Source organism: Xiphophorus maculatus, chromosome 14, assembly GCF_002775205.1.
Source record: "Xiphophorus maculatus strain JP 163 A chromosome 14, X_maculatus-5.0-male, whole genome shotgun sequence".
Classification (NCBI taxonomy): Eukaryota; Metazoa; Chordata; class Actinopteri; order Cyprinodontiformes; family Poeciliidae; genus Xiphophorus; species Xiphophorus maculatus.
In genome coordinates this window covers 11,926,311-12,209,280 of record NC_036456.1, presented here as the reverse complement: position 1 = coordinate 12,209,280, position 282,970 = coordinate 11,926,311, and the positions used below count along the sequence as shown (strand labels likewise).

Sequence of the window (282,970 nt, the reverse complement as noted above, 5' to 3'; positions counted from 1 at the left end):
TTAGTCCTGAAGGTGAAAATCATATTTTATTACGATGGTTCTGACTCACAGCCAAATTTCTGTTTCTCTGAAAATTAGAACAACGTGTAAGTAAATAAAAATGGGTTTTTCCAAGTGTAACCCAGGTTACATTTAAAAACTGTATTATCTAATGCAGGGGTGGGCACTCCTGGTCCTCGAGGGCCGGTGTCCTGCAACTCTTAGATGTCTCCCTGGTCCAACACACCTGAATCCAACAGCTGAATCTCCTCCTAAGTGCAGTCAAGTTCTCCAGAGTCCTGTTAACGACCTCATTATTTGACTCAGGTGTGTTGAAGTAGAGATGCATCTAAAAGTTGCAGGACACCGGCCCTCGAGGACCAGGAGTGCCCACCCCTGATCTAATGACTGCTGGAGATGGGCGCCAGCACCCCTCAATACCCTGAGAGGATGAGCATAATCAGATGGATGGATAGCTTTTAAGGTAGTTTGTCTCCCATAAGTCCAAACTTAAACCACACTTGATAGCCAATGCCAGCATCAACTGATTTTATGATATGTCTGAATGTTTTTACACTTCTAACATATTCAGGGGAAAAAAAAGAGAAATGTTTTTTTCACCCCAGGCATCTGGTCCAAGTCATCATCACACTAGCTCTGATAATGCCGCATACAAAGCGAGTCCAAAATGACCTAAAATTGGAAGTTGTACTTTTTTCCTAGCCATTTTTCTGTACTCTTTAAAATACAAGTCATCTCATGGAGCCAGAATCTACTATGGAGGAACTTTTTTTGCCATAATTCAAGAGAACACACATTTTCAATTTGAAAGCAGGATTTCATGTCTTTCTTCTCAAAACTTGCAATGTTTGTACTCAAAACCTCTGCTGTCTTTCAAATATTCACTGTTTTCTCAAACCTTTCTCCTTGAGCTTAAAACTTGTCTCTGCTCGGATGAAATCGGATCGAATCATTTTGTGCTATATATATGTAGGTATAATATCCTACTATATATAGTAAGATATACTCTATGAGATAGTTATCTCATTGTAATGTAATGAGCTTCTAAGTTAAATGATCCATAAACTTGAAGTATGCTGATGATTAGTCTGGCTTGTTCAAGTATGTTAAAATTTTAGATATTTAGTATATTTATTTTTCACAAAGCTAACCTAAGCATTAAACACAAAAAAATTCTGTAAAAAACATAAAATATGTTGAAGAAGATGTTGGTAACCTGAAGAGATGTGAAAAACTTCAGTCTGTGAATATTTTTGCAGAATACTGTAGCATACAATGTCAGCACTTTATTGATGGTTGTGTAAGTGATGCATCTTCAATTGTTTTTAACAGTGTGTCTTTTCCTTGCAACTCATGTGCATCATTGTAAGCTATTGCAAGCAGAAGCAAGACATAAATAATTTGTAATATTGCAGCTGAAATGAAGAGTTTTTATGCTTCCTCAGTAAAATTAGGGGAATCTTACAGTTAACCATCATAATGTAAACAAATTTTAAAAAATATATAATGCTAAGAAATTTCAAACAGAAAATTGAATCCTTGCAGGTTCATTAAAACCCAGCTGTGCCTTTCTAAAATCCGGATTTTAGAAAGGCACAACTTTATTGTGCACACATTATTAATGTGTGCACAAATCTTCAACACAAACAGAATTAAGGTGCACTGTTGAACCAGAAGCAATTAATGAAGTCTTGAAAATACCTGTGTGTGCGTCACCTTCTATTTCACACATCATTAGGATCAAACTTCCTATAATATACTATGTTATGGGGACCGACTGCTCCTTATGGGGCCAAATGCCCGGGCCCCACAAGAACAAGAGCTGGGTTATAGTTACAGGTTAGGTTTAGGACTAAAGATTGAATATAGTTAAGTTCAGGTTTAGGGTTAGATATGTACGGGTTTAGGCTATAGAAATGCAATGCAATGTCCTTGTGAAGATGGTAAGACATACTGTATGTGGGGGTGGGGGTGTATTTGGCCCTTGACTCTGAGATCAGTGATCTATAAAAATCCCAGTCTCCTCCTGGTTTCTTGCACCGCTGCCCATTCTTCCCATATAGACCGTTTTGGACAGAAATTAACATACAAACCTACAAACAGGAGGCGCGGCCTGCTCCTTTTATTCTTAGCCGCACAGGTTTTCTTTTTTTTCACGCCAACACATTCACACTTTGTCAGCAGTGGGCAAGAGTCCAGCTGTGAGGCGCCCTGCAAATTGCCAGTGATTACAGCAGTTTTAGAAAATTCAAGGGAGGAGAAAAGCAGAAGAGAGGGAAAGCAGGCGAGACAGAGGAGGAAGGAAATCAATAAATCTTGAGCCGAGCACCAAAGAAACTGACTTTTTGATCTATTTCTGTTCCTCCGGCTGAAGTTTGGGTTTTGATTAGGCAGGGCTATGCTGTGCTCGAGTAGAATCAAAGCTATTTGTTGATGGATGAGATTTATGAGATGAGTTTTCATGCTTTTCCACCTGAGTGAAGTCAAGACAAGGGAGCAAAAGGAAAAGGAGAATGAGAAATCATCTTTTAACCACCAATTTTTCTACTCAGTTCTTCATTTGGAGATCCTAAATATTTTATGTAAAATCTTGGGTCAAAAAATCAAATTGAAAGTGGATGGTTATACTTTTAGTTGGGAAAAAGTTCAAGGTAAGTCACATTGTCGCAATTGTTTTGCGACTACAAATTCAAAGGTATGAGTGGGGATCCTTTTACATTTTGGTTCTGTTAAGTCCTTATTGTCAGATTTCGATCCATAAAATATAAAAAAGACACACATTTAGCAGAATACAACATGGAGGACCATAATAATACAACATCAAGCAGCCCTGGACAACATCATTCAGAAAAGTCCAGACCTTGAGAGCTACCACCCTACATGCCATCTCCAAAACACCTCAATCAATTCAATGACTTGTTACCAGACCTCTGCAGAGCTGAATGGCATGCTCATGATTCAGGTGTTAGAGAAGGAATGCCTCTAAAAGTTGCTGTGGGCTTGTAGATACAATTCTTTTGCTACAGATAAAGCTTGGCTAGCTATTTAAAGCCCCTATGGTGAGATACGAAAATCATCTGCAGGCTCTGTCTTTATTTTTACTGCTGGGTCATGTTCCAAACTGCCTGGAAAGCAAGAAACTAAAGTTTACTATAAAAACTTTAACAGCAAAGGTCCTCTCTTAAGGCAAAGGTAAAGACGAAACAAATTGCAGACAAGTTCAAGTTCTCAAAGTCGTCTACCTAGGCGAAAGGGAAAAAAGCAGATGCCTGGATCTCTGCTCTTTTTTTTTCTTTCTTAAAGCAAACAACAAAATTGTCTCCTTTTTGAGACAATAACAAGAGTTTCATGATGTGCAGCAAAGTGCTATTGGGTCCCGGTTGAGCCTACATAAAAATGAGGCTACGCTCACCTTGATCCTGCCAGTGGAGGTCATATATTTTCAGGCTGTGTGCAGCTTTGATGCCTGACATGTAAAAAATGTTGCATCAAAGCAGATCTCCATGCCACTGATAAGCTGCTGAATGTGACGAGGAACAGGGGTAGAAATAAAAGTACAGCTCTTTTTTTTTCTTAGATAACTAAATGGATACATGTGGAGTCTATCTGCAGCAAAGATTTTGAGGCTGGTAGATCTGCCCAACTTCTTTCTCTATTGGAGGGTCAAGCATAGGGTGAATGAAAAGTTCTGGCTGGTTCTAGTGGCGGCGTAGTTTAGATCTAAACCAGTGGGATCAACATTGCCAAGTTGAACTTGTTTGTGGAAAGCCTCTCAAATAATTAGACATTTTTATTGGTTGCTAACAACGTCAGAAATTTCTGTACTTAGACTCGTATTTGTTTGTGTGATTTTGGGGTTTTTGTTTTTATCTGGATTGTTTTGAAAAATGGATCTAAAGACCTCAGTATCGTTGCATCTCAAATTTGACTACTATTACTTAAAAAGTCACTCATTTATAATATAGCTGTATTACACATATTGATGAATTGCAAACATATATTTCTGCTTATTGTGATACTTAAGGCTTCCAGGAAATAAAATCTTTCCCCCAAAAACAAATCACTGTAGAGCAACCAAAAATATTTTTGATAAAGAAATGTTAAGTTATGGCCATTTTGTGCTCACTTGACAACTGGAGAGTAGAACATCTCTCATAGCCTCAATGAAAATCGTGTAGGCCGTACCGTTTTATTGATAAAGTAGCTGAGTTGTTCACAAATCCAAACATAGTAAGTTGAGTTCAAGCAAAAACTATGGACAAAAAGGAAAATACCTCTCTGGAGTTTGGGGCAGGCACAGGTTGAATTAAGTGTTTTCATCAGCTGTATGTCACTCTGTGTGGACTTTTAAGTTACATTTCAATTTATTAAGATACACCTGTGTTAGATTGTATTGTCCTGTTAACATTTTTACTGTTAATTTATTTGTTTACAAGTCATCAATGTTAGGACTTTTCCCAACTTCTCGAGTTTAGAGAACTCGAACAATGTTCTATTACTTTTTGTCTTGATGTCCAAATCTGTGCACAAACAGTTTCCTCAAAAAAAGAGCGATGAAATCCTCACTCTGTATTTCTGTCCCTGGGACTTGGCGGGCTCTGTAATGAGCTCATTGTTCTGACTGTAGATTTTAAAAAAAGCTGTCTGTGTATAGCGCTAGTTGGACAATAACAAGTGCAATCTGAATGTTTTTATGAAGTGGAGAATGCATAATTCGTAGTTAATCAAACTAACAGCACGGTTAAAAAAGATGTTATAAGAATGAACCATTTAGAATTGCTTTTATTTTTCCAGTATTGGACTCGCCATATCATAACAGTGTCATAATCAGGATGCCAGGGCCAGAGAAAATAATTAAAAAACAGCTTGTTATTTTTTTTACAGAATTTTTTGGCTGCGTACCTTTTCATGCTTTTTGTATCTGTTGTTTAGAGTCACACACAGTTTCAGTGTTTTGTAGTCAGAGTTCCTCTCTTTCTGTTTTCCTACTGGGGAGAGGTAGACTTATTTACAATGGTTAGAGCTGGAATTAATTTTTTTTTTTTTGCACGTCTGTGGATTCCCTGAAGCCAAGGCTCGATGCGAGGTGGGGCCAAGCTGTCTGTAACTCAGTATTGATCCTAAACATAGCACACACACACACACACACACACACACGCCGAGCAGACCTGAGATCAGGTCAGAAAATAATTCAGCCTCTTTTACAACATGGACTTGCTTTTGATTCCCTGCATTCTTTAGCATGTATCCGGTGTGGGTAAGTGTGCGTGTTCTTACATGAGTGAAGGTGTGTGTGTGTGCGTGTGTGGCACATAAAGGTAGTGTGTGTGGTTTGTGAAACCACACACACATACAGGATGCACTCTGTGAACAAATGTCAATCCACCAACCTTCCTGTGCAAACATTGTAACCTATAGCAACGTCAACCAGCAGTGTCCAATTCAGCCAAGCAATATTTGATCAATAAATTCCTCTTTTTGATACGACTTTCAGTACAGTCATTATTAATTAGATATGACTCCAGATTACAGTATTGGCTTAACCTGAAGGCACCCAGACCTCAATTGCTTGACTCCTAAAGTTGTTTTTACACCTCAGCTGAAAGATTTCATTACCTGCAGATTCTTTTTTTGTGTGTGTGTGTCTGACTTTACCTATTTGACCAGCTTGTGGTAGCACAAGAAGAAAAGACGTTTGCGTTTGGTAGATTTTTCTTTCTTTATCACGGTTGTTTTAATGATGCTTCCTGCCAATAAATATAACACTGTAAAAACAAAAAAAGTAGCTCAATTTCTTGTTTATGAAAACACGTTTTGCAGGGTTCACTCCTATGAATGACATTACGTACGCAAATTGATATGGAAAGCCTGAGTCATGTGGGTTGAATCTTTCGTCATTTCAGGCAGCTGTGCCAAACAACACTAGAGATCGTCCCCATAACACAAATGTTCTTCACTGGAATTTTACACAAGGTACGGTTTGAACTTCTTTGAGTACCATTCTACTATGTAATTTATATCACAGGAGCAAGTTTTGTAGCTTAAGAGATCAGCAGTGGTGTATTATATTTTCTCTTTGACTAGACAACCTGCTCTTGGGTCAACGCTCAGCTATAATCTCTGCTTAAGCATTCATCACCCGAGGCTAGCTGCTCTCTTTAATGTTGTTTTCCAAACATAGAACTTCCTTTATCTGCAGCAACACAGTTCTCAACAATTAGGAAAATGAAACATCTTATGGTGCTGATGCTTTTTACTAATCTGCTGATCTCTCTAGTCACCGTGGGCAACTCTAGACATGGATCCCTGGTTTCTTGTATGTTTTAGATTCATCTTCACTTGAACACACCTAATTTAAAATAGCATGCCACTGGAAAGCTTGTGGAGGATTAATCCAGCAGGATTAATCTATTTAAGGATGGTTTGTTGAGGGAGGGTTGCATCTAAATCATAAAGGACAAATAATTTCCTACCTATGAGGCAGCAAGATTGAGGTACAGTATGATTGGAGGCTGATACAAACTTGATCCTGACTTATAAAGACAGGACCATTCTAATACCTGGCTCTAAACTAGGGGTGATTAGGGATTTATGTACGTAACCCATGGAGACCAGGTTACGTGTTTAGTACGGAAATGCACTGCATTTAATCTTAACCCAAATTCTTAGGTGAAACTCTGCGTTTTGATTGGTTGGAAGGTAGCAGAAACATCTGTTTTTGTTCTATGATGCCTGACATTTCTCCCAGAGAATGAAATAGGTGCCTCAGCCCACAAATCAGCATCTCATGAAGACCTGTAACGGTAATTGTTACTTATTCTGTTTTTCTGGGAGCACAATGTAATTATGTTGAGCTCAACACCAGCTCTCACACAGTGATATATCTGGGATCAAAAGAACATGTACATGTAAACCATTCATTGAGTGTTTACTCTCTGATTTGTTATATTGACATCTTCAAAAACATTGTTTACCCGTGATTATGGGATAATCGTATTGAAATTTACAGGCTCTGCAGTGAACATTTTCCTTCCCGGTGCCGGTGTCTGTTGAATTTTGTTGAATTTACCATCCATAACTTGCTAAATATGTCTGCATCTTTTTTTCCCGTCTCCCCCCCCCCTCTCTCTCCTGCATTAACCTTGGACCACAATTGCCACAACATCCTTTCTGCTCTGCTTGCAAAGTCATCCCAAGCCATCCTCAGCTGCTAATTATGCACTGACAACAGGGTGCCTTAAATCAGCATTCGGCTGATAAATTCCCACTGATTCTGTGTGTTTATGTGAAAAGAGATGGCGGAGCAGCAGAAAGGAAGAGAACACAACTCTGTTTTGCTTGAGATTACAACTGTCTTTCGACTTGCTTTTAAATGCTTAGCTGGCGTAGGGAAAGACAGAGCAAACTCATGGAGTAGAGATTAATGTCTAGAAGTGGACGATCAAGCTAGAAGCATGAACACTGAGATGCAAATCTGCCAGTAGTTAGCAGTTGTTCTGCTTTTTGTTTCTGTTTCATATCAATGTTCATAAACAAATTAATGAACTGAGGAACTATTTAAACCCAAGCAAATATCCCAAAATAGCAATACATGTAAACATACTAGAAGCAGATATAAATCGGCTTATGGCTCAAAAATATAACTGCCAAGATGAATCAAATGTCACTGATATAAATCTAGACATTTTCTTTAAAAAGTGCTTGACCATTTCTGACCACATCAAATCCAGCAGAGTGCCAAATCTTCTCTTCTCTAGTTTGGTCTGATGCATGTTGTCTTGTGCATAGGCAATGATATGTATGGTGTCTCATTGTTAATGGTTGAAGGAACATACAAATAGAGCCGCTAAAGTGCAAAGCCTGTTCCACACTATGATTTCTTCAGATTAGATACGACTGCACGCAAACGCAAGGACAACGTGGGAGCTGGCAGGCCAACTCCAACATATGATGAGAGCCTCTGGCTTAAGGATTTTTATACAGACTGATTCTGATTTGTTTTATTTCCTGCAAACAGTTGCAGAGCTAAAGGATAGCATTTAGTGTGCTGGAGCCCCGTTGTGTTGATTCCTCGTGCGAGGAGTTATTTTCAATTGCTTGGATTCATCAGTAACTTGCAGGGTGCTTGTTTCTTTTTGAACAAGCTCAAGTACATTGACATTTCTGACAAATTTCATTGATTAGATGCAGGGATGTTTTGTCTGCGGGAAAATGCTGCCCTTATCAAACGCCCGACATCTCTGAAAGCTTAAACACAAACTTCAAAAGAGAGGTAATGTGCCAAATTCTTCACATGGAGACACAATATTCCAAGACATGAACAGAAAGTATTTGTAACTCCCAGGTAAAACTGTCCTCTTTAGGTGTATTTAGGATTTTAAGCGGCATAATCTAAATCTTGACCTCAATCCTTGTCGTGTGGTGCAGTTGAGCCAAATGCAGACTGTCGTTTGAGAGGCAGTTTGGTGACATAACAAATCTGTACATCACTAAACGCAACGTGAAGAAGGCAGTCATAATGACACAGGCCTAAAAATAAGCACGAATAATGCTTGACATGAGTGAAAAAACCTGGACATGAACCAAATAATAGCGAAGATGTGGAAGCATAAAACGAAGAAATAGTAGGAAAAATTAATCACAAAACAACCTATAGCTTTAAAAGGTTAACTGCCCAGAGATTCCAACTTGAGTTGCTGTTGTGTTTCAAAATCAAGGTCAGAGACCTGTAATGTTCTTCAGACGCTTCAACGTAACAAGTCAAAAATGTTTCAAAACCACAGACATCGGGGCGACAAGCCAGTAGTCATTTGACACAGTGATGGTCCCTTTCTTGAGAACCACAAAGACGGTGGATCATCTGCGGGACAAGCTGCCAGTCCATCACACTACAATTGTTAATTTATTTTTGCTTATTTTATGTCAATTTTTTTTACACTCTATCCAGTATGAAAGTATTGGTAAATGAGTGATGTTATTGATAAGTGATGTGTCAACTAGCTGTGGAAGACGTGTTTCAATTTTTAGACAGAAAAATTATTACTGTGAAAAATGACTAAAATTCACTAATTCCTCCGTTTTCCCCTCCTCTTTCCATGGAGAAGAAACAAAAACAACTCTGCCTGCAAACCAAGCCATTTTAGGTATGACTGCAATCAACTCTACCATAGCTACCATAACTATGCAGATGATACACAGCTCTACATTACGATGTCACCAGGTGACTTTGAGCCCATCCAATCACTGAATAAATGCTTAGAACAGATAAATGTGTGGATGTGCCAAAACTTCCTCCAGCTGAACAAAAACAAAACTGAAGTTATTATTTTTGGACCTAAAGAGGAACGATCTAGAGTCAATGCACAGCTTCAGTTATTACAACTAAAAACTAGAGACCAGGCCTGAAACCTGGCAGTAGTGATGGACTCTGACCTGAACCTCCAGAGCCACATAAAGACAGTTACAAAGTCGGTCTTCTGTCACCTGAAGAACATTTCCAGGATTAAAGGACTAATGTCTCAGCCAGATCTAGAGAAACTCATCCATGCGTTTATCTTTAGTCGTATTGATTATTACAACAGCGTCTTCACAGGTCTGTCCAACAAATCAGTCCAACAGCTGCAGCTGATCCAGAATGCTGCTGCTTGTGTTCTCACTAAAACCAGGAAGATAGAGCACATAACACCAGTTTTAAAGTCCCTACACTGGCTCCCTGTAGCTCAAAGAATAGACTTTAAAATACTGTTGTTAGTTTATAAATCACTGAACGGCTTAGCACCACAATACATTAAAGATCTGCTTTTATTGTATCAACCTTCCAGACCTCTCAGGTCTTCTGGTTCTGGTCTGCTCTGCATCCCCAGAACCAGAACCAAATGAGGAGAAGCAGCTTTCAGCATCTATGCACCACAAATTTGGAACAAACTTCCAGAAAACTGTAAAACAGCTGAAACACTGACTTCCTTTAAATCTAGACTAAAAACTCACCTGTTTAGAATTGTATTTGAAACGTAATCAATTACACATTTAATGATGGAACTTGACTTAATGTCATGTTTTGATTGCTGAGTCTATGTTGCATGACTTTGTGTTTTTGTGTTTATGATGTAAAGCACTTTGAAATGCCTTGCTGCTGAAATGTGCTATACAAATAAAATTTGATTGATTGATTGAATCATTTCCAGTCTGTCACTCGCACTGTCATGGTGTCTGTTCCTATGACCTTTGATGAAGGAGAGTGACAATGAGAGGGGATGCTGTTCAAGTCTATGAAACATGGAAATCAAAACAAGACCAATAAAATCAAAAAACAATTATACAAAACAAAAACAGGACAGAAGACTGAATTTTTTAAAAAAACTATGCCTCTGAGCACATCTTTGTTCTTCGCATCCGAACCAAGCACAGTGAATTATGCTATTCATAAAAAAGTCTGTTTCAATAATCTCCCCCAAACATCGCTGCCTAAGTGCTAAGACTCCTCTGTTCTTTCCAGTTCTGTGTCTGTGCTGTCCTCAGGTCTACCTCTGAGCTGTCTCCCTGCTGCCTTCTTTGCTTTTGGCCCAAACTTCCTCTGCTAATATCTGCCCTCCCCGACCGACAAACCTTTCCTGTGTCTCTCTCTCTTCTCTCCATCTTCCCATCTCTGCAGCTCTTGACATGAGTGAAGAGTTTAGCTGAGATAAAACACAATGTCAGAGCCTACCTCAGCTCTCTCTGCTGAGTGGTAAAATTGACTGGGATTGTCTCTGGCAGTCGCTCTCTCGCAGCAGTATGTAGCCTGTGATGCTTAAAGTGCTGCGCTAATTAGTTTTCACTGTTCCTCTGTCCATACCAGTCTTACTCTGACACACCAACCACAACGATTTCCTCTTCTTTTTTTCTTTTTTTTGTGCTGCCTTGCTTCTTGCCATGACCTATCTATTATGTAATAGCACACAGACAGACAGTGCGGACAAACCCTCTCAGGGGTTTTCAGTGTGGCTTTATGTGTCATATGAATTATGTCTTTTCCAATATTTGCCCAAACTGCGTGTTAAGACAAAATCGGAACGAGGACATAAAGCTGGACCTCTCAACCAAAAAGCACGTGACAGACTACAGTAGTTATTGGGAGATGACTTAAACATGGATTCTTACATCTACTACTTTTAGCTCTCTGGTTTCTGCCAACTTAAATTACTTTGCTTCACCAGTTCGTGTCTACACATTTTAGTCTGTTGGTGGGTAATCTCAAAAACAATATGGTATGCTGGCTTTTTTGAGTTGCGCTGATGTTTGTTCTTTACAAGTGTTTTTGTCTGAACCTGAAGATCAGTCGTACACTGGTGTAAATTCTCAGACATTCATGACGCGACGACTCAAAGCGCTCAGGTAGAAGGCTCCTGGACTTCTATTCTTCTTTCTTCAAGGTGTACTGGTTGTCATCCAAAAGGCTTCTAAAGTTCTGAACATAGTTGAAGCAACTGGTTTATAAGTTGCTGCTAGAAAAAACAACACTAACCGGGCGTTTCAGGTCAGTTAAGATAGGTGAGTCACTGGTGCTGTTCTCTGTGACTCTGCTCAAAGTTTGAGTCATTGACTGTTAAGTGTGACCATTCCCAAGTCATTACCAGCTAGTGAATGCCAAGGCTTATCAAAAAGTGACAAAGATAAGACTTTGTCTACATCCTGTTGGTTTTTATTTCATTGCTTCTTCAAATGTTCGACCCCTCTACAAATGACTTATTCTGCTGGTATCGCCTCAACCAGCTAAAGGTTTGACCTCACCACTATGCACCTCTTTGCAACGTTGTGTGTATTACTGCCTGTAGAATAGGGTTTTTATACTTTTTAACCAGTTGGTGTACTTGTTTTGGAAAAAGAGAGGGGGGAACAAAATGAAACGGATCCATAAATAGCCAACCTAAGGTTGAAAAGGGATGGTAGCATAGCAACCCAGAGGTAAAACACAGAAGCACAATGGCCTGAGTGAGCGATATCTCTAGGAGTACAGCATTTGAGAATGCTAGAAGGAGCTTTGCGGAGATTTGAGTGTTGAGGAGAACAATAATTTTAGATTGGTATCTGTGTTGTCAGGACACATGAGGGCGTGCAGCAGTAAATGCATGAGCCACCACAAGGAGAAAGTGACTTTCATCCTGCGTATGAGAGTGGTGTGTTGTGGATCATTCGATTAAACTTTATTATTCAAGATGCTGTATCTATTTTTCTTTGACAGACAAGTGGACATACAGATAACTAGCTTTGGTTGCTATAATTATAATAATACAGTATAAACTTTGTCTATTCCAGTTTTCTTTGTGTTATCATACTGAATCCTTCACTGTGTGATAGTTGACTAATTATCTGGGAACCTGTGCTTAGGGGTTGTGTTGCAAAAAATTCTTGTACCCAAACAATTGTACCTTGAGTGGATTAGCCATTAGATTTTTTTTTTGAAGAGATATATTTTAAATAATTTTATATTAATTTAAAACAAAATAGCAAAACAAATTGACAATGCTGACTGACATTTTATTTCCCTGCAACATGAGTTTGACCATTTTTTTTAAGACAAGTCTGGCCACTGAGTTTAGGAGAACAGCTGTTTTCTATATTTACTGATGAGCAAATGCATCCTGCAGTGATTTAGCAGAATGGGCAACAATGCAGCTACCAACTGTTAACCTCTGCATACATGCTGATCTGTCCTCTGGAAGCATTTTCCTCCTGTAATCACATGTGAACCTCCAAAGAGCAAAGCTGACATGTTTTTCTAACCCTTCTGCACGCCTCTCTCTCTCTTTTTTAGCTGCGCACACACATTTGCCGTGGTGTCGATGCACTCTGCGTGAACGGGCGGATTGCTGCGAGGGCTAATGAATTGTGCTGTCAGGGAAGTAACAGATTTATTTACATCGAGAAATGGATATCTCCTCCAACCAATCCTGGAGAGCTGAGCTGGTGAAGTTTTACGCTAATGGGTCAGGCAAAAGTAATGAGAGGAGGAAAAAAAAGGAGGTGAGACATTCAGAAAACAGCATGAGGCTGGACAGCACGCTGTTAGCCTGCAAAACTGGGTATTGGGGAGAAATTACAAAAGCAAAGAGGGCGGTAAAAGTAAGTTGAAGGGTAGTAGTTGAGAATCCACTTTAGGAGCTGTCGTGCTGCGGTCGAACACATGTACACTCACGGTTGAGTGGCCTCGGAAGCAAGTAGACAGCACACAGTTTTTTAAATTGAGGGGAAAAAACCCCACATAAGCTGCATAGATATGGCTGCATTCAGTATTCAAGTTATCGGGTTTGCTTTGAGAAAGGGAGAAGTATACGAACGTCAAATACACTTCCTGACAAAAGTATTCATTCCCATGGAAAGTTTTCACATTGTGAACAGTGGTAGTTTACGGAGGGGATTTTATTTGATAGAAGAGAAATGAAACAATTTTCTTAAGTTTAGTCAGTATATGATGGAGAACATTCCTAAACATCCACTTTTGAGGCTTGGCACAGATTCCCTTTTAGCCTTGGGTCTGTCAAAGGCCAGACTTGACTTGCGCAGTCAATGCGCAAGTCAGGACGCATTCTCACATGACTATACTATGTTTATAGCTTTGGTCGGGTGACTTGGACTGGTCTCCTGTTTGAAGGTCAACCTCTGCATCAATCTCAAATGTCAACTCTGTGACCTCAGCAATACAATATAATTTGTGTTTGAAGAATCAAAGCAATAATAGCTTACAAACTCATTTTAGCGATCCTATAGTTTGCTAAAGAAATGCTTCAATGTGAATCTGTATGTTTTACGTTCTACCTTCTTTCTGCTGGAAATTAGTCGTGATTTTTCTAGTTGGCTGCACAAACCATGACTAATCACTATGAGACTTCCTTAATCTGTAAAGCTAGCTTAATCAGTCATTTGGCAAGTCAGGGCGCAACAAAGGTAGGTTGGCCAAAATCCTCCTTACTGCATTGATCCTTTTACAAAACCTTTGGAAACTAGAAAAAGTGTTGAAGGGGACACTGTTTTATAACCAAACCATCACTTAAACTTCTTTACAGATTTTCAAAATAAGGTGACTTCTAAGAGCATAAGTATAAATCCTGGGGGGATCTTAGAAAAGTCTAGATTGTCCCCCCCAAAAAAAATCATTGAAGAAACATTTGCATTTAAATAATATCAATATAAAAAGGCAAAAGAAACAACAAAAAGAACGAAATAAATCTGCCATTTATCTCAGAAAAAAAAAGAATTAATTTTTAGGTCCCCCCTACCATTGTTAGAACAATGGTTCAGTCCAACTTGTCTAAGGGCAATTGGTGGATGGTGGGTGAAATACAAATGGCAACATTTTCCTTTTTATTTTTGCAAAAACTACAATCGTGTATCGTTTTCCTTCCACCTTTTAACTACTTCCACTATTCAGTTTTACTAATAAAATGCATTGAACAGGTCTGTGTACATAATATTTGCAGAGTTAAAAAAAGGATCAGACAGGCACAGCTTTCCGCGGACCAGTCTCAGGGGTTTTTTATGCAAACAATTGCTGGCAAAAAAAGCCCCTAAAAACAATGAAAAAAAAAAAAAGAAAGACAGGTAAAAAATGGAACAGCAGTCAGAAAGAACAAAGATCTGTTTTTCAGTCTCTTCCCACTGGAAATCTAAATCCGTCTTTTGATCTTCTCTTTAAATCCCAATCTGTCTCCTGTTCTGCGCCTACTACATGAGTTTAGGTGTATCTTTACAGTGGTGTGTGATGAGGAAATGAACACAGTCACAGCTACGTGTCAGACTGTAGAATCTTCGAGTTATTCAATAAAAACCGGAGCCCCGCTCCATCGCCTCCATCTCCTTTTCTCTTTTTGTTTTCCTTTCGCTCTGAGGGAGCTGGACCAAACCTCCATACAAGGTCCGACGTAGCAGAGTGTTAGCCCCTACGGTAATATTGGAGAGGGCAAGAAAGGACGAGTCTGTGGCGGTCTGACTCGGTGTTCTTAGATATTATCAGTCATGTCAACTTCTGGCCCCAGATTATGTCACTGGGCCCTTAAGCAAGGCAGAATATTTCTTCTCTTGTCTCCTTCTGTTTATAAGTCCACTCAAATGGCACGTTGTGGTCAGTTGCGTACGTGACTTTAGGTCTGCTGCTAGCCTGCATGGGTAATTGCTGTCATTAGTCTATTTCTTATTATTTGAGTGTCTGTACCAATAAGTGAGTCTCTGGGAAATCCCTCTGTGTGTGTGTGTGTGTGTGTTTGTAAAGCAGGGACATTGTATGCATTTAAATGAAGCATCCTAGAGAGTCGGTGCAGCCAATCTTCTTCATGGCTGTTCATGTGTGTGTCTAGAAACCATCAGGGAGGCTTGTTCTGTTATTAAATGGCTTAAAGCATTTAATCGGCATCTATGAAGTGAGCAAACAAGCATGGATGGTTTTATTGCTTCGCGCAGCATTTCCATTCATGGTTTTGTTGTATTTTCGTCAATCTACAGAAGTGTTTCGAAGGATTTCCTTGAAAGGCAGCATGAGGACGCTGAATGCATACATACATGAGGTTTCGAATTAGTTAGTATGGCACGATACAACTAAACCTTTTCTGTTTCTAAAGTTGTGGCTCACAGACGGAGTCATCAAAGAGGTGTGGGCAAAAATGCAACGTTACCTTAAGAAAAAGAGTTTGTCTCATGCAGAATAACCGCGTACAGTTTTGTTTGGGGAATTTTTATTGACATGTCAACAAAAGCAAAGCACAGTTCTGCTAAGTGCTGATATCTTTTAAATGTTAAGCCCAAAGTATGGAATGCCAACAATGCAAAAATGAGATTGGGTTTCAGGGCCACTTTGAAACGTTGTAGAATGGAGAACTTTTGAGGATATAAGCCAACTGTTTGAGCAAATTAAAGTTGTAATTTGTTAAATATTTCTGTTTATAGAGGTCCGGTCGGCACACCTCGACTATTCCAACAGGAGCCTTGCATTATTACAGTACTGCTCACTGTGCTCCAGTTTGTTTTAGTGTGATACTGTTGTAATGCTCAAATATATCCAACTTGGTTTACTGCGAATTATGTTCACTTTTTTTTTCATGTACTTCTATGTGTTTTTCTCTGAATCTTTCATTATTTTTGTCGTCCTCCGTCACAGATAATGTAAATAAAACCAACTCTTGAAATTGTATTATAAACTGTGCATACACGTAAGAGCACAAATACATGTTAAATAATGTAGAGCATTATTAGTGATCTTAAAAACTTGCAGTATGCAGTTGCTTAGGTTTTAAAAGTTATTACTTACTTTCATCAAAGCATTTATGTGGTGGTACTCTGTAAAGTATTTGGCATGACTAACTTGCAAAAGGCTATGGGAGAATTAAAGATGAATTACTTCCTCAATAAGGACTAAGTGCTCTATCTACCAAAGCTGTCAAGCCTAAATAAATGAATTCAAATGACTAGGGAGCAACGTGGGCACTGGAGGGAAAAAGGGAGGGAAAATAGTGGGAGTGATGATAAGAAAAAGGATATGAGAAGGAAGGAGAGGGCGTATAGAAAATGACAGTAAGCGGGGGTAAATTCATCTGTTAAGAAAGCAGCAAAAGCTCTTTTGCTTCTTATTAAAACCCGTCTCTTCCCCCCGCCCCCACTCTCACACTCTCGCTTTCATCTTTTACACCTTTCACACACTCGCCCCTCTTCCCCTTCCCTTGCCTCGGCTCGATCCCCTCCATCAGCGCGTCTCTCTGCTCTCATTGGTTCTCTACAACTTGTTTAGTCGAGTGATGATGTGTGCAGGTACTGCTGAAGGAACGTTAAGACGGTGGGCATGCCTCTGACATTTTCTTCTGTTCTCCTGATATTTGAAGCGCTTTCAGAACAAACGCTCAATTTGTTCAAAAGAGCAGCAAGAATAGACAGACATCAAAGAGGCTATAAGTGAAATTGGGGAAGGAAGAGGGATTAGAGTGTTCAAACCAATGTAATAGATGGTATGAGCCAGAAAAACAGTGACTTGGTAGACTGCCTGGGTCTGACCAAAATAATTAGCTTTGTATGAGTTTATTGAAATTTGAGGTGGTAATATGATAAAACTGGTACAACACACTTTTTGTTTTATAGAGATTTGATGTATGTTACGGTTTAGCACACACACTTGTCCATGTCCACAAGAGGTAATTCACATTAACATTTGAGTAGTTGTTCACAGTCGGCAAAATGAGAGGTCGTTATCTGAAACAAGATAAGTGCCTCAAATATAGCAGAAAAAATAAGGTATGCATCATTTGTCTTAGATCTTTGGTTTGTGTGGCTGATACATAGTTGCTTTCAAGACGCAAACAAGAAAAGCAGCAGCTCTAAACTAGACAGTAATCCTTTGACACAGAGCAGAAGAGCCAGAAACGCACCAAAGCTCCAAGATGAGGAAAGCAACGTACTGTGGTTGCTTGTGCGACAGCTCATTAACAGCGGCGTGCATGTTAGTGGATTGGTGACAATTTTCCCAAATCACATATTTTTAATTTGATTTAAAGTGAGGGAAGAAACAGTGTTTAGAAGCAAATACTCACGGGCTGTGTGACAGCTGCTCGTGCAAGAATAAATGGTCTGAAATGCTCCACATTGTCACCCTATGTTTTTAACGAGAGGTCGGTTTGTATGTGTGCATTCTGAATGGATATGAAGAAGACAGGAGATTTCTGACCAGCACAGAGTTAGTCTGTTAGGTGAGTAAGAGCGGTCATCGTGGAAATTAGTTCCACCAGATTGAAACGCTCTCACACTTTAGTCTCTCTTTACACGCAAGGAGTGGGTCAGGGTTGCTGGCAGTTATCAGCACTTGTTTGTCTGATGTTGACCGACAGATTCTTACCGTGATTTGAAATCAAAAACAGAGGCATGGGCAATACTATTAAGAATCTTTTTCCCAATGCTTGTTTCATTACGCGGTAGATTTGCTACGTCAGTTGGACGCGAGATCAAGACAGTTTGTCGAAGGGCTAATATACGTATGGTCATAGTGGGTGGTAATTTCCTGTCCTAGATTCAGTCTAAGGAGACTAGTGAAAGCGTAAGAAGTTCAACTAACAATTTTTACAAAATGGTGAGAAACGTGCAAAGCCAAGGTCGCTCTGGAGAGGTTGGGATTCTAGATCATCTCAATGGGAAGAGAAGTAAGCTATTCAGAAGAATGAAACCGAAGTAGGTCAGTGGTGAGACTAGTGGTTCACTGCAGCTTGAGACTGGAGGAAGATGCTGGAGGGACAAGTCAGGTGCTGGTGTGTAGCAAAGAGCAAGTATGCATTCCAGAGGTGAGTTCGGAGAATGTTGATGAGTTTGAGAAACCAGAGAAGACGTGAGTGGGATGGTGGATAGCTTGTTGATGTAGAGCAGCCCGACAAAGTGAGGACTGAGGGCAGTTTGTTGTGTACACGTTTTACCAGTTTTATTTGTCATTTAGGCAGAATAATCATCAACACTTCGAAGCGTCGAAGAATACTACTGTCTTTATCTTATGATCTTGTGACAATACTCGGCTTCCATTTTTGAATAACTTTAACATTGATGTGTCGATTGCAACATCCATCATAACCTCCGTAAACAGTGTGCTGCTGTGTGATGTCTACGTTCTTCTTCTGCTCATGCTAGTCACTGTGGAGACTAATTCAGACAAGATTTTTGTAATCTTGTATATTACAAAAATGTAATGTACAAATTACATCACGCAAAATTATTCCATTGGTTCCCTGTTCACACTTTGGACACCCTCACTATAGGTAGACAAGATAGATTTCAACTTCTTTTTTTAAAATCTTTCCTCTATAAACATCTTGATATTCTGGTATTGTTGCATATTGCCATGGTTATGCTCATTGTTTGTCCTCTAAGATGGCCTGTGGGGCCATGTGGCAACTTCATTTGAAACCACTACAGTGACTACTCGGTCCTTAAGTAGACAGGTAACTTCAGTTGTTTGGACACACTGCTACTGACAGGCTTTTGATTCAAAGACACAACTCCAGGAGCACTCAGCAGAAAGTCAGACAGTCACTTTGATAATCATCTCTAATGACCTACGCCTGTGTGTCATTCAGCACAGCTGCCGCTAATCAGCAACTGTCTCAGCAGCCAGCCAGGAGAGAAAAGGTACAGACAAAGGTGAGCATCTGTGAGGATGGGGCTGTTGCTGCTGTACCTCATAACCTTATTACAAAACTAGTCTCTGGAGGACATGCACTAAGTTCCAAGGTGACTGCACTGACAGGGTAGCTCTGCTGCTCAGCTCTGACTCCTGTGCTCGTTCTCTTTGTTAAAGGGCTTTCTTCGGTTTCCTGAATATTCTGCCGTTTTTCACGTTGGGTCATTGAAACCACAGCAGCAGGGAGTGTTCTTGTTGCTCTCAGCTTCTGAGTCTTTCCTATAGATAAGAGGTATTGATTGGATCCTCAGGTCTGAATGGGGAATAAACTCTGATTAATGGCACCTCGTGCTGGGTTAGTGTTCAGACCTGAACAATGCTTGTGGAAGTTGATATAGAGCCCTTGAAGAAACAATAGCAGACCAAGCTAGCACAAGTGAACACAGAAAGCATTTTTTAAATGAAAAGTTTATTTCATGAAGGTAAGAAAGCTGTCCAAGCCAACTTGGTGTTATATAAAAGTTGAATCTCTCTCCCTTACCCCTTGGGGCCTTCATAATTTCTCCAAAGCAATGTTTACCACATGAACTGTGCTTCCCATCTCTTTTCATCCATCCCTCCCTCTACCTTGCTTTTCATCTGCTGTATTTTTTTGTGTGACAATTCTCAAAGTCGAGCCAGAGATTAACTGCTTTCATTCATTAACAAATCCAATATTTGAGGCTGCTATGATTCCCATTATTTTTCTCTAGGAGACCGAACCCTGCCATGCATTCATTTAATTCCCCCATGTATGAAATAATATCCTGCCCAGCTCCACCAAGCCATTAAGGCTAGTTGTGCTGTGGCATGATAAGTGGATGTATGAGGAACAATAATTAAATGATCTCAGCTGCCTTCCTCCCACTCTCTCGTTAAGGCTTCTCCTCCTGCTTTTTTTTTAAAATTTTTCTGGCACAATATCACAGGAAAGTCTGACTACAACATTAGATCAAGATTTTGCATTGACTCTTTCAAAGATTGAGAGGACGAAGCTTTCTTAGACCCGCAAGATTTGACAAGACTGACAGGATTTGCAGCAAGTTTTTAATAGTGTCCTGCTAATTAAATTTGGCTCGACAGAAGCTTAATTTATTCTCACTCTATCACTCCAGATTAAAAGCTGAGTACGGTGCTGGCTGTGGAGTTTGTAGGATGGTAATGTGTCTGATAGCTGACGTATCTTCTACTTGTCTTGCTATATTATTTGTGAGATGTCTTTTGCACCCTTCTTTACTGCATGCCAGTGCAGTTGCTGACACTTGAAGGCTGGTTAACTCCAGATTCAGCTGATGAACATCTTGAAGATGGTTATGGGAAATCCACTTTACTGTGATCGACTACACCCATGCACATCTACACACGTACGTGATTTTTGTTTTTCTCAAGATTTATTTTTGTGTCTTTGTTTTCAGATTCGCCTGCAGCTCTCTTAACTAGTTCCATTTAGATGATGCCATCACCCGGCACCTGTTTCAGCAGCTCTACACCAATTCTGAGTTTTAATGTTCTCATTCTATTTTTAGATGTGTTGTGCGTTTTTTAGCTATGCTAAATGAAACTGTGAATACCACACTTGTATTGTTTGCTTTGTTGGCCACCTGCTATTTGAACATTTAAATCAACATTGTCGCATGTTATAAAGTAAAATAAAATGTCGTTTTACATCATAATACAAAAAAATGTGTGTTTATAAAAACAGGGTATTTTTATCAGTGTGAATTAACATTTTTTGTTTGTCTTCTGTTTAATGAATAAAATCAGTGTACCGTTTTAGACGACAGTAGTATTGTTTTAAGGAGTGCCTTTATGACCAGATGTATCTGTGACATTGATTTGGAGTGGTAAGAAGTGAAAGATTGCATATTAGTTAGGGTGGTATACAATTAAATAGGACATTTAGTTTTTTTGAGCTACAAAATCATGACTATGTTTCAGAAATCTCACTTAAATCATATTCATGCTCACAGGGCGGCTGGAGTTTGTATCAGGTGTAAGACATCTCCAGCACATGAACTGCTCTTTAAACATTTCCGTGTTATTTTCTTACTCTTTATCTGACTTGTACAACTATCCTAAAATTGCAAAAGATGAGATTTTCAACACAAGCTCATTCCCCAAGTCCCTCTTCTTCTACAAATATGTTGTTAACCTCTAACACATCCAAAACATTTAAATCTTGTAGGGCTTGAGGCAAACCAAAGCCTTGGATGAGATCTAAGAGATGCTGATTCACTCTAAAATACCTAGAAAAGGCGCTTTGGAACCTTCATTGATTTTTAAAAGGCCCGTTTATTCCACTGACTCTAGGAATGATTTATATTATCTCCTCAATTAGCAAATGAGAATGAAATCTCCAGCGTTTCCTGCTGCCCATCCTGCTCTGACTGTTTGCTGTGCTGCTGCGCTTCATTAGTGTTTATTTCCCTAATCAGTTGTTTGGGTTTGTTCTTGTTCTTAATCACTAACTGTTGGCTTTTCCTTTCTTTGCAAATTTTGAAGTCTTGCATTGTGATTTTCATTCAATTATATGCTCATAAGTCAGTGTCAGACTGGCGGCCATTTTATCTCTGGCTTCTGAGGCCATATTGACTGAGTGAATAAAATGCACCCATCAATAGCTTTCTTTCCTCTTGCCACTGCTGATGAAGTTAATGTTCTTCTCTTTCCAAGTGATAAATGTAACCCTCTAAATTTACAGCTGAAACTAAAAGTAACTCCTTTTCTGTTTTCCTTCCATCACCAACTCCTGTCTCTGCATACAAATGCACAGGCCCTGTAACTAATATGCTGATGTTGGTGCCATTGGATGTCGGAAGCTATTGTAGCATTATGTTAGGCCCAAATATATGAAATTTGTTTTCTTTCATTTTCTCCTCCGCTCACCCAGAGTCATTTCCAATTTCAGCTTTAGGGAGCAGTAAGTTCGAATGACAGAGGGAGCTGAAGCCTTGAGGCTCTTTTCACTTTCTAATACAGAAAGCAAAATCATTTTAGTCATTTGAAAATGCCGTCCCCAAATAGTTATGAATTCCATTCTTTAGATGATTTTGAATACTTTTTTCACTACAACAGCTTAGCACTGTTGTAAATGGTCGTTTGCATGTTTAATGTTCACTCACTCACTCACGAGCAAGGGGCATCTCGTTCCGGCAACGTCTCCACTCCACTTTTTACGTGCGTCAGTCACAGAGGTCGGGTCGAGTTGGGGGTCTTGCAACAGTTCACTGCGGGACCTGGAAGGTTGTTCCCATATCTGTACCCTACCTTCAATTCAATGCCATTCAATACTAAAGTATGTAAACTCCTCCGTCATCGCTGCTTCACCGCCTCCCTAAGCCACAGTTACTTTGTAAATGATTTTGCGTTCTTACTCAATCATCTTTCCACTCTCCCCAAATGTGGCATTAGTGGGGGACTTCAATATACATTTGGACAATAGTAATCTTCCACTTACAGGAGACTTATTGTCATAACAAAGTATCTGCAGTGAAAAGTAGAAGAAAGAACTCAGAAATAAATTACAAAGTTGAGCCTCTTAAGTGTGCAACATAAATTAATACATAGGAAAATAGTTAAATATGAAAAAAAGATAAATATCAGACTGAGTTATTGTTTTCATTGTACAGAAATATAATTCAACACGTTGTTTTTTCACAACATACACTATTGTATGGTGTTACTGGTACTTTGTGTGTGTCGATAGACTCAGGATTTGACGAAGGTACCACTTTAGACAAACCTCAAGCTGTGTCAAGTCTAATCTGTGATCCATGTTTCAGATTGTTTGTTGTGTGGAAATTGTACTTCTTCATCACTGGGAGACATTGGGCATCTTTCAAACACGCTAACAAAAGGATTTAAATAGCACAATTTAAGAAGTTTGTATTGAAGTGTTTGAGTTTACCCTTGAACATGCAACAGCATGTTTGTACCTTTTTTATATTATGCTGTAGTAAACATTCATTAGGAAGAGTTTCCTTGTTGACAGATTACCCTGACACTGTTATAAGTACTTTCCAAATGCATTTTAAAGCACAAGTAGATAATTCAAGAGCTGGAGGCATGTTTTCTTAAAATATTCATGGCTTTCAGAGGCTCCCATGGCTCTTTGCTGTGCCTGACTGCCTGAGAAATGTCTGGAATAATGCTACGCTGTAGTGTGGTTAGACATGTCCGACCTGTCAGGAAGGATTACTTGATATATTCACTAATGAGCTGCTGGACACAACCAGCTGAGTCCATCTCCTGCAGTGGCTGATTGGATGTCTTCGGTGGCCTATAGTCAAGGGTCATACTATTTTCAGGTATTTCTAAGATTTATCCAGCATTCACTAACACATTTTTAAAGCACTGACCAAATGTAGAATGTTGGCTCGACCTAAGACTCTGCGTAACCTTTCACGATGATCTGTATCTTGTCACTTTATTGCTTTCAGTGCTGTTTTTTCAGTGTTACCTCGGTTCCATTCCAGAGTTAATCTACAAAAACAAGTTAAAATTATATTATATTAAAGCGTGTCAGTCTTGATTTAGTAGCTGTCTTATGTAAATGGGATTTTCGCTTGTTATTCCCATGCTAAAGAGTTTCTAAAAGAAATGAGCCTCTGTGCTGTATTGGATTATTTTATTGAATTCGTTAGGATAATTTTGTTGAAACCAGTTTCCTAATGTTGGATATTTCTAAAGTGTTCCGTGTGTGCAGTATGTTACTGAAATGAAGGGTTACTTACTATACTATTTATCTTAAGAGATGGGGTCATTTGGACCCCACAAGTTTGTGTGGGGTCAAATTGTCTGGTAGTCTGACAACCCCCCCAACTTCCTCTTTGTCTGATCCTCCCAGCATCGCTCTACGATCGTGGGAGGGTTAAAGGCTCTTCACACTTCTTTACCAGGCGTGCCAAAAATGGATGGTGCTTTTAATGCTGTTGGAAAGTGCTACAAGCACCTTTCCCCCACTCCAAATTGCTCAGTCCTTTTAGAGATCAAACTCATGTCACATCTCAACATATTGAGGTGGTGGTGAGTTATCCAATGGCAGAGTAAAAGTATAGTGAAGGGTGTTGGTGGCCTTGAGGACAAAAACAATTAAATGCAGGATATCTGAAGAATAACAAATCTAGAAGAAATTTAGAAAACTGAGCAAAATGAATTACTGAATTTCTTAAAACACTTGGGATCCAGGATTAGAATTCCAGTGAACATTTGCCTCTACTTTTACATTTCTTGGGCAACAAGCAGTACCTTACAATTTACTGGTGTACTGCCCTCTACCTATTGCCAGAGGCGGGTAGAGTAGACACTAGGCAGAAGTTATTCTCAAGCAAAACCAGAACTACTTCAACGTTGAGTTTGTGTGTGTTTCTAACTTAGCTTTTCTTGTGGGACTTTTTCTCTGTCTGGGTTATATCACTGATTTTTAGTCCTGGGCTCAACAAATCTGACTTTTGCTTGCCAATTTCCACTCCACATCACATTTATTGCTTTCCTCAGTGTTTATTCAGTCTGGCTCCCTTTGTTGTGAAACCAATCTTGGTATAGAGTTTCTTACTTGTCTTGAGCCTATCTTGCCTTTTAGGTGCTGCTAGATTTGTTTCTTCCCAGTTCATGTTAAATTATTGAGGCGCTCTTCACCTGTTGCCTCCTGCCTGTTAGTGCTGCTTTTAGATCCATCTATCCCCACATCCCATGACAACTTTTTTTTTATATTCCACGTGCCAGAGACCAAACTTTTGTCATGTTTAAAAGCAACTTTGAGCAAAGCCTTCCTCGGGCTTTCAGAACTGCTTTGAAACCTTTTTCTTAAAAGTCTGACAGCTTTACTTTCCTCGGTCCAGTTCTTTTACCTTACAATTTTCAGGTGAAACCAGTTTTTTCTTATTTCTCCATTTATTCATTTTTTCATATTGGGACATGTTACACTGACCTATGAATCATCCAAGCACATAAACTAAACTTGTAGCTGAAGAAATGCGACCAAAGAAATGGGAACAAATTGTAAAGTGCTTTTCTGTGTTGTCTGTGTAAAGTGTCCAAACTAAATGCTTGAAAAGGCCATGTTACAAAATTGAGCACGCAAAACAAGGAAAAAATATATTTTGAGCAATATAATTATATCAGTCTTTACAAATCTTCACATAAAAGATGGAAATTGACACACAGAATGACCAGAAGATACAATTTTAATTGTCAGAATGTCATTCAAGTTCAACTCTTTATATTTGACAAAAAAGGCTTCACTTTATCAAATGAAGAGTTTATGGCTTTAATGCTTTACATTACATCATGATGCTTTTAAAAACACACCTCAAGCTATACAAATACAAAAGCAGCCTTTGTTGGGTGTTATATGGTAATGCCTTAATGAGCAGCGCCATTAATGACTAACACTCTTTAGCAACGAAACACAAAATTATTCTTCCCGCCAACTATGAAGTTGTTTTGCTTTTTTGATGGATTTATTATGCTACTATAATTTTATTATCCATCAGCTTTTTTCCCCACTTAAAACGTTTAAGACTAATGCTGCAGCAGCAACATCTTGTTCAAAAGTCAATACATCTGAATGCCAACTTGGGCACTTTAAGATTCAAGATAACCTTCAAAGATGATGGCACAGAGTATATGCACCAAAATTTTCAAAGGAAATAGAAATACAACGGAACAGGAAGTGCTTTAAAACTGGAGACCTTTCTTCTCTACCATTTTGGGGTTTGTCTGCGGATGGGAGGTTACAATTAAATAGCGGTTCTGAAAAATGTGCACATACCAGCTTAAATGCAAGCTAGTGTAACGTATAAAAACAGCATATTTTTTATCTGCCGTTTCCGTGACTATAGTGTATGATTACTGGATCACAGGCAAATCTGTTGTAGACACAAAAAAAAGAAAATCTGCAGTAATTTGGCTGCAAATGTGTGAATACCTTTTAACCGTTTTCAAAGCCACTTTTAAGTCACTTTTAACATTCGGCCTAGTTGGAGAATAATTTGTGGTCCAATGGATTTCCTCCACAGGGACCCTGAAGACACTTGGATGACATGACTTTCAATATCTCATTTCCTTTTGGAATAAATCAAGTATTTTTCAAATGAATTGAAATGAAATGAAACCAGAAGCTTTGGGCCAGAATATCATGCCTACCAGAAATCCATACCCACAGCACATCATGGTGGTGGCAGTATCATGCTCTGGGCTTTGTTTTCCAACTCAATCTAGGTTTTGTGTCAAAATGAATGGATTAAGTGGATTGACTCCTAAATGAGACTCAGTTATATCATTTTTAAATTAAAGGGATTTTAACCATGCATTAGCTTAATGTTGTGCACTCATGCAAAACTGTCTTTGTAGCTTTTTGTTTTACATTTTAAGCTCTTGCTGATTTTTTTTTTTAAGTAGCTGTATCAGACTAACCTCAAATTATTGGTGAGAAACCCTCCCCTCACTTTAATATTCCAGTTTTGTAAGCTATTTGTTGCTGTTGCTTCATCATCGGTAAACTGATATTAGGTCTTAGTTTTTTATTTAGACGGCTTTTTGTAATAAATGATGTATGTTTGAGTATTTTTGATAGTAGGACCTCCAGCAAAGTTGACACACTGTCAGTCAACATATCTTTCCACGAACAGTACACCAAACCATCATCATTCTCACATTCAAGAGCTGAATATTTGGATAACTAAAAACATTTTTATTTGGTAAAACATAAATATGATCAATTCTAAACATATTTCAATTTGATTTCTCAAGCTCATTCTGACAAAGGCAGAATCAATTAGTTTGCAAATCAAACTCTTGTCACATATGTTGTGTGCTGAACTCTGTCTTGGCTGAGACCAGTTACCAGGCAACCAGTGGATATGTGGAGCTGTTACATGAGTTGGCTCCGTTTAGATTGTCGGTGGTAGTGGACGCAATGATAATTTAATGTATTCAAGAGAGTGCAAAAGGGAAGTATAAAACATTATTGATTATTTGTATTAATCTTTCCTAACCTGTTAGGAAAAAGTAAGACAGAACAGTTTTGTTACACAGACAGTAGTATGTGAAAAAATTATTGAAACTGTTAAAATCCAGACTGTTATCTATCCACTGCCTTCTGCTTATCGAAGTTAATAAGAAAAGCTTTTGAACAGTTTTCATAAGAACATTTCTACAATTATCTTCCGTTCTTATTTTCTTTGCTGCCATTTTCATTTATTTTTTTTTGCCTCCTTCAGAACATAACCTTGATTCAGCTAAAGGAATGTAAACTAATATTCTCCTGACTTTTAAATTATTATGGTCAATAGCCTGTTTCACAAGACATGATAATCACAAAACCACAAAGACGAAATGCATTAGAGATCCCTCTGGGCTTTCATATGTCCCTAATGAGAATGATGTTTTACCACACCACTTTTAAGCTTTCAAGAATTTAGTCAGCATTATGGGAAGAAAAGGAAGTGTTATGCAACATGGCCGTCAGTGGCACGCATAAAATCTGCACTATTTCCAACCATGATGGCAGACGAACTTTGTAGTGCTCCTGTTTTTCCCTAAGGAATTTCTTCAAATTTAAATATGTCTCCTTCTTACTCTCATCATCAGAAATTTGTTCTGTGTCTCCTTTGTGATAGTAAGTCCTGCAGCTGTCTGGTCATGCAAACACGCATCATCTCTACATCACTTCATCTATTTGGAAAGATAGCTTCCTTCTATACAGGTGAACCAATGTGAGTCTGTAGCTACCTCACTTGTTGAATCGGGAGCATAACAAGTGGATTGATTTCTACCTCCCAACCTCTGTTACATTGGTTCCTTTATAAATCTCTCTGGGTTATGCATTTTGTATTTTGGATTTGTAGTATGTTTTATGCCACTGTCTTATGGAAAAGAGGTTTTTAATCTCAGTGAGTTATTGTGTTGGTTAAATAGAGACATAACATACATTTTAAAAATGCATATCAAGATATACTTGGTGTGTGAACTATTAAAATAGGCAGTTTTAAGTGTTTTTAGAAGGGGTCTCAAGAATTTGTGGATTTTAACTATTCATGGGCAGCTGAGGTCCTTACCTACCAAAAATTCGTGGGGTCCATTTTTTCTTCTTCTAAAGTTTCATATTCACAAGAGTTTGGTATGCTAAGGTCTGCTAGTCAGAACACCTCTTTTTAAAATCTGTGATATGTATTGCTGTCCTTTTATTGGCATCCTACACACACTTCACAAATGAGGACTTGCCTACCATCAAGCATGTTCTGCTCCATTGACGGTGGAATACATATCTACAGTTTATACAATTTCAGCATAAATTTCCTGTGGATATCAGCAGAAAAGTGGGCTAGGAAAAGAAGGTAGATGAAATAAATCCTGAATGGAAAATAACGATTAGAGCTGCGTCCACATCATCTCAATCCTCAGTCTGCTGCTTCCTTATAAGCTAATGTTAATAGGGCAATCATAAACCCCATTGCTGTTCTGCTCAGAGTCATTACCTCCTTTATGTGTGTGCGCAAGAGGTAGCGTCATGTTTATTGCGGGGTGTCCTAATTGGGTTTCAACAAGATTGATTCAATCTGCCCTTTAGTTCGTGACATAACATTTAAATGGAACATTTAACCTCCCTTCTTGATGCTCTCTCATCTGAGCACTTAGCCACACACACACACAAACACACTTGGTGCGTCTTACATATGCACAGCCCGTTTGCTCAAACTCCCCAAGAGTGGCAGCTGGAACTTGCTAATTGCGAGCGCTAAATTCAAACACTATCGTTATCTTGGCTGGCAGGGTATAAATATTAATATATCATAAAGAGCTATAAAAAGCTTGCCTCAGCCTCATTTGGATCCATATATATGCAGCTGTTAGTGTCTATTGGGCGGCAGACGTGGACCATCATTTATTGAGGGAGAGGGACAAGAGCGGGCTGTCACGAGAGGAAGAAGGCAGGAAATGACTTGCTCTTCAAATGGATGATTGAAAAAGAAGAGGGGTGCAAAGAGGATGCTGGCAAGCTGAGAAAAGGCATCGTCCGGCAGAAATGACTGATTTTGACAAAAGGGCAGGCCTGTCGGAGAGAGGAAGGCAGATCAGCATCTGTTTTCAGGGAGAAGTTTCATCTCTATCGACACAACCCAGAGATTGGTCCATGTGGCACCCAAAACGTGCACAAACTTGACCCGTCCTTGGCTCTCGGCTGCCCGGGCGCACCAGACGGTAAACGTGCCGTCGTCCCCGCTCTGCTCCCCTCTCCACCCGTCCCGGGGCCTGGCCACGACCGCTGAGAGTGCAGCAGGGATGGCAGGTGTTGACAGAGTTCCACCTGAGGGGATTTTATCACTGAATGCTGCCTCTCCCCAGCTGCTCAGCAGAGCTGATTAATCAACAGGCAGAAGGATAACCAGGTGATATATATATATGTGTACGTTTACAGAGGGAAAAGCATTTGATGAAGGAAAACACAATAAATTAGACACTACACTCAAAAGAGGACCGGTATACATCCGATAAATTATCAAATCACCACCAAAAATAGAAATAGAGACTAGATTTGCTACTGCTTACCTTCTAGGAGTTTTTGTCCAAACAGAGCTGCTTTGATTTGTTCAGCTTTCATTTCAGATTTCTAAACACATACACATTTATACAAACATTTCAACATTTATAGCCTAAGCTAATTTGGAGAGTCTGGTTCTAGATTGAATTTCAACTAGCATTTTATACAAGGTTTAAAAATGCTAAATACAAAGGGAAAAAAAAATCATTAAAAAGCAGAAACTATTTGATCACCAGATAACAGGAGTGCATCAAAAGTAACATTAAATCACATGACAGGACTTGACTCGCTACAAACTCTCTTATTTCCTCATATTTACACCATCATACGAGGGAGGGAACAGTTCCAGCAGCTTTTACATTTTTTTTAGACTTCAACACATCTGAAACAGACTATTAGAAAAAAGCATACAAATGTGGCTATAGTAGAAAGCCAAGGGGGGATAATCACTTATACAGACGGTAAAAGAATGCCATTTTGAGAAGAAAATTATGAAATCACCGGGCTCAACATTTCAGTTTTATAGAATTCAAAGCACAGCTGCATGAAGCAATACCTCCCCTTCCTTGAATGCTTTTGTCCGTTCGAGCAGCGTATATTTCAGGACCTGCTGAGAATGAAAATGATCCAAACTAGTCATTAAAAGTCCGACTGGATAGTTTGAACAGACTACCATTAATATAAATTAGATCTGTGAATACAGGTAATTGGATTTTTGTAGAAAACACAAGCATGCATAAAATGGGATGACTCAAAGTCCACAGGATTATTAATAAAACTCATAATAGAATCTGGCCATATATTTTGAGGGTGTGTTTTAAAATTCATATTTTGATATCTACCATATAGATAGATATAATTTATTCAACATGTGGTGTACAGAAGCATGTGGCCATATGTGATCATATGCATTAAAACAACTATTTCTTCTGTACAACAAACACTACAATTGATTTCTTTGGCACATTGACTTTTCTTTGTGTTCATTTATTTTCCTTTTTGTGGAAAATAACTATTTGTGGTAATTTTTTGGCACTAGATCATTTACTGGAAAAAAAAACACAGCTAGAAGAATGGTCTCTGGAAATTGCAGTTCCTGGAAAAAAGTTTCTGCTGTGGACACACAACTGATTCCAAACACGCAACATCGCAAAAGTAGACAATACAATAGACAATAAACAATAGTTGTGGGACTAAGTAAAATTCTGTTATTAACGCAACACTACTCTGTTTTTACAATATTTTCTGCTTGTTAAAGAGAAAAGATTTTCTAGTGCAGCTCAAACCTTTTTGTTGGTAGCAGGTCCCTGAAAAGCCCCTTAGTGGCTAGCAAGATTCTTTTGCCCCTTTCTTATGAAGAAATCTGAGTCACAGAATTATGAAGTAATGAGAGGAGGGCGGCATGCAAAGTCAACTCAAAATGAATTAATGCTGACAATGGATTTTGTAATTGACAGGCTGTGTAATGTGTTCTCTCTTTATGCTTACAACGACTACCATCACCAGCAATGCATATGTAAGCTTTAATTTTTCCAAATACAGTAGTCCTAGATTTTCACTATTCTACATTTTAGAAAGTGTAATGAGTGTGCTGCTGGACTCCCAATTTTTTTCTATTCTGCTCAGAGTAACATTCAAACATAGCTGCACATAAATAACAACACACATACACACATACACACACACGCCCACGGATAATCTGGATGCAGCGGAAGCACTATTTATTCGAGAGGTGTTTTGAAGCACAAGGGAAATAGAAAATGGAGGAAATTTAAACTGCCAGATGTGATTGAGTTCTATTGTGTGGTCTGTGTTGGTTAATGGGTGGCAGTCAAAGGCAGGACGGAAGGATGAGAGTGAGAGGAAAAAGGAAATGCCTTGATGTGCAGAGCCTATTACGGTCTGGCTGGTGAGCTGGACTCGATCACTGGGGATTCTTGGGCAAATCCAATATAGTAGCAGACAGTCACACTGAAATAGTGCCGAATGCCTTTTCTTTCTGCAGATAAACCAAACTCCAAATCCAATAAATCTTCTTATGTGGACATGCATTGATGGTCTAAAGTTATCCATTTAAAAGTTTAAACACAATGTCCTCATCAGGTCACTTTTATTTTTGTCTATTCTGCAAAACCTTCGAATTGACAAAAACATTTCTTAAAATTGCAGATCATTAAAGTTTCTGCTTCCAATGAAAGAGAAATTTAAAAAAAAATCAGTTCATGTGAGCTCAATAGGAAGGTTGTAAATGCAGTCTACGTAAACTGAAATGTTGTGCTGGAACCTATTAGGTCCATTCAGTTCAGTTCTTCATTTTATTATGAGAGTCTTAACTAAATGTATGGATTTCATATCCAAAAAAAAAGGAAAAAAGTTCAAATTGAAAACTTTGTATTAGCATATGGACCAAAGTTACAAAAGTAATGCTTAGAAGCGTTATGCCAACAATTAATTAATGCTAACTGCAACCGTCTTAGCTAATTACTGGAATTTTCAGACTCTGTAGAGTTGTCCAAGCATTTCTTCAAATATCTCGTTTGTTGAGTGGATCACAGAGAAATATGAATAAAATCCAAATTTACTGTCTTAGTTCTTTATCCAAAAAGCATTTGTTGTACCTACAAATTTCCAACTATTGTTGCATGGCTCTCAGCTGAATTACTCATCTCTTGAAAGAGTCGTTTAAAATATTTGCCTTTTCTTTTTATCTGGTTCATGACGAAATGCCTCTTATGGTGCTGTTTTCTGATGTGCACTTAAGAAACGTATCAGGATATAATCAGAAAAAAACGGCAAAAGGAAATGCCGTTTAATCTCAGAAAAGTTTAACAGAACATCTAAACATCTACAACTGTTTTTACTCCCAAACCAGGAAACAACAGGCTCTCTTTAAGTGGCATTAGCCTTCAACTGAGGATAACCCAACATGGGCAAGAACAATACTGTGCAAATAACATTCTGAAAAGAGAATTATGTAATCACTGCATGAAGAGTATCCTGCAGAAGGGAGCCATTAATTATTGATAAAATTAATAATTTATTGCACAACCACCTGGAAACAGGGAACTAATAATAACTGTATCTGTTTAAATGTCTGTTGAGCTTAATGTCTCAGTCTGACATAATATCTCCAGTGCAGACTGCCAAAAGTATGTATTACAAAACCTTTTGACCAGCAACCATCATAGATAATGTCAAGCATCCCCCCCCCCAAATTCCAATAGAAGTTTTTAAAATAAAAAAAAAAACGTGGGATACTGAGCTAAATAAACATTTAGCTCAGTATCTAACTATTCAATTACTAACTACTGCTCAGTTTATAAGTCTGACGTCTGCAAATGATCATCAGTGTAAGCATGTTGGAGTTTGTATATCTGTGTATCAGGATAGGTGTGAGTGACAAACAAAAAAACGTAAGGATTTTCCAAATGTCTTGTCTTTAACATGTCACCAGTTTAGTCGCGTGACAACTTGGCTGCTACGGCTACAACAAAGGAAGATGGTGGACAGGCATTGCGTCAGATCATATTCTTTACATGTTAGAGAGGAGAGTGGGTCTTTGGAAGAGTGGGTTGTTTCATAATCTCTCTGAAGCACGGTCTGTGAGAGAAGAAATGTTTATTTCTCAGCAGATGAAAAACAGGTTGCGAAACAGTGATGTGCGGCGCTTTTTTCCCCAAGGAAGTGTGACAGCGATAGAAGAAAATAGTTTCAAATCAAAAGTCCAAGCTTCAGAGTACAACCGATTCTTAGGCTATGAATGTGCAACAGGCTAATCGTCATAATTATGTCATTCTTGATTGATTACAACCCAAAAAGAAATGTACTGCGTTAACCTGATGCGTCAGAAAATGTATTCCTAATGTAACCCCCATAAACTATGCTGATCTGTCTGTATGTTTAATGTGTTTGTTGGTTAGTTCTTAGAATGTCCTGTAGAGGGCACTAGACCCACATTTCTCCTGTGTCGGTACGAGAAGAAGAGTAAAGGAGAAAAAAAGAAATGGCAGACTAAGCACATTTCAACAGAAGTAGAGAAGTTACTATGCATAAGTGCTGCTGTGATATGAGAGAAATCTGTTTATTTTGAACTGGATAATGTACATTCTGTTCTGAGAGTTCTCCGCTGAGTCTGTTGTTTTATTTTCAGCTGCTTACTCACGCAGAATGGCTACCTAGCTGGAGCTAACGTTGCTCAGTGTTTTTCGAACTGGAAAAAACAAACAACCGGAGTATAAAGTGTCGCTCTGTAAGCAGCGTAGCTCTGTGAAATGAGACTGTTATTGATGAAGTGATGTTTATTAAGTCATTTCTTTATTACTGAGCGTTTTTGGTTTATTTTAAACGCTAATTTGGTTTTCACTGAGAAGTAATTGAAAGATTTATATGATTTCCGTATACCTGCATGATCGGTTAATGCTCTGCATGCAGGTTGTTTTTTTTTTTTGGACGACCGATACCTGAACGAGCCAGTGGTTCCAGAACCAGGAGGGATCCGCCGCCATCTTTGTGACTCGGACTGAAGCCTGGAAAGACGGAGGTTCTGGTGCTGCTGGATGTTTTGCGTGGACAACAGATAAGTTTATTGAACAAAAAGGGGGGCCCAAAACTTTTTTTTTTATTCCACAAACTATTTGTTCATGAACATTTTCATAACGGACAACTTATGTGCACATTGACTGAACTGACTGACTGAACTGTTATATTGAAGGACTAACTGGAATATGTAATTTCTTTTGTTGAAATAAGCTTTAAAGCTACCGTTTAAAAAAAAAAAAAAACTACCTTCAATTTTCTATATATTAATTTGATATTTTTATATAAGGGTGGACAATTTAAGTTTTATACCTTAAATTTATTAAGGTAATTAGTGTTGCCTGGATTATTATTTTTTGTGGGGAAAGAAAAATAAACTTGAGTTGTTAAAACTTTTATGCTTATCATCCTCCTGTGTGACCCTAGAACAAAAGTAACTTTCCTACTGAATTTATTGCTAATTAAATTAAGTAGTGGTTACACTAGCTTCATACGAACAATGGTATTTAAAATGCGTTTCCATAACACTGTCCATCACCTACATGTTTTTAATAAAATCCACCAAATTGTTTCTTCCAGTGCCTTATTAGTTTATTTATGCTGCTATGCATTACTGTTCAGACTTTTGTGGAAACATGACAGGTTTTGGTTTTTGAGCAAATTACTGAAGCTGACAACTTGAAATGTGTGTTTAAATGAGAACATGGTGTAGAAAAAGAAGCAAACAGAAAGCAGATAAACTTCGCTGCACCCCAGCAGAGACAAACAACTGTTTGATAACGATGTCTCAATATCAATTACCTGCAACACCTTGATTACTCTAATGAATGAATCAGCCTTTCGGCTTGCAATACGCTTTAAATACACGTCCAAAGTCCTTACACACAAATGAGAGACATTTGAGTCTATAAAGAGGAGATCTATTTTTTCCCCCCTTTTGCATAATTTCTTCCCCTTTTATGTGTCAAGAAAAACATCCTTTATTCACTTTGACTTTGAACATAAACCCCTAATGGTTGGTTTCTGCATCCATCTTGGCTGGAAGAATGATGAAAGGCTGCCTTGTTAGAAACAATTAAAGGGATTGAAGTACATAGAGTCTCATAAGCAGGACATGATGTTTGATGTGTTAGGAAATTATTTCGCCCCTTATTCTTTTTGAAACCTTCAATCTGCTGGAACCTGCCTCGTCCTGTTCAGCAAGCGAATCAACCTTTTCGTGAAGAAGACTGAACATTAGAAATCTAATAGACACTTTATTAGCAAACACAATAAAAACCACAGAACTTCTGACAAATTTACAATTTACATCTCAGCATTATGTCAGCACAAGTGTGCTTCTCCCTTTATCACATCCGGTTCTGATGTCCAACAAGTGAAGCTGTAATAAATCTTAATTTACTACTTTAGCATGCAGGAGTTCACATCCTGTTCATCAATCTTGCAAGAGCTATAAGGCCTTTTCCAAACAATTTGAAATCTGCCAAACTTCAGTGATGATTTGCAATTGTGGAACAATTTAGAAAAGTCATCAGCCTTTCCATGTGAGGATGTTTCCACAAATATATCCCAAATGTCGATTTTAAATGTGCTGAGAACAATGTGTAATATGTTGATCTCAATTGATATTGTCACTGCAATATGAAAATGGCTTTGCTATGCCTTTGTTTTTCCTACTTTCCAGAACCAATTGGATTTCAACACATTTCTATTTTCAAACTGTCGTAGAATCTAATAATACAAATTTGCATGAAACACGCATTTTCTCATTTCAGTCTACTGTGCTTTCTTTTGGTAAGCTGTCCTAAAAGTTTACACAGGAAAAGGAAATAATTTCTCCTGATTAAGCCTTAGTCCAGCGGTACAGCTGACGTGCAAATCCGACTTGTTTACATTTATGTTTTGGTTTCACAGACATAAAGATATGCTTGGATTGTTGCCTTCTTCACGTCTGGTATTGCTAATGTGCTCTGGTGAATAATAATGAGTGTTTTAATGTAGCGAGAAGATTTATTCATGATTATTTTTTGCTAAATGTAAAAAATGATTGAAATGGAGAATCTCATTTACAAATCAAATAAAAGAACAGATCTTGTGTTATAATTCCTTGTATATTATTAGGTACTTGCTGGAGATTTGACCGCCGTGGCGCATTAAGAGACTGCAGCCTTCATCAAACTTTCATTTCCTCACTGGATTTTGATCAAATGGTGTAAAATGTCACAAAATCCTGTTGGGGAAACCTGCAGCAGCGCATGTGGCATCACGAAAAGGAGCGAGTCTGGCAGCAGAATCTCGGAGAGATGCGTAAATGAAGGCAAACACAGTTTCTTTCTCAGCCTGATATGTTTTTCTGACAATCACCAACTGTTATTGAATGTCTGACGGGCTCGCTTTCAATTCAGCTTATTCAGAAATGAATTGCCGCCTGGTAGCTGTGTTAATTACTTCTTAAACCATTTACCAGCCAACTTAATGTTCTCCGGTTGTGCAACGTGCAGCACATTGTCATGGCTAATTGCGCAATGCCTCATTGATTGTTTGTTAATGTGGTCATAGGAGACATCAAGCAATTCGTGGACTTAAGTTGAACTTTTTTGCAAAATTAGTTTGGAGATGTGTTTCTCAAGGTCCTAACTAGACTTTTTACGCAGAATCAAGTTTTAGTTGTTAAATTAACCCAGAAGTTGGGACAAAGATTTTAAATCCCCCCCCCCCCAACAGTTATGTAGAACCAGGAAAACATTTAAATAACCTTGTGGCGTTCGCTGCCTAGAATGCCCCTCTTAGCCAGAATGATGCTTGTTAAAGTAATGTCATGACTACCATAAAGCCAGCAGCTGAGACTGAGCAGAATTTTAAATCTCATGATTAAACAGTTTAGAAGAAATGCCGCAATTTGTCAAATTAAAAAAAACTGCATTCCGCACAGAATAATTCACCTCATTTTAGTCCTACATTTTAATACCTATCTCCATGTGAAGTCTTTCAAATATCATGAAGTGCACTGACAAAATTCTTTACAGATTCTCAAATAAAGTTCCACTGTTGTTTCATCACTCACTGGCGCCCCCAAGGGGAGATCAGGTGGGATGGGGCGTCTATGGTATAAGCATATTTTCTGATAAATTTGAGATGCGTCTTTGTGTTCTGTTTATCAGTCGCTTTCTCTTTCAGACTTCCCCATGCAAGCTGAAGCAACGTTGCGTTTTAAATACATTTTTGCCTACTTCCTGTTGTGACACAAGTTCTTATTGAGTTAATTCCTAATTCTACACGTCACACAGTTGTTAGGCTAGGGAAATTGAACTCAGTTTTTCAAGAAACGTGGTTAATAACAGTTAACTCATGATTAAACAAGGGAGAAATTCTGTTTTCACTTAGCACCGTGTAAGTTTGCATAGCCATTTTCCCCTAATCCATTAGAATTTGAAAAACATTTATTGAATTTACTCAATGACTCAGTCCAATTTAAAAATGAGTTTGATCTGAAATACTTAAATGTGACAAATCAACAGAAGAAGAAATCTGTAAGGGGATATAACTGAAATGCTCATTTGAAGAACAGTGCACTGAAGTTATTACTTAAACTGTACCGTTTAAATTACATTAGAAATCACATCTGAAACAGTAAACCTGCATATTTTAGAGACTTTCACTTTATTTCTTGTAAAAGGCACCGTAGAGGCACACGTAAAGTGTAATCCTCACGGTCATATAAAAATGATGGTACTGCTTCAGGGTATCATTAAAAATCCTAAATGATGTTTTAATCTGAAGGGAGCGCTCTGCTTAAGGATCGTCTGCATTGAGATGCAAAGCTGCAGTGGGAAACGTCTATTTCTTCCACTCGGGGATGAAGCTGCGAGTCTCCTGTTTGACACTGGATTAATACCAACAATGCAGAGATTTATTCACTTGCGTCGAGCTCGCGGTCTTCCTCGCCCTGCCTGTCGTTAGTCGTTTCTGCACTTTGACTAATTCCTGCACGTTGCTCGGGCGGAAGACGGGAGCAATTCAGCAGACCAAACACATGTTGTGACTTTCCCCGAACTCACGCCTCGCTTCAAAGACTTTGATGTGCAAAAACCTCTTCTTTCAAAACGCTGCAAAATCCGTCCAACTCAGGAAGTAAATGCCTCCGTGGTGGCTAATAAAATGTTGTTGGGAGGGAGTAATAAAAGCACCCTCGCCGAGGCACAGCTTTGTTTTTCGAGGATTTTTTGTGCTGGGCCATCTTCTTCTCTGTTTTGCCTGTGCAGAACTTAATTGAATTTGGTCAAGAAAACAATAGATGAAAGCCTGTCTGAGGCGTCTCCCATCTGCGTGCACGCTTGTGTGATGGCGTGTGTTTGTGAACGAGCGAGCGTTGGTATCAATCTATCTCATCTCCACACCAACCAGCCTCTTGAGAAGTGCTGCTGCAGCTTAATTAGCAAAGCAGCCAGTTTCTCCTTCCTTCTCTCCTTCATTTATTTCTCTTACTCTTACTCTTTTTTTTGTTGTTGTTGTTGCTTCAAATCAGAGTGAACTAAAAGAAAATTCCGTTTTTACCTCACTACCAGCACGTTTGAGATACAGTCGCAAACACAAAGGTAGTGAGCATATAACCTTCTGACCCCACCGATACGCATTGTGCCGGCTCGGACTCAGTGGTCTGTGAAGGTGGAAGCCAGAGGAGCCAATTAGAGCGCACAAAGCCAACGAGGACCCAATTCTTTTTTCCCCCCACATTCCTCCTTCTGGACTCTGCACATTTCCTGCTCTGAAAGCTTTACTGGGAACTTGTTTAATATTACACTTTGTTGAATATTCGAATGACCATTTGTGCCGTTTCCTCAGCCCATCCAACACACCTGAGAACCTTTTAAGAAGAGACGCGCCAGGTGGGGCAGAGGTAGATAATCGAACCAGGGGAGGCAATTTTCACTTGTAGCTACTGTCGGTCAGAGCTCAGGAAAGTGCTGTCACTTAGTCCACATTTTCTTCTTTCCCCCTCAATTCAGCTTCAGGTGTCGCTGCTCAGTGGAAGCTCATTACTCTCATTTACCGAAGGTCTTGTAACATGTTGATTTGGATTTTTTTTTTCCAGACAGTTGCGCATAGTTTTTTTTAAAAATACATCTACAATGTTATGTACTATCCTTTAATGGAACATATTAGCTTGCAATCACTGTTATGTGACAATCAAGGGAGCTTTCAGAGTATTTGCAGTTATGGCACATATCAGCTTGGTGGCCTGATATGTGCCATTCTAAATGTTTGCCTGATATCACAAAATATGCAACATTCAGTCAGTTAAGAAGAGAGAGTTTACATTATAAAAGCTTTAGTGGTGTCGCAGAATCATAAAAGTGATAGACACCACGATAATAGATACACACTAAATATGAGCTCCTTTGATCAGCATCTATAAGATGCATTTACATTAGAAAGTGCATTCATGGCACTCTGCTTCCAAACCAATGTAATTTGTTGCATTAAATAAATACATTTCAAGTATACTGAATGTATAGTTTAAGGAAGATGTAACCAAAAAACAGACATTTTGAAGTAGTTAAACTGAGGAAAGTGGCAGTGAACTGGCATTATTTAGTAATCACAACACTACTGAGATTTGACGCGTATTCATGTGGGTACTTGTACTTGGACTCGGTTGGGATAAAGGTGGTATCATTGCATTCCTGATGAAAAAGGTCTTGTTGTATAAATGCTGGTGCAAACGACTGCAAGACAAAAGAGAAATGCAACATTAGCAGTAGCGTAACGACGATGTTGATGTCGGTCATTGCACTCCTAGCTACAGGCGACTCTTTCTCCCTCGTGCACAGTTCACTGCCTGAAAACACGAGCCTACAGGCGTCTACAAGCTGCGTGTCCTGATTTATCTGGGTGATTTTTCGGCTGATTTCTTTCAGCTCGTTGAGTACCAATCTTTTTCACTTTTGTTTTTGGGTAGAGCAAAAGCTCTCGCTATCCTAAGACAAGAGGAACAGATGAGAAAAACAATCATGCAGTGCAAAAATAAGAAGCATTTTCCGTATTCCATTGTACAGATCCAACCAACTACTTTTGGCTTCTCCTTGCAGTTGAAGCAGCACTAAATGGTCGATGCTCAGTAAAAGCAGTGGGATTGAGAGGATTAAAAAAGAAAAAGGGATGATGTGTGTGTGTGTGTAAGTAGAGAGAGAGGTTTCTGCCTGGACACCTCGAAGGCACCAGAAAAGAGTGTGCTGATTAAACTTAACTCCATCCTAAACAGAACCTCCCACTCTCTCCTTAGTGAGCTCATACGGCCAGAAAAGGACTGCAGCCACCGCCTTATTCTTCAAAATGATGCAACCCTTGTGGCACTATGCTGCACAAAGCCTTTGGTTGCATCAGTGACAGTTTGCTTTGCTGTCACTGTCAAGAGATTAACATCTGACTAACAGCAAACAAAGCTCTTTTCAACGGGATTCGTTCCCAAGGGCAAAACCAAGAACGAATGAGGAAAGGACATCATGGGAGAAGTCCCAGGCAGTGGGTTCAAATGCGCAGATATTTTGAACCTACAAGGTAACACGTAGTCTTCATCACATCAGCTATGTTTATGTTGGTGCAGGTGTACACGGAGCGAATCTTGCATCGATCCTTTGCCTATTATGTCACTTAATCAGGCGAGGCGCCGTAACGGACGTCGGAAGTGACGGACGTCAGCATTGAACGACAGCGATTGTTTTCCCAAGTTGCTTCTGCTAATATAGCCATGGCTTGTACTTGCTCAAGTCGAGCTGAACAAAAGTTGGGAATGGTTAGCTTAGAAACCAACCAACGCCCTCTCCCTCCTAACACGTTTGTTGATTTAATCAAATCTGCCTGAATTGACTCCAGATGGTTTATACTGATAAGTCATAACTGGCATTTCCCCTTAAACCCAAAAAGAGTTAAAAGCATACAAAAGTCTAGATGCTCACCAGTTAATTTATGTACAGTGTAGAGTATATAATGGTAGGGCAATTTCCCTGTGGTTGCTAATGATTTCATTGCATCTTGCTGAATGTACTTATGAACATTAGTAAGTACATTACTTACTAATGTTTGAGGTCACTCTGCTACTGTTACGCCTCCAAATAAGAAGTTACTAATGTAAGTAAGTACATTAGTAAGTAACCATCTTATCTCATTCTGGGCGATCCCACAGTGTTCTTTGCCAGAATGGATTTATAGTCCTTCCAGCAAGTGCTAGGTGGGATATTCTAGGAATTCTAGGGTCACGTCTTGAAGATACCAACAGAACCACAACATCTGCAAAAAGTGAAGATGAGACCTAGACATTTCATTGTTCTTCCACCTCTTTAATAAGATTGGAAACGCAACATTATTGGTCTGCTGTTGCAAGAGGTCTTTGAAATAGATGAAAACTCGACCTCAGCATCAGACCAAAAACCTTCAATTTTCTCCAGAAATCCATTGTTTACCTACGTGTCGGTAGAATAAATCCTCTCAAATTGTGATTTTTTCAACTGAGTTTTTTATAATGCTTTCACTTTTGAAATTTCATATGTTCTTCTTAGAGGCTTTTTATCAAGCCAAAGCATTTTTTTTTCTCGCAGAGATCTGACAGAAGAAAAAGCTTCGTCACTCAAGCAGTGAAGCTGACCTGCACTTCTTATTTGGAGGCGTAACAGTAGCAGATTGACCTCGGACAACTTTCCACCTAAATCAAGTGTCCAAAGTGCAGCGACTGCAATTCAAGAATGGTACAAATTTGACCTTTCAGCAAATGGAGCTGACGCAGTTGAACACTTGCTTTTCTTTATTAAATACGTCTTTATTAAATTTATATTCTACCTAACACTTTCTTCGTAAGTAGAAATGTTAGGTGCATCTAAAAGTATTTCTCTTTTTTGCTATGTTTTTTGGTGGTGTTCTTGTTGCTTCTATTTAATTTAAAAGCAAGGACCACAAAATGCTAGCAATGTTTTACTTAAAAACAGACTTTGGCAGAGCCATTATTTAAAGTTGGCTAAAAACATATAAATGTATTCAGAGAAAGTTGTTGTTGCTGGAATGACTCAACAGAACATTTGACCCAGAGAGTTTGGAAACTGTTCATCATTATTTTATTAAAACAAACGTCTGAGACCCAACAACGACTTGGTCTCTTTTGCAAAAAACAATTGTACTGTTTTATTAAAATAGCATGTTTATTTTTTTGCTAAACAGATAAAAGAAGAAACAATTACAAAAAACTTTCATTTTGCCCATATTGGCCCACAGAGCAAAAAGTTGGGACACCACTGGGCTAAGTCCTTTAGGAAAATACCCAGTGACAGACAAAACGCATCTCAACCGTTACTTGAAACGTTTTCCAAAAATGGGTGAAAGAATCAAGTTTTGCTGACTTGCTACTGTCCACATTTGTACAAATTATCCCCTAAACCACAGAAAGATGACCAAACTCCTAGTGAGAAGTCGTTCAAATGTGAAAAAAAAATCTTTCCAATGAACAGGTAACACACAAGGGCATTATCGCCACCTACTGGATAGTGTGAGAAACTGAGTGTCACATTCCTAACTCCTGGGCTGTTTCCTAAATGCTTTAAGTCTCTTCCTCCTTTTTTTATTATTCTGCAACCTTGAGAATTTTCACCAGGCCTATATTTCACTGTCCATAGTTTGGCCTGCTTGTTCTTCCTATTGTAGTTGCACAAATATTGATTATATTTGATTCCAACTCAGGTTTTTAATCAGTCCTCCTATAAAGGAAGAACATTTACAGTATTTGATAGTTTGTCCTGAAAAAAAAAAAAAAAACTAGCGAGAAAGCTTAAAAGGCACGGCGAATGCAATGAAGCTAATTTGTTCAACGTGAGTCATGTGAGGCCCTTGAGCTGTGATGCCGGCGCTGGAAGAAAATCACATCACGATGGCGTGGCACCCAGTGACATCATCCCCACAATGTCCCTAAGTGATGTCATTGAAGCGAGGGCACTCGGTCATCCTTTGCAGTGTTATATATATATATATATATAGTCCGCTGCCTTCCTTATCTCTCCCCCTCTCCCCACTGTCGGTCCCCTCCGCCTTCTGTGCGCCACATTTTCTCCTCTCTCATTGGAAATCGCAACAGCAGCTTAATCTTTGTGTGCCCCCTTCCTATCTTTTTCTTCCCCAAGTCTTTTAGCAGGGAGTGAGTTGTAAAGCAGGGGGTGGGGGGGCGAAGAAGGGGGTTCAGTATGGCCACATCCCAGGCTCTTTGCTAGATTAATTTGTGGGCGCACCGGGCTGCACTGCGCTGCTTACTGTACGCAGTGAAAGTCACTCAGGGATTAACAGCGGCCAGGAAGGCAGCCGCCCCCACCCTCTTGCTGCCTCGGCAGAAAAATCGCCTGCCCACTTCCCCCCACACACTCTTCTGACTCCCCCCCCCCCTTTTTTTTTTTCCTCCCTCTGCCTCCCCATGCAAAGCAAACCTCCATCCTTCTTTCCTCTCTCACTCAAATTCTTTCCCTCTGTCCCTCATGCCTCCTTCCCTCTCCCAGACTTCCCTCTTTCCTTCTCTCATCCCATCAGCTCCTTCTCTAGTTAATTACTGTAATGGGCTCGCTGTCCTTGGGTGCAGAGTGGGGTGGTGGGGGGTGGGAGGGTGCCTGGAGGAGATGCCTTGTGGTTTAGCTTCTCGCCTCCAGCAGACAAATGTTTCCCTGCTTACGCTTGCAGCTTCATTCATAAAGTTGTTCGTAGGGACGGTGCAAATGATTTTTATTCAGGAAGTACGGCTCACCACCCAGGGAGGCCACTGCAAGTGGGGTGGCAAGAGTTCATAGGAGTATAAACTGGGCCCTTAATCTTGTCTGATTTTATGCATGTAAACAGGAAGTGCTGTTTACATGCATTTTTGTCTTTAATAGAGAGACAAGAGTGAATATACAGGTCAACTGTTCTGTAATGGTTACATGAGTCAGCCAGGGTAACGTTCAGGTAAAAAAAAAAAAGGAAAAGAAATTTTAAAAAACTAAACAAAGACGGGGCTTTTATATAAGGCAAGGTAATCTTGGGGAGAAAAATAACTTCAAGTCCAGAATCAAAATTTTACATGATATAAAGAATTAGGACAACAGAAAGATACCAAGTTAATAGACTTTTACAAATAAACTATTTGTAAAAGTTTATATGTTAAACTTTTACAAACTTTTACAAAATTGTTTTACAAATAAAAGTGTAGAACTAGCTAAATACTCTGTTGCTTATTATAGATTTTCACCCGTTCTGCTCTTTGTAATGTTGGGAGCCTGAGAGTTGAGTTCAGCTGGTTCATTAGTCATGGCGTTTTGCCTGGATTTCCCAGGGAGACTCTATAACTTTAATAAATAGTTTGCTGTTTTTTGTTTATATGGGTCTTGCTAGTTTGTTTGGTGCCAGAAAATTTTCCATCAGCTTAATTTATCTTTATTTAACATGTAAAGTTTAGAGGGTGCTTTCTTTGTTTGACCATTACACACATCCGACACACTGTGTGACTTTATAACTGGAACAATTTGAACCTATGATAAGCCTTGAAACTGGCCCAAGCCTGTCATTGTAATATTTGACGATGGTTTTGCAATTTTCCCAAAGGTTTGTTATAACATCTCAATAAACATTTCATTTGAACGCGAAAGCAAGAAGCAGTTTGACATTTTGTTAAAAAAAAAATTTTTTTTAAATAGTCTGATAAGCTGAGAGGAGTAAAGAAAGACGGCTGGAAAGAGTAATGAAAAGCAAAAGACAAAGTGACTTGTTCAGATAGTTGTGCAGGGATTCAGGGATTCTGTGTGGGAACTTATTGGCACAGTTTAGAGATCAGTCATCTGAAACACCCTGACTGAAGCTGACAGCTGTTTGAGCAATGCCAAATGGTGCTGCCAGAGCACAGGCGCTCTCACACAGGGCATCCGTTCTCTCCCACATCCTCGTATTAAACCTCAGTTCCATTCGCATGTCCCAACGCAGACAAATGTGATTACAAGTGCCGTATTTCTGTAGCAGTGCTGTTTATTCCGCATGTGCAAACACATGACGGCGCGCACAAACAGAGTAATTGCCTCTGCCAGTTGCATATGAGGAAGCATATGCCTGTGCTTCCAGGAGACACTGAGCAGACAGAACTTTTTCTAAATCAGAACAGGTAGCTTCATCATCCAACTAGGCGACTGCAGAGAGAAAGTCTGGTTACCTTTCCTGTGTTTAGAATGTTTGAGCAGCAACATCTTATGGCACGCTTAAGTTTGGTGTATTTTGTTGAACAATTTTGAGTGAGAAGAAATATACTCGAAGCTAATAGAAAAACAGACTTTCACCACTGCTTTGCACTTTAACTTGTACCTTTTGTCACATAATATTACGATAGATATTTTAGAACACTAAATGTTAATTGTACACATATGGATATTAGGCTATTTCAGAAAAGAATCAAGAGCTTTTGTTTTAGTACTATTGCCCCTCGATCACAGTTTCTCGCTGAGAAAATGTGTTTGCTTTCTATAAGTTAGCTTATATTTCCCTATTTTTTTCTAACCGGGAGAAAATAAACATACGGATGTGTTTGTTTACTCGCAGCTGTTCTAAAGTTGGCAAACCTGATGGGATTTATGTGCTTTTATTAGAAAGCCGAAATGCGGGAGGTGCATAGAGGCATCTTCCTTTCAGCGAATTCCTTCTGGCTTTCAAAGAAAAAACAGTAGGTTTCCTCGTCATGGCAACCCTAACGAGCAGGCCTCACCAAGCTGTTGCTTGTTAGCAGCTACTATTTTGTGTGTGTGTGTGCTGGAAGTTGGCGTGTGTAGGCGTGTGCTGTTTGTAGCGCCTAATAACACAACAGGATCAAAGTCAATTTAAGAAAAAAGAAGAAAATGTTTTAAATGAGCCAATGTTCCTGAGCAAATTCTTTGAAAGTTTCTTTCAAAGAAGTTTAAAGATGTTTTGCAGTCATGGAAATCAGCCTTGATCAGTGGATTTTGAGGCTTTTAGCAGATTTTATATTTTTATTTTTTTTAACTCTGTTTGCACCAGATAAACTCAGAGAGAGTCATGCCATAAAAGCATGGTTAATCATCTCCTGTATGCCGAGTTTTAAAGCCAGCAGCTCTTTGGAGCTAAATATTATGCTATGATAGTGAAGCTGTTATCTTTGATATTGTTCATATAATATTATATAAGCCGAGGGCGGACGTTTGCACATATATACTTCTTCCTGACGACTTTCTTGCGATAACGAGTTAAATTCCTGAAGGTGTTCTCAAGATAAAGAGTTAATCTTGAGAAAGAAACGGTGTGTTTTCTTGAGATTATGAGATGATTGGTGTGTGCGTTACACCTGATTACATCCTTCACATGCTTTATCTCATTATCTCAAGAAAACATTCAGGAAAAAAAAAATATGTGGAAAATGTTCTTGACTTCTATAAAATACTGGCATGTTTTCCCCCCTGATTTTTTTTAGTGGAGGGACGAAAAGTAAAAAATCTGCCAATATCTAAAGACAGGTTTTATAGAAAACTTTAAGTCCCAGAGATCTATTAAAACAAAGTCTGGCTTTTAGGCTTTGGTTTTAAAATCTTTGTATCTTTGAACAAAATAAAGCATAAGAATCTGAAACAGAAAATCAAAACTGAGCTGCTACATTTTGGAGCAAGCTGGTGAAAAATCTAGTGAAACCAAACGTATCTTGTTTTAGGATAGTTAGAGCAACTTAAATCAACTGAGGTTGCTAAATGCCATGAAATGTAATTGGAAAAGTTTTTTGAAAAGTTTATTCAAATTCAGAAGCTTGCGTACATTTGGCAATAAACGACTTTTCAACCAAATGACTTGGGTCAATTCGACTTGGGAAAATGAATCAGACAGTTTGTGGATTTGGGACTATTGCTCCATTAAGATCCATAAACATATTGAAATGAGTCTGATAATCTAATCAGAGAGGAAAGAGGAAAGATCTCACAGGACTTTGCTCTGATGCAACTGCTCGTTGATTATGATGTGAATGTTTATCTTACTCCTGCTATTACATTTACTGAACTTGCTGTTGTAATAGCCTGCAGCTACTATTACCACAGCAGCACTATTTAATCTCAATAACAGAGACACACACACATGCGTACTTTGACGCTCGCATGAAAAAAATCACTTCACATAAGCCACAAGCGAAAGCTACTGAGTGCATCAAGCAGCATGTAGCCAGCCCGCTACTAACTTACTTTACATCCATTATGGGTTAACATAATTTTTAGCTCTACTCAAAATACCCCCCACGTCCTAAAGCTCAGATAAGTTTTTTAGCAAGGAGAAAGAAACCTAAATGAATTCAGACATTAGTCTAAGAAAAAGACTTGATTTGCAGATTCTTAAAAAAAATAATTAAAAAAAAGTTTTTTCTGCCCTGCAACACAGATTAAATTTGAAAGTTAGCACTCAATATGTCTCAAAAAAGTTAGCGTGCGCTCAAGCTGTAAGGTAACCAGACCCACCACGCAGTTTGCATAAAGATCCCAGGCAAATGGGCCCTGCCCATTAACACTGTCGGGATTCAATCCCCCCATGCTTTTTAATGTGTTTATTAAGTTAGCATTGCTGTTTAGCCAATATGTTGACTATCAGCAGTTCTGAGTTACTGTAACTTTACATTACTTTTGGCCCATTTGTCTCGATCAAACTGTTGTAACCAAGTCAGGTTTTTACGCCACCTTTCTCATGTATTTCCTATAGCATTGAGTCAAATTAGATCAGATTTCTGGTCGATTAGATTGAGCACACCATCAATATACGGAGCCCTTAGTCCTGGACGTGGCCGTCACGGGTTTGGGTCCCAGTGTGTTGACCTTTGCCTATCTCACAATCCACTTCCTGTCTGACCACTTTCAAACAAAGACTACCAGAGCTGGGAAAAAAAACCCTTTAAAAACAAAATTAGATCAGAGCTTCGTGATAGCTCCTAAAACCACTGACTTTGTTGTCCCTAAGCCATGTTTCAACTAATTTGATATGATATGATACGATCAGGGTCATTTTCTCCTCAAAAAACCCATTAGTTGACCTCCTGGCTGATGTCTTGAGATTTTGCACCAATATTTCCACATGATGCTCTTTCCTGATGATGCCATGTTTTTGTGAAGTGCAGCTTTTTGTGCAATATAATAACCATACAACATTTTGGTGCCACGCCCATATGTCAGGTTCCGGTGTTAAGGATAGGTGTTATGGCTAAAACCAACATTTTTGTTTTAGCTGACCTCATGACATGCGCCCTGAATTTAAGGTCTTTGATCCAAAGTGCATTTACACACTGCAGTGTGAGTTTTTATGTTGCTTTTAGAGTAATGGCTTCTTCCTTTTGATTAGTATTTCAGTCCATGATAGTTCTTATTTCACACAATGATTCTCTATTACTAACTTATTTCTGGGGCTTAGAGGGCCATTTTGCAACAAAAGACAGAACTTGTTTACTTATTGAATATATATGCTGACATATAATTGTTTAAACAGGTGAACATGCAACTTTTAGACAAATGATTTACCGGGCTTTCTAACATACATAATGCTCTTCCTGGCATCTTGGCTGAATATAATAGATTTTTCCCCACAGTGACACATAGGGAAATATTTGAGGCACTGCCTAAAATCCAGATGTGTCTCCAGTTGTCTCAAGTAATTTTAGAAAAAAAAAAGGTTATCTATTGCTTATATGTACGTCAGCTGTATAAAAGGTGAAATACCAATGTTCATGATCAGTATTACTAGGTAGTTGTCAACAAAGGATGTTATCTTAAGAGTTTTAAAAGTATTTTTCTGTCATTGAACATTTTTTTTTAGCAATAAAATCTTATCAGATCCTACACACCTGACCTTGTGTCGAGCCTGATTCTAGTGCAGACCCAACAGTAAATCCGTTCATCTCATACTGTGTCTGCTACCCCCTCTGAATGTGAATATTGGCAGACTCGTTTGCTCTCCCGGTGAACCCGCTGTGTCACGCTGGCCGAGGAGCAAAGATCAGAGGCCAGGGAAAGGTCGGCCAACCAGACAGACTGCTGGCTGTCCACTGAGAGACTAACAGGATGCTTATGTAATGTAAATGGCTACATGAAACCAGTGCCCCAGTGAACCCAGGATTTAAAATGCAACACTGCAATGAGGCCAAATAAGGCAAATCTATGCCAGGTAGTTTAGTGACCAAAGCTATTCAGGCTTTACTTAGCTGGAAAAACAGTTTTACTTTGGATTTTAAACATAGAATTATTTTAACACAGTGCTGATGTGAAGGTTACATGCAGTCACCATCAGAATGAATGTAATTTATTTTTGCATTTCAATTTTGCTTTTTTTTTCTTTTCTTCCAAGGTTGAGCCATAACACCATGCGTGACTTAAATGAATTTTAATAATAAGAATTTAATATCAGTTTGGGTCTCTTTTGGATTTTTCTTAAAGTGATCATGATTGACTCCAACTCTTAGCCATAAAGGATCTTGATACTTGGCATTTTAATTCCACCTTAGAAGAACATTGCCTCCTTCTGTCAGTCAGACAGAAGGAGGCAATTATTCCTAATTATTCCTAATTTCACTGATTTTTCAAACTAAACACTCAAATTGCTATAAATGATTTAGCAATCTCTGTTTCAGTTAGGATCTGACATCAAAAACTCAAATAACACTTTTAAATGTAATCGTAAATAAATTCAGGCAGTAAGAAGAAGCCTCCTGTTAACTCAGAACTAAAGGAAAACATAATTAGATACTCATTGGAGTACCCTGCGGTTCACTCTCTGTTCACCAGTGATAAAATCAAAAAATAAGAGTAGATTCACTCATTTTCAAGTGGAACAACGCAATCTGTCTTTAAAATGTCCGACATGCTCCCACGTCGGCCCCGCTCAGCCGGTCAGATATTGAAGCAACTGAAACCACTTGAGTGCAAGGTCACCTGCAGTGCAGTGTCTAACAAGGATCTGTGGAATCGGGGAGGAAAGCGGACAGATTGTTATTAAAGAGGCAGAGGAACGTTGCCAAATAACGCCATTCAAAAATAATTAGAGGCTAAAATGGAAATAAAATAATCACTGATTTTAAGTATTTCATAGACTAATATTGTCTTTTTTACTCATGTAGATTAACTATCTGCCTCTTTACTATCCATTTAAACTGCCATCCCCGTAGACTTCGCTTCAATTTTTACTTCCCCTCAGTTGTTTTCCCGAGTTAAAGACAAAATATTTTACTACTTTCACTCCTGTGTTTCCTTCACTCTCCTGGTTCTGTGACCAAGAAACAGCATGACTATTTATTTTTAAAGAAGTAAATACTGAAATGACATCTGGCAGGCTCAAAATCAATTGCAAAATTACACCAGTGTGGTCAATATCCAAACATTCTTACTGGCCAGATAGTTTTTTTCTGTCATTGAGTGCATTTTGCCCCAAAACTGTTTCCTTTAAAAAAATAAACTGCCTCCTTCAAGTTAAACTACTGCTGATGGTTTTATACAGATTCCCACTTCCTGTTGTCCAGGAAGTGGGAATCATTTGGTTTCAGACACACTTCTCCTTTTATCGTCGCTTTGAAATGTTTAGAAGGAAGCGATTACTGACATTTTGAGAAGATAATACTGTACACTTAATCTGTCAATAGTAATTCACGCAGTTATTTCATGAGACTGAGTAAATAAAATAAAAATAAAATCCTAACTGTATCCTCAAGAAATTACAAGAAATTAGTTTGCTGTGTTGTTACTTTGCTCTGTATGACTTGGATTAAATATTTAGTGCCACAAATATGTGCCAAGACATTCCTATTATCTCAAACTATTATATCAATAGTTTGAGCAGATAAACGGGGACCTTCAGTCATCTGGAAATTTTACCCAAGGATAAATCGGACTGGGCCCTCACTTCTCTTCTTGGCATCCTCTATGATGTATAAAAACGGTGAATTTGAAGTGTCACTTTAAAATACATCCACTGGAGTTACAAAGCCATTGCATCATGACTTTGACTGCCCCAAATTGCTTAAAAGTATAATAACTTCAGTGCATGCAAATGACTGACTTTAAACAATGTCAATAGAATATCTCTCCATTATTATTCTGGTATTTAGGAATTTGACATAACTTTTGCAAAGCGTGGCAAGTTCAGCCTGATTTTAAACTCGCAAACAGAAACATTTTAGCAGAGTTTGCGTAAATGTCGGGCTTCGGCTGTAACTGTCATTGGCAGCGAGGCTGTGCCCTCGTTCTGACCCTCTCGAGCTTGGAGGATCCTCTCGGTGAAACCAGACACGTCTTTGAGTGTGAGAGAAAGAAATTAAGCCGGGTTTCCTCGTCTCTCCTCGTCTCGTGCTTACTCTCGCAGAACACGTAGACACCGCTAGCGTCCATCCGGCAGCTTCACACGCCAGCGGACACAGTGTTACTACTCTCTCTAACCCACACGCTTCACCATTTCCCATCGTGTCACACCTTCCTCCTTCATTCCCTCGTGGCTTTTCTCCTGTTTATTCTCTCCTCCATCACTTTCCTGGCTCCTCTTCAACCCCTGCTTCTCTCTCTCCATCATCCCACTCTTTTTCTTCACCTTGTTTTTTTATTTTTTATTGCTCCATATCACAACATCTCAAATCTGAGTGGAGAATTTACACAGTAAACAATACCAATTTATTTGTTTTATTTTTTTTTACCAGGAAATGGTCAAAAAGGACAAGGAGACATAGCTGGAATTGATGGCTTGTGCCTTTTGCATTTGATGATTTAGCATGGATAAATATGAGGCATATTTTTTATGCTTATGTTAACCCCTGCAGCAATGCCTCTGCTCAAAACTCCTGAAAAAATAATTTCCTTGAAAAATCATTGGCTGAGTTTAAAAACCTCCATCCAATAGGCTTGGCATTGCCTCAAATCGTACATAACTTCCTTTCTGTACTGGTTCCAAACTCCAAAAGCTTTGCCCACTCAGTTTCATTTGTGTCATTCATGCTGCATGAATGGCTTTCAATTAGCTTAGATCTGAAAGGAGGCTGTGGCGCTGCTGACATGTGTCAATCTTCTGCAGCTTGTTCAGGACTGTGGCCTAAATTCCCCCAGAAAAAAATAAAAATCTCTGCAGCTACTTTCTGTTTTGCATCTAGTTTGGAGTAAAGTTCACTCCTCAACTCTAACTAATTAGGTCAGTGTTTTCCAAACGGTACGCTGTGGGATTTTTGTGAATGCCAGACATTATCATTTCAAAACAAGCATGTAAATAAATGCATTTCTAGTTGGTAACGCTGGTATTTTCTCACTTATTACCCAGACAAGGTCTAGCTCTTTAAACTTTGGACATTTTTTTAATTGGTAGAAAAAAATCTACTGCTTCCTCTTTTTAAAGACATTAGCTCAAATGCATTATCAGCCAGGAAAAAAATCATTATAATGCACCAGAGGCAGACAGTTCCACACACCATACTCACAGTGGAACATGGTGGTGACAGCATCAAGCATCACACTGCGGGAATCCTTTACATTAACAAGAACAGATAAGCTTGACATGGAACATGAATGTAGCTAAATACAAGGCACTCCCTGAAGAAAAATAAAAAAATGTGAGAAGCTGCGAAAGAGACGAACAGCTGGAGACGAAATAAAACTCCCAATATTCGTGGCAAGACTTAAAAATTGATGTTCTACATCCAGTCTGATTTTGACCTATTTTGTGGAGAAAAATTGGCAAAATATTCTGTTTCTAGATGAGAAAATGTGGTAGGGATATACCCCAAATGGTTCTAAATAATTTAGCAAGTTACTGTGTCACGAAGGTGCAAAAACCAACCAGAAAACGTAAGACAGTAAACCTGGACTTCCACACGTGAATGCCAATGGAGGACTTTGCGAAACGATGTTGCGAACGGTAAAGCTAAGTTATTTTAGATGCTATTTCTAAACCAGAAAACAAATTATGTACTGTATGTATTTTAATGTTTTCTGTCGAACCTATTTTTCTCTTCTAGCTTTATGCTAGAACCCACCTGTTTAGAATTGTATTTGAAACGTAATCAATTACAAATTTATTGATGGATCTTGACTTAATGCTGTGTTTTGATTGTTGATTCTATGTTGCATTGTGTTTCTGTGTTTGTAATGATGTAAAGCACTTTGAAATGCCTTGCTGCTGAAATGTACTATACAAATAAAATTTGATTGATTGATTGATGCTAAGTTAAGCTATGCTAACAACATATACTAACTCCCTTTTTTTTCCTGTTTTGATATTTCCTTTCATGTTCTAGAATTTTAAGTGCAAATGTCCATTTAAAATTGGACATATTAAAGTGGAGAACTGCAACATGCCTTGTTTTTTTGGAGAAACTTTTGAGTGTGTTGCTTAGAAACTGTTAACAAAACCAACCAGGCTTGAGACCTCCATTTAGAATAAATTGTGCTAAATATAGTGAGTTTTCAAAAGCCTGGATAATTAAATAAGCCTTAGAGAGTAAAGCACATTTCACCCATTAATAGCTGACAAGAAATACAGTATTATTTCCAAAAATGTGCTGCGGTCTGTTTGTTCTCGTTGCAGACTATTACAGTGCACATCATCATTCCTCACTAAGTACTCTGCATCTCGATCACATTAAATTGCTTTACTCTGAGATCAGCAGCTGATCGAAGGGATATTGACTCCCGCCTCCCCCCCCACAAAAAAACAGGAACACAGACTGAGGCTCTAGAGTGAAGAAGGTGATGAAATGCATGATGAAACAGATGAGGTATCTTTCAGCATCTCCTTCTGATTGCACCCTTCTCCATTGCCTCATCAACCCTCTGTTTCCGCCGCTGCTGGACAGCGGCTGTGCCCTCCCAGGGTGACTGGCTGCGTGGCCTTTTCAATAATGTAGGAGTGGGGAAGAGAAGAGAGATAAAATGAGGGAGGAAACGATTTCTTGGCCCAGCAGGAGCCCCCGGGTGTGACATTTACCTCTTGGGTTGCCAGTGTGTGCGTCTCTCTGTGCATGTTAGACGGCCCCAAAGCCAGACTAATGATACCTCCCTCCAGCTCACTGACTCGGAGGACAAAACTCTCCTGCCAGTCATGTCGTTTAGAATCTCACTGAATGGAGGGAAAGGAGGGAAAAGAAGTTCTGCAACGAACTACGACAGAAATATTACCACTTGGAGTACGTGTGAAGTTGAGAAACACCACAATGGCTATACAAGGAGAAAAGAAGCATTAATAATTAAAAAGAATTGATCGATATGTTTAATCCATCAGCTCCTTCTTTACTCTTTTATGCGTCATTAAGCTCCCCCACCTCCTATCGGCGGCTCGGGGTGGTCTCGTCTCTCCTCCAGAGAACCCCACTAACCCCCACCTGGGCTCCCAGCGTCTATCATTAGCTCCCTGCCTTAAGCTCGGGTCCTGCAGAATGTCACACAGCTGGACTGTGAGGCTCTGAAGGCAGATGAAACAGAAAAACTCCTGTGAGCGCCTTGAAAAAGCTGGAGCTGGAGCAGTTTTAGGTACTGCAGGCATCCACTGTGACCCTGTGGAAACCAGCTGCAACTGACAATTACATTTTCATTTGAAACACAAGTAAATATCTCATTACAAGGTCCATTTCCCAGCTGTGTGATGGCAGACATAAAAGATTATTGGATATTAGCGCTTGTGGGATTCGTTTACAAAAAGCTGCTATTTCTGTGCGACTGGTGTTTGTTTTGAAGTGTTAGTTAAGAAAGACGCGTTCTTAGACTATAAATCTGAAAAAGATTTTTCTATAATAACTCTGTTGCACCAGTTTGTATTTTTCTTGGAAATATGTAGATTTTAGTTAAAGGGGTAGGAGTATTATGCATAATTGACTTTTTTGAGGTTTATAACATGTTATAATGTCATTCCGGTCTCAAACACATGCCTGGATTGTTGCTTTAGTAAAACTGTAACCATGTTGAGATCCAGCCACTCGATTTGTTCAGATAAAAGTAAAAATATGGATTTGTTCTGTCTGTGCCACTTAAAGTTTAACTAAACCACTGCTAGTTTAAATAAGTAGTTGAGCATAATGCACTGTTTGATATCTCAGATCAGTTGGAATGCATGTGCAATTGAATTGAAATTCTTTTTTTGTAAAGTGCCTCCAGACATTTGTTGTGAATTTGCGCCCATAGTAACCTCATGTCACAGTACGCAGTAGCTCTATCTGCACTGTTGAACATTTAAATGCCTCAGCATGTTATATGCTTGAAACAAAAGAGAAGTCTGACCTATTTCTAAGTAACTTTGCTGTAGGCCACCTGCAGGCACCCATACAATGTGCATAGAGCATTGAACTTCCATCACTGGAAGATCAGACGATGAATACATATGGAACCAGAAAAAAAACAGACATTCTACATTTTAGACTCTTCATAACAAAACACAAGCATTGTAGAAAACAAGAGTGCATCATAAAATGAGCTACTTACTTCAAAAATGTAACAAGAAACATAAAGGTCTCCATTTTTCCATGTTAAATGCTTTTTAAGGAGGCCAACCGACTTGACTGGATAAACAATTAGACAACTTGAGAGCTGTCCAGTTGTCAGTCCAGTTTTAATTTAACTCATTTTATCTAAATAGTGTCATCTTGCACAAAATGTCATCTCAATACACTTTACAAGACAAACAGGGTTATGCATAACCCAATCCAATCAAACTTCAGACATCACTCAAATTCTTTTCTATGCAGTTCAGTCACACAGTCAGATTAAGATTGTTTTGCATAAATTTAAATTTAGTCTACTGATTATATTATGCCTATGCGTAAATAGTTATCCATCTAAGGAAGACCAACTGGTTTAATCGAGCCATTGACTTTGAAGCAATCCCTCATACTAGGCAAACATATGCTTACATGGGAGTCTTGCATATAGAGAGACATACGTTTTCACAAAGACAAGTGTCACATCAGTGGCAGTGTTATGCTAGGTCGTGAAATCCAAAGATGATGCCCCAGCTTTCGCCACTTTGAACAAGTAAAACACGAAAACCATTGATAGGTGTTTATAGATCAACTTTTATCAGTATTACTTGTTTCTTTTCATCCTACAAATAATCAGCCTGATCAAATACAGAGCCTTGTTTATCTGAAACACATCAGCTCGCAGACATCCAAACATATTAGGCTTTTAAGAACTTCAATGTGATGGGCCCACAGATATAAGTGAAAAGAAAAAAAAAAACACATTATAGATTTTGCATGCATGGCTCCTTCTGGTAGCATGCACCAAAGCATCTGTACAGAGTGATGCACCCAAGTTCAAATGATTACACAGTAACAGAATTTGAGAAACTGTCACTCAATCAAGTGGATAAATGAGTAAATATAGTCAAATTTGAGGCAGATCTCAATTACCGCAATTATATACATTTATGTGAAAACAGTAAGCTGAGGGATAGGCCTTTGTTTTCTAATCACACCTCAAGAAGTGCTGTCAAGTTTTAAAAAATGACTGTCAAGGAGGTGAGAGGAAGTCACAGCTCAGTGTTTGTTTATGAGAGAGACGATGGAAGACTGGTCCACTAAATCTCTCTTCTGTCCCTGAAGACAGAGTTCTGAGCAAAGTGAGAATGTTAGTCTGTTTCATAGATAAAAATAAAAAGTTTTGAATAAAAAAAAGGATTTCTGACGAATAAATAAGAGAATCAAATTATTTTGTAGGTTGCCTTTTGTTTAGATAAATTATGCTAAAAGACAGTGGATTACTTCAAGTTGGGATGAAAATACACCGACTTTCAGACAAACGATTTTACATATTATCTGTCCAGTGTTGATGCTTAAGAAAGATGCAAAACATGCTCTTTTTTTTTTTTTTTACCAAAAACCCCTTAAACCTTTAGCTTTGCAGAATCTGACATACAGTACAGACCAAAAGTTTGGACACACCTTTTAATTCAATGAGTTTCCTTTATTTTCATGACTATTGACATTGTAGATTCACACTGAAGGCATCAAAACTATGAATAACACATGTGGAAATATGCACTAAACAAAAAAGTGTAAAACAACTGAAAATACCCCTTATATTCTAGTTCCTTCAAAGTAGCAACCTTTTGCTGTGATTACTGCTTTGCACACACTCTGCATTTTCTTGATGAGCTTCAAGAGGTCATCACCTGAAATGGTTTTCACTTCATAGGTGTGCCCTGTCAGGTTAATAAGTGGGATTTCTTGCCTTATAAATAGTCATGAAAATAAATAAAACCCATTGAATTAGAAGGTGTGTCCAAACTTTTGATCTGTACTGTAAAAAACAAAACAGCACAGTTGCTCACTTAAGACAGCATTGCTAAAGAGAACAAAAAAAAATCAGCTTGGTCAGACTTCAGTCCAGCTGAAATTGTTTGCTCTATAAACATAAAGTAAAAACCCCCCCCAAAGAACTGCAGGAATAATGCATAAAGGAATGTTCCAATATTGTTCCACTACACTGTTTGACTGATCAGGTCCTCCATCTTGTCTAAAAGTTCCTGAGACGTCATAGTAAGAGATGTATGGGGCAATTAGCTGAAATCTTACAATCATTTCTTTTGCTGATTAAAAATTAAATATCCAGATTACATTTACTACAGATGCTGCTCTCCAAATCAAAAAGGAACCTTTTTCCTCTTTCCACAATATTGTCTCTCTGTGCAATACTGTCCTCTTGTGGAATAAACAGATTACTACATCATGCTCCTTAAATTAAGCTGGGTTTTTTTTTTTTTTTACTTTCTAAAACTCCTTGCTTCAGAAAGTTTTGCCCCTCGCAGCAGCACCTCTCGGGCCAGCTCTGGTCTGCCTATTCTGCCCAGGCTCTGAGCGAGTTGGGAGGCCTTCGGGTGGCGTGTGACAGCAGGCAGCGCTCGTCTCCACATGGCCAGGATGTAAAAGGCCTGTTCTGATGGACTGTCCCTGGAGCGGAGCTTCACCAGCTGGGCTGCACTGCGACTGAGACGCAGGGAGGACGCCAGCAGAGACGTCTCCTCCGGCGACAGCTCCCCAGACAGCCAGAGGAGAAGGGCGTCCGAAAGAGGCTCTGATAGGTTTTAAAACAGCAATAAACACCATTAAGAAAATGTTATTTATATCTTTTTGTCTGAATAGTGCTGTTTAGGTTATATCTTATATGCATATAATCTAGTGGTGGCAAAAGCAACAAAAAAAACTAGTATGCTCTGGACTTAAGATGGAGTGCATGCACACATATTCATGACATGCTTTGATTAAACTAATTTATCTTCGGTGTAATTCCAGTACCGAAAAATTAACTTTATACCAGGTGAGTCTCTCTCACAGTCTCTAAAGAGAGAGAGACTCTCTTTATACTCTTTATACTCTCTCTGGTATAAAGAGAGAGAGAGACTCTCTTTATACCAGTTCTGAGTATAAATACTGAGCGGATTTTGTGCCTTCAAATAATTTTAACAATGCTCCTGTAGAAGATTCATAACTTATAACTTAAAAGTCTGAAACAGGAACAGATCTGAAAAAGCAGTCTGTGTGCTACACTCAAGGGAGAGATTCATTTGATGCAGCAAAGAGTGATGTCATCACTGCTGATGTCATTGTTACCAATGGAACTGAACACTCTAATGGTGCATTCACATCAAACACGTTTTGACCATCAGGCGAGTCTGGTTTATATTCAAAGTCTTTGGGGAGTGTAGGATGCGCTAGATGTGTCACACGCTCCAAACGGTTCAAATCGCACCTCGCTGGACCCTCGAAGTGCGCCACAATAGCCCTCGACGCGCCTCCACATAGACTTTGAATGCAAACCCGACGCGCCTGATGCTCAAAACGCATTTGGTGTGAACGCACCATTATACAGTATGTCCGGTGTCACATTAGGTCCATCATATTAGAACCAAGGCCCAGTCCTAATATAATGGACTCATTGCTTTGGGTCAGGGGTAACGTTTAGAGGTAATATGCAAATTAAGTTTTAGTGAATGTTAGGGTTAGGAATAGACTAGGTTAGGGTTAGGGAAAATTGCAGCTACTAAAATGAAGGGAAATCAAAAAAAAGAAGTTCTTATATGGATCGAAATAGTTTTGACAAACCTGTATAGCATTTTCTTTTCTAAATCATTATAATAAATAAACAATTATGATATAATGTTAGGTTGTATTTCTGCCAATTGCATAGTTGCAGTACACTAGTAGTCTAATGCGTTGAAAGTGCTGAGACACATTCAACGCATTAGAAACCAATCAGAACCAAAAGTTTGCCGTTTGGTTCTGATTGATTGTTTCTGGACAGTAGCTGAGCCAGATGCATTTTCACAGATTCTCTGTTCCATATTCTACTGTCAGACACTTTTAACAAATATTCATTCATCCATCATCTAACACACTTATCCTTGCGTGCACACATTCACACCTTAGGACAATTTAGAGAGATCGATTAATCAATTAATTTTTGAGAAATTTTACCTCAAAAATTTCTCAAAAATATAGGAAATTTCCTTTTAATTTCCTATATAAAAGGACATTTTTCTGTCACTGAAGACAGAAAGTTTTTTCCTTTTATATAGGAAAGTTTTAATAATGTTTCTTATGCTGTTTTGAACTATGAAACTGATCTTGTGTTTTCTCCATTGATTTTGGAGTCAGGAATTATATTTGCATTGAGGCCTGTGTCTGTTTTTATTTCCCAAATTTGTGTAAAGCCTCGAATTTCCATAATGCCCAGTTTAAGCCAAACCTGGGTTTGGATAGTGACCTAGGTTAGTGCCACCTGGGTGTGGGTCGGCGTAAAGGCCGAGCCGGGCATAGTTTGGCCTTCACGCCAATGCCAACATGAAGACCCTCCATGCAACCAGTGGAGGTTGCTTGCATGGACGTCTGTCTTTCCTTGGACCTCCATGTTTGTGTGGAGGTTTGGCTTTGCGTGGACTCCTCTGTTTGCAACCTGGGTGTGGGTGTGGGTCGGCGCAAAGACCAAGCCAGGCTATGCATGGAGACCCCTGGTTGATTGGAGGTCTGTCTTTCCTCGGACCTCTCTGGTTGATTGGAGGTCTGTCTTTCCTTGGTCCCCTCTGTTTGTAGGGAACCTTCTGTTTGCAGGGGGGTCTCTGGTTGGGTGGAGACTCTAGGATGGTTGTTTTCCAGAGCAAGTTTCAACTTCACCTTCAGGTCTGCAACCTGACCCTGCAGAGATTTCACTGTTTCCTCCTGTGCTTTGAATTTGGAAGCTTGCTCAGTGTGACTTTTGAGCTGCTCCTCATATTTAAGTCTCACTCTGTATTCTTCAACCATTACTTCTATGAGACCTTTATTGCGGGAGGCATATTTTTCAGCCTCCCTCTTGAAGTACTCCAGCTGTTGAAGAATGCTCTTGTCGGCTGTAACTTTGGAAGAGCAAGAAACCTTTGATACATCTTTAATCTCTGGCACGTTTCTTCCGTGTTCACGTTTGACTTGCACGTGACGTTCTTTTTCTAATATTTTGTGCAGTTTTTGAATCTCCTCCTGCTGTGATTTGACTTCAGCCTGACATGCAATCCTTCGGTCTCTTTCCTCATGGAGATCAAAAATCTTATTCTGCAGTTCTTTTTTAAGATCGTCTACCTGCTTTGTAAGATCAATGACGTGTTGTCTAGTCTCTTCCACGACTTCCACTGAGGGGGTAATCTCGAAGCCAGCAGAGGGAGTTGTTTCCTGCTCGACTTCCAGTGATGTTGGACTCTCAAAGTCGCCGGAAGGACCTGATTCTCCCTGGATCTCTACTGATTCATCTTCCGGCTTAATGGGGCTGTCTATCTCATCTCCAAATGGGAAAATGACAGCGTCGTAGTCGACTTGGATGTTGAGGTCCATTATGTCGACCCATGAAAGCTTAGCTGGAAAAGCTTCATGTTCACAAGCAATCTCTTGCTGCTCCATGTCTATATTCTGGTAAATTCTTGCTTCTCTGAAAGGCGTGTAATATCTGGAATCGATATCCCGCTCGTTTCGATTAATTTTGTACGTGCTCTGAAGAGTGATCTGTCGCGATAGAACTGTGGAACAGGTCTGAGAAAACTCTGTCTGCAAGCTGCATTCAAGAGAGAGATTCCTTTGTGGTATCATAGAGTAATGTTATCACTGCTGATGTCATAGATACCATTAGAACTGAACATTCTATCCACCTTATTCCTGGGAGGCTTACTGGGAAACAATTATGGTTCTTACTTCTGGCGCCCACCGGAAGTAGCAGTATTTCATTGTAATTTGTAGGGTTTTTGGCTAATCTATATTCATGATAGAAGTTACATTTCTCTTTTTGGTTATTGTACAATATGTAGTAAAACTTGTTTACGGACATACCGTCTGCTATCAGAGAGCTGCTCAGTACATAGGATTGAAATTATGAGTTTAATCACGGGGAGCAACAGTAACACAGTGTTAAGTTTTGTAATGAAATGACCGTGAATGAACTGCTGCTAGCAGCTTGTTTCTCTGAAGAGATGACAGTAATAAAGAAGAGAAAAGCAGGGAAGTTCTGAGCTGCAGGTTTGTACCGACAGTATAAAACAGCAGAACTACATAATATTAGCTGTGTCATGAAAGTCTTATTCACAATCCGTCAAATAAAGTGTTACCAGCGGGAGTTTTCATCGCCTACTGGCAGATAAGGAAACAAACAGAATTTGGCTAAAAACTCTAAACTTGAAGAGAGAACCCAAAATGCTTTATGTAAGCTCATTTCATTGTGTGGACAGAAAGCCAACGGAAGAAAACCCGCATCCGTATCTGAAACAACTGAGTCAGTGAAGTAGCTAAATATGCTAGTGCGGGTTATTTGTGGCCATTTCTTCAAGTCACCATCCCTCCCCGCAATAGCTGTAGGTTGCGGTAAAACAATATTGCCGCATTTAAGCTGTGATAGTTGATGTTCCCACATATTTTATAGACTAAAAGTTCTGACGAAAGCCAGTTAGCGAGTTACTAACATGTAAACAAATGGCAGTTCCGGTTTAGGCGGAAGTTGCGCCCATAAATCACGCAAAGCCTCATGGGGCTGGGAATAAGGTGGATAAGAAGGATTTCTACATACATTACCAAATATATATTATATTAAAAATATCACAACTTAATAATGAATTTATGTGTTTTGTTAATATAATAACATAAAAATCATTCCTAAAAAAATAAACTGATTCAAAAAATCAGATCCACTTAAGCCCCCTAGCGGCCCCGGGGCCCTAAGTGGCCTTTTAGTTTGCTTATGCCTTGGGCCGGCCATGCACCCACTGGACATGACCCACCCTTGCACTGAGTAAAATAACAACTCACAGGGTAATGCTCACTAACAGTAACTTGGATTAAAAAATTCTACACAAATCAAGAGAAATATTACTTTTGTACAATAAAATGTCAGCAAGTGCTAATTTACTGTTGCTAATTCCACATGGCAACAATATTTGACATGGGACGTTTATATCTTTAAGTATAAAAATAATATAGAATAATAATAGTAGTTTTTCCACATGCAGTATAATTTAGTTTGTATTATTCAATGTTATTTTAAATATATATTTTATCATGCTAGCTTGGTGATCTTTGGGTGTGGCGGGCCCTAAGCAGCTGCTTAACTCGCTTATACCCTTGGCCGGCCCAGGTTCCACAACCTATAATTTTAATGAAATGTGAAAAAATTCTTGAGGTAAAAATACTTCATCAATGCACCTGACAGCAGCACCAACAGCTGCTTCTAAATCGCTGACTGAGTCACCCACCTGCATCCTCAGCTATCTTCACTCTGGCGGCAATTGGCCGATGAATGACTCTCACTTTCTGGAATCACACAAATTGAACGTGTTGAAAGAGCTTAAAGGTCTTTTAACTAAATTAAAATGATGTCTACCAAGACTTCTGCACCTTTGGTAAACTCAGAGGCAGTTTACAAATTGGGTTTGCCAGGAGCTTTGCATCCCTCAGAACAGCTTTGTCCCTTCTCCACTCCAGCTCAGCTCTGGTGACTCTATAAAACAGGGCTGTGCCCTTGTAGCAAGGTGAGCTATAATTCCCAAACGGGTCCACTTCGGTTAGGCGCACTAACAGCTCATTCCTCCGCTGACAGTGAAAGGTCAGCCGCTCGTGTGACTCCTCACTTGTGTTGCTCTGTGTGAAGGCTGCAAAGTACACATAGGCAAAAATCACAAAATCGTACAAGCATTTTTCCCCTGTGAAATGTTGCATTTCAAAACTTCTCCTATAAAGCAAAGGATGTCTTTTAATCTCACTTTACCAGATAGAACTTATCTGTTTTACGACATTTGCTTCTAGATATCCTCTGTGGCCTGTGAAGGCTTGTCTATAAATTACCACTCACGTTCCACCATCACCCATCATTATTTCACAAAATTATAAATAGCCTATGTTGGGTTTAGCCCATTTTCAGTTCCTCTGTTCTTCTGGGGATGTATGTTGCTTTTCTGCCTGAAGGTTGTTACTTTTTTGTGTTGAACTTCCTGTGCCTTCACCTCTTTTAGTTTTGGTAATAAAGATTTCTGAAAGCTTTCACTTCCTGCATGCCGATGTTGATTTAGCCAAGCTCTGCTACAACTTTTGTTCACATTTGAAGAGATTTTCATAATCGGAGGATGTTTTCATTTTGCGTGATACATAAAACAGTATGACTAAAAGGGAATATAATCACTTTTAACCGCATCTTTGGGTCATGGGACAGAAAGCAACTTCTCTCACCCAAAATCAAAACATCACATTCCCAGTGTTGAAGCCTTTTAGGATAGTTGCATCAGTTTTTCTGTTTCGGCTGAGCTAAATAAACTGATGTTTAACCTGGAAATGTGGTGCCCATACACTGACAAGATAAGACATGGAGCAGGTTAAGAGTAAGTGTGGCGAGAACATTTGAAATCAGTCACTGCATTGTCCGGAAAACAGTGTGCAAAGGTGAGACTTTAAACAACAAATGCCAATATGCCCAGAACTTCTGCAGTATTGTTTAGATAGGACAAACTTCCTCACAGCGATATCAAAGACTGGTCGATACAGGAAGCGTCTGTGATGTCTTTTTTTAGCTAATGACGGCAATACTAGCTATTAAGAGTGTAGGGTGTCCTTTCCACTATTGTTACATCTTTTGTTTAGTGAGTAAAATAAGTTTAATCATATCAATTTCCTCTCCGGAGACAAGTAAGAACAGCGCCTAGACGTTAATGTCTCCTAAACATTCCATGATCGTGCCTGATTTGAAGCACTCTGAACAGTCCTTGTGTTATTTGACACATAAAGGCCAGTAGACATGTGATTCTGGCCGGGCTCCCACCTGTGGATGTGATGTTTCCACTGAAGCGCAGGAGAAGCTGATCTCCTTCACACAGGGAGATCTCAGAGGAGGTCTCCAAGGCCCCACCACTCCGCAGTCTGTTCAGCTCCCAGCTGAGGTCTCTGCTAGGCAACGCAACCAGGAAGACGCTGTGAGGGTCATCCCGTCCATGCTGGAGGACAACTGTCACCGAGTGGCGGCAGGCCGAGGCCTCCAGCTCCTCGGCCAGCGCAGTAAGGTGACAAGGCTGCAGTGGTGACAGGAGACGAACTACGAGGAGTCTGGTATGAAGAGGCAAAGAGAGAAACTTAAGAAGTTTTACTTCATTAAAAGAGACTGGATTACTGCTGAGTGAAAAGGGCTTGTTATCTGGAGCTGGAAGTCAGAAATAATGTATTCATGGGAAATTAAGGAAATTATAAAACCCAACGTGCATACATTATTCCCCACTAAGCTTAATTTAGATAAGAAGAACAAAGAGTAGTACAGTTTTAGAGGGAAACAATTAAAATCACTTTTTAAAGCTGGTTTTGTCGCATGTAATGTCGTTTCAACAATCAACTAGAGAAGACAGGTTTCAATTTTCAGTTTTTTCAAGTATTTGAAAAAAAGTACTCCAAAGGAATCCAAACAATACAAATCCAACATCGAAGCTCTTTAAACCAGGTGAATGTAAGCTTTATTTAACTGTAATGTTCAGCGATTACTGATTTACCCATGACTAAAAGTGATCAGAACAACAAAACCATAATGAAGTGGAAGTAGTGCTGGGCAATGAAACGTTACACAATTTTATTGAGGAACAGAATGAGGAACGAAGCAATAATAAAGCTGGCAATTATTATTTAATCTATAGACAATCTATTGTGTAAGTTTGATTTGTATTATTTTATGTTGTACTGAAACATATTCTTTTAACTCTTAAACAGTGCAAAAAAGTAGGGTATTTTTTAGTATAAACGTTAACAGAATTTAAGAATAAGTCACATTAGTTAATGATAATGTTTATGATGATGTGCTATTTCAATTTGTGGTGAAATATGAGTGACAATGTTTTAAGCCACATTGTCCAGCTGCCGAAGATCATGTGCAATTTTTTCATGATTTATCCACTTCTGTCTGCAAATACTGTGAAGTATTCTGCTGCAGTTTTATAATTGATGTTTTGATAACTACACATGACATTTTTGAACCAATATAAAACCGGTGTTTAAAGTTTAGCTAGATTTGGACAGCGTTACTTTTTATAGATTTATGTGGTGCCTAAAAAGGATATTTATGACTTAGTAGCTTTAGTTCAACAGGGATAGCTTGAAGTCGTTCCTCTCTGATATTTCCTCATATTATTAGCTCTTAATTACACATCAGTTAAGTTAAGTTTGGGGCATTAATTTATGCATCTGAAAGCAGCACTAAAACAAATAATCAGGTCAATAATCAGGTCTGGACTTTTACTGGACCACTGAAACAGCTCAACATTTTGTTTTTCTGCCATTGTGTTGTAGACATTCTACTGGGTCCACTTTGGATCAGGCCCAGGTCCAGTGGTTGTAAAACCCAATAATCACAACCCTACCAGAACCATGTTTGACACACTTTCATGAGCAGCTTGTGTTGATCTTCTGTTTGGTTTCCCATTTATTATGATGCTTTGTGGTGGACATCTCTAGTGTCATTTGTCCAAAAGACAAATAGTTTTAAAGTCCTGCAGTTCATTCAAATAATACTTTTGCAATTGGTGAAAAATTCTCCATCAGTTTTTGCCTCTAAAGAACAGGACTGAAAACTAACTGAAGTACAACCAACTTCGCTATTACTCCCACTGTGGTTTCACTTCTTTCTTTTTTTTTTTTTACATTGCATGCAAACATGTTCTGGTACTCTATTCTCAGTTCAGGTGCAAAACGTTACGTCATCTTCCTTTGCAGTGAGCATAACTTCATACGGACACTGTAAAAGTGAGAAAGGGGAAGCAAGATGACGGCATGCTACTGACCAACTTCTGCAGAAACACACAGAGAGATGTGGTGAAAGATACGAGATTATTTTGGCTCTCTAAAGCTTTTCCCTACACTGTTTTAGCAAGCAGTATTTGCTGGGTGGGTGGATGAAGATGACATGATACTGTGTCCATGACAGCAAGACTTTACTGATTTGTGACTTGGTAACAATGAGAAAAATGTTTGGAGGAGTCATTGTGAGAATCTCAAAGCTAAGAAAACTGCTCTGACTTTCAAACACGGTGGTGATGGCATCATGCTGACGGGCTGTTTTGGATGTGTCTTAGAAAGACACTTGGAAGATGATGTATTTCTTGCTCAAATACAGCAAGAAATACTCCCACGAAGTTATTGACTTTGGATGAAATCAACAGCTTGATGGTTGAAACTTGTACGTAAGGATTACTGTATGCTAAGAACACTTCCTGCCATTCTTGAATAAGGAAAATTAACTGTCTCACTTCAGACAATTAATGTTTTCTTAGCATATACTTCCCAGCTTACATCTAAATTCAGTTTTTCTTTTCCTCAGAAAAGCAAAACATCCATTCATTCACCTAATGATTGTCTGTAGCCGCTTATCTTAGGAAGCTGGGGTAGCTGGGCAGAACCCACGCCTCCATCAGGAGAACATGTGAACTCCATGCAAACAAAACAACAACAAAAAAACAAAGACCTGATTGAACCAATGTGCCACCATGCAGCTCAAATAAGCAAATTAAATAAATGAAAATAACTAGGATATCGTTTTACTAACCTGTCAAAGTTTTCTATCAGATCAAAGGAGACCAGTCCGTTCTTCTGGTTCCTGATGACTATTTTATCAAGAACAGTCCACTGTTTGTCTCTTGAGCCTAGAACAATCAGCAACTCATTGGACGTCTCGTTAGATCTCACATAAGCACCAAGGACTCTGATAGAGACACAGAAGAGAAACCAGCTTAGCAACAAGACTAAGAAATGACATAGACGATTTACTGTTCCTACACTTTTGACCCACCTTACTTTGCCTGAGGGAATCAAGGGATCACTAGGAGCCCCAACCTGGTGTGCTTTGCTTTCCTTCCTCCTTTCTTCCTCCTTTTTCTCAGGGTTTGGTGGACACGGAAGTGTAATTGTGAGGGGTCTCCTAAGTGGCTGCGAGTTAGGGTGGGTGAGGTGGAGCAGCGGGCTGGCTGACACCACCGACTCATAGGCATCATTCCTGGACTTGACGGCAGCCAGAAGGACGGCGTCCACCGGCTGGACCTGAAACAGATGAGCAAACATCTGTTTGGCACGATTCGGATGGAGATGCAGAATGATATGAGGACATGTTTCTCCTGACGCTTTAGTTTCGCCGACAGCAGGTTGTTTAATCAAAGCAGAGCCGAGCAGAGTGGGAGCTGATGTTTCTTGACGTGAGATCAAGCAGCAGACTGCTGCAGTGAAGTCGGTTCAGAAATGTTTGGACTCGCATGTACACTGGAATGCACCATGCAGCTGTTCTTGTTCTCTTTCTGCCCAGCAAACATCTGTGACAGCATATCTCTGAACCACAAGCTGCCTGTCTTTTTCCTCTCTACTCTGAATTTCAAAATGTTTCAACCATTTCAGAACAATCTCTATAAATGTTAGTACACTTGGTCTGGCCTCCCACGCTACAAAAGAAGGTTTGGTGATCAGCTTATTCTCTCCATACCGTTGTTTGGGCCATTACTGGAGCAGTGAAGGATCCTGGGAGGTAGTTCAGACAGATCCGAGGGTCCATGGGGATTTTTAGTGACAACCCCTTCCTGGGAACGTTGTACATTTCTCTTTTTGGACGTGAAACTACAGCAAATATGCCCAAGGAGTACACTTTCACCTCAGCAAAACGACCCTGTGAAGTATATAAAATGTATATATAAATTTATTTTGATTATTTTCATTGCATTAAGTAGTAGGATAAAGTAAAAAAAAAGAAAAGGTATACAGCTGTAGGGAAATTACAACATAAACACAATATATCACTGCAGTGGAAAGGTATTATATTTAGTTTCCATTTCATGAAATAGTATATTGATAAAGTTGTCTATCAATCGACTTGCACATGTCCGTTTTGTGTATTTTTTAAGATAAATCTTTGTAAAGATAAATATTTGGGGCTCTGTGAAGTAGCTACCTTACCTGGTGCTGAGAACTGTAAATTAGCTGTAACTTTGCTAAATATGCTATAACATAACTTTTTCTTTTGTTAAGCGGAGTTATGTTGTTTACAAACTGGATTGCATCACGACAAAATAATATAAGTGGAAGCTCCGAAGTAACATCTTAAGATACCAGCAATCTCGGGCACACACAGATCTTCAAAATAAAAATCACCATCAGCAAAATATACTCAAATTAACTTAATGACAAAAAAAAAGAGATGAGAATTGCAAAGTGACAAAAACAAAGCCCTGAGACCTTAAATTATTTGTAGGCAGATCTGAAAAGGTGTGTGTTGGCAAGGTGGACAAATACATTTTAGATTCCATCAAATACAAAGGAATGTGTAAAGTTCTAACTTGGAATAAAGTGTTATGAATAAGTGTTTGAGTAATAATTTCTGAATGACCTAAAATAGGAAAAGCCTTATCGGACTTGATGTCAAACAATTGTTCTCTATTTAGTGGGAAACTAAACAGAAAACGTTCTACGCTAGCAGAAAGCAACACCTTTTGGCCTCCACGCACTTCCTCCGTCGTCACCGGGGTGATGTAGCTTACTCTCCTCTCCTCGTCAACGATCTTCACAGCAACCTCTCTGTGGCCGCCGCGATGGCGCACACAGAAGGGCACGGCCACGGCTACGGGGAAGTGGAAGGCGTCTCGGTCCTGAACTTTCACACGAATCACTCTGCTGATGAGCTCCTCCGAGCCGCTCGCCATCAGGCAGCTCACGGTGTCGGCCGCCTCACACGTCAGCGCTCCGGCAGGCGCTCTGACAAAACACGCGTTTGTTGCTTTGTCAGAGCCGTCCGTCTCGCCTGTGAGCCTGAGCGTACACACCGTAGAGATGGAGCACTTAAAAGCTTTTAAGCACAAGTTTCAATAAAATATATGGGTGACTTGCCTGCACTCATCTTCCAGCCACATTTTGGGAGAGTGCACACTTTACCCATGTCAGGTTCTGCCAGACTCGGTCTGTCCGTCTGAACAGAATTCTCATGATTTGTTTGGCATTTTTTGCACAAAATGCAGCCACTGACCTGACAGTGAACTGTACAAAAAACTATCTGGCTGTGTGGAGCCCAGGAGGTCAACATGCGGGGCTGTGCGATAACGCGTTGCTGAGTTTCTGTCTGAATCAGTGAGCGGAAGAAATGAGGAGCAAGTTCCCATTTATTTCCAGGAAAAAAAAAGGCAAGCTGCATGTTTGTCTTTTCTTCTGAGAACAACATGCTAAATGTTTCTGTCATCAGAATGCTCTTTTATTCTATAATAATAATAATAATAATAATAATAATAATAATAATAATAATAATAAAGGGTATTCAATATAATATATATGTATATATATATACACTTGGAAATTGAATTATTTTCCAACATAACTCCAGTTACAATAAGTAAACTTTTATAAAAGGTCAGCCTAGAAAAGAAGTATCCACACCCTTTAACATTTTTTGCATTTTCACAAAACGACCACAAAGTTGGTATTTTATATAATTAGCCGAAGCAAAATAGTGCATAACTGTGGAACAAGAATAAACTGTTGTTATTTTTTGTTCTTTTTTACTAATTAAAATTTTTTAAAAGTGTGTCCTATTTTGTGAAGTAAAATTAAAGATTATTTTACTTTAATTTTGCTAAATCAAATCTGAAGCAATTAACTGACTTGAGAAGTCACATATTGTCATTTCTAACCACCTGGGTTTTTTAATCTCAGTATAATTCCATCTCTTTTTTCTGCTTCAGAGGTTTTTTAAAGAACATCAGAGAAACAAAAATCATTATGAAGACCAAAGAACGCTGCAAACAGGCCAAGGAGAAGGTTGTGGAGAAGTTTAAAGCAGGTTGCCATGACAAAATGTCACTGAATGAAATTAGGGCACAAAAATACTTGAGGATAGAGCAGAAGTTCATCTTCCGAAAGGACAGCAACCTTAAATATGCAGACAGACGTACGACTGCACATAAACCATATTCTTGTATCAGAATGGCCCAGTCAAAGAAGTTAGAATAAACACACTGCGATGGTTGTGGCAGCTTACCATGTTGTAATCCATTTCTCTTCTGTTCTCCACTTAGTTTTATTCTCTCTGTCTTTCTCCTCTGCTTCCAGTGAAGTAGCCTGATTGTAGAAATCCTTCTCTTGACCCCTGATGTTGGTTTTCTCTTTGGTCTCTTTCTCCGTGCTGCAGTTTGAACTGTTGAATCCAGAGTCCAGGGTATTTTTCTGGTCTTGAGCATCTTGAACTTCTCCAAACTCCAGATTATATTCAGATTGCTGATTCCTGACTTCTTCCGTTTGATCTGGATTATCCTCATCCTCGTCTCTGGGTTCCTGAAAGACGGCAGCTGACTCCTCATGCGTGGATAACCGGAGCACTGCGGCATCCAGCTTTGGAATGATTTTGGTCACTCTGTCCATCAGGTCCTCCATGTCTTCCCCAACACTCAAGAAAATGCCATCGGATTCTGAACAGGATGTAGTTTTATGCTCTGAAACATCTGAAATAAAATAAAAACCAGTTTGTAAACGTGCAAACAAATTCAAGGGAGATTAACGTAGTGCCTTTACTGTCCCCTTTGTCATAGATTCCGAAGGGACAAAATATATAATTCGCTATATTTGAAATCTCAGCTTAGCGTTTTGACAGAAAGATTAATTTATTGTAACTGAGTCGGCATTTCTTCTTTCTTGTTTTACTCATGCTTTTCTGGTTTGGACCAGAAAATTACCAGTAGGGGTTATTTACACAATTTTGAGACTAAATATGTTCACTGGCATCTGTAAAGATGCCAGTGTCTCAAAATAAATACATCTTTTAATACAATAGTGCCAATACTAGTGCTGCCCAGTGATGGACTGGCAACCTGTTATGGGTGTCACCTTTCACCTCTCATGATCACTGGAGTTTTTGTACCTTAATAAAATAAAAGGGGGCAATCAATTACTTAAAAATAAATATGTTTACAATATTTCAAGATTTCTCATACAAGAACCCACACACGGTACCTTTTGTAGAGGCTTGGTGATCTTCATCGCCCCCTTGTGGAAACTTTTCAAGCATGCAGACGCATTCGCTAATAACCTTCCTCCAATCTGTCAGCATCTCCGCATGAAACTCACTCAGCTCTTTCAGTACTTCCACAACCTTCTCTTTCTGCTCTCTAATGACACTTCTGTTCCCTTTTTTGTCCTCCTTCTTGATTTCTTCTGGCCTGCATTCCCCTTCTTCTCTGTTGCCAAATGCTAATCCACCGTGATGATTTCTGCAGCCCCTTTTTTCTTGAGGACCCTTTTCCAAAGTGACGAGGAGACTGTCCCCGGTGTTTGTGCCGAGGGGACAGTTTGCTTCATTGATCTGATGACTTTCAGGTTGCCCTGTATCCATGCTAAAGTGGAAAATGACAAATATGACAGCCAGAAATTCTCCCAGGGAGCCCTTTTTTTAGTCTTCCTTTTCAATCTTCTTTCAATTCCCTTGACATGAATTCACATGAATGTAAGCCGAGCTGTGTGTGGTTTTGGTGCCACCGGCAGTGATTGTTGGCGTGTCTCTCGTTGTCCCAGCGGGAGCCAAAAGCTGCATTCACACGGCTGCAGGCAGTAAAAAGTGTTGCTAAGGTGACCCCCCCCCCTAAAGGGCGGGACAGGTTTGGACAAAAGAGAACCCACACAACAAAAAACTTTACGAGAGGAAAAACTTGTTTCTGCTGTCATCTTCCACTTTTCTGCCCCATAGTTTGAGTGAGTAGAAAGGAGATGCAACCTGGAGCTGCTCAGAAATCCGAACCCAATTTTAGGAGTATTTCTATTCTGAATAATCACAATGTTGCTAGTTCACAAGGGATTCACGTGTGTTAAATGTGCCGTAAATTGTATCTTTAGAAGGTTTCATTGCAATGCGAAGTCTTGAGCTGTCCTGTCACTGTGCTGGGCATCATTTTCGAGGTTTCCTGTGGAGTTTTAGGAGTTTCTCTTGTCAGTACACATGCAATACCTTGCAAACGTATGCAAAGCACTGGCATTGTATGTGATAAACCAACCAACACAAGGCATAAGTTATCTTTGATGTGGTATAAAAAGATATACAGTTTTCCAAGTTTTCTTCCCCAAAAGCAAAATCTGAAAAGGATGGTGTGTATTTGTTTTCTTCCAGGATTGTCATTCATTCAGCTCTATTCGTTTTTTTTTAGATTTAGCATTCAAAGCTTTGGATGTTATTTTACAACCTAACGCTGCTTTAAACTTTTCCATCACTTTATTCCTGGCCATTCTGCGGTGTTCCAACAAACCTCTGAGGCCTTCACAAAAGAGCTGGATCCACACTGAGATCGATTTTCTTGGATTTTATTTAGGGGTATTAGGATTATACAAATGCATTCCACACTTTGTATTTTATGAAACGTTTTGAAAACCCTGTAGGGTTATTTTGTCTTCGCCTTACAGTTGTGTGGCTTCTTTATGCTCGTCAAATTACACGTTTCCAAATACAACACACTGAATCTGGTGGCTTCACACAACGAAAACAAATTAAGGAGTGTGAATATTTTTAGAAATCACTGTAAGGAAATTTGTATGTGAATATCTCAGTGACCTACTATAAAAATGTCTCTTCAGACCAAGTTTCACCTAAATTTTTAAAAGTAGTTAAAGCATCCATCATGTACTAAAATTGTACTCTGATATGTAACAGTGCAAGATATTCAAGTTCCCTCAGGGATGATGGGTTTAGAGTTCTGCATATCACAATATTAAATGAAATATATTCTTAATAAAAGCAAGTATAATAAAAAAAATGATAACTTTTATGCATCCTTCTTGGGTTGGTTTTGTTTGGATGCTGGGTAGTAAACATTAGATATTATGATTTGTTTCTATGTCTCATAGAAGCTGCAGCACTTTGGCTCCATCATGTGGCTGATCCTGGACAAGCAAAATAAGTGCAGTTCTTCACAGACCACATATTCACAACACGATCCACTGCATGGTCCTTAAACACCACAGCATTTAGTTTCAAATAAGGTTATCCTAAAAACATTCTGTTTGTGCATCCAAGTTTTAAAGTTTAGTTTTTAGATTTAACTAGGAACATTTAAAAATGCTGAAAAGGGCAAAGTCCCACTTTGGATTCAAAAGACAAGGGTCTTTAGATCCTCTTCAGAAATTAAACAATTAAGAAAAATGATAATGGCATAGACATATCCATGGTATGCATGTCAGAAGAAACTAAAAATAAATATTTTTTTTGTTCTGCTGCTCACGAAAGTCTGATCCAGACTTCTAATTTCTCTGTAACTCTAACATGATGTTTCTGATGTTGACGAATTCCAATTTCTTTAGAGAAACTACCTGCTCACTTATAGCTATTTCCTGTTCTACTTGAATTATGAGACCTGAAGAGTGGCTATAGGAAGTCATGGATTATTGATTAAGACGAGAACCCTCCGATCAACCGAAAATGTAAAGCTTTTTTTTTTTCTCTCTTGATGGCAGATTTCTTTCCCCATGGAATAAATGAACAAAAAGTAAGTATCTGATTTTTCTACATTTCATATTGCTGGGTGTACATGGGAAGTAGCTGTGTTTTAATGGTTTTTCATTGCTGTACAGGATGAAAATAAAACACAATGTGTCAGTAGGACGTGTTGCCGGCTGCATTCCTGCCTGTGCTGAATCCATAGCCTGCAGCGTCGGGATCAAGCAGAGGCATGCCACTATACCCAGAAAAACTTCACACATTCCTGTGCGCTCTGAACGAGATCTCACCATTTTTCTTTCACAATATCACGTCCTTAGACTGGCTCACCTTAACAGCTGGTAAGTGTCACAATAAACAATGATGACTTCTTTTTTTTTAATTTTTTTTTTTTATTAGAGGTTAAGGGGGAAGGTTCCCTGATGGGCGTGGAGCTCATTTTACTCAATGACGGAAACAGACGAGTGACTTGTACACTGGGTTGAAATTCAAAGCAGCGTTATTAGAAAAAAGACTCGAGGGAAGTAAAGGTGTGCGGATAAAATGCCGGAAGTTTCTTTCTGTTCTTAAGTTGCAGGTAAGCTTTTCTAACCCAGCTGCGCGCGCGCACACACACACACACACGCACACACGACCACGAGAGGTACGTTTGTTCAAAAAGCGAATCAAGACCGGGCTGAATACCTTCAGTACAAAAAAAGATTAGTTTCGTACGTACGCGTTAGAAGAGAGGACGTAAGTAGTGACGTATGATATGACTTCTGACCAGGTTGCGTTTAGCGGTTTTTTAAATAGGTGACATTGACATTATATTTTCGGTCTAAGACCGTTCACCCTGAAGTGAAACCAGGGCTTAGCAGCACCACACGTGGGTTGCTCAATGAAAACACTACCATAAAAACAAAAAACAAAAAAAAAACCTGAGCGTACCTCCAGGGCTGTTAATCTAATAATCTATTTTACTTGAGTTTTAAGTAGAATGGGATATCATGGAAACCATTTGCAGAATGTCTTAAGGTTTCGGTTTTCGGTTCCTGAGCTTGATGTGAAACACACACGGATAATATTACTCTCAAACAAGGAAGAAAACACCGGGTGGACTTTGTTCAAAGGGATGCACAGAAAGCAGTGGTAGCCTGTTGTACAGTTTTGTGTTTGTTTGTGTGCATGCATGGGCGTGCATGCTGTGACTCACGCAGTGATTGAACCGTGCAATAGTACCTGCAACTTTCTTTTGGATACTTGTGTTTCAGGTTGCCAAAGTAAATACAAAATGCTATATTCTAATAGCATGATAAGAAAACTATCCATACTAACTTGTTTTGAAAAACGTAATCCCTTGTCCCTGTTACATAATCAGTTGCCATTAACCAATTTATTTGAAAAGCTTGTGTCAGTTTCATTAGTCATATCCAGGCCTGAACTTTACTCCTCAAGTCAGTAGAATCAAAAAATCAGTTGAATGAAAGCTGTTTGACAGCATGGAGTAGGCAAAACGATTTCAAAAAGCGAAAAAAGCTGTTAACATGTATCAATCTGGAGAGGATTATCAAGACGTTTTTAGAGATTTTGGTACACATTGAGAACTAATCAGAAATGGAGAAGCGGCGGTAAACCAGCCTAGAAGCAGCCAGTCATATGCTCAGAGTTCATCAACAGCTCTTCTAGGACGTCACGAAAGAACCCAGAACAATTCTGCAGGGCTCACCTGCCTCAGTTAAGGTCAATCTTTATTGTATAACATACCACGGACATCTCAGGTCAGTACTTTTTTTTTTTTTTTTAATGGATGTAAAATAAGAAAAACAACATTTAAATATCATTTGATACATAATGTTTTTTTTGTTTTAGAAGTATGATCTAGCATTTTAAACTTAGCTAGTCTACAATTTACTGGAAATCTGGTTTGATTTAGTCAATAAAATAAATTATTATACAACAATGAAACCACTTGATTTTTGAAAAGAGTTTGCAGACATTTGATTGCAAAAAAGCGAAAAGTTAATATTTTTATGATGTTTCGCATAGTGTATACAGTGCACAAGTTGTACTTGAATGCCCATATTGGGTAAAGTGGGATTATTGACTCCGAGACAATGTCAGTGTGTACTGCTGTAAAGATTTCATTGTTGTTTGGGGCTGATTGAATGCTACGTGCAGCTGGTTTTACTTTTTACTTTACTTTAGCTGATTTTCCCCTTTTCATTGTAACCTTCAATCTAATCTTTATGTCAGACGAGTTATTAGGCTCAGTGAAGGCTACCACTGCAGATGCAAAGTTTTTGTTCAGTCCGCTTTCCTCATCGTCACTTTGGTTGTCTGGGAAACCGTAATGTTACCAGTGAGTCTTCGAACTCTGCCTGGAATTGTATTTGCTTTTCGAAGTTGTTAGCCCAGATTGAGAATTACACATTTAAGTTGTATTCATTCTGTAAACATAACACGACACGGCGCGATAAGACTGAGATTAGGCAAAAATAACATCCATGAGAGCGTTTGAGGCAGAAATAATCCAAAATCAACACAATTTTTTTATTTTTATTTTAAAAGCATCTTAAATTATCCCCAAGTGTTTTGGGAAAATATTTCATAAAGAGATGTGACAAAAGAAGAACGTTACATAAGACAACCTTTCAGAGAAGGTCCATCATAACGACAGTCAAACATGGCGGTGGTAGTGTGATGCATTGGGGCTGTTTTGTTGCAGAACCTGTACGCCTCGCCATGATGGATTGAATCATGAATTCTGTTCTCTGCTGAAACATTTCAGAAAAACCAGCCTGCCCATTGGTTTGGGGCCTTAAGCTCGGTCGTGCAGCGGGAACATGATGCAAAGCACATCACCACGTCCACATCTGAATGGCTTAAAAAAAAACAATAAATCAGTGTTTTGGAATGACGACGTCAAAGTCTGGAAGTAAAATGCTGTAGCATCACCTTACCATGCTCAGAAATCATCCAAAGGTGCCAAGAATTGAAGCATATTTCTTTTCCTCTTAGTAAAAGAAAGCATAATTTAAAAACAGTTTTTTTATTTACTCAAGTTATTTTGTGCTACATATGTCTTCACACTCATGAGGCATGTGCAAACCTAGCTGAATGAGTTCTCTTTTCTTTCTCTCTGCAGCTGATGTGGCTTTGATAACAAGCCAGTGTATCTGTAGATTAAGACTCCTTTGCCTGATCTTTATTAATGTCTGCGGTTCAGTAGCTGTCTCTCTAAGCGCTCAAACTGGACTGGTGTGTCCCTTATTGGTAAAACTGCTACAATACTAGGCTACCCTCGAAGACTTGAATCCAGTTTATTCTCACACAGTCACTTGCGGCTCTTATTGCAGTTGCATCCATGTCGGGGGTTATACAGTTTTACGATTGTAAGAACCTTATTTTGCTTTCACAAGTAAGCTAACTGGAAGCAAGTTTCTGTTCACTGTTTGAGACATCCTTTTAGAGTGAATTCACGAGCGCCTGGAGAATGTCTCTTAAAAGCAGAAGTAGCGGTACAGGTCCGCTGTGAATGGCAACTCTGTAACCTAAAAGAGAAGTGGACATATTATGAAGCTGATGTTTATGCATCTCCCTGTGAGTTTCAAGTGTATGTGTTTAAAATCTAGATGGTGAGAGGCCAGAGTTGTGCTGCAAAGTTTAAGTTTAGCTGTGTTTTTTTGTTGTTGTTGTTTTTTGTTTTTTTCACAGGGGTTAGTGTATCAGCAAAGAAGAAGAAAAACATGCCCGTTCATTCTGGTAAAGCTTAAGTTTTGATGTCAGCTGCTGTTTCATCAGAGCTATTGCTGTTTCCTGCTGCCGCCTCCAAAGGTGTTGTAAATGTAGGTCCTGTTTGCTGGTTGTACATTACTCTGACTTGGCTTTGTTTGTCATTATTGCATAGCACTGAGCATGACTTGAAAATATCTGATTAAAAACTGAGAAAAAAAAAACAGAAACAAGTCAACAGTTTATACTCTGCCCATGACATACTCTTTTGTGGTTGGACGCAGCGATGCTCCAAACTGTTTCTTGTGACAACTGCCTCGAGTCAGAATAAAGTGTGAAACCAACTTTGACATTGTCATTTTATTTTTTGCATGAAAGTTGTTTGTTTGCACAGAACCTACAAGTTGAGATGCAAGAGCCGAGGCATTTTTATTCTTTTTGTTTTGACTTGATCTGCATGAGTTTTTCCACAGCATACCCTTGTGTAATCATACCAAGTTCCTTTTTCTAACATGATTTTGCCTTTATTTCAACAGCTTGCCAACCAGCCTGTAACCTGCCAGTTTTTAGTTTTAAAACAGTGTTGGCTTATTAGCAGTAAGGGGGAGCGTTTTCAGTGAACAAGGTCTTTGTCATGCAGCCAAATTATAGAAGTGCTATCTTTCTGCCAGCTTAGCAGCGACATGTCGGGGTAGTTCTGCATTCTGCTCCCGGATCCGTACAGCTAGACAAAACTTTGGTCCCTTTTTCTGTCATTCCATTTTATATGACGGTACAAGGGGCAATTTTAATGGTTTTTGTCATTTGTTAAAACCTCGGTGTGCCTTTATACTTCTCTCCAGTTATTGCTGAGTACTCGCTTGTCAACAGTGGTTTTAAACTAGTGCCAATTTCACCCTGGGAACTATTATATTGCATACAATAATTTTTTTAGCTTGTAGTTAAACATATGTGTTGGTTATTTAAAGTAAAGTGTTTTGGGGTAGCTGCAAAATCTGCATATATTCTCTTGGTTGTTGAACAGCAAAAGATATCCAAATACAATTTTTAAATGCATATTTATTCCATATAGTTTAGCTCCTTAATTAGAATATATAGAAAAAAAATATTGAGACGACTAATCTTTTTGAACTGTTGACTCAGTTAATGCCAAATTAAAATGAAAAAAAAAAAGTTAGTTTTTCTATTTTCTTCTAAAAGCAAAATGCTAACTACGTCACTGTAGTTTTCTAACGGGATACAACACGTATATTAAGGGTGAAAGTTCAAAAGGATCAGATTCATTCATTCAGTCTTCTGCTGAAGTCCCGTTGCTTTCAAAGTAAGCTGGACTTGGAATTATTTGCACTAAAAATAGCTGAATTTCATAAACCTGTTCAGCTAAAATGTTGAACAGGAGGCTTGAAAATTTGACATTTTTTCTGCTGTGTGGTGTGTTCCTGAAAATATCGATCTAACCTAAACAACAGATCAAACATTAGTTCCACCCTGGAAACATTTGGCAGACTTTTTTTAAATATGCATTTAAAAACAAAAATGCGTGCATCACAATCTGTATGTATTAAATGTGTTCCTTTTTTACTTGCGTTCAACTTATTTATTATAACCTAAAACTTTGAGATTATATTACAGCCATCAGTGGGTGAAATGCACTGATGGTCTGATGGAAGCCACAATCAAAACAGGTGGATTACCAAATGTCTGTGGTCATTCCCTTGTTAAGATTATCAAGTAGAAAACCTCTTAGCTCTGGTCACAGACTGATTAAGCATGGTAAGAAATGGAACCGTTGGTTTCCCTCAGACGTTTTAGTTGCTTTAGATTAGATAAAATTTTGTTCTCGCAGAAAATACCTTTACAAGCCCCACCATTTAATTTACAGCTGCAGAACTCCTGTGCACCATAAAACCTGGTTTGGTGATTTAGTGTTAGATATATCCCCTTTGTGGTAACTTTTAATTTAATTACACATTAACAAGACAAAATAAAAATGTATCACCTATCTGTTGATGTTGTCTTGTGTGTCTCCACAGTGTGAAGGTAGACCCCTTGTTCTCCATGTCTTGCTAAAGCTTCAGACGTGGGACTAGAGCACCATGTTGGAGCCTCGAGAGTCTCGATACAATATTGAGGAGTGGCTGATGACCCTTCGCTTGTCGCAGTACATCTCCTTTTTCCAGAAGGCTGGATATCAGGTTGTGGAAGACTGCAGAGGACTCACAGATGAGCGACTCCTGGAGCTTCAAGTGCTACCAACCGGCCACCGTAAACGAATCCTCTGGAGTTTGGAGGCGCAAGGGTTGAAGCAGAAGGATGGAGAGAAAAGTGAAAGTGAGCAGGATGCTCCGGAGAGTGATGGAAATGAAAAGAAGCCACCGTTATTCCCAAGACACATTTTCCGCAAGGACCGAAGCAGGGGGCTGTCCTATCAACATAACCAACCACAAGAGAATAGGGACTATAATGTGGAAGGGAGTCAGACTTTGCCTGCAGGTGCTGGACGAACACCAGATTGTCAGAACCAGCCAGATCGCCAACATATTATTCCACCGGTACCTGCCCCACGTAACCTCCAACTTACACTGACATCTGTGTCCTCACGTCCCTGCGTTCCTACCTCCATGCTCTCGAGTAGCAGCAATGAATTGCTTCCCACCTCGGAAACACCCTCTGATTTCGAGGCCTCTTCAGAAGAGCAGTGTCAGTCGAACTATGACTCCGTGCTCTCTGCTACCAATGCTCTCCTTCCAGTGCTAGCCGAAGACCAAGAGGATTGCTATGGTGAAATGGTGGAAAACTCAATTTACGAGGCACAACCAGCAGGTTCTCGACTTACCCGCTCCTACCGGTTAAGGCACCGGCCTGTTCCTGAAATCCCCAGTGAACTTGCTGCTGCGCCCTTGGACAGGTACTGCTTTTTTAAGTTAAAAAGCATAGCTGCAGCGTTAATAATACTTGATTCTCCTTTTATAGGCTCACTGTAGCATTTACACACACATCGTGCTCATTAGACAAGTCATCTAGAACGTTTTTGCGCTACTCAGTGTACACATTTACACAGTGGGGGTTTAAGAAATTAATTGCAGCTGCAGCATTAATTAGTTGAAAATCATCTGCTGCATTCCTGCAAATTATTACTACCGATGGCAGAACCTCAATGGCTCTACCAAACCGGTTAAGGCAGCCCACCCACTGTAAAAATATGTTTAAAAATAAAATATGCACAAATGCATGAGTCCGTTGTAACCCAGCTCAGAAAGTTTTGATCTTGGCAGAGTGTAAGGGATGATTACTAGACTGAGTCATAAAAAGGTAAAGGTGTCAGGATTTTCCCCAGTTGTATCAAGGATAGAGAAGTGCAGTGTTGGCCTATTATTGTAAAGTGCCACACTATGGTTGAGAAAAACATAACCAGTAACGGTGTACAGTAGAGTTAAAACGGCTCTATGCATCATTCTCATTAAGGTAATATGTCTGTTGAGCTGCAGATTAGCTAGTAGGGATGATCAGTTTTCCTTATTTTATTGCTATCAGAAAAAAAAAGAATTTGTGAATCCATGAGACCTCTGATAATCTCTATGCTATCTGTGCGAGCCACAAAAACATGCTTAAGATGCAATTGAATGCAGTTATTTTATACTGTGCAGCAGCATAGTTGCAGCGCCAAATCTCGAAACTTAATGATTATCAGATTGATGAGGAAAAACGACTAACAAATAGTTTTTATCATCACTATGATAAATGCCACAAAACTTTAGTGAGAATTTTAGTTCTCATCTCCCATCCCTACTGGCTCACTTGAAGGAGTATCATGACTAAAATGACAATAACCAGCAAAGGATGCTTGTGCTGCAGAGGAAGCAAAAAGATGTAACATTCTGCAAAACTGAGACTAAAAAAAATGCTGTTAAAGTTCATGTGGTTTTGTTCTTTATTTTTGCGTGGGTTTGTGTATAAAAATCGAAAAGACAATATATAAATAACCAAAATGTTATTTTAGCAGCAGTAGACGTAGCTGTTGTTTTTGTGTTCTTAAATAGAAGATATTTTTGTTTTGCATTTCTGCACAAATATCTCAACACATTTTAAACTGTGATGGTTTTACCCAAGCTTATCGTCCCATTAGAATCTGATACTGACCTTACCCACACAGTGGTTTTTGCCCAGTAATTCCAGCAAAGAACAGCATCGAGCTCAGAGTGAAATTGCAACTTTTGCTGTTGCTGATCCCTTAAAAGCAACAATCTTACTCCTTGTGAGCTCAGAGTTGCATCTCAGCCTCTTGAGATCTCATTTGGCATTTAAACCTTCAAGTTCATAGCCGTACAATATGTGAAAAGACTGACATATGAAAGCTAATTTAGATATTGCAATAAAAGAACCCTGCTGTTTAAGACAGAGAGGATTGTAGCTGGTCTTTGCCAGCCTTTGCCTGCTAAGACCAGAAGTCTGAGAGCAAAACCAGAACAGCCAGACATTTAGAAGCAACTTGAGGATTCTATGCACATGTTAACCCCCCCCCCCAAAAAACCTAGGTTTTTCCATTTTGAAATTTTATAGTACAATGACAATCTCTTGCTGACCCTTGCTAACAGATTGGCTTTACAACAAACAGTATATTTCTTCAGGGACTGTCTCTTTACCAAAACCCGAGACAGTGTGCCAACAGAAATGCCTCAAATGAACTACAAGTCACGGTGATTGAAATCAAAGTATCATGGCTTCCTTTGTTGCTACAAGCCCAGGAACGGCCACTGAGCAAAAGTACTTCAGATGACGAAGTAAAATTTTAATCAAAGATAATCTGAGTAAACACACAGTACCCCTTTTTGAAATGATGGTTTAATTTAGGAGAAAATAGTGATATGTGAAAAAAATTATATACCCAAAACCTAATAACTTGTTGTGCTACTGCTGGCAGCACCAAATGCATCGAACATTTCTGATAACAGGCCGGGTTGTCTTTTACTTCTCTATGAAAGAACTTTGTTCTCAAACTTTTACAAAAATTGTTTTAATCAGGCCAGCCTATTCTGAAGGGTTCTTCAGAATAAGCTGCTTGTTTTTAGGCGAAGTCACACTATTTGAATCTAAGTTAAGCCCAGACTTTGACTAGGTTTAGCCCTGACTGAATTTTTTTTTTTTTAAGTAGCTGAAATCGGTGGGCGTTAAGTACTTGTTAATGTTGCCATTGCTTTCAGACGCACACTAACGGGGAACCGGAGGAGTACAATTACGTATTCCACAGAAACGAATGCCCTTCACTCTGTACTTTATTTAAACCTTTGAATTGTGAAACTTTCCTCAGCTCTGAAGGTCTTTAAGCTTACACGGCGTTAACTATTTCTCCCACGTGCTCCACTGTTGGTTCTAATCCACTGATTCTGCTTCCTCCTCAGGAGCGCACAAACAACCAGCCCTGAACACCTAACCGGCTCAGAGCGTCCCACTGGTGCAAACGGCATACAGAAAGGTATGCACAGACTTTCGGCTACATCCCCTTTATCTCGGCTATGAATATTTCATACGGCAGCGGAGTCAGCGGTGCTGTTGTTTGCCCGAATGAAAGCGGGGGAGAAGAGCCAAGGGTAGAGGGTGGGTGCGGCGGGGGTGTTCGAAGGCTGTGTCGCGGGAGAAGCCGTCACCCCGGTTTCCAGCACTCATCTCGCCGGGCATATGCTCTCTCATATCTCCTTCCTCGGGGAGACCTTGGTATATATTCCTGTCGCACGGCTCTCCAAAGTTTTTCAGAAGTTGTTTAACTTTGGTAGCAACACACAGGCTTGTAGTGCAACCAGAGCACATATGTTTTCGAGTCTCTTCCGTGCTGACTTTATCCGGCTTGCTCAGCAATCCCCCAGCCGGGGAAAGACTGGACTCATACGAGCGGATAATGCTTTTCTTTCACAGGATCTTATCGCAAAACAACTTTAAACATGTAAGCCTTCATATGGTGTTATTTAACAATATTTGTCACTCTCCTGATCATTTTTTACAACCTAATATGCCCTCTGACAGATTTTATCTGTTCTATCTACTTTCTTGTTATTGGTAACTTTTATTCTAACTCTGTAGTCTCTTGGCAGGCGATGTTTTGCCAACTTTTGTCCATGTGGAACAAAATAGGCAGTGAGAATAGACAGGAAGGCGAGACAGTGGAGAGGGTTGGGAGAAACAAGGACGAGACGGATGCAAAGCAGGCTGAGAGAGACCGAGGAGGAGAAGAAGCCAAATATTTCCCAGAGCAGGGACATGGGGAGCCCGAGTCTCAGCTAGCAAGTAAAAATTCCCCTAACTTAGATTCAAGCAAGGAAGACGTTATTTGACATATGATTCTCGTGGAGCACATTTGAAGTGTTTATTCCATGATGCGATTCGGGATGCATAAAAAAGAACAAAGAAAAAAAAAGTGCAGTACTGTCTCAGAGAAGGATATATTCAGTAAAAATGCATTGCTGGAGGCGAGCAGGTATTTAATTTTTGCACCTTGTCCTTCAACACCTCTCCAAAAACAGCACATGTTTTCTGTTTAGTGTTTTTCTCCAGCAGCCCTGATGCCCCTCAGCCCAACATAAGTCCTTGTGCGATTTTGTAAGTGGCACACATACAAAATCGCAAATGTCTGACTCTACATTTATATTTACAGCTCGGTTAGTTTTCTGAAAATGCTATAAATCTGAAGCATATTTGTGGTGCAAACATATCATAGCCAGGAAGGAAGCCATAACAATGGAAATCACAAGAAAGTCGTGTTTCCCAGGGTTTTGAAAGAAAAGCAAACTGCTTTTAAAACTGTCAGCACATAGCGGTATCAGTGTTTTGTTCAAAGAGTGCATTGTGTAGCGTTTCCACTTCCAATCGATCATAGCGTGTAAGTACAAGAGAAAATGAGAAAATATCAGGAGTCACACTGTCAAGATCATTTCATTCCATCTATTCTGATTCTCGCCAGTACCACCGAAAGACTATTAAAAACAAGGCTGCGAATCTAGATAGAAATTCTCATTAATTTCAGGAGTATCTGAAGCTAGCGTCTTGGAATTTCTGTGCTGAGCATTTCTAAGAGATCACTAGTGAATGCTTATCCTGGAGATGAAAGGAAATCTGTCGTCAGTGCAAATGGATAACGCTGTGAATTAAATTCCAATCGCTTTGTGTCAGATCGTTGCCAGGCAGATCAGATGATCGTCTTTTTTTTTATTTTTTCTTCTGGGGAAGCTGGATATGGGTGCCAAAAGGAAGAACAAAATTCAATCGCTGGCAAGATCATTCAAACAAAAACAAGTATAATTTAACAAAAGTATAATGGGTCACTGGAATAAAAGGTTTCTTTTTTTTTTATAAAGAACTATGATGTGCTGATAGAGGTGGTAGTAATGAACACAAATGAATACAATTTGAAAACTGCAGATTTACAAGAGTGTCTTTTTTTTGTACATGCAAAAAAATTCAGTGTTGTCATTAAAAACTTTTAAAATTAATAACCTAAGTTGAAAAAAGACTAAGAATTTGAGGTTAAGTTGATAGTAGACAACTTCAGAGGAATTTCTGTTGGTTTTCTTTCTTAGATAATCCAAGATCAAACAAAAAGGAAAAAAACAACAACTTTTTGCCATTTTTAATCCAAGAAAATACATCTTCAGATCTATTAAAAACTCTGACTGACTGTGCCTGAAAACATCACAACTAACTTCTTTCGATGCAGAATAGCTACAGTCAGCTCCGGGTGACAGATCTTTCGGTCATGATCATAGGTGAGAGTTAGAAAAGACAGAAATTTCTCTGCCATGTAAAAAAAAAAAAGAATTGATTTGGAAACAGAACTAAAATGAGAATGACTTCGCAGCTAAACTAATTTATTAATTTACCCAGGCTTGATGCAGCAGAACGTTGAATTCCACGCCCTTGGTCCCAGTAAACCTGTTCACCTATTAAGAGCTGGACAAGGACACTGTGGTCTACAAAATTCCCTTAATTTTGATCCAATTTAGACCCACGTAATAGTTTTTCCAATGTGCCAGGATGCTGTAGCAGCTACAGTTCTGGTGCAGTTAACATGCTTCAGCAAACAACTAAACAATAAAAATATGCACTTTGTTTAATTCTCTAACCTTCTCTCTCAGTATAGGGGGCGACAAAAAAAAAAAAAAAAGTGTTAATTGCAACGTGACCTGCGTGTCCCTGACTTGACTCATCTCTTTACTAACTCCGAGCCTGATAGCGGCAGCCTGAGGTTGCCCAGACTGCTGCTGAACAAAGTCTGGCCAAACGCAGATAAAGAAGCCTCTGAGAGAAACAACGGCACATAGCAGACACAAACCCTCTGAGAAAACAGTAGAGGGGAACAGACAGCAATAGAGTGCAGTGGCGTCTGCGGGGCCCCTCAGAGAGACCCATGAGTGGCCTGAAGGTCGGCTGATAGAAGGTGATTGATGGTCGCTATCTGCCCACCAAGCTTTTCCGTGGAGAGGGTTGCAGTATCGGAGTGCAGTCCATCATCCAGCATTCTGACCTCTTCATACAGCTTACAAAACTGACTACTTGCCCCATGTGCTCTTCTGTAATGGCAAGGATAATTGTAGAAAGAAACTTTCTGCTAGATGTTTAAAACATCAACATTTATGTGGCAGTCTTTTCATTTGGCCCTCTACCCTTTTATATCTTTGTTTTGTCTCAAGGCGTCTTTAAGTGTCTGAGGGTGATTCAATCTTTGTGAAGTCTCAAAGCGCATCTGTCCATCCGCCGATGTCTCTCTGTGTGTGTATGTCTGGCCCTGTGGCGACAACTTCTGGCCTTCGCAATCCTCAGGAGGGAGTGGTGTCATTTTTCACGGTGACAGGAAGCGGCCTACGCGCTGTAGCTCCAGGTCTCCAGACTAATAGTGTCTGGTTTGAGTCTCTCTCTCTCTTCTTCTTCCTCGCTTTCCACCGACCACAGTTCCTGCAGGAACAAAAGACGGAGAAGACAGTCTTGGCAGCGATGCTGTTCGTTTGAGACAGTCCGAGGAGGATCAGACTCCCATTAGCACAAAGAAGAGGGCCGAGGTGGAGAGATAGGCACACTGAGGCATAAAGGGAAAAAAAAAAGAAGAAAAAATTAATTGGTTTGTGCCTGGATGGATCAAGGGCTAAGACATTTACTCAGATCAATGAGTTGGTTAAATGAAAGAGCCCTATAACATCTAAGTGATTTGAAATTCAAGCAGAACAATCCGGTTAAGCTGTTCACTTTCAAGCTCCACATTTTAGGCCTTCACACCGTGTTTTATTTTTTCCCTTTTTGTTTTTTTTAAGTTCCAACTCTTCGACAAAGCCACCTTTGTGTTGTTTCTGTCTCCTTTTTAGCTCCACTTCAAAGAACCTTGACGCCCATCGCTCCCTACGGAGAAATATTCCTGTACAACAAGCCCGGCTCGGCTCCGGTAAGACGACGCACACTCCCACTCGTGAACGAGTGACGAGCAGCTCAGCAAAGAGGAACCAGCGTTTCTCAGATCTTCAGCAGCATCTCTGCTGTTTCAGCCACACTCTCGCCGAACTTCCCTTCGCAGTGTTAATGACGTGACCCGTGAACACATTGCAGAGTGGAAAATGTGCTTGTTTCAGTGTGCCCCCTGAGGTTAATTGAAATGTCACCCTGCTACTAAAGTTAACATAGTTTAGGGCACCGACTTGATAAGGGTGTCCTGCTGAAAGATGGACGCGTTCTTTTCGTCAGATGCTAATCTCTGCTGCTCTCTGTAGGAAAAAGGGGCCAAAGACGGGTTGCAGAAGGCCTTTAAGGCCAGGATGAAACAGAAGAAAAAGAGGTGTGTATGCAGATGTGATGCTGCTTTCACAAGCTGCAAGCTGTGAACAGAAGCTGCCTTCCCTGCTTCTCGCACGAGAATGCTGTTAAAATGCCCTGAATTCACACCGCGTGAGATTTTCACATTGTTCTGCACTTCACAGTCACGAAGTTCACCATGTTTCATTTAGATCTGATGTATTGCTGATATATTTAAGCAATATATAATTGTAATGTCAATAAAAATGGTCTATGAAATCTGCATCTGAAAAGTGTAGCATGAATCAGAATCCAGTGCAGAAATTGCCTGCCACCTAATGAGCAAACGGAGAGTCAACATTCGGGTTCCTTTATCTCAGTATAAAAACCTACCAAAACATGGCCGTTCTTCAGCGGGTACACGTGAACGGGCGAGTGAAAACAAATGCATGCCAGGCATTTTTAAGATTTTTTTGTTATAAAACATATTTTCCTTCTGTTTTCCAATTGTTTGCTAGTTTCCTAATAAAGTACATAGAAGTTTGTCATTTTAATGTGAAAAAGTACCAGCTGTTTCAGTGCATCTGTGAGGAACTGTGTGTGTGAGCAGTTAAAACATTAATTTCACCATTTTTTTAAATATGAATAAGAAAAATAATCAGGCGTAAGTGGGGTATACATTACTTCCTGCCTCTCATTAATGCTTAGCAAATGATTATTTCTACATTTTAGGGAATTCAATGATTAACCTTGCAGAAATTTAGATGTGAGGATCAATGTTGCATTCACTGTGCTCGTTAGCTAATTATGTATCTCTGCAGCGAGGCTAAGAGGTAATTATCTTTTATTTTTGTTGAGCTATAAACTTTCTGAATCTTCAGGTAAGAAATTAATTTTGTTTTGAAAAGCAGCCAGTCACTAAATGTTTACACTTGAGTATTACTTTTTTTTTTTTGTCCATGAGACCAACATCACCAGTTCTAATGTATTTCAAGTGTCGTGATTAGACACTTCAAATCTCCTACGCTTTGAGCGATTACATAGAGCGCTACATATAGAGTCAGGTTACATCAGTTTTTGAATTCACCATGTCCTATGTGCTCTTGCAGAAAACAATCCAAAGAAAAAGAGAGTCCTCCAGCTGTCCCAGACGTAGACGGATACTCGACCGTGAACATGTATGCCAGCATGCTACCTCGGGCCAGCCTGGACACAGCTTTTTCCTTGACCCCTGACACTGCCCCGGTTGGTTTGGCGACCCCTGGCCCCGAAGACGAGTCCATGATCATGGTGGAGTGCGACCTCTACACGGAGCCTTCAAACTGTCGAGGGATTGTCACAGAAAGCACAGGGCCCGACATCTCGCCATACGCTTGCTTCTACGGAGCTCCCAAACAAGCGGTCAAAGTGGGCTGGCTGGACAAGTTGTCACCTCAGGGGTGAGTTAGCCTGCTAGCTTCTGCCCGTTGCCCTGCAGCTTCACTCACTCCCTCTTGTTCAAAGTGAAACAGGGAAGGATTCGGCCATTTTGCAACAGGCTTTTAAATAAGGATAAACCAACTGACAAATTTGACAATTTGTGAAAATTGACAAATTTGATCTTTACTTGAATGCTTTTATTTCTTTTTTTTTCTTTTTACTTCAAGCCACAACAGTTCTTTAGATTGAAAGCTTTTATCACTTGTGAAGAGACATGTGAGGCCTTTAAAAATACATTAAGTTGACACGCGTAGGTGTAGAAAGTTACTGAAAGGCAATGCTTTTTCTTTTTTTTTTTTGCTGCCCCTCACTTTACAAGTTCCCCTTTATATACAGTACTAAATACTATTGGAACATATTGTACATTTTATTCTGCGAGACATATGTGCAAAGATAAAAGTCAATATTATCAAAGTTTACAGATGCAATAAACCTACACAGAAGCTGAGAATTTTTTTATACTTTTCAAATACTGTAAATTTCAAATACGAATTGGCCAAAAAGTCCCAACTGATGCATTCATAGATTTAATGGAGGAAGTTGGTTCATGTTTCTATGTAACCAACCGTCTCTTAGCTTATGTGAGCAGCTCTTTCTAACATGACGGACAAAAAACACAACGGCAATGAAGGATATGAAGCTGGAACTCACTAGAACCTACTCCAGGATCAATTTGTATTCACGAATGATGTTTTGTCCTGAGTTTTAAAGCACTTCTTATCCGTTTTGAATGTATTGCCTCCCTCCATTTTTCATGTGTTTGACACTGTCCCTGTGACAAATTACAGCCTTTAATCTTAAGAATGTGCTATGAGCTCCTGCTGTTTATTCATGCCTGTTTATTTGTTGCACACTAACAGGGCAGAATGCAAAAATGTTTTTTTTTTGTTTGTTTGTTTTCTCCTTACTCTTTGCAAATATTAATGTGGTGAATAGGACTTCTGTACCCATGCATCGGTGGTGGCTCCAGAGGGGCACTTCATCCACCCCTTAAAACAAAACAAAAATCAACACAAATTTAAAAGGTTTTTTTTTTCTAGGTGACTAAATAGTTCAACAAATCTGACTGTGATTAATTCTGACTTAAATGAAAACAGTAATCCTTAATAAACAGTCTATTATGCAAACACCTATAACTTGGCAACAACAAAGAAAACAATAGATAACGGTGATAAGCCTATGACCTCAACTCACATACTATAAACAAGTGCACAGTAGAACTTGACTGCTTAGTGACTACATAGACATTAAGACTAATTCTGGAGAAATATCCACCATGTCTATCTGAGGCTTAACAGAGAAGTTTCATGAAAAGGATAACTAATATGTAGAGCCTCACAAGGTTGGCAACCAGCTGCAAAAAAAATAAAGGCAGAGCTGTACCGTTTACAACACTCAGAACTTTGTAGATATTAGACAGCATTACAAAGTCATATTTTTAGACTTCAATAAGTTGATATCTTATGACATTTCCAGTTCACCAAGAGCTGTGAATACAGTTTCTCTTGTGTGTCTTGTTTTCAAATACGACCAGCAGTATAGCAACAGTGGCAGTTAAACCACTGACATGACCCAAAATCTCCAGGGGCCTCATGCATACGAGTGTGCACAGTTTTCACACTAAAACTTGGCGTACGGAAAAATTTAGAAAAGTGCGGCGCACAAAAAAATTCGGATGCATAAAGCCATGCGCACGCATGTGGCCGCTGACCTTTCCTTTATAAATCCCAATTTGCGGGAAATAGAGCGCAGCTGCTGGTCCGCCCATAAATACATATGTAAATTAGTATAAATACCCGGAAGTCTGCCACCACGTGAAGCAATAACCATGGCAACGTCCTTGTTTGTAGCAGTATAAATATTTAAAATAATAATAACTATATATTTTATTTAAAAGGTGCTTTCAGGACACATAAGATCACCTCACAAAATAAAAATAATACATTTTAAAGAGAGAAAAATATCCAAATAAAAAATAAATAAATAAAGAGATTGTGCAAATGCCTGTTTGAACAGTAACGCGTTCAGCCAGGATTTAAAGACAGACAGCGAGTCAGAGAGTCCTTTGAGTGGGGAAAGTGGGCGTTTGTTCTAAATAGCAGAATCATGTGCATAAGTTGTACATTTACAGAATAGAGATGCTTTCTGTCCATAAAGGCGCATTCACAAAGTGAGCGGCTCCACTGATGGATGACCGCAGCTCTACCGGTACCGCACGGCTCCTTCTTTACGTTTTGCTCAGAGCTCCAGGATGATCAGTCTGGGCAGTCTAAACGCTAATAAACCAGCATCAACATTTCCCAGCTGACCAATATGATCAATCGTTTCCTCTGAATCCTTCCATTGGCGATGTTCTCCATCAGAACCAAAGCGCTCCACATTTACGCGGCTCACCTCCGCGCAGCTACTTGAATACGTGTGATTATACACACCTTGATCACCTTAAAAATAATCAGACCTGTCTGGAGATAATCTGCTGATCCAACCCTGTTTTCTTTTTCAGTCAGAATGAAATCACCCCATAGATGCATTTCATGCGCTTCCGCACAGATCAATGCGTTACGTCTTTATAAGACAAAAACTCAGGAAAAGTACTATTTACATTCGGGAGTGGTTTTCATATCCTTTCATTTTAAATTTCTTTATTTTGTCTGCGTGTTAGGTTATTGTCTGAGGAAAAATGTGGTTCAGTTTCATTGTTTACATTTAAACAATAAAATATTAAAATCATTAAAAAAACACCTGATTTGTTGCTTCTTGGTCTGAATAACACTGAATGTACTCAGCTTTTAGTGTATTTAGATGAGTTTTGATGCTTTGTAGTTTGATATTGTCCATAGAAAAAGTCTGCGTGGCTGCCGCACATTTTCACACCAGCGAAAAAGTGTGCGTATATTTACGCAAGCCTTGACGCAAAGTACATTTTTATACATACCGACTTGTGTGTAAAATATGGCGCAGCACATTTTTTGTGCTCACGCACGCTTTATGCATGAGGCCCCAGGACCCTAGATCAAGACTTTTTTTTTTCTTTTAATGCCTTCCCCCTCAACCACATCAACAGTCACATTGTTCTGTTGTGAAGAGATCTGACACTAAGTAGAAAAAAAATCCCCAGTCTCTTGCCATTAAGTTTTTTTGTTTTTTTTTATGCTGAAGACCAAGTTTGTTTCTAAATAGATGGTTTACAATTATCTTGTTGTTCTATGCTGTAATTGAAAAGCCAGAGAATGCCGAAATATTGTATTTATTAGGCACACTGTTGGTGACTGTCCTCACTTGCCTCTGATTTTTGCAGTTGTAGCTCAAGCATAGCAGCTTGACAGTTTATTTCTCCTGATGCCTCTGTAAGTCTCAGATGAAAGATTGAGTGTTCGTCCTCCTCTGGGTCTCTTATACTCCATGTGTCTTGATCCTTTAAATATGCTGAACTGACAAATGGCTCCACGGACAGACGTGAGAAGCTGCTCTATCAAATTTGCATGAGTCTAATATTAGACAAAGGAAGGAAGGTGGGAGTAAACCTTGTGGTTTTGAGATGCAGGCCTTCTTTTGCTTTTACTCGGTTTGGTTTTCTTGGCAAAACTAGATTTCATTTTCAGTCTTCTAGCACTGCATACATCAGTGTTACTGTGAAGCCAAGCTATCAATCATTTATTTGCCTCTTATAGTCTCCTTCAGCACTTGATTTGCATGGCTTTGGCACACTGCCCTTGGGCTGTTGAATATTCAGACTCAATGCAGCCATTTATTTTGATTAAGATAATTGACAGCTGTTGATACGACTTTTGACACTAATGGATCAGTGGCACTCATGATAAAATATGAGTACCTGTGCAGAGTAGATTAGTAGCGTACTGTCTTCACACCAATGGGGTTAGCTTTCACTTTTCATGATTCTCTCAAATTGGGTTTAGATTCTCTCCCCCCCACCTAAACTTTGCATCTCTCTTTGCAGAAATTGTGTTTTCCAAAGAAGATGGGTGAGATTTGATGGCGAGAGTCTGGGCTACTACAACAATGACAAGGTAGGTGGGGAGTTAGTGGGACGTACACTGCTCACCATTTTAGCAGCTGCTAAAATGTCGTCTCTCAAACTTTTCTGCTGCTATTTCTACCTTAGGTCATTTGGTGAAAGCCTGTTTCCTTACTTGGCTAACTCTGTACCAAGTTCTTAAGTGCTCCCCTATTGTCATCATCATTAGCTTGGCAGAGTGAGAAAAGGGGCAAGGACAGAGTAAGATGCGTGACGGACCAACACTCTGTGCCTGCCCAACCGTACTGTAGAGTACACCGGTGTTGGCACCTGACCAGCTCTGAAGTGTGAAAGAATGACAGAACGGGAGGCTCTCATCTCTTATTGCCTTCATCAGCATTTTTCCCCTCTCCTTCTGCCCCTTTGTGACAGTAGAGTTTGAAGTTTGGCTCATGTCGAGTGGAAGGTAGTGATGAGTCAGATTGGCGTGAGAGGAGAGGAAGCTGTAGGTGTTGCAGACCATAAGTGAAATTTAGATTCAAATATAAAATGGAGGGTGTTGTAGTTACATGCCTGAAATGTATCAGAATAGTAATGACAGGCTATTTGTAATAATATGTAGAGTTCTTTGCAAAAGCACTCACAACTGCTCGAACTTTTCACATATCATCATTTTGCAATCACAAACGTCAATGTATTTCTGACGCTCCATGGTGAATGTATGAGCAAGTCGGCAGAGCGACAACGGAGAAAAAAAGATAGAAACCACAAATTTCTGAGAAAATAGTGATAATCCACACGCTTTTGTTTTGGTTTATGCCAATGAGTTGCATTAACATCTCCGACACATCACTCAACCCACTCCTACGGGCATTAGAAAAAAAAGATACTTCATGCTGACAACATTCACCTTACAGATGCCAGTGGTAAGAAAACAACCCAGGACTACTTACATGATCGGAGGAATTCCTGCATGTCTGCAAGATTTTTATTATTTTTTTTTTAGTTTCTCAGGGTGAGACGGAGATCATTTATTGTTTTTATAACACTATTGTAATACATAGCATACCACTGGCATTAAGATCTAGGCCTGCTTGGCCTGAGGCTGCGCGTGAGCAGTGGTGAGCTCTGCGCTGACTAACTGCATCTAGTAGATATAGCACCTGAAATAAAATAACTATTTACCCTGGCCTTTCATTGGGCTGAAAAAAACATTGTCTAATGTTATATTTATTGTTGCACTTATTTGAGGATTTGTTCACAGATGCTGTCCATCTAACCTCAACGATAGAGAGGTTTATTTTTTTGAAAAATGCCAGCCTAACATCCTATTGTCTCCAGCTCAATGTCACATATTTCTAAGGGAATGGAGAAGAAACAAGATCTGGTGACATAATTTCTCCAGCAACACAGACCGCCAACTTTCAGCTTTTGGCCTAATCAGAGTCTCTAGATACGGAAAGTGGGTTGGAGACCCCAAAAGGTAGTTCTAAGTATTAACTTGGCTGCTTATAAATGATGGCCTCATTTTCAGATTTCTGTTTGTAAAAACTGTTGAAAGCCATGAAGCATTGTCTTTCCCTTTCTCAGTTATGCACTAATTTTTGTTGATGCATCACATGAAATCTCAAAACACTTTGAGACTGGTGGTTGTGAGGTGAAAAAGAAAACGCCCAGAGGCTATAAATACTTGTGCAAGGTGACATAAAAGATGGTACAATTTTTTTTAGTGTCCTTTCAAAGACAAAATCTTTTGAGTTTCTGAGTGGCTGTCGGGTCTCTCAAAATCCGCTTTACATCGTCATCATTTTCAATAATGACCATTTGTTCTTGCTGCAAAACACATCAAACCCTTTTGTTTGCCTCTGTGGTTGGATGTGTGTGGGTGTGGAGTTGTGAACTCATACCCCTTTCTCCTAGGGCCAGCTTGTTTTCACTACAGCAGCAGTGCACAACATCACGATCAATGGTGTGGGACCTGTCTAATGCCTGCTCGTTAATCACCTACTAATTATAGCTCTCTCGCTGCCTCTGTCCTCCTGCCTTTCCCTTGTTTTCTCTTTCCATTACATTTGTTGCTTTATTTATCAGGACATGCTTGGTCGACAGCGGGGCGGCATTGGCGGAGGAGGCCAACGAGTCAGCACTTTGACTCGGCATAGTTGCTGCAGTGTTGAGAGAGATGAAAGTCTCTCTTTATGTGGTTGCGTGTAAGGGAAAACAGGGTTTGTTGTTCAGACTTGGTTAGAGTACAATCTCTCTGTTATCCTTGATTTGTGTGGCTAGCTGGAGCTCTGCACCACCTGCCTCCACTTTCAACCACCTCCAGCAGTTTGAGTGTGGTGGTAGGAAAACGATTGCAGGGAAATCTCCCAGAACTGCTTTGCTATGTGTCAGAAACAGAGAAATTGGAATTTGTTGTTCATTCCCCCACAGTGCCAGCTATAGAAATTGCTAGTCTGCTCATGGTCTCATATTGATGTCTTGTTGACTCTGGGCTATAGAACACAGAATTAAGCCATTTATTGATATTACAAAAAACAAACAAACAAGAGAGCACTGTCTGAGGGCCATGTTCCTCCTTGTCCTTTTTAATAAGTTTTCTAACGTCACTCTCTTAATATCATCAAATTAAGGCGTTTATTGTGGAGTTCAAATCAAGACACTTCCAGTATTTAACAAAATTAAAATTAAAAAATATCAAGCTATCTGAGTGTATATTTTTCCTTTCTTTGCACCACATATGTTATGCTAGCTTTAGCGACATTAACACTGGTCTTTGTGGGTAGGCTTTTCAGCCTCGGCAAATCTCTTATTTCTCAAAACTGGTGCCTAGGAATATAGATTGCCATTTATTTGAACAAATCTTAACTTTTCCAAATGTAAAGACAATGTTGCTAGCACAACAAAAATGTTTTCTGCCCACCAATTTTCATGTCTTTAAAAGGAGCTGATGAGTTTTTCCAGATTGTAGCTAGAATGTCTTTCCTTAGGATGCTTGGACATACATGGAAGGAACAAGTGGACTTAGTTAGCCAACATGATTGCATTGATTGTGCAACAATAAAAAACAAACAGTACAGCCTTATTTACATTATACAGATCCAGCTTGCAGTGCTAGAGCTTTAGGAATAGAATCATAGCATGATACAAAGGAATATTAGGTGTTTGAGATTTTACTATAGAAATTTGTTCATGTTCCAACAAAAACATGAGGAATACATGTACTTTAATCAACTCATGCTTTTTGCGAATCCCCCAGTTTTGGGGTTTGACATTTAACCACTTACTGAAATGTATCTCCATTTTTGTAACACTTTGAATTTGCTTTTTGATTTGCTAACAGTTACTTACTTTAGGTGCTGCATGCACAGAACATCTCAATTCAATTCTAAACCATTTTTGTTGCAGCCCTTCAGCTAGGAACTTGATAAGGCCTTTGAAAAACCAGAACATATTTGGGCGTGAACTTCCCTGTTCACGCCCTAGATGTGGCAGAGCCCTTATGCCTTATTTCTGCATTTTCGTCTTTGTGTAGCAGTAACTATAAGCAACCACTTTGATCATGGTTTGTCTGTCTCTTTAATCTGCTTTAAAATTTTAACTGGGTGAACTAAAGTAAAAGGTTAGGACAGCTACTTTGCCTTGCAGATTGGGTTGTAAAAAAAATACAAACGTTTAGCATAAATGATCTCAGAAGCCAATTCTAATAATCTAAACCACTAGATATTGTAGCTATTTGACTGTTGCTTTCTGTCAGGTTTTACAGGTGGAGCAATTTGGTAAAAGTAGTGGAAAATGCGCTGAGGTGTTTTAGGCTATGCTGAATGTGCAATCTCAGAGAACATGATCTTTTTATTACCAAGAATAAAAAGGGCGACATGAACAAAAATACCCCTGGCTCATGCTAGCATAATCAACAGATTGGTTGTTTTACTGTCCATAACAACAAAACAAAACAACAACAAAAAAACCTATTCTCTGATTATTTCTGTTTTTTTTTTTTTTTTCCCCCCCCAACTTACAACACCCAAAAAGCTCTTCTGTAGTTGAAAATCCACCGGGATCTGTCAACCCGAGGCAAAACTAATCATACTTAATCCCAGTCCCAGCTTGAAGGTCTCTGTCCGTCGTGATGTCATCACAGGGGTAGCAGTGGTGGCGTGGGAGAGTAGTGAGATCTTCGGTCTCACTTCTCCCTCTCTGCAGCATTGCCTCCAATCCGTCTCATCAATCACGCCTTACGCTCGATTTCGTCAACTCAGGGATTGGCTTTAGAGAATGCTTTGGGCTTGAGATGTAGTCTTCGGGGTCCTGGTGTACTGTCGTGTGTATGCATGCGTAGGGGGGGCGTGTGTGTGTGTGTGGAGGGAAAGCTGGGCTTTAGGGCTGTGGAATAAGAAAGTGAAATGGAGATGGGGATAGAGATGAGGGTGGCCAGAAGGCCAAAGGGGAGATGAGGCTTTAGGATCAGGCTCTTAATGTCAGTCTGTCTGGCTGTGTGTCTGCAGCTGAATAGTTTCTTACAAAGCTAAGAAAGCTTATCTGCTTACAGTACTACCTCTAGTATCTTGCCTGGATTTGTCCTTTGGCTTTCGCTAGCACTGTCATCTTAATCAAAACTTCTTTTTTTTTTTTTGAACAAAAGAAGATTTTCATGTTCAACAAAGAAGAAAATGTTATAAATAAAACTACTTGGCGATATGTGAAAGACATTAAACCATGAGTATTGACTATTTGACATTTTCTTTGTTTAACATAAAAATATGTTTTTGTGATTTGGGTTGTTTGTCAACGGGATCATATTATTTCCACAAATCATATCCATAAAGAATGTTTTCGGATATACCCTGTGTATATTGAGACAAACTGCAACCATTCTTCATTGAAGAGACTCAAACCCATCCCAATTCTTCACAAGAACACCCACATTAAACCAAGGTGACATTACCTCTGCTTTACCCTTAAATAATTGAAAACTGGTCTAAAGTATTAAAGCGGAGCACTGTAGAAAATGTTGAATAACGGACTAGCCAGCCAAACCTGTGATACGCTAGCTTCATTCATACCAGATGCACAAACCAAAGGCCTCAACTTGTTTTTATTGGAGCACGACTTAAACACTCAAATACGGAATCTACTCAAAGTAAAGACTAACCAGTCTGTATAGCACTGTATAGCAGGTACACTGTGTTTTTTTTTTTTTTTGGTTTTCAGCCTGTAGGATGGTTGTGCATGAAAATCTTTGAAAATCAGCAGTTTCTGCTCAGACAAGTCTATGTGGCGCCAACAGAAAAGCCATGTTCAAGGTCACTTCACTCTCTTGTCTTTCCTATTCCGATGCTGTTTGAAATTCAGAAGGTCGTCTTAATGCACTACTGTGATTCCGTACTCACCATGTGGCATTGCCATCTTAAATTCAATACGAACTTTTGAAAGAATCCTTACAAAAAAAAAAGGGATTTGGAGTGGTAACCTTAAAACTGAATTTATTAGTTTAGTGATGGACCAGATCATACTTGCTGTGAAAGAGGTCACTGTTTGAACAGACACACTGTCCATCTCTGAAGGGTTTCCCTCCCCACATCCTAACAGTTGTTATTACTGGTCAGCTCCAGATTTTAGTTACATGATCCACAAAATAACTGTTTTGATTCATTCTCACTTCTCTGGCTGGTTTTGTTTCATCTCAGCTCCCTGTGCACGTCCCCTCTGAGCTCCACATGTCAGACAAAGTTAGTGGATAGATGATGCCTCTGGAGAATATAGAGCCAGGTATTTATTTCTCACTTCATTCCATGGAAAATGACGGCGGCAATAAAGTAAAATATGGATATTAATGGACAAGAGCATAATCCTGGTGGCGAATGAAAGCAAATGAATACTCCTTGCCAGCATTGGAGAAGATGTTTTGTTTTTTTTGTAAACAAAAAAACAGCAATTTCTTGCTTCTCCAAATAGCAAGAAATAAAAATTATATTCCTGGTAAAACACTTGAGTTTGCACGTCAGATTATAGCTCGTGAATCTTGCAAACTAAACAATAAAAGGAATTTAAGATTTAAAGATACTATCCATTGGCTTATCTTTTTATCTCTAACAAATGTACACTGAAACTAAAAGCCCTGCTGGGCAATGAGTTATGGATTACACAAAAACATGTTCTGCTTTTGCGTTTTAACGTTCATGACATCACGAGAGGCAAAATAATCTAGCTGATCAGCTGTTAATAAGTCTGTAAACATAATAACAGACAAGTTTGTTTTGACAGATTTTGTAATGGGTTTGAAAGTCTTTCAGTTGCAAGGGGTTCAGCCTTAGATGTTAGAGCCAGAGTTTTACTCAAATGACCCCCAAGCAGTGAAACAAACCATGATAATGACAGTCATTATGTTCAGGTCATTAACTGGTGTGATTCTGTTCATATTTCTCAACTTTTACGGTTGGTTTGCGTGCATACTCACCACTCATGAAATGAGAAAATGCTACAGTTTCCTTTTTATCACCATGTGTAGTTGTAGGAATTGTCAGTGTAAGCAGTCTTGATTTGTAGCCTACCTCAACCGCTTCTCTCTTGTTGGCTGGAAGCGGTGGTGGTTTATGCTCTTTTTTTAGTCTGTGTGGCTAGTGATCATTTTTGAATGCAATGTACAAATTTGTTTGCAGTGATCTCCTGCACAATGAAAATCATTCACACGTTTTTCTTTTTCCATTTTCACACTGCAGACTTATTCTAAAATATATTTTAGTGTTGGTGTTTTCAAAGATCTGAGAAGTTTGTTTCTCCTGGTTTGACCAATTCAGATGTTTTTGGTTTAAAAAGAAAATGGTGGCGTACCCCAGCAATGGCTGATCTTCTGGATGGTTCTCTTATCTCCAGATAATAGAGACCACACAGCTTTTCCAGATGGCCAGTTGTTAACTTTCTCCAGATTTAACACTTTCCACTAGGAGGTTCACACACAATTTCCAGGACTTTGTTGTTTTGGTTTTCTGGTCTGTTAGGTCAACATATACAGAAGGATGTTCCACTCCCAACTATGTCCACTGAATAAGTTGATTGACACCATGTATTTTATTTTATTGTTATTTTTCATTTTGAGATGTAATGTGTGGATTAAAGAAAAGTGTTTTAACAAAATCAGTTTTGTAACAAGACTAAACTGAAGAGGTTTGAATATTTTCTGGTTGCATTGTGGAGAACAGATGTTTTCTTGCAATGCAAGTAAGCAGATTTTAAATAATTTGATTAAGACATGCAAATAAAGGAAATGTACAAAAGAAGCTTAGATGAATTGCCCCCCTACTGAATGTGAAGTTATTCAAAGAATAGAAGAGTGGAAACTTGATATTGGGAAAGTATATTTTTATCTTGAAGTAATGTTGCAGCAAATTAGGAAAGCAAGTATAAAAACCTATAACTTCTGTAATTTTTTATTATTTTTACCCAAGTCCTATCTTTGACATCTAAATTATGCAGTACACATTAAAGCAATTCTTTCCAATTGCTTCCATGCAACATGGAACTTGTTGTTTTGTCACAGCATGAAAACACCCAAATTCCTGACCCAAAATTTCCCCCTGTGGGCGCATTTCCCAAAGGAGAAACACAAACATAGAGGAAAAATAACAAACATGTAAATTCAAGAATAACATAATGTAAGAGCATTGAGAATCTGTCTAGATGTAAGAATCTGTTGGAATTTTTAATGACTTTCTAAAACCTTATAGAAACCCTGTGGAATCAATACAAGGTTGCAGCTGAAAGCACAAAAGCTTCAAGCCTAAATGTTTAAAATTTCTCTAAGAGTCATTTTCTCCCCTAGAAAAAAAAAAAAATTGCAATTTTCTGCTTCAGCCAGCTGGTGTCCTCGTACCTCCACTGCAAACCTGGATCTTTGGAGACGCAACAGCTTAAACTCCATTTTGGTAGAGGCATCCTCCAACCATTTTTTTTCTTCAGTGTTTTTATTTAATTATTTATTTATTTAGCCTTCCTCTCTGTTTTCTCCTCATGGTGCCCCTATTATTGTAGGCTTTAGCTCCATTGCTTTGCTTTAATTGTTTCCTGAAGTTTACTAGTTTGCTTTTGAAGAGACACGGTTACCCTTGCAGCAGAGGCACTTTTATTCATTAAAAAAACGAATAATAAAAAAAAAAAGAAACTGACAGAACCCTGTGATGGGACAGATTTAGACACATGTGAGTGTAAAACACAATTTGCGGTTTTGAGCTGGAATATAGACGCAGTAAGAAGGGAGGAAGTTGGAAATAGGTGAGTCACGTGTGCCTGTGAGGAGACAGGAAGGCCTCTTTGCATTTCCCCCTCTTGAGATCAGATTGTAAGCAGAATTTAAGAGTATGTAGCTGCAATTTCCGATCGGAAATCTTCTCCTTTTCTTCCTTTTCTTCTGCTGCCGCAGTGTTTACAGGCCGCACAATAACCAATTAAGCAAACTCTCTCTGTTGTGACCCCAAAACCAGAATTAAAACAATTAATTACTGTTAACCCATACTGGGGGTGTACAGTAATTATCAGCATAACAACCGCAGAGATAATTCATGCGCACACACCCCTACACACCCCGGCACACACAAATGTAGACACATACTTCATTTTCTCCTCTTCTTCACCTTTCTTTGACTTCTTTCTAAATTTAGAGGGAAAAAGAGGCAGATACCACAGTGAAACTCCCAGGGAGAGAGACGCGCAAGGCTACGGGTCGGTAATTAGGTTGAGCCACTGCTTGCCATTGTTAACATCCTGCTTTAATATGAGGAAGACCCCTACCTGACCCCCTTAGGCATCTTCATTTTTACATTATGTCTCCCTTTCCCACAAGTATAATTTTTTTTTCTTCCTCCTGCGCCACTTTTAGAGCCCTGTATCACTCGGTTTGTAGCGTTTCCTGTGCTCTTTCCATTTCCTTTCTTTTACTTCTCTCCTTGGCCTTTTCACACGAACCTAATTTCTATTTTTTTTTTCTATTTCGAGCTCTTTCCATCCGTATGTATTCCCCCACTGCCCCCACTCTCCCTGAGTTACTGTGCTAGTTGGTATATTTTAGGCCGTACTCTTTTTTTTTTTTTTTTTCTTTCTTTCTTCCTTTGCAAACGTCAAGGTCACTAGCTTAATTAAGAATGGCAAGAGGGAGTCAGGAGTTCACCTCCTCTTTCTTCCCTCATTCATCCTTCCCATCACTTGCTTTTGCACTCTGCCTTTGCAGGACGTGACCCCGAGATAGGACAGTAGAGCAAACAAGCAGCATCATGCATGCCAATCAACAAAAGTCTTTTTTATTTTTTTTTGTCGGCTGAGAATCAAAATTCAGGTCAATACTACTAAAGATCAACAGAGGAAATGAATGAGTCATGTCTCTCTCGCTCTCTTTTTTTTCTTACTTTGCAATGATAATGACATTATCAACATGAATAATGCAATGTCTGCCATGACCTTTTTTTTCCTTAAATGCGAACCAAGGGATTTTTCCATCATTACAGAAGCGTAATGTACTGTTCCGGAGTTCGCGCTGTCGCAAGAACATCACAATTTGAGATCTTTTTGAATTTTTCCACCTACTTTAAAGAAAATTCAGTGCTGCGCTTGTCACAGAAGGTTTTGAATTCCGATGTTGACAGCCGTACCATTCTGTCTCTGCCTCTAGTAGCAGTCATAACATAAAGGTTTAATACTTTTCCTTTTCTTTTCCGTTTCACACCCACATTGACCCAGAACTTTAATTGCCATTATCTTGGGAGATTGTAAAGAGGGTCAGAAAGCCCCTTGTGCAACATCCTTCCTTAATTTAATGCTACTTTGGGGAAAAACATGAGGGTAATAAAAACATTGCACACAATCAAACTCTACTTTACCTGTACCCGTACCGCACAGTGGTCCAAATCCCAGAACAGTGCGCGTCCCCATTTTCTTTTGTCTTTAACATCTGTGAAGTTTGTTTTTAGCCTCTATATTTGTTTTAACATGTCCCTTTGCATCTAAAGTAACATTATTTGTTTTATTTTTATTTTTTGAGGTCTCGCATTTTGCTAATTTTGAGTCGTTTCCTGCCATTCTAATACTGATTTGATTTTGCTCTTTCACCCTGCTTCTGCTTGTCCAAGGGCTTGTGCCATTTATCGAAGTTGATGATTGAATAAAAAAAAAAAAACAGCAGCAGCCATTTGTGGGAATGAACTAGACACAACATTTGATGAGATATTGATGAAAGCAATGTGCTAATAGGGGGAGTACTTGTGGGCTTACAGATGCAGATAATGACGGTAGGATGAATTTTGGCTCTAATTAGGGATGCACTAATCACAATTTGCAAAAATCTCCATCTTGTTTGTAAAACACTGACCCGCTGATACAGATTTTTGCTAACTTTCCATCAAGGGTGCTTGTAGAACATATAACAAATATATGTCAGAATACCCGTGTGAGAGGAGACATTACAAAATAGGAGTTCACTAATAATACCAAGACAAAACTTTAACAGATTTGACATCTTTATGTCTTTGTGTAGCATTTTGTGGTGTATTCCCTTTGTACTCTCTTCCAAATTCCCAGTTGCAAGAAACAAATCAACCACAAAAACAAGAACGCTACTAGGAAAGCGGGAGCTCACCAAGCACCATTGAGATTTCTATCCAAATGTGGCTTCACATACATAGAAAGTTGAAAATTGCTGGTATAAACTACCAATACTTAATGTTTTGCATCTCATTAAACGAGTGACACACATATGACTATAAATTGTGTTTCACTTGATAAAATTGACAGAAAAATATGATCTTGTATTGCTAAGTAGACAGTGAACTATAGAATGGAGATTTTTACCTTTTAACTCCGACGTAATCAAAAGACCAGGACAGACGTTAAATTTTGAAACGATAGAAAAAAAACTCGGCTGTGATTTAAGCCTTCTTGTAATCTTTAATGAAGACTTGCGCTCTCTCGCCTTTTTTTTGCAGCCTAATTGAACCTCAGACATTCCTCAACATTTGGTTGAAATTAATCTTTATTAAACAGCTTTTTATAACACTCTGTCTTTTCTGACTTCATTTTAAACACCGCTCTAAATATGAAAATTTTATGTATTTGGTGGACACGGGTATTTGGGGCAGCTGGGGATTACAGCTACCCACAACTTGTGACTAATAGTTTAATAGTTCAAACAACAAATATTTTTCAATATGCATTAATACTTGGTTCTAGCTGCTTCAGCACTACTGCAAAAGCTAATATCTACAGTCTTTCTTATCAGATTGGAGTTGAAATCAATGAATGTTAAGGAAAATGAAGGGTGCCCCTTGATTGGCTGTGTGTCAAGTAGCATTTAGATGTTTAAGCTGCCCAAGCTGCTTTTTTTTCTGAAAATTTTAGATGTGCTCTATAAAAGGATCTGTGACCAGGCAGATTTTCTGCAACTGATTAGGGTTTATTTTTTTGTAGAAAAATCCATGAATAGTTATACCACAAACAGGCAGGGGATCGCTTTACTTCCCACAGTAACAACTTCTGCACTAGAGTGCTGGTGGTGGTTTTAAGTTGTGCACAAATCAGAGAAAGATTATTTTTTTAGAGTTTCTGGCTGAGCAATCACTGGTTGGTGCTGGTCCAACTGAAAATCAACCACTTCCTGTCCCCAATAGAGAGATCAACTACTGCCGATCAAACTTGACTTTCTCACTCTGACTGTATAGCAGATTTTTTTTTTTATTCCAGCAGCATCTGTAGCATTTTGACCCACTCTGCTTGTCCGAGAGCTTAGTGCCGTTTATTGAAGTTGACGCCTGAAAAAAGAACAGAGGCAGCCATTTGTGCAAACAAATTTGACGCTGCATTTGATGGGATATGGTTCCGCTTTGATGGGGATGTCTGTCACTGCTGTTTCAAACCGAACTCAATCCCAGCTGACGGTAATACAAGTCCGATTTACACATCTATTGATGCAAACAATGCACTGGGGGGAAAAAGTCATTGTGTGTTTACAGATGCAGATAATAGGAATAAACAGGAATTCAATAGCAATATTTGCATGAATGTAGCTCAGTTTGTATGTGTGTTTGGAGCACTTATTATGTGTTTTTCTGTTTAGGAGATGTATTCCAAAGGTCTCATCCTGGTTAGTGCCATCAGACAGGTGAAAGGACTGGGCGAAAATAAGTTTGAGGTCATCACGGGCCTCCGGACTTTCACATTCCGGGCTGAGAAAGAAGGTACATCAAGTCCCTGTTTTTTTCTGTCTTTCTTTTCCTGCATTTTTCAGTCATCTCTCAGCTCCCCAACATGTTCTTGCTGCTCGTCAGTCTGGATCTGTCACTCTGACCGTCTGATTCGCTGTCTACCTTTGTTTTTTCTCACTCTCTCTTTTTTACAGTCTCCTCACTCTCTCCCAGAGTCGCCTCTCTTTCTAAATGCCTCTGTGGTAATCTTCTGTCTTTCACCTATTTTCTCTGTCTTTCTATAAATGCACTACTTTCCCTCTCTCGCTCTCTTCAGCTTATTTTTCTCCCGCAGCTAATTTCAGCAGAGATTTTCCATGACTCTGAATCTTTTCGCAAAGTATCACTTTGCGAAGAAAGAAGAGGTGTTTGTTTGGACAAGATTTTCCGCCTTTCAAAGTCCATATGAAAAGATCAATAACAATTTATTTTTTGTGTGTCTGCGTTAAGCAAAGCTAAGGAGACTGGTAAGATCAAGAGAAAGGGGTGACAATGACAATCATGGCTTTTTTTATTTATTTTTTTTAAACTTCAATCCAGAAATACAGTTGTTGGAAGAAAATTCACATTTCATGTTCAAATAGCTCCGTTGAGGTGCGCTGGACCAGGGATGCATCTAAAAGTTGCAGGGTGGTAGATCTCCACGACTGGACTTTGGGACCCCTACTTTAATATAATAATGGCATTTGCATCCCAGGCCTTAGCACAGTTAGCTAAGAAAATTGTTTTTGTGTTTACAGACAATCTACATCTTTCCCCTAAGTGTAAGACTTCTAAATCCTTCCTGTTCCATGATAGAAATTGAACACTCAAAAATATAGATTAGAGCAAAATTCTATAATGACTTGACTTCTAAAATTCCTCATTGACACCTATGATTAACGCTATTAGATTAGCACAACTTGGTTTGGCTATATGTGATGCATTAAGTGATGATAAAAAGTAAAATAAAATCTGATTTTTGAACTTCCCGCTGACCAGTCACTAGTCAGGGATGATTAAGATGAAAATTACTCACTTACGACCATAAAGCTGAAGAAGACAGAAGACAATTTTAATGTTGTGTGTTTTTTGTTTCCTTTATTTAACCTGTAGGTCATAGTGCTACTTTATGTTCAGAATATGTGACAAAACCGAGGGAAATAATTGACTTTTTAATGATCAAATTTTTGTTGAATCAGTCAAAACTGGAGTCTGATTTAGTTTCTTGTCTCTTAGGTGGAGAGTTTGTATCGAGGCCTGAATAAAACAAAGGGAAGAGCTACTTTCTGGTCCTTGCCTTCTCCCATCAGCCCCCTGCCTGTTTGATGGCAGTCAGTTAAGCAGCTCAGGTCAAACAGCTTGTTCGCTAATCGTCCGTCTGTGTCTCGGGTCAGATATCGTGCGCCCTTTGATTCCCCTGAACGAGTAAGATTGGTGAAATTGAGGTTTGCATAATAATGGCTCTGAGAAGCTTCGACTCATTGTGTGGCACATTGTGAGAAGAGAATGAACGAAAACAAAAGCGCACACATTAATTACATTAAAAACTTTCTTGTTTATTCATTACGGCACATTGGTTTTTGCACCTTTGTGCTCTCATTCAGTTCTACCACAGGCAAAAAGTCCAACATTTACTCCTCAAACAGCAGGCATCTTTTTGTACATGCTGACTGTTCATGTAGCACCAAAACATAATGATAAATCCACAGTAAACAGTTCTTTATATGCTAAAGAGATCCTTTTTCATTTGAATAAAGTCTGGAGTTAAAAAGGTTACCAATTATTTGCTTCAGATTCAGTCACAATGTTGATATGTTGAATGAAATGAGTGCCCTCAATGTCAATGGAGGAAGTCACTGTTCAATGTCTTTAGGAAGGACCTTTCCTTTTTTACAGCTAGCTGGACATTGTGGAAACTCAACCACAACCTACACTACATGTCACTGCAGCTCTTTTCAATGTAAATGGCTTATTTACGATTAAATAACCCATTATTGTTAAAGTTGTCGTGCCTTGAACTACACTTGTTTGATGAAATAGACTTTGAGCATAATGTGGACATGAAAGGATTGCTGCTGCCACACAATTCTTGCCTAGGAAACCATGTTTTTATTTAGGAAGCTAAAACAAAATAAAATTTCTTATACATATATATCCTATAGGCAGGGGAGCTTGAGTGTTTTGCCCAGGAGAGTATTTGTTTCCAGGACTTTGCTCCTCTGGAAGGGAATTTGATTTCTACCTTTAACTTTCTACACACAGTTCTGCTATTTCTGACTAAAGCGCTATAATATTTCTCAACCATTCTAGTTCAAGTTACTTTTTTTTTTCACATGTCCTTTGGTAGCATTTCAGGAATACTATATAGAGAAGCTAGTTGACTACATGTGGCAGGGAAGTTTTGCTCTAGAGAAATGATATCTCAAGATGGAATCCTAATTGTGTGATTGCTTTATTAAATCAAAACTGTATTCAGTATTATTGTAGGCATGCCATATTGTCTTAATAGTAACCTTTCAGCCCTTTGGATTGCTTATATTTTAGTGCATGTGCTTGTGTTGAATGTTTGTGAGTGAGTTTGTCACCTTGAGATGCACAGTTACAGTGGTGAGAATGGTAGAAAACCTGCAACCCATAGCACCCAAGAACAGTAAAGCACAGGTGGACTCTGCTCTTTAAGACTGCAGTAGCCCCAGGCAGACAGACGCAACACAGCAGTGCAGCCATATGCCTCTCAGAGGTAGATGGACAATGAAGCACAGGAGCAGCAGCCACAGGTCAAAGAGAGGTATAGGCTGTAAAGTGGTGCTCAGAGCCCCCTCAATCCAGCCTCACAGTCATCTGCCACTGTGCAGGCCAAGTCTGTGACTCTGTGGCTTAGGGCCTGTTCCAATCCCCTGCAGTAAGACCAAGCAAAACGTAGGTCTGACATCCACCCAGAGCACCGGACAAGCACAAGCCCACAGCTTTAGCAAGAACTCAGAAGGACCAAGGTGTGGAAGACACCTAACTATCCCATCTGATGAGCTTTCCCATTAGAGGTCAAGACACTGCCAAGGCACTGGTATGAATCCACCTGGGGGGCAGTACCCAAATTAGCCCACTCCTGTCCCACCCATGGTCTTAAAAACATCACTGACCAAGGCCATTGAAGAGTAGCCCAGGACCCAGAGACCTGTCAAAGGACAGGTCTCTGGCTCCAGAGACCTGTCCAGAGACCTGGCTCAGGTCTTCAGGACCCCAGGCTCCATCTGGTGCACCCAACTTCCAAACCCTCACTGTCTGCCCAAGCATGACCCAAATCTCTTAATCCCCTTCCTGTCCCCAGACTCTATTCTGCCCCACCTATACTTCCCAGCTCCTGCCACCACAGCCTTTGGCTCACCCACCAGGCCAGGGACAGTGGAGAGCCACCCTCCAACCATAACACAGGCAGCCACCCCACAGGAAGCCAGAGCAGGCTACAGCCCATCAACCAGTAGAGCCAGCAGGCCAGACAAGAGGGCACCGAGGTTGTTTAATAAATGTTGCTAACGTAAGGAATATTTGCACTAAATCTTTTCATAAAATTTTGCATCAACTTGTCCAATATAAAAAGCAGTATATTGAACAAGCCAAGCACAGACAGTCTTCCCTGCTGCAGCTGTCATTTCACTGTCACTATATCAATGGCAATCAGCTTGTTTTTGTCTGTTCACGAGTTGTGTCCTTAGGGGGATCATTTATCACAAAGTCAGTTTGCTGCTCGTTGCCACACGTCACACTGACGCATCTTGACTTGAGCTGAGAGCAAGCAGGAGCTGTCTGATTTGGAGTCCTCTGACCCGTCTGGAACAGCGTGAGGCCTCTCCTGTAGAAGTGGCCACCGCCATCAGATTTAAGGAGGGGAGGAAAATTGGAGCAGGAGAAGTACAGGAGGAGAGAAGTTGGTCTCATCACCTCATGCAACTTTAAACAGGCCTGTTTGCCTGGTGCTGAAGAGTCATCAATCTTTGGGGAAGCACGTGAGGAAGGAGGAGACGCTGGGAGATGGAGGGAAAGAAAGAGTAGGTTAGTGGAGTGAACGGAAGGAGCTGATGGAGTCGAGGTAAGGAGGACGGTGAACAAAGTGATGGAGTGACGGTCAGAGAAGTCCAAGAGGTGGAGAAGAAAAAAGGGAGCAACGAGAAAGGGAGGGGATTAAACCAGAGAAGAACAGGAGGGGATAATGCCACATGCAATCTGTGTGAAAAAAAGACAGAGAGAGGTTAAGGCAGCAACGGTGGGGAGAGATGAAAAGAGCAGAGTGAAGATGGAGAGGAGGAGGAGGGAGAAGTGAGTGAATAATTGAAGGCCACCGGAGAGAGTGTGCACACAGCTGTCGGCTGATTCCCCGCTTGGTCCGCAGGTGGCCTCTTCCCTCAGGTACTGTCAGCTTGAGAGAGGAAAGATAGGAAGAAGGAAGAACGGAAGACTGGGATAGAGTGATGGAAAGCAGGCTGGAACTTTGGGGTTGGAAATCTGCAGATGGGCTTCCGACAAACATGCTACTTGACAGAGGACAAGATTTATTGTGTTAAAAAGAAATATAAAGGCAAGCGATTTGTATTCTCATGTCTTGGCATTTGCTTTCCACAAGTGCTTGTAAAACATGTTGGTTTAGTTTGAGTTGACAGGGAAGCGGCCCAGAGAGATGTAGAGAATAAGTAAATAAAAATAAACACAGTGGGAGCGGGTCAGAGAGAGAACACATCTAGAATTATAAGACCTTTAGTTTGACTTTATTTAGTTTCTGTAAACGTATTTGCAGGTCGTGCACATCCTTTAATCTTATTTTTCTTTTTGTTTTTTTAGAAATACAATTTTGAAAAGTGTGGAGTAGATTTGTATTTCCCCCCCTTGACGAATTTCCCTGAATAAAACTCAGGTCAAACAAATTCACAAGTCACCAAATCAATAGACACTGTCCGCTTGTGTGTAAATTAATCTGAATTAATTCATCCATCGGTTTTGTGGTGGATCCCATGGGTTTGTTAGAAAACATAAAGAACAAGCAGCATCATAAAAACTAATTAACTAAGCTATACCATTTGTAACCAATAGGAAAAACCAATTGCAGTACCCACTCTTTAGTCCAAAGAGGGCAGCACTGAGAAGTTTTACTCAAAAATGTCAACATTTGCACAGTAGCAAAAGATGGCACAGTTGGGGCCCAGTTTATACAGATTATCTGCAAAAAAGAATTAATTTGGGGTTTAATTATGTTTTTTATTATTCTTTTTAAACAATCACATTGAGCCCTCTAAACATGCTTCTTGGCATTCATTGTTAAATAGACTGAGTCTTTGTCTCATCTGACCATAAAATGCTTTTAATAGTAATAAAAACACACCGACCTGAGGCATACTGTCAGTTGAAACGGTGCTTCAGAGTCCGTCCATTTCTGTGTAAAGCTCTGCATCTTCTTAAAGGTCATCAACCTGTTTTCTGCAAATGCAAGTTATTTAGGTGATGGCAATACAAACGGGCTATAATGGAAATGTGGTTTGTATAGCTCATAATGTCAGCTGCATGAGAAATACGAACATTCAACAAATAGACACTAATGTGAATGTTTAATTCAGTATTTGTAGATTTTGGCATGAAATGTTTGAAATGAGAGAAAATAAATGGAACCGGACAAAAAAAAACCATATTCTTTTGTTTATTTTTTCCCTTTTTCTTTTGTTATTCCTGCTGATAGAGACCGTGTGGGTGGCTTTTAAGATCCCTGTTGAGCGCGGAGTGGACCTGGCTCTCATCTCATCCACTTTCTGTGAGGATTATATGCCTCTCTCTCCTCGTCTCTCTTGGTGGAGAGTGGAACAGTCTTTCAGATAGCTGGCTGCACATGCATATTTCCTGTAATAAGCGCCGAATGCTGGATGGAGCGGTGGGATTTATTTATTTATTTTATGCATGCAGAGGTGAAGGCAGAGTTTAAAAAAAACTGCTGATTTTGGCAAGCAATGTAGAAATTTTATTTGCTTTTGAAGAGAGACATACTCCATAACATATGCAGAAAAAAAAAAATTTCAAGAACGCAAATCAGATAGGCACATGCAGGCGTAAATTTCTCCTAATTCTCCCAACTTTCTTCCTCTCTCCATCCCTCCATCTGCAGTCAGGTTGACAGCTTGGTCGAAAGCCAGAGATGAGCAGAAGGAGAAAAGAAGGAGGCCCCTGAATAAATGAACAGGCAAATAAGTGAGTGCAGGGCAGGTAATGGACCTCTGAAAGCAAGGTGGGGACGAACAGTAAAGAGTAGTGATGTACAGAGCTGTCAATAATTGAGAAGGTTGTTTATTATTGATACGCCAGCTCTTTGTGAATTCATAAGAACTTCATGGGCTGCTGGACCAGAGATGAGCTCAGGTACAGGAAACAGATGCACTGTGTGGGTCCTCAGTTGGGCGGGAAGGCCTGCAGAGATGAGAAACTTCTCCGTGGGATGTGTTTATAACCAAAGTCGAGGGATAAACCGTCTGTTTGACTAGGAGTTGCTTAAGAAACACTGTCATTCTGCAGATAAATTCAACATTAGGACAACAACACATGCTCCAGTTGTGTTTTAATCAAACCAGAAAAGCAAAGTATTCAACATCATGTTTGTGGATCAAGAGCAAAAACATGTTCCTGCTCATTTAAAGGGCATCTACCAAATGTGTGTTGGTTCCTCTTTTTGCTACCAAAACAGCCCTCACCACTAGACCTCTAAAGATTTGCTGTGGATTCTGTAGCTAAGGTCTTAGCACAAGATCTGTCCTGGAATTTGAGAGGTGGAGCCTTCATGCGTAGGATGTCTCATAGATTGCTTTATTGAGATCAGTAGAATTGGGAGGCCAATTTCTAAAACTCTTGGATGAGATTTCTGTATTTTCTGGTTTTCCCAGAAGCCATATGTTTGTTTTACTCACTCTAAGCTAAAATAATAAGTCAATAATCAGCAAAATATGCAATACACTTTTGTGCTATAGTTTTATTTCAAAGTGGATTAAACTCACTTTCTCATTTAAAATCTCTACATTCTATATCCCATAGATGCAATTTGAAAGAATTTTTTGCACATTTTGGAAATGGCTAAGAATGTGCATAAATTGTTCGCCGTCTTTGAAAGCTTAAACTTGGACTCAGAAACATGTATTCATCATATAAATAATCTCAGTTATGTTGCCTATTGAAGGCCAAATCAGTGCATCTCCTGCACTTGTCGAAAGGATGCACAACAAAACTTTATTCAGATTGGGTTCTTCGTGTAGACAATTAGATGTCAGTGTGCCTCTTCATCCTTACCAGTCCGGTACATGTTGTTCCTTACTGGATTTCTTTTCATTCTGCGATACATTGAAGGAGACACAGAGTACCTGTCAGCTCTGGGAACTTCAGTTCTCCAAATAACCATAAGGGGAAAAAGTAAAAAGACAGATCAATAAGCCATAACTGAAAGCATTATTTTCTTTATTCCTTTCATAGATGGGCTTCGGCAGTGTGATTTGCAAAAATTTCTTGATATTTCCTGGATGGCAACCACTTTGTTAGCTGTGCTGACATGATTTGTGCATATCAAAGAACAGGCACATAATGAACGTAATTGGACACCAAAAGCCAGCAGAGCAGTTATTACTCGAGGTAAAAGCATCAATGTTTAAAACAGTTGGTGACAAATGCAACCTCCTGTTCCTCTAGCTTTACTTTGGCATCTTGTGTTTTCCCGATGAGCGCCTCTCGTTCGGTCCCATCGCTGGTGTTTGTTGTTGGATCTTGGCTCCGAAGATGCATGAATTTTGCACATAACTCTGTTGACTTTTCAGAGTCTTTAGAAACCTTCAAATGTCCTTTTTTTATGGCAATAAAGGAATGGTGGAGGGGAAAAAAAAGTGGATTCTTTTGACTTTTTCAAATTTGCAAGACTTTCCCAACTGATTCCGGAGTTTGATACTAGTTTGCAGATTTTATTTGATGCTTGTTTTTCTGTCTTTGTGTTGAACACTTGCCTCTGTGGGCTCAGCTCTGGACCTGTGATGTTAGACTGTGTGTGTTTGCAATCCTTTGGTAATTCTTGTGTTTCCACTTTGCTGGCTTTGATAGCTCAGTGTCTCGGGCGGTGGGGGAATGGGCTTTACAGTGTCGGCTTCGTGTCTCCTTTTAAGTCTGTTTGAAAAGTTGCAGAGGAAGATGTCTGACAAGCCCTGTTGAGTGTACATTGTTTGAATGTAAAACCCTGGCTGGAACATGACGCCTTTGCTCTGTGTTGGTCCATTTAGCTGAGCTGTGATCCAGGGAGGGATTTTCAGTAAGTTTCCTTTTTTTTCTTTTTCCAAATTTTGTGTTTTGTTCAAGGACACGAGAATTTTTGGGACCAAACTAAACATGAAAGCTGGATGAAATTCCATTTGTTTAATTGTCATGCACAAGTATTTGCATGCTTATAGTTTCTACTGTTTTGCTTGATCACTCAGACTTTTAAAGGCCATGTCATCTTAACTACAACTCTCTGTAAACACGGTTTGCATTGCTTTTTCCTTATTCATTTTAATTCACTAAGATTTGTTTTGTATTTATGGAACACGTCATTAAAAGCCTTATCAGGCAAACTCTTTGATGAAACAAGACTCTCAGCTGAATGTATATTTATATACTTGTTAAACAGTCAGAACATTTTATCTGTGAAATGTGCTCACACCTTTCTGTGACTTTGCTCACTTGCTTTCTATTTTGAGGCAAGTCTGTGAACTGATCATTAGAAGATCAGTTATATTGGTACATTTATATATTTATGTGTTAGTCTGAAATTACCCACATCGCTTCTTGCCCCGAAGCCTCAGAATGTAAAAGTGGCACTTGCATCTATGTCTTCAGTGGAGATATTCACTACTTTCCTTCAGCGTTGTAGGATTTCCTTTTCTGCGAGCCGGGATCATTTTAGCAATTGTGCCTCATCCTGTGTTTCAATAACTTTTCTTTCAGCCTGGAATATTCTGTATCACATTCAGTTGCGCTTGAGCAGTCAAAGAACCAATATAACTCAGTGAAGAAATTGAAAAATGATGAACTAACAGTGTGATGTAAAGACTCTAGGAGATCCTGAACTCTCAATGTCTTTTTTTTCTTCTGTATTCTTATTTTCTTAATTCCGTTCCCCCTTTGTATTCACTCTCACATATGTGTCCTCATCCGCCATCTGCTTCCCTTCTTCCTCCGCTTCTGTCTCTCACTCATGCACGTGTCCACAGGGGAGCGCCAGGAGTGGATGGAAACTCTTCAGACGGCCGTGCGCCCCCCCGCCAGCAGCTCCCAGAAGTGCACCGACAGCCTTTCCCACCTCTCCTCCACAAACAAGCGAGGCTTGCTGGAGCTCCGTGGTTACAAAGGCAGACTGCTGGTGTCCCTGGTGGGGAGTAAAGTCAGGCTCTGCAAAACAGAACAGGTACTTCCAACACCACCGGGAACTCCTCTGTACAGAATGACAGTTTCGTGTTTAAAAGACGGAAGATGATAAGCCACCTTGAAGAGGCGGTGGGAGAATTGGAGAGGCTCGTGAATGTGTAATGCAGAAAGTAAATATCTACGTATGCACATGTGTGTTTTAAAATGTTTCCGTCTACTCTGAAATACTGGGTGCTTGCAGAAAAAGCACATGCTAGCACACAGAAAAGACTAGTTCGCAACCTTGTTGCTCAGCCCCATGTACCGCTGTCAATTCTTTACTGCAGACACTCTGATGGTGGAAGTAAGAAAAATGACAGCAATCAGAAATACAACACCTTGGCGTGCAAATCCAAAGTTGAGTTGTAGACGTTATACAGACCCTCTAAGCTTTTCTTGAATTTCTTTTATTAGAAGCGCAAACGTCAATGTATTTCACTATGATTTAAGAACCTCGGTGAACATGGAGATGGATAAAGTTGTGGCAAAGATCAAAGCAAGTCAATATCATAAGTTTAGAACATCCAAAGGAGCACTGTTCAATCCAACAGGTAAAAGTAGAAAATGTTTGACACAACCTACCAAGACATGACCATCCACCTAAACTGAAAGGCTGGGGAAGGAGCGCATTAACCAAAGAAGCAGTTATGAAGTAATGGAGAATGGGAAGAAGAAGAAGCACTGTTGAAAGACGACCATAAGAAAGATGACCACTTGCTCCCAGCCAAGTAGGAGATATGACAAAAAAGTGCTCTGATCAGTTGAAACCACAGGTAGCGTATTGAGCTCCATGTGAAATGCAACATGTGGTTGAAAACTAACACTGAAAACCGTCCCCAGTGTGAAACATGGTGGCAGTAATCCTGCTGTGGGAATGCTTTTCATTAGGAGAGTCACTGACGATGGTCAGAGTTCATGTGATGACGGACAGAGCTAATTAGAAACACTTGCAAGTGTTACTGCAGCAAAATGTGGTTAAGCTCCCCTGAAGTTTTGACCCAGCAGAGCTGAAGACAGATGCAAGGTGAACTTTTCAGATTCTTATGTATAAAATTTGCATTTTTTTCCTTCATGTAACTACTTTTTCAAGACATACGGATAAATTCGATCTAACATCTGCGCTGGTTGAAAAAAGCAGCTTTGTTGCACTGCATGCCTTTTGTCATTCTCAGTCTTCTTTTGCGCTGTGACTGATGGAAAAAAGTTTATTCAATTTCTTTTGGTTTTTTGTTTTTGTGGATATTAACATGTTTGTCAAAGAGTGCATTAATAGAAAGACGGCGGAGAAAGTAATAGTTGCCGAACCTCAGGAAGTTCATTATTTACTATCCACCCATCTGAAGGTGTGGCTGTTGGCTCTCCATTATTTTCTAGATGCCGATTGAAAGTCACACTTGTCTATAACAAACTGCAATTTCAGCAAAGCTAGTGTGAGGTGGAGGAAGCAGGCATGTGTCACTGATGTTGCTTGAAAAGTATTAGTATGCAAAGGCCTTCCTACTACAGAGTCTACGCCAGTCACACGTTTATGCAAATCGCTGCCGAACAGCAAAACAGCAGGAGGGAAAAGTAGGTAGAAATTTGCAAAAAGTCAAGTATGGCAAAACTAAGAGAAGCTGGCACTGTTTAAAACAGAAACTTTCTCTCAAACACTGAAATAATACATGCATTTTTTCTAGCTGGATGTAAAGCACCATGAGACACTAGGAAACCTTTTAAAAACTTTAGAAGTGTACATTTGACATAAACAAAAAGTCAAATTTGGACTAAGGTTGTGTGGAAATGATTAGGTTTGCGTTCTGTTTTTAAATATAAAATTTTACATTTAAAACAGTCTTTTAAATGTAAAAGACATTTAAAACAGAGAGCCCAAACGGAGGAATGCTGTTGAATGACGAGCTATCAGGCAGTTGCCAGACCGCCTGACCGTCACCCAAAGCACTGTATGAACATCACCAGACAGCATGCCTTGCAGATGCTTTAGAGAGCATTTCTCCTCTTGATGCATCACATATTAATCTTACATGAGATGGAGTAGCTTGTATTGTCATCCCATTATCCTGCACTGCATTTTGAAACTAAAACAAAATGATTTATGTTGTTGTTAAAATGTTAAATGTTAAATAATTTAAACAAAGTTTGACCCATCTGGAGTTAAGTCTGATATTGGTCATTCATGCATGTAGGAAGATTTAGATTTAAAATGATTTTCTTTTAATAGAGAAGCATGTTTTTAATGGATGGTAAGTTGGGTATATTTCACAGCATAACATTTAAAACACTCCAAAAATGATGCATGTACTATAATCGACTTTTTTATTGACATTGAATTGAAATCAAAACTTTCTTTTTTTCCATGACCAAATAAAAATAAACACATTCTTTACAGTGCTGACGAGCTTTTTGCATGTTTTCTTTGATATTTTGATGATTTATGGTGACAGTCTGGAAGACCTCCATACCACCACCCCAACTTTTCACTCATTTTGTTGCACAAAACTTCTCTGCTGAAAGTCTGACCTGCAAAGTTATTTTTAATAAAGTACTCACTGGCAACTCTGTAATATACACCCTATTGTTTTACAGCACTACAGTTACCTAGAGTCCCGTAGTTAACTTTTTGTGTTGATATTGAACCGATGCAGATTAATATACCTATTTTACTTGCCTAATCTCCCAATTAGCTATAGATTAAAAAATAGGTATGTCTTTCTTCTTGTTCACAGTTTCTCGCGAGGTATTCTTGTTTGATGTCTGTCCAATTAGGCCCCGATAGTCCCTGCTTATGTACATCATATCTTCCGACTCCCTTCCCAGGAGCAAAATGAGATTGAAAGATTCCTCACAGCAGTGATACTGTTGCCTCACTCAGATTTGTGTGCATATTTGATAATGCCACTTGCACTCAGCTCATTTCCATCCCTCCTTGGCGCCGAATTCGTTTTGCTCGCTCTTGCAGTTTTGTTGTTTGCCTTTCATTATTTTCTTCATTAGCGTGAACAAACATCTTTGTTAGAATTCTCTTTGGGGTATCCCTCCATGTCAGCACATTTCCACTTCCTTGATCTGAGACGGCGGGGAGAAGCGCGGGGAAGGAGAGGTTCAGGGAGAGCGCAAATTAATTGTATTATTTCAGCTTACAAGCTCAATCCGCCACATAAATGCGGCAGCAGCAACACGTTTTGCAGAGGGGGAAAGCGGGCGGCAAAATAGGAAGACAAGACGGCAAGAATACCATATCAAAAGACCGGGACAAGGTGGGAGGGGGACGGAAAAGATGAAGTGAAGGGGATGGAGAGACCACTTCAGCGCAAAGGCTTGCATGAGTGAGAATCGAACGTTGGTGGTTTGTAAGAGAATGAGAGGGTGATGGAGAGCGAGAGCTCAGAAAGAGAGGGATACTGTGCCCCGTTCAAGATCAGTGAAGTGGAGTATTTAATCTAACATGATGAACGAGCTATTGGAAACATCATCCACCCAGCACCTCCCTCACCACCCCTTCCCCATTTTCTCATGAATCGTAAGCCGTGATGGAGCTGTGTTTAAGGTCATTTAGGCACTAAGGTAAAAGAAAGTCAGTTGGGTTAAAAAGAGAAAAAAAAAATGCTCCAAGTGCAATCACCTTTTACTCTCAGAAGGATTTCACAACAGTGGGCTTTAGTATTAGAGAAATCAATAGTACTTTAGTGTCTTTTCTCATACGTCCCTTGTGTCTCTGGTTGTATTCTCACTCTGTTGTAATACACGAAGTAACAATTGACACGTGTGTAGTCTTTCGTCTTGTCACGTCGGATTTAAGGTCGCTACTAGTTGCATTCCTGATTTGCTTGTCAAAACACATTAAGCATTCAGTTGTAGCCTGTTATGTGGAAATTATTTTAGGTTAAAAGCTCTTTGCTGCTCTTTATTGTGACAACTGGCATAATCCCAAGGCTTAAAAAAAACAAACAAAATTGTTTAGAATTTCTAATGAGAATGAATTTCTCACATCAATGCCCTCTTTCTTTTTCTAAGAGAATAATCAGCAAATTAAGAATAATTTTTGCTTCAGGGCCAAGTTCACAAGTGCATCTTTCTTCCTTAACTGATACGTTAGGGAAACACAAGCTGTAATCACCGAGCTGACACATTAGAATTGAAAGTCTGTGTGCTAAAAATGTGTGCTGTTAACACATTCAGTAGACATGGAGCAATATTAGCATTTAGTTAAAGCTGTTGTGCTTCTTTTTAAATGGATGTCTTCTACACTAGGTCCTTCATTTCTCAACAGACATATCAGGGCCCTTTAAGGCAACAGTCACACTTTCATTCTCCTATGCTATTTGTATTACAAAGGTCCTGGTCATTTTATGTCTTTAGCATTTTGTATTTTTGCAGATGTGTTTGTCCCATACACAAGGAATAGAGCACGTCTAGTTGCTGATATCAAGGTATATAAGGATGTTGTTCAAAACTGCTACCCCTGCTTAAGCTAGCACATGTCCAGGCCATAAAGTTTGCCAATGACAATCTGGATGATCCAGGGGAGGCATGGGAGAAGGCTGTATGATCAAAGGAGACTAAAATAGAACATTCTGGTTTAAAGTTCATGTATTTTGAAAGAGATGAAGGATGAGCATAATCTCAAGAGCACCATCCCAACCGTTAGGCATAGAGGTGAAAACATCTTATTTATATGGGTCGTGACTCAGCCTTCCAGCGTGACATTGATCTGAAACACACAGCCAGAGCAACTAAGTCATGGTTCTTTAACAACCAGTCTTTCATAGTCAGTCTGCAGACCTGAACCCATTTGAAAATCTTTGGAGAGAGATGAAACTGTGTTGCCCAGTGACAACCCAGGAACCTGGAAGATCTGTAGATCTGTATTAAGGAATGAGACAAAATCCATCCTGCGGGATGTTCAGTCCAGCCTCTGTAATGGAAAACAGAAGTTTTTGTATCAAATGTCAAACTTTGCATGAAACGCTCATATCAAGCAACAAAATTAAGTTTAGTTATTTAGAAGTCATGCAATGTGATTTTCTGTATTTTTCTTTTTTTAGATTCTGTCTCATAATTTTTTTTAAGTGGTGAAAAGTTTAAAAATCAGCATTGTATGAAATACTTATATTTTCCTCACTGTTTAAATGTCTAAAATATTTAGAACAAGCTTTGAATAACATTTGAAGAAAGAGATTTTTTTTTTGCAGTTATTTCAAATAGGTAAATGATACCCACTTATAAAAACCCCACACATTTCACAGCATCAAAACTTTAGGAACCACAATAATTATAGAACAGTACAACCAAAGGCATATGAGCATGTTAAGATTATTGTACAAAAATATGTCTTTTGCATTCCTTGTTCATGTGTGTGGTTTCATACTTCTATCATGTTTGAAATAAATAAATAGCTGGCATATTCCAAAAAGGAGTAAGTAGAAAGCATAAGACATAATTGTTACAACCCACACTGTTGTAAGGATACTTCTTAAAGTTCCCTTCTTTATTTATTTATTTTTAAAAGTGGTTAGGTCAATACTGTATGCAGACAAGCAGCAGCCAGGCAATTCAAAGGTGTGCAAATGTTTACCTTTTGACCTTCCCCCCCCTCCTCCTTCTTCTCTCTTCCTTAGTCAGCGCCACAATTGCCACCTAACTCATAGCAGTTGTAATTGGGCGAGTTATTTTTATCCAGCTTTCTTTTTTCTCTGTCTGCTTCCTCCTTCTCGCCATCCTTGGTGAATTAATTGAAGGGAGCAGAAGGCCAAAGCACACATTGGGTAGGTAACGAGTGGCGAATGCTGGACTGCCGCTAACATCCAGCTCTCTAATTGGCTATCTTAGATGGATGAGGGTCATTAGATATAGGTAAATGCATTGCCTTCTCGGCACATACCATGCGCACACCTTTATGTTTGAAATCACAGGCAACATAAACCGTCAGATGTCTCTTGTTTGAATCACAGTGGAGAACCGTGACTGAACTGATTGGTTACTTGCTGGAACGAGCTGTGAACGAGGGGCGCTTCACGCTCTGTCACATTGCGCTCTCTCATTATCGCGTCACGCATCTTCAAACCTCTGAACATGCTGAACTTAAAAGAGCAATAACTCTATGTAGCTATAATTGATAGGAGAGAGAGAGGCAAGTTTTGGCTGCCCCGAAGCTCTCACATCAAAAGTTTTTGCTCAATTAAAACCTAAATATACAGTAAAGCCACTGCTTTCACACACATTATCTTTCTTGAGCTCCTCTGTCATCCTCTTCTCAGATCAGAGTGCCTTAATTATCCGTAACGTTTCGTAATGAATGATCATGAGGTAGTGCCATGGTCTTCTTTCGATGTCGTTAGAACAATGGTTTGGTTCTATTTTCCCACCAATTTTCTAATTTTGTGGGAAAGATTGGGGCTAATGACGGTCAAATCAAGATTTTAAAAGCACCCCCCCTCCAACTGAACCAGCCCACACAATGCTATCAAAGTTCAGGCTGGAATAGTCGGCACTCTGCAAATATTTAAGCAACTGCCATCTTGTGTTGCAATCTGCAAAATTTGGCTGCTTTGCAAAGTTTGCCGTTAATTATTCTGCGAGTTGCTCTCCTACACATGAACACATGCTTCCTTTCCTCTCTGAGGCCGCGTGCGTTTCCAAAGATGCGCCCAATCAACAAAGATGGTGTCGATTCATTTGCCTCTTTGTTTGGTGTAATTAGCAGAGATTGTTTTTGCCGGTGATGAACAGTCGGCACGAGAAACACATTTTATTTTATTTTTTTTAGAAATGCAACAACAGGGCTACAATCTGAGCTTCCTGAATAAGAACTACCAGAAATAGTGCTGTGAAACATGCCTGCCACTTTTTGCCTTTTTTTTTTTTGTCATACCGACAAAATAATATAATAGATATCATCAATAATACCTAATATTAGACAAAGGTGATCTGCTTAATAATAATATGCAATTTTCAAATAAGGATTTCCAAGGAAATAGCTTTCAAATGTAAAAGAAAAAAAAAAGTAAAGATTCCCTCAATGAAATTGTAAATTATATCGTGGAGAGTGTCTATGACTAGCGGCAGCAGTAATTAGCAATTCCTGGTGGAACTGCAAGTCGGTTGAGTTTATCATATAAACTAATTCAGCACTCCCAACAACGGTTGTTAACGGCATAAAGACGTGCTGAAGGCGGCGTGTCGGAAGGAGCAGGAGCTTCCTAAAGACACCGATACCCGATTTCAAGGTATCAAATTGCGAAGCCCAATTTCTTTTAAGTTATGTTTGACATATACCATAACATAATTACTTGCTTGTGATATAAAAAGGTACAATTTGCCTGGGAAATACATGTCACTTATTTAAAGTTGTAAAGATAGACCAGGTTGTGAATAATGTGCAAACTAATAACTGAGGAGGAAAAGGCAGATCTTTATTTTTCAACCAGGAAAGCAATCTTTGATAAATGTAAAATTTCTCAAACTGAACGTGACCTTGGAGCAGACCTTCTTTATGGGAGTTCTTTAATTCACATTCAAATCTAGATTCAGCCGTGACTAAGTGTTCACCTGAAAATAAGTGTCTTGGGCTTATGTCTGCTCGCTGGGTTTTAGTGGAAAATGTTCAAACTGTTCATACATTTCTTTACTGAGCCAGCATGTTTCCTTTGCTATAACATCTGTCAATCAGCTTGACCCGCTCCTCTGTGTTGTTACAAGAAGTAGAAATAACTGTGTCATCTTCATTAAAAGGTATTTAACGGCTATCATTAAATAACTTTTGATGTTATAAAAATGCACTGATTGCTTTCTAATTGCTAGTCAACAAAGGGTCATAATTTTCTGATTTTGGTATGACTACAGCATTAAGGACAGTGTAGAATTAGTTATACATCTAAAGGAAAAATAATTGAGGATATCATTTCTTTATGGACTGTTGTCTATCTCATAGAAATACCGATCCCTTGAAGATCTGAATGTAACTTTAACTAGATTTTACACTTAATGCATTTCTATATTAACCTTTATTGATGTACTTTGTGATATGAAGCTATTTACTGTACAAAGACATCTAGCAACTCTGCCACTTGAGTTGAATTTTCTACAAATTTGCCATCAATCTTTAGTTCATAATCACCTTTTTAATTGAATTGGTTGGTGATTCATGATCCAATATTGTTTTGCAATTACCTTTTAAGAACTATGTATAATTGCATTTTAGAAAAAAAAATCCTTCTCTATTGTTGGTGGTTTTAATGCAGGATTTCTTAACGTATCTAACTTCTCCACGTTCTAATGGAGACCAAACTTTGCAGTTCATCGGCTACAGTATGTCGGCCAAGTCCTGAAGTAGCAGAGCAGCCACAGACCATTACACTGTCACGTTTTGTCTCTTTTTCTAACATGCTGTTAGTTTTTATGCTAGCTGTAACAGAGCATGCATATTTGTGTTCTTTGTGCTTGACAGTGGATTTTGTCCATTGAAACTACCCCAAGCACTATCCTAAACTTTTAAGTGTCAGAAAAAGGAAAAAAACAGAAGCTCCACATGACACCTTTTTAAAGCACTGTGCAATATATGTTGTTGTATTTTTTTATTTTTTTTTGCATTCTTTTATACACAGACTTACTTCTAGCTTTTGAGCTGACCTATTTTAGAAAATCTCTGTATTTTATTTTACTGAAACCCTGTTTCACCTCTCGGTTTCCTCATCCCATCACCTCTGTGTTTTTGTTTTTTTTTTGCTCTCTTTTCCTGACTCCATTTTTTGTGTCACATTTTCGTCTCTGTGCCTCTGCAGTGGACTGTAGTGTGTGTTTTGCACACTTGAGTGAGTGTGTTTTAGCTCCCCATTGATGCTGGTAGGTGCTTTCCCCATCTTTCCAACCTGTTTTTTGTCTTTGTCAGAGCTTTAGGCTATGAAACTGTTCTAAACAACAGTGAAAGTTGACAGTCGAGTCAAGGAAAAGTAGACTTGCCGTGGAATTCAGTAAAACAGCTTTTCCCGCATAAACTCTCGTGTCGGTGTGAGAAAAATTTGAGGCTGAAAACTCAAGTTGGTTTGGATTCCCCAGGTGCAACTTTGGCTTTCAAAGCGCTTTGCTGTTTTGCACAGGTAAAAGCACAAGCATACTTTTTCAGCACAAAACCACTTAATAAAGTCCCCCTTTCCTTCTGTTTCTCTGTAACCCTCACATGCGTCACATACAGACTCAGTTTGTGCGTCATTGGGAGAAGAAAGGATGCACTATATTTTCTTCGGTCCTCTGTATTACAAATCACTTTATATTCAGTCCCATTAGCTGCCACAGACAGAAAACAACCCTGGACAAGAATGACCCACTTGGTTTGGGGAATCTTCCTTTGTGTTTGCTCTTAGCCTTTCAAAAGGTTATGACTCCAACCTCATGACCGCTCTGCTGCTACAGATTCTTTCTTGGACAAAATGAATTCATATGGTGTCTAATAAAGAATGCTAACACAGACAGTTTCAGGCATGGTCTTAAATACATAAACAACAAAATTGAGTGCACTCCTTTTCAATATAAATCAAATGTCAAATGATTCAAGGGCATGTCTTTTCACAAGGAAATGGAACTGTGGTGAGAAAAAAAGTTAAGGAAAACAACTGCGCCCCTGAAGAAATTAAACTTATTTCAAGAAAGTAGATCAGGAGATTTAAGGAGATTTAAAATGAAATCTCTTACCCAACACATTTTTTTAAACTCATCCTCTACTGCCACTGTACAATATTTGGGCTGAACTCCAATTCCAAAAGTTGCCTTCTACTCCTAATCATTTCAAAATAGAGACTACGAGACAACACTACACTCTGAAAAGAATAATGGCAGCAGAAATTTACATAGCATTACCTGAATAATTAATAACATCTCTGGAACAATACTCTTTGAAAAGAAAACCTAAAGTAGAGATGGTCATAATGTACACCACATTCAGAAAAGACACCCTATATGTACTGCCTGTCATAGTGGTAAAAGTGTCATTGTCTTTTGCTGGTTTTACACCTTGCAGAACCTCAGTCAACCACAATGTCCTGTGTTTACCAAGGTGTAGTAGTGTCAAATCTGTCAGAGGTAGAGCTTCGCTGAAACTGGGTAATCAACAGGACAATGATCCCAAACCTAGCAGCAAACCTACAACAAAATGACCCAACAGAAAATAATTAAAGTTGTGCAGCTTCCTATTTAGAGTAAAGAGCTCAGTCTGATTGAAATGCAGCAGTGAGACCCTAAGAGAGATGTTCATAAAAAGAATACTTGCAAACGTCAACACACATGACACATTGTAAAGGAGAGTTGGTCAGAAGTCTTCCACAACAGACTGAGACTAATACAGTCAGAAAGAAAACAAATGCTTTAAATTACTTTTGGTTCAACAAGATGGTTTTCTCCCAATGACACGAGTAAAGGTTTAGGTTTTGAGTTCATGTGCTCTCATAGAAACAAGGTTTTAACTGTATATTATTTAAAGGTGGCACGCAATGTACTAAGGAGATTTTGAGTCTATACTACAGAAACAACCAGAATATAAAGTCCATTAGATGCTTTGTTAAAATGGGAAGAAAAAATAATAATTCTAGTGTCATTTGTGGTTACAGATTCCCTTTCCCTGCTGTGACAAGATGGGGAATACAAAAACACTGAAAAAAAGAGAAAAAGATCCAGCATGATTTTTAGGATTTTGCCATAATCATACATTAACTTTTTAAATGAACTCTTTTTACATAGTTAATTTACTATTAGCATCAACATAGCACTATGGCTGATATTTTTTCTTCTGTGTGTTTTGTTGTTTTCCCAGGACTTTCGAGCAGGGCTTGGTATATGCGAGGTGGAGCTTACTGCTGCTAACATTAAAGAAATGGACCGCAGAGGCTTTGAAATCAACACACCTTTCAAAAACTTCTGGTAGGCTGGCTCTACCTTTGTAGTTTTATGTGTGTGACCGCTGTACCTGCATGACATCTTGCTTCATCTCCTTTGGCCGCCAATAAGTGATGGAGGGATGTGCAAAAAATATTTGCCACCTTGCAGATTTTTTTTCTTTCTTTTGTGTCACACATAAATGTCTTCGATCGTCAAAGAATGCGTAAAATAAAACTAATTTACCAGGCTGGGGAGAGTTATAGAGCCTTTTCTAAGGATTTGGGACTCCAGAAACCCAAAGTGAGAGCCGTTATCCGCAAATGGAGAGACATGGGAAAAATTGTGAACCTTGCCAAGAGTGCTAAAAATTTGGTAATAAACGTAAAACAGGAATGAATTTGTCTGATTTAATGTCGGTGAAAAAAAAGTTAGTCTTTTTATGCAATGTGTAAAATATCATATTTCAGCTGATGATGATGTCTCACTTAAGGTTCTGACCTTACTTTATGATAGAACTTTTTTTTTATCCGACAGTAAGAAATATTGACAGCAATAAGATAAACCTTTGTAAGGCAGGCTCACTTTGATGAGAAATTTGGCATGAAATTAGTTAATAGATCAAGGCAATTACTTTTTCATCTCATTTTAAGTCCCCAGCCAACGCTTACTGGTTGTTTATGTTCCTCGAAGCTCATGCATCGTCCATAGTCCTTGTGCCAAAAAACAATCTCGCACATTAGCTCTGGAACTGTCCAATCAGTAAGTCACTTTCCCGCCTGCGAAACTCCACTTTATCTTTTGTTGTTTGTTTTAAAAAGACCTGAATATGAACATAGGAAGTCATTGATTTATTTCTAGAGCCATCTGAGCAGAACAGGAGCATCGTTAAAAACAAATCCATGCACTGACAATGCAAAAAGAAAGAAAGGGGGAAAAAAAGCACTCCATATGCTGTCCTTTTGAGGTGTAAAATGTAAAAATAATGAGCAGGCATGTCAAAAAGTTAAGACTCTGCTGTAGTGAGACAAAAGAGAATCTTAAGTTTGCTTTTCCTTTATTGATCAGCTCTTCCTGTCAAATCTGTCTCAGGAAGCGCCTTGTGAAATCACCATACCCCACACCCAGCTTATCGATCAGCACGTTGTGCGCAGTACATGAGAGCCGTGTCCTGTACAAAAACCGCTAATTATTGATCAGTGCTGTTTTTCTGAAGCGTCCTTTGAGAGCTTTGTGGAGGTATCTCTGCCTCTGTAGAGCTCAGAGCCTTTCAGGTGACTCCCGTCTCCGCCCCCCTTCCCTAGGGCCCACAATCAATGGGCACGCCGCTTGTTTGTGCCGTAATGGCCCATTTAGAATACAAGCATGACAGCTGCCGGGAAAAGAAAGTCCAGCTTGTTTGTTTGTGTGCGCTTGTTCACTGTTTCTCCCTTCTTTTTTTTTTTTTTTTTCCACGTGTAAAGATTTTTTTTTCTTTTTGGCCTTGTGCTTCTAGCTGTATTGTGTATCTGATCGATCTATTTGTGGCAGCTACCTTAATACTCCCGTCGTTGTATGGTTGCTTCGTTAACACACCAGTCGTAATTGTACCAGAAGAAAAGAGATGGGGGGGGGGAAAAAAAAACAACACACAATTAGCTTGCGTCTGCAGAATAGTTTTGATAAGGTCATTGCTAAAAGGGTTTTACTCTTTACGCGATTGTGTTTGTGGATCGAATCGATTGGTGGCCCTTCGAGCGTTCTCCCACCTGCTCAAGGTAGGGATTAGAGAGAAACTCATCTAATCGCTTTAAGCTGTGGAGACTCACTTTGGCTTTTCCATTGTTTTGCAGCCTTTTAGTGGACAAAGTGTTCTGTCCGAGGTGGGGAATGCAGCAGCCGACTTTTTAGGGCAAAACAAGAACACTTCATAGTCGGTGGAAAGTTTGATGAACCAAAGACATTTAAATTTAGATAGAACAAAAAAAATAACATCTGTTTGGACTGGGAAACATCTGTTTAACGGTTGCTGTTGGCAAGACTAATTTACTACTACACCACTGATTTTGTGCCAACTTTAAAGATAAAGGTCGACTTTTTAATACATCAAAGTTTTCCTGTCTGTGTTCACAAACAATTGTGCAGAAATGCGAAAAGCTTTCACCATTTGCATTAAATAGGTCTGTTAGGATGTTGTCTTGTCATTGAAGGATGTTGAACACAGTTGTAACTAAAAAATCTGAAAAGAGAAAACTGTTCAGCTTCTCAGTATCAGCAGCAACGTGACATTTAGTTAGTTGTGGCGTACCTGTAAACCTAATGTCTCCACAGTTCTCTCACCACTTTGTAATGTTTTGCTGTGAACTTGTCGTTTTGCTTTCCTCGATTAAAATGTAGAAGCCACTGTTTTCAAGAATAAATTATCCATTTTTATTTGTCTATAAATACAAGCGTTAATACAAAATTTCATTCAGTCAGTTTCCACTGGGATTCTATTTATAACACTAAGGTCAATTCAGCTTGTGATGTTAGTCGTTAGTTTATGTAAGGAGACTCGACTAATTGCATTGAGTCACTGATTTGCATCAATCCCTCCTCCTGATTGAGCTTGTGGCGACAGTTGGCAATTGGTTAATTGCCAACGTCTTTTAATTGATTACCTGGGTGTTGTACACCATCTAGTATTACATCCACTGAAGTTACTATACAGTTAAAAATTTTATCAGTTTATGAGCAATTGGAAGTGAGTTTAAAAAGGTCGATTTTTTGTTTTTTCTTAAAGGTTGTTATGGTATTTTCTGTTAAAGATCATCTGTAATATTTTTTCTCAGGGGCAAAATGGTAAATTAGATTAAACCAAAATGTTATTAAAATGTTCAGATAGGTGGAGGCAGTGAGGAAAAGCTGTTCTGTTCTCATTCTTGGTCATATGTCAATGGCAGATAAAATGTATGAAGGCAAAGACAAGTTGAACTGTGAACATTTTGTGTGAAGCCAATTGAAGCTTAGATGGCATTTATAATTTTTGCATGAGCAAGTTTATTTTAAAAATATGTATTCCACTTATGTGTAGGCTACATTTTTTAAGTTAACAGTTTTAAAAGAAATATTTTACATCAATTTGCAAATTTTAGCATGTCTGTTGGGGAAAATACACAGTTTGATACGGGTTTTCTGGCTAATTAACAAGCTAACATTTCTCAGGTTTACAGTGTTACTTTTTAAAGACAAACTGGCAGAAAATTCTGTACAATGAGCACATTTATTTTAGAACTGATGCCTCTTCCACCCATACGTAGCCTACACCTTCTTAAGGTGACAACAAGCAACAAGCTACAAGAGTTAGCATATCTGTTGGCAAAATAAACATCCTACTGCAGGCTAGCAAATGGGGGAATATAAATAAACGTGTTAATTGGCGAGGTAACATTAGCTTGTTGTCAGGCTCATTCTGCAGGGAAAGATGGTTTATTTTGGAACCGTTACCTCTTCCACCACTATGCTTACTGTATCTGAAAGCAAAAACCTGCATCAATCTGCGTGAGTTAGCATGTCTATCAGTAAAAGAATAAACCAGTTAATTCATGAGGCATGGAAAGCCTCCAGTGTTACTTTATAAACAGAATGATGGCAAATTATAACATGATAATCTGTGTACTTTAAAACTGATACATTCTCTATGTGCACATCTGTTTTAAAAGCTTTTCAGTAAAGGATTCTTGTTTGTTTTACATTCAGTATTAACACATCACTTCTGACCAATCAAGGTTTCTGCAACTAAAATTGATGATCATTGTTCATTTAGGTACAAAAATACTAAAAGTATTACTAAAGCAATAATAATTATCCATACCATTGCAATCCTTAGCAAACTCTACATGCTTTAATGCAGACAAAGCTATTCTCTATTACGAAAAGAACAAGAGAGATTTCCTAAAATGGGAACTGATACCTTCTTGTAGTAAGGGAGGGATTTGTGTGTCTAACTGGCTAAGTGTCGGCATTCACTGAACTCTTAGATTACTTTCAGCATTTATAGTGTCCCAGATAATTACTTCTTAGAGCTCTGTGCCCCCTCTTCGGTTTTCAGGCACACATTGCTGTAGTTGAGCAGTCTTCTCCTGGGTAGAGGCCAGTGGGCACAGGATGACTGAACCCAATCAACCTATCGATCTTTGGTGGGTTGCTTGGGTGAGGTTGACCCCCAGCTCCACATCCCCAGCCTCAGGCGAAACTCCCACCTCCACTTGCTTCTCCCCCTACACCCATAAACAGACTCCCCTCCTTCCCCTTCACATTCTTCATCTTACTTTGCACCGGGTGCCAGGTTACCATGGAGATCTGTGGTTCCATTTCTCCTCTCTAAGTGCTTCTTTCATTCATGCTCTCGGTCTCTTCTCTCTCAGTTTTATATTTCTCTCTGTTCTCACTGTTTGTCTCTTTGTCTTCAACCCCTAAAAGCTGAGTCATCACACACTGATTTCATACCTCCTATGTTTGCATGCTTATTCATTTTCTTATCAGTTTGATTTAATGTAACTATTTAACGGTTCTCAGTTTTGCTCACCTTCATGTTGCAATAATATCCGAAAAGAAACGTGAGAAATGTGCTACATTAGAACTTTATAGATTGTCGAGTTAAATGCTGAGACAGATTGATTTACTTGCCCCCCTCCATTGCTTCTATCACTTTCACCTAATCTATCGCAATCACACAGAGACGTCCACACTTAGCAACTGCCTCCTGAAGCTGCTCCAAAATACTGTTTGTATACACACGCACACGCACACGCACACACACACACACACACACACACACACACACACACACACACACACACACACACACACACACACAGCATACGCAAACACCACTCCCTGTCATTCTGCTAGTGGCTACTATGTTGTTTAATTGCTGTCTCAAATCAAATCAATATTTGTGAGGTTATGTGTTGGGGTCAGGGCTAAAGAAAAGAATTGATCGTTGCAGCTTTGTGGCAGACTCGGAACGGGAGAAGGAGGAGTGGGTTGAGGCGATCAAAGAATCAATCGCGGAGACGCTCTACGACTACGAAGTGGCGGAGAAGATCTGGTTCAACGAGGCCAATAGGAGTTGCGCCGACTGTGGCGCGTCGCAGCCAGAATGGGCGTCAGTCAATCTGGGTGTGGTCATCTGCAAGAAGTGTGCAGGTAAGAGGCACACTTATGGAACAAACTTTTAGCATGTTCTCTATTATCTTCACAACTACTAGTATTATAATATGTCTGATGTGTCTAGACATATTTCATGTACACATGAAGGGGAGGTTTTATATATCTTCCAGGACATAGTGCCATTTTATAGCACGATCAAGTAACTATGTTACCTCCAGTCGTTATAAAAATGCATAATATCTCCAGTATGACTTAAAAGAGATTTGACTTTGTAATTTGATGCCCTAAAATTGGCCTCCGTCTCTTTAAGAAGTTCTGGTTCTTTCCGACACTCCACCTTCAGCACGGCATCACTACAATCCTTCTCCATTATGCCATTTTACAAACATTTTTAGGGACTTTGTACTGAGAAGAAGTAGTTCTCATGATGAGCTCAGCAGACTCACAGTTCCACCAGGTGTTTGCTAATTGCTACTGCTGCTAGTCTGGAGGAACTGATTGAGGAAGGCGTGCTCAGCGTAAGACTGAGCTTTGTGTAAGCAAAAAAGGATTTCTAAGACATGCAGTCAAGAATCAAAACAGCACTCTGGGTATATTTTTGATGGGTGGAAATAACACCATGGCATTATATAAAACTCAATAAAGTAGATTTTGCATAATACTTCCCCTTTAAAAAAATGTATAAAATTAAATGTAATGTCAATATTTGACTGGTGAAGATGGTAGCACTGTTGTTTTGCAACAAGACGGTTCAAATCCAGACCTGGGGTCTTTCTGCATGGAGTTTGCATGTTTCTTTTTTTTTCTGTGGGTTCTCCTCAGGTACTTTGTGCTCCTCCCACAGCCCAAACATGACTGTTCGGTTACTAGATTAGTGCATGATTGATTGTCCTGTGTGTCTAATCTCTCATTCCTACTGCTAGCTGTCATTATAACAAGCTCATTTGCCAGTGGTCACATTTTTAAGGCAGACTGGTTCAACTTTCACTTTGAATTCATAATTTATTTCATTGTTAAATAATTTGACTAACTTTTTCCGAGGTCAAAAGGTACTTTTTGTTTAATGACAGAAGGTGGATTTCCATATTCTCTTTATGCACTCAGGTCAAGACAAACATATGCTGGCTGGTGGTCCACATGCTGAAAAACAACATACAGTCCACACAGTAAAATAAAACAAAGACTCCTATGTAGAAATCCTCCTACGTAAAACTTGAGTGTAACCGTGAAGGTCCCTGTAGGTGAAGACCTTCCGTCTCACCACCTCGTATCTTCATCTTAACCGGGATAATAAGCAACAAAGTAAATACTTGCAATTGAAGGAGTGGGGTTCTTAATAATGCCCTCCACAGTTGTTGGCTAAGATGTGAACAAAGCGCTTAAAATAAGTTGTAGTTATGGAGACTTGATGACCCCAAGATGGTACTCTTTGCTGCAGTCCTCCAACTGGTGGCTATGTAAATTTCTTTTGTTTACTGCTTCATCTGGTAAGATAAACTTTTCTTCTCCAGCCTGGTTGTTTTTAAAGTTTTAAAAGTTTAAAATTTTGTACTTTGACTATCAATTTGAACAGGTTTACATGAGCAGTTAGTTTATTCTAGTTATTTCCTAAATTATGAGCATCAATCTATGTTTGTAGTGCTTGCATAACATGCTCTCCTTTTTCCTTTTTTCCCCCGTTTTCTTTTTCTTTCTAGTTTTGTGTTGTAGGTTGTAGAAATGGGCCTCTGTCAAGTAATTTTTAAAACCCATGGAAAAAGACATTAATGTCTTCTCAGAGACATTATGATCAACTTTAGAAAGAAAAACTATTGGGAATGTTAGAGATTCCAATAATTGTGGCATGTGATTTTACTAAAAGAGTTATTCCTTCCTTTGAGTAGGACTGTTCATCTTCTCACCTAATAAATATTCATATTGTATTTTATTATTATTGTAAAATATTATTGTATTTTAAGTATGTTTACCAGAAGAAGCCAATATTTCTGGAAGGTGAAAAAACAATAAAAATACACTTTACAAAAAGATTAAATTGATGCCACAGAAATACATATTGAACTTTTATGTACTTATCACAGGATCAGACACTGTTTAGTTAAAGAATGCTTAATTTGTGAAATATGGTCATCTGAAATGCTAAAATATAAAAACGTAATCACTAGAAGTTTCTACGGGGCATTTCACATGATTTCTAGAAAGACTAATCAGTGTTTTACATTTTTATTCCCATATACCATGTCAAGCAAGTTAGTTTTTAGTCCATTAAAACTTTTCCAAGGTAATTTTACAAAATATTAAATTGGTGCCACAGAAATATTGAGAAAAGTCATAATTTTAATAATCTGAAAAATGTTGTGTTTTGAAACAATAGTTTCAAAATGAATCAGAGTCCTGGTACACTGAAAACATATTCAAGCTTTTACTCAACTATTCTCTGTAAATGTGAGGTCTTAGGCCTCTGCTGACATGTAATCTGACCCCGGGGGTGTTTTGGGGAATAAGATCTCAGGTGATAAGCCACTTATGGGAGTTGGTGTCTGGCCTGTGGACTCGCTGATCTGTTTGGCAATGCCGGATAATTCAGATGAAATGACAAGAAAGATTATGTGCAAGAACTTGGGGGATCCCAGACTGCTACTTGACCTGCTAAACATGATTATTGTGAGAGAGTGACGGACGGAGTGGACACATCCCTCTTTCCACCTCCAGATTTCTTCCTGTCATACTTAATGCGATTCTTCACCTCGCCCGTGTAATTGGTACACATCAGATAGCCAACGTCTTCTTTCAAACACTTCTAAATGGTTTCATTTGCAGAGGTGTTTAATATTACATTTTGTCGACACGCAGGGAGCAAGAGGGGGGAATATTTGCAGTTAAAGGAAGCGGCCCCGGTCTCCTGAAATTATTCTGTGGTCTGTTTGGAATACCAATGCCTGCTCATGCTTTTAATTAGGCCTCTTAAACTTTATTGTTACGGACAAAAAAAAGAGAGACACTGAACAAGAGGGAGAGGTAAGAAGTAATGAGAGAGCTAATGGGGAAAAAATGATACAAGATTGACTTTCCCCTTTTGTGCAAAGACGGAGTGAATCCTAATGGTGTGTAACTTCACTCGTTGACGTTGAAGAGTTTACTACTGGAGTATTTTGTTATAGTTTGCAGATTTAGATCACTATAAATTGTGAATTTGTAATTATTCCTGATGCTTATGTCTTTTTAGGAAATAAACATAGCCAAATTTTTTCTATGCTTCTTTTAGTCATCAGGTGTAAAATCAGCCACATTTTTCTTGGATAACTTCTGCTGCTGCTTGGACACCATAGGATGTTACGCCTGCTGCTGCCCTCTCAAATGCTGCTGGTTCTCATACATTTAACGCAAGATGCTACTTCACTGATGCCGAGCTTGGTCACTTGGCTCAACAGCTACGTCTGTCAGTTATTGCTTTTTATTTGGTCTACAAGTATTAAATTCACACATTTTTCAAAAACCTTTAAATGGGATGCAATTTTCCAACCAGCCATATGTAAATTCCCCAGAGCCATTCAAATAGTTTTAAGTACAAAATTAAATAGACAAAAAGTTACATTGTAGGAAATTCTAAATGTAAGGTGAAAATATTACTTGACTTTTTCTTTGCCAACCCCCACTCTCCCCTCAAGATGACTTTGAGCTTTCATCTTTTGTACCCACCACCACCACCAGCACCTTTCAACACAAGTTTTCCAATAGAGATGGCGCTAATTAAAGAGTTTCACACTGCTACACTGATATGTAATTTCAACAAACCATTAGGTAGCTCATAAACATGTCCTTACTTAACAGCTGCCAAGATAATCTTGGTCTTATCCATTACTAACTTACCCCTCGTCGCCCACTGAAGGTGCAAAAACCTCAAATTGCTCCCTGCTCTGTTCTGTTGCACAAATCCCCATTAAAGTCTCTGACAGGAGGTGAAATCTTTGGAGGTGGCTGTCTGCTCTGTGTTGCTTTGGTTCCATGGGAAAAATGAAGACATTTACACTCAGCTTTTTATACAGAGAGATCTCACTGCTTACCCTGAGGCTTGTGCACGCTTTTTTCAGCTTCATTAACTTTACACAAGTGAAAATGGTCCTGTGGTGTTGCACGGCCCAGTGGACGGTGCACTGATGTTGCAGTGCAGGCGGCTTCATGAGTAAAATGGCTTCAGTCCTTCACAGGTTAGAGTGACAAAATCCGACTGTATAGATCTTATTTGTCAAATTGCGGATCAGAAAGCCACTTGCAGTTTTATTTCAACTTTTCAAGTTGTGTTGAACAACCTATTTAACCAAAAATCATCTATTTATAATTTATGTTGTAATCTTCAGAAATAATTATTTAGTCTGTTTTAATACATTACACGTGAAGCACACTCCTCATCTTTTATCTCCACACAGGGAAACTCTACATTCAAGCTCAAGACTGTAATTACATCCCCACTAATATTTGTATTAATGTGTTTTTAGAAATTAGCACTTCAGTCACACACTTCCAGCCATCAATAAACTTTTGGCATAATTCTGGTTGGACGTCTCAGCACTCTTCTTGGCAGAATCGGATTAATTCATTTAAATTAATTTCCTGGCACAGACATGGCCCATGAATTTTCACCAGTGTTGATGCCGGGGCTTTGAGAAGGCCATTCTTAATGTCAGCCTAATCCGTCCCAAAGCCAATTTTAACGTGTTTAGTATCATTGTACCTCTTGGAACTACTTCTAAACACTGAATGTCAATGGATATCTTACATTTATTTACTTATTTATTTTATCTTTTGAGGTTGATCATTCAGATTGGACCTTCTTAGCCCGTATGTTCCATCTTAATGTTGAGAGTAGAAGCTGATCAGAATCAGGCTAGAATCATGATGATGGCATCAAAAGGCATTTGGTTGGCTTGTGTCTAATTACAGCAGATTTAACCACCTAGAGTACTATTAAGGTAGTTTTTATAGATATCCATCAGTTTTTCCACCCTGACGTGGTGTAATAAAAAAGGATGTAACTTCTGATAGTTGTGTTTTATACATGTGCTTGGTGTAATGATTGTGTATCTAATTTATCAATATGTGAGATTATATGGCCAACATTCATTGGTAAGAAATTTGCCTCATGTTGCTTCCTCTAGACATCATCAGTCTAATAAAAGAAAGTGATGCCAACACGAGGACTAGTTATCAAAAATGTCTCGTGACTAAAATTGTGAAGTGACAAATAATTTAGACTTCTTTTTCAGTCTGTGCCATCCAGAACTGTGTCAAGATGTCCTGTCACAGCTCACAGCCCCTCATTTTCATTCACAGCTGCTCCACTTCTGAATAGGAGACAGTAATGAGATCATGCCAAATCTCAATCTAAAATTATCCACCGTTACTCACAGGACAATAATTCACAGTCACACATGCAGCATGCATAATGTATTATGCATGTCCGCTCCGTCTTTGGCCACAAGCAACCCCAGAAGCCCCCCGCTCACCCAAATAAACAGGCCGACCAACAAACACAATGAATTACTCATGATTCATTAGCAATTAATGGTCCTCATTCTCTGCTTTCATTTCCAATTAGGGGAGCTGAGGGGACTAAATATGTTGTGTTGTGAGTGAGAGAATGAGCTCGCAGTCATGCTCCGTTTTCTCCGTCTTGTAACTGCCTGTTTATTGTTTACTCCATCACCGGCAGCATGTTTGTGCACGTTGAGCAGATTGTTGTGCATATATGCTTCTAATAATTTTGTACTTTTATGTGAACTCCTCAGGAACTAAGGGATAGCCTGGTAGCACAATATTCTCAGCGCATATTTCAGACCTGTAAAAGATTTTATGAGCTTGTCTGTCTGTTTGCATTAATAATTGTGTGTCACCATTTTGCCAGGACAGCACCGGTCCCTTGGACCAAGTTTGTCAAAGGTGCGGAGCTTAAAGCTGGACAGCAGCATCTGGAGCAATGAACTTGTAGAGGTATTTCATGAAATTGTCGCTGAAAAAATGTCTAAACGTTTTCCTTGCTGTGGCAGTGTATACACATGAGTTACACTGTTTAACAGGAATACAGGAAACAAAAACGTTTTTTTGTCTAAATAAAGACTTCACACATAGTGAAGAGACCTCTACTAGCAGTTCTCATCTAATCACATTGCTTGTTCATCTTGCAGCTTTTCCTGGAGGTGGGAAACCAGAATGCTAACAGTTTCTGGGCCGCTAACCTCCCCTTAGAGGAGGAGCTTCACAGCAGGGCCTCCACCGAGCAGCGTGCCACGTTCATGCGCCGGAAGTACAGAGAAAGAAAGTACAGGAAGGTCCTGGAGGACTTTCATGATCTGGAGGAACTCAATAAGGTAAGCGCTTCATGGGAATGTAGCAAAGAACAACTCCAGGCAGCAGCAGCATGCAATTTTATATGTACTTTCTGATGCTCTAGTTAAGTTCCATTCTTCTCCTCAGTTTGCATTTTAAACAAAAAAACATTCCGTTATGAATTTACTTTGTTTTTCCTATTTTGTTGTTAAGCGATACTTAATGGTACCCACCATAAATCTTGCAAAATTTTATAAAGCATAGAACAAATTCACGCAGAAATGGTTCATCAGATGGAAGAATCGACCTCATTCAATGGTCACCTCATGCCTCAGATGCAAGTCATTAAAAGAAAAACCTTGGGGGTGGGAGGAGTTGAAGAGCATAGGAGAAAATCAGTGGACAGAAAATCCCTTCTTTTGAATACATGATTCTAAAATAAAAATAATGACTTTTAAATCTTTCTACATATCTGCAGACAATTTTGAAGGACACTTGGTCACATGACCAGAGTTCTTCTGAATATGTTCGTTTTTATATTTTTTAATTAATTAATTAAAATGTATTCTTTAGGAATTTTCACTTGTAATTCCTACAACTGCATGAAAATGTCTGAGAGCGTTTTTTTTTTTTTTTTATGGTCAGCCAGCATGGTAGATGCTGAACAGAGACAGTATCAGTATGTGTCAAATGCAAACGTGCCTGTTAACATTTTGCTCTTTGTTGGTGGATATCGTCTTTTTAAAACCTTCATTGTTTATTTGACTTGTTTTATAATATTAGTTGTTCAGTTTTAATGCAAAGCATTTAGTCAGACAACAATCCTGCTGCAACAGTTTAATTTGTTGCTTTATAAATCTGCCGTATGGGGTTGCATTAGCTTGAAGAGACGCATATTTCCTTGACCCCTGTGGCAATCGGTAGATAAGGACTTGATTTTTAAAAATCCGAATAGGAAATGTCATGGGTTCTAAATATAAGAATGTTGGTGTTGAGGCCTAACAGTTCAGCTTTTGAAAACCTATCCTTCTTTTAAAAAGTACACAAAGCAGTAAAAATGCTTCCACCTGCCTCAGCATTTACACAGATCAATCTGCTGGCACTATTTTCTACTATAGACCGGGGTCATGAAAATGTTGAGGGAAGGTTGCGATGAGCAGGAAAAAAAAACAGGGAAAAGATTAACCAGCAAGCTTAGTGTAAAGGTGAATTAGGGTCTTCAACAAAAAATTTCTTTTCATTTTTAAGCTTCTTCAGGACTGTGTGTGAGGAAGAATGCATGTGTGTGCCCATTTGTGCTGCCCTACTTCAGTAGTGTGCATTTGCCTTCCCTGAAGGAGTTTCTTGCACACTGTGAGTGTCAGACGAGGAACAAACTCAGCAATGACATTGGAGAAATGTGAAAGTGTGTGGTTATGTTTGCCATTTTCTGTCTTTCTGTGCTGTCTCATACCGTCCATACAGATTTGCTAAGTATCAGTGTGTCATATTGGTGATTCTACCTTTTTTTGTCACTCTGTAGCACTAGCCCTTTATTTTGCACATTTATGTCAGGGCTTTATGGTGTCAAAATGCATATGTTTGTTTTTTTGCATGTCATTTTGCACTGTTGGCATCTGCATACATCTGACTAGTGAAGGGATGGAAAAATTTCCAGAAAGTCATAAAGCCTAAAAAGCAGAGGACCTAGTGCAGAGACCTGAGAGACACCAAGTGTAATATCAGTCATCTAGGAAAATACATCATCTATATTAACATGCTATTTTCCATTTCTCGAATATGCTTTTATACATTTCATCACATTAGGCTTAAAAAAAGGGTTAAATTAGAATAACTTGACAATAATGCTCTTATGGTTAATCATAGACTTCCTTTTATAGAAGGAAAACAGCCCCTAATACCCCATCATTGTCCAAGTTATCCTTCATAACTTGTGCAATTTTAGTGCAATTTTAATAGAATGGTGTTTCTAAAAACTGTTCGGATAAAATTCTAAATTATTTGTTCATTATATGAAGAATAGCCTCAGAGCCTGCTTGGATGACATACATTTGTTTATATGCAATAAGTTTGTTTCTTTTAATATCACGCTGTTATTTGAGTATTAAGTGTACAGTAGAATAGTTAAGATTATACTCTGACTTTGAATGAAATACCAAGGGAAAGAGGCCTGAATCAGGGTAACAATTTGGAAATGGGATGCAGGCATAACACTTAGACCTAACATATTTTTAGACAAACAATATAAAAACTCATATACTCGTCTTAAAACAGCAATTATGTAAAAAAGGAAAAAATGCGCCACAAACAAGGACACTGAGTCTAATCTCACTGGACAAGTTGTTCCACTTACGTGTCACATTTACTTACTGCTAGCATGAATATGAAACACTTAATGCTATATAAATCCTGCTCCTTTGGGAGGATTCTGTGGGATGAAGACAATGGCGTCAAATCTTCAGTGACTTTCATGCAGTCTTAGAATTGGTTTAGAAAGAAAGAATGATTTCTTTTTTCATGCTTAAGGGTCACAGAATTCACAAAGCTGTGAAAACATAAAGTTGACTCTGTTAAGATAATGGTTCCTATAGTCTAGGTAAGAATTGAATTTATTCTAATTATTTTTCAGGTCTGGTTCAGTATGCACAAAGAAAAAAAAAAGGTGTTTTTTTTAGAGTTATATTTACCTCTGTTTGTTTTTTTGGTTGTCCATGTAAAGCCTGATTTCTATAAAAGTATGTCATACATTAACTGTGAACTCTGATAAATATAAGAAATAACAATTAGAGTCTGGTAGGGTCTGGAATTTTCACGAGTAACCCTACAAAATAAAGTTGCATACTCTGACACCGTCATGTTTTATATACACTGTTCAGCTCTAAACGTGCTTTCTTCATCCCATTCTTTCGCAGTCCTTCTTAGTCTCATGTTCACCGTTAGGAGCTCTCATCCCATTGACCTCCACGGAGTCTCCGCAGACCACATGACCTAGAGATGGGGTGTCAGAGGAGCGTCTAATATCACTTTGCACACACACACACACACCCATTTGCTCACGCCCACTGTCTCTGGTGGCTACAGTAATTGCTGTGACACGGAAGGTCATTTCCAGAGACAATACAGAATAAGGCCGAGCTGCATGGGAATGGTTAGCCAACATCCGACCCCATCTTGTGTGTGAGCGAAAGAGATAAAGACAGAATTAATTTTGCTTGTTGTTTTCCAACTGATGAAGATGAATCAGTGTTTGCAGAAGCAGTGCGCAGAGACACCTTTATCTCCATGAAGAGGCCCCTGTGTGCGTGGGTGGGTCTTATTGACGGGGGACTTTTGTCTGCATGTCTGTATGCACGGCCTCACCGTCCCCCCTCGCATTCAAACAGATATTGCTTGTTTGTGGCAGATCGATTCAGCCCGCCCCCTCGGCCACGAGCGCGATGAAAGGCGAAGTTGTTAGTTGAAATTCCGCCATTTGCCACTCGACTCCTCTGTTGATCTACTTTGTCACAGGTCATTGAGCACAATGTCACATCAATTGACTGCACAGATGGAAAGAGACAGACTGAGCCGGAAAATATCTCCCTGGATCAGACTGTATTCTTTTGCTCCTTTTATCTGCTAATCTTAGCTCAATCAATGTGAGAAAAATGTAACTCCTTTTAACAAACTGTCTACCTGCCCAGACATTCCACCTACTGTGCACTTAAGCTACCTTACTTTGATGTTCAGAAAATATACAGATATCTGTGAAGGTGTTAGCTCCACTCACACCAGCTCCATTTAGTCCACTCTAATCAAACTTTTATTTGTTTGCTTGAACGTCCATTTTTTGTTGTTGTTGTTGCTGTTTTTTGTTTTTTGGAAACACATCAGTCAAACTCTGATGTGGACCAAAAAAGCTAACTCTGGATCGCCTATAAACCGAGGTCCCAGATAAGTTGAAATGAACTCTAATGCGGTTTGAATGCATATGTGAATGGCAAGTGAATTGGATGCCAGTTAAAAGGCAGGAAGGAGACTATTGTGGTGGGCATTCTGATTAAACCCAACCAAGACAAACACGAGTCTGGCAGAAATGACTTGTGGTCTTTCGCCAAAGACAAAAGAAAAATCCTACATCCTCTAAAATCCGATGCCGCTCCAATTTTTGTTTACATTTTGTGAAGAAGGATGTTGCATTCAGTGTCTTTTTAAAGTGGCAGTATTGTGTATATTCCAAAGAATTATCCGTTCTTCATGCTAAGTTATTGATACATGAGGTTGAGGAAGAGTCAGTGAGTTGAATTCATGAATTCCATTTATTAGAGCCAAAATTCAGCTGGCCCATAGTTCATGCTATCTAGCAGAACAAATGGCACCCAAAAACAGTTTGTGATCCCCTTTGTTAGCCTCTATTTAAGCTACGCCCTAAAGAGGGCGTTCCCTAATGTGTCATATCTTCTAACCTTAGCTTTGAGGGTGTTTCCTAACATGTCATGTCCTTTAGTTTTAGCTTTGCAACTAGCTAAAAGAGGTAGAAGAAAAACACAGAATTCTTTATTCTCAACAATAGCAATCAAATAACTGTTACCTAAAATGCTGCTTATACTGATCAAGAAATTTTGTTTGGAAATGTAACACTTCAAAACTTGGCCTCTGTCTCTTTACGAAGCTCTTGCTCTTTCCAACACTCCGTCACTCCGTACGTCGTCACATTAACATTCCTCTATCAAGCGATAAACAACATTGGAAAATACTGGAAAGTAGTTTGTATGATGAGCTCAACAGAAGCTCAGTCCCACCTGGTGTTGCTAATTGGTGCTGCTACTTGTATGAGGGAACGGAATAATCAAAGCAACACTCAATGTGTGTCTTTGATGAGTTAATGTCTATAACATGATATAAAGCTCAAAAAACTAAATTTTACTTAGTGCTGTCCCTTTAAGAGGTGGTTATGCTGTTTCCTTGAGTGGTCCTTGGTGCAGTGCCACCACAGGTGAAGGGGTAAACAAGTTGCTCAAATTGTTGGGTTTGTTTGACACATTGCAGTGTGAAAGCGAACTGCGCTAGCTGATAATGTAACAAATGTTGCCATTGTGAGGATATTATTGTCCACATAAAATTAAATGGAATATGAAAAGATTTTGATTAATCTATAAATTTTCTAAAAAAAATAAAAATAAAAATTGTATTTTAAAGTATTCTGTACATTTTCTCCTGTTTGCTGAGTTAGAAGTGAGTAAATTTGTCCATTTTTTTGATATCACATATTTATGGAGGTCAGTGGGGAAGAGACATCTCATTTGCCTCCTTGCTGTTGTTGGTATGCTCCTCAGATTCAAGCTCCATATATTTTTCACACACAGAAGGAATTCCACATGCTTTATACTCTGTTCCTTAATGAAGTCTGCTGCTTTCCTGTTGCTCACTTCATTGTTTTTCACATCATCATTTCTGTATTTTTCCTCTCGGAAATTGTGCGTTTCATTATAGTTAAAATGGCCCATTTGTACTGTTCTTATTTGCTATATTGCTTCTTTTTACTGGGATCAGAGCTTTAATGATTCCCACAGGCTGTATTAAAGTTTGATCATATTTTTACTTCTCTTTTGAGATCAGCGCAGGAAACTTAATTTCAAACTTTATATGGTTTTCTGTTGCCGCTTTATAGACTCTTTGTCCTCTATCAACCAGGCGTTCCCTCGCAGACCCACACACTAAAACGGAGAGTTGTTCCACCTACACTGGAACAAGGATATACTTCCTTTTCCATAGACAGCTACTTAAAATCCCAACTAACCCACTAATTTACCATTATATCATTAAGTCAGGTAGGCAAATAATGTAATATTTTAATTGCAAAATAAAGATCAGTCTCAAAAATCTGATTAAGATGTGAAAGGAAATGCATGTAGTTTAGTTTTATTGGATCCGTTCATCTGGAATTTGTTTAGACTCATTTACAAGGTGAGCTGTGAAAACATTTCAATGAGGAATATTCTATCGGTACCGCTGCAGAACTTTTAAATTGATCATTTCTTCTAATCAAAACTCTTTTCGTATGAACAGGCACTGTGTGCAGCCGTGGTGTCGTCTGACGTGCTGCAGACCATGGAGTTGTTGTTCAGTGGGGCGGACATTATGTGCGCCACCGGAGATCCGGTCTACTCCACTCCGTACCTCTTGGCTCAGCGTGCCGGGCAGAAGCTACAGATGGAGTTCCTGCATCAGAATAAACTAACTGGTAGGTTGCTGTTTTGAAATTGTGATTGACGTTCCATTAAAACTCAAAGGGTTAGGTTTCTACCCCATCTGTAACAGCTTTGATTTGATGAGTGTTGGAAAAGATAACAGGGTACGCATAAATGATAGCATACCTTTATTTGTCTGCCTAATAAACATGGGAATTTCCAAAAATTAGTTGCTCAGACCAAGTAGGGAGACTATTATATTGGTTTCATAGGAAAGCATACATGTGTCCGTCTCTTTATCCGTCCATCCTCCTTACAGACTGCCTTTCCTTGTTCCTTACTATACACTCTCACTACAGAAATATCAGCATTTATTTCTTAGTAAACCTTAATATTTATACTTTAAAATGGTCTGATCATTTGCCTTTTTTTTATTTATTCCATTTTATAAATTTATGAATTGTGGTTTGGTGAGGAAATGTTATGTCCTGCGCTGGCATTATCCCAGCTCAGGACGTTTATGGCATCAACAGATGCCATAAATAGTGGCAAAACCAAGAGTTAAACTTGACGCAAAAAAGTTTTTCCAGGGTCACTATTTAACTCAGTGGAGACGCTGGGGCACAAAATGCAGCTGAGAAGCAGAATAGCTGATGTATTCTCCTGACAAAACCTGTGAAGGGAAAAAAAAAAAATGTATTTGGTGTTATGAATCTGTAAAAAGATCTTGGAACTAAAAAGTTCAAGTTTGTCGTCTACCACTTCTGATGGCACACACATTTTGTATTCTTGATTTGTTAATAAGGCAGTCATGTTGCAAACTTATTCTCACTACTGTTCGTGTTGGTACATTCACAGCACTCTTCTTTTCTCTTTTTTGTGTGTGTTCGCTGTGAATAGAAAACGAGGGCCATAAAAACCCACAAATTTGAAGCGAGGGAGTTTTAAGTTTAAAGGTCTGTCTCCATGTTGCTGTCTCTGTCCTACCTTTTCCCCCAACACTCCTTTGTATTACCCACCTCCTGTTCGGTAGGCACGGCACAGACGTGGCTTCTTCCTGATGGGTGTGTTTTATTCGCGCACTTCCACACGGGGACCCGTGATAAGAACAGATCAGATTAAAGGAGGCTGAGGCCGGGTGGGAGACTTTCTCTGGGACTGTATTTTACATAATTCATGCGGTGCATCTGTGTACACTCGCCGGCGCCGAGCCTGTTAGGGACCCACTAATTGCTAGCATGGGTCACCTGGTCACCAAGGAGATGGCAATTATCGGAGGTGTACTGAAAGATACACATGCAGAAAGGAGAAGAAGCTAACACATATTCATGTGTATGAGTGTGTTCATGTAAAATGTGTAGGATACACACGGTCTGTGTGCCCGTTGAAAGTTCAGAAGTTGCTGGACTTCGTCATTAAAATACAGATGACTATGGACCTAACCAGACTTTTGCTGTGGAGGCGGATGTCCAACTAAGCTAACATACTGTAGGAAGGAAGCAGTACCTGGGTCAGAAAACCTAAATGTTTCCTGAAAGACCGACTCCATTCTTGTCCATCAGTGAGATGTTGTTTCTGTTAGTTCACCACTTAGCAAGTGGTCCTAAAATGGATGCTAACCCAAGGTCAGATTCCTCATCTTGTTTAAGGTAAAGATGTAAAGATCCTGTATCAAATTGCACAACTCTCCAATTGATTTTTGTTCAGACTTGTAGCTTATAGTAGTTATATTCCTTCCCATTGCCGGAATTGAGAATGACGTTATTAAAAAAGCAGAGCAGAAAAAGACTGCCAAGGAGCACAGCCAAGACTTGACACTGACATTATGTTTGGGATGCTGAACGAATGATAAAATCTGCAGCTTGAGTTTAAGTTCTAGGGATGAAGGTTTATACAGAAATGAGTATGTATGCACAGATGCATGCTTAGCATGCGTACGTAAATATATGCATGCTTGCATGCATAAGTAAATACATAGTTAAATACAATTTTTCTGAGGAATTAAAAATGGATTTGGATTTTAAAAAACGAGCAAAAACCCATTTTAAGACGGTGGGTGATCACTCCTTTGAAGCGGTAGAAGTGGAAGTTTGGACATTTTGTCAGTTTCTTACTAACTGGACAGCACTGCATGTTAATAATAATCAACATTGATTCCAAATGTAGCATATGAGAACATATCAGCAGTAAAATGACTCAAATTCATGCTTTCCTCTTTTTAAAACATCTCCATTGGAGCACATGAGATGAGATTCAGCCCATGTACTCTACTGCATGGTTGCTGAGAGAAGGCTGTTTAATTTCACTGTAGAAAGAAGCGGTGCTGTGAGAAGATTAAGCTTCCCAGAAAATACTGTCCAGATTCCCCCTGTTGACATTTCTCCACTGTTTTGTCGGACACATTGTCACATCAGACGCAGAGCTGTGGAAAGTGCTGTCTGCATTGTTCTCGTGCATGTGGGACCCCCCGAGCGTGCAGGCAGACTTCTGAAAATTTTCATTAAACAGAAATTGAACTTTTTTTTCTTTTCTTTTTTTTTCTTTCTCCCATCATTGGTGTTTGCAGCGTTATATTTGGCAGGATCAGGGAACAATTCAATACCCGCATGATGCCATCCCTGCTGCACAGCTCTGTGTTGACAGAAAGAAGATAGAATGAAAGTAGTCACACAGCAGCCAATATTGAGGACAAAGCAGAGTTCAGACTTGTTCTGGAGTTTTAAAGAACTCCGCCTTGGGTTACAGCTGACTTTTTCAACCGGATAACAATTGCACACATGCTAGGTGACATAAGGGCAGATATGGATATTTGAGTTGTTTGCAGTGGGGTATCGCTGTTTATGGCTGCGTGTTTGGTTCTTTCCTCCATTTGGGTTTATCTTGTAAAACATGTTTTCACAGCAAGGGCTCTCTTCAGGGCTTCCTTCGAACACCGCTTACAGCCGTTAACCAGACGCTATCTTAAAACAAAATGATGACAAACATGGTCTTTTCCCAATCCCATGACCCCCTGGGACAGCAGAATGAGCCAGCAATAAACAATCAGACACCATGAAGAATTGTCACTTCTCAACTAAACTCCAAATTGGGCTAGTATGCGGGAAATATCGTAGCCGCCTGTCTACTCAGTGTGAATCACGCTTTCAGTTTGTGGAAAGAAGAAAAAAAAAACTGAAAAGTAAAAATAGGAAAAAAGGCTCACCATGTCCCCCTTGGATACAGTGAATAAAAAGAAGGCTGTCAGCCTGCTTATTCCAGAGCCACTCTGCAGCCGTTTCCCTCTGCAGCGGCTCATTTGTGACTCCAAAGTTAGGACTTCCACCAAATAGTGGAGCGTGGCCACTTCATTAGCTCCTTCTTTCTGAGTAAATGTGAGTACATGCACGCAGTCCTCGATGGCCCCCCCTACTACCCGCCCACACCGGTTCGCCTGAACGCGCCCTGGGAGACGGTCGGAGCGTGTTCATTTGCATATTACCATCCCAGATTCTATTTAAGAAAGCCAATTGCAGCTCTCTGAGGCTATGTGGTTTTGCATTTTAGCAACCCCAGAGGCTAGCCTCTATGATGGGCTCGATCCCTTATTGTCAAAGACTTCCATTGTGGTGGTTTCTTATTTATTTTAAGGCTCTTTTTTTATGTCGTTGTATGCAGTGTCTTTCCATGTGTAGACATGGAGAGGCCACATAGATTATATAAAAGGCGAGATCTATTTGTGTTAATGCTGCTATGCCTCGCTAATTTTACTTTAGGAAAGTTTCACAGTTTAGTTATTAAGAGCTTTTCCCTAATGATTTTTTTCCCTGCAACTAGTTTCCTGCTAAACATTCACTAAGTGTTAAATATTTCTACATGGAATTTTAATTATTTTAGCACTTCTAGATCTGAATGAGCAACTGCATGATAGTGTGGTTGTTAGTACAGTTGCCTTGCAGCGAAAAGGTCAAAGGTCAAACTTTAAAAATCAAGTAATATGTTCTTCCAACTTCAAAAATTTGTATTTTCTTGGATGATTGCATCAAATTTTAATAGAATAAGTTTTGCTACAATGGAAGGCAAATGAAAATTCTAAATAAGTTCAGGAGGTAACGGTCACCAACTAAATGCTGCTTTTAATCTACTAATTGAGAATGTTAATATGTCCACGGGCTAAAAAGCTCAACACCTAGACCTCTTTCCTTGCCGTCTTATGCACAAATTGCTGTTTTCACTCATCTTCTGCCTCTGCCATGCATTATCTCTGCCCCTCCTGCATGCGTTGTCTGTTTGTGCCGTCGTTTACTGCATGTCTGGGTGTAAATGCACAAGTGCGAACAAGCTCCTCTGATTACCCCCGCTGTCCACTGCCCGTTGAAGCTCGCTTTGTAACTGCAGCCGTGGGCAAGCAGATGGCTAATTGAGCACTCTGTCATGTCACCTCCCTTCACAGGGGAGTGAGCCAATCAGCATGGGCCAGACTCCTCCACTGCTGCCCCCGCAGACAACACAGTCCCATCCTAACAGAGTCCAGCTTTAGGGGCCCAGAGGGGTTGTTAAGCATGCTCACAGAGAGAGGCTTGTTACAACTGATACAGCATCAAGCCACTGGCTTATTTACATTCTGTCAACCTGAGTGGTTGGAAACACTTCAGTTTGGGGGGGGGGGTATGCGTGTAGGCGTGTGTGTGTATTACACTCACTTTGTTGCTGTTTTATTCTTAAAAGCTGGCATCTAATTCTGCAGTGCTGAGAGAAGTGTCTTCTAGTCTTTGTGTTATGCTGTTTTGTTTTCACACTTGTTTCAGAATTAAAAAATGGCGCACAAGGATAGCTTGAGTAAATGCTTAGCTACTTTAATAATTGAAACCAGAGCTTAAATGATTTCATTCATAATGAAAAAAAAGTTGTACAAGCCAATCTAGGCTTTTTACAAGAATCTAATTGCTAATCTGATTAAATTAAAGATTAAACGTGATTGGAAGCTCAAAACACTGTCCTGAGCCATATGCAACGAAATTTTGTGCTGTATACACCCTGTGCATGCAAAATGACAATAAAGTCAGTCTAAGTCTAAGTCTATTAACCACATTTGTTTTTGTTCAGATTCACTAGCCACTACCATCTCTGTTGACTGCCTGAGCTGTACAATTAAAATACCTACTAATTTGAGCCTATCTGACAACATGAAGTAGGCTAAGCACTCTTAAAAAGGACAACATCATGCCATAATCTAAATAAATTTAACTAATGAAAAATAGTAATTGAACTTGTCATCTGGAAAGGTAGATAAAGGCTTTTGAATGTCAGTGAACCACAGTTATCTTCATTATTTACAAATGGAGAAAACATAGAACATAACTGAACGTCCCCGAAGTGGACTTTGAAATTGTTCAGAAAGAAATTTCAGAAAGTCTTCTAAGACGAGTCTTCCGAGAAGTCACAAAATTACCTAGAACAACATTCAAAGTACTGTAGGCCTCACTTCCCCTTAGTGAAATTTTTGTGTTTGTGATTCAACAATAAGAAAGAGGCTGGGCCAAAATGGCATCCAGGGGAAGAGTTTACATTGTCACAAACACTCTGATTGACTCCAAGACTTGGCCAAATAGTTGTCAGAAACACTCTTTAGAGATTCTGCTCCACACTGACGTGATGGCATCACACAGTTGCTGGATTTTCATCTGCACATCCATAATGCAAATCTCCCTTTCTGTCAATTCTTTAAAGTCCTCTAATGGCCTGAGATCTGGTGGCAGTGGAGGCCTTTGGAGTCCATTAAACTCATAATCAACATCAACAAATTAGTTTGAGATGATGTCAGCTTTGTAATGTGGTGCATTATCCTTCTGGAAGTTGCTGGCAGTAGATGGGTGTACTCTGGTCATAAAGGGACTAGCTTGGTCATCAACAATACCGGGAAGGCTGCGGTGTTTAAACGATTCTCAACTGGTACTAAAGAGCCCAAAGTGTGCCAATAAAATATCCCTCACTCTGTTGCAACGTCATCCTGATCCGTTGATACACGAGAGGATAGATCTATGTTTTCGGGGCGTGCTGTGGTGGCGCAGGGGGTTAGCACGCCCCACGTTTGGAGTCACGGTTCGACTCCCGGTCCCGACGACCTTTGCCGCATGTCTTCCCCCCCTCTCCTCACCCTCCTTCCTGTCTGCCTACTGTCGAAAAAATACGAGCCACTAGCGCCGCAAAAACCTTTCGGAGAAAGAAAAAAAAAATAGATCTATGTTTTCGAGTTATTTCCTGAAAATCTCGACCCAGCCATCTGAATGCTGCATCTGAAATCAACTCATTAAACCATACAAACACATTCTTGCGCTCTTTGGTGACTCTCTCCATGTAATAGATTGATGGACTATTTTATGACAGAAAAAAACAAAAAAACTGGTTTGTGAAAGTATATTTATCTAGTTTGACTTTCGGAATTGAAGCTTCCATCAAATCTAACACAATAACGTCCAAGGCTAAAATGTAACAAAGCTGCACTTGACAAAGCATTTTTGTCTGTGTGGCCCTCATTTCTTAGTGTGGCACCATTAAAACTATTTCTTTTGTACTTTTATATAGGATGGCGCAAGAAATTGCGACTGTGATTGATGGACATTGTTCTGAATCTAAATTCTGCTTTCTTAAGTTATTCTTTAATGCTTAAATGTTCAAGTTAGTTATAATGATATAAAATAAGTGATTAGATTGAAGGCAAAATACATTCCCATTAGGTGCTCCCAAATGACCCATCCATTATTAGTTATATATTAAAAAGCGCTTTGGTGTAAGTTTGTTCATATGATTGCTGTTAATTAATTTGACATAATGGAACCACATACAGAACAAAGACAATAGTGTCTCGATAAACGGACAGATTGTTTTTCTCCACTGAATGATGTGTGGGCATGAAACGAGGCGTTGGAGGTGACGTCGAAGGGGGGAAATGTCGATTCAATCAAAACTGGTTTCAATTAAAGTTATTTTACCTTGCCTGATGAGAGAGCTGGAGGTGCTCGAGATAAAATCTGTAAGATATTACCAAGGCTTGGGCAGAAAATTGGACCTTGGAATGAAAGCTAATTGAATTTGAGAATGATAAGGCTGAATGTGGGGAGCTCTTAAAACTAGCGAGAAAGGATGAGTGGAGGGAGCTCAGATTAAGGAGGGCAAGATCGGAATGCTTCTTTTCTCTGATGGACACAGAAGAGAGTGAAAGTCATTTTTAAAAGATTGAGTGCATGGAGAAATGCTCTCTGAACACCCTATCGTTGCCTTTGCAAAAGTAGGACCATGTGACAAAGTCATGACTAAATTAAACAGAACCTTGTATGATCACCTTTATGCTTCTTGTGATTAAAAGACAGTGTTGTGCTGATTTTTTTTCGAGGCCTACTGGGAAAAAGAAAAAGTCTCCACATGGAGGTCAGAGCTTTGGTTCAAGAACAGTAATCAGGAATCTGGTGGGGATACGTTGCTTTGCTTAAGGGTAAGTCAGGAGTGGGCAAACATAACAAGGCTAGTCCGCAAAATTCAGCTTTTTTTCTGTTGAAGGACATTTGTTTTGTTTGAGTACATAACACGTATAAAACAGACAATTTAGAGAAGTGCTATTCTACGATTAATTCATTTTAGACAAAAAATGGGCAGAAACAAAGGGAGGAGAAATACAGCCACAGTTCCCAGGATCAGGATTTGCATCTAGGACCAAAAACCTCAGTATAGGGGGTGACTGCTCTACCACATCTCCCTGTGTCTTTGCCAGTCTTTGCTGGTTTCTAAAGTGATTTAAAGCTAACCTCAAGAGTACAAAACCACATGTCACAGATTCAAAATGTCAACCCTTAGCAGATTTAGACCAACATATTTCTTCTGTCTCAAGTAATATTACCGTTGAGTGTCCCAGCCAAAGTCTCAAATTGAATCTGACGTAAAACCTGAGGAAGGAGCAAATAGGCCTTTGATTTAAAAAAAACAAACTGGAACTTATCGCTAAACTGATCACAAACAAAACTGGAAAAATGCAATGCGCTGGTCAGCCATTAGAAGAAGAATTTGACTGTTGTAATGCCAACAAAGAGCGTTTCATTAATTATTAAGATTGATTTTTGATATGCCAATTTGCTTATTTTTTTTTATTAAGCAAATTTGTCTCCTTGTAGATTTCCCCAGGCTGGATCAGTGGTCAGAGAACGCTTCACTGCCTGATGTGTCCGTCTTCATGGACGGCTTTCTCTATGTCTCGTCTGGCCCAGCTAAGACGATGCCGGATCGGCGTGGACGAGACGGTGAGTTCAAAAGCCATTTAACAAAAAAATCCCAACAAAAAACATGACAAGACCAATCAACGCATCAATCCATTTGTAAGCAATTTAAGCTGCATGTTTGTCAAAGGTCTCCTTTTGTTAAGCGCTGGTCAATCAATGTCAGTATTTCAACTGTCAAACTGCCAATCGTTCAATCTGCTCAGCAAACTGTCAAGTCAGAATGATCAATGGATCTGTCTTTGACATGTGCTCTGCATGGTCTTCTGGGAGGTCTTGTCTGACAACTGTATGTAAGGCGAGACACAAGGTTAATGATGGTCTGCTGAGAATAAGATTTAGAACAAATTTAAAGTATTTACTTTTGGTAGAGGATCCCATCAACTTCTGAGTTCTCCTCCCTTAGTCCTGAAAAATAGAGTGAAAGTTTTAATCAGGCTCGTTTTCCTACCCAGACTCCTCATCTGCTTCAGGTACACACCCTGCCTGTACAACATTCCCACATCTCCAAACAGCTGGAGCATTGCTGGACCCATGGGTAATTAGCACAAGGAAGCAGCATTGGGCACTCCCTCAGGGAAAGGTGGCTATTCAGAGGGCTGAGGACTGGGATAAGGAATTGAAGGATGGAGGGTGAAGCAGTACCTGCCACTTGAGCGAGCAGAGTCTCCTTCATATTGAGCCATTCGTCTCTATTCCCATCACCCCACAGCCCCTCAGCTCTTATTGGTGGTTGAACATGCCAGCTAATGAACAGAGCTGAGGTCTGGGAAATTGCTTCTTACAGGGACCTGGGATAAATTTTATCCAAGTATCTCTCGAAAATCTCATTATCTGTGCTAATGAAATTTGATTTGAGTTTACTATTTAAAAAGTAGTTTCAATTTATTGAAATATGGCTCTTTATATTACAGTTTTTAGCCATCATTTACTTTGGGAAAAATTTGTACTCTAAAGCAACGACGGAATTTCATATGTAACAAAATTTGGTTTCTTTAAAGAACAGATTTTCAAATTGATCAAATGACACTTTTAATCCAATATATATAATTTTTTAGGTTAACTTAAACATATTGCTGAATATTGTAAGGGTAGGGATTTATTTTATATGTGGAAGTCGATTTCCGGAACTCTCATAAAAAAACAAAATAAAGCAAAAAAAAAAAACCAAACAAAACAAATTGTCTCATTTTAATGAGATAGTATCTCAATCTAAGATACTATCTTAGATAGTATCTTAGACTTATTTAAGTCTGTTGTGTTTTAGTCTGCATGAGTTTTTATTCCAGGTGAGATCAGAACCAAGTTCTATTCATTCATTCACCCTTAGGAATTAAGTACTAATTATGCATAAAAACATTTTAATGCCCAATGACTCAGTGTACAATACAAACTCATTTTGGAACAGATGTGCTCCACTCAGCACGTCTAATGGATGACACCAAGTGAAAAGGAATGGAGTGCACTTCCTATGCCTTGTTCTGCACCCTCTCCCAGAGCTGTTGCCCTGTTATCAGTTTATCCAACACTATGTGTGATCGGTGAAAAAGTCCAGGAAATAGACGGAGCCCATCTTTTTATTGTTGATGCACAATATTATGCACTTTCTATCTATTCTGCCAAGCTGAAATACAAGCAATATTACTGCAAATTTTGCACAAATGTTTGCAAATCCCAGTGAATCATTTGCACTTTTTCTCTTTCCGACTCAGTAGTCTTGATTAAATGTTACCGATTGACTTAAACTAAACTTGGAAATTGCTTTGAGACTTGGAACAATAAAACTGCTGTTTTGAAAATCAGGTCATAAAATGCTTAAGCCAGTGGCTTGTACAGATACTGTATATTACCAGGCTCACAAAATATTTCAATTAAAGGGAGGGAAGGGCACTTGGGATGTGTGGAAAAACTAGTATGATCTTTAGGGAGCGCATGACAGAAAATAACTGAGGAACACTGCAAAAGAGTTTCTTCACATAGACCACTCCATGTGGGCATTTAACTTTTACTTTTCATTTAGTGTTTTTGAAATGACTCGCAAAGCAGTGCATCTGCTTTGTTAAAGGCCATTCTGTTCACTGTTGTGCTTTTAGTACCTCTTGCATCTGCATGAACTCCTTTGAAGGTTCAACCTATAAAACATTTTATTATTTCATGTATTATAGAAGACTTTGCTTTTGTGCTCTGCTGGCACTTTAACTGCAGCTGCTGCTGCTGAAAAATGCAGCAGGGTCGGGGTGCAAAAAAAAAAAAAGAAGAAAACTCAACGTGTTCCAACTTCGTCAATGAAAAAGGGGAGAACAGCCAGGGCTGCGTGAGCACAGACGGACGAGGTATTTTTGAATGTACTGCAGGATGCTGTTGGCTTCAGAGCCTAATGGTTTGATGCTCTATAGATGTGCCTGAGTGTTTAATATTTCATAGTGTGAATAGGACTTAATGAAAGCACTGCTTTAATGTGCCATAAGCTATTATTTGGAGACAACTCAAGCTAGTTTTTTGTTTGTTTATAGTGCAAACTTTACAAATGCACCAAAGTGACATGCAATTGATGTGGATGAGTAAAGCAATTATTTTTCTTGTCTTGTGGCAAAAACATGTTGTTCTCCTCTAAACTCAATACTTTTGCAACATTGACTCCAGCAGTGCAGACAGTTGATTCCTGCTCCAGTGAATCGTTCCCAATGGGTAGGAAAAAGCAGTGAATCACATTTAAATGGTCCACCTCTTTTGTGCATTTTCTTCTCAGTGCCAGAGTCATTTTGAGGAGGTAAAGAGAGGCGGCTTGGAAGTCGCTGTCTGATATGGTGACTGGCACTGAGGAAATGGCACGCATAATTTCTGATTAGCTTTTGTCTTTTCCTCATCAGCGGTGCCCTGCCTTCGCCTGCAGCCGTAACTCACTCGCTTTCCGTGGAGACGTTGAGGAATGGAGGGCTTGTGGATAGAAGTCAAATTATGTTTTATTGAGCCCGTATGAACAATTCAATTGCTTTTTTCATTTGCAAACTTTGAATCTGGGTCTTCCATAATGAGACAAATCTTCTCTATGGTTTATATCCAGATCTACTTTTCAAACTGAGTGGATTTTATTCTGCTTTACATTGCCTTGTAGAAGTATTTATCATTCTTCAACCTTATGCTGCACATACAGTCTCTTTTTAGGTACGTCTTCACCCTCCTTGCTCATCTATTGATTGACATTTTTGCCCAATTTTCTTTGCAGTATAATTTTTTCATATTGGACACAAGGTGTCTATAAACATACGTTTTCAAGATGTTTAATTTGATTTAGGTCTTTTCTATACTGGACTGTTCTAACATGGGAATCTGCTTCACTCTGAACTATGTTATTGAAGATTTTGTAGTCTATTTAGGATTATTACCCTGCTGAAGGATGAACCGCCTCAGTTTCAAGTCTTCTAGAAGCTTTTCTTACAGCTCCTCTGTTCCAGATTAAGAAAAGGAGCCGCACAGCATGATGCCGTCACAACCATATTTCACCATGCAGGATGTTGTGCTCAAGGTGGTTTGTAGTGTTATGTCCACCACACTTCAAATGTACTCCATAAAGTTCAGTTTTGGTTTCATCTGACCTGAGTAAATTTTTTTCACATGATTGGTGTGTCTCCTTAATAGGTTCTAGCAAACTTCTGACTTTATTTCAGAAATGACTATTTTTCTGTTCACCTTTCTATAAAAGCCATTTTATTGGTGCCAAAGTCATGGTGATCCAGTTGAAAGTTCTCTGTGACATCTGCGAAACTCGAGATAAAGTTTTATAACCCAACCCTGCTTAAACATCTCCACAGCTACATCCGTGACCATGTCTGCTGTGTTTCTTGGTTTTCATGATGCTTTTTGCTCACTAATGTTCTCTAAAAAACCTCTTAGGCATTCATAGAACATCTGTGTTCAAAATAAGATTAATAAACTCTATTTACTAATTAGGTCATCGAAAGAATTTAGTTAGACTGAGCTATCAAGAGGCATAAGAGTAAAGGGCTCAATTCCAAGTGCCTTAGTTTTTTTTAATCTGTGAAAAATGCCAGAACCTGTATTATTTGCCTTCCCCTGCATAATTATGAACTATTTTGTGTTGATCTGTGGAGCTTGTGATAATAACATGTACATAATGCATGCAACTTCCATTCGTTTTTACAATGTTTAGGGAACTGAGTGAGTTGTATTGTAGGTTGAAATACATGACAAGATACTGATTTCCTTTTATTTCTTTGCCATTTCTTTTGTCATATTTATCCATCCCTCAATGTAATGAAGTAGGCTCTAATTCTGGCACAGACATATCCTTCAGATCCTTTTCCGTTTTCCTGATTTCCATTTCGAGCCCCCCTGACAAGCTGTCCACCAGATGTCTTCGTTGCAGATATTTTAGTCTGATGGTGAGATAGGCAGAAGATTGGTGGAAGGGGGCGGACGTGGGAGTGAGAGTCAAAAAGGATTCACAAAAATGAAAAGGGGGGGAAAAAGAAGACACGGGGCACAGCCTTTCTATTCTGATGAATACTGAATTGGATGTCCGTGCCACATTGATAAAAAGTTTAAGACAGTAGGAAGACTTACAGATGTAGTTAAGAGGCTTTGAACATGTCTCTTTTCCTTTGAGAGTGAGGAAAGAAGCACAAGGTTATAATTTGAATCCAATCAACCTGCTCGCCTTGCACATTTGGATAATTTAGAGCGTTTTGTTGAAAAACGATCCGTGCAAAAATCAGAAAAATGGGGAAAAAAAGGTTTAACATTAGGAGACTTTCCTTCCTTTGGAAAACACTATGCAGGGAGCTCTCTTGGTGTACAAGCTAATTGGCCCATTTTATCTGGTGGAGTCGCGTACCTCGGCTGGCTTTCGTGAGTGTCGTCTCTTGTGGCTGGTTATGGACTCCCGTGGAGTACGGCTGGGCCACGGGGCCACTGTATGTGTGTGGGAGTGAGGGATGGGAGGGGGGGGAACAGCTGGCAATGGACGCAGCTGCTCGATTGTAAATCAAGCACTATTGTTCCCCGCATATTACTCTGGTTCTCATGCAGAAGCTGCTGATATATCCCACCCGCTAAGGAAGAAAACAGTCCCAGAAAAAGGACGATAGAAGGATGCTCAAGATCTGTGGCTTTCTGACGAAGCCAGTTTCCTGGTGGAATGTGTTGAAGGGATCTAAACCCAATAACCACCATAAGAGGAAGGGACTTTTGCCACCAGTTTTTTTTTTTTTTTACATCGCTACTTAAAAGTGGTTTTGTTGAACTGTTTGAAATTCATTCAGCTTTTTCAGATTTGTGCTGCTCCTAGAAAAGCAGCTTCACAGAGAACACTCCATATTCATTGGCATCTCTTGTAAAGATGTATAAAAAGCTTTTAAATGAATTATTCTGTCGTAGCTGTAGCATGACATCACATTAAATACGTAGCGGCAATTTTTTGATCGTGAACGTTGGGGATGTTTTTTTTTCTCACCTCCCTCACAATCCTCTTCACTTTAAAATTATTGCTCTATTTTTAGGTATGAATGCGTTTAAGCGGAGTTTACCTCACGGATCAAGGTCACTCACATTTACCTTTCCGTTATGGCACGTTCTCTTGTCTTCCCCATTTTGAAGAGTGGCTAAGAGAAAGGTACCTCTATTTCATGTCATCTTTCTAAATTCATCTCAACAAAAAAGTGAAGAGATTTTTCATTAACTCCTGCGACGTGACATGGGGCTGATCAGCCTTTGGCTCAGCTGAGGTCTTAAAGATAGCAGCAGTTTTATTAACTGAATTCAACAGGACATTAAAAGAAGATTTCTCAGCCCAGGTAGGATGACTTGGAAATGATCTCTGTTCCAGAAGTGACTCAATACAAGCTGTATCTCTTGGTGTTTTAGATATTTCTTTGTGTCGTGGCTAATAAAGTTCTCACCCTTGTTGTGATCCATCCCTTCTGAATCTCCCTCAAGTTCATTACAAAAACATTAACAAAGCTGTGGTTATCCCTGGTGCTTTTACTCTTCTTACCGTCTTTTGTCCACCCATTCAACTTTCCATTGATATCTTTGTATCCCCATGTGAAGAGCCATTACCTTTAGCAATTACCCATTGTGGCTTGGGCTTCTTGTGAAGTTGTAAAGGGACTATTGGACAACTGTCAAGGGTCATCAGTCTGTAATAACACATTTTTGTTATTCTACATTAGGATAGTTTTTTGTTCACTTTGTCAAATGTCTGAGAAAAATTACTTTAGAAAAACTCTTAACCTGTACTAGAACCTTCTACTTTACACAAAGGTATCTAGTACTGGTGCTCGTCATTACACTGTTTCAACTGGAAAAAGCAATTTTTTAATTGAAACAAATAGAATGTTCTATAGCAACCACTAAAATAGTGTTGGTATTTATAAATATTTGAAATCTTCTGTGTAACATTAAAAGAAAGTCAGTCTTCTTGAGAGAAAGCAATGATGACTTCTGTATATTATCTGGCAGGTTACAATGATGGCCAGAAACCCAGCGGAGTAGATTTGTCTTCAGTGATTAAGGTGTTGCAGCTGTGAAAAATGAGAAGCAACACAAAATTACAATGTAGCACAAAACAAGAACTTTACCATGTTGTCCTGGAAATGATGGACATGACATTTTCTGCAAAACCTCAGTGATTTAGGGGCACATTTTAAACCAAAGTGAAATGTATTTTAATCTTTTCTGTCACCAAGACAACACTATATCCTGCCAGACAGATCCGAGTGGTAATAGCTTTAAATACCACACTTTGTCTCTCTCCGTCTGTCCCACACTGGCACATTAAACCCCTACATGCACAGTGGGTAAATGAAGATGATGCCTCTGTAGCTGCTGGAGTTATCTTTTTCTTCAAGTGAAGTGGGGTCAGCGAGAGAGTATTTTTTTTAAATGCCAAGTGAGAGAAAAAAAAAATTAATTATGTTGCTTTTTTTTTCTTTTTTACTGAATTCTTGTACAAATAACTTTTTCTTATGAACAGAACACAGAGATAAAGTGAGAAACGGCTGTAAAGAGATGCAGCGTGAGGGTGAATAGAGCAAAACTGACATCCTGCTTTCCCGTGTTTATCACATCCCTTTTCTTTCTACATCCAGTTGTCGACACTTCCTTTTTTTTATTGGAACTATATCTGTTTCTTCAGAAGTATCACAGTTGGCAGAGGAACGCACAATTAGCATATTCATGAGATGAATACGCTGGAAACGTTGGAGTTGCGAGCAACGGGGGGTTGTGGGGTGGGGGGTGTTTGTATGTGTGTGTTTGTTGCGGAACAAGGAGGAAAAAAAAAACCCCAGATGGCATGGTGACTTTGAAAATCCAAAATTAGGTATGTTTTCATGAACTTCATGCTCATTGGCTATGTAAATCGCACCGTAAGGCAGTCATAAAACACAAAGTTGTGTGTTTTCTAGCCTTTCTGTTGAGATGTTTGTAGATTGAAACCTGCTTGCTGCTTGGACTTTACAATTTTGCATCAGTCTGCTTGTGTGTCCTTCTATGATGTCCATATTTAAAGTTGACTTTACAGGTAGTTTGTTTTTTTTGTCTCATCAACTTTCAGTCAGCTTTTGCTTAAAATGACCACCCTTGTATTTATTTTATTTTATTTTCTGCATTACTTTGCATTCAAAATCCATTGTTTAATCCAAACATAGTGGATTAACATTACCAGTATCAAGGTAAACTGTCAATTTCTACTCATTTTGGGGGCAAAAAGGTCTATTTGAGAAACTTTAAAATATGACACCCCTAAAACAAGATTTATGATGCCTGAATTGGTATTCTTTCTCTGTGTGTGTTTATGTTTCAGACATGGGACGACGCTGGTGTACATTGGAGGGCGGCTTTCTGAGTTATTACGAGAATGAGCGAAGCCCCTCAGCCATAGGGAGGGTAGATGTCACCGAAGTGGTCAGCCTGGCTGTCAGTAACTCAGAAACTATGACTGGAGTGGGGTATGAACACACTCACACAAATGGAAAAATATGTCCAAAACCTACACGAGCATCTTAGTTTTAAAATCAGGAAACCTTATTTTTTTACTTTCAAAGGACCACCCTTTAACTACTAAATGTTAAAACTGTTAATACTTTGTTAAATGGTACTCAGCAAGTTTCACCTCATCCATCTTCATTTTTGGAGCCAGTGGTAATCTTCTGATAGAACTCTATTCATTTGACCACTCTTCTTGACAAAACTCATTCAGTTGAATCTGATTTCACAAAACTCCTAAAACTGAAGTTTTCACTGCAGTCTTTGTAATAAATCTGTATTCAGTACACAAGTGTATTTATTTAAACATTTACAGTCGAAAAGATTTGCTTGCATCTCTCCCACTGTGTGACAAAAAACCGTAAAGGAAGCCTAAACTTGGTGATTAAAGTCTTTTATTTGCTCCATAACAATCACCTGCTCATACAGCGCGAGCCGTCTCTGACATCCAGTAAACACGCAGATGCTTGTAACCGCAGACTTTCACGTCGCTTCAACTCCTCGTCGCATACGTCTTGTTAACGTAATCTCAGCTCGGGCGTCGCTCGCTTTAACGCGGCCCATCAGGGCTTTATGAAGGCTGTATTTCCTTTTTCACTTTGGTGGCAATGCAGACTTCAGCAGCGCAGCTCTAACTGCCACTTTCCTCCATTCATTTTACCGCCACTGCCTCCCCCTATCAGCCTCGTCTCTGCAGCCGGATTATGATTTAGTTTAAAAGTTGCTCCGACGGCAAACTTTCTCTTTATTTCATCTGGAGGTGACACGAATGCGAAGGAGAAACAGATGCCTCGAACGGCTTCTGCTCGTAGGTTTTTCCTCTCCCACTGGATCACTCTTTCGCTGCGTGTGCGTGACACCCGTGTGTGTTTGTGCAGCACAGCTAAAGCAAGTGCTCCGATAATGGCTTATGATTAAAGCCGGAGCTAACTCTTTAATGATAGCAGCAGATGTTGAGAGGAGTGAACAATGTGTTTGTTTGTAGAAGCTATCTGTGCAGCCATAAGAAGCACATCTGGCTCAGTAACACAGCGACCCGCATAATGAGCCGGACGCCACACACGAGGCGGTGAGCGCGCGCACGCTCGCCAGCAAGCAGGCGCTGCTCTTTCGCTGCTCGCCGCAAACATCCCAGTTACAGGTCACAGTGTCACCCCGAGTTGGGCGACGAGCGGGAGGCGGAGGAGGGATGGGGGACTATTATTTTTTTTCTGTTGCTAACACTGTTAATGGTTTCACTAGATTAAACTCTGCCTCGCTCCCTTTCACTTCTGCAAACTTCCAGCGCTTTCCCCCGTCATGGCGCGCGTCGGCTCAGAGAGAGAGAGAGCAGGGACGTCTCAACCTCTCGACTGTCTGCCGCTGCTTATAAATATTGATGTATGCAGATGACACACTCCCCCCAGCAGCCTATCAGCACGCTGCAGGAGGCCGTGGGAGTCGTTTCCATTAAACGCGACGTTTCTGGGTAATTTCACCGTGGCAGAGGACACTGCGAGACACAGAGTCGGAGGAGAGGCATACGTTTGCTCAAGTTGCATGAATATTACACAGCCACTCCTAGGAAATGAATGCAAAATGAGTGTGTCGGTTCATGATAAGTTTAACTTTTTTCCCCTTTTTTTTGTTTAACAGAGCTGCTTGTTTTACGACAAGTATTTGCACCTTGAAAAACGCACCGAATCCATCTATTCTTTTTTTTTTTTTACGTTTTCAAGCTTCTTCTCCCTTTCATATTACTTTACCCTCTGTTGGTCCTCTGTTTTACAATTTGCTTCCCTCACTGACTCTATTATTCTGTTTCATTAACTCCTAAAGTGAGTATAAACAGTGACTTTGTGAAAGGAGTTACAGTTTTGTCCGAGTTATCCCTGAGGTCTTTAGATTTTGTTTTCATGAAAAAGCAAGATGATTTTAAAGTCTTAAAAATACAGATTCAGTAACAATAATAAATAATAAATGGTTTAGTATTTCTGCAGGCTCTTGGTGCGTGTGGTGGAAAACAACTCCGGGGAGACATGGACTTGAGGTACAGAAGCCAGTGAGAACCTCGCAGAACAGAACAGAATAGCACAAAGAGCAACCCCCGGCAGATTTAAACAACAACATAACCACTTGTTGATCATCAATTAAAAGTGTGAAAAAAAACTTTTTAAAAAAAGTTGCTGTTCTGCTTCATAAACTGAGTTTTGGTTTGAACAGCATAAAGTGCAATGACTAGTATTTCAGCTGCTTTTTTTTTTTTAGCTCTCATCCACCAATAGGTTTCTGTATCCGAATACAGTACAGAGTAAGTTGCACAACACAAACAAGAAGCTGCAGCAGCCGTAAAAACTCAGATTTGTTGGTTCCAAATAAGTTGAAATATATTTTATACTGTATGTGTTTGCTCACTGAAAGTGAGGCTGTTAAATAAGACGGTACTTAAACGTAGAGTATTTGAGTTTTTGTCTGGGAATGAATGAAAAAGTCTTGGTCGGGAACCTGATCTGACACTTGATATCAGTGCAAAATCAAAGAGATCTATTGATATTTAAAATACGCAAGTCAAAATCCCCTCTAGTGCATATTATTTTGTTTTGGCTGGTTCCAGAACAGTAGTCCAATTTAATGACCGATTTGAACTAAAACTGTACCCCAACTACAATATGCATCTGGCAACTTACTTACTGTGTCAAATGTAAAATTGAAAGGTAATTGAAGTACGGGCAGGACCACTGTTGTCAGCATTTGGCTTGCTCTGACGTGTTTAAAGGCAAATATGATAGAACAAAAGATAAACACTTCATTTCTGAATATCACTAAATAAAAGCCATTTTGCTCATTATTGAGATAAATCCTCTCAAATAGAAAAGCAGGTGCAGTGCATAAAAGTGGCCTTTAGTGCTTTCTGGCTCTGCGCTCTCATTCCTCTGCTCTTCAGCTCACTCTCTCCCCCTGTCCCCACATACCTATTCCTCTGCCAATACCTGCCCCTGGGACTCGCATTATTTAGTGTTCATCTCTCATCCTCCGTGTCCTTTCTTTACCATAGCATTTGCCAAGCACAACAATGTACTCTTCCGCTCTCTCCCTGTGGGACCTCCACTAACAAGCGGCTGCACACCTGCCAGTTCAGAGGCAGGAGGAGGCGTGGAGCGGAGGAAACGAGGAGAAGGCAGTGGCGGCGGGAAGGAGGAGGGGGACCTACGAGGGCAAACACCCATGTCTCGTCTATTCCCCTGACACCTGTGAAAAGAAAGTGACTCGTTGTTGCCTTGACCCCATGCGACATGTCGCCTTGAACACCCATCGCGGCAGCATTTAGAGGCGCCGCCGCGTCGGCTCGCAGCAGAGATGTAACGTTTGCAGGCCATTAAGCTAGCGATACTCTGACCTGTGACACTTTCATTGATAGACAGAAGCAAAGGTGTTTCAGAGCGGAGGCAAACACAACAGGATGTGAAAAGACTAAGAGAATAATGGTGGGCTTTCTTTTGTTTTTTTAACAAAGTTTTGCCTGGGAGTCTGACTTTGGAAGTGTTTGTTTTTTATTTTATTTTTCTTTGAAATAGGCTTCTGTGCACAAACGATTGGGTCTTCTAACATACTTTAGCCAGTGAATTAATGTCTGACAAAAGTATAAGTAAAGCTCGAGAAATTTGTTTCACAACAGTTTTCAGATTTTAACTTTTTTTTTTTTTTTCTCAAGACTTTCTAGTGTTTTCTGGAAAAATCTTACTTGGAAAAACTTGAAAATTTGTTTTATTACCCCACAACCACAAACATCATATGTTTTATCAACATTTTATGTGACGAGCCAACACAAACTAATGCGTGCTGTGTGACATGAAGAAATTGATAAATGGTTTCATAAATTCATTATCAGGAGAATATGAAAAGTTGTGGAAATGAAAAAAAAAATCTTTACAAATAAATATGACTAGTGTGGTGAGCATTTTTACTTGGTCTCCCTGAGTCGATATGTTTTTAAACAAGCTTTTGCTGCAGTTGTACCTGCTAGTCTTTTGGGGGATATTTATCTGTCAACTTTGCATATCATCTTAGGATATGCAAGATGTGCAAATGTAAGATGATTACATATCATCTTACATTTTCCCTCTAGTCTTTATACAAAATTTCAAGCTCAGACAGATTTAATGATGAGCATGTGTGAACATCAATTTTCAAGTCTTGCCACAGATCTTCTATTGAATTTAGTTTTAGACTTTGATTAGGCCATCCTAAAACATGTCTATATTTGATCTACACCAGTATTATTAAAGGTTTTTGGCCTGAATGAAACATGGCCAGAAAAATTCCAATTCTCAAGCTTGTCTTGTTAAAGGAAAGGCAAAGATTTTTTTTCTTTCTTACTTATCTTAAAAAGTGTTCTGATCTTAACATCAAAAATGGGATGTGGTTCAGCCTCTGTAAAAATGAAACACTCGCTGCATTTAGCCAAGATTAATGTGTGCACCCGCATCTGTTTTTGATTAAAAGTTGCTGAGTGTTTCTTGGTTGGTTCTGTTTACAATCTCTCTGGAAGATACGCCTCCTCTGTAGTATCTTTGCGGCCAATACCAGGTTTTCCCTAAACATGCCCTCTATTTAGTTCCATCTGTCTTCCCATCATTACTCCCCAGCATAAACACAATGTTATGCCAGCACGTTTCAATGTGACGGTCTTTCAGGGTGATGTTCAGCCTTAGTTTTAAGTCATACAAATTGTTTTGCAAAACGTAAAATTGTGGTTTTATCTTAATTTGTCTACAAGCATTATGTGTCTTGTTGATTTTGATCAACTGGAAAAGGGTTTCAAAAGGCCTTTCTCTGTGCCACACTTCTATTGAACGTGGACAATTGTACTGTCAAATGATCCCACCTGAGCCGTGGACATCTGTAGTTCCTCCAGAGTTACCAGGAGCTTCATGGCTTCTTCTCTGATTAACTCTCTTTTTACTCAGTCTGTCTATTTAGGTGGAAGGCCATGTTTGTGTAGACTTACTGTTGTCATGTCTCCTACATTTTCAGATGACTCTTTCAAATATGTGCAACTTTTTTGCTACGTCCCTGGAGGAGATTATTAGTATGCGCATTAATCTTTTACATCAACAGATTTCCTGCTTGTGATGCATTAGGAAACCATCAGTAAATCAGAATGAATTAGTGACGGAGCTCCTTTCCCCTCCGCTTCCTTGTGTTTGCTCCTGCTAATGTACAGTTTAACACATAGATTCTGAAGAGCCACAGTAAAAATGCCCTTACAATAACTTGAATAAAATGCAGCCCATGCATTTATGCTTAATGTTCGCAAATGCAGAAAGTTTGAGGCATGCTGCTGTACATGAACGTTTTCTCGCATTCAGAAAGTTGGCCTTCATGTCTCCGGCAGGGCTGTGTTTACCGTTGAGCTCTATCTTCGAACGGAGCGAGCCCTGACTGTCGGAGCCGAGACGCAGGATACGCAGCATGACTGGATCCAGGCGCTGACAAAGGTGACACCATTCGAGCAGAGCGCACCCACACATACAGCGCGCATTTCCACCCTCCTATACGTTTTTTTTTTCACCAAAAGTTTAAGTGAAGGTTTTTTTTGTTCACGCTGCAATGCCTCTTTCAGTAAGACAAGTGGTTTTGCCATCTTCCCCCGCTTGCTGAAGGAGCCTTTTAATAAGTCCCTGTATAAATATGCCCACTGTTACCTCTCTTATCTTTACAGGCTTAGACAACTTGGTCGCTGGTAGGAAAGAGTCAATGCAGCATCACTAAATATGCCTCTCCCTCTGCAGAAGAGGGAGAGGCAGTGTTTCAATATAAATTGAAAGAACATGGCGCAGAAACTTTTGTTAGTGAATGCAAACTAAAGTATATACATTTAGTATGGTTGCAGTTACTTTGCATTTAATTTGGACATGCGAAATATATATTTTTGTCTCTCTTTTTCATAAACACATGCTATCCACAGTGCTTCATCCCGTCTAAGGTGGAGGGACTGGTGCGGAAACAAAGCGAACTGATTGGCAGACTCCACTACAAAGAAGGCCATGACCTGTATCACTGGAGGACGGGCTGGTTCATGCTGGAGGGCTCCGCCCTGCACTTCAGCTCTGGAGATGAGGCGGGAGAGGAGGAAGTGCTTCATCTCAAACAACTGCAAGAGCTTAGTGAGTATCTCACCGATTTGTATGATGGTTGTTTTGGCAAGTCTTTTCTATTTTTACAATGTCAAACTCTGAGAAAGAACAAAGTAAGTTGCCTGATCAAAAATGTTTGAAAACACAGAAACCATACCAAAAACAGAAAGAATAACGATATTTCTGAGCAGTATTATTGTCTAGTGTTTACTTATTGATGTCCAGAAGAGCTTACATTTTAAGTAGAAGTTCCACATTGTAGGCTTAGTCTCAGCTCTCTATCATATTTTAATCTACTGATTTTATTTAGGTAAAGTTAGTGTAAAAGGGCCACAAAGATCAGAAGTTGGAAAGAAAGCCCACATCATCACTCCTTCACCTTTGTGCTTAATAGTTGGTGTGAGGTGTGCATGCTGATTTGTTTTGTAATTGATTTTTTTTAAAAAGTTTCACTTTCTGTGCCGTTTGACTATTATCATAAAGCATTTAATATGCTGACATCTTTACATACTGGCTTTTAATATAAGGTGAGCTCATGACTTTCCTGGAAAACGATTGATGTCAATGTACTTATTTATCACTGCTGTGCAAATGTACACTACACAAATCTATTCTGAAGTTGAGCTAGCACCAATTGAAATTAAATTGCGACATGTAACAATTGCCCCTGCGTAATAAAAGCATATCAACATCAAGAAAGCAAAAAGAAAATCCTCTGTTTGAAAGAACCAAGTAAAGGCACATATGTGATGCACTTACAAAAAAGCATCTGTCAAAGTGATTTTCCTGCTTGAGTTTCTTTAGCAGCAGCATCTTTTTAGAAGGAATTGTGCAAACATGTGCTGGTTTTATCTTTGCTGTTTGTCCGAATTACCGCTGAACATGAGTTATTTCTACTCATCAGCATGGAAGGCTCCAAAGTTCACACAAGCTTTGGCAGATGATGAAGATTTTGGAACATTTCAATTGATTGCACCAGCATGACGCACGAACAGAAGGAGGGGAGAATCAATAGATCTTTTTAATCTACTTACAGCTCAGCGTGGATGAAATCACGCAAAGTGCCGCCCCATCTTCTCACCTGGGGCGGGATAAAGAACTGCAGCGGTGTTCATTTTTATTCCTAGCTTTCACAAACCATATTTGTCACAGCCGGAGAGCCCCTGCAGCCAGAAGGGGACCCATGTTTTGTCAGGGTTGTATGTTGGGTTTTGCAGCGCTGAAAAGAAAAGATCTCCTCAGGATTCGTGGTCTGTGACACGGGATTAACTGTTATTTTCTCTGTAGCGACATGAAAGGTGCCCCTGTGTAACACTGAGGGATTAAATAAACTCACTTTTCAATTAAAGTCAAAAAGTAGTTCCTACATGCTTCACTCCAACATCCTTCAGTTGTTCAGTTTACATGCACTCTGATTCATAGGTATGCTGTATTTGGCTGTTTCACATATCATCAATTTAGTCAGCTGTAATATGAAATGTTTTCCTGTCCGACCTCTAACCTAAAAAAAAGAACCTTGATCTTTTATTTACATGGTTTTAATTAATTTAAATTTTGACTTTATCCAATACTTAGGAAATGTTCATACTTACTTCAGCTTATTTTAATCTTTAGTGATGTTTTGTTGTTGTTGTTTTAAAGGTTAAGAATAGCTGGACTTAAAAAAAGAAGTCTCTTTCCTAGAGTCTGCTGGGCTTTAGATTGAAGCAGAGTGTCTTGTGTCAAGATCTGTTAAGCGAGTAACCAGAAGATAAATAAGAAGAAAAAAAGATAGCTCTAGCTGGATAATCATCATATGTCACAGTGCACAGCCCATTACATTACAAAAGGAAAGGTTTTAAATACGGTAACAACATTTAGCTGTAAAAGTCTCTCTGGTTATGTCTTGCATACGAAAGCCAAAATTTTAAAATGCGCTTTGTCCAACTGTTCTGCTAAATGAAGATAGATCTTGGCAGAAGATTGCAATCTTGCATATTCTGTAGTCAAATTCCAGTGTTTTCTTGCAAAAGTCCAGTTAGTTTATTATATGTAGAAAGTAGTGAAAACAAATTTGTCTCCCGTAACATAGCTAAAAGTTTCAGATCATCAAATTATTTTTTTAACACAGGACACAAATTACCTGACCAAATGCAAAAACCAGCAGAGAAATTATGATTTAATGTATTAGGAGGGAAACGTTACAGCCAGTCTGCACCTATTTGAAAAAGCAGTCCCTCCGTCTGTTAAATTAGGACTTGTTTTTAACATCTTTTTTGAAAGTTTAGATAATTTTCACCAGCCACAGTTAGTCCTGATACCAAACTGACATGTGGAATCAAAAAATGACTTGAAAATAACCCATCTGTCAGCACGGCGCAGGCTAAAATATTAACGACTGGTAAAATTTACAAAGACATTCATTTGGCTTGGGTCTCCACTGATCCACAGTGAGAATTATAACACACAAACAAATTATCTCTCGGAAAATATGAGATGAATTTTAATATTTACTCAGACGTCACTAGTGTTTACAAAAAAGATGTTTATCTCTTTTGCAATCTAATTATGTAAAAAAAAAAAAAATCATAACAGACTCAGCGATTTTTGAACAAAATGCTGCTGTATGCTCATAAGTCCAGTTAAATCCATTCTTTGTTTTCCGACATAAAAAAACATCTGCTGACCAGAAGCATTTGTTCCCACAGTAAGAAAGCTTTGAAAAAACATAACTGCTTTGAACATTTAGAATTTGGTAAAAAAAAGAACAACCATAAAATAGATCCTTTGGTGAAAACAAGGCCGCAGACTTATCACACAAACAGATTAAGAAACAATCCCATTGCCACTGAGCTTGTAGTTGGATGAATGAGGATTTCTGTATGTTTGTTCGAAACGGCTATGACAAATGTTTTGCATTTTACCTGATAACGCGCCTAATAAACCTCTCTCAAGTCAATCTCTTAAGTTCTTGGCTTTCCTTTCTTCTTATTTGGATCGAAATAAAATGCGGCACCCTTGAAAATGTGCCAGAGAAAATTACAAAAAGAAAGAAAAAAAAAAAACACTTTATGGGATTAATTGTATTTCTATCCCCGTTTCTGGATCAACGTCAACTGGCCGGACTTGTCAATCAAAATTAGACAGTCTCCTTTCTTGCAATCAAATTAAAATATATGCTTCTGCATATCTTCACTGCATGTGTTGGATTTTATGTTGTTTTTTTTTAATGTTTTTGTATGATGTGCTCCAAATGAATTTATCCTATGAAAATACAGAACTCATATAAATCCACCCACGTGTGCGAAAGCTTATATTCTTAAAGGTAATTACAGAATAAAGGTAGTTATTAAGGCAGCAATGCGTCTCATAAAATCGGCGGTTTGCTAAGATGAAGTCCTGTGTCTTCTATTCTGTATTTTTCATCCTTCTATCCACTACTGGAGCACAATCAGTGCTTGAGAGTGATGAAAGTGCCAGATGTTGTTGCTAGGAGATTTGAGCAGCCTCGTCTCCTTTTTTTTTGTTCTTTCTCTGTTGTGTGTGATTGTTGCCATGATCCAAGCAGCTGTTTGAAGCCCCCGAAGAGATTATGGCTGCGCTTCAGAGTCTCTCAGCTCAGTTCCTCTGTATCTCGCTCCCTTATTCCGATTTCAAAAGACTGATTGTGGCGATGAAGAATGTCAGTAACTCTGTCTGTTTTACTGATGCGTTCAATACCACCAACAAGGCAATCTATTTGCATTCAGACCTTCTTTTTTTTGTTGTTGTGACAATTGTGTATAAATAACAATTTTCTTTGTGCCCTACTTCCCACTTATGTTTTAATCTACCATCATTGTGAAGGTGGTATTTTGGAAGTAGTCATATTTTCCATTACAATAAAGAAAATCTATAAGTTTAAGACATCATTTATGTTTTTCTCTGCATTTACCAGCTGCCTTTCATTTCTCTATGTCTTCATTACTTATTTGTTTATTTCTTTTTCTTTTTTTCTTTTTATTTACAAAATCCCAATTACACTGGTAACCCACAACAACTGGAAGTAAATATAAATGCTTCCATTTGTAACAATACAGTGACAGATTTATTCGTACAGCATGTTTAAAATATTCCAAAGAATAGCAACACTCTAATGCTATGTGATACACTGTTGGCTGACATTTGGAAAACACCGCCATTTAGTTTCCTTGGTGCTGATTGGCTTAACCCCCAAGAGTGGTAGATACTTCCTTCTGCGGTAGTGCTATGTCAGTCTCCATTGTGCATAATAATGTATATTAAATTATATTTGGTGTTTAAGCTATTAAAATAGACAGTTATAAATTATATTAGAGGAGTTCTCGAGTATTGACGGATTTCTGCTATTCAGGAGCTGCCGTGGATTCAAACGAAAGCAGCGGTTCACTGCATCATTCTTCAAGGAATCCCACAAGTGCTCAAAAGGTGCTTAGTTGAAGTCTAGACATTTATTTCAATTAAAATATCTGTCCTGTTAGCATTGCTCGGCTACAGCTTTTGCAAAAGTTGGCACATTTGTTGGCAACTCAGTTGTGAAATATTTAGCGTTGTAGCATACTTCTACAGTGAGAAACCCACTGTTTAATATGTTGATTTATTCAGACCCACACCATCACAGATCCTTCATGCTTAACTGTGGGCATCTGGTGCTTTTCCACATTTCATTTGTTTCAATGAAATGAGCACACCAGCGGTGTCTGGAAAACGACCGGCACCACTGTTATCGACAGTAAACGTTACTAACTAAACATGATTAGAAACACAAATGACACTACGCTCTTCTTCCGTTCTGCTCTGGCAATTTTTCTAGTAATGTACTGCAGTTTTTGCTGGAAATATTCAGTTTTTGAAGTTGGGATTGTGATTGATTTTTACCAAGACTACCTTTTCTGATTAAAAATATTCTTGAACTGAATGTATTAAGAAGGAATGCATAACTTAATAATTTGAAGTTGTGTAAGAATTCACCAAGGGAACATTTTATGACATACAAATTTATTTTAGTGTAATAAGTAATTCATGTTGGCTACAGCACCTGATTGCATAAATGGAGAACAGCATCTAGCAAAAATCCACAGATTTGTTCTGATGTTTCCATTGTGTGTTAAAAGTGTGATTTGATGTTTGTCAAAAGATGTTCTACTACGTCGCACTGCTGATGTGCGTTGTCCTTTAGTCTCCGACCAGAGCACTCAATTCCGGTTCCCCTCCACATGTTTGCATTTGTGAGGGAAGACAAGACGGGCATTTTCTCACAATATCCTCAAACTGCAAATTGGCCTGTTGTTAGAATGTGATTAATGGTTGTCAAGGAACCTTGATGACCCCGAGATGTTCCTCTGCTATGCAGTTATCGAACTGTGAGCTGTTGACATTTTTTTTCCATTTACCTCCCTTACCACCTTTCTCCCAGTGAGATGACAAGAAATCTGCAACCTGCTTTTACTTTGAAATTTTGAAAAGTCTGATCCGTGCTCAAAGATCTAAAAGATATCATGTTTACTTATTGGGATGTTCGGGTAAAATAGAGTCATTTTCAGAGGAAGTCATTGTCAGACCTCTGCTCTGAAGCACAAGGTGCAATCTCACACTGATATCTCACACTTACTTCCTTACTACTAAAGCAGTATTTCAAAAACTGTTGGACTTTGGATAAATAAAATTCGTCCAATCAATTCACTCTACATGCTCTTTAATTTTTAACACACATACCAGTACCATCCAAGTCATCTATAGACATGTGTGGGCCTGGACCCTACATACATGATTGATCAAATACATCATTGGGATTCAGATGATGGATGTATCACACATGAAAATAGATTTCCAATTTGTGTGCAACCTTCCAAATATTTTATTGATTGTATAGTAATGGATCTCACTCATCCAAGTCATTCTAAACATTTCATATCTGATCTAAACATTTAAAGTTATTTCTGTTTCTGTTAAAAGAAGAATAAATTGCTGTTTAACAATCCTTTTCTATTCCCAAAGCTATTATGTCTAGTCACACATTTTTTTTCTTCTAATCAGCAAGGTTGTACGATTGACACTGTTGTAATGATGTGACTTGACTACACAATCTGACATGAAGAAAGGCAAGTCTTATAAAATATGTGATAAACTGAATGATCAATTTCATTTTACTTTTTTTCCTTTCTTTACTCTAATATGTAATCTTACCAAGAAGATGTGGTACCAGAGATTGGATCAATAGTTGTCTCAGAGCATGACTTTTAATAGAAGTCGTATTTGCTTACTACTTGTCTTCACTATGCTTTAAAGTCTGGTCAGATGTCTTTTCAGAAGTTTAAAAAAAAAAGAGTACAGAAATTGGTCAGATGAAATGTTACATATTTCACCTTAACATTAGCATTGTTTACTCCCTTTTGAGAGTTGCAACCTCAAAAAATGCTAAGTTAAATATTATTCTATGAGACCTTTATAAGAATGGAGAACTACATATTGCATTGCAACACAAAAACTTGGAAAAAAAGGATTAGATGAAGTCCCAAATGCCTTAGGTTGTTTGACATGTTTAAATGATCACATTCTTTAATTAATTAGTTAATTAATTTATTTATCTTCCATGCTATCTCCTTATGTAATATTTACCATCATCTGTGAATTTACAAATTAACGTTGTAAAATTGAGACTATTGCTTTTTACATTTTATTTAAATATAAGTGTTCTATTCTTATTTCCTGCTGCCTTGTGATTTCTGCTTGAATCTCAATCCACCACTTTTGCTACAGTCGACTGTGTGTAATGCTCTTCTGTTTACATCAGTACAGCTTCATGTTATGAAATATTTTTCTGCTTGCCTTTCAATAAACACAATATCTACATTTGGTTCAGTGTTAACGTATTTCAGAACTTTTACAATTTTAAAGTACTTGAACAGTACGAAATGCAATTGAAATATCCCAGTTTCTTCTTGATTCATGATTAGGATTTGTTGTGCATATCAAGTAATGCTATTTTTGTGACTGACTTAATGTATAAATTTATCAAAAAATTCCTTAATAGACACTTCATGCATCATCTTTAAAATTTAGCCAAATTGAGATCGTACAATTTACAATGGCAAACCTAAACTGTCCCCTACAAACCCTTTCTTTCCTCAGCTGTCTCCACACATATCGAGGGCGAAGACAAGATCCAAGTTCTACTGATGGTGGAAAGCGGAAGGTTTGTCTTTGACAAAAAAAAACAATATAAATTAGTGTTATGTTTTTCCTTTCACCAAAAGTATATTCATTAGTCAGTGTTGTTAGCTTTGAGTTCATTTTTTTTGTCTTGTTAGTCCAAATCCACTTCACCTTCTGTAGCCATCTGTGGTAATTAAAGCTATGCCTGAGATAAGGAGACAAGGACTGAGATAGTAGCACAATGCGGCTGAGAATTTCCGACTCCTTTTTTAAAATAATGCAACAAGACTTTGTGCTGATGCCACTAATTGCTGTTTGTTTGTGTGTATTTCATCAAACCTCATGGGAAGACGTAGAAGCGCTTTTGTATTCTTTTAATCTCGGCAGTTGTTTGTTAAATGATTCAGAAGTGTTTTTCCAAACGTGTGCACCTCGGGTGATCTTCACTCAGGCTTTTAGCTGATATTATCATCTTTTCAGCAGGACAATTTACATCCACGGGTTCAGCAGGATGGACTTTTCTCTGTGGCACTCTGCAATCACGCTGGCTGCCGGCACAGACGGCAGAGCGCTCGGTGACCAGCAACTGACCAAAAACGGCGTCCCTATTATAGTCGACAGCTGCATTGCTTTTGTCACTCAGTACGGTGAGTTGCCGCATATTTACCTGCAGAGCCTCGAGTCTGGAAAAGTGAGTTCTGTATGACTAATGTTCAGTTTTTTCCCCCTTGAGGAGCTTATTCATCCAACGGAGATGAGATTTTCATGCTTTTTAATGTTGTCTGGCACAATGTGGTGACATTATCCTACCTCGCTTTCACAGTATTTTTATAAATGTCAAAAAGGCAGTCCACTTTTCACCATGCTCTTGCTGTGGGACTGCTCCCAACAAAAGATACAGTTCCATGCAAAGGCGCTGATCTCCCTTACAGCGTTTTCTCGTTTTGTCATGTTATAACCACGAGCTTTAATTTGTTTTCTTGGGATTTTAGAAAATAGAATAAAATAAATTGGCACCCAATTGTGGAGTGGACGGAGACGGATACATTGATTTTTCTTCCAAGTAAAAATTTGAAAAGTGTATGTGCATTTGTATTTGGTTGCCTAAAATATTTACCTATTCTGCTTTGCAAATTAGCTCAAACTAAGTAAAATTAGATAGAGAGCATTTGTGGACAACAATTGTTGCCTCAATATGATTTCAGTCTTGTCTTAGAAAAAGTACTTTGAAAAGTCTGAATGAGAAGAAGTAATGCATTTAATAAAACCTTATTAAATGAGAACAACAATACAGTCAAAAGAGTTGCTGCAGCTAACAGTTAATTCAGTTAATTTTATAGTTTCTGGTCAGTAGAGCTTGTGACAGTAGGTTGTCTTGTCATAGTTTCTTGTTGTTTCCCAAAAAAGGGATGAAAGGGTTGATTGAACTATAAGTGTGAAGTTGTGGATTGCTATGCACCAAAGGTTTTGTGGTACTAAAGCAGAGATAGTCTTGCCATTTACCCCTTGTTAAGAAAAAGAGGTTCTCTTTGATGCTAAAGCGGACAGCTTTGATCCTGATGAGCTCTGGGTCGGGAAGGTAACAAAAAGATTAGTCTCGAGCATTAAGGACCCATCCCCTGCTGCTTTATGACTCTGTGAGAGTGTCTGTGAGAGAACAGCTGACCTATCTTATGACAAGACTATTCATATAATCTAAGGCTATCCTTAGAAGAGGCCGCTGCCTGGACACTATCTGTAGTATCGAATGTTGATTGGGGAAAAAGTTCAACGTTTAGATGAGACCGCCAAGGCACCTTGAGTCAGCTGTAGTTGTCATGCCAGGCCACTATATGACATTGTGATTTTAGCATGCCATTGAACGCTCATGCACTTTTGACAATTTTTTTCCATCTCAATAGTTTCTACCTCATTTAGAAAAGAGTAACCCATCTCAAATGGCCCAAGTGCTCATGCAACACGCATATCAACGTAGAAAAAGTTGTGTTAAACTGAACAGGTTAAGTAGCATACAGTACAATGATAGCTGTGATTGAAGGTTTCTCTGGAATTTGTAACAAAATATATAAAAGCTCAAGGGTGTCGATATTTTTGCAAACCAGTTACCAAAACCTACATTTTATGCAGATTGCCACTTTGGAAGTGCTGCTGTAAAACTGATGTAAGATATATTGCCAAGATACAGTATCTTACAGCAATACTTTTATCCTACAGTTTTACAATCCAGCTCCTTTCAAGAAAGGAAAAAATATGTTCTCTGCTAGATTCTTAATAAATAACCACATTCTTGATGCAGGTTTGTGCCAGGAGGGGATCTACCAGTCTCCGGGGGATCCTGCCCGGGTGTCTCTCCTCCTGGAGGAGTTCACTCGTGATGCCCGCAATGTGAAGCTGAGGAACAAGGAACATCAGCTGGAAGATGTAACAGACACCCTGAAGCGCTTCCTATCCCAGTTGGAGGACGCACTTTTGACCAAGGAGCTCTATCCATACTGGGTGTCAGCTCTGGGTAAGTGAGGTGACTGCTACAGAAGGAAGAGAGTCTAAGACAGAAAAGAAACAAACGGCTGTCTTAAAAAGATTCTATATTGCAGCTTCTTTAGTGTGTAGTTATGAACAAATGCAAACAAATTTAGTCAAAATGTCCCTTTTCCATTGTGGAGTCATAGAAACACCAAAAACAAATAGGTGCAAAAATCTGAATTTATCAAAGATTTTCTCAAAACCGCATTTTTACAGGGGTCACATCCACACCTGTGTGAGATGTGTTTGACACCACTATCCTGTGTCTCAGTGGGGAGAGTAGTCATCTTGCAATCTGAAAGCTGTGGGGTTTTTTCCAGCTTCCTCCTGTCTCGTCGGGGTGCCCAATTCAATGTATGAATGTGAACGTGGCGCTAGTTTAAAAGCAGTTTGAGTGTTTGGTATGACTAGAAAGGTGCTACACATATTTAGTCAATTTACCATTTGGGCTGCCCAGTTGTGCCCAAGTTCCATCCTTCCAGCTGTTAAAATGAGATAAAGTGGAGGACTTTTTAGGTAGTCTTCCTCATTATTCACTCCAATTTGTGCAATGCACCGCTACCACTGAGAGCTCAACAGCCGCTCCGCAGGATGCTGCCACCACCGTGCTTGGTGCCCCTGTTTTTAGTCTCAATGCCATTACTTTGACTCCTCCAAACATTTGTCCTTACATTGAGAGTAAATAGGTCAATCTTTGTCTCATCTGGCTCTAAAACCTTCATTGGAGATGTTGTTTAATCATTACACCATCATCTCAATACAAGTGTATCCTTAATGGGACAAAATTATTGCAATAACTACCGTGTTTTTGTGTGGTTTCGCAGATGAGGCGGAGGAGAAGCAGAGAGTGAAGAAGTATTCAACTTTCATAGAGAGCTTGCCAAAAATCTACAGGTCGACTCTTCATGCCTTGCTTCAGCACCTGTACAGGTATGTGCACTCAAACTCACAGTTTTGGTCACAGTCCTCGTCACCTGTAATTGGAAGTGGATCGTGTTTTTGTTTCACCACCAAGCTCCTCTCCTGAACTCTGCAGAAAACATGCATGTTCCAGATGGTTTTTAATATAGCTGGTCCACAGTGAAAAAAGAAAAAAAAACATAATACCAAACAAAACAACAAAAAACACCCTTTAATTTGTCCTGGGAAAAGTGATCTGGATTTCTCTTAAGATGCAAAAGAAATTTGAGCCGTTGCGTCCAAATAGCTCTCGATTTGCCATTTGTCCACTTCTAATTCATCTATTGTCCCTTATTTTCTGCAAAAAAAACAAAAGGAAAACTGCTCTACTTTGTATAATATAACATTTTATTATATGTTCCCCGTTCATAAGTCTTGTTTAGTTTCCAAGACTTTGTCATAAATACTGTACAATGGGAATGCTGGCAGGTTCTTCAAAATGCAAGCTTAATTAGAAAAGGCTGCTTATCACTGAAAAAACTGTGTCCTTGGGTTGAAAACGCTGAATAAATTCCTTATTGTTTGTACCGTTTGCCCATATTTTCCGTCTCAAACAGATTGTGCGGCACATTATTGAAAACGCAGGCAATTAGCAAACAAATTGCAGAACTCCTCAGTACGAGTGGCTCTGTTTATAGCTCAGTGGGAATTGTTGTTTTTTTAACCTTAGAAGTTATTCCTCTCAGCTTATTCCATAAATTTCTGATATTTCCATTCTCATTCAGCTCATCGCCTGAATATACAAAACATTTAGCTTTATTATTCAGCTTACTGATGATAAACAGTAGGTTGGTATAAAATAAAACAGTAGCAATTAGTGTTAAATGAACTGTGCATCCGAACACTGGATGGAAAATTTAAGAGAGCCAGGTTTCCTCTCTGGATCTTGTCCCGCTGTAGCATCACAGCACAAAGCTGTTAGGTTCTTCCACCTCTAATTGGATTAAGACATGAGCACTCTGCTGTCATCGTGTCTTATTCACTGATGCTCACATCACACACCTCTCCCTCAGATACCTGCACCGGTTTGTTGTCACTCAGCTGTTAATTATATGTACCGATTCAAGAATGCCTAATTGGCCCGGTGCTGAGTTTGGCCCAGAGCCTTGCATTTTATTCAATTCCGAGTGCGCTGTAAAGATGTAAGCTGCTGGTGCTCAGCTCTCTGTGGTCGTTTGCTTACCTTCAGGGTTTTGGGTTCTTTTCTTTTTTCTAAGCACTTTTGCTTTTTTTTTTTTTCTTGTACAGGATTCAGCAGTGCTCCCACCTCAACGGAATGCCGAGTGAAAAACTGTCCGCCGTTTTCTCCTCCTGCCTGTTCCAGACGCAAGGACAGACTCCGCAGGAAATGAGTGTGATTCGTGACCTAATCAGCAACTATGTTACGCTTTTTAGTGTAAGACAAAAACGCTTTGGTGTTTAATTCAATTTGTGTGCAATTTTAAACAATTGATGGACATAAAAAAAACTTCACCAAAGCTTCAAGAAAGCTAAGTTTTACTCGCTCACTTGATACGGGTTTTCCGCCTGTGAAGTTAGGTAACATCCGTCTTCTCATTGCATAAATACGTTGCATAAGTTGTTAAAAAAATCCACTGTCTTAGCTGTTATTTTGCATTGTGCCTTATGTATGCCAGGTTTATTCTCCACACACTACATCTCCAAAACTAAAAACAACTATCATAAAAAAGAAAATCAGGGAAGAGAAAACAGAAACAGGTCAACTGGACCAAAATCCACATAATAAAATCTACCTCAAAAGATTATTGTGCAATGGGCAGTTCATTCCTACTCTCTATATGTTCAACATGTTTGAAGCTATTTATTTCACAAATACCTAACTTTAACAAAAAGAGTGATAACAGCACTGTTACAGACCTATTTTCTTTTGGCAACAGGACAAGTCTTGGTCATCTGCAACATTTCACAAAGGTTTGAGAGATTTTGAAGAGATTTCAAAATTTCTTCGATCATCATGTTTTTTTTCTTTTTAATGTCTCTTTTCTATGGTTTATGTCTAGGCACTGAGATGGCTAATGAAAAAGATTAACTTTGTGTTTGGTGAAAGCTTGTCTGGTGGATCTGCTGATGTTGCCCAAGTTAAGAGAAAATGCGCAAGATTCTCCCGCTCCTGTTAAGGACCAGAATTCATGATTCCATCAATTAAAGCGAGACGTGAAGGTCCCAAAGTAGCAAATCAGCCCCAAACCATCACACTGCCACCACCATAGACATAGAATATGTCCGTGTCATATTCTATTTATGAAACGTTGTTTGTTTTTACACAAACTAAAACAGCTTTCAAACTTTCACAGAACATTTCCCAAAAGCTTTGGAATCATCAGGATATGATGTAAGAGAGGTGTTTATGTTCTTTTTGGTTAGTTGTGTTTTATCCCTTGAAACTCTTCCAAGGATTCACGTCCCTGCTGACCTCTTTTCTTGTTGAATTATGAACACTGACCTTCACTGAGGCAAGTGAGACGTACAGTGCTTTACATGCCATTTTAGGTTATTTTCTGACTTCCTGTTTGAATCGTTAATGGGCTCTTGGAATAACTTCCACAGGTCACCACTCTCATTGTAGCTTGCTGAATCCTTTCAAAAGACTTTGCAGCCTTATGAACATATGTTGATAACTTTACTTTTTGTTTGCTCCGGTGTGTGGATTGCAGGTTCTATTTGAGGGATTTCTTGACTCCACGGGTCTGTCAGTTCAACTCAAACTTATCTCAGTTCAAATGGGACCACAATTATTTTTGATAACTTTTTTTCCCCTCATAAATAAAATCATGATTTGAACTTTACTTACTTGCTTAATAACATAATTTGGCACTCATGTTTAAATGCATGCCTGCAGCTAAATGTAAATATTTTCAAATAAAAAATGCAGATGATCCTATTGCAGCTGCAGTATGAGTAATCAGTGAAATGGTATGCAGCAATTTAGCATCTGTGATAATATAAGTTGCCATTCTGTTTTTAAATGAAAGCATATAGAAACTTTACAAAGCATGAAGCACACTCAGCCGGATGTATCAGACCAGAGTTTGTCCTGACAACAGAAACAGAGATAAATCAAATATCTAAATAAGACCATATTGCAAATCTAAACCAAGCTGCAGTTATGACTTTATTTACACTCAAACCATCTGGGGAGCAGAACTGTTACTGCCACATTTCCAGGACTCTCATGACTTTTTGCTGATGTGTAGATGAGTGAGAGAGGGGGCACAGGATCACGCTTACCCTTGCAGAGCTAACATGGCTTACGGGATAAGCGGCACAGAGCAGCTGCTAATTCCCATGTGGAGCTTCCCAATCTTTCTCTTGTTTAGATGTTACAGGAGAAGCATTCGCTCCAAATCGGTTCGAGACGCCATCGTTCGCATGACAAATAGCCATTAAACTTAGAGTGAATGCACTCGATGTGACATAAAAAGAGAGGAGACGTCTCAGTAATTAAGCCTCGGGTTTGTGCCGGATGTCGTCGACAGACTCTTATTATCAGTCCCAAACACACACGACGAGTTTGAGAGTCCCCCCCCCATCCCATCTCCTCCCCTCCCGCCATCTTCTCCACCATTTCTATGACTCTAACAAATCGAATTGTTCTTTGAAAATGATAATGAAGTTTAAGAAAAAAAAAAAAGAAAAAGTTGGAAAAAGAAATGTAATTTCCTCCAACAGATCTTTATGAAAGCAGACTATTCAGTTGGAGCTGAGCGGTATCAAACATTTCCAGCCAACTTTTACTTCAGAAATGAGTTTTCGGAGGTTTTCCTGAATGACCTGCTTCTGCTAGTAGAATTTTAAACCTTCCTCTGGGTTACACCTGCTCCTCTGTTTTCTTGTTGCTGTGCCTTGCAAAAGTGCTCGCACTCCCTGTATTTTTCCACATTTTGTCAAATTTCGCAGTGATTTAATTGGGCTATGTGATTCACCAAAGCTTTGTAGTGCATAACTGTGATGAGGAAAAATTATTCACGTTTTTTTTAAATTATACATTTTCTTTACAAAGAAATCTGAAAAGTGTGGCACACAATTGCACTCAGACAACAAGACATATTGGATTTAATAAAGGGGTGTCAAAGTTAAAGGGGGATTCAGTCAAAGTCCGGAGCTCACTGTAAGCGATTCGCAAAACACGTCTCATGTTCTTTCCACTTCACAATTGTACACTACTTTGTTGATTTATCACATAAAATCCAAATTCCCTCCAAGCAAGTACAGGTGTCTTAAATGGGAGCTGTTTTGTGTCCGATTGTGAACGCTGATGTGTTTTCTGTTTTGCCTCAAACAGGTCAATGAAGACCAGGTGCAACAGATGGAGACAGAGAATAGCTTCATCACTCGCTGGAATGAAAAGAAGGACACAGCAGTAAGTCGACCCACACAGTCCAGATAGAACCGCGTGTTCTGTGTCTGCAAGAGCCGCTTCTGTGTGTGTGTGTGTGTGTGTGCGTGCACATCGATTTGCCTGCATGCATCATGGGACTCAAACGCAGGCTTCGTTTTTCTGTTGTGTTTTTTTTTTTTTTTCTAGCCGAAATGAGCAGGGGAGGCAGAGGGAGCAGAAGCTGGGATTTTGTTCTCGTTGACCTTTACAGCAGGTGCTTTATGCCTGAATGACGTGAAAAACAAAAACCTCTTGGTTTAGATAAGCTGGTGGAAAATTAAATCCCGTGGTGCCCCTGGTGCAGAAATCAGAAAAGAGTTGTTTATGAAGGCTTTCTGCCCCCACAATCTTCCCTCCAACGTGTCCGTTCTGTAGAGCATGTTGGGCCTGAGGGCTACTCAGAGGAAAGCTTCTGCAGGTAAAAACAACACAAACTAAAGAGGTTGTTTAGGTCTTTATTTAAAGTAAAAAGGCTACAAAATTTGAAAGTTTTTCTTTTTATTACAAAAATCTTTATGTATGCTTCCTCTTTGAAACAATTGAGATTTCTGGAAATGGAAAAGTTGTCTCACCTACATTAAGTGACTTCAGGTTGGTGCCCATATTTTAGGGATGAATTAGCATTCTAAAGTGAAGCTCGGATTAATTTAATGCTACATTAATCATCTGACTTTACTTTTTCTTTGTCAGTTTTAATTACTTGCTGGGTTTGTTTCTTCCTTGGTAGGGGGGAGCATGTGTGTGTTAAGTTAAAATCAGGGATCCCGCACCTTTTGAAAAGTTCTGGTTTTAGGGACCAGTATTTTCCAGGTCTGGAAAAACATGAAACAAGACAAGATGTACTCATGTCTGCCTTTTCTTCCCCTTTGTTCTTCCTTCCGCCTTCTTCTTTTGTATCCTTCCTTGTGTTCTTCATTCCTTGTATGAGGACAGATTCTCCCTTGAGTCACCATTCCCTTCTTCCCTCCCTCCTTTCCTTCCTTGCTTGTATATTTTCTTACTTCCTTTGGTCCTTTCTTTCCATTGTTTCTTTCTTTCATTCCCTCCACCCTTTATCTCATTTCCTACCTCCCTTGCATGTATCCTTCCCTCCTTGTATACTTCCTTCTGGTCCTCCTGACACGTTAATCCTTCCTTCTTACCTTCCCCTCTTCTGTCGGTCCTTCCTTCCTTGCATGACTTCGTGTGAATAGACCCCAGACTGATGCTATGCATAGTTGCACTAATTCAACCTTACTTTCTTCTTTTATAAAAACACTTTCTATATTCATATCTACATTAAGAACAAAAAAAAAACTTTACTTCTCACAAATTACATAAGTATATTTATATTTTAAATGTACATTGAAAGCAAAGTAGAACTTCTTTGTGTCTAGAAAAGTATAAAATGTTTACATTAAATATTAGTCGGGACCAAAGCCACAGACTGAATTTTTTTTTCTTTGCATCCTTTCCGTTTTGCTGCAGAGCATCTCCTCACCACTCTCATCTGAAAATGCGATAAAAGTTTATGAAAATGTAATTTGCCACCCACAGGTTTATAAAGGTTGGACTCGCAGTGCTTTCCTGTTTATTTATAGTGTGTCTGAAGCCTATATAAGCTGTCACATAAAACGGAACTTCACTTGGCTTTTTTAATCACTGATTTATTCGGCTGTGAGGGTTTTTTTTTTTTTGGACAGAAAACAATAAAAGATTATGTTTCAGTTTTAGCTTTTTAATTTATCTTTCATTGGAGTCATTATTGAGGTTGAGGTTTTATGTAAGTCCCTCAGATTTCAAATTTGTGGCATTTGTGGCCATAAGAAACTCACTCTAAGCTCATAAAATTATGCGTTATTTCTGCTTCATCTCTTCATCATTTAGCTGATTTTATATATCTAGAGATTTGCATGGTCAAGCTCCTGAGTAAAGAAGTGGATAGTAAGACGATCTTCTTGTTTGTTTTTCTTTAAATAATCTTCATCACTGACTGGATTGCTGAACTGCAGCAGTTTTTAAGTGCAAGATCATACCTCTGGGAATTCTTTTTAAAATTATTTTTACCCACCTGGTTCAGGCACGTCCTTTAATTTGGAGGACACTGTACTGTTTTTTAAATATTTAACCACTTTTGTAATATATTATTAAGTCAAATTCATACTAGTACTGGGAATGATTCCTACTAAACTGTGTATTGCAAAAAAAAATCTTGGGAAATAAAAAAAAGCATCTACTGAAGTACAAATCTGGATAATTGGCTTACTCCTACTTAATTTATTTAAGCGTTCCTCCTTCAGATTTCTTATTGTGGGCAACAGCCGTTTCTCTCCCTCGTACAATGTGGTGCATCCAGATGCTAACACTGCCTTGTATTTTTACTTCAGATCCAACTTAGCAAGTGAAAAGTGATTTTCAGTTCATGTTCAGTTAATTTTCTCAACAAAAATGTTGCAATAAGTCACCATCAGATTCTTTTTAGAAATAAAGAAGCATAAGCAAAATCCAAATGAGACATTAAGTAACTTTTTTTCTTTGCTTAGTTACCTCTGCAGCTTTTTTGAGTTGCTCGGTTAGGGTGTACTTAAACTCAGCTGGACTTCCAGCTAAGTGCTGACATTCCATGCTGATCTTCCATTCAGTGTTATTGTAGCAGTAGAGAAATATTAGAGCAGTGCTTGTGCGAATGTTGATTCACTGGCAGAACCACCAATTAGGAAGACCATCTGGGGAGTGCGTCTAGAAATCTTCAACCTTTTTGGACTGAAAGGTTGCTTTCCATGTTGCAGATCGTTTCCTTGTTGGTCTAAGATTTTGCAAACAAATTTTAGTTATGAAGTTCATTCAAGTAAATCCAAGAAATAGCTTTGAAATGTTGATTAAATTTTTTGATGGAAAAATAATTAGCCAATACAGCAAGACTTTTTGGAATAAGTATTTCCCCCCCGTACCATTTATTTACCACGGTTTTATGAATTGAAGGGTTTTTAGCAGCACCAGACTTTAACTTGGCCACTAGATTTTCTTTTTATGTTTGTCAGATGAATCCGTTGGTGTGAATTGGTTTGTTGTCCTGCTGCACTGTTTAAGATCAAATTTCTGAACTGACGCTAGAAAACCTCCTTCTGTATTTTTGGGATATAGAGCAAAATTCATGGCTTCATCAGTTGGACCTAAAGCAACAAAGCAGACCCAGAACACGATGGCAACACTGCCATGTTTGACTCAAAATTAGTTTTATTTCTAGCTTTATTTCAAATTTAATGAAACACCTAGCTTCCAAAGGCTCCAGTTGTATCCCATCAGTCCTAAGGATATTTTCCCAAATGTCCTTTCAATCGTAAACAAAAGGAAGTGTTTCTTTCTCACTATTTCATTATGAACACTGATGATAACAAAGCCAAGAGAGGCTGCAGTTCTTCAGATGTTCTTTTGTGAGCTCCTGGATGAGCCAGTGATTTACTTTTGGAGCGATTTTGTGAGCCCGGCCAACCATGATGAAGTTCTCCGCTGCTTCCTGTTAGCCCTAATGACTAATAACTCTTTTTTTAAGGTTTTGTTAGCTCTAGTGGCCTTTATTTGAAAGTAGTTAGATAGGAAAGAGGGTAATGACAGAGGGAGAAGACATGCAGTAAATGTCGCCTGGCCGGGAATCGAACCTGTGACCACCGCCACAAGAATCATGGCCTCAATATGTGGGTTGTGCTTTTCCCCTGCCCCACAACAGCACCCTTTACTCTAGTAACTCTAAAAAAAACAATGTTTTAACAAAGGGGATAGTTTCCTTTTACAGTGGGCCAAGTTGGAAAGGTTTTGATCTCTTCTTTTCGTCATCACTTACAATTTTCTTTTTGTGTTCATCAGATTGTCTTGGTCTAATTTAACAATTAACTTGATGTAATGAAGTGGTAAAAGCAAAAACAGCAGAAATCTGAAAGGAAGCAAACACATTTTCACAGCTCTGTATTCTGCAGGCAAGGTCCTGAAGGTTCTGATCAATGGAAGGGAATGGCGAGCATCCTTTAGAGGACAGGACAGCTCAGTGTACAGTGAGCAGTAAGTGAATCAGCGATATAATGAGGAGCAAGGCAGTGTCATGCCTTTTAAGCTTGTACTGACTCTAAAATCGATACCCTGCATTCACAATCAGCACGGGCTTGGCTTTAATGAACTACAAAAATGCCTTGATTCTGTCTAATTTTCTTCACTTGCAGCGCCACTGATTCTGCGGTCTCAAAGAGATCTCGCAGCCTTCACACAAAAAGTGAATAGAAGGAGAGAAAAGGAGAACAGAGCGTAACAACGTGGCTCCATATCCGCATGTGACATTTCCACAATTACAGCTTTTTGCTCCATTGGTTTAAATGACTGTAATTTTCGAGTCATTTTTGGGCCACAGGAGTCAGGAGGGGCCGTATCCCTCTTATTATAAGACAGCTCAAGCCATTAATGGACCTCGGTTCACCTGCCCATTGAAATGACAAAGGGAATGTAACTGCAATTTCAAGGTAGCTAAGGAAAAAGGAACCTCTTCATGCTCACTTAGTTCTCCATTTTTCTGGAGAGAGAGAGATTTCCAAAGTCCTCAGAAACTTGGAAACCGAGTCATTGTCTAGAATACAACTTTATTAAAAATATTTATTTAATTTGAGGGAATTTTAAGCCAACACATTAGGAAGGCGTATCAGCATTTATGCAAATGAATTACATATTACTGTTTAACAATGGCAGTCTCAAGCTGGAAAAATTAAGTCCACATCAGTAACATTTAATTTGTATAATAAAACCTTCTCCTTCTGTTGAGCGGTAATTTCGATATGGAAGTATGAGAAATGTAGTTTTTATCTGAGTTGATTTTTTTTTTCTTTCAAAAATGAAAAATAATCCTTCAGTCTCCTGAACGTGTATTGACTGTTGTCTTGTGCAGTCAGATGATTCATTTTAACATTTAGTCTGCAAATAATCTTTGTAAATTTAAACCAGACCTCTTTTGATCAGGTATCTTTGTTCCTTGGAAACATATAGTGGTCACTGAATTGAAAACTTGTCAGATACATGACTCAGATTTGTTCGATTTCTTGCAAAACAGCAGAGAGCACCAATCAGGATTTCAAGTTATTGAAAAAGATTAAATTGTAATCAGAATATATGAGAGCTTCTTCCACCCACTTTTCATTTATTAAAATCTAGTAAAATTCTCATTAGTTAAAATCCTGATTATAATAAAAAAAATAAATAAATATAAGGGAGACGATAGTGGCCAAGATAGTTATAGATGGGGTCATGCAAAACCATTAGAACTCCCTAAACCACAATATTAACAGACCTTTTTATGGTTGATATATGTTGCTGTGGTAAAAGAAGCAAAATAATGGTAGATGACAATGTGTCATAACAGTGAGAAATTATGGGATTGTCTATTGAGCACATTCTGTGTGTTGCAGGTCTCTGCACTGACTGAAATACTATCTATCAGTTTCATTTGCCTCCTTTTCTCTAAGCTTTATAAACTAGCATTAATGTAGCAGTGATGAAACGACTGCCATGGTGAAATGTAGGATTAGAAAATCTTATTACCATTTTAACATGAAGTAAACATCCAGAGTTTTTTTTTCCCCACTCTTTTATAAAACATGATTCTTCTGCTGTCCACATGTCTGAATGCTTTATTCTCCCACTGAGCTGGATCTGGCTGTAGTAGCTTTAGCGTTCAAGGTTTCCCTAGCCTCTTCAACAGTGAACATCCCAATTTTTTTTTCTTCCATTTATTTTCATGAACCTACAAATTTTTAAACACCTTTTCTTCTATTTATTTGACTTTTTAGGTTTTGTTTAGATCCAAGGGTTTTTATTGACCGCAGGGCCATAGACGATGGCACTTGACCTTTTCCTGTCGTAACAGAAACAGGGGAACGAATACACGTGTTTTCAGGTGTGCCCTCTAAATCTCCTCAAACTCAGTTAGCTTCAATGTGACACTTGAGTGAAGATTTGTATTTGGATTGGAGCTTTTGACCTGTTCCCCTTCTTGTTTCTTCTTTCTTTAGTGAGTTTGGCTTTTTATTCACACTACATTTTATTTTGTGTCCTGCTCTGAAGAGAACCTCTCTGGCTCCTACAATTACTTTTAACAATTTCTCTCACTCTTCTCTAGTTTTTCGCTTTACCGTGTTGGAACTGAATTTCTGTAAACAAAACAACAAATCACTTGACTGATGCATTTTTCCCCCTCCCTCATCCTTTCTCTCCAGTTCTGCCCAGCAGGGGATTTGATCTTTGAGGTGTATCTGGAAAAGCGTGAGCCGGAGCAATGTTGTTTAATAAAGGTGAGTGTGTGTGTCTTATGCATAGGCCGCTGCTTTGTGGAAGCCCTGATGTAAAGGGGAGGGGAAGTAACAGAGAGCAAGAGCTGATGGAGGTTGTTGAGGGTGAAAGAGTGGGTTGAACAATAAATGGAGGTTGATGGAACAAGGCTGAGACATCTGTGGTTTAACCTGGTGGGATTACTGCCACTGAAATGAATCAAAAACAAACTAATCAAAGAAATCTGCTTAAATTGTGCAAGTAATTGCGTTTTCCGTGGGGTGCTGGCAGTTGAAGGTCACAGACTCCCGATCTAATGTTTGCTGCAATCCTTAAGAGGGTTTATGTTCAGATAAAAGCTGCAGAGAAAAGTTTGGTGGCAGTTTTCTCGGTATACCTTTGGCTCACTCTGTCATGTACAATGAATTATTTTGCATAAATCCATGTTTTTTTATGATATTTTCTCCTTGTGACAATTCTTTTCTTCATTTTCCATTTTGCTTTGTGGTAGCTCTCTCCAAGTATGCGGTCTTGCGAGCTCGCAGAAACTGCACTGAGTATGAGAAACGTCACCTTTAAAGCAGATGACTTGTGGACTACCTTTGAAGTTATAGAAAATGGAGAACTAGGTATGCAAGATTTTATTTTTTTTGCTTATTAATATCACTCTAATAGTGCAATTCAGGTTACATCATATTAAGGGTGCATGATACGGCATGTATAATACGACTTGTCAAATCAAATTATGTGTTAAGTTCTAGGAAAAAGGCTTAGAAAAGCAAGAAAATCAGGAAAACACAAATGGCATAAAAAGATTATACTTTTTATTTAGAGCAAAGAAAAAAACAAATTTTCTCTCAAGGCACTTCACAAGAAAATGAGGTCTACCAGTAATTTGACTCCAATTACAAAGCAGAAATTTTGGTTCAGTTACAATTCAAATTAGTGGAATTCATTCAGTATTTCATTGCATACAGCATTGCAATGAAATGCTGTAGTCATATTGAGATCAAAAATTATGTACAGTTCAGTTCAGGCTCATTTATAAAACATGTTTACACCTAAAAGTATAAAAAATGTAAAAACACATTAATCCTTTAGCATCGCATTGCTGTATTTTAACCAAAACCTTTTTGTATGAGTCCATATAATAACGGAGAAGTATTATAGTTTCTTTAAAGACATTTCACTGAAAATCTAAGCTAGGGATAAGTTACAGTGGTGTGAAAAGATATTTCCCCTTTTACAGACTTCTTCAGTTTTTGATAACCTGAACAAGTATCAAAATGATTTTCAAATTATGATTCACTTCTTTTCATTAACATATAAATGCTTTTGAAATTAACCTGGTCTTATTTTGGAAATGGTGCTAACCCACAGTTTTTGGAAAGTGAAGTTCAGTTTCACTCGCCACAGCCGTGCCTCATTATTAAGTGACCTTTAGGATAATGAAATTGCTTAAATGGAATCTGTCTGACATCAAGTAGGCTATGTCAAAAAGCAATACATTATGCCCATATTAAGAAAAGTAAATAAATCTAGAGGAGAAGCAAGTCAATGACATTTATCATTCTTTAAAGGGCTGCAGAATGATAAATTCTGAACCTGCGATTGGCTGACCAGTTCCCCAAAAGTGCAACAGCGACTCATCCATAAGATTTTAAAAGAATCCAAAACCAACATCTAAAACACTGTCCACAGTTAAGGTTGCTATTAATTCACCTTAACCAGTTAGGATTCAAAATTGAGAAACATTTCTTATTGTTCTTGTCAGTGTCAGTCTTGTCTTTTCAAGTCATTACATGAAACAAAATGTTCCCACTGTAGTCTCATAATGTTCTTTTCATTCACATCTGATTTTCAATAGCCCTCTTTGTTTTTTGCAGCTAAAATATAATTACTAAATTGCTTTCATGATTAATTTTGGCAGGTCCCGCAGTGTTTTTTTTTTTTTGTTTGTTTTTTTGTTTTTGCTCGAAGCACTGCATGAACCTTTTTTGCGAGATATGTTGTCAGGGACAACAGGATTTCATTCGCTGGTGCCTTTATGAGACCAAGCTCCTTTGGAATAATGTTTAAAAGGGAATTACAACATTTTGAAAAATGTTGTAAATTTTGTAATTTAAATGGTGTTAGAGCAGAGTCGACTACTTCAATAAATTGATGCCTGGTTTGACTTTTAAAGATTATTTTGTGCCTATGAACTATAGTCATTCTGAGGACTTCACGTTGTTATTAAACTTGTGTTGTAACTCAAGGGCAAGATTTACAGCACACATGCATTTAGTTCATTTTATTTAACTATTAAGCAAGTAAGCAAGTGGGTAGCAAACTGTTGGTTAATGTGCACAAAATATTAAATCACTTAAGATTAAATATGTAGTATAGTGGTATATAAGGTTGGAAACGGTAGTTATTTCACTTGAAGATCAATATGAAAACATATATATAACTCAAGATTGTGTGTAGATACAAATATAGATGCATAGAATGAAATGAATTGCATAGTTTATACTGGATATGCTATATATGTGTAATATATGTACATATACTTGTATATATATACTGTATATATATATATATATATATATATATATATATATATATATATATATATGTGTGCGTGCGTGCGTGTGTGTGTGTGTGTGTGTGTGTGTGTATGTATATACCTAAGACCTTAAATAAACACATCTTTGAGATATTATTTCTTTCATTGTGGCATTTAATAAAAAAGTATTTTGGTCGTGTTAAAAGTCCTACAAAAAGAGAAATTTGGTCCAGTTTACCTCCAGACAGCAAGAGAAGAAAAGGTGTCAAAAGTTGACGAGTTACTATTTTCTACTTGTCAACTTTAGTCGATATTTAAAATATTTAAAAATATCGACATTTTAAAATATCGATATTTACGATATTTAAAAATTTTGTATTTTAACCGTGTAAAAATATGATATTGTTTGGAATTAGAAATATTTTCCTAGGTTTTATTTCTCACTCCATTCTCAACATATCTAATTTATTTTAAATAACTGGTTCTAAGTAGGTCTCTTTTTAATAAGTCTTTGATTTTTTTTTATTCAGGTAACATATTAAAAGATGGCCAACAAAGAAATATCTGTTCTTAACTTGATTCTGTAATGTCACTGACTCCTGAGATAAAACATATATATGACATGAGCCCAGCACGTGTGCATTCCTAAATGCAGCCATACTGAAAGAATAATTAATTATATATCCCACAATTAAAACCATTGAATCCCTGAACAACGAAAGCCTAAGCTTTAAACTTTCTCCTGTGGTCCGCTTTGTGTCCAATTAGTGTCACATTACCATTTATGGTTGGCATTTTGTTGCATGGCTCGTGTAAAGAACAGACCCTCATTCGTTGGCCTTGCGATTAGGAGATTATTCTATCTCTTTAATGAACCAGTGTCTGTGTGAACGCGGCGGCACGCTGAGAAATTATCCGAGCATCATTGGTCTGATGATATGCACATTAATTAATCATTGGTGCCATCGTATGTCATAGATTACCTTCATCTTTCTTGCATGATCGACCTAGAGAGCTGACCCGCCTCATCTCACATTAATAGGCAACGACAGCTCCTTGTGCTTCACACTTCACCATTTGATCACAGAAGAGAACCACGCAAAGAGGAAAGTCAGATTCGTCACAAAGCTGCTTAGCTCGCGCGTCCCCCGTGCACTTTTCATCAGTTCACTTGGAGTTTACACCTCACTCTTCTGTTTATTTTCCTTCTCAAAAAGTTCCAGAGGACATGTTGTCCTCTTCTAACAGCAAAGGTGTGTTGAATACTAAATATATATATTTATATATTTGCTGACAGATCCAAATATTTCCCACGCCAAAGCAGCACGTCTCAGGAAGGATAAACAGTCGAGGTAGTTTTGAAAGGCTGCGGCTTGACAGGTTTTGCTCGTAAAACCACAAATAGGGGAGAGGGAGTACATTAATTAGTCATCTTGGTGAATAGCTTCAGATAAACACGGTAAACGAGAACAATGGGCAGAAAAAGGGGGAAGCTAATATTTGTTGGGAAAAGAGGAACTAATTCCATGGCCTGGGTCTGCAGAGATTCCAGCTCTGAGATAAGCTCTGTGTTATTAATAAGTTATGCCACTGTGGCTCTCTTTACCTCCTTTGGTTATGAAAAACACGGGGGTGTAGAAATGGAACCATCAGAGCAGAGGAGGTAGTACACAAATTATCAGCTTTTTTTGGCTGACAGCATGCACCCTGTTCACCAATTAGGAGGAGATAATAGGTCTATTTTTCACATGAGTGTGTTTTTATAATCAGCTCCTGATATGATGTAGATAATTTAAACTGCTCTTTAATGACAATGGGAGGAACAACACGATCATAATGTTGTTTGGTTTACATGTGTTCGTCTTGGGTGTGAATTGGCGCCTTGCATGTCGAATTCGACATGGAAGAAGACAGAATGGCTTTGTTGTTGCTTTTTGGGGATCTTTTACGTTCCCTATCACAATAACTGATCACAAGGTTTGCTGTTCTCTTTCAACAGAGCGACCGCTGCACCACAGTGAAAAGATTCTTGAGCAGGTGCTGGAGTGGAGTACCTTGGACTGCCCAAGCTCTGCTTTTCTTGTTATAAAGAAATTTGCAGGCGCCAAAAGAATGGCTGGAGGAAAAGGTAAAGTATGCTGTCAATGAAGCCCTTACAGTAAATCTCTGTGTACACACATTCAGGCATTATTCACTGTGGGACCAGAAACTGTGGGATTGTGTTTATTATCAGTAATACATTACAAAATCCTCCTCCAGGAAGTGTCACAAGATCCAATGTTTACATAATGTTTTGCCCAGAAGAAATGAAGGTTTAGTAAAATAGTCTGACATCTGTAAGTAAAGAGCAAAATGATTCATCGCCAAAAAGTGATAAATAAGCAGTGGAAACGTGTTGCTAATTTGCGTTAGCTAAAAGTAGCTTTACTGTATGCAAATATTAACGTGTGGAACAGTTGGTTAGAAGAAAAGGACTGGTTATGACTATTACAACACAGACATAAATGTTAAGCTAGAATAAAATTAGTATCAATATACATCATATTTCTAAACTACAACTAAATTACAGATGTATATATTCAAAGCAATGCTAACTAGGTTAATTTGGCTAGACGTTATGAATAAGTAATGGTAAAAAGAGACTCCTCCCACCCCCGTTTTATTTTGTACATATTTTGCACATTTTCATGGGAATGTCAAAATACTGTCAGTTATTTGAAGTATTAATATTAGTAGTGTTACTATGAGTACTATAGTTGCGAACAACCAAAAAAATAACCAAACCATATATTAAAATAGAGAATGTATTTGTACACAATTCATTTTTCCACAGTTTGCTCAGACATGAACAGAACAGAAACAATGTGTGTGCAATTTGATATCTGTAAGCATCAAGCTGTTCTGTGACAGCCCATATTTGTTGAAGGACTCGACAGAGCATCATGAAGATCAAATTACACAAAATGGGTATGGTAGAAATGCAGATGAAATTATCCCAAATGAAGAAAAAAAAAAGCGGCAAAAAGAGCTCTAGTGTTTGAGTTCCAAAAATATATCGAGGGATCGCAGCAAAAATATAGAAAGAGGAACTCAAATCTGACTAAAATTTTATCGTGTGAAAACTGATACTGCACGCCACTTCAAAAACACCATCCCAAAATTTAAACATGGTAGTAGGAACTGAAAGAGAAACTATTCATATTTAATTGGAAGTTAGATTGAACTATATACAGAGCAATCCTGGACAAAAACATCCTGTAGGAGGATAAAAAGACAGCAATTCTTAACCCTTAGCCAGTGCATTAATAGAATGGTTTAAATTGAAGCATTCATGCCAAATTATTAATCCAAACAATTCATAGGAAGGCTTGAAAACCGATGTTCCCAGATGTTCTATGTGAAATCTGACTTAATCTTTGGAAAACTAATTTTGCTAAATATTTTAATATGGTTGAGGCACACTCCCAAAGAGCAACAAAACTTAGTGGAAGATATTGACTCAAGGGACCTGCATGCTATACGTTTCAGATTTTTGTTCAAATTTTTCAGTCAGTGTCTTTACTTCCACTTCTCAATTATGCACAACATAAAATCTCAATAAAATACATTTGAATGTGGAGACATTCCAGGGTCGGTATTATGTTTGCGAGGCACAATAAATCTGTAGATGCTCTATTTTCTCATGCTCTGCAGCATGTTTGCCAATACTGTTTTTTCAACAGATCCGCAACAGTTTTTAAAGAGCGACTATCTGAAGTTCAGTGATGGGTCCTCCAAATTGCTCTCGGGTCACAAATTCCAGGACAAGTACGTTGTACTTCGCTCAGACAAGCTGCTTCTTTACAGGGACATCAAAGTAAGTACCCCCTTTTTTAGTATAGGCTTCATACACTGTCACATTCCCCCAGTAAAGATTTTTAACCATTTGGGATTTATTTTTTTCTTGCTTGTGAATCCTAGTCCTTTAGAGGACTGACATCCCAAGGAAATATAAAAAAAACCCACGAGCGCTACAGTGGAGCACACATCACTGCAACCTAATAGATCCAAACCCAGCCAGTCTGTGACATCTCGTGTATCTGTTTCATATAACCCTGAGAGTAGTCTGGAGTTCTCAGATTTTTAAATTACAGAGGAAAATAAAACATACTGATGGCAGCAGGCTCCACATTTCTTTCCCCCCTTTTTTTTAAACAAAAAGAGAGAATGCAGAATTTGCGGGAGAGAGGACCAGCAGGATCGAGTTCCCTGGAGGGCTTTTCTTCTCAGCACATTTCTGCAGTTGAAACATGGGATTCGTAAAGGAGTGTGAAGAAGTGTTAATAATTGATGGAAGGGCTGCCTGTAGGGTGGGAGGGGGTAGTGTAGGTAGGAGGCAAAATGAGTAGGAACGATATATTTATAAATATATATATCCATGTGTGTGAGAGAGAAGGGAGTTCTTGCTCTGTGAGTTTCTCTAAATATGAGGTTGCAGAAGAATGTGGCTAATTACTGCATAAATACAAGGTAAATTAGAAGTGTTACTGCAATTTAATTGATATTCTTTGGCCTCTGCAATTATTGCCAGGTCTGTACTTAGTGCAAATTATGCTGGATGAAACGGAGAACGAGGTGTGGGTTTTGATGGGTAGGTGTCAGAAGCAAGCTCTAACTTTGATTTTGTTTGCTTTGTTCTCCTTCACTTTGTTCTTTGGCAGTCGGAGGATTTGGTTTGCCGGTAATGATTCAAACTGATTGCTGCTGTTTCTGTGATTGTTACCTCGTGATTTTAGTTTAGCTCATAATGTTTTCTTTTTACATATATTTGTATTGCCAAAATGTTCACCTGTGTCTTATTTCTCTTGTCTGTTCTCTCTCTTTTTTTTTTTGTTTGTGTTTTTTTGTTGTTGTACAGAACACTAAAGCGGAGAAAGAGATTCAGTTGAAGATGGTAAAATGTTACCTGGGCCTGAAGAAAAAGCTCAAACCTCCATCCAAGTGAGCAGTAAAATTTTCTTTGAATTCTGAAGTCTACAAATGTATAGAAATGGGAAAAAAAAAACATATCTAGAATTTTATCTCGGTGGCATTTGTTGCATTGTGTCTTCACTGTTATCTTTTACCTGTTAGGTAAATTGGTATCGGTTGCGATATCTCCCTATTTTCACCTTTGCTTGGCTCTATTTCTTGTGAAGTAAATTATCCGGTTTAAAATCAATAGCATCTTTTTAATTACCTTGATTTTAAAAAGTACTGGATTGTGTGTGTGCTGAAAACATAAAACATATAATTGAAAAACATCTATAGACGGTAAAAAAAAATTAAAAAAAATGTACTAAAGAAACACATTGAACCTCTGTGAGCTTTTGTCTTATGTGGGATTTGATTCCAGCAACACAGATCAAAAAAAGTCTGTAACAAAGCCAGCAAAAGCGTGATAAAACTGTGTGAGGTTCAAAAGAAGCCCTGTGGAACATTTCACAAATAATTAGGAACATTTGCAGCGTGTCAGTAACGTGACTGGGAATAAAAAGGAACATCCAAGAGAGGGAAAGTCCTTCTGAAGTAAAGCGGTGTTCACCATGATGTAAAAGACTTGCAGTCAGTTTAAAGAGAATGTTTCTTGTTGTGAAATAGATAGGATCTTGACAGTTTTATCTTCCGGAGACGGCACGTCTTTTAAAACAATTCCAAGCAAATTAGAATTCCAGATGTACGTAACAATGTAGTGCATGAACACACCGAGAGGATTCATGAACACTGTTAGTATTTTCTGAGAACCCAGAACATAACATTGTCATTCACCTAAAGAACTTAAACTGAATGCGACAAAATGACCTTTGTTCCATTTAAGTGTGACTGCAGCTGCTGTGAAATTAAAGTCTAAATCTACTTGATATTCGAAAGTATCACCAGTTTCTTGTCAAGGACAAATTATGGTTGTCGTTTGCTTGTAAGCAAGCAGTCTGTGACACACTTCTGTGTGTATTTTTTTATTCCCTCTCTTCTAAGTTTTTCAAATAAAGACAAAACTAACAGTTTTAAATTATTTTTGTGTTATTTTTATCTTTGTGTGATATGTCTAAATACAATTGAGATTTTAGTCATGTGCAGCATCAAGCACTTTTAAAGTGCTTAATTTCTGAGTTGGGTTGATTGTTTTGGTTGTTCCTTATATAGGTTTCGTGCAACAGCTGGAATTTTGGTTAATGTCTCTTAAGAGAACTGCAGTATCAGAGGCAGGTTTGTTGACTGCTTTTCCTAAACACACCTCAAGTCTGCCTGCAGACGTTCACTAGCACTAATTGCCCCTTTAGAAAACATATCTTCTGCGCTTGATTCCATGCATTTTGTGAAGTGCACCTGTCCCTCTTGGAGCAGAACACCCCATGAACATGAGGGTTGTACACTTCATTGTCAGAATGGCATTTTCAGACTTACAAGGTTCTGTGCTTTTCATTTCAAATGTAACAATCACCATTACCTGATTGCTACATAATCAGATAACATTCACCATTATGTTATTATGGTGATTGTTACATGAAACATTTATTGCTTAGTTTCTGGATTTGATTGTGACCAGCCATACTCAAACTTTTCTCCATTTTTGTTGTGGAAACACAAGTGAGTAATGTGTTTGAGGACTCTGTAGCACTGACAAAAATGATGCACATGTTTTTACCAAATCTTTTCTTCCCCTATAAAAAAATATTTGGTTTTTATTTAGGCGGACCACTGCTCCTGTCAGCTGACTGTGTGCCACTTACTTGTTATAATACTTCTTTTAAAGTTTTGCCTTCTCATAGGAAACATAGAACAGCAGTTCATTTTACACTTTAGTGAAAATGATTTAACACATATCTGTTTCCCCAAATGCAAATAGTTAATTTGTTATCGTAGCTCACAACTCTTGCCAAAGCTGTAGCAGTTTCTGTTGCTGAATCAAAGAGCGAATCTTTCGGAAACCAACCCCCAAACTCACGTTGCGTATTCATAATTCCTCCTAATTTTCTCCGTGTCAGAATTTTCAGAGCCAGGGGAAGTGTGAAAAATGAGTCCAGCGAGTGGTGGTGCATTGTTCAGGGCTTCATAGGGAGAAAAACCAGATAAGAGGGAAGGACTGGGAGGCAAAGAGGAACAGAAAAGAGAGGATGGTGCAGCGTGGTATCATAAATGTACTGTTGAGTGGGCTGTGGGAGCGGTATTACGGTGAATAAAGAAATAAAGACAGAGTGCTGAGGAAAATGGAGAGAGTTGTGTTGAGAGGGTGAGGAGAGCCAGCGCTTTCAGTACCTCATTAGGGAGGGTTCTCTCTGTGAGCGGCCTACTGTGATGCGACGTTGGATCGGCTGCCTTAACTCGCAGGAGTGGAGCTGCAGGCTCTCAGTCCCTGCCTCTTATTTTTCACTTTGTTCTCCCCTTCACTCTTTTGCCCATTTTAATTTATAGCTGTGAACGTTTCTGAAGCACAGAAATTTTGTATTTTACACCATTCTGCCTGTGTGCAGATTAATCCACTGTTAAAGTTTTCCTAATAACGCTGTAAAAATGGATAAAATATTGAATGATATAACTTTGAAATGCTGGTAAATAAGTGAATGATCTTGCTAATAAATAGAATGTAATGAAATGCGCACTGCTGGGGTTTGTTCAAATGAAACTGGATTTAGACAAAAATATTTGGGTTTTTATTTTCACACATTTGAAAGCATGCACACAGTGCATCCTTTCCAGTATTTTATCTTTGTGAACTACTAGAATATTAAATTCAATCCAAGCTCATTATAATACTGCCCTTTACTTTGGCCTCCAAAGATGAAGCTGTCTCTACAACAAGGCCAACCCTGTAAGTACTTCCATTCTTGATACAAAATAGGAGTCCTAAACAAAGAAACAACAGTTAAAGGCAAAGGCAGCCTGCTATAAACTGCCTTTGCTGGACAGTTTCCAGCAAACTGTCCAGCAAAGGCCTTATGAAAATAGCATATTTTCATAAGGTCTCAGCTTTTTTTCTGGCATTGATTTGCCAATTTTGGACCAAATCTGCAGGACACAGAACACATCTCCTTCTTGAGCAGTATGACGATTCTGTGTGTAAACATCTAGATTTGAAGAAGGTAATAAATACATCTTTGACATATTCTTTCTTTCATTAGTGTAGCATTTAGCAAATGGATCTAATTTTGATCATTCTGACCTAAAACAGGAGAAGTTTGGTCTGACTTAACTTCAGACAGTGAGGGGAAAGAAACGGATGTCTCTTTTTATTTGAAGCATGTAAGCATCTGGTTCCAGCTATGTTGTACAGTGAACTCCAAGCTTCAGAGGTTTTACATTTAGCCTAACTTGTCTACACATTATGCCTCTCCATACTTTTGGGTTTATTTAGATGAGCAGCAAATGCTGTGTGTATAGTGTTTTGCCTGGAGGACATTGGGTGCTCATGCATAAACATATGCATCGGAATCGCTCTAATTAATTGCACAGTTAAGCAGCAGGCAGTCAAAATGAGTTTTTCTGATCTGTTCTTTACACGCTTGTGAAACGGTTTTGACCTTTTCCTATGCGTACGATACTTACTTCACAATTTTTTATAGGTTTAAAGTTTGGGGATTTGTGTTAATCAGTGTGTAGAGTTTTAGTCTCGCAATTGGATTGTGGGGGTGAATGCGTGAATGTGTCTGTAGTGTAAAGCACTTTGAGTGGTCAGTACGACTAGAGAGTGCTATATAAGTTGAGACAATTTACCATTTTCACAAATGTGTTCTGAGATTTAATGGCACAGAAATTGCTTTATCTGATCCATGTCTTTTCTTTTTTCTTTTTACAGCTGGGGTTTCACAGTTTACACAGATAAGCATCAGTGGTGAGTCCTGTACAAAATCTAATTAACTTAAAGCTGTGATTTTTACTGTTTCTCTGTAAAATATTGAAAAAAATAAATAAATAAGAACCTGGTGAGTAAGACAGGGATGTCTTCATGATCTAAATGGGTTCACTGTGGGTGAGGATAATCAGTTTATTGATGGGAATCATGAAAGCAGAGTCTAACTGATTATTAGTCCAAAATTTTACATAGTAACATATGAATCAAGTTTATAAAATCTTTCCTGAAACTCAAAACATTAACATAAAACAGCAAAGGAAAATAAAAGAAGCCTTCTGTCAGCTGTATGGCAGCTTCTTAGCTTTTTCCTAGCTTACAACAAAAATAATTTGAGCATCCAAGCAAATTCATTTCAGTTTTAATTTTTTTTTTTGTTAGTACTGCGTTCTAATTTCAAATGGCCTATGCCTTGATACACTGAATCACTGATTTTTCCTCCATGTAATTTTGTTTCTCCTCCAGAGAAAATGAATGTAATTGAAAGGTAGACTGATGTAGACCATTACTGCCTCTCTATTGGAATTCAGCTTTTGTCCTTCCCTCTACCATAGAATAAATAGAACATGTATTCATATTTGTTACAAGCAAACATGTAACATCAAATACATTTTCAAAATATTATTGACTCTCTCATTTAAATACTGTATGAAATATATATTCACATCAGGGCTGTTAGGTTGTTAAATTACTCAATTGGGTGACTGCTAATGATAGTGAATCCCCTCTTGCCAAGTCCATTCATGATAATACCTGAGGTGTTCCCTTTAAAGACATAATGTGCAGTGACTTGTAGAAAATAGGTGAATATCTGTGAGTGATGTGACCAAGTTTCCCCTCCCACAGGCACTTCTGCTGTGACAGGAGGGAGACTCAGATCAGCTGGGTGGCAGACATCATCGCTCTGAAGGTACAATCTATCGCAGCTAAAAACATCAAGGACAGCTTAGCTCTTTGCTAACTTGAATTCTTTATAAAGCAGCTAAGAGCATAAATTTGAACAACTTTAGATATGTTTCTGTGGTTTGGGAAGAAAAAAACATATATATATATATATATATATATATATATATATATATATATTACTTTCAAAGTAGAAAACGAAAAGTCATTTTGCTTTTTAACATGGATTATATATTTATACAAAAGTAGAAGTAAAAACGTCTGCTCAAGTAAGATTAAAAAAAGTATTTGTGTATAAGGCTGAGTGGTTCTATGTTAAAATCTTGTCATCACAGTCACTTTAAAAGTTTTAAAAGTACCTTTAGGTTCTGGTCCTTCAAAAAATTAAAGAAAAAAAAAGTTTCTACCTCAGGGAAAAGTAGTGCTACTTCAAAACAGTATTGCTGAAGTAAAAGTAAAAAAGTATATTGGAAGCAGATTTGTTTTTCCAGGTGAATGTAACTGACTAAATGTAACCCCCTACAAGCCACCTCTGTCTTTCATTAGGCATTGAAATATACATAGTTTCTCCAAAGTGAAGTTGAATTGTTTGTAGAACTTACTTGTGAAGGATGTTTTGATCTCACTATTTATGTGTTGCAGCTTGGACAGAATATTGAGGGAGCTCACTTTGTTGGATTAGAGGTAACACCACAGCAGGATCAGCTACAATGTCAGCATTACGCTCTTATATTTTCTATCCCTGACAGATGATTGGAATGGAACACTGATTCATTAGAGCATCTGTCTTCTACCCTTCTGTCTCAAGATTGTTATACAAAAATCTTCACTGAGACATGCTGCCAATATTTTGAATGAGCTCTGCACTGGTGGCAGAGCTTTGTGTCAGATGTTCCTCATAGATTTACATTATATTTTTACGTGTTGGCGTCACACAGTTCCTGCAGATTTGGTGGTTGAAAATCCATGATGTTGAATTTAAGTTTAGCTGCGTACATCTCAAAGGCACTCTTTTGGTGAATAGAGAAGCCTTTAGACCATCATAGGCCCATTGTCGTGTTCAAATAACCACTATCAGATCATTTGAGCTTTGTAACATGTTGCATCATCCTGCTAAAAGTAGTCCACTTCCACTGACCTGAATAGCTCAGATGGATCCTTGCTGTTGTTCCGTTTACTCCAGATTCCAGCCCTACTATCCGAATGTGGTAGTTAAAATTGTTACATTTGACCAGACAAAGCTTTCCAACCTAACATTGACCTTTTTTATTGAGCCTGCGTAAGTTGTAGGTTCAATATCACTTTTTTTTAAGCTGGCAAAGAAATTGACCTGGTGTGGTTTTCTGCTGCTGTAGTTTATCTACTTCAATAGGCTACACACCCAGAGATTTTATTTTATGTACCTTGTTTGTAACAAGCAGTTATTTAAGCTGCTGTTCACACAACTGCCGCTCACTGCATATTGTCCCTTCGATTTCTCTCTAACCCCAACAGATGTTTGGGCATATTCACCGGTTTCTAAAATATACAGCACTTCTTGCACCAATAACCATGAAACATTCAAAGTCATATAACACACGCCTTCGTCTTTACTCTAATTGTCGATTTGAACTTTAGTAAGTTCAACATGTACTGATGCCTAAACGTATTGAGTTGCTGAAATATGATTGGCTGATTTTCTGTTCGCATTAACATCCAGCTGGACGGGTGTACGTAGTAGTGTGGTTGAGTGTATTTTGATTAAATAATTTCAGCTGGACTCTTTCACTGCTCTTTGCTTAATGATCACAGCAGAATAACAAAGTTTTTCTTCCCTTGTGAATTAAATGGTTCAAGTCAGAAAACTTAGGAGTTAATGTGCATCCGATTATTTGCCACAATAGTTTAAGTACAGTATGAAATGTCATCACATACACTAAAGTTGAATAGCTTGCAAAACAAAATATTTATCCCCCTTGCCAACCAAAGCTTTTAACATGGCTGTGTGCTTCCCCTCTCCTATTTGAGTGAAAAAAAAACCCTGGATTGCTGTCAGAATAAATTTACTTTCACTATTAAAGTTATTAGAAGCAGAAGGTATAAATAAATGAATCATATGTTTCCCCCAATCAGTCATTTCTGTAGCGCTGTTAGGCACATTAAACACATAAAGCAGGGAGAGGACTGTAAAGTTTTTCGAGGTCACTCAACAATGACATAAATCACTTTATGTGGAAAAGCTGTGAAAATAAGGTCAAGGCGACTGTAACAATCACATTGTGGTGCTTAGCCCCCAGACAGAGCGCTGTGTTGTCACTGTCAGCCGCTGACACAGCACATATGACATAAATAATGCAGGCCAAAGCAAACACAGGCAGAGCAGCTATGGATGCCACATATTCTCGAGACATTTTTTTTCTTCTCTCCTCCTAACATTTCTTGCTGCGACTTGTATTTTCTCATTAAAATAAATAAGCGAAACCCTTTTCTGGTCATTTTTAATCTAAATAACTGAAGTTGTTTTTTTGTGTGCTCAGCACATTTAATCAGTATTGGCACTCCTTTATGGGAACCTGTCTGCAGCACAGTGCTGTTTATCACGGGTACTTACTGTAAAAGCCTTTTAGTGCTTTAGTTTGGGTTAGCAAGTAAAAAGGGCAATGCTGTCAGGGGAGATTGATCTAAAGGGAAAGGCAGTATTTGTTTTAAAGGTGTTTATTTCGGTGCACTCTTTTCTTTCTCTCTGGAGATGCTTTTAGCTCGGCAACAGCTAAATCTATAGCAGACTGGAGCTGGCTGAAAGTATTAGGATTCTCCTCCTAAATCCTCTAAACATTGGGATTGTCAGCTTCCAGCAGGGAAGCTTTCTGGGAAGGACACCAGACCCTGTGCGAAGGGCAAAGAGAAACGTGTGGACCAGAAAGTAAGACAAGAGGCTTCAGGTTTCTCGTGATTTCCGTTACCTGTTAGCAAGCATTGTACTCCCACAGTTTCCATAGCAACCGGCACTGGTTGGATCTCACTCTACTGTGAGGTGTAATGAGTGTTGGTACTGATGAGGGGTTGGGAGGAGGGTGGAAAGGTCCAAGGACAGGTTCTTGCAGCGATAAAATGAGGGTTTGTTAAGGAGCCACGGCTCTTGTTGGTCCGAGGGGTCACCATGGTTTCCATAGGGGGACGTTGTCGAAGTGGAGGTTTAGCCAGAGATCAGAACTCAGGTGGCCTTCATACATTTATCACTCAGACTCTGTGTCCATGCTTGGAGTGCAGCCACACCTCAATAAATTACAATATCATGGAGTAGCAAAATGATTTAAGTGATTCAAATGTAAAAGTAAAGCTCATTCATAACACATTCATTCCTCACTGATATCTCTCAGGCTTTTTACTTCTGTTATTTTTGATGAATATGACTTGTACCCTTTTTAATTTCAGTTTAGTTCCACTGAAAATTTGATCTTAATATAAAATCAATCAAAAAAAGATGTTTAACTCTGTATCATGTTATGGCTGACAGAGGGAAGAGTGCTGACTTGACAATTGCCTCCTAGCCTGGTGTGATAATGAGTGCAACCCTCCAAAGTGCATTCTTGCAGAAGTTGGTTGCTCACTCAATGCTGCCACATTGATGAAAATTTGAATGAAAAAAAAAACAAACAAAAAAAAAACAACGGGATAACTGCAGACTTAAACTATTCAGATGTACGTATTAGCATGCACGTTTTTAAATGCTGCCTCCTTCATCCAGTAATGCCATCTAATATTTATGGACGTCTCTGAGTTACGCTCTTTAAGCAATGTTAGCTGAAGCTTTCTTCCAGTGGTGCAGCTGTTTACAACTTTCTGGTTCAAACTGGTTCACAAGCTGTTTGTTCTCCTGGGTGTCTCCCATATCACCAGATTCAGAATCAGATAAGAAAGCACTTTCTTTTCTTTCTTTTTCAGCTATAACGATATAAAAATGGAAGTTAGGGTTTGCAGTTTCTCTTACTTTCTCCCCAGACGAGTTTATTATTCCACAGCAATAGGCTGTGCATCTCCTGATAAAGGAAACACTAAAACTGAAAGTGTAAGTTCTAACTACAGGATCTTTGTTTTTCCTCATCTCATTGTTGCCCATTTCTGAAAAATTAGTGCTTAGATTAAACTTAATGCTCATTTTCACTTCCAGGATATCAATGTTGATCCTTACGTCTTTAAACCAAAGTATAATCAAATGGAGTTCTGAGGAATTGAAAATTAATTTGTGAAAATGGAAGTCAGTTTCAGCTAACAAGCACATTTATCAAACTCTGAAGTGTTTCTATACAGTAAGAGATCCTGTGGTTCAGATTGCTTTTCTCCTGGTTACCTCGGAGAAACAGCCAGTCACGATTGTCATTGCTTACCGCATGATTTGTGAAAGAATGATGTACCATCTGGATCTCCATACATCAGTCTGTATCAATCTATATTTGCATCATTCCCAGCTGCAACTGTGACTTGTTCCAGTATGCTAGAAGTAATTTGCAAAATCTACAAAGTGTAGCATAATACTTCTGTTCCTACAGGTTGGAAAGGACCTATCTTTTTTTTTTTTTTTTTTTTTTTTTTTTTTACATTATTCCCTGACAATGTGACAATTTAATCGCTTTGTAACAATTCACAAAGTCTTTCTGCTCAGCGAGTCTACTTGCAGATTTCTGTCTGTCAGTATTTTACTTCGGAATACATGATACAGAGGACCGTAGTTGTGCTGCATACTTATACTATGTGTATATATATGTATAAACTTCATACAAACAAAAAACAACATTTAATGACCACCATCTGAACAAAACTGAGATTTTTTGGTTAATTTTAAAACAGTCTTTATTTTTCTTGAAGTTTGTGGTCCTTACTGTGTCTTTAGCACGGGTCTGATCTCCAGATGAAGACCAGTACCAACAAAGAAACTGCAGATCTCAAAACGTCCAAAGGAAGCGCTATAAGAGAAAGCAGCAAGCCATACAACCATAGCTTCAGCACGCAGGTAAGTCAAGTACACCACATGTTGTTGTCTAAAAGATATAAAGAACAACTGTATCTTCTTTATTTCCCTGTAGTTGACAGATAGGAGGGTTTCTCTTGGAGACGCTGACTTGAGGACAACCAAAGTCTCTGGTCTTTACCTCAAAACCAACACGGTACCCAAAGGTTTAAAGCCCGACTACCTATCACAGACACCAGAGGTTTCTCCACGCAGAACCTCTGTGGACATTTGCCAGCCTCAAAGGCTGCCACCTCCATCCTTGCCAGGACACCTCAAGCCCATGCCACTGCCGGTTTTACCTCAAACTGGCAATAAGACACCTGGCAAAAAACCCATTCCAGGTATTGGGGGAGTTATGCCCGCTAACTTGCTCAACGAGCTGAACTTGGTCCTCAACAAGAATGCTCGCAAGACCACTGAATGACAAACGTAAAAAGAAGCTTGGTAGTTGAAATGCAACTAGTGCAGAGGCTGAAGAGAAGAAAAAAACATAACTGCAGTTTTAGCGGGAAAGAGATGTTGTTGATGTTGAACTTTGATTCTGAATGCTGAAGCGGATGCACAGGGTAGGAGATGCAGTGGATGTGGTACTAACCCAAGCACTACACGGTGTGATTTACACGCCTGTCAGGGATTCAAATCAAAAGTTAGCATAAACATTTCCACCTTTACTTAATGCCTGAAACATTTCTTTAAGAAGCTTGTTTTTATTGTACAGTAGTAGTACAAAGTACTTAAGAGCATTTTTAGGACTTTTTATTGAAGACTCTCTACTGGTCAACAATTTCCTATTGTATTTTGTTGGAAAGTTTATCGCACAAAGTTTATCTGTATATATAATACATAGTGCTTCTTATATTTTAATTTAAGCACCAGTTTTAAATGTTCCTTGTGCATGTCTGCATATAAAATTCTAAAAGTTGAAACTTTTAACAGATTCTTATTTTTATAAACACATGATGCAACACGTCTGGTAGAAGGGGAAGACTAATGTGTTGCGTGTATTTATATTTCATAGGTGACTTTTATATTGTATCCTTTAACTATACAAGTAGAGGTGTTTTAAGCTTATAATTAAGTGGCAAACCACTTTAAACAGTCTGCCCTCAAATGTATTTTTAATGTACAGCATGAATATATTAATAAACTCTGAAAAATGCTGTGAGGTGGTGTTTTAGTGAACAATTTAATCTTTAATGATTACTTATTTCCATCTGCTAAGTATTTATTCCTGTTTCACCTTCAAGGATTTTCATGTAAAATGCTAGCTTAATTTCAAGTTATAGCATTGGTGTGCCTAGTAAACCTATTTGATTGACTACTGCATTTGATTAAAAATGTAATGGTGCATATATTTGTACTAAACCATCCTGGTTCACATGCTAGTGTGGTTCATGTAATGGGACAATACTTAACGTTGCTCATATACCAAGAATAGAAAAGTCTAATGTTTTTGCACTGGTTTCAGTAAGAACCACCATAGAAAATAAGTTGCTTATCATACTGACAATTTGAACTACATGAATGCCACAACTTCATGCAAGATACTGAAAAGATAAATGCTTTCTTTTCATTTGGCACTGGAGAAAAAGCTGTGTGTGAAGAAAACTCTAGAGGGGGAGTGAGGATATCATCAGGCGGTGGAAGGAGTTCTTTAAAAGTCTCCTTAATCGAGCTGTTATCCTCCATAGAGAAAACAGTCTGAAAACTCTGGGAAGGAAGTTGCATTACGAAGGTCTAACAGAGTTAATATTTCACAAACATCAAAATGAGTGTTCACTGTAATGGTGAGAGGGTGTAGCGCTCCATCATCAAGGGGCCTGCGATGGAGCCACTGCTGCTCTGTATCCAAAATGAGTCGACTGAGGTGATTCATCTGATCAGAGTACCTCTTGGGCACCACCTTTTGGAGGTTTTCTGGATGTATTCATCTGAGAAGGGCAAACACAACACCCACTGGAAGTACCACATATAGCTTCTGGCCTGAGAACCCTTTTGGAAGCCCTAGAATAAGCCGGAGGCTGCTACTTTAGAACCTTCTCACTCGCAAGATGGTTTTTACTTCTAGCTTGGTTTTAGAGGGGGCTCTTTACTGTTGAAGAACTGGCCAAAAGAAGATTTTGACACAGAGTTTGTAAATGTTGCACCAGACAATAAATGAAAATTATTGTCCCAAAACTGGTACAAGTCCTGGACCTTTGATTTATGTGTTCTTTTAATACTTTAATATACAAAATGTCCTTTCATTGTGAATCCCTCCTGTGGGCCCACCATTAGAAGAACTTGTCAGGACTTATATTTCTGCTTGAGGTTCTGAGGCAAGTAATTACAACACAGAATCTTTTTCTTTTTTTTTGTAAAAGCTTTCCGTCTGATTTTTAAAGTACAGAATAATTTAAGGTTTTACTATGGTTTTTATAGAGTGAAATTTAGATTTATTTTCAGACTTGAGTACCAATTTTGATTATGTTGGTAATATTAAGCCTATGGGGTCATTGGTTGGTGTTAAGGACTGGGCTAATCAGTAATGTTCATACGTGTTAAGCAGAAGCTTTGTTGTTACTGTCAAATAATACATTCCTGCTCTCCTAATTGAGTTGTGGTGTACCTCAGGAAGTTGTCCTTGCTCTTGTTTTATTCTCCATTTGCATCATTTTCTCTTCTTTTTTTTCTCTTTCAAGTTTATTGCGCACATTTTTGAGCCGTTCATGTAAAGTGTGAATGCAACCTCGGTTCTAATGTTTAACACAGCTACGACCTACTGGCTATGTATATCTATGCTCAGCCTCCTGCTAGCTGCTCCTAGATCATACATTGTGACAAAAAAAGATGAGCCCTTTTCTTCTAAAGCACTTATTTTACAAACTCTCTTTAAATGTGAATAAGACACAAATCGTTTTCTGCCTTCAAAATCATAGGCAAAGCTTTCTACTTTTGACAGCCTTTGGTATTGTCTGACATTTATTGTTGTGGTGAGCACCCAGCAGACTAAAATCACTTTGCCCTTTCTTGGGAAGCCTTTTGTAACTTTGAAAGGGCTGTTTGTAGTTTGCTGTATGGTCTTATTCTGGCTAAGAGGCATCTTTTACAGTTTAACCTAAGAATCCGCGCTTTTGTTCCCTGACATGTTCCAGATTTGGTCAGATTTATATCAATGTAACTACTGCCTGGAACAATCTAAAGAGTGAAGCTAACTCACTTCTTTATTGTCAAAGCACATTTTCTCTCGTCGAATCAAAGGCTGCATGAAGATCAAACAGGGAAGAGACCATTTTTATGGGAATCTGTATTCAGAAAAATACATTTTGGCACCTTATTCATAAAAGCTCCAAGCTGTGATTTCATCTGACGTTTAAATGTGTTGAAAAGAGAACAACAGTGAAACCACATGGACAATTTTTGCCACCCAGTTCATGCTTTATGTGTCTTTTAGCAAAGATTGCTATGCATGTTTGGTTGTCATCCCAAAAGTATTTAGTGGCACTTCTTTAAGTGTTGTATGAAATTTGGTGAAATGCATCATTAACTTTGCAAATTGCTTAGTTGTTCAGTTACTGAAAATAGCAATTACCAATTTTCAAATTTAAAAGTCACGAGTTTAGACTTGGAACAGGATTATTTTGGGTTTGATGGTATGCCTAGATCCAACTTCAGACAGATTCATACAGATAAAGTAGCCACAAAATGATGCTCCTGGTTCTGTCATTCTTTTCAGTTTGGACCGGAGTTCTCAAAATGTTCTCCACTGCACTAATCTATCAAGAAGTATGTTGATACTGGTCCTGCTAAACTCAGCATCCAAATTTTTTATTTAATATTTACCCTGTAAATCAGAAATACCAAAATTTCATTTGAATACCACTAAAGGGAACTGGAGTATGACCAGTGGTACTTGTGTCACAATTTTCGAAAATTATTATGAGGGAGGACATAATAATTTTTCAAAAGGAAGATTCAAAGGAGCATCAGGGTTTTTTCCCCCCACAAATGCATTCAAACTAAAAGGTGGCATAATATTCATGAATGTTATTAAATCTGAGACCATCTCCGTATTTGGCTCTCCAAATCTTTTTTTCTGCATATTTTGAGTGTTCCAAAAACCACCTTTGCTCCCAAGGAATTACACGTGGTGGGAGCAGTAGAGTTGCTAGCAGAGTGAAGCAGGGAGAGAGATTAAATTATTTTAAAAGTGGCAGTCATTCACTGTTTTTTCTCCCAAGCGACAGAAGTGCATAAAGTTCTAGTTAGAGATAATTACATTTACTGATGGAGTGAATAAATTAATCAAAAGAGACATGAAAGCAGCCTTATGTGATGATAAAGCATGTTGGAATTCAAAAGGTGATAAACATAATTGTTGTTTACTGATAATTACAAACATTGCTTTCAGGTTTATTATGCATCACGATTGGATTTTTTCCCTCATTTTCTCAGTTCATCTGTTATTGCTTTACATGTGGTTTCCTCTTTTTATTTTTGCAATGAATCTTCTCTCCAGGCTATTAAAAAAGAGAGTAATTTAGTTTTTTTGTTTTGTTTTGTTTTTATCCACCTAATAACTTTTTTTTAATACTCCCAAGGATTTAGCACTTTGCTTTCATGGTGACCTTATTTCCTAAATTCAAAGATCTGCATCATATGCAAGATTGCTCACTTTATCTTTGAAAGGACCCCATCGTCCTTGTGGGATTATTATGTAATTATAATGTCGATTTATTCACAAATTAAAACAAAAATCTTCTTCATCTCAAGTAAAAGCGAAAGAATAAAGTAGATGTCTCATGCCGCACGCCTTTGTTGAATAATGTATAGTGGTTTGAAAATGCACACACAGGCGATTGTCACAGGTTTCTGCATGAAAAATTCATATGTATTTTCATTATGCTTATCCACCAGCTGCTTGTCCTCTGATTTATGCCCTTATATTCTAATCACAGAGATTCATTATTGCACTTAGAGTGCTGGTCCTTATCATTTTAGCTTTGTTGCAGATAAAAAAAAATGTGTGTGTTTTCTGTGCTCTCTCAAAAGCAGTAATTGCATGGCTGTACTTATTTCACTCAGGAGATGTATTTATTCATATTTTCTGTTTCAAGTGTGCTCGCCTCAGACATGCGGTGGTAACAGAAGCCAATTTATTCCCATGTGTGATATTTCAGCTATATGTTGCCACAGAATCTCACTGCACTTGAGTGTCCTGTCTTCACGTCCTTCGTGTCCTTCCTGGTACATTCGACTGAACGTATATTTACCTCTGTCGGCCTCTGTGTCTTTACCAGCCAGCAGTTTTCTCCATCCCTTCGAGGCCGGTGCCGTTCAGAGGTCGCCATATGGTGGAGGAGAGTTTGAAAAAAAAAATGAAAAAAAAGCTCCTGCTAGATCACAAGTCTTTTCTGATATGCATTGACTTTGACCGTATAGCACTCTGTTGCAAGTTTTCAGCTTGTGAGGCCGCAGTGATGGAGAGCAGTACATTTTCAATAGTCTAAATGTTGCCTGCACTCAAAAGAGCAAACACAAAACACTAAGAAAGCCATGTCAGCATCGGCTGAGCTTTAAAAGTGTTGTGACCTTAGTGTGTGTAAACTTGTGAAAAGAGTGGATCACTGGTTTTTGCGGTATTCACCCACTCGCAAACAGCTGAAATCTCTGAATACTTGAGACTCTGTCTAAAGTCACTTATAGCTGCTCATTTTAAAAGCTCAAGCACCAAATATGACTTAAAATGCAATAATACACACAGTGGGAACCATTTTAACACTGCCTCAGAAGCTGATATGTACAGGCTTCAATATTTCCTGTCTTGGGGGTTGAGTCAACAGGCTTTCCAAAAACTCAGGTGTTTACAAAACCATTTAATTTGGAATTTTAAGTCAGATTTCATGTTTTCAAAAACAATTAGAAATTACTCACAGTGCAGGCAAATAGAAATCAAAGTGCCTATACTCAAAATACAGGTGACCACAGTCTTGGATTGGTTCCTGTACTGACCTCCGTATTGATATTTCATGTCATTGGTCCCTGCCAGCTTCTAGGTAGAGAATTGCAGAAGCAGTATAGAACAGCAGCCACTTGATGGGTTCTGAAACAGTCTGCTGGTATTTTGCAGTGGTTCCTTTGAACGGTGCATGAGGGAAGCCATGGTTGGAATGTTGTTACACAGGAACCTATACAGATAAACCGGCATCGACCGCCCAGATAAATCCGCTCTGATGTGCAGACAATCACTGCAAATGATCGCATTTGAGACACAAATCTGATTTACCTGGATGAGTGCAGCTTAAATGTGCGCTCTGAGTCATCCAGCACATGTATTGGAAAGGTGTACAGTAGCAGAGTACCAGGGCTGCATACAGCTTTTACTCAGACAGTAATGACAGCTAGATAGAAGAGAGGAGGGAGAGGGGGATTAGAGAGCAAAGGAGAAACTGATACGCTGCTGAAAGAGAGAAAAGATGACAAGTCATTTCAAAAGAACAGACACCGAGCCCCTGATTGGACGTGAGATGCCTCTCAATTAAACCAGGAGTCTGCGCTTTTCCAAAACAAGCCATGTTGGGCCTAATCCCATGCAGTTTTGAAATGCAGAGCTTATTGATTAGCTCTCAGCCTTGTGGAAGTGTCCACTGAGGCTGTGATCTGATCTCTTATTCCCTCTCTCTCTTCCTCTCTACGTCTTTCGTGTTCGCTCATTTTCCTTCTCTTGGTGCATAATAGAAACATCAAGGGCAGAAATGATAGGACGCAGATGAGTGACAGGCCTCAACATGGCTTGAATGCCACTTTAGATGCATAGATTTTTTAGTTTTTCTGTCCGTGTTGTGGAAGGATGGGCCTGTCCTCGTCGCAACCTTGCTGAAACAGCATGCACAAATAACGCATCCCTTGCAGCTTTAAGACTCGTCTTAGACGCTCACCCATCTTTATAGGCAGAAGTTGGAAGGAAAATGCCAAGACATCAAATTGACTTAAAAACACATCATCTGTCCTCAAGGCCAATACACAGAAATGAAGCAATTATCTTTGCCTTTTCCCAGGCTACTGTAAATCAGTCAAACAGTACAGTTCACTCTGGCGCTTTGCAATATAGCTGCACATCGAGCTATTGGCCCCGGTGATTTACATTTCCAGAAAGGGTAAGCCTTATATTAATGGGGCCGTCCATTTTCTTAGCTATAAATAGCTCAGTGGATGAAGTCGGCACACTGCTGGCTGCCTTTTAGCACTGATCCACATATTCCGCCCTCTAATCTCAATTCTATTAATGTCTCGGGCAATATTTACGGCACACAGACCCTTTTAGTCTGACACGGCTGTAAAGTATATGTTCAAACCAGCCAAGCTTTATCTAATTAAAAGCCTCTGCGATTGCATTTCAACTGGGATTGAGTCTTTAAAACCTCAATCAGTCCTTCTGGGTTGAAGAAAGGAGCATGTCACAGCAGAGCTAATAAAGGGGGGGATCTATAACGCCCCAATTTAACGTTTTGATAGAAAATAAAGGGCTACGCATCATTCTCAGATTTTTTTTTTTTTTTACTTTAAAAGTGAAAGGATGTACCATTAACAGAGGGTGAACTTTATTGATTTAGCTGTAAAGACAGACACACGCATTTTCTGTCTTTAAGAAATAATACATTACAACCAGTCTAGAGTTAAAACAAGAAAACAGAGTGTTTTAAAGAATTGGTTAGAGAAACTTGCATTCTGAGTTTAAAAAATGTGTATCATATACGAAGAGCAATAGACAAAATAATAAAAACATGGAAGTTATCATGAAAGCCATACGAATTGAACACATTGATTGATCAGACCATAAACTCTTCTGTGTAGCAGAATTCAACAGATCATTAAATGCCGTCAGCTGAAAGTTGGGTAAAACTCTGCTGGAACCAATCTACCCCAGTTCCACCTAATCCATCAATGGGTATTTCATGTCAAACATGCAAAGAGTTAATGTTCTTTTCATTGTTCATGCTGTGAAACAAAAATGACTGAACTTGTAGTGTCTCGGGAAGAAGCACGTGTTGGCAGAAGAAAAGGCTTAGGAGAGACGGGAGCCTGAAGTTGACCCTGTTTGGGATGCAAACTGGTAATTTCCATTCAGAAAGATGCTCCAGCAAGACGCAAGGACAAGCCAACCTCTTCATAGTGTCATCTGTCAGGTTTATATATTTCCTCCCAATGCCTAAAGAGGGACAAACCGAAAACAACAAAGGTCTATAAAGATGGATTAGGAAAAAACATTTTTTTAAAGTACTGATCAGAATATGAATTATTCCAGCAAGAAGAACCACAGTTTTTGAGAGAGCAAGAGAAGAATAATGCTGGGCCATCCCACGACCCTAAAATCCAGGTTCCCTGCACTGGCTTTCAGTTTGTGTATGGGACCTTGAAGGTCCTATTAAAGCAGACAGCCAATCCCTGGAGTAGCCAGATGCCCTCCACAAGAGGCAGCAATATCTTGTGCACCATGAAGCCCTGCAGCTTTCCAAACCACACCATTCCAAGGACATAAATATAGATTGGATACCACTGCTTTGGATTAGGAGAACAAGCACAATTTTCTTCCTCATTCTGAGTCCATTAGTTATTAATCCGTTTCTGATTTGGATGGTTTATTTAAATGAACAATTAACCTTCATGTAAAAAAAGACTTTGGTCTCAACACTAAGGTCTAAGCAGACGCCTTTTTTCCCTTTGTGACTGTAAGGGTATTCTGTTTCATTGTGATTGAAATAAATTGTACTGGGAATAACTGGTTTTGAACTTGAACTGATACCAGTGGTACTCTGAACAAAAGCGTACCACCGGTTACACAGTAGATATGTACCATCAGTAGTCAGGAACATTTTCCATAGAAAAATAAAATCAACTGAATCTAACAATAGATTCTTAAAATCAATTCAGTAACCGAATGGGAGCCATTGTAGTTAAGCCGACACTTCTGTTATGCTTTCATGTTTTCTTGTTCTGGTTAAAATTGAAAACTTATACGGCATGACCTCACAAACAAATTACTGTATGGATTATCCCATTACCTAGCATCTATTTTACTCTGCCCTGTTGTCCTTCTTCACATAAACTGTATTTTATAAGGGCTTTTACAAAGACTGTTTTTTGTCAAAGTAATACACCCTGAAATGTCAACATTTCGACTGTTTCTCACTGTGATCGCTTTAAGCTCTGTATTTAGCATCGACTTGTGCTGTACAAAAGTAAAATCAAAGTCAATGTACGTCATCTTTACATAATTTCGACAGGAAGTTAAGGAACCTGCTTAATTTGGGGATTTTTTTTTTCTGTTTGTGACAAAATCTTCAAACATTTAAATTAAACTCTTATGATGGTTGGTGAGGAGCTCAAAGCAGCAACTTCTCTGCTTATCTGTGATCTGTCTGGTCCATTTAAAAAAAAAATTGGGCAGCAAAAATCAGCAGGGCTAAATTACCAACATAAAGTTAAGCTGTGTCTCTGCTAACGGCACGCTCTTAGTGTCTGCTGAGTGTCTGTGTGGGCAGCAGAGACCTACCTTAACCTTGAGAGAAAAGGCTGTGGCGTTTTTTCTTAAAAGAAATACAAAGCAACAACAAAATGAGCTGTTACCTACCATGTTCTGCACTAATAAGACGGCATCCGTCACAGTTTTCAAATATATGATCTCCACTTTTAAATTTGTTCTCATTGTCTCGTTGACGCACAACCTTGTAAATAGTCATGTCATTGTCATTATTAACTGTTTTCTTCTTTAGTTGTTTTTTAAATGTAAATCCAGCTCTTCACTTTATTAGGACTTAGAACTGGCAAAATTATCTGAAAGACACATTGCTGAAGTTGCTCAGGTTATTTTAGTTATTTATTTATTTAACAGACTCATGGTCCACATAGACTTGAAACAAACAAAAACACATATTTGTTTCGGTTTTTTTATTTATTTATTTCACATTTATAGTTTAGATGATTTAAAGTTTGATTTATTTTTACCCTCTTGGTTTCTTGAGGTTCATTTCACCAATGTACAATTTATCTGCAGTCTGGATGCAAACAGTGTTATTAGCATCTCTGCCTGAATGCTTCAGACCCCATTCAACATATTTTCTTTACAGTTAAGATGCATGCTTTCATGTCAGAGTATTCATAAGTTCTAATCAGCATTTGACAAAAAGTAATGGGATTTGTTGCTTTTTTGTGAAAGAGTCACCAAAGCTGTCTGAATTCTTGCTAATTATACTGACAAAGAAAACCAATTTATACACCTGATATTCAATTTATACACATCAGATTTCCATATCTGTTTACTTTACATGTACATGTGGAGAAAATATGCTCTTAAAAGTAAAAAAAGATGGACAGTACTTCACCTTGTTTTTTTTGTTTTTTTTCAGTTTTAAGGAACCTAAAACTGAAAGTTACAAAACTAGCAACTCACAGTTACATTAGCTTTTAATGACATCATACAAAAAATACAATGTAAGTACTTTGATAACAGAATTAGTAACTTTAGCTAAATCTTTAAACATAAACATACCCAAATGCTAAAAATATCATCTTTACGGTCTTTTTTAAAGTAATGCTTCAATCCTGACTTGGTCGGGGAAAATAGATGCTCATACTGAGCCTGATTTTATTGAATGTTTGTTTTTGTAGTTAAAAGAAGTTGTTTCTCTCCATTATGTCCACAGGCTTGCTCCGTGGACATAAGAGATATCTACAAAGTTGAGCACTGGAATAAATCAATTCAGCATTACAAGAACAGCTAATCTAAAGTTTATTTAATTGGATTAGAATTTTTGCTATATATGGCAGGATTGCATGGGAATGAACTTGATAGATTTTAAATTAATGTGGATCAATTTGGATTTTATATACCAGCCTACAAATTGTCCCATGTGAATAAATGATTTAAATTGTTTAACGCTAAGAAGAGTTCATATTTCCCACTTCTATTTATGCTCTCCATTTTGCTAACAAAGATATTGTCCATAAAGCTAAAATACAGATATTTTTCAAACTTTTTTTCCCCCAAATGTTCCTTCTACAAAGTGAAGCCAAACATCTTTGTGTTGAAACTCAACTTTTCTTTCTCTCTGTTTAAAGTTACATTGGTCAGTTTGACATAAGTCAGTAAATATGTTTTCTTTGAATTGTTTGAGTAACAGTATATATATAAAAAAATAGTCTTGGGCGAACTGTGAGAAAATAAATGCCTTCCTCCTCTACTGAATATAATAGACATTTGCCTTTCTCCTTTACCTATTTAAAAAAACATTTAATTAGATTTAATACAATCCAGCGCAGCCATTCTTATTGTCTATTGGAGGCCATTTTATTGATTCCTGGGTGTTTTGCACCACCAACCGCTTTCAGTATTAGTTAATTCTTGAAATTCCCGTTCTTCCAATCTGCCTTTGTTTAGAATTCAGCTCATCTCAAAGCTTTTTCAGAATAAATAACGGCCGTGTATCTAAAGGCACAACAAACAGCAAGCATCAAAGAAACCATTAAGCTTTCCACATGCAAGTGATGAAAAAAAATAAATCCTATTTTGTAATTTTATTTGAAATGCCTGTGAACCATATCAAAGCACATATCACTTGACGCACAAATAGACAAACACACACACCCCCACACACACCCCTGCCAGGCTAGTCTATTTTTCCCCTGATGGTGAGATAATGACCCTCATCGGTGTGTGAGATTTCTGATTAGCAGAACGGCAACAATAGCTGCTAATTACCACCTGAAAGACAAAGCTGCGGTGCTGGAAGTTACTGTCAGCCCCGTGGTGCGGGGAAATGATGCGTCTGTGTTTCTGTGCGCACACCTGGGTGCGTGCTCCGGAGTGCAGCTTTGTTTATGTGCATGTGGTTGATTTCCCACAAGAGGATATAAAAGGGGATCAAGACAGAACGCGGCAAGGAGCAAGCACTCTGGCGATGAGGCATGATGGGATGAGCAGGGCGAGAAAAAACCCCCAACTGCATAGAAGGGACGGCTGATAACAAAGGCAGTGATAATGCAGTGCTTCCAGCTCATCAACATCAAGTGTGTTGTTTTAACCCGCCGCAGTTTTTCCTTTAGCAACCTTACCTCGACTTTGAGATCTTGGTCTGGACAAAGACAGGAAGGATGTCTGACATCACAGCAGCATCTTTGTTCAAAAGCACAATTCTGCATAGCACTAAGCAGGACTAAGAAACATTTTTACTGTTGCTAGGTGATGTAAAGCAGCTCTGTGATATTTCTTTAATTCATTACAATCTGGACAAAAATCTTCAAAAACAGCATATTTTCACACCTACAAAAGTTCCTTTGCTCTAAATTAACATTTATATTTCCTCAGGATGAGATACATTTTCTACCTCTGCACTGCTTCCTCTCCACTGTCAGGCTTTATTGGCTCTGATGTGTCTCCTGCTGCTCTGACTGGGGTCGCGCTGTGGCCTCCAGTGTGATGTGGCCCAATGAATATTTGATTCACCTTGATTACCTATTGGTTTGGTTCAATATGGCATGCATAATGAAGCACAATGCAACTGCATCAAAAATGAGTCCTGACAGCTCTCTAAGGGAGGCGGCATGCACTTGCAGACCTTTGATGGTTACCTGACAACAGCCACAGAAAGGACACTCTCCTCTTCGATATTTTTTTTTTCCTCTGCTGTTGCGCCTGCTTTACATGGCCTCTTTTATTGATGTTCCATTTACCCAACTCAACTACAAAGCAAAGATCTGGTGGTGATTCCATGGGGTGAATTGATCCGTAGCATTGGCTACAGACATTCTGAGTTAAAATGGAATACTTTTGTCGTTTCTTTGTGTGTTGCGTAGAGCAGCTAATCTCTGGCAGACAATGATCTTCCACTATTTGGTGCGTCCTGTTGCTTGTGCCAAACAGCTTGTTGTTTCCTTTCAACAATTCATCAATAGCTTTTAGGATGTGTCTATCTGTACATACCTCTGATTTGAAAAATATCCCTGCAAACACGACAGCCTCCAATCATCCTCCGATCATACAAAAAATAATGCCAAGTGGTCTTAGCATTATTTTATTTTCTCTGGTATCTTTGCGGTGAAAGATAGACACTTTGTCATCTCCAAAGTGTCTTATTTTCTCAGGGTCGGTTACAAGCCTGAGTTGAGGGTGACTTATTGGCGATGTTAAGTAGCCAATAGTTTCCTTCGAAAACCAATAACAAAAGCGTGTGAATAGTCAATGAAGCCCGTTGTGCAGGTTTTGGGGACCATAAAGAAGGAATAGTCTAGATTTTTCTTCCTCATCTTTTGTATTCAATTTATTTTACAATCCATGTTTGTTTTGGAATAGAGAGCAATTACAAAAAAATTGAACATTCAAGCACTGTCTTAATGCTAAATAGTCATTTTAAAGAGAAACATAGTAAAAAGAAAACACTGTAAGGTCGCATATAAAGCACTTTGGTCAGCTAGTTGATGGTGACTTGATAACTTTCTCTCACTCCCCTTAACATGAGTTTGAAAATAGAAATACAGTGTGGTTACTTTAAAAGTGCCACCTTTAGGAAAATCTAGAAAATTCATGAGTAAATCAGCGTATTTTTAAATCACATTCTCTAAGATCAGTCATGCTGGCAGTAAGTGAAAAGGCCACTACAAAATTCTGGCTCCAAAACACAACCCTGTTGCTTGGCCCTTTGTTGGCATAATTAAACATCTCAGCCTATTAGAGAAAATGACATTCTCTTTCTGGTTACAAAAGGGGGAAAAAAATGATTTAGTTGTCTTGTTAATATGACAGACTCTTATTGACTTTTGCATGCTCTTTACATCAATTAAGATAAAACCTATTTGGTGCTGGTGTCCATCTCATGCCCGACTGCTTTGAATATTTTCGTGTATTTTAATTTATTTTTCTCATGTCTAAAAAGAGTTGAAAATGTGAGCATAAATATAAAGTTAAAAATATCAATAAGAATTATGCTGTGTCTATTGCTGTATACACTTTCAGTAGAAGCATCTTCATTCCCAAGTTTTCTGCACACAAAAAATGAAATATTTTTGTGTGCTCACCCTTAAGTCAACCAATTTCTCCTACCTTTTTTTTTTTTTGCCTTTGACTAACCCCTTTTCTACTCTATTACTGAAGGCCTAGTGAGGTCATTGATAGACTGTGAGATGGATTAAGAAATGCAACCGGCATTCAGATGGCAGTCTTGTTCCTGTGATCCTGGCTTATTGGACACATCGTCTAACTGATGTGTGTATGGGTTTTCTAATGAATAGAGAAATGCCACCAGAGGTAAAACAGTGATTTCTTAGGCTGATTGGGTGTAATGGATGGTACTCAGAGCTCCTTCATAATTGATGAAGATGTCTCCTGTTGTGCACTGCTGCCATTGTCTTTCTTTGAAGGGGCATGTATGCATATGATGGAGAGCAGTGTCCTGGGTGAGGTGCCAGAGAAGGCTGCTTCCATTATTTCCTGCAGTAGTTCCTGTCAATTCCTATTAACACGAGCACACTCTGCCATCTCCATAATGCATGACCGTGGACTGTGGGGAAGAATAGTGTCGGATTCCCTCATCAAACTGAAAGAAAACAAAGGCCCAATCTAATTGTTTGCAAAAGGAGAATGGGATGATTAAATCTCATTGTTTCTCATTTCATTCAGGGCAATGGAAAGAGACAAGAGATAGGGTGAACAGGGACCTATCACTGCAGTGGAATCTAAATAAAAATGTGGGTCTTTTCCATTTAAATTTCCCAAAGATTGCGAGCGAATTGTCCGTGACTGTGGGTGTAAACACAAACAGACAGTTCAAACAGCGGCATGCGATTAAATAAGCTAGCCCAAATTCAGACAGAGAGCCAAGGACATTTACGTTCGGAAATGGTGCCTGCAACGTACCTGTTGTTTATCTTAGTGAGAGTCGGTGTTTATATCTGACCTCTAGCTCTTTTTCTCAAAAGTAGAGTTAAAAAAATGTCTTCAGCAGGGAGATATTTTCTTTTTTTTCATAGAAAAAGTATGTAATTTCAGTGATGACAACGCAAAACGGATCTGGTGAAAGTGGCACTCATTGAAGTACAGTGAACTCATCTTAATTTTCCAGAAACCACTTCAAGACGATCATCAGAGGATCATAAAGTAATGGACCTGGTGAGTAGGAATACCCTGTTAAGTTGTGTTCTTTTAAAGAATGCTCATTTGGTACTACGAGGTGCAAAGTCTGCTAAGAAATTATGACCAAACCCATTACATTGTCCAGATTTGGTGAGTATGTGTGAACTGTAACCTCATTTACTTATCCTAAGCTAACATAAGCCATCCTTGGGCTTTTTCTTTATAAACATAGGAAATTGCTTCATATGAACGAGCAGTTTCTGAAATAATCATTCCAGCATACCTTAAATCCCCTTCGGTCCCATTTCTGATGTTCGATTTGAACTGGGACCAATTTGAACTTTGTCTAGAGGCTGAAATGCATTTACTCGCTGCTATGTGATTGAATAAGTCGTTTTTTGTCTTAACAAGTTTTTGACCAGGTGAACCCAATCTTTAAGGAGATCAAGTTTATTAAGATTTTAAAAATTTTTTTAACTTTAACTGGGTTGTTAATAAATTAATTTTCTAACATTTTACACAACTGAGTCAGTAAAAAAAAGTTGTGTGTTTCCTGTTAGGATGATTTCCTTGCAAAACTGTGCAAAAATAAAAGTAGATCTTGTGAATAGGTTTTAATATTGTGAATATAGCTAAAATCTGCTAAGTAGTTGAAAGTGGTGAGTTTTAATAAGTAAAGTTGTGATATCAATGACTAACAATTGTAATGTTGGCATCTTATTGTGCTTTTTACTTTGAAAATATGTAAATATTTTTGCTAGGTAACAAAAGTAGAGTAAACTTAAATTTTTTCAGCAAAAGTTTTTTTATTCTTTTCATTAACTGGATTAACCTCTGACATCAACAGAAGGAGCAGAGTAAGTTCTGCTGGGGGACTTTAGGACCTTTTTTTTTTTTACTTACTGTATTTGTGCTCATTCAAATGTGACACAAAAACAGTTTTGACATCCTTACTGCAGTGCACCTGCAAGGTCCTGGAGAGCTAGCGCATAAACCTGCAGATTACCTCAGGGCCCCACAGGGTCTCCCATCACTCCTACACAAACCCCTGCAGTTAAACACATCTTTCTCACTGGCTCCTTCCTACTTTTCTCCATTTCCATTCTGTTGTTCTGCTCTCATTTTGCATCGCCTGGCTCCCTCGACACTAAGCTCTATCGTCTTTTACTCTCCTTTCTTCTCTTATTCCATTTTTTTCTACCGTTTCCCCCTCCTGATTTCTAAAAGGTGTCACGCCAACTTAATAGTTTACTATGGCACTTGCCATTCTTGGCATGTACCAGCTTTTGCATGTACATGGATGCATTAAAAACCATTTATGTTGGTTTTAAAATGCTAAGGAGTAAAGGCCAGACAGCAATTAAAATGTATGTTTGCTAAGAACTAATTTTGCCTTTAGAGAGAAAAAAATTGTAGATGATTTTAGGCTTTATGTTGACTGGAAATACAGGCAAAAACCATAAATTTGTATTATGTTTTTAGTGACAGTGTGCTAAATAAGCCTAGATAACAATCATAATATCAACAAAACCACATACAAAATTAAAATACAACTGGAAAGCTGGCAAGCTGAGTACTGCTGAAGAGGTGGTTCTTGGCTTTTACAGACTTCTAGAATATATACTTCATTAATTTCAGGAAAATAAAAACACAAATGATGCATAAATTCCAGAGAAAATCTGCATCAATATGACAGATTTATTTAGTTAACTTCAAAAAGCAGGCAAACAACATTTTTATAAGACTTTTCTAAATTATTATCTTTAACATGTTCTTTGCAGAAGTTTCTAAGTTAGGTATCTGGTTCAACTCTCAGCTAGATATATGCTGGTGCAGTCAAAGACAATGCACATTTATTTGTGACTCTACAAGGCTCTTCGGTGGGGGGGTGTATGTATGGGTGTTTCCATGTCTGATGGGCTTTTTGCCTGTGGGTGTCCTGAAACAGAACTGGGCATTAAAAGAAAATGAATCCACCTTGTGAACTGGATTATCAACTAGTTTTATCAAAACAGAAAGAAAGAGAGCTTGTGTTTTGGTGAGCAAAGATTCTGTGTCTTGTGGGTTTATAAATGTTACACAACATATGGCTACAGTTAAACACTTTCCAATAATCCACCATCTGCAAAATGTTTTAAAAAAATCTTTAATCTAACACTGCTTTGGCCATGACCAGGACCTTCTTTTAAAGGCAGCTATTGTGCCAAATCAACTTTTTTGACTTTTATGTTATATTATTCCCTCATCTGCCCGAAGTGTTGCTTTGACTCTTTTAGGCATGTTTTAGAAATTCCCACTGTAACCCCTGAAGTGTGTGTATTTTCTTAGTGAGGAAACAAATATTACAAAAAAATATATTTATCTTCACTAAATCTATATATGAGGAGCAGTGCATCCTGGATCTTGGAGCAAGTGTGCAGGAAACTTAAGGTCTCAATAAAAGGTCTGCTAGTCGAACAATCTGGGACTATTTAATTATAGTTATACATCCTCCTGGTGTTGATCATAAACACAAAACCCTTACTGAGCACACTGGATGGATGATGAAGAGATGTAAACCCAACAGCCATAAATATGATGCTGTGATTCTGCCTCCTTAACTTGAATAAGAGCCGATAAAACCAAACAGTAAATTAATAAAAGTGGGATCAGCAAATTCTGTTCCAATACAAATTTAAAGAAATTTTTTTTTACTTTTTATGTAAGTTATGATCTCTGATTAGATAACTATGTAAACATTATGCAAAGATAGCACTTAACATTGCTTAGTAAGACTGGATTAGCACCATCATTCTCATCATTAAAAACAGCTTTTTCGACAAAAGTGCCTTTAAAAAGAGACAGAAACAGTACAGCAAATATATACCTAGTGATTCATACACAATGTAAAAAAACAAATCAAATCTTAGAATACCAACAAAAAAATTCTGGAAATAAAACCAAAATCTTAATCACATTTCTGAATTTTACACCTGCATAAGTATTCTTTCAGCTCCATCATCTCCTCAGCAACTCCAAAACTGGAGACATGCCAAAAAGTGGGATCTCAGAGGTAACAATCAAATAGGATCAGAGTTTTACCTTTTTCCTTGGTCTTCTCATGAAACCCTCCAATGCTGTAAAATATATATATTTTTAAATGTAATTGATTTGAGTTTCATAAGATGCAATTTAAGCAAAGCCATAAGGATTTGATCATGAGTGGCAAAAAAAAAAGTGTTAGGGCAAAAAATATATTCAAAAAGTCAAGAAAATGATAGGATCAAAAAAAAAAAAAACGTTTGGGCAATGATGTGAAATTGGAGTTGGAATGGCAAATAAAGCAGCATTTTACTTTTTCTGACAACACCGCCGTTCTGGGTTCTGACTTCCAGACGGATATCAAATTTGTTCCCGAATGGTGAAATGCCTTCATGATCCACTACCTCCCCTTAAATTGAATCTGGTCTGCTCCTACCTCCGCTGATAATAAGGAGGGGAAACTGTCTCAGGTTTTAAATTATACAGATATAAATGTGCACATCTACAGCAGTGACACAATTTTCTGTGCTTTTGGGAAAACATATGTTTCATGTCTTTGGGAGAATATTTTCTCCCACTTATTCTGTGAAATTGGGGTGAATAATATGGACCACAAAAATGACTTTTTGAAGTTTTAGCATCAAAGTGTTGCTCTCATATTTAAACAGGGGTTGCGCTGATTTGTTTGAAAAAAATAAATCATGATAGAAAATTATTTTGACTGTTAAACAGTTACTTTTACTTCAGTATCTCGTATGACTTGAATATGAAGAACATAACCACTGCACATTATATCCGCATAAGAAAATACAGTGGTGGCAGCATAGTGTGGTGATGTTTCCGCAGTTTGATTTCCGCATATTTATGAATATACCTAAATCTGATTGAGAAACTATAATAAAGCTGTTTGCAGAAGGTACCCCCACAAGATGGCTTATACCGCAATTAAAGAAACACCAGTAAAAGAATGTTTTATTTGCAAATGTTTTCTTTAGGAAATATTAACTTTGAAGACCACTTCCATTCACTTCACATTTTTGCACTACTTTATGTTAATGTATAACCTGAAACCCCAATGGAAATTATTGCAATACTGTATGTGCTTTTAACTTGACTTTTTCTTTTTAAATTTCTTTTTAAAGTTTTGTAAGGCAATGTAGTAGCACCAAGTTCAAACAGAATAGACACAAAACTGTCTCCTGATTTGTTTCTGTCCTCTGCTTTTAAAGTAACCAGGTGCTCTACAAGGCAAAGCCATCATGAGGAGATCAAGTTCAATGACCGAATAAAAGAGAATGGCGTGCAAATGTCTATCAGAAAGATTAGCATAGTAACAAGTAAAGGCTCTGCATCTGGCTTCACTGCTGCCCTAGAAAGAGTAGAAGCTGGATTTGCATTTTTTTTTTTCATGCAGCCCAGTCTGAGCATTACACAGTTGGATTCAGAGGAATTCCAGTGCTGTTGCCATGTCTGTCCACACTCTGGTGGTATCTTGTTTGCTGTACAGTACTGCTGTGGGTGATCATGTGGAACCCAGACTCGAGCGCTGGCCGTGTTGTGTGTGCTGTCATCTCAGATGTGCACAGAACATTGAGGAGTCACAGATCACTACCCCTCAGGGAGATGGAGTTTGTGTGCTTTAGAGAGCAGGGAGAGTGGTGGGGTGTGTGTGCGTGAGGGGGTGCGTGGGCGTGTGTGAGTCAGGGTGAAACTGGAAAAAAAAGGGCAGGTTGTTATTTTACTCCTCACGTCCTCCTCTACTACATCCTTCAGTCATGCTGTCACCAACCTCGCGTTGCACTATTACCTGACCGAATCAGGCCTCATGAGAGATTTGCTGGACCAGATGGATTCTCATGAACACATCATCTAACTAATTAAAGTCTGTAGTACACTGGCTGTGTAATAACACAGAGCATTGATGCAATGATCACGTCACTGATCACGCCTTGTGATTTGTCATGCTTATAGATTCAGCTGTATCAAATTTACAAATTCCTACATGGTAGCTGAAACTAAAGGACGCTAGGATTAGGGCTGATTAGATGGTTTTATGTAAAAAGAGTCAGACACAACGGTCCATCTTAATGAGAACCAGACCGAAGCCCCCTTTTTGTTTGTTCACATAATGCAACATACGCCAGCATGAGACGCAAAGGACGAGTAACATAACATAAAAAAACATAAAGCACAGCAGCACAGCATTGCATGTCACAGTATATTGTAAAAGCAGCATGAATTGAATGGAGTCACATTGTAAAACATAGCATAGAGTAACCCTGCATTGCACTGGATTAAGGTACAGCAGTACGTTGGTGTAATCCAGTACATCAGAATGTTCTGTTGCATAACATGGCAACATTGCTTTACAGCACAGCAGTCCATAGCAAAATAACATGGCATGAAGTACATCATAATGTAATATAACACAGGATATGGTGATGTCACATTGTATTGCTTTGTACAGCAACGCATAGCATCCCATTGTAGAGTAGTATAGCTTCACAGTATAGCATAAAAGAATGATGTGACATTTAGTATACCTTATAATTGTGTAGCATAGGATGCATGATATAGAAAATAACTAACATGACACAACATAAGATCCGTTCATCCATTTCTGTTAGCAATAAATAAAACTGTCATCTGTTAATGTTGACATTAAGTCCAAACACACATTTGGCAACATATTAGACTGAAATCCAGGCTAAATTAAATGAATATTAAGAAAAAAATTATTTTAAAATTGCCTTATTGCTATATGTACAAAATGTACAAAGCATTTATTAGATAATTAGTTCACTTGATGAACGTTTCTTTTTTTTCATTTTAATTTCACGTCAGTATGTTATGCTTATCAATACATCTTGTGGCTCATTTCTTATATAACAAAAAAACACTTATAGGTTTGAGTCACTCAGACCTAAGAATCACTTAGGCACATCTTTTTAAAATCTAATTTAATTCACGAAACAGTGTCATGTCTGCACTTAACAGTCAACTGAGCAACAAAACAATTATGAAATGTGTTTTCAAGCACTTAGCTGTGTGTAGCAAAGACATTAGTTTATTTTATGAAAAAAATAAATAAATGCTGTGATTACAAGTTGCATGCATTACTTTTTGCTAATGAAGGTACAAGACATATGAATGTTAATGAGTAAAAAAAAACAGCCAAAATAGAAACTTATGAATACCCACAGAGGAGTTGGGTGATTATTGGTCAAGATAAGTAGCTGGTTCTTAGCTAAATTTAATGAGACAAGGAAGAGCTGAAAAATGATTCTGTCATTGTTTTCCTAGACAAACATGTTTCTGATCACCAAACTATTTACATTGTCATACAAAAACAACCTAAAGTAACTCACTGTAATTAACTGCCAATATTAACCCAGTTATAATGATGGAATTGACTCAAGCAGGAGGTGAAGAAAGAACCAGAACAACAGCCAAAGCACAACAAACTGCACTTGCCTCAGATATGGTCAGTTTTTATGGCTCAGCATTAAGATAAAAACTGAGCTCTACAGAAAAGTTCAAAGGCCAAAAACATTCCTTACCAAAAATAACCCAAAAGCCCATGTACCATTTTCCAAAGATAACTTGATGACCCCAAGACGTTTAGGAAAATAATATGTAGACTGGCATTTCAGAAAAATAAGCATCTGACTATCAGTTACCTATGGTGGGGATAGTGTGATGGTCTGTGGCTTCCTCATCCCTAAGTATGTTTGCTATTGCCAAATAAACTGTTTAATCTGCTTAAGTTCAAGGGCACATGGGTCAGGCAGCAGTTCAATGATATGAAACACACTTGCAGATCCACCTCTGATTGACCTAAGATCAGGGTTTTGGAAGGACCTTATCAGAGACTGGACTTAAATCCAATAGAGATGCTGTGGCATGCCTTAAACAAAAAACAACAACCAAAAATCTTTCTAACATGACTAAAAAAAAACAAAACAATTCTTCAAAGTGTGTGCCGGAATTCCTCCTCTGGGATGTAAAAGACTCAAAGCCAGTTGTTACTGCCAGCAGTGGGAAACATGATACTGCTTTATGACTTTAGGCTTAGGGGGTGACAGCTTGTTCGCAAAGGCTTGTACAGCTTTTTGACTTAATAAATGCAATCCTGGACAAATACAAAACTGCATTTTACATTTACTAAGTTTTAATGATTTGACAAAACAGATGAGTACAATAAAATTAACTTTAAAATTTGATATCCTGAGTCATAATAATCAAAACAGCGATTATGACTAATATTATTGGTTTGTGCAGATTGCTTTGGTTAGCTATGCAAAACTAGCAAGAAATGCATCATGACTTTTTTCCATCCTTTCCTCATAAAGTTTTAGGTTTGCAACTTTCTGCAATTTTGGACATTTTTCACTTAGGTTCCAGTCAATCTCCTTGACATATTGCTGTGCTGTGAAATTCAACTGCTGTCAGGTACGTTAAAGCCTAGTGAAAAACTTGTTTACAGCATTAGTTTTCTTTCTATTACTATTAATCCATACCTACAAGCCGTATCATAATTGCAATAGGACTTTTGCTGCGATAAGACACCCTCAGCCTTTATGGTTTAGACTATTTGTTGTTTCTGTTAAATCTATCACACCACATGTTGCATACAATACTTAGGCTAAAAGGGAATTTTTCATCTGCTTTCAACTGTCCGGTAGTCTGTCATGCACGCAAACGGACACGACAATAGAGACCAGGCAGCGTTGGGTTTTACATTGCTGCAAACACAAGATATGACTAATCACTTTTCTACGCCAGCAGTCTATTCCAGGGCAAGTGAGCCTATCACTGTATAATCAGTGGAGAAAATGGAGAGAGAGAGAGAGCAAGGGAAGCTCCAGTCACCAGATATATGGGTGGAACCTAATATTTGCATAACTGTGTGTCAGATAAGGAGGAACCATTATAGCGTGACACAGACATAACCCGTGGGCATGTAGACGACAAGGCATTATGGGGGCTGATTTGGGGATGGCGCGCTAGACGATTCCATTAAAGATGGAGAGCAGATGCCAGAGGATTGAGGAGTTTGCAGGGCAAAACAGTGTCAGACTTTCCGGAGCAGAAACACTGGAAGTATTTCTCTATCTGGTTTTACATACAAAGAATAATGAGCAGTTTATGACATCAGTTCTGCCTCCTGCGGTGGAAAACACCCAGAAAAGGCACAGTGTGGTTCACAGTTGATAGCATTGTACTGAAAACTTTGCAAGCCTTATGAACATAATCCCCTTAACTCGACGCTGTTATGTTTGTTGAGTGTTTTATGCTGAAAAGCCGATCGCTGCCTTAAATCCCTGGACTGCTTTAATTTTTTGAAGTTGTGCAGCAACTTTTACGTTTCCAACTGTGGCTTTAATTATCGACAGAGGCAGCTTTCAGCATTTCACTCCCTCACTCGGTATGCAAGTGCACGATTCTGTCTAGACAATAGTAGACAGGCAGCTGCTTTGGAGTATGCACACACACACACGCCCGCACGCCTACGCACACATGACATAGTGACACTCACCAAAAAAGTGTTCTGTTCCTTTCATCTTGAATAGATGCTTTGGAGGACCAAAACTAATAGATGAGTGAGTCCGGAGAATCAGTCAAGCAGGAAGAGCAGAAAATCGATGCAAGTAGCTGAACATCCAGAGAAATCTGACACATATAATCTGAATGTTGTGGATTTCCCTTTCATGGCCACAATGATGTCCCTGAGAGATTGCAGTGCAATGATCCAATTTTAGCTGTCACCAAAATAGCCTTTCTTGACACTGCCATTATTTTTGTCTTTCTGCTTGCATTTGAGTATATTGTCCAGTGTGAAGCCATACTACTACTAGCCAACCTACTGCAATTTCTGACATGATAAATAGTTTTTCACGTCCTTCAGTTATCTACCAACTTACATGCTATGAGCCTTCAGCTACTAAATACACAGTCGAGAGAGATCTCAGTTTTTAGAAGAGAAAATAAAGACGAATCAAGCAAATGGTTACATCCAGAGTGTGCTTAGCTAGTATAAAAATGCTTAGTTGATAAAGTAATTAAAACATAAACCTCTCCCTCTTGAAATCTAACAATAAGGAAATATATCATGTTTAATGTCTGATCTAGCATATTCAGAAGAGTTCTGAATGTGTGCTGTTTTAGATGGTGAACATTATCCATAGGAGTACCGTACTGCATGGCTGTTAGCTTGAAACAAATGCAAGATTTTGCGAGAAAAGACTTCAGAAGACATACATCTCTAGGTATATCCTGCTTTTGTGGTATAGATTTACCTAGGTTTTCTCTGAATTGTTTCTGAAGGGTGGAAGGCCACCCTTCCATAAGAACATGATAACATCATAGAGTTCCATCATGATTAGTTGACTGTAGATCTATGATGTGAGTCTACTGCTAGACAACATCCCAAAGGTGCATTACTAGCATTTGGGGTCATTGGAGTGCAGCAATCCAATTATCATGTTCATTAAATCGGTTCCAGATGATTTGACTTTTGTGACATGGTGCATTGTATTACATATACAACCTGTACCAGCATGAACTGAAAGGTCATTGAGCTATTAAGAAGCAAATTCTCCAAAAATAGAGTAAAAACCCACATTGCAGTTTAATCGTGCACTCCAGGACCAAGGAGTTATTTTTTAGGGACATGTGGTTGTGGTCTGATGAAATTAAAACATAACTGTTTGGCTATAATGACTGTTTTGTTTGAAGGAATAAAAGAACGTCATCCCAGCTTTGAAGTACAGAGGTGGCAGCATCATTTTGTAGAAGTGCTTTTAAAAAAACAAGCAAAAATAAATCACCATATACATAATGATCCTAAGCATATTGTCGTGAAAGTGGCTTAAAGTGTAACCAACCTCGCCCCAGGCATTTAAAAAAAATTCCAGCAAAGTGGGCGGAGCCAAGAGACACCGAGGGACACGACCGAGAGGAGTGGGGATGAGCAGAGGGAAATCGCAGGGCTGTAGTCAGGAAGAAATACCTTCAACACATCAATGCATTGAGTTGTGGCCCTGTGATTTCCTATTCCTATTATGTTAACAAACAGTTTAACAAATGTACCAAATAAAATCCCCAGTCAGTGTAGGCCACACCTTCTGATGGGCTACGGTGAAGCAGGGAAGCGCGCTTTGTAATTTTCACTCCTCTTCTATGTTTGCATCTCCTCAGCCCAGAATGAGTGCAAGGCACCGCTTCTTTCACAGGCTCTGAACACGGCATTTGAGACACATCAACACAAAGGCGGAGAGTAAACAATAATTAATGAGACAAAACTTTTCTGTTTTGTTGACAACAAAGCGAGGGGATGAAAGGGAAAGAGGTAAACATCTGGAGAGTCAGATGAGGGCCTTTCAACTGGGACAGGATATGAAATCCCTCCTGCCCCAGAGGCATATGAACACATTTTAAAAGATTCTAGTAGAATGCATTTTTTATTGAGGAAGGGGATTTTATTTATTTATTTATTTATTTATTTATTTATTTATTTGCTTTAACAAGGACCCCTCCATGATGTTGAAGGTTTTTTATCAACAAACAAAAAAACAGAATATGTACGCAGTGCCTTTCAAACATGCTGGGTCTATATTTAGAGAAGGCACAGCAGTAATCAAATAATTAGGAAAACAAATTAAAATAGACACATACTCCCTGATTGCTGCAAGCCATGTTTAAATTCTGCTTTTCTGCCTCATTTTCAATTTCTTTTCCTTTCTACTCTGTTAACTGCTCCCGTGTCCCTCTGCGCCAAGAGCCAACATCAGTGCAATCAATACCAAGGTACATTTTCACAGCACATCTTCTCTTGGACAGATTAATGGATCAGTGTCTGTGAGGATTTTTTTTTCCACGCGCAATCTAAAATGATTTGGTGATTCGATTATACTGTATACCTCTCACCGCGACCATGGCCTGTGGCATTGTTTCCAATGTCTTTGGTCAAAGTTGTGGGGGTCAAAACTTTGAGAGTCCGGCCTAAGGCTTGACATAAAGACTTTCTGTACAGCATAATCCCGATTCCAGCTCCAGGCTCAGTAAAGCTGACCTAGAGGCAGTCTGGTCTTCATTGGGATTTTCTCCCAGTGTTTCTTTTTTTATGACACTATCTGCAGTCATTGTCCTGTTATTATTTTTTCCATCAAAACTGCATTATTCGCATGTCTTGGGCTGTTTTTGGGTGTGTTTTCCCATTTTTATTACACTTTGTCCCCCGTTATGTCCAAAGCTTAATTTTTCCGAGCAACTTTTCAGATTTAAATTTCAGATTTGTACATTTTTACAGATTGCTCCATTCACAACTAGTTTATCCGGGACTTTCGATACAATTTTAAACTGTGCCAGAAGAACTTAATTCCCCTTACATAATACTTTTTTTAAAATATTTTCTGTTCTAGATCCTGTTTGAATCTTGGTTCCAGAAATTGGCAGGACACCCAATCACATCCTTACTGTCTGAGCACAACATCTGCCTTGCTCTTCCAGAACATCGGGTTGGAACAGCGGCAGTGTTTTAATGTGCAGATTTGCTGAACTCAGATTGCAACAAAAATTGTGACTTAATCTAATATTTTTGACATGACTCGTTGTCCAGAGACGTTTAACTTTTACTTATTCCTGAAAACATTTCCTTATTCCTGAAAAACGCCTGGGTGCTTTTTTTAATGCTCGGATTCTTTCTAGAAGCAGTAGAGACCAAAATGGAAGTACAAAAATGTGCAAAGATACAATTTTGCATAATGGGTACACTTTAAAACATGGGCACAAATGGAGCTTTTAAATGGACAAGGATTCTAAGAGTGTCACAAAATAAATGTGGAGGTGAGATAAGAAGTAAGTCACTCTTTTACTTCCCTGAGTATTTGATGAAATTACACACATCATATCATTAGCTGGACAGCGTTAGTTGTGTAACTGTAGTTTCGCTTGTTGTCAGATGACACTCAACAAGCTTCATTACAAAATAGTACAGAATAAATTGCGATGTATTTATATTTTTAGATTAGATTTTATTTTACAGTTTTGTTGTGCACTGAGAGCACAGCAGTTTTGTGCAGCTCCCCAAGCACAGCTTAGAGACGACAATGCTAAAGAAATGTATGTTTATGTTCTGCTTGCAGTCCTGGATTGTCAATCAATTACAATTTGTGTTTATGTTTAGGGAAAAAAAAGTCAATTTTTTTGGAACAGAGGAAGAAAAGGACCGATTACATCAAAAAGTAAAGCCACATCCGTGGAGTCTCTTCATTCTGCCTCTTCTTTCACTTCACATGCTTTAAACACACTGCGTGCATCATAAAAGTGTACTCTATTTACCGTTTCTGTGTTGACATTTGAGAGCTGACCTTTGAAATCAAACGTTCGTGTAGGCAGGGACCAGGGATTGCATTAATGAGGGAATTTGGAGCACAGTGTCGATTTAAAAGTCCATTAACTTTGCAGGGCTCTCTGCATACCAACTCTGCCTGACGTTTTTCCCCAGCCTGCTGCAGCTAATTGCCATTCAGGGTAGGGACGGCAATAAAAGTTCCCGTTCAGCCAGACACTGAGTTTTCTGGTCGTTGTATGAGACAATATGTCTTTCTGTGCAAGTAAAAAAGATAAATGGGAAAAACAGGGCTATGAAGGCAGCTGACTGCACCGGTTGAGTAGAATATTTGGATGCAGAAATCAAAGACATTCCCCCTGTGCAATCTTTATGTCTTCATTTGGAAAACTGAAAGAACATATCTATAGAGAAGGATCAAGAGGTGACAGAGTGGAATCTTATGGAGCACATGACTGCATTTTCCGCTTTCTAGCACGAGTGAATTTAAATTTTCACTTAAAAGATTAAATCATTTGTATAGGAATGATGTTTATTCTTTGAGAGCAGAATGGAAATCTGGCCTAACAGATGCAAAGGAGTTAGTATTAAAATTAGAAAATTTTATCCTAATTTCCGGTTTAACTTTGGAATTCGGTAATTGTCAAGGAAGTCTTTTGGACAGGACATGCAAGTTTCCAGTAACTATTATTTTTCAGTGGAAAAGAAAGAAAACGTCCACGTTTCTTTTGAAATGTAATACAATGGCAAGTACAGTGTATTACAACAACCTATAGCTTTTGTGCTTAAGAGCAAATATTTAATCAGACCAGGGTCTAAAGTAGTTTTCACTCAACTGCAAAACTGATTGGAAACCCATTTGGGAGGAGCTTCAGTCGGGTTTTAGAAGATTAAAGAAGAATGTTGCTAAAACTTTTAGCATGGACAGTTGTTTTATTTTATTTTTTTAAGGGACCCAGATGTCAAGTTTACTGAGGTGAAGGCAGTCCAGAGGGAGGCAGATTTCATCCTGTATACAGTATGCAGTGGTGGTAGCTGTCTGTGGTGCTGAAAAACTTCAGCTTGTCTTTTCCTGAAGTGCCTGTTGTTTACATGCGTGCCTTTGTGTTAATGCTCATCTAAGACTTTTCCGGCTCCTTCAGTCTTTGTGTTTGCCCTGAGGGCTCCCCTTCACTTCTCCTTGACTGAGGAGGAGAAGCCATGTGTATAGACGTAGCCCTCTTTCCCACAACAGACACATAATAACAAGAAAAAGGGAGCAAACATTGGTTTCCACTGCCTTGCATTAGGCTCCATTACACGTCAAACTAAAGAGAAGTTGATGAAAGCCTACAAAAGACTCTACAGTAAAAGCATCACACGTATTGTTTCCAGGAATTAACGGCTGGCAGATTGGACTCCTCTCTTTCTGACTTTGCGAGATGTCCCGAGGGAGAGCGCAGCAGCAATCTACTGTGACAGTCCCATAAACAGCTGTATAATTTATTTTATTTATTCTTTTCTTTTTTTCTTCTTTTTTTTGTCTCACAATAAAGCCGTTTTCCTGGGAGTGACTACTGTAGCTGACAGCAGCAAATCGCTCTCAGCAGATGACTTTTACCACAGTCTTCCATCAAGAATTTGAGCGCTTTCTTTTCTTAGCACCGGGAGCAGATGTTTGTGAGCCCGCGTGGCTTCTGCGAGCCGCACCCCGTTCAACCGAACCGACTCAGCCGCTTCCAAACAACACAGCAATAGCCTGTTTGTGTTTGGGAGCCGATAGGATTCACAGGAGATAATGGACCCAGAGGGGACCTTTGAGACAGAGAGGATGTGGCGCATAAAGAAAACAGCTTACAAAAGAGGGACTTAGCAAATCAACATTGGGAAGGCTGAGGATGTCACACAGCGTGCAGTGACTGTGACTCCCAGCCAAGTCTGCGAAGTTGCAGCAAAATGCCCCTATTTGGGTCCTTTGTTTTCCCACCTAAATCAATTTTAGCTTTTTTTAAACCACGTTCAATCCTCTTCTTCCGTTTCTGTAAATGCAAAACAGAGCATGGCGAGATTGAAAAAGTAATTATGCTTTCTGCTGCCTTTATAGTTACATGTCTTCCTTCCTAGGCCCATCTGCCACCAAGGGTATGAGTTTCCTCCTGCTGAAAGGGCCTTTGAGCCAGAGTAACAAGTGAATAAACAACTCCGACAAAGTCCTTCACAGTAAGTGATACACCAGCACTCATAAAACTATTTTGTCTTGATTCGGATATAAATGTTTCTTATGGAATAATAGAGTGCTGCTCAGATGTTGGTATTCAGCTAATCACTGTCGAAGCCCTGTAGACTCTTGAGGAATGATTTCATGATTGTAGAATATTTAGACCACAAGAGCTGCAGTTGCCTTAAAGAGCATGAAAAGATTGTGGAGAATTTCTGCTGGTTCTTAAGTAGTTGCCAGGTGCTGTTGGGAGTAGGTTTATCCACAGAAACTGTTTGTTTTACTCTGGAAAATGATGTAGATATGTGCATATGCATGGAAATAATCTGTAATACAATTGAACAATTCATCTTTTTTAATGCAAAAGTGAAATGTTATATAGATTTAATAGATGTGAAGAGATGTATTTTATGCTCAATATTCCTGCTGGAAGCTGTGTGACTTGTGAGTGTTCCTGAGGAATATCATAAATATACTCAAATGTACTGGTGACAATCTGTTTGTTTAAGTCAATATTATGCTAGAATATATCCCCTCACCCGCCACTGTATATAAATCTGCAGTTAAAGGTCAGCCTTTAACATGATCCAATTTTATTCCAATAAATTCTCGCTGATTCCCATTGAATGTTTGCGACTTCGGAAACGTGCAGGAATCACATTAATGGGAATGTGACACTAAGACAAGATTAACTTGATATATTTTGCCCTACTTTGTATTAACCAGCACTCAGACATCAAACTCTAAATATGCACATTTAGAATATTTACACTCTTGACTTAGACTGGGTTGTGTGCTTTGATAGTTCTCTTTTAAATCCCTTCATGTCGATACCACGCTGTCTGGAAAATCGGTTCAGAGAGTACCACACAGGGCCAACTGTGAGTTCTGTGTGGAGATCAGACAGAAATACGACGGGTGTTTAGGAGTACCGCGTAGTCACATGCAGATGAAGAAATGTCAGGGTGGGGGGGAAGAGACTGAGAAATGACGGGGAGGGACCCATCGATAACTGATGGAAACACTGTTAGGCGTCTGCTGTCGCTGAGAGCCAATTTAACCTCAACGCACTCATTAATCCCGTCATAGAGATAGCCAATCCCCGCTCTCTTAACCAGTTGCGTCTCCCCACTTCCCTTCTTCTGTGTCCCTGTTGACTGATGGGTGCTCCACACACAGCGAGCCAAGAGGGCCTCAGATAACAGGGCTTTCATATCAACTTGCTCCATTATTGAGATGCAGACAGGTATCAAGATTGGCCACTCACTTGTAGGAGTTTGTCACTGTCACAGATTGGTGGCATGGTGCCGGGAGGGGGGCGACACCAGCATGAGAGGGTGAGATAAGAGGGAGAAGAAGGATGGTAAGGGTTGGATGGCTACTTAAAGGAAAAACAAAGCAACTCAAGAGGAGCTGAAGAATCATTTTGGAGCACAAGAGATCATCCAGAAGTTGTCACAGAAAGGTGAATAATGTTTTAAATTTCTTAGGTCTTGTTTGAGAGTCATTGTTATTATGTGCTCCTCGGCTCAAAATTGAGAACGGGATAAGTATGATATGCAGTCATAAAATTTAAATACGGGCTTGAATGGAGGAACCATGAGAGTCACATGAAGAGAACACAAAGTGAAGGGCTAGAAAGAGAACCTTTCAGGAAATGGTCTTCATTAGTCATCGGTTATGATGAAAATGATTTTGCTTGCAGTAAATGTGCCTGAACTTTGCTTTAAATGCCACTTAAGTGAATATCAGAACATCTATCAGCGTAAAACTAGAAACCTGGGTTGAAAATGAAGACATTTATACTTAGAATTGGTTTCTCTGGAGGTACCTGTTAGCAAGTGTTTGGAGGAAACGAGCCTTGTTCAAGCTGTGTTTACTGAGTGGTCGATGTGAAAATCACGTTTTGAAATTTTTCACAATTTCAAAACGTGGCCAAGTTTCCTCTTGAAACTTGGATACCACCACGCTTGCTTTGATGATTGCAGAGCATCACGAGAAGAGTGAGGATCATCCAGAAATGCATTGTGGATGTAATGGTGGCTTTGTTCTCTGAGAAGGCACATTTAAAGGGGATTAGTGATGTGCAGACAGGATCCCTCCTCCTACAACCCTTTGATGCCTAATGATGGGCGGGCGTTTGAATTCATCTGGCCCTGTGTGGGCCAGATGAAAGCCGAGTTTTAGACAGGGATCTGCTGCTTTCCTCTGGAGCTCTCTCCTCTCGCCTCCACCCTCCTATTCCTGTCTCTGTTGAGGATCTACCTTTTATTCTGAAAGTGTAAATGGTGGTGTTTACCTTCTCCCAGGCTCTTTATGTTGCAGTCCCTCATACACCTGCCATTGACATAGAAACATAAATGCCACATCTAATTAGTTCTACCGTTTTGTAGACATATGTCATTATCACAACGTTGTTACAGTTGTTTGTAGCTCACAATGGAAATACTGACTTTCATGTGCAAAGTCAAGAAATATGTCAAACATTCTAAAAAAGAAAGTTTCAGAAGTGTATTAACTGTTCTCTGAACATGCTGAACACAACTGCAACACAAAAAGGATATCAAGAAACATGATTTTGTGTTGAATGTCTTATTTGTTGTTAATCTGTTGCTAATAGACAAGTGCGTTTTCTGATAACGAACTGCCACGAAGTATAAGACAGATTTTTACTTTTGTGTATAATATTTTGTAATATATTTATCACAACAAAAAAAATTACTTTTCTGCAAAATTTACCAACTGTAAATTCCTTTTGTCTAAACAGATAAACAGTAATTCAAAATAACTTATGTTTTATAAACAATAATTAATTTGATGTTAAAAGATGAGTTTTTTTTTTCTGGTAACGAATTGCCACAAAGTATAAATCAGATTTTTACTTTTGTGTAGAATGTCTGTTTTGTAATATATATGCCACCAAAACAAAAAAAAAAAAAATCACTTTTCTGCCAAATTCACCGACTGCACAATTCTTGCTAAGCAGTATAACAAGTAGTATTTAAAAAGTTTTTAGAGACTCTCTGTCACCACCTTGGCATGAACTGTGTTGTGTTCTCATCTATCATCTTTGGGTTGTTGCAGCGTTCTTTGAGAATATGGTTTTAGTTCTTTTATGTTACTGGTAAATTTGGTGTAGAAAACCGTCCTGTTTCCACTTTTATTTTCACAAAACAGGCAGCCACACTCTGCTGCTGCTGCATGCCCTGGGTCATCATAGATTTGCGGTAATTGTGTTTCCAATTTAAAGAGGAGTTGCCCCAAGGGCTCTTTTTTTTGTTTCAGAAAAAGTTAGTTTTAAAAATGTGTTTGGTTTGCTGGCTTTAAGCTCTACTAAAATATGGTTTAGCATTTGTTGGTAGTTCTTATCCTTGTTTTCCCTCTATCTTCACCTTGCCCTCCTCTTATTCCATTCTTTTTCTTCAGCTATTTTTCATTTGTTCTTCCAGCCTCATTTAAATAAAACATCTCAGGACTTTCCCTTTTCAATTACGCACTCAGGTCATGTTTAAGCTCTGGGTCCCTGTGCTTACTCGAGCTCCTCTCGCCCTCTGTCGTGCTCTCGATCATTGTCTCTCTGCAGGGAATTATATGCTTCTAATCCATCAATTAATGATATCAGCGCATCGTTTCTCTGCTCCATTAGGAGCCGTGTCATCATACGACTAAGTATAAAACCCCTGTAGCCGCCTGAGCCTTAATATCAGATCCAATCTGCTTCTTCTGCTCTATGCTTGTACTTTGCACCTTTGCAAAGAATGGGTCTTCTGGACTTGTTTTCCTGAGAAGAAATTCTTTTTAGTTTTGGCAAAGTATGTCAAAGTATTTGTTTCTTTTCAACAAATCACTTTATGTCCTAAAAGTCATCTTTATTCTGGAGCTACATTCATCAGGCAGACATTTTATAATGTGTTGCCCTATGCCTTTTAAATTTTTTGTAGTTTGTCATGTTATGACCACAACCTTTAATGTAACTTAATTGAATCCTGAACATTGATGGAGAAATGTTTGTGGAGTATGGGACTGCTGAAAACCTACCAAGACATGGTCATCAACCTAAACTTACAAGACAGAAAAGGAGAACATCAACTAGCGAAGCAGCCAAAAAGCCAAAAGGCTACTCTTGAAGAGTAGCAGTGACCCACAACTCTCCTGAGACAATCTCTTGTCAAAATAACAATTAGCCATGCACTCCACAATCTTTTATGGAAGAGTGGCAAATAGACACTGTGGTGAAAAAGAACCTATGAGATCTGCTAGCAGTTGCCGCAAGCTGTGAGGAAAGACACTACAAGGAGGTTTTCTGTTGAAGAAAGAGCTCAGTCAGTTGGTTCCAAAACTAATCCTTTTTGGCCTGAAATCTATATCTGGTAGAAAACTAACACTACACGTCACCTTGAACACAGCATGTGGGATTGGGAAGCTTGTCAAAGTTGATAGCAAGAGGATGTGGCTAAATTTAAGAAAAGTTGGGCTTCCAGAAGACAAGAACACCAACCATACCACCAGAACTACAATGTAACATTTAGTTTAAAGTATACCATTGTGTTTGAATGACCCAATCAAAGTCCAGATCCAAATACAATTTAAGTCAGAAATTTCTATCTCTAGTGGTGGCAAGGAAAAAAGATACATTTCTAACCAGCCCGTCTGTAATTGCACTGAAACGTGGATCTTCAAAAAACTGACCAATTGAAGATGATGCACATTTTTTCACCCTGTTTATTCAATAACTATTTCCCTGTCCATGTTGTACTCGGCCTCTTGCCCAATGACCAGCCCCTCGCCCCCGTGTTCCTGCATGACTAAGTGGGGAAAGACAATTGACGGATGGTTGGATAGAGGGATGCCATGAAAGAGTGCACATTGTCCTCCTTACTGTCATTAAAACAGAGGCTGAAAGTCCTAAAAAAGGGTTAAGCTTTATTTATCTCAGATGTTAAGTGCTATTCATTTGTTCAACACATGAGTGATGGCAATTACTAGCACAGATGCCTATTCAACATCCCTGATGATTGCAGGATCACACTGTTGGAAATAATGAGGTCTTGTTTACTGGAGATTGCAGACAAAAAAAAAGGAAATAGCCCTCGCTGAGTATCCATACCACAGCCAAAGGTGAAACACTGTAAAGCATTGCAGTTAATAAGGATGTTTCAGTCACACTGAGGAAGAAAGCTAGAGGGAGATGGGGTTTATCTGTCAGAACAAAAAGCTGGTTCTGATGGTTGTAAAAGATTAATGTGGTGTTTAGTCAAGAGTTGCTTCTATTAAAATTTTAGTGCCCGACCACAGTTTAGTCACTGCACATCCTCTTGGACCATACGAATAATCTCACACTCAGATGCCTGCAATCAAAAAGAAAAAATGAATAAAAATCTAAAACACATAGATCACATAGATCACACAGCCTCAAGCCTGAAGTGACCCAACTCTGATTTTTTGTCACATCATATTGTTTTTGCCACCGCTGTTCACACTGCCAAATATATGCGACCTGTATGTATTCTGCAGTATGAACGGGCAACCACCTGAAAGTGTCCCGCATGCGCAGTAGAGGGCGCAATAGAGTTGGCGTTGTCAGTGTGCTGCCAACCACCATAAAAGGAAGAAGTCCTCTGTGTTTGGAAGTAGTGTGTACCTGTGTGGGAGCCAGAATGCAGCCTGTTGAATGTGACAGGTAGCCAATCAGAAAGCACGGATTCCCCTCCGTGCTTTCCCCTGAGTAAGCATGGAGGGGAATCCCAAACAGCTGACACGGTGCAGTGGACATCGGAGATGATATGTGGAAACAACATGACTGTTCATTCAACATTTCGTGCAAAGAATATCCACAGAAATGACAAGGAGAGAAGTTGGAGCGAAGTTGCTATCGCAGTTGATAAACTCTGAAACCTTTCAGCTGTTCAGCGTATTCATTCAGTCAAGACTTTACCTGACGCTAGCCACGTGCATTACAGGTAGATTGTAATTGTCACTAGTAAAACATTGATGGGGCTTGCTGTGGTGGCGCCCCCTGACGTCGAGGGGTTCAAATCCCGGCGACCTTTGCCGCATGTCCTCCTCACCCTCTTTCGCTATTGCTTCTATGTTGTCAGCCGTGTTTGTTTACTCTAAAATCACATATGATACTGGTGGGTTTTTGTCTGGAATCTGAATGTCGGTGAGAGAAATCAGCTCGTGTCCTCTTGCCGTGTGGCTGGACACCGCACACTGCACAATTGAACCGGTTATACCTACGATTTTTGTCGGCTAGTGTGTGGTCTCTCAGGTTTTGAAAATTTTAAAATCATATAGTGTGAACTGGGCTTTACACATTTGAAGTTGTTGTCTGACCAGAGCAGCATATTAGCAAGTTAATCCTCATTATAGTCCGTCATAGTTGTTTTTCTTCCCGCTTGCACGTATCAGGACGCAGAATAGTGACATTTGATGAGTATCAGTGACGTTCAATTCGGGTGAATGAAACCTGAACGTTAGGTCGCATTTGAATAGGATACGTATTGGATATGGGTCGCATTCAAAAAGAATCCGACCTGACAGTGTTTAGACTGTCATGAAAAGATTGGATACAGGTTGCATTACATCAAAAAAAACGGAATTGGGTCACTTCAGGCTGCAGTGTGAACACAGCCATAAACTCACCCAGGGGAGTGAAGCACAAAGTCTTCCATTCACTCTGGAGAAGGGCCCATCAATATTTTAACTGCCTCAGCCTGGCCCGTGGGTGAGCATGCCAGCCTGGCAGACTGTGTGCTAATTGAAAGAGAAAGGGGTACACTGATTGTACGAGGCCATTCTTTTGAAGTGGGCCTCCTCTGCGTTAAATGTTTCAGCAGCGCCTGTCGGAGTGCTTCCAGCACTGAGTCTGAGGCCACCCTCCCAGGGAGAATCAACAACACCTGGGTGGCTATTCGTCTAGTCAGACAGGGACTCGGCTTTGTCTTGTCAGCACAATGAAATGACTTTATTATTAGGTTTTCATTCAAAAACGGCTTCTGGGATAAAGCAATAATTCATAGCTTCCATTGTTGGAGCACGCCATCTATAGGGATAGATTAAGTTAATGAGAAGTCATCTGTGGGAGAATGTGAAGCAAGGGAAGGAGACAGGGACAGAAACACAGCACCTTTGGGTAACATTAGCAGAATTAGAGTTAGCACATAGAATAAAATTGAATCAATATAAGTTGTTCAGCAGGGATCCCACTGCTTCAATTATATAATTCGGCTCATATTTCTGCAGTGTAGTTATATGGAAATACTGGGATCTTAGTGGTAAGACTTCCATGATGTTCTCATTGCATTGTGTATGTCATAGTTCGGTCAATTCCTTTAGAATCCTTAGTTAATTTAAAATCCTAAGTCTCACAAGTGGGACGTGTCACGGTTTGGGAATGCTTTGCTGCAGCATGACCTAGCCAATCGTGACAGAATCAGGTTGAACTGTGAGTTCAACCACGTATTACAGAGTGACTAAAATGTAAGATTGTCCATTAACACTCCCATGTAATGTCTAAACATTCCTGGGCCAAATCAAACCCCAGATTTTTATTTCATTCATATGTTGTGTGGTTACGCAACCAGAAAAAAAACAAAACAAAAACATTTTTGTTGGTATTTTCACTTTATTTAGTAATACAAGGTCTACTTTTGATTGAGTGAGTGTAATTACATTTTTCTTATGCTGAGACATGTAAAGAAGATTAGACTGTACGTAATATTTCTTTTGAAACAAATTACTATTCAATTATGTGTCCTAATTCTTTCACATAGCTGTACATTCAGGACACTATGTGAAAGAAGTTAAAGCACTAGCATCAGTGTTTTGATGTTCATATTGTCAGATGATTCAGACACTTAAAAGTGATATTTAAGCAGCAGTCTGCTGTTGTTTACCTGTATGTATGTGATTGCTCTTTTAGAATCTGTTCCGTGAGTTCAGAAGCTATCAGCATCCCACAAGTTTGTTGGTTTTGAAATGTTATAAACGTGCCTTCCTCAGAGCTACTTCTTCTTCTATCTGCTACAACCTCACACTGAGGCAAGAGACAAACATCTCTTGTCTGCAAGACAATTTTTTTGCTAAAAGCATCTCTCGTCTTGCAGACAAATATATGTCCTAAAAGCATATACGTGCGTGTAAAACAGTAAAAATCAAGTATATGTTTGACATGGTTTTAGGTTATCCAAACAAAACTTTTTAAGCTAAGTTATAAATCAAAATGTAGTGTGGGTGGTTAAACAGTGGGGAAAACTATCCTCACAGAACAGGTACTCACATGTTCTGCAGCAGCAAATGCACCACCATAGGTGCACACTGCTTTGATAAGGCTGAAGAGTTTCACCTGTTCCTGTGATATACACTACTTGGACAAAAAAGTTAGAAAACCATGTGGAGGACACAGCTGGGTGTTTTGGAAGAAAACCAATTGCAGCCAAGTTAAGGTTTTTATCTTGAAGAAAACACACATTTTAAAACCAAAACTGAACTGAAAACCTGCCACTAGGCTGGACTGAGCTGTTGGGGCTACCAGATGAGAAGCTGTTTTTCAGAGGGATAAGTAAAATGGAGGTCCAGGTGAGCTAATCCTTCCATTGTTTTATCATGCCTGCCTAAACCAGCTCTATTGCTATCACTTCCAAGGGCTTTCCTGCACGCAAGTTAATGGTATTGTTCTTTTTTTCCATTATTCTGATTTCTGCTTGTCCATAACACTTGCTGCAAAGTAATTGAGGCCATGCTGAGCCTGGCTTAATATTGCCCCAGCCAGAGTTCAGACCCTAAATCTGTGGAGTCTCTTGAAAAGGAATTACAGACAAGAGATGTTTTTACAATCTGGTAGATTTACAGAACTTCTATTTAGGACTGTGAGTAAATATTGTCCAGTCAAGATGTGGGATGCTGAGAGGCTTGCCAAACACAGGACTGAAAGCTGATATCGAAGAAAAAATTGCTTCAACAAAACATTAACAATAGGTATGACATTTAGACATATTTTAAACAAACATTTTTCCTCTTATTGCCAAATTTAAAGAATATTTTACTTTATATTAAGCTGTATATAAATTAAGTAGCACTTCAGTTTGAATATAGCACATAAAATACATGACTTTAGGTATTCAGCATGAAAATGAACAAAATTAGGCAAAGCTGATCATATGTCAGATGACAGCAAAGTACTTTCAATATGCTTAGTATGTGTGGAATATTCATCAACAAGCAATTTTTAGATACTTATGCCGACTTGGTTTCATATAGGGCTGGAATCTGTTTGGGGCTAATTTACTGAAATAAATTTGTTTACAAGGGGATATTTATTAAAAAAACACTTAAATGACATCATGGGGGAAAAAATTAAGAGATATTGTGGTCCAATGTTAAAAATGTCAATTTTTCATTTTTGTTAAGATATGTCTGTTACCAATGTGTTTTCTGGCACAACTCTACCAACTCAGGTGCACATAGAGCCAAAATGCTTTGTTGCTCTGCCAATAGAGGATTTCTGTAGCACTTCAGGTGTTTCTGGAGTCTTCACCATTGCAGATGTTTCAACCACTGAGCAGTTTTTTGTGAAAATCTTCATGAACAGCATGCAAACACATGGGCATGCATATTATAAAATTTGTCTCAGTAGCAACTGCATTTACTCTTGTTCCTCTGCAGTTGTATGTCTGCTGATTCAGTCAACCCTCCTGGGATCTAGTGTCAAACCGATAGCTGTCCATCTTCCTCCTTCTTTCCTTTAACCTCCCAGGCTTCTTCATTTTGACTTCTAAACTACTGCTACCAATTTCCTATTGTCAGCAAGCAGAGTGAAATAGGAATTTGGTAAGAGACTAGTAAGAAATGAGAAGGTCTCTTTTTCTCTCTCTCTCTTTTTTTAAACCCTCCTTCCATCCACAAACACGAGTAGCAGGCTGACTTTCCACAAACCGTACAGAGTGTAGTCTTTAGGGGCTCTTTTTGAAGTTGAGCCCAAGGATTACCATGGTTGCTTTCTCAGCAGTAGCAAACCTGTGTCTGATTCCTGAGTTTGCAGGAGAGGCAATGGAAGGAGGAGGAGGAAGATGTACAGGGTGCTGTGAGAATGGATGGGGAGTTAAAAATCCCTGGGGGATGGAAGGGGTTTGTGGGGGCTTGGGCTGGTTGGGGGAAAAAAATAAAAGCAACCCTTGCGTACTGACAAAAGATAAGTGATAAGAGAGCATGCATGTACACATCTGTTCTTCCAAAGAGAAGATTCATGACTCGCTAATTAGTCACGAGCTTGTTTCATTATTTAACGATGTTCAGCAGTGATTCAGGCGATTGTGTTTCTGCCCCATGCACTGTTATGTCTCATCTCCTTTATATGTGCCATGAACTTTAAACATGTAGAACAATGAGCTTCTGGAAAAAGAAGGTCCAGTCATCAAAATTGAATCCCTCCATATCTAATAATGGCAGTCATTGTGTGCGTTTGCTTTCCCTTTCTATTTGTTGCTATGAGGTGACAATGGGCAACACAGGTTGACAGACTTGTCAACAAGTGAGTGTTTGTGATTAATAGTATTTACAAAAGACAAATGTGCTTACAGTAGTTCACATCCAACTCTTAACACTTTTTCTTTTAAATTCTGCTGATGTAAAAACAAGTAAATGTATTTTTCAGCCACATGACATAATCAAGTTTGTTATTTTCAGTTATAAACAACTTAAAATAAATTTTTTCCTTCACAATTTTAGAGCTTGAAATTGGACTCTCTTTAAGAAGCTTCTACACATTCAGACACTCCGCCTTCAGCATGTCATCACAGCAACGCTTCTCATTGGGAGTATTGGACTGATAAGTTGTTTGCATGATGAGCTCTGGCTTGCAGCACCACCCGGTATTAACCAGTTGCTGCTGGTGCTAGTCTGATGGAGCCGTTTGAGGAAGGCGTGGGGAGAGCTGCACTGAGGCAGAAGCTCAGCTAGAGACTGCAACTCCAAGGAGGAGCTGCATGGGAAAATGCAATGTTTTGTGGGATCAATCATTTAGGACCCTCGATGGCTGCCATGGGTGTGTCAAGGATTTCTCAAACATGTATGGAAGAATCAAAGCAATACTGTTTTTAATGAGGGAATAACATGATACAAAGAATGCCCCCCAATTTAAATAAGCTCATCTTACTATTACAATTAATGTGCGGCTACTGTTTTCTTAAGAGAAATCCCTTCTGAAAATTGAAATGGCATCTAATTTCATCAATCTATCTCTAATGGATTATAACCATACCATCAAAAGCTGATCATATCAATACAATTTTTTCAGGTGACAGACACAAAATTGTAGGTACAAGAGGACAGACTAGAGGCTCACAGATGATGTTGAAGAAATAAAGTCGTGTTAGTCCTGAGGCTGAGCATAATGACAAATGGTAGGGTGTTGGCGGTTCACACAGGTGACAGAAGCAAACCGGCCAGATGGAGATGTTGATAGTGAGACAGGAGCCTCACAGGTTAAGCATAGCTTGTAATAATATGGTAAGAGCAAATTTAGCTAATTATTTAGCTAAATTATATGAAGGCTTGTGAAGTACAGGGTCTGATCGTGTGTAAATGCATATTGTGGTAAGAAATGCTACTAAGCAGTGAGTTCATGAACATAGTAAGGAGCTCAAATGACATGTGACATGATGTACATTATTTGGAAATATGAATTAAATTATATATATTTCAGGTTTTGGTATGTTTTATCTTGGCTGCATCAGCAGCAGATGCTCAGGCAGTGAAGGAGTACAAGATGGAAGAGCAGGGCCACATCAGATAACTTGGCCATATCTAAAAGAAATGGCAGTTCAAAACCAGCAAGCACAACTCTACATTTCCAAGAGGAATTGTTTAAGGAATTCCATTCAATTTACTACAGTCAGTGTTTGTATTTAAGATTCTAGATTGTAGTTTTATACATATTTTGAACTTCATACTGTTTTCTATGGTAGATGTCCTGGCACTGATCAAGTTGTTCAAGTCAATCCTTCAGTTTCTTCCTTGAGGACAACAGCCCTGAAACTAAAACTAAATCTACAGTAGGATTGTCAAACTATATATTTTGTGTTGGAATGTTCCAGTTAAAATTCAGACAGAAATTTAATTGAGAATCTGACAAGCTGTCCAAAGGTGGTAGAAACGGAACCTAAAAGACTTGCAACTGTAACAGCAGTGAAAGGTGGTTCTTTTCACATTTTTGCATGCAAGAACTGTTCAAAACAGTTTATTTCCACTTCACAGATACATTCAGTACTTTGGAAAGTTTTGGAGGCATCGTATACTGTAAGTAAAGCACATTTAAGTACTATCTGTTGTTTCAGAAGTGAGCTTGATAATTCATCCACATCTTTCCTTTTTAAACCATAATTATCCTGCAACTGATTCTTATTCATTTATTAGTGCTCAGATATCACAACTACTTACCCCTTTAAATCATGTTCAAACCTTTACCAGTCATTATTCCAGATGAATCAGAAGATCTGAACAAGATGGCAAGTATTTTTGCATGCGGCTTTTTTCCCTTTTTTTATTTTATTTTTTTAGGTTGTGATGAACTGGCTCTTATCAGTTAAGTGGTAACACCGGAATAAAACTGTAGGAGAACAAGGAAGCTTTCCAAGAAACTGCACCTTTGTGGACAGATAGCCCTCTTGACACAGATTTTTGCCAACATGTTCAGACCAAGGACAGGCTAATTAGGATGCTTAAACTTCTCTTTTGGGTGATTTGTTTTTCAAACCTGGATATAACTTCCCTCCTACGCCCCAGTAAGAAATGAGAAGCCAATAATTGCATCAACTGGGGTTAAGTAACTTGTTGCCAGCTGGAGGACTGTTGTCCATGCAGTAGCTGTCCAACATGAGGCTCATATCTATTTGCTCAGTTAACTTCAGATGGTGATATTTTTTATTTTATTTTTTGTTTGTTTGTTGGCCAGGCAGTATAAATCTGACTGAATCTATTTTAGTCCATTGACATAGGTTGAGGTGCATCTTAATGCTGTAAATGACAATCATGTTAAGTATGAACAATAGATGACAGCAAAATGCTTTGGATAGCATCTTTAGTATAAGACGAATATGCATCAACAGGGATTTTGCCTGAACAGAGAGTGGAAGCAGTCAACATTAGTAATAGGAAATGGCTGCCTGTTTATCTGTGCAAAGCTCTGTGTGTGTATTGATGAAAGCACATGTTTGGAACATGACTGGCTTGATAAGTGATGTATAAATGACCAGAAAGCACTCGGATAGAAGCTTGTCTTTGCAAATTTGTACCAGAATCGTTTTCTTAATGTGGCTATTGAGCTGACCATGAACTCCTCCGTATGCCATCAGCGGGAAATGATCTACCAAAGACAGAAGTGGAGCTACAGCATGACCAGAAAGGAGAAGAATCGAGATTTTTCATTGACCCGATCAAAGTCTAACTTTCAGCCTGACTGGAATACAATACTGAGATCTTCAGAGAGTTGTGCACCAATGGATGTCTGCAAACCTCAATCTGTTAAAGCAAGGTTGTGAGGAAGAGAGGGACAGCATTTCCCTACAATGATCAGGTAGGAAGACAATTACCAGTTACCATAGCGAAATGTGGCACTACATGCTTCTGAATAATGCGTTAACTTTAGTTTTTTCATTAACGTTTTTTTTTTAGATGTTACTTTGTCTGTCAGGACAGAGGGAGGGATGGAGAAGCTCTTGGCTTAGTCGATTTGAAGTCGTCTTCATGTTGTTTGTCACAGCACCCATGATACAAAGCGATGCATAATAAGCTGAAAGATTCCATGTGTGATGGTGTGTAGAAAGAGAGAAAGAGACCGTGCCCAGAGAGAAACACGTTAACTCAGAAGGAGACATAGAGGACATCTGCAGGAAGAAAAGAAAAAAAAACGACACTGGGAGTTTCCGCACATTGTACTTTCCCTGATAACATCAGTTGATTTTATTACAAGACGTCTGCTAATATCTTTTCTGTCACCTTAATTTTCATTCCTCACCATATCGCCAACATGGCAAGCAGAGCTAATGAATTCGACTGTGAATGAAGGAGCGAGAGGTGGCAGGGAACGAGGGAGAGCGAGAGCAAGTCATCCTGCGAGAAGAGAGCATATTGAATACTGAAGCAACTCCTCCAGCCACTGACTTGGAAATGAGTCACAGTGCTCCGCTCGACTAATAAAATCTACAGCATGTGTTAGACTGTTTCTCCTTGTTTAACACCAAGCCAGAATGTGTTGGGTCATAACAATGAGGTGGTAAAAATGTTTTAAATGTACTTCCCTTGTGGAGCTTGGAGAGAGTTTGAATTTTGTCTTCACCAGCAGAGGGGGGTAATGGTACACTGAAGAGTTGGACTTGCTTTATGGATATCTCACTCTAGGAAGATCACTTAGAATGCCTAATTTGGATTTAAGTAGAAACCAAACACGCCCTTTGTGGTTTTTATTTTTTATTCTTTCAAACCTCTGTTCTTGTGTCATATGAGGTTGAAATTAGTGGTGCTTGTTTGTTTTTTGGTTGTGTTTGCTGCATCTTTGATTTTTCAACATCAAGAGAGCTTAATAGTCATTAATCCAGCAAGATGGGAAGACGCAAAGCATTTTCTGAATTTCCATACCTCATTCATATTACACTGAGCCCTCATGCTGACTTTTCTCATATTGGGTTTTACTTAAGGCAGTGTTTTTTTTTGTGTTGTTTTTTTAAAACCATGCAGCGAGGGTTTTTTTGGTGTTTGCTTATTGATCGTGCAAGTATAACACCAGCGAAATATGAGAACTTCAAGCTCAGCAGTGCTGACGAGCAGGATTATGTGCTAGTCAAAATCATTCTCTTTCTGTAAACAAACCAGTGCTGGAGGGAACTCCATAGCTGCAACATCTGCACACATTACATAAAATGGACAATCTCCCTCTGATCTGCTCAGAATTCTGAATTCTTTGTCTCTGATTTGTTTGGAGATCAATGAAAGGCAGTGCATGATTTTGAAGTGTAAGGAAAATCATGCATATGGCTGTTAAAATCTTTAACAAATAAAATATCTGAAGCGTGATTCACATTGGTATTCAGTCCCCTCTTACCCTGATGATAAATTTCAACTTGCCTATTCAAGCGGTCAGTGATTGGTAATTGAGGTCCACCTGCAGGCATGCGTGCGATTTCATTTTAGTGATCATACAGCTGTGCTGTGACGGCCTCAGAACTTTAACAAACAAGAAGTTTATTGTGGATAAGTTCAAAGTAGTTTATAAAACTACCAAGCTCTGATCACCTTTTCACAAATAAATCATGCACCTAAGAAGGTGCACACGAGTGGCAGTGTTATGCTGTAGTTTTAGACCAGAGGTGGGCAATATTGGTCCTCCAGGGCCGATGTCCTGCAACTCTTAGATGTCTCCCTGGTCCAACACACTTGAATCCAACATCTGATCTACCTCCTAAATGCAGTCCAGATCTCCAGAGTCCTGCTAATGACTTCATTATTTGACTCAGGTGTGTTGAAGTAGAGACGCATCTAAAAGTTGCAGGAGACCGGCCCTCAAGGAATGGAGTTGCCCACCCCTGGTAAGGATACTCATTTAGATGAGAACCTGTGACATTTAGAAATTGACCAGATCCTCTCCATCCAATCTCAACTTGAGCTAATATGCTAAGAAAAATGGGGAAAGGTTTCAGCCTAGGTGTCGAAAGCTGGTAAATGAATTCTTGTAATGTCAACTTTTAAAAAAGCTGAAGGCAGATAAATTAATTTGAATTGTCTTTGTCTTTAGAAGAAAACATTCAGCACCATGTAGGATTGAAAATGCATATCTCAGCTCCATATCCAAATTTAGTTAGAGGGCCCTTTAGACCATCTATTTATTCAGTCACTGTCAAACGTGAAGCCATTGGGGAGACTAAGCGTTGAACAGGTGCCTCACGTATGGAAGCTGTCAGTCCTTGTTGCAGCCAGCCCTGGATTTGAGTCTTGGCCTGTGGTCATTTGCTACACATCATCCCGGCATCTCTTATCCTGCTTTCCTGTCTATACCTACCATCAGGATATTTATATTTCAGGGCTTGTGTTATGCCTTTGAATAGTAACTGAAGTTTAAGGTTTTTAGTAAGATTAGCATTCAGTAAATTTGCATAATAGTTGTAAGAAAAAATAAAAAAAATTAAACTCCCATTACACACAGTGGACCAACAGAGAGGACAACCTTAGACATTATTAGGTTTAATACTGGACCGATCCTCTCTTCTTTTTCTCCATATTGTTTGTCCCCAAGTTCCATAATTAATATGTGCTTTGCATTATACAAAAACAAATATGAAAACTCTGGATTGAAGTTACTTTCAGCAGTTCCACTCCACTGTCTAAAACGGGTCTTGGCACATTATAGGTTTTCAACATCAGAGAAATACCAGAAAACTTTGTTTTTTAAAGTAACCTTAGAATACTAATTGAGATTTACCATTAATTATTCTTTCAGAAGTGAATTTTTGCAGATGTGATGTTGGTGACCACTCATAACACTACTGTATGTTGGACTGACTTCAAACTATTATTAAATATGAAGGCATCTTTGCACACTTTGCTAATGCTTTGCTTTTATATCTTTTGTAGACTGTTATCTTTTGTGAAGCTTTAAATATTGTTTTTTAAAGTAGTGAAAGCTGAAAAACAAAAAAAGATTACCTGCTGACATTTTCACCCCAAGCTCATGATATTGTTTTCCTAGTATTTTCCTAATTCTCCAGCATAATAATGTTTTCAGAATAAACCTTAGATCACCTCATGTGCTTTTGAAAGACAATATTCAGAAAAAGGTCAAACCAATTTCATATTTGGATATTATGAAAGAAGTAAAATTTGTTCTGTTAATTTTATGCCTCTGAACATTTGGACCACACTTTGCCTTTGCTCAACCTTTGTAACAATTTTTAATAAATTTCTAGCTGTTGAGCTAATGTATACTATTCCTGTGCTGTGAAAAGGTAAATGTCCTTTTGTTCATCACTTCTGTTTTTACTTTCTCACAATTAAATGTTTAAAATAATAAATAGCAACGATAACCCCAGGGAATTAGGAGGAAAAGGTTGTCTAGATGTCCCCGGCTCTGTGCCAAAGAGAATGCCTCAATGTAATACATTTTTATTAACCACATGTTTAAACTCTTCATAGTTCAGCGTCACTAAAATATGTAGAGGCTGGGTTTTTGTCAGGAAATATAAAACAAAATTCAACCTGACAACATGAAGCAGGCTAAAGAAATAATCTAAAGAAGTAAGATGAACTATAAAGATCTGTTATTGACAATTATTACTTTGGAGAATGTCACAAAAACATTTCTAAGGCTTTGGGTATCTAGGGAAACACTGGAAGAGCCACTATGCACCAAACGAAAGAAAGTTGTAGGAAATGGCATCCAAAATGTTCCATATAGTTAAATCCATTACTGATCCCCATAAAAACACAATGATCAAGAATTTTAGGAAAACTATCACAGCATTTAATAAAAAATAAAATAATAATAAAAAAAATCATCCCTATTGTCAAACATGGTGGTGGTAGTACGATGTCCAGGAGCTGCTTTTGGGGAGCTGCTTCAGGACACAAATGAATTCTGCTCTGCCACAAAATCCTGCAGAATGTCTGGTCATCAGTTTTGGACCTGGAGCTCAAAATTAGTCTCTGTGATGTGAAAGATTCATGGTCAGTTATTGCTTAATGTTGATGGCAGATGTGGGGCACAGTTATCTTTCCACACAAGGACCGATTTTAGATTTTTTTTATTTTCATTTTTTCCCCCTTAACAGTTGCTTTGTGTTGTTAATGAGATTATTGTCTAATATGAAATGTTAAAAACAAAAATAAGCACAGGGCTATGCATCATTTTCCAATGTACAGCTCACTACGAGTCATCTTATTACATATAATGGTTAACTGAAGCAACATTATAGAATGTTAACAATTCCAGACACAATGCTTCACCTTCCACAATATAAGCTCTGTGACTTCCCTTACAAAGCGACATTATTGATCTCCTGCACCAACATGGGGAGAGAAATAGTGAAGCTGTCCTTCTCAGCTTGTCCTGGAGAGCAGTGACCGCAGAAACGGCACAGCTGTTCAATGGTACATGATTTTATTTTCCCCCCTCCTTTGTTTTGCCTTTGTCTGTCTGCCCTCATCCCTCTTGTCTTCTCTTCCGGCTGATTTAGCTTGTCATGCGTTTACCTCGGTTCAGCAAAGTAGTCTCAATGAAACCATGGCATATCTTGTAATAGTCCACTGGGTGCTTTACTACTGCGTCCAGCTCATTGGAATGTCCTGTTAAAAAATGCATACAGGATTCATGTACTGTGTGTAGCAAATCGGTGTGTAGATTAATCTATGGGCTGATCTCATGTTTAGGCAGCTGTATATTTTGTTCACCTTAAGTCAGAAAAATGCATATTGAAGATATTCATGAAGGGTCCTGCTTCATTTTATGGCTTTTGAGATCTTGGCTAACCCCAATGATGTGTTATGCAAGTAGTCGTATTGTTTAATCTCCACAGCAAGAGGGAAAAGGCAAAAGTATCATCATATGTGGAGGCACACAGGCCTAACATGTCTTGTTTATATAAACAAGATATTTATTTTCTTTAATACACAATCAAATCGGAATTGTTAAATATTCAAACTATTTCACATTTTGTTACTTTCAAACTTTAATTTAAATTTCAATAGGATTTTGTGTCTAGACCAACACAGGTATAATTGTGAATTTGCCTTTTGTTTTTATACTTTATTCATTTTTTTTAAACAGAAAAAAATGGTATGAGTCTGGAATGGAAAGTGTCTGGTTCTCCCAGGGTCACAAGTGGGTATTCAGTTATAAGATGAACTGCTACCACTGTCGCCACCAATAGTTCTCTCATAAAAGATCCTTAAACCTAAAAGTCTGATTTTTGCAGCTCCTACAGACTTTCCATAGGCCTCTTGGCTGCTGCTCCCTAGTGTCTAAGTGTAGGTGGATGGTCAGGTCATTTCATATGGTTTTATGTAACCCTTTGTTCAACTACTTCACAACTTTGTCCCTGACCTGTCTCCTGTGTTCCTTAATCTTCATTATACTCTCTGTACACTGATATTTAATAAAGCTCTTCATAGAACAGCTCTACACTGACATGAAATTGGACATAAGTGAACTCTTTTTATTAGTAATGTGACTTCAGGCTATTTTCGTAAAAGTTGGGGCTGACTGCAAATGACTACTAAACTTTAAATATTTTCAAATTGAAGACCTAGTCTTTTTTTCCCTCCCCACTTAACAATAATGACATTATGTTGGTCTGTCACTTTAAATACCAACAAAAAAGACATATTTAACTAAGTTGCTGTAATGTGGGGGAAAGAAATGTCAAGAAAAAGGGGATATAGAAACTCTTGTGGGACCCTGTTGCTGTGGTTGTGATTAGCATTCTGGCTGCATGTCCTAGGATGAATAGGGGGGGGAATGGTGGCGAAGCGGTTAGCATTAGCATGAAATATGTTGTGATCATGTAGGAGGGATGTTTTCATTCTTCCTGTGGAGCGGAGGTAAGGGGTGGGATGTTGGGGATAGGTGTTGTTGTGTACCCCTAGGACATGAGGTAATTAAGTTTGCTAATAGTGACATCTTCTTCAGGTGCCTCCTTCATACAAGATGGGTTTAGGCATTCTTGCTTTTCCCTAATTTAAGCAGTAATAACCACTGTAATGGGGCCAAAGAAGCATGTACTGTATGGCTATTATTAACTGGTTTCACAGCTAGGACACATGCAGTGGGAGGAGAACATTTTGAGCAGATGTATAAGAAACAGAAAGAGCATTTGTTTATTTATTAATTCCCAAATTGGATTTTTTTTCCCCCTCATATAAATAGGCACATTTGCCAAAAACAGTGATGCCAGCACCAAGAACAGGAAATTTAAGGTAGTATCCTCACTGTGCTGCAGCAGCTGCACATCTGCCTCAAACTGTGAACTCCACAGCTTCTGTGGGAGGCTTTAAACAGTGAACCAGGTCCATGGAGGGGAGGCAGTGGAAAATGATGAATGATTTGCCAAGGCCAACTCCGTGTTGTTCTTGTTCTTTCCAGTCATTTGGAACATCAAGCGCTTGCAGGTGTTCCCTATGACTTTGCTCTACTGGCTGTAGGTGAACTACAGCCAGCTAAGGAATTCCCAACAGAAGGGTCTGGCCTGTGCAGCTCAGATTCCTCTTGAAACGGATTTCTTCCTGCTTAGGATCCTTCTATTTTAATATGACTCATAAATTTTCGCTAAGGTGCGGAGCCAGAATTATTTTGGGTATTTCAGCTGGCCTTGTATCTGTGAAAGTAAATCTCTCAAGGTTACTGCCTGAGCAAAATGGTGAATTTGTTTGCAATATTTTTCTTTGAAGAAAACACATAATGAACTTTAACTCTGTCCTTTGAATGTTTTTGTTTTGTTTTTTGGGGGTGTTTTTTGCACGAAATTAAAATTTAATTAAATTTATCATTACTAAAATTTGAAGGATACAAATCAAAACAAACTGTTGGGAAGAAAAAAAGAGCACTACAGCTTAGTACCGGTTGGCAGAGCCTTCCCAAATCTCAACACATCTATCCCTGAAATGTCTTTGTTTTTACATTTATAATAGGTGCATAAACTTTCCCATTTTTAAAGATGGGAAAGTTGTGGTCTGCTGACAAAAAGGCATCTGGTTAAACCAGCTTACTCTCCGTTGAACTCTTTGTTCTGTTTAATTGTAATCTTGCTGACAAACTTCTCAAAATACCCCATTGAAAAACATGAAATGGCAAAAGTTATCATTACAAACACAATGTGGTATTTTGTATGATAGAGAAAATATGGTGCATTTATTTTACCAAATAAAAACTCTGGTATGTATTTTTGTATAAGCATCCCCACAAAATGAATCTGCTACTGCCATGTCTCCTTGGGAATGGTGTGTTTAGTTTTGAGTGTTCATATTTTACAGATACTGTTTAGATCAGAGTTTTGGCTCTGAAGGCATAACAAAATGGAGACAAAGGATAGAAGGAGCAGGGATAAAAGATGAAGGATAAGTGATGCATTCGTAAGAGAGGTGAATGAGAGATGGCGATGAAGAAGATGGGCATGAGAGATGATGGATGATCGAGGTAGAGCTAATGGGTGAAATGATTGATACTGTAAAAAGGACGGTAAAGATAAAGGATAAAGTAGAGATGTTAAATTAAGTAGGTATGTAGCAGTAATGGGTGAAGGAGGTAGGATAGGTTGATCTTTAAGAAGGTTAGGTTGGGCTGAGAGGTAAAAGAATGAGGGATGAAAGAGGAGGTGATGGTAGGAATTCTGGATGAAGGAAATGGGAATGATGGCAATGGATGAAGGTGTTAAACTATTATGTAGGAGGGTGGATGTTTAATATAATGGACAGTGGTAAAATGAAAGGATGATTAGAAGGTTGATTCCAAACTAAATCATTCCATTTGCCAAAAAAAGTACAAATGTCACCATTAAAATTGTTTTAAGATGATAGACATCATCTTTATAGCTAGTCTTAATCTAGCTATCTATTAGCCAGACTCGCAGGTGAGATGTAAGCTTACATGAGGTGGCTCACAAAAGTACTGGAGGTAAGATACTTACTATAGATAACTACTTCATAGAACGCCCCCCTCCATTCCCCAAAAAAGAATCCAAAACAGTTGACCCTTTTAAGACAAAATGGGACTTTAAATCAGACACCACAAAGTTTTATATCCTAATCGATGTATTCCACATTGCAGATAAAAAAAAATTATAGTATTAGTAATTCATCGGAGGGAAAGAATACAAATAGCTCAACCAAACTGCTGTGGCCTGGTCACCCACACCACCTGATGTGGGATGTTTTGCTGTCCCCGTGCTGCCATGTGTATCTCTTCCTTGTGATTGAACTGAACAGCTGACGTGTCCCAACGCTAGAGGCAGGTGTGGTGCAAGATTGAAGAAAGTCATTCTCTTAATTATAATTTGCTGTCATTGTGTTCCTCGCGCCTGGCAAAGCGCTCCGAGCATGCAAAACTCGCGAGTCGTTCATACCTCCTGCCAGGTGTAGCTGCTGTGAGCCTTAGGTTAGCCGTCTTTCAAGTCAATATTCCAAACGGCAACAAAAAGGAAGGACGGGGCTGACCGCAGCTGTGCCAGTGCTTACCTGTACCCAGCTGTCATCTATAATCAGACGCTCTGCTGGGTTGTTTATAATGGACTTGATACGAAGGTGCTCTCGCAGAGCCTGGCAGCTCGTCTAATGTTAGACAAGCGGCGTAGGAGGCGGATGGACACCCATGCTGCTTTGCAATCTGAGCAGGATTTCCATCTGACCAGGCACATTAACCCTGGATTACTCGACATCTTCTCGGTCATGTTTAGATTTTCCAGGCATACCACACCACCGAGCCACCATTGACTTGTCTTTGAAGGGAAGTGAGGCATAAAAACCCATACAGAGGCAGGACAAAAAGGACAAAAGGCGACGAACATTGGGTTGCGGATTATATATCCTGGGGAAGAACCCAAGTACTGTAGTCATGGATATATATACAGCACATTTCTGTTGGAATCTCATTTATTTATTTTTTTTTTTAATATATCAGTCGAAATGTTCTGGCAGCATGAATGCAAAAAGAACAGCAATGACTGGCACAACTAGGCCTGCATGCTGTTTGTGTGTCACTTTGAAATGTGGCAGTGCCAACAGGCTGATTTATATTATTTGTCTGCCTTAAGCATACAACAAACAGTTAGACACCTTGTTGTGTTTTGTCCCATTTACTCTGAACATCACATTGGCAGGTATAGAGCATATTGAGTTCAATTAAATAATGTAAAACTGGCTGCAAAGGCCACATTCCACTCTAAAAATTCAATCAATATTTGTGTACAAATACTTCACAAGTCAAGGGGTAAAGACCTTTTTAATTACTGTCAGTAACCATAATACATTCAACATATGTAACATCAGTTTTTGTTTTCTGTCTGTTCATGTTAGATTTTTACATTAAAAGTTATTTTGAAAGAAGGTTGTGTACATCCTGGAAAGGTCAATGTACCCTACCACCATGACCATCAATACGCTTATTCCAAATGACCGTTTGGAGTTGATGGGTATTCCTCGTATGACAAATTTCTTTGTAAGTTTGTGCTTTTACTTTTTTTGTGACTTAAACTGAACATTTATACTTCTGTCAGAGACTAATCCGTCTTTTTGCCTCGGTCTCCACACCTGCTCTTTATCCACCTGCATCACAGTGACAAAGCTTCTGGAGTTAAAGAGGGCATGCTTTGTTGATCCTGCAGGTAATCCTGTCAAAATCACCACCTTGCTCGAGGCAGTCAGGTTGGCCCTGATCTGCTCAACATGGATATCGCCAAGTTTCAGCAGCAGGTATGATCAGCAGCTTGACAAGTGGGGCCAGGTGGACAGCGTGTTTGCTCCATTTAATCCTGCTTGCAAGACTCTTTTGGGCAGCTGAGGCAAACTCTACTGGAACACCGGACGCGTGTCCTTTCCTCTGGGACAATGTCGACTGGGGGTTCCCACGGCAGATCAGAAAAGAAGGGTTTTGGGTCTTTACTCTGTTCTTTTATTTGTGAGCTCTCTGGTCTACCTTACATTCCAAGGTCAGATCAAAGTCAGGGAGGTTCCTCACCACCCTCTTTTATCCGTGTGTAATGTAAAAATAAATCCACTCTGGACAGAGGCAGGCTCGAGTAAACTTCTTAGAACATCTTCTCATTACAATCTTTCATGGTTTTTTGGTGCCTGAAGATTTGCTGATACTGGAAGGGTAATTCAAAAATCTCTTGGAAGTTCTTTGTAATGTTGGGAGGGGAAAAAAAGGAGACATTGATCAGCACAACCACCCTCAGCCTTTTCCGTGCAACACACCTATGAGATCAAATGCAGGCTGAGAAACTCCCAGAAGGCATAGAAAACATCTTCAAACCATTGCTCTTGTTGTATTGTTTTGTTTGGTTTTTTTTTTGAAGGAATTTAGTTTGAATCACACAGAATTGACTTGTCTTTTGCCTATTGACATTCTCACCAATGCAAATATAATTTAAAATGTAATTTTCATGTAAGGTAGCTTTGAACATTTGAGCTGAAGTAAAAAAATAATCACAGTATTACAAAAAATGTTTTGAGAACATTTAGTTAGTATACAAATAAACACATTTTGAGTTGATTCTGACAAATCAATAAAGGGGTGGTATTGTGAATTTTCCAGGCACATAGTGCCATTCTATGGCACTGTGTTATGTGTCATAGAATGTTATGTTATGCTGTGTTATGCAAGTTATGTTTGATAAATCAAACATAACTTAGAAGAAATTTGACTCTGCAATTTGAAGCCTTGAAATTGGACATCTGACTTTTTCTTTAGAGCCTCATTCTTTTTCCTCCCTAAATGTTTTGTGAAAAGTTAAAATCACTGGATTTCTTCTGTAGGAATAAATCACATATTCCACTTAGGTTGAACAAAATGACTTGTTTCGGCCAACAACAAAATCAACTTGACAATGCTGACATAGTTTCTCCTTTTTGCTTTTTACAATTGTTGGAGAGGATTTATCAAGGAGAACTGAGATTTATCATGTGAAGCTCACCTCCTAGCCGCTTTTAGATTTGTAAACTGGCTTCTATTATTTATACACAGACTGTGCCGCCTTTATACTTTGCAATCTTAATCTTATGCAGTTATAGTGAAAATGAATTACTGGAAAATAGACAAAATAAAATCAGCAATAACATGATTGTATAAATTTGCATAAGTATTTTTTTAGATTCAGTTTCAGCTTCGGTGGTTTAAAGTTAACAGCTGCCATCAATTGAGAATCTGATTAACCATTCAGTGGTCCTGATAAGTTTTTCTGACACTTGGCTCGTTTGCATCCTTTAAAGCCATAATTTGAAAAGAGCTGACAAAGGAAAAAATTTACAGGATAATATTTATGCCATTGTAAAGTGACATTTTACTAAAACCAATGAAGAGATGAGGCCAAAACTGATCAGGAAGGCTTACCAAAAGGCTGAAAGCAATACTGAAAGGTATTCAGGATATTCCAACAAGCCAAAGTTGTGTTGTACATGTGGGGGGGGAGGAATCTGCTGTTTTCCATCTGTCTAGATAAATGTATAGGTTACGATGCTGAACATGTTCAAGAACTCCATATCCTCAGTGAAACATGGTGGGGGGAGCATCATGTTCTTGAGTTTGTTCCCTCAAATTCAGTTTTGAGGGAACAAACTCAAAACTGTTGAGTTTTTTTTTAAATTTTTGTCAAGATGGATACAATTCTGAAAACGTCCAAATGGCAGTTCAGTTTTAAATGAAAATATTCAGGTTTTTCCTGGAAAGCCAATGATCAAACAATGAGTAATGGGTATACATGCAAATCAAGAAAATGACAGAAAATTATGCAATGCCCTGCCAGAGCTCAGAACTACAGAGAAAGAGAGCTTTGAATGACAAAGTGGATACATTTTATGCCTAAACCTAACAGCTGAACAAACAGCTGAATGGTGTATCTCTAGAATTCAAAATGTTTCTAAAATGTTGGATTTTTCTTTACCAGGGAAAAATAAAATAAAATTCCTGATACAGTTTATACAGATATGTATGCATTTAGTGGTGATATGTGTTTTTAAAACTTGATGGTTACAATTAATTGGGTTGGTTGTGCTTTACCCCAATTAGTTGCCAAATTAACAACAGAGCATGGCAATAATTTTATCTTGTTCCTAATTAGGGCTTGACTGAAATAGGGGTTACATAACACAAAGGAAATTAGAAATTAAAACTTTGGGGAACGTTTTCTTTATTGACAATTTAACCTGGAAATTTAAAATAGGAAACCTGCAAATTTCTTCCGTGGAAATAAAAATGATCTTTAGAGGTTCAAAGAATGAGTGACCTCACTCTGCCAATAATAAAAAAAATAAACATGTCAAATCATTTCACCCCAAATGAAATGGAAACACTTCATTAAGTCTATTATAGATTGATTAAATTTCTGTGTAACATTGAATTAATGAAGCACACATCCAGAGATAATTGAAAACTATGCAGATCAAACTAATATACATGAACATAATTAAATTGATGAAGAAAATTAATTGACCATCTCTGCTAATCATATATTCATGCTTTGGTTTGTTTCAGAAATGTAAACACACCAGAATGTGTATCAATGTAAGCGGCTACATGCAACAAAATCATAGTCATTTCCTGAATGAACTTTCATCAGATGGGCATGTGGTTCTGACTTGAGATGATGTGGGATAAAAAGAGATATATTAATCAGAAGCAAAGAACACATGTGGTAAACCTTTATGGAAATACAGTTCTTTCTCAACACAAAGGGGAAATATTTCTCTTGTTCTAACTGAACAGCCTTTAAATGGTTTCGAGCAAATCTGCTTGATTTTCCCAAATTTCCTGCTGGAAAGATGTTGAACAATTACCAGTGATGACGCAGTGCACCACCACAGTGTGACCACAGAGTTAAGAATAAAGAATCAGGTGCTCAATAAACAGAAAAGGTGGCACTTCTAAATTTAACTTTAGTTATGCAAGTAAAATCCAAATGAAACAGGTTGAAATTAAAGTGACTGAAAAATCTGTCCATTACAGTAATTCAGTTCATTTTTGTAATTTTATTTACAACAAATATCTTGAGATACTTTACAAAACAAAAATGCAGAAATATAAGGACAATTCCAAATCAAAATTATGTCAAAATTTGGATAATGTCTGTTTGTCTCTCGCCTAGTTACTAAAACCAGATAATTTTTAACTCCAACCAGAGGCAGGTCCGTTGGAAACTAATATATATAAATATATATATACTGTATATATATATATATATATATATATATATTTTTTTTTTTAACAATTTGTGCTTGTGGATGGAGTCGCCAGGGCTCATTGTCAAGGACAGCATGGGCGGGGGGGACAACACAAGTACTCAAAACAAAAACAAAACTTAATCTCTTGCATCGTGAATAAGTTTTCCTCTTGCTTTTTTGCATGTTGAGTGGCCAACCCTTTTGTGCATTTTGTAAGCACTGGAATAAAATTGGGCAGTGCACCTTGACTGGCTACTGAGTGAAGTTTGCAATGGATTCATTAGTGTGCCCCCTGTATTTTATGGATTCTGAATTGCATTTAATTATCTCTTTTTCTAAATGCTAATTAAACCTCTCTGTGTGTTGTGTCTAGGAAGTGTTAGTGAGTGTATATGAGGCACAGAAGAAAGGACTTGCCCTGGGGATCGTTCATGCCAAAGCCACCAGTGAGTGAACACGTCGTATAAGCAGTGCAAAATATACCAGACCTCTGATGTGGAGCTGCTCGCTGAGTAAAGAAGACTTACGGTTAGCTATTTTACATTAGTATGGCATTTAATTTGGCACAAATCAAGCACAGATGAAAAAAGGTAACACTATTCTTCATGGTGAAAGAAATTAATTCAGGCTGAGAAAGAACGTAGATAACATGAAGGCTAAATAGACACTGCAGAAATTCTGTTTTGTATTGCTTTTGGTTGACCTTATGTGCTGAAAGTTGTCCTCGAGCCTATCAGATTGATTGATCGACTTCAAACTGAAGGTGAGCTCTTTTGTTGAAATATGTGGAGTCCACACACAAGAGAAATCTTTCTCATGTCGACCTGAAGGAGATCACCGTCCATTTCCTGGTCATTAGTCTTCCTTTAATGGATGGCTTAAGCTTGGAACTAGTGTTGTTGTTGTTTTTTTTTGTTTTTTTTTAATAAATAGTACATAGATGTTGGCTTCAGACGCATAAATGACATTACTCATTTTAATCACAAGTGCTCTTAGTTTCATATGTTTGTTTACGTGTTTAGCTTTGTGTTAATACTAAATAGATTTGAAATCCCAGGGCATACAGAGAGATCTCCTGAAGCTTGTTTTGGTGTTAACTTCATGAAAAGAAAGTATGCTTCCTTTGAAATTATTGGGTTTTTTTATTAAAATGATTTTCAAACATTATACGGTATTTAAATTTTACATTACGTGTCCTGACTGCCCTTTTATTAAATTAGTTCAAGCCACAAGGTTTTCTAGGTAAGCCAGAAATTTTCAACACGAGCTTTTTAAAATGCTGCTTATTCCTGTTCTTAGGTTTTATTGTCCCAGTCGTCTTAATGATGTGTTTTTGTACATTTGTACAAACATTGGGGCATATATATATATACATATAAATAAATTAATAAAGAAATGTTCTATCGCCATTTTAGCATCCTTCAACCAGACAGATGGTTGTGCTGGATGTGCGATTGTGATGCTGGTCTCCTAATAAGCGTTCAGCATTGCTGTAATGATACTGTGTGACATTATGATTCATCGTTGCCATTATTTTTCCGTTCAGCATTTGAGTTATGAAGCTAATTATTCTCATTGTTTTCAAGGAAAATTGAGTCTGAAATGGAATTTCGGCAGCGCGCGTCTCAAATGACACACTTGTTTACTCCTTTGCTTCTCAGACAGAGTACCAGCCCTGATCGGAGGCTGCCACTTTGCTTTTTTTTTTTTTCTTTCATGATAACCACATTCATTGGGTGAACAAAGGGTATACCTTTAATCTCGTCCAATGTAATATATATATATATATATATATCGTACTGCATGCCTTCTTTTCTTCCATGTCACCTCCTAATGGTTGTGCAATTGGCTTTTAGGGGTTACCGTGTTTTGGTCTCTGTACTCTCTCCCACTCTCAGCAATTCACTGTTTTTTTTATTAACGTTCTTTCTCACACAAAGCTGCATTTTGCCTTTCTTTTTCTGCCAGAGCACTTTGGTTGGAGAACACAATTAAATTAGTTTGACTGGACTGGTAAATAGTGGAATGGCCCACTCAATTCGAAAAAGCACACTATGCTCAAGTGGTCCAAAGATAGAAAGTGAACTTAGCCCGTATGGGTTGTTTGTGGTTGTTTTGCTCTCTGGGAAGGCCATTAGCTGCTCTGACCTGTGCAGTTAAGAGGTGTCAACTATGATTTGCTATTGTACATCTCTGCTCTCTTTAAGGTTCAGTGCTGATTGTCTTTAAAAGCCCCACCAGGGAGCTCTCAATTATCACCTACTTAAGGACCATCATTGTCCGCGGCTCCTGGTCATTCATTTCACCTGCATTAGTCCGTCAAACACGAGGTCAACCATGACTTCATGTCTATTTCTGTGCCACACATTGTTTTCTAACTTTAGGTATAGCATAAGATGTTGAGAAGTTCCAAGACATTGCAAAACGAAAAAGAAAAAGAAAAACATCTGTGGGGTAGATGCAATGTAATGATACAGAATATCCCCTAGTACTATTTAGCAGTTGTTGCACCCAACTGACCAACCAATTGTTGCTTCCAGGCAAATACTGTCAAGAGCTACATCTATAGTCAGGTTTCCATGGACACTGATGCATTTTAATAAATTGAAAAATGTTAAGTTTTTCTTCTGATTTTACACAATTTTCTTACAGATTCAATACACACAATATTTCAAGCCCGTCTTTCTGTTAATTTTGATTTCTATGACCTACTGCCAATGAGAAACAAAATCTATTTCTCAGAAAATTTGACTGTACATGTCATCTTAAAAGATCAGTAAAGAGGATGTTTAATACAAAATTTTAGAGACATAAAATTAGCCTGTTGCCTTTTTATTGAAGCTGATGTGGTATGCTATTGAGAACTGGAATGTTTTGGGTAGCTATCATAATTTTTTACATAGCAGTAATAATGATTTCTGATTTTTAAATGAATAAAATCACCACAAACTCTAGATTCTAGTGCTTGGACTAATGTAATGCTCTTTTTACCTCTCTGGGCAGGTAATCATTCTCACATGTACAAGCTATTTAGAACACAGCAACCAGAATTCTCACCAAATCCAGTAAATACACTCATATCACCCCAGCTCTATGCTCGCATGGCTCCAGGGATTTTAGAATTTTGTTAGAAGTTCTTGTACTCACCTACAGGGCCTTGAATGGCCAGTCCACTGATAATTTGTGTCAGCTTTTAACCAAACATTCTGCTGCTCATGGCCTTTCGTTTCCAAACTCAGAATCTTCTGGTTGTGCCATGAAAGCGCTTAGAAACTAAGGGACACAGTGCCTTTCAGTCAGTGGACTCCAAAACGGTATAAGTTTGCCCCAGCAGCTTTGTTTTGCAAACTCTGTGGACATCATTAAAAAGCCACTGAAAACTCCGTTTTTTTTATATAATAAGTTTATTGTCTCTTATGCTCATTTTTATAGTTTGTAAAACGTTACTTTAGTTTTTCTATTCGGTATGTTCAGGTCTTCTCTACAGGCTACTACTTATATAATGTGATCATCTAAGTTAAACACAAAACAGTCTCCAACTCAAAGACAACTTACATCTTCAACATTTTGCTCTATCTGAAGGGCTTGTATTTTTCAGCCAAACATAGCCCCATAATTCTTTGCTGTTAATTTTCTTTCATTTGGTACAGCTTTGTGCTTGCTTTGGTTATAGCAAATTTGCATTCAGAAAATAACAGAAACATGAGCCGTGGGAAATAAATATGATCTTGTCAAAATGAGACGCTGCTAGCATAGAGCTGTCTTGTAAAATCACAGTAGGTATTTTACTCGCATCTACTCCTGCTCCATGTTGATAAAGTTTACAAGACACTGCCCAAGGAGATAATAGTATTGCGGTCAAGGAGATAAAAATATTGAGGGGAGGACTGTACTTCAGCCAAAGCAATATAATTTGAATATTATTGAAAAAGAAAGTCAAACCAAACAGATGGGTAGGAAAAATTTTGAATTATGAGCAGTGTCTATTGTCCAGTCTGTCAAGTTGCAATAGTAAATATGCTAATTAAGAAGATCAAAGCAATACAATATTCCTGTTTTTTTATGCTCAGGCTTTAATTGGACATTTAAGCCTTCAAATGCATTCCTTTGCTTTTTCCTGTTCCTCAGTTTGATGCTTCCCATGCCTGCAATGACAAGAACAATGACAGAACTGGAGCACACAGCATCTGTTCTGTAGGGAGATCAACATATGCAAGTGTCTGACAAAGGGCTCAGTGAGACTTAAACACTTTGAACTTTTTCAGATTTCATCACAGAACCACAAGCTTTAAAAATAATGATAGACCAACACAAAGCAAAAAATTCAGGACATTCAAAAAGGTTCTAAAGCCACTAATTTGAGATAAACTTCTTCCATTTATAAATGATGGAAACTTCTTCCATTTATAAATGATGGAAACCCCTGAGCTCATTGGAACCTTCAAAGCGACCAAGATTTATTCATTTATTTTGTTTTATCCTTCCCATTTCTTATCATTTGTGCCTCAATGCTTTCTTGTCTTAGAGGTTTACAGACAATTCCTTTGATTTTTATTCTTGGTATTTGCACACTGACCTATACTGCCAACTGTGGGACATTACATGGACAGGTGTGTGCCTTTCCAAATCAAGTCCAGATGGACTCCATTTAAGCTGTAGAAACATCTCAAAGATGATCTGTGAAAACAGCTTAATTTTGAGTTTTATCAACAAAATATTAAGCAGGCCTGTGAATACTTATGCAATTTTTTTTTTCTAAAATTTGCAAACACACTTTTTTTTCAGCACTTAACAGGGTACTCGTGTGTTCAATTTTGAGGGAAGAGATTCATTTAATGAAATTTGGAATGGGGCTTTAACGAAACAAAATGTGAAAAATGTGATGTATTGTGCAACATATTGCACCAGTAAGCAAGCAAGGCAGAAACTAAGAGTCAAGGATAAATAAAAGTGAGGATAAACCTTAGAGAGAGAAGTATAATGGAGGAAGGAAAAATGGAAACAAAGATGTAAGGCAGAGGGAAACTAATTGAATAATTTTTTTTAGCAGTATATCTGTTTTTAATTTTGATGGAATGCATTTGGACATGACATTGTTCCATGTTTAGATTTGAACATTTTCACAACGCTGTATCATTTTTGCTTTCATTCCACAATCGTCTTCATATTGGACTATATCCTAATAATACCTTAAGCTTGAGGAAACTGAAAGTTTGGGGATTTAACATGGCAAGGGCTGTGAATACTTTTTAAGGTAATGTAGGAAGCTCATTACAAACTCAGTGGTGTTGGTAAGAACACAAACTAAACACTTTTGGAGCTGTCAAGACATTTAATCTCCCCTAGGACTGAGGAAAAATTGATTTTAATGAGCAATCACATTAAATACAGGAAAGTGTTCCTGCATTTAATGTAAATCTCATTCCCCTACACATTCCTCTCTGCTTCCTTCACTTCCTTGTCCAGCTTCTATCTCTCTTACTCTATCATTGTTCCCTGAGGGTTGAAAATGCTAATTCCTTCAAAGGAGTCTCAGGATTTTGCTTGCCTCAGTAAGTTTCCACTCCAAGTCTGGCTTTCGATATATTCTATTTTATGATATATTTTCTTCTTGTCCGTGATGGAGTGTAAATTACATTCTATAGGAAACGATTCAACTGCAAATATTTCTCATGCTCAGAGTTTGTGTGTTGAGCACACCCCCCCCACACACACACACAGGTGTCTCTTGTTTTCTCTGTTCTTTTTTGCTCTTCTCCCTCCATCACTAATAGGGATGCATGCCCAGCCATCTGTGAAGGACAAGGGAACCTTTTGGCTAAAACAAATCGCTTTGGAGCAGGTCTGCAGCCCCCTCTGTGTCCCCCCTTTTCACCCGTGCACACAGGCTAACACGTGTGAACACATGCTGTCCCTCTCCTCCAGGGGTAACAAGGGAAGCGTCTGCACTGGGTCCATCAAAAGTCAGCCAACTGAGCCACCAGTCTAATCCCTACCAGAAGTCCACATGTGATGCCAGGTTCCAATTAGACCCAGAAAAAAAGTCCCCCGTTTTCTTGGGTGGAGACCTTGGTGAGGGATGTACAAAGTTCTCCATGACCATCTATTGCCTAAATAGAACAATGCATCTTTTTAAACTAGTAGGGCAGAACTATGGTGGACCCTGAAATGATCAGACAACCAACACAAAGCAGGATTCTGCAAATATGCTTGCCTCGTAAAGTTTTCCACATTCTGCCATGCTGCATTCACAGACATCAATGTTTATGTCATAGTCTAACACATTGCAGAATCCTAATGTAAACTTCTCATCCCTGTAGTGGCAACATCATGCTTTAGAAATAGATTTCTTCATAAGGAAGCATATTTTATTATGTTATTTTTATTTAAAGTCCTGCTATTCATGTCCAAGATTTCAAACTTTTGCTCTAAGTTTAACTTAACTCTGTGTTTTGTTTTTTGTTGGTCCCTAACATAAATATTATTAAATACAGACCATCTGATTGGCATTGCTTTTGGATATGATTTCAACTTCTGCATTGTTTGTCTTGAACCTATGTCAGTCAACACAATCAAAAGATTTAGAACTAGTTCACATTGTTTTATATTTATTAGATTTGAACAAATCTATTATAAGCAACTTTCAAGTATAATGAATAACATACACTTCTATTTATTTTGTGTTTTAATGACTTAATACTTTATGTTCATATTCATATCACTCCTTATGTATGGTATGGAGGGCCTATATATTATATAGATGGATAGATAGATATAAAAATTTGGAGCCAATGTTATTGTCAATTTTAACAACATTGTAACATTGTAAAGTTCAAACTGTAAAGATGTTTCAAGGTATGCTATGAATTATGTAAGGTGCGGCAAGTAAACTAGAAAAAAATCTTGAATTTCTGCATCAACAAAACAGGAAGCGCTTCTAATTTGATAAGCCAGCAGTGTAATGACACAACCAGCTTCAAAACAAGAGAATAAGATGTAAATTCTAGCTAAATCTCTGGTTTTGCAAACTAAATTCAATCTGAGTCTAAAACTTGATCCAGCATCTCTGGGAGGGACAGAGAAGGTGATTAAAGTTGATAGGGAGATGGCTGGAGCTAAATACAAGGCAAACCTGAAAGAAAATCAGTGAGGTGCTGGCACTGCTAAAGACTGACAGAGATTCCTCTTTAGCAGGATAAATGCCCTTAAAATAGTTGAAATAGCCAGATGGATAGTTTTGATCAAAGAATGTTATTTGTCTTACAGTGACCCAGGCAAAGTCTCATTTGTCAGATGAAAAATTTTAAAAAGCTTACAAGGTACTACAGCTATCTGCTCCCTACATTTGTGTAACTTGATGAGAGAAAGTTCAGCCTCCAAAGCTCTAATTCACATACACTCGTTGAGTTGTCAATGACGATAATGGAAGGTTCACCAAAGTTTGTCCTTTGACGTACACCGAACTGCCACTTTCAAAGTTATACACACCGGGGCATTGCAACAGCTGGAACAATGATCTATCAATAATCCGTCACCCTAAGCGATTATATCATTTCATGGACACTGATTTGTTGTGTTTGAGGGTCAGAGAAGCCAGTGAAGTATGTCTGAGTCATTACAGCTGTTTGGGGTAACAATTTAAAATTCTTATAGTTTTCAGTGATGAGTCACACAGTTGGCGACCAGACTGTCCAACTAAACTGTCTGCCGAGCTGTAAAACTCCACTGATCAGAACATGTGACTACTTGAGCTTCAGAGGCTGACGAGAAGCAATAACAAAGAGATTTACAACCACTACCTTCAATAAACGGGACCAATACACTGTAAATCGAGACAAGCCCTAATGGCGCTGGCTCTTCAGAGTTCTTGCTGACAACTGTGTCGCTGATGGTGTCCCTACGAGTGTGTGCGTGCACCAGCTGTGTCCAAGCCTACTAATGTCCTGACTGACCTTGCTAAATAAAAGCCACTAGATTGAGTCCTCCGCTCCCCCTGTCCATTGGCAAGGCACTGAGGCTTGAAGTATACATTTGTGCGCTGCATTACACCCTTTAATAGGCAGTCAGTCAAAATAACACAGCGCCTGAAATGTCAGCATTTACCTTCGTAATGACTGAGCTTCCAACAAAATTAATAGATCCTCAGGCATGGCTTTCAGTGTCTTTCCTTCTGCGACAACCAGATGCCTTAAAACTTTCTCTCGTCACCACCAAACCCACACTTTTTAGATATATGCATGTGTGTACATAAGCACTCTTTCCAAGATGATCTCATTTAAATGTTTTTTTGTTTTCTTAGTTGGGCTGTTGAGCAGCATCAAAGCACTAGGTTGCATCATATAATTAGTTTTTTAAGGGACACTATTCAGATATAAAATGTTAGAAATAGTGTGCAAATGCCCACTCTACTTATAAGTACATAAAAATTGCTTGTATTTATGCATTTCTATTTATTTATTTTTTTAGTGCTCAAATATTGCCTCTCAAATGTTTCTGGACTCATACCAAACTGGGAAAATACCTACGTTCCCAAGTACTACCATTTCTACTGCTCTTTTAAAAGAGCGGCATAACATTGAGATTTTCTGTTCTGTGTTTTGTCATAAGGAAATAAAAACATAACTTAACATTCCTAAGTTGAAAAATAAGACACATATTTCCCACTGAGCCCATTAAAATCCCATTAAAATCTTTTTTTTTTTCTACTGACCTAACTTTTCAAACCTCTAATGCTTTCTAAAACTTAGTAAACATCTTAATTCCTGGTTGCTTACATTCAGTGATCACATGCATAAGGATCGACTACCCTTAGACTGACAACAGAATGCATTTAGGTGTGTTCACGGGTCAGTTGCAGAATGCAACATCTGCACTCAACTTCTGCACTGCTGCTCCCACATACACAATAAAATAAAATGTTAATGCATGCTAATGAAATGGCTAATTGTGGATTCTGTGCAGTCATGTGAAGCTCACTCTCTAGGCCTTGTTGTGTGCCGTTTATCACTCTTGAGAGTTCTGGTGGTTGTGGTGGGGATAAGAGGGCTAATAAACATTAAAAACAATGAAACAACAAATTATTATGCATGCGAACTGAGGGGCATGTTTACCTGCTGTTCAGAGGTGACATTCCCATGCGCTTGCTTCAGAGATGATGGTGATTCTTAATTTTTTTTTTTCCTGACAACGACATGGAAAGATGGAAAGGTAGCTTGCAGTAGGCTGGCCAGAGGCGATTTTTCACCTCAGCAGCCGTCTTCCTTGTCATTCCCGACAGAGACAGCCGCTGAAGCCTTCTAAAGCTGACTAAAGCTCGCGGCTGTCTTTATCTCCCTCGCCCGTGAGTCCAGAGTGCTTTCAGGCAGTGATTAGTGAGGCAGATCCCACATGGGTCACCCCTTTTGCTGCAGGAGATCAACGCTAAAGATTTGAGGCATCTGGGCACCTTTGTAGTAGGAGCATGTGAGTGACAAGAAAGGAGAGGAGAGGTGGACGTTATGGAAAGTGAGGGGAAGAGAAGACAGGCAGATGGAGAAGGGGTCTGTGTAGGAACAGACGGAGATGAAGGCTGTATGATAAGTTTGCTCAGGAAGTGGAACTGTTCTTTGTACGGGGATGAAAAGCCTCCTTCATGCAGCTGCAGTATTTTAGAACACCTGAATACAAATAAGTAAACATCCACCCAATGCCTTTGAAGAACTCTGCATTTCGAGGCTCTTTTTATAATACTTGCTTGACGTAAATCTAAAATATTCTCTTTTTTGGGGTTTGTTTCTCTTTCTCCCTGAATAAGCTTGTTTTTTTTTTCTATCCACATTTTTCCATGTGTCAGATGAGACAACAAAAACTACTTTCTCATTTCATGTAAATATAGCTACTCAAGCCACAAACTAACCTTGTTGTATCTCACTAAAGCTTCGTGGGGTCTGAATGCTAACTTAAAAAAAGGTATTCATATTTTTCAGTAAGACAATGCTTTCTATGCTGAGCATTATTTTCTATCAGTCTGTCCATCAATTTGATTAAGATTTTCACTTAGAACAGTTAGTGGCATTATAAAAAAGGTGATGATGATGATGATGATGATGAACCATTTCCAAAATTTTCTGAAACATGAAAGGGGACCAATAGGTAAAGAGGAATAAAAGTGCAGTAAAAGTAGAATCTGTTTTCATCTCATCTGACATGAGTCCCTCTGACTCATGTCAGATGATGATTCAAAGATCTTGACAAATCAAAGATCTTTGAATCACTGAGAGAGTGATCTCTGTTTCAGGCATATCTTGCTTGGAGAAACTGGAGTCCTTGGTCTTACTATCTAACTTTTTTGATGTGGCGTTAAGGGGAAAGAGCGTCATTAGTATTTAAATCAAACTCTGGCACTGGAATTACTAATCTCACAAAAGCAGCCAAAATAAGTGCCACTTAACCCTTATAACTGTTATTTAACAACACATAAAATGGATATGCTTCAATTTATTAAAATCAGAATTTAATTTTATATTTGCCAGGCTCTTGCTTTGTCCTTATTTTTGCTAATTATGCTCATTACAGTGTCACTAAGCCACCCCCAACACATATGGCCCCTTGCTCCTTCTATTTTTTCTGGATAAATTAAAAATATTTGCCATTATGTGGTAAAGAAAAAAAGTTCTTCCATTACAGTGGAGTAACCAGCCATCTGCCTTTATGCTGCTGGATGAAACTATTTTGCCTTTAAGACAATGCCTTCAAAGAGAGAGAAGGCGAGAAATGTAAGTGAGAGAGGGGAATCATTAGGGGGCACTTATCCGTATGTTTGATAAAGATAAGTGACGTCCCATCTATTGGTTGTTAATGAGATCTTCTGCAATGAAAGATGTATGTTGCTGTGGCGTGGAGAGCACTAGTGGGAAATGAGTGCTGAAAGGCGCTGTGGAGGGAGGCACTTTATCAAGTATAATTGCTGCCTTGTACACAGTACATCCCCAGAGGCTCTGGGTTTCTCCACAGACACTATGATTCTATCTCCTTTAGGTTATTTTATTTCACTCATTCTCTAACTTCCATCATCTGCCTTTCCCTCTCCTGTCCCATGCCTGCTCTTTCTACAAAAGTATCCCCCTTATTCTGGCCTAAAAAATTTTAATAAATCAATATTTTGCTGCTTACTTTCAGAAAACAACCTTAGTCAAAAATAAACAGAATGACTTCCTCTTCACTACAGGTGCCCCGTGTTCCTTTTAGTTTCATGTATATGGAGGCTTTTTGTCTACTCTGTACCAGAGGTGGGGACTTGAGTCACATGACTTGGACTCGAGTCATTAAAATCAAGACTCGAGACTTGACTTGAAAAAATGTTCAGACTCGGACTTGACTTTGACTTTCACACTATTGACTTGGGACTTGACTTGAAGCTCTTTACCTGAAAAGACTTGATATTTTACTCAAGTCAAAAGTTTAAAACATATTATTTATAAAGTGGCCCCATTAATTCATTTCACTCATTCAGAATTAACAGGCTCAGACCGTCCCTCTTTTTTTCCACGCTAGTATGTAGGGGTGCGTAAGCTGTAGCACAACCAATCAAATTAACAGGATTTAAAAATAACGGGGAGCGGGAGGGGCCAAAACGAGAGACGAAAAAACGCTTAAAGCGGATATGCTCCTGTGAGTAATTTCTTTTGGGTACATCAATCATGAAATATCCAACTAAAAACGGAGTGAAACATGCAAAACCAGAATCTCAGATGGAGATACAACAACTTCCAACTGTTTGGCATTTGAAGTGGCACAAAGAGGTAAGCTGTACTTTTCTTTTACTATGAGACAACTGACTAGCTAACATGCTAACATCATGTTAGCAGCTCTGGGTTACGTAGGTGATACCGCTCATGTTTCACTTGCATGCTATGTTTAGTCATGCTGCATAAATCTGGTGATTCAAACGTATCAACATTAATGTGCACCGTGTTAGCTCAAGGAGCCAGTGGATAGTAGGGTGACCATATTTTACTTTGGGAAAACCCGGACAACCTGCAGGGGGGGGGGGGGGGGGTGCTGGGAAAGCCAGGAGAACCTACAGCGGAGGGTGGGGACCAGAACACCTTGGAGGGGGGGTGCTGGACAGAAAGTGTAAAAGCGGGAAAACTACATCAATTTGCGCTTTACGTGACACGCAGCGCCGTGCGCAGTGCCCTACAATGCACTGTAAGCTATGTAATGTGACCAAAATCTCGGACGATTTTTAAATTCCCCCCGGACATCTTTTTAGGTCTGAAAAGTAGGACATGTCCGGGAAAAAGAGGACGTCTGGTCACCCTAGTGGATAGTGAGCGGGGCTCTGGACCAGAAAGCAGGTTCTGGACCTGAACTCAGGGAAGAGAGTTTCTCTCTGTCCCATCATAATGAGGAACCAGGTCCAGTTCCATCACAGGATGGATGGTGTATTTATAAGGGAAACTACGGTTTCTTATAGCCCTTTCCCACCCTGCTCCCGTATCAGTATTTTCCCATAAATATCCCCTCCGCCCCCAACTGCTCTTACGTTAGTTTAACTCCCCCCCTCCTCTGATTTACATTTAGCATAATTGAACATTGTTTTTTTAAAAAACGACTCGAAAGGACTTGAAATTCCAAGCTCCCGACTTGAGACTTGACTTGACTTGAGGACAAAAACTTGAGACTTACTTGAGACTTGCAGAACAGTGACTTGGTCCAACCTCTGCCCTGTACATTTCTGGGAACAAAGTTAAGTGAAACAGGAATAGCAGCTTTTCTATCTTAGTTTTTTTTTTTTTAAAAGGTTTTTTTTTTGTTCCAGGAAGTAAAAGGTACATGTTTGGAACATATATTTTTAACAATAAACAGGTAAAAAATGTAAAAGTTTAAACATTTTCACATTTCAACTCCAAACAGACTTAGACTTAGACTGACTTTATTGTCATTTTGCATGCACAGGGTGTATACAGAACGAAATTTCGTTGCATACGGCTCAGGACAATGTTTTGAGCTTTCAATGTTGTGAGGTTACTTCAGAATAAAATAAAATGCACTATAAAATATGAATATAAATATAAATATAGAATATAAAGTGCAGGAATGACAGTAAAATATAAGTTATTTAGCTCTGTACATGTGCAAGGTATAAAGTGGAGACCAGATTTTAAGTGCAGTCCAGTTAAGAGTTCAGAAGTCTGATGGCAAGTGGGAAAAAGCTGTTTCGGAACCTGGTGGACCTGCACCGGACGCTGCGGAACCTCTTTCCAGAGGGCAGCAGGGAGAACAGTCCATGGTGGGGGTGTGAAGGGTCACTGATGATGTTTCGGCCTCGGGACACGCAGCGCTGGGATGAAATGTCCTGGATGGAGGGAAGGGGGGCCCCGATGATCCTCTCTGCTGTCCGCACCACTCTCCTCACGTTCTTCCAGTCGGAGGCGCTACAGCCTCCACACCACACAGAGGCAGCTGGTCAGAATGCTCTCTATGGTGCTTCTGTAGAACGTATTGAGGATGGGCGGGGGCAGGTGTGCTCTTCTCATCCTCCGCAGGAAATACAAACGTTTCTGTGCCCTCTTGGCCAGAGACGTGGTGTTCACAGTCCAGGTGAGGTTGTTAGCGATGTGCACCCCCAGGAATTTGGTGCTGCTGACCACCTCCACAGCCGAGCTGTTGATGAGCAGTGGAGCATGGCTGGGCCGGTTCTTCCTGAAGTCGACAATCATCTCCTTCGTCTTGTCAACGTTCAGGATCAGGCTGTTGTCTCTGCACCAGTCCACCAGCTGCTCCACCTCCTCTCTGTAGTCCAGGTCGTTGTCGTCTCTGATGAGGCCCACCACCGTTGTGTCGTCCGCGAACTTCACGATGTGGTTGGTGGCGAACCTGGGGACGCAGTCGTGTGTCATCAGAGTGAACAGCAGAGGGCTCAGGACGCAGCCCTGAGGGGAGCCTGTGCTGAGGGTGATGACATCGGAGGTGTGTTGTCCGATCCGGACTGACTGAGGTCTGTTGGTGAGGAAGTCTGGCAGCCAGTAGCGCAGGGGGGTGCTGAAGCCCAGGTGTCCCAGTTTTCCTGCCAGATGCTGTGGGATGATTGTGTTGAACGCTGAGCTGAAGTCCAGGAACAACATCAGCACATGAGTGTTCTTCTCCTCCAGGTGAGCCAGGCTCAGGTGTAGGGCGGAGGAGATGGCGTCCTCAGTGGAGCGGTTTCGGCGGTAGGCAAACTGGAATGGGTCGAATGTGGAGGGGAGTCTGGAGACGATGTGTTCTTTTACCAGCCTTTCAAAGCACTTCATCATGATGGGAGTCAGTGCCACAGGCCGGTAATCGTTGAAAGAGGTGACTTGAGGTTTCTTTGGCACCGGAATAGTGGAGGCAGTTTTGAGACAGGCTGGCACTGTGGCTTGGTCCAGTGAGGTTCCAGTGCATTGTTCCATTAAACAATGCAATTAATGGAAATTTGTGACCCACCAAAACTAAGTTGAGCATAATTGTAAATTTAAAGGGGACTGATAAATGTGTTTTAATTTGTTTATTGGATTTTAAATATCTACAAAGTTTGATACACTTGCATTTGTCCCCCTTTTTTCTGCAAAATTAAAATTCAGGGCAGATTCTTTCAAAAGTGGCTAAAATAGCAAACAGTCCACATAATGTGTGCAATTTATTCTCAGTATAAATAGTTTTTAGTGGACAAACGGCATCATGATGACCGAGGAATACAGCAGACAGTATAAAGCACAGTAATAAAGCTGTGGAGACATCTAAAGCAGAATTGGGTTGTAAATCAATACCCAAGCTTTGAACATTTCACAGAGAACCACTCAATCTGAAAATGGAAGGAGTATGGCGCAACTACAAACCTGCCAAGAGATGGGCATCCATCTATGCTGACAAGCTAGACAATAAGAGCATTAGAAAAGGAAGCGGTTAAGAGAAAACTCTGAATCTGAATCTGAATCAGCTTCTCTGATGGGAGAATCTGTTGACAGGACAACTGTTTGTAGTGACCTCCAAAACCATGACCTTTTAAGAATGGCAGGAAGAATGTAATAGTTTAATAAAAGTCATGATCCTGTCAACACTATTTGTTTTATTTATGCTATTTCTAGTCATGCAAGTCTTATTAATTTGGAATCTGCATCCTCCTCAACAATTGTTTCAGAAGGCAACCTCTACAGTACCACCAGCAGCTTTGGCAGCATAACCTCATGCCCATTCAAAGTATAGTTGGAGCCCTGGCACCCCAACTAAAGCATTTCAAATTGACCGTCTGTGTTGGCAACTTTGGCAATTGTCAGCTAGTCGACACCAAATTCATGGCACATCGGTTCTGTGCAGGTCCTCCAGAACTGGAAAGGTTTTGGCTATTGCCAGAGCTGTTGAAATCAGTACATTATTTGGAGTTTGAAGAATGACAGGAATGGTAGTATTCGAACATGCTTTGTGGTGCCCTGCATCTGCAACCACAGATAACACCAAGGAGAAAAGGGTACAGAAAAAGGATCTGTTAACTGGGATAATACAATTATTTATGAAAAGGGTTGAGTAAATGGTGCATAGTCCCTTCAAATATTTGCTGTCTGACACAGACGTTTAGATTTAAAGCAACCAACACTTTCCTCTTTATTTAAGAAAGAAATTCATTTTTATTTGAACTTTTAAACAATCATTCTAAGGTGATGCAATGAAAAGCAAAGTGGACCCACTTTCTTGCTGTTTCTGAATTGTCCACTTAGGCACTTGAATGCACTATATAGCAGTCAGAGATTTTCTTCCCCTAGTAGTAGCATGTGCAATAAAGCTGTCTTTTAAAACTTTTGTTGCCAACTTTAAATGGTAAGGTGTTTTGTAAAGTTTCAACAAAAGTAGAAAGGTGGCATCACATTAAATTTTTTGCTCGAGTCATTTCTTTGACAAGTTTTTAACTTTTATTTGAGTAAAAACATACTCAAAGATAATTTCTGGGTACTCCTCCCACCCCAAGTAGCAATCCACTAAAGCTTTAGACTGTGCAATAATTTCTTTGGAGTAACATTATGTGCTGGCATGTTGAATTAATTGTAACTGTTGCTCTACAGAGTTTTACTTATGCCCTTAAATCTCTCTAAGGGAAAACACACGAATAATAAATTTTCTCATATGTACACTTCGCCCAGCTTCTTGTCACTTTCACATTAATAGCGTTTCATTTTGCTAGAGAACAAATGCTGTTAGCCGGCTGAAATGAGAAGCTTAGCGCAGTGCCAAATCATGTCGGCAGCATGTCCAAACAAACAGGGCAGGAACTGTTGGCCAACTCTTCCAACAATGGGCCTGCCTATCTCTTGCAAGTGGGTACCTAGCTCTTCTAGAGGCTGCCAAAGCCACTTCAAATGGTCCCCACTTCACTCTGGATCCTTCAGAACAGGTTTGAGCATCATCCCAAGATTGGGGCTAAGCTTGTAGAGGGGCCAGCTTGTAGGCTTCCCACAAATATTCAAAGCCTTTGAACTCCACTCTGAAGTGGAAATCATTCGGGTTTCACCTTTATTGGTTGATGAATTTGAGGTAAGTCTTATGGGAGAGGTTGATGTTTAATGTCATGGTTCGTCATCCCTGTGGTTATCCTCCTCATTTGGTCTGAAGGCCATCTGGTGTGTCATATTAATATACACAAACTATATGTTTGATGTTTATGTACTCTAAATACAGTACATCAACAGACACAGAAGTGTGAACATGAAGTGCTTGAGTAAAACCGAGGGAGAGAAAGCTAGAGCAATGTCGCACCTAGGAAAAAGGTTTTTATTTTTGAACTTCTCTTCAGAAGAGACCCCGAAGAATGAAAGGGAAATGGAAACAATATGGCGTTCAACAACATGCTGCTTTCTGTGTGGGAGTAAGGCATTGAGAGGATAATGCACATACTTCAGTGGGTACGCATCTTTGAAACAAATAACCAGTCTGAAGTAGGCATCTTTTTAGCATATGAAATAGACTCACTGGTCTACAATATACTGTCTCTTTTATTAAAACTGCAAACAGAAGGCATTCAGGCAAGAAGTATCTGATCAAGTGAGGGGAGGTGAGGATAAGCAATGGTTTTGTTTGGAATACTTGTTCATCAAAACTTTAAATTGTATCTTTTTTTTCTACTTCAGTTCTACAAACTAAATATGCTTCATAAATTACCTACTTTGAATACTCTCTTAAAGAAAATCTTAAACAAAAAAACATAAATTATATCAAGACACCTTCATGGGTATGTATTATCCAGCAGATCTCTAGTGCACTTGAGCGACTTCTCCATGTTTCTTTCGTTTCCAGGAAACTGCTGCAGGAACAAGTGACATCAAAGGCAACTTTATGTTTTGCTGCAGGAAGAAATTAAAGCATCTTAATGTAGGTCATGTGTTCCTTTGCAGGTCACAGACCAGCGTGATGTAGTTAGAGGGAATGGGCTTTTTATGTGGTGACTTCCTGGTGGATCTACTGAGAAATCACCTGCTACACCTGCATAAACAAAGCCATGTCAGTCTCACCCAGACAGGCAGACCGGGGAAAGGAAAGGTAATTTTTTTGTATTCTCAACAATATTTAAGGATTAAATATTAAATTATCAGAAGTCACAATCCCAAACTAATGTTAATGCAGATACATTTTGGATATTTATTGTGTTAAGAATTTAACTCAATAAATATCTAGTGAACAGAGAACAAGTTGTTTTGTTGGGTTCATTTTTGGACTCCTGTTCTGAACTGCAGATGTGTTATTGAAACATTGAAATCACAGCCATGGGCTTTCTGCAACACCAACAAGCCGTCCTTCTGTTATCATCAGAAATGGCCACAGGAGGACTGCTGACTGGCCATATTCTTCAACTGATCAGGTAAGAATATTTTCAATATTTTCAGTTTACATATAATCAAAGTTTGTAGTGAAGCTGAAGTAACCGCAGATTTTTAGGTGTCTCTTCACTGTTCACAAGACTTTGGTGTCCAAGAGCCACAGCTCATAGAACCTGTTCAATTCGCCAACCTTTAAGCTGAATAAGTCATGAATTTAGACTTTCTCAGTTTAAAGGTTGGTCTCTTCCTTGCTGTTTTTGCAGTGCGACTCAGGTGAATTCAGACAGGAAGTCATTTTAACTTAGTTGGGCTATGGTGGAGTTTGTCCTATAATCAGTGGGTGACTTGTGGGAGCCCTGTCTCGTGACCTTGTACAAGATGCTTCAACTGCTAGTGGTGGTCATGGGGTCTGGTGGTATTTGGCTGCCTCAAGTTAGCTTGTCCATGACTAACCAAGCAAGGTAGTCACAGGCACACATTGGCTGACTAGAATAAGACCAAGAAAGCATTTTGGGAGTGATGTGAGTATGTATGTTTCCTATAACCAGCCAGCCACAAGATTTCAGAGTAATCGAAAATCTGACGTTACACATAATACTGTTTTATGTAAAGGTACTACAAAACCCCCACAATGACTACTGTGAAATGAAATTAGTTTCCTAGCCTGCTATGTGGAAATGACTACAGGACACGAATGGTGTGAAAAATATACCCAAGTGGCTGGTCTGGTGGTTCAGCCAGAATAAGCCCCTTAAAACACATGCAAAACTGCTTTGGTTCAGCTTTTAGCATTTGAATTTTCATAAATACTCATCAGACATTGCACTAATTCCTAATTTCTTTGATTCCAAAGTGGAATAATATCCTAGAATTTTAAAGTTGGTTGTCAGTAATAGAGATCAAAATGTGAAACTCATTTTGTGTTTCAGGTGAATGTGCGTGGAACCTATTCTCATGACTTTCATAACAATCTTCCATGTTTTCAGCTTTTCTTTTAAGACTAGGATTACACATACTGTATAACCCATCTAGTAGTGAAAATATGCAGATTTTATTATGCATTTATTTATTTTTTTTGATGAGGGTGGGGTAAGTCAATTCAGACAGGAACATGGGCCTCGCACTGAAGAGGTTAACAACCTATGGATCTCTATATTGTAGAATCTCATTCGTTGGAAATTAATTTACTCCCCATATTGGATGGCTCCCTAATTATCAATTTTGTCATGTATTACAGTGACCTTTCTGACCTCCATTTAGAACCGAACCAATCGGAGTGGGGTTAATTCAGCTGACGATAAATTTGGCCCAATCATTTTTGCTCCCCTCCCATGGGTGACTGAGTCACTTTGAAGCGAGTAAATGTATTTCCAGCCAGCCCGCGTCAACATGTTACCTCGTTTTACTGTCTCTGTTAATAGAACACATTCATCAAAACCACTTTGCATATTGCTGTGCTTCTAAATACAGCACTAATGATACTTTGCTAAAATGCATTCTCAAGCAGCTTCCAAACCATTAGATTAACACAAATGGAAATTCTCCTAATTTATTTTGTGCTTTTTTTGTTAGGTGAAATTTTGTGTTCCCCAACGTGACACATCATCCTTTATGAGGCTCCGGCATAATATATCATCCCCACCACCAGATTAACTTCTAAATAACATACCCCTGACAGCCCTTTCTATAAAATAGAGCAAATTTTCATTAAATTATGCATGCAAATGGAGGACAATGAAAAATTAAAAGAAATTGCCCACATTTCTAACAAGTAAAGGTCAGCACTGTGTAAACTTTAGATTGTAATTCCTTGCCAGTCAAAAATAGCTCAGCAATAGGGCTGCTGCCTGAGGAAAAGACTGTGACATCAGTTTGTATGTGTGCATCTCACAAGAGCACACTTATATGGAAGGCCACAAGTTTCCTCCCGAGTACATTTTCTGCTGAACAGCCAATAGCAATTGTCTTTGAAGGCAAAGTACAATGGAGAGGGGAAACAAAGCTTTGCTTTGCTCCAACCCCGGAGTAAGTAGGTAGGCCTAAACAATGACAGAATGTCCTTGAGTTATAAATTTATAATATCCGTCAGGTGGAAGTGGGAGACAGTGGTTTCTGATTGGCTGTGGTTATAAATCATTCATTAAACTTCACATCAATAATTAATATTCCAACCTAGGCTGAATCCTTTATGTAAATACTGTCACACGTTGGAAGGTTACTATTGTAAACTTGCATAGGCAGCACTTTGTGAACTTTTGATTGCGAGCTTAGAGACTCGTGTTTATCTTTGCTATCTTTTTTTTTTTGCCTCGAACTGGTGAGGCAATAAACCACAAGGACAAAATCCTGACTGAAATCAAAAGCTTAATTAATCATAGGCTTAGGAAATGCAGAAAACAACATAATGTATACCAGAAAATACCTATCTAAGGAAGCACAACTGCATAAACTCATAAATTCTTTAATTTAATAATTTGTATTATATTTTAAATGGAATGGTATGCCATTAAGTTTTTTTTTATATATAACTGTCGCGCATGCTTGTGAAGGCTCCTTACAATGCTGATCAGTTTGTCTGATGATCACACAGTTTGAAGCAGAATTTATGAACAGCATCCATCATTATCCAAAGATTTGACAGGGTTTATTAACTCAAACAGCATGTATTCATGAGAGTTTTGGGGTATTAAAATGTAAACTTATTTTCATTTAGGAATGAATATTTTATTTTAAATGACTTAAAAGCATAAAACATAGCCTCAAAGCTACATACTGTTCGGTAGTAGTCATGGTATTGTTAAGCCATGATAAAATTATGGATAACCCAATATAATCCCATTGTAAACAATCTGTACCAGAGCTTTTGTCTAATCATTCATGGTCTGTGAAACTTGATTATATAGGCCATGCACATATTTTTGTGATCTAAGAAATTAGCAACCAGAACATTGTTGTGAGTGAAATGCTGCGCAGTCACAATACTAAACAAACCATGTAATACCAAAGAAATATGTATATTTTTCACTGCACTTTAAAGCTACTGAGTTTTCAATCATATGTATAGCACTGATGTAGTAAAATTCAATAAAGTATTAGATCTGGATTCCTTGTGTCTAATTTACTGCTAAAGGCTGATGCTTATTGACTAGGGCTGGCACCGGGAATTTCAAAACATGCTGATTGGGAAGTTTCATAGCTGTAGCAACTTTTGTCAAGCTTTTGTTCAGTATATATGTGCCATGCACAGCAGAGCTCACAGTCCAATCAATCACAGCTCATTAGTGACAAGAAGAAGGCTCCTGAATCAAGACCATATGGCTGAGGCAGAGAAGTCCCAGCATCCCCGCCCAGAACCTGCAGAGGAACAACTGCCGGGTTGTTTCTTTACACAAATGGAAACCCAACAACAACTTTTATTAACTTCCTAATTTGTATTTTGATTATTATTTTTTTGCACTCAAAATCATCACCCATTTTCTGCTGGAATAACAACTTTCAGGATGACTGTTTGTGACAGCATTGCCACCTGAGTCACTGCGACAAAGAAGCTTCATAAACTCGCCACACCTGGATTCTGTTTGGTAGCCATATGGTAATAACACTTCATCAAAAGATTCTCAAAAGTAGGTTAGCGATAACTTTGACAGCGACTGGATGCTTGTCTGTGGTGAAACATGAACAGACTGACCAAGTGGCAAAAAGAACAGGGGGTAGGAAAAAAAAAAAGAAAAAAATGTAAGCTAGTGCTGATTTAAGTTTGGAAAACTTTAGCCATAATTGACAGTGGAGGAATTCAGCATTAGAAGATCCTTACACATTGGCGCTGTGAGAAAATTGCTTGAAACATTTTTTTTCCCCCTTCATTTTCTACCTTAAAGGGTTTGTATAAATGTGCTCTCTCTCCAGTCGCCGCTGCTCTTTGATGCTTTGATCCTGCTCAACAACATTTAGTCTCCACATACATTTTCATGGACAGAACTGTAATATCATTGATTCACATTCCCATATCTGCCTCCTATTTGTGTAGCCACTTTCATCTCCCATTCCATCAACACTTCCAGTGCTTCAGCGGCAGCCACTTCGGCTTTCCCAGACAGACACGAGTTGGTGCTCTTGTATCCTGTAAAAACGCTTTGGGAGGTGATAATATGGGCCGAGAGCAAAGCACATGACTGCAGACCAGCACTTTTGTCATGTTAATGCGTCCGCATATAACGCTCAGCAAATAGGATTTACTGTACAGGGCCCCCCTATGAAATGGAATTGCAGTCTCATAAAATGTACTTTTAAAGGAATTGTGTGGGGGAACTCTAGGCAGTAAATTAAACTCCTCTGGCAGGA

At 38.9% G+C, this 282,970-nt stretch overlaps 2 protein-coding genes across 4 annotated transcripts; one reads left to right on the top strand and one right to left on the bottom strand.

Moving 5' to 3' along the window:
* Window positions 1–57,617: 57,617 nt before the first annotated feature.
* Window positions 57,618–71,130, bottom strand: dthd1 (death domain containing 1). The gene is made up of 9 exons (XM_023346684.1): window positions 70,739–71,130; window positions 69,201–69,519; window positions 68,204–68,383; window positions 67,523–67,770; window positions 67,280–67,435; window positions 64,523–64,803; window positions 63,109–63,362; window positions 62,967–63,024; window positions 57,618–58,279 (listed from the first exon to the last, which is right to left on the bottom strand). The coding sequence occupies exons 1-9, from the start codon at window positions 71,128–71,130 to the stop codon at window positions 57,969–57,971; spliced, it is 2,199 nt and encodes a 732-aa protein (XP_023202452.1). The 3' UTR covers window positions 57,618–57,968.
* A 3,279-nt stretch (window positions 71,131–74,409) lies between these two features.
* Window positions 74,410–205,604, top strand: arap2 (ArfGAP with RhoGAP domain, ankyrin repeat and PH domain 2). Of its 3 annotated transcripts, none has more exons than XM_023346498.1 (33): window positions 74,410–74,514; window positions 79,921–80,795; window positions 83,287–83,360; window positions 87,232–87,308; window positions 87,631–87,695; window positions 88,762–89,091; window positions 93,090–93,159; window positions 105,208–105,328; window positions 114,568–114,761; window positions 125,562–125,668; window positions 130,593–130,792; window positions 136,656–136,741; window positions 136,936–137,118; window positions 143,126–143,300; window positions 151,389–151,514; window positions 159,316–159,460; window positions 164,872–164,974; window positions 165,445–165,643; window positions 172,742–172,805; window positions 173,246–173,412; window positions 175,062–175,274; window positions 176,113–176,218; window positions 177,497–177,644; window positions 180,552–180,629; window positions 186,878–186,952; window positions 187,441–187,558; window positions 191,477–191,605; window positions 193,200–193,333; window positions 194,375–194,457; window positions 198,290–198,325; window positions 199,190–199,253; window positions 204,117–204,236; window positions 204,310–205,604. In XM_023346498.1, exons 2-33 carry the CDS (start codon window positions 79,984–79,986, stop codon window positions 204,658–204,660), a joined length of 4,953 nt encoding a protein of 1,650 aa, XP_023202266.1. In that variant the 5' UTR covers window positions 74,410–74,514; window positions 79,921–79,983; the 3' UTR covers window positions 204,661–205,604. The 3 variants fall into 3 exon arrangements, with proteins under 3 accessions (XP_023202266.1, XP_005804821.2, XP_023202265.1); XM_005804764.3 differs by lacking the exon at window positions 74,410–74,514 and adding an exon at window positions 74,607–74,750 and having other exon boundaries at window positions 173,249–173,412; XM_023346497.1 differs by lacking the exon at window positions 74,410–74,514 and adding an exon at window positions 74,607–74,750.
* The last annotated feature ends 77,366 nt before the right edge of the window (window positions 205,605–282,970 follow it).

Bases quoted from the DNA above. Each gene is read 5' to 3' on its own strand.
- arap2 (XM_023346498.1), top strand. From the start codon at position 79,984: ATGTTGGAGCCTCGAGAGTCTCGATACAATATTGAGGAGTGGCTGATG. The intron at 137,119-143,125 runs GTAAGCGCTTCA...TCGTATGAACAG, and splicing joins ATCTGGAGGAACTCAATAAG to GCACTGTGTGCAGCCGTGGT. The intron at 187,559-191,476 runs GTATGCAAGATT...CTCTTTCAACAG, and splicing joins TATAGAAAATGGAGAACTAG to AGCGACCGCTGCACCACAGT.
- dthd1 (XM_023346684.1), bottom strand. From the start codon at position 71,130: ATGGAGGACCTGATGGACAGAGTGACCAAAATCATTCCAAAGCTGGAT. The intron at 67,771-68,203 runs GTATGGAGAGAA...CATCTGTTTCAG, and splicing joins CAGTAATGGCCCAAACAACG to GTCCAGCCGGTGGACGCCGT. The intron at 63,363-64,522 runs GTGGGAGCCCGG...TGTACTTTGCAG, and splicing joins TGGAAACATCACATCCACAG to CCTTCACACAGAGCAACACA.